Source organism: Bos indicus, chromosome 23 (genome assembly GCF_029378745.1).
Source record: "Bos indicus isolate NIAB-ARS_2022 breed Sahiwal x Tharparkar chromosome 23, NIAB-ARS_B.indTharparkar_mat_pri_1.0, whole genome shotgun sequence".
NCBI lineage: Eukaryota > Metazoa > Chordata > Mammalia > Artiodactyla > Bovidae > Bos > Bos indicus.
In genome coordinates, this window is record NC_091782.1 from 50,055,239 (window position 1) to 50,342,846 (window position 287,608).

The 287,608-nt window shown below is 50.4% G+C and overlaps 1 protein-coding gene and 1 long non-coding RNA gene across 8 annotated transcripts; one reads left to right on the forward strand and one right to left on the reverse strand.

Annotated features, from left to right (window-relative positions):
• Nucleotides 1-13,178: 13,178 nt before the first annotated feature.
• RREB1 (ras responsive element binding protein 1) lies at nt 13,179-180,068 on the reverse strand. 7 transcript variants are annotated; one of them, XM_070778451.1, is made up of 13 exons: nt 179,943-180,068; nt 74,835-74,950; nt 71,174-71,296; nt 70,370-70,582; nt 66,071-66,160; nt 64,839-65,002; nt 46,401-46,545; nt 45,806-45,942; nt 33,053-33,242; nt 29,363-32,222; nt 23,022-23,183; nt 17,557-18,357; nt 13,179-16,510 (listed from the first exon to the last, which is right to left on the reverse strand). In XM_070778451.1, the coding sequence occupies exons 4-13, from the start codon at nt 70,538-70,540 to the stop codon at nt 15,999-16,001; spliced, it is 5,232 nt and encodes a 1,743-aa protein (XP_070634552.1). In that variant the 5' UTR covers nt 70,541-70,582; nt 71,174-71,296; nt 74,835-74,950; nt 179,943-180,068; the 3' UTR covers nt 13,179-15,998. The 7 variants fall into 7 exon arrangements, with proteins under 7 accessions (XP_070634552.1, XP_070634555.1, XP_070634554.1 ...); XM_070778454.1 differs by lacking the exon at nt 179,943-180,068 and adding an exon at nt 179,108-179,470; XM_070778453.1 differs by lacking the exon at nt 179,943-180,068 and adding an exon at nt 135,647-135,668.
• A 61,996-nt stretch (nt 180,069-242,064) lies between these two features.
• On the forward strand, nt 242,065-254,583 carry LOC139179111 (uncharacterized). Its single transcript, XR_011563520.1, has 2 exons — nt 242,065-244,692; nt 254,067-254,583. It is a non-coding gene; the product is annotated as an uncharacterized lncRNA (long non-coding RNA).
• Nucleotides 254,584-287,608: the final 33,025 nt, after the last annotated feature.

Here is a 287,608-nt window from a genome sequence, read left to right on the forward strand (position 1 = left end):
CATTTTCAAACAACTTCTACAAGTGGATTCGAAGTTTGAGACTCACTGAGGGGAGGGGGGGTGGGCCGTGGGGTGTCAGTCATTCCCCTTCCTATGGGGGCCTTCCCCAGGGGCTGCTGCCCCGCGCCCTGGGACCCCCGGGCGCTCCCCGTGCTGACCACACCCCGGGAATCCGGGTATTCGCTCTGCTGACACGCTTCCAGCGCCTGATGGCAATGGGACGGTGGCGACACTTGGGGCACTCAGGTCTGACCAGGCACGCCTTCCTTCTCTCTACGCCCATCCTGGATTCCAGGGCCAGAAGTGGGATGCCTCACACAATCAAGAAATGCCCAGCACGCCGGGATCTGGAGGTGGGTGCCTGAGCCACACTGCCATGGGTCCTGGCCCAGCGGCTGGAGGCCTGAGGTCGAGGCGTCGGTGGGCCGGTTCCTCCTGAGGCCGCCCTCCTCCCCGGGCGTCTTTTCCCGGAGTCCTCATGCGGTCTGTGCACACACATTCCTGGTGTCTGGGGCCAGATATCCTCTTCTTGTAAAAGACCAGTCAAATTGGATCAGGGCCGCCCTGTGGTGTGCTGAATCGCTCAGTCGTGTCCGACTCTTTGCCACCCCATGGACTGTAGCCCGCCCGGCTCCGCTGTCCTTGGAATTCTCCAGGCTAGAATACTGGCGTGGGTTGCCATGCCCTCCTCCAGGGGATCTTCTCTACCCAGGGATCGAACCCGGGTCTCCCTCATTGCAGGCGGTTTCTTCATCGTCTGAGCCACTAGAATACGGAGTGGCTGAATTCCCCACCCAGGAATCGAACCAGGGTCTTCTGGATTGCAGGCAGATTCTTTACCAGCTGAGCTATCAGGGAAGTCCCAGGCTCCTTTTAACTTAATCACCCTCCATATATAGCCACACCTGAGGTGCTGAGGGTACAGCTGAGGGCGTAATTGAACACATAAATGGGGGGCTCCCACAGTTCAGCCCACAACAGGTGGTGTTTCCTTTGCTATAATCTGGAACATGCACGTGGAGAAGCGCTTTGATCACCTAAGTGCTGTCTCTCAAGTTTAAGCTGCCCTTCCTCCCTCTTGTCCAGTTCATCTTATCTTTAGATCAACATGTGACAGGTGCGGCCTCCGAACTGTGGACGTTTTTAGGATTCTCCACGGCTTCTTGCTGAGCCTCTGTCTCTCGTATCAACACAAAGTTGAACTGCGGCCCAGAACGTCCCAGTGGCAGTGTATGACCCAGCAACCGTGGGACACGTTAGCGACCCAGGCCCGTCATCAGCCAACATTCCTCATACACGTGCCGAGCATCCAAATTTCCCACCTCCCACAGTCGGTACCTTGTGGCCATCGAGGAACCCAGGTCCCTCCTGCCTCCGGTAGGAACCACTGCCGGGGTCGCTGCACGAGGGACGGACATGACAGCAACATCTCCAGCTGCGCTGCCGCCTCCCTGACTCAGGGTCCCCACTACCTTCCAGAAAACCACAGGTTCTGGGGACTCCCCTGGTGGTTCAGTGGCTGAGACGCTGTACTCCCAACGTGGGGGACCCGGGTTCAATCCCTGGTCAGGGAGACTGATCCCGCATGTTGCGTCCAAGACCCAGTGCAGCCAATGAGTACATTTTTCTTCTTTTTATTTTTGAAGAAGCTTCCCTGGCGGCACAGGAGTTAAGAATCCGCCTGCCAGTGCAGGGGACCTGAGCTCAGTCCCTGGTCCGGGAAGATCTCACGTGCCTCAGGGCAACTAGGTCCGTGGGCCACAACTACCGAGGCCCCGGCTCCACTGCAGTGCAAAGCCCGCACGTCCCCATCTAGAGGGTGTTCCCTCATCACCGCGTCTAGACAAAGTCCACGCGCAGCAGCGAAGACCCAGCACGGCCAAAATACATACAGAAACCACACTGCTACGGAGTTCTAAGCCTACTTCAAAAAGTATTCTGAAATGAATAGATGTTGATTTTGCATAACATGTAAAAGCACTTAGCTTGGTCACATCGGGGAGCCTATAATCGAAAGTAAAACAGGCTTTTTTATCTCAGCTCCATGTGACGACGGCTGACATTGTCCCAGGCGCCCCTGAAAGGGCCTCCCTGTCCCCGCAGATCCCTGGAACAGAAGCTGACGGTCTACCTCTGTCAAGGCCTCAGTTCCCCAGGAGACCCGGGGACTGTTGTTCGAAGCGGCTTCTATGTATTTGAAGCTCCACACCTACCTGCTGTCCTGGGAGACGGGTATTTTATATGCACTTTGGAGATTAAAGACGCCAAGTCCAGAGGCGCGGGATCTCAGGCAACGGTCAGGGTGGGAGGTGAGCCCCAGGCTGCCCGGCTCCGCGTTACCCACAGGGTACCTGCAGCTGGGCGGGCCCAGCCTTCTGCACGACAGGGAGCTCCAGGGAGCACTCAGACCTTCAGCACCTGCACAGCCCCACCCCAGAGACCGAGTAACTGCCTGGGGCCCTCACCGGGCTTCCCTGGTGGCTCAGCTGCAATTTGAGAATCCACCTGCAATGTGGGAGGCCTGAGTTCGATCCCTGGGTTGGGAAGATCCCTTGGAGAAGGGAAAGGCTACCCACTCCAGTGTTCTGGCCTGGCGAATTCCATGGACTGTATAGTCCATGGGGTCGCAAAGAGTCGGACACGACTGAGCGGCTTTCACTTTCACTTAGAATCAATCTGGAAGCACTCTCTCCCTTCCCTTTCCCCTCACTGGACCTGAGCAGACCTGAGCCGTCCCCAGGTGACTGTAATGAAGCCCTGTCTGCGGCCAAGGGCAGCACCTGGGAAGGGCAGAGCCAAAAACCCGAGCCCTTCACCCCAAGCGTGGGTGGAGCCATTCACTGACAATGCACATGTCCACCTGGCCTGGGCAGAAACCCTAGCGCTGGCACCGGCCGGCTGGAGGGACGAGGCCCAGAACTGTATACCAGCCACTGCCTGGACCACACAGCCCGCAGGGTCACCCCCGGGGCTTTGCCTCTACCTGTGAAAACACGCTGAGTGGCTGCGGACTGTGGGCACTGGGCTAGGTTCTGGAGGGGACACAGCACTGAGTGGCTGCCCCCCTTGTCCTCCAGCCCAGGAGACACTGCTCAGCTAAAAAAAAAAATGTGGGGCAGGGGAGGCCAAATATATTCCACTAAATGACCAGAACGTGGTTCAGCTGATGCTGGGAAAGACCGAGGGTAGGAGAAGGGGGCGACGGAGGATGAGATGGTTGGTGGCACCACTGATTCAACGGACAGGACTTTGAGCAAACTCCGGGAGACAGTGAAGGACAGGGAAGCCTGGGGTGCTGCTGTCCATTAGGTCGCCGAGAGTCAGACATGGCTTAGAGACTGAGCAACACAGTGGTAGAGAACCCGCCTGCCAATGCAGGACGCTGAAGTTCCATCCCTGGGTTGGGCAGATCCCCGGAGGAGGAAATGGCAACCCCCTCCAGTATTCTTGCCTGGAGAATCCCACGGACAGAGGAGCCTGGTGGGCTACAGTCCATGGGGACACAAAGAGTCAGACACGACTGAGTGAATCACACACACACAAAGAACCAAGCAAGCACCCAGCTGGGGGTGCTGGGCAGGGAGAACCTGGGGAAGCCCCCTGGGCTGTGTGTGCCCAGGTGACCGTGGGCACGGCGGGGAGGAGACAGGTGTTTGCCATTGAGAGCTGGCTGACCGTGAGCCATGCCTGAAACACACACGGGGTTGACGAGGGCTTCCTGCTGCTACCGGCCGCTGTGCAGACAGAGGGCATGTGGGTTCTCTGCCCGAGGGGAGCCCTGAAAAGCTGCTTGGAAGCCCCCTTTTTTCTATCTTGGTCCCCATCCCCAGCCTCTGATCTCATTCACCCCCAGAACTTCCCTCCTCCAGGACTCAAACGCAGCTGCAGCGTTCACTGTCCCCTGAGCCACAGGCATCCCACCAGGACGCCCGCAAATGCCCCTCCTCCTGGGGACAGCCACCCCCACCTGCCCTCCTCTGAGCCACCTTCCCAGTCACTTCTGGGTCCCTGGAGAAGGAGCAGCTGGGGGTGAGCCGGGGAGCAGAGCCGGAGAAGGCGACCCTGAAACCATGCCGGGGCATGGACGCTCAGAGCCGCCTGCCACAGGAGCTGGCCCGCGCGGGGTTCTATCCCTTGCCGTCATGGGCTCCTTGAGCAAGAGGACCCACGGCCTCCGGGCCCAGCGGCCAGCTCCTGGCTGCTCCCTGGCGGCCCTGGTGAGAGCCCCCCTACCCCCCATCCCGTGCCTCTCTGCACCCGGGACCCCTCCCCAACTCCTCACCTGGGCCGGGACGACTTCACGACTTCAGCCCTTTCCTCCACAGGCCTCCGGCTCCGCTCCGCCCTGCACTCCGCCCGGGATGTTTCCAGAACCAGCTGTGCTCCAACAACTGCCTTCCTTGACCCCACTTGCCATCAGGGCTGCGCTCTGGACTCTCAACGCTAATCCCGGGCCCTCCAAAGGCCACTGGCTGCGGCCTCCCCCCTCACCTCCCGGGCACCCACCGGGGGTCACCGAGCCCACCACGTGCCTCCCAGGCCCGCCCACCACGCCCCCTGACCCCTGACCCGCCCTCCTCCAGGTGATGCTCATCCCGGCTCCCAGCCCCTTTGAAATCATTGTGGAATCCTGTGAAACTCGCCTCCAAGAAGCCAGTCTCCAGGCTTTTCTTGCTCCCCCAGTTAAACAAACACACACACACACACTCACACGTGCACACACACACACACTGCAGTTGGGGTGACGACTAGGTAGCACTGGGTGTTGGGGGGAGGTGTGCTGCTGGGTGCGTGGACATCTCAGCCCTCGGCCGGCAGAGAGGGAGCCCTCGTGTGAACCGCGATCTGGGGGACAGGCACGAGCAGGGGCGGTGGTTGCAACAGAGGCCCCTCCTGCGGTGGGGGCGTGAGGATGGGGGCAGGTGGAGGGTAAAATCGCAGCCCCTTCCTCTCACTTTCGCTGTGAACCTAAAGCTATTATTTTTTAAAAAAGCAAAATGAGTCTTAAAAATTCACCCCCAGGGCTTCAGCTCCCCCCGGACTCAAACGCAGCCGCAGCGCTCACTGTCCCCTGAGTTGGAGACATCCCCACCGGGACGCCTGCAAACTCCCCTCCTCCAGGTGACAGCCGCCCCCGCCCCGAGTCCTCCTCTAGGGACTTTTGAGTCACTTCTGGGTGCCCCAGAGAAGGAGCATCGTGGGGGTTGGGGCCTGAGCCCTGAACAGGAGGGGAAAAAAGCAAAAACATAACAGGAAAAACTGGCCTGGGTCAGTTCAGTGTCAATAAAAATGAGGAGGTGTTTCCCCTTTCGTGTTCATCCCTCGCCCCTGCCCACCTGGCCCCCACCCCACTGCCCACCTCTTCTCTGAGGCTGGCAGGTCCCCTGACCCTTTGCTCAGGGTCACAACGTGGGCACCTCTCAGCCCCACCTTCCTCAGCAGGATCCAAACCCTGGAGAGTCAGCGCTTAACTTGGGCGGGGGGTTAGGGGGAGCTGGGGTGGGGGCACTGGGCCCTGGTGCTGATGAGCGGGGAGGGAAAACAGCTGGGAATCATCTGGAAGGTTCTAGAAGGGTGCAGGCCAGGCAGGCCAGTGTTCTGCTGGCTGGTATAGCCCCGAGGCCCACCGAACCCAGGGGACGGTGCACAGGCCATCCAGGGCAGACCCCAGATGTCACGGTGGCCTGGGCTGGCCAGGGCCGTGGAGGTCAGGGCAGACTTGGCATCTGGTCCTGACTGTGAAGCCAGCCCCCAGCCGCTGTGACTGTGCAGACCCCGAGAGAAATAAACTGGGGCTTGAGGTTGGAAGAAAAGCTATGACCAACCTAGACAGCTTATTAAAAAGCAGAGACATTACTTTGCCAACAAAGGTCTGTCTAGTCAAAGCTGTGGTTTTTCCAGTGGTCATGTATGGATGTGAGAGTTGGACTATAAAGAAAGCTGCTGCTGCTGCTGCTGCTGAGTCGCTGCAGTCGTGTCCGACTCTGTGCGACCCCAGAGACAGCAGCCCACCAGGCTCCCCCATCTCTGGGATTCTCCAGGCAAGAATACTGGAGTGGGCTGACATTTCCTCCTCCAATGCATGAAAGTGAAGTCTCCTAGTCGTGTCTGACTCTTAGCGACGCCATGGACTGCAGCCCACCAGGCTCCTCCATCCATGGGATTTTCCAGGCAAGAGTACTGGAGTTGGGTGCCATCATCTTCTCCGAAATAAAGCTGAGCTCCAAAGAACTGATGCTTTCCAACTGTGGTGTTGGAGAAGACTCTTGAGAGTCCCTTGGACTGCAAGGAGATTCAACCAGTCCATCCTAAAGGAAATGAGTCCTGAATATTCATTGGAAGGACTGATGCTGAAGCTGAAACTCCAATACTTTGGCCACCTGATGGGAAGAGCTGACTCATTGGAAAAGACCCTGATGCTGGGAAAGATTGAAGGTGGAAGGAGAAGGGGACGACAGAGGATGAGATGGTTGGATGGCATCACCAACTCATGGACATGAGTTTGGGTGAACTCCGGGAGTTGGTGATGGACAGGGAGGCCTGGCATGCTGCAGTCCATGGGGTCGCAAAGAGTTGGACACGACTGAGCGACTGAACTGAACTGAGCAGAGGTTGGGGGGCAGCTGCCCTAGACATTCGGTCAGTCCGGTGAGGCACAGCATTTAATGGCATCTAGAATGATGAACCCTTTCCAGAAGATTTTCAGTTTACTTTGCCCAGATTCATCAGAAAAACTACTATCTATGGCAGCTTTAGCCTTAAGAAATGCATTTCTTAAACAGTGAGACCTGAAAGCTGAAACAACTTCTTGGTCCGTGGGCTCCTCAACGGTGGTTTAGAGGCATGAAAACAACACAAACCTCAGGACGGGAGGCGGGTGGAGGCACCTGCTCCCTGAGCTCGGGGCCCAGGTCGGGTCGCAGCTTCTCGGAGCTTCTCTTCCTGAGTATGGCCTGGCCACAGGGCCCCGTGGGGCCCCTGTGCTGATACAGGTGGGTGAGTAGCCCCACTGGCTGGAGAAGAGGTCAGGTGGGGTGCTTGAAGGAAGGTCCTGGCGTGTTTCCTAGATCTGAGATTTACTGCAGCCTGAACAATGGCCTCGAGGTTCCTGGGGGGCAGCTGGTGGGCAGGAGCCTGGGATAGTCTAATCTCTGTGACCCCATGGACTATATAGTCCACGGAATTCTCCAGGCCAGAATACTGGAGTGGGTAGCCTTTCCCTTCTCCAGAGGATCTTCCCAACCCAGGTATCGTACCCAGGTCTCCCGCATTGCAGGTGGATTCTTTACCGGCTGAGCCACCAGGGAAGCCCAAGAATACTAGAGTGAGTAGCCTATCCCTTCTCCAGGGGATCTTCCCAACCCAGGAATCGAACCGGGGTCTCCCGCATTGCAGGTGGATTCTTTACCAACCAAGCTACCAGGGAAACCCAATCTCTGGGACAGTGGTTTTCAAACTTTCCTGGGCTTCAGAATCCTCTGGGAATTTTCCCTCCTAAGATCCTTTGTCGCTTTTTGGTGGGCAATTTCATCCTAACAAGGCTGCCCATTAGCTGGCTGACCTGGGTAATTCATTTCATCCTCATCTCTGCTCCAAGGTGACAAGGAGTTTTTTTCCTTCCTAGTTCACTGGATGAGGGTGAAGACAAGAGACAAAACTCACGGGAAAACAAGCTGTGGTGTGCAAAGTGCTGTATAAACACGTCCGAGAGGGAGAGAGGAAGGGACGTTGGGCCCGACTGAAACAGCAATATTCAATCAATAAAAACAATGCTGAGAAGCAAGATGACTGTGTTAACCCCCACCCCTCCACCCACTTCGTATTTACGGGCTTCCCTGGGGGCTCAGACAGTAAAGCGTCTGCCTGCAATGCGGGAGACCAGGGGTTGATCCCTGGGTCAGGAAGATTCCCTGGAGAAGGAAATGGCAACCCACTGCAGTACTCTTGCCTGGAAAATTCCATGGATGGAGGAGCCTGGTGGGCTATATAGTTCAAGGGGTCGCAGAGTCGGACGCGACTGAGCGACTTCACTTCACCCTCGTGTTTTCCTGCAGCTTCCAGAATCTGCACACTGAGCAGACATCACTTTTGCTTCACAGAGCTGCGGTCCTGGCACGGAGGCCTGCTGAGCCGCTGCAGCCTGGCGGGCCCCGCTCCCCTCACTGACAGCCGGCGGCGGGCACGGCGGAGGCCAGTGCCGGGCAGGCAGGCGGGCCCTCCTCCCGTCCTGGGTCTGTGGCTTCCTGCCAAGCGAACTGGGCAAGGAGTGCCCGCTGGTTTCTTATTTAGGACACCGCCTTGGCAGCCAAGAATTGGAGGGGCCGGTTTTATTGTTGTTAGACAGTAACCTTCAATTTCAAGTTTAAAATTAACCTGGCCCTCTGGCCGCGCCAGGCCGCTTCAGGAGCTGGGGGTGGGAAGGGCCCCGGGAGGCCTGGCACCCGGGGCGGGGCGGCGGCGGGGTGGCGCGCCCCAGGGTCCTGCTTGCTCCTCAGCCCCTTCAAGGGGCCTTCGGGGTCTGTGCCTCGGGCAGCGGGAATCTCGGGTGGCTTGTGTGCAGGCTGCAGTAGGCACGGGGTGGGGGGTTGGGGGGAGCCCCCAGAGGGGCCCGGGTCAGCCTGGTCCTCTGTCCCTCGGAGGGGGGCTGGGCTCTCACGTGTCCCAGCTGCTCAGCTGGTCCCTGAGCTCCCGGGGGGGCCACAGTGCCCACCCTCTCTGGGTGCCCACCTGCACCCCAAGTAGAGAGAAACCAGCTCTGCCTCAGAGGAGCTTGTGATAGGAGGCTAGGCTGGGGGTCCCCCTGGGCTGTGAGTGCGTGTGGGGGTCTGAGGGAAGCCGGGGAGCTCACGGGGCCCCCTCCCGCCTCACCAAAGCTCCAAGGCCACCTTGGGCCAGCCTTGAGCCCGCAGCTCTGGACCACAGAGCAGGGGGGCTCGTGCTCCGGGACCCTTGTCTGCAGGGAGCAGCTGGCTGGGGTTGAGTGCCTGTACTTCCCAGTCTCCCGGGTGGTAGGACACAGGTGCCTGGGTTTGGGGGTACGAGGGGAGGCCTGTCCTCCTCCATCCCTGAGGGCAGAGACCTGTGGTTCACGCTGCAGGGAGAAGGCATCCTCAGAGGTGACGAGACCTGAGCTCCTCCCGCATACGTGTCTGCCAGCAGGTCCCGGGCTGAGAACGCTGTGTATTACCCCGTGGAGTCTGCACGGCTATCCCTGGAGGTGGGCACCGTGGTCACCCCCTCCTCAGGGGTGAGGGAGCAGGCAGGAGGCAGCCTCGCAGCCAGACCCAGCTATCAGCCCTTCCTGCGCTCGCCCTGCACCCCAGCAAAGGGGCGGGCAGCTGCTGCGTCCTCAGGCAGGGGGACCCCCAGCCCAGGCGTGCTGCCTTCCACCTGCCCCCTGCCTGAGTTCCAGGTGAACACCCCCGTGTCTGAGCTCCTGCCTATCAGGCATTCAGTCGCTCAATCATGTCCGGCTCCTTGCGACCCCGTGGACTGTAGCCCGCCAGGCTCCTCTGTCCGAGGGATTGTCCAGGAAGAATACTGGAGTGGGTTGCCATTCCCTTCTCCAGGGGATCTTCCCCACCCAGGGATTGAACCTTTATCTCCTGTGTCTCTTGCATCGGCAGGAAGACTCTTCACCACTAGCCCCACCTGGGTTTCCCTGGTGGCTCAGTGGTAAAGAATCTGCCTGCAGTGCAGGAGACCCGAGTTTGATCCCTGGGTCAGGAAGATCCCCTGGAGGAGGAAATGGCAACTCACTCTACAGTCTTGCCTAGAAAACCCCATGGAGAGAGGAGCCTGGGTGGCTTACAGTCAATGGGGTCACAAAGAGTCAGACACGACTTAGTGACTCAACCACCCACCATCCTATCAGACTCTCACTAACAGGGTGTTGAGTAAATTGTCTTTCAAACACGTGATGTTCTTTCCACTTCCACAAGAACCCAGAGCAGCCAAAGTCCCAGAGACAGAAGGTAGGCGGTGGGGGCTGGGGGCTGGGGGCGGGTACAGGGATGAGTGTCTCATGGGGACCGAGGTTCAGTCAGGAAGAGGGAGGCTTCCGCGGAGCACGGGCGTGATGGCTGTACCATGGGAACACGTTCAATGCCACAAACTTAAGCTCTCAGGAAGAGGTCAAGATGGTAAACTTTATGTAGTTATTCTAGCACACACAAAAGAACACACACGCATGTGAGAAGCAGCAGCAAGAGGGAAGCAGCCCCTAATGCTGTTTCTGGGGATGGGAAGACAGTGACAGCAGGCATCGGACCTGCCCTGCTCGGACCTAAATTTAAAGGTGCAGAGAGGCTGACGGGTCTCCGGGTAGGCCAGGAACACGGACCTTGGAGTCAGGCGAGGCAAGGTCAAGCCCAGCGCACCATTTACAGACCTTGGCTCCAGCGAGGGCCGAATCCGATGAGGTCGGAGGCGGGAGGAGTGGGGTGGTGATCGGCACAGACGGTGAGGGATGTGTTTGAGTCCCTGACCCCTGTCTGGGGACGCAATCAGAAATCGAGGCCAGGACCACCTGGGTTAATGTCCACTCGGCCCATCAAAGCCGGTCCTGTCCAGGAAGAGTGGCCGGGCTGCGTCGGGAGCTGGACATCCCCAGGCTTCCCCCGCGCTGGGACAGAAGTTTGGGACGCGGCGCCCGGGACTCCGGCTCCCTGTGCCCTCACTCGCGTCTCAGGGCACCCGGATGAGGATGAGGGCTGGGGGTCAGGGTGGTGGTCGGGGCGGGGAGTCACACTGGGGAGGATGCTGCTGGCCCTGGGGACCCACCCCAGACTCACGTGGCCCTGGCACCAGCCACTTCCTGGAAATGGGGCAGGAACGACCAAGGACTTATTTCCTTTCTCTTTTCTTGGCAAAGTACCCTCTACTGAGTTTAAGAAAAAAAAAAGAAACAAAAAGAAAAGTTTACTTTAAAAAAACAAGTGAAGCCTCCTCTTGTGTGAGTTCATTCTGAGGACCCGGGGGTGGGACTGACCTCTGAGCTCTGACCTCTTGCCGGTCAGGGGTCTGACGTGCCATCTCCTCCTGTTGGCTCCGCTTGAGAACACAGCCTAGATGGGCCCCTTGTCAACAGCTGCCCCCGCTGGCTCCAGGCTGCCTCCTGGGGGTCTCTGTGCAGCCCCCGACCTGCCCGCGCCCTGGGCGCCCCCCAGTGCACTCATGACCCCCCTTCTGCTAGGACCCGGCCTCTCCCTGTCTGCTCCTGCTGCAGTGGCTTCTGGGGGGCCAGGCTGCTTCCAGAACCTTTCCTGCGGGGGCATCCCCAGGCGCGGCCCCAGTGGGTGACTTCCTCAGGCTGGCGGCCTGCCCCCTTGAGGCTACTCTGCCCTCGGACTTGGCCTGACTCTCCGTTTCCCGCGTTTCACCGTGAAAACCCGCCTTCCCACAGGGAAAGGCCTCTCCCGTCTTGCTTGTTTTGTCCCCGGGGGCCGAGGGCAGCGCCTGGCAGACGGCAGAGGCCTGGGCTGCAGCTGGTTAACCGGACCCTGGAGAAAAACGAGCAGCAACCGCCCCCGAAGCTCCATTCAGTTCAAGGCCTCGTCCTTGTCTTGACGGGTGCAAAAGTAAAACTGATCTTTACATGTGAACGTCTCTGTTTCCCCAAATCTCAGAGGGAAGGTGCACCCGAGGAGGGGGTCTCTAACGGGAGGAGGCTGAAGGGGAAGCAGAGCTTGCTGAAGAAGGCCTTTGCGTCTCTGGGGCCACCTGCGCCTCACCGGCTTCTCTGCAGAGACAGCGGGAAGCCCGAGCCCACGTGTTTACCTAATAAACACGTCACCCTGAATGCTGAGGCTCACGACAGAAATCGCCCTGAGAGGCCAAGTACACACTCTGCCAGGAACTCCCGCTCTGCAAGACCCACAGGCTCCAGCCTGCAGGATGGGTCCTCCCCTCCTGCCCGGGGTTGGCGGGAGGTGGGGGCCTGCAGGAGGGGCCCGCAGCTCACTCCCCAGAGGGAGGGGGTCAGCTCACAATCCCGAGCAGGGGAGGTGATGGGGCAGATGAACTTCAGCTCCTCTTCCTAAGGAACGGGCTTGCTCTTTTGAGAGGTCCCATCTGGCGCCTCCTGTAGGCTGCTTTCAGCACTGCCTGCCCGGGGCTGCACGCAACACGCACACACACAGACATGTGGGCATTTCCTGGAGTCTGCGCCCCATCTTGGGCATCCTATTCCAAAGGGGCTGACCCTTTGCCCTTCACATTGACCACGCACGGTCCTGGTTCCCAGCCGGGAACAACCCCATCCGCAAAGAAGCGGGGTGGCCGTCAGCGCGGCTCAACGGCCCCACGGCTGGACAGTTCAGAGGCCTTGCTTCCTGGGAACTGCTTGTTTATGCAAAAGTCGCTCCCGAGTTATTTGGTTGTTGTATTAATACAACTCAGGACCCCTCACTGCACCTCCCCACAGTCAGTCTCCTGAGGCTAGTGTGTGTGATATGGGGGTAAGCAGCGGGGGTGGGCGCGGTCCCCGACACCGGGACCTGGAAGCCTGAAGGACCCGAGCACTCTGCGCTCAGAATTGTGACAGTCACCTTGCTGGAAACATTTACAATCAGCTTCCCTGAACCCCGCTTCCTTCCAAGCTGCTTTGAGATCCACTCTGGGCTTACAGGATCTGGGCCTTGGCCCTTCTGTGGCTTTGTGACAGCAGATCCCGCAAATGTGGCTTCTGACTGGCTGCGTCCCCCCAACTCTGGAGTCATCGTGCTGTCCAGGCCCCTGGCCTGTGCACACCAGCAGGTCTGAGTCGGGAGCTCTCCACCCAGGGGACAACTCAACCCCACACAGCCTGACTGTAGGGGGAGGGCCAGCACAGTGTGTCCAGGGGGTCGTGGCCCGGAGACACAGCCCCCCGCTTCACCTGTCGTGAGCGAGGCCTGAGCTGCCGCCGCCGACCATTCGGGGCCCCGAAGAGACCCCCCGGGCGAGCGGGGACGCGGGCCCGAGGCTGAGAGATGCTGCCTGGGTGAGGGCTGTTGTGGGAACCCCAGGTGCCTAGCAGGCAGCAAGCAGGCCTGAGGTTCTCCCACCCACCGCCACAGATGCCCACGTCCAATGATGGCCCCCCACGCCCACCCCCACCCCCAACAGGCAGCGGCCCGGGTTGGGGACGAGCTCAGAGGATCACAGCAAATCAAAGGACGGCCGCAGGATCAGCAACCTGCCGTTTTTAAAATATAACATTTATTGCTTGTAGATGGTTTGATACAGAACAGCGTTTCTTCTCATTTTGAATCTGGAAGTCTATACAACTGGACACAAAGAGGGACGAGAAGTACCAAACCCGGATCTGTGATTCTCTGTTCTTGTGGCATAAACCAGTTTTGTACACAACATGTAGCAGCAGTTTTTTAAGTTCCCTTTAGAAAAATATGAATTCTACACATTTATTATTGTTTCCTGTTTAATGCATGGGCTGAAATCACCAGGATCAACTTCCTTCTGGAGGAAAGAGAGGAACAGAGCGTGCAAAGAACGGTGAGACTTTCTGAAACAAACGGGCATCCGACTGCCACACGGCTTCCCCTGGGGGCTGGTGGGAAAAACAGCCCCGGGTTTTCGTCTTGTTTTCACAGCCGGGAGTTTCATGTAGTGATTGAATCTCAGCATCGTGTTCATAAATCAAAGAGAAAAAACAAAAGAGAGAAACTTGCACCTCAAAAAACTTTTCAGAAGATCCATATATATATATTTCTTTTTTTTTTTTTTTGTAAAAGCCCTGAGAGAAGGAGAAAAAGAATCAAACAAAATGTATAGGAACAAATGAGCTGGACATGCAAACTAAGCTATGATTCACCCAGAGTTTAAACAAATCACAAATTTCACAGTTTAATACTGGGGGAGGGGACAGAACAACAAACAGATGATACATCTCTCAACCTCACTAATAAAACGTGGCAAGACCTTATCGACTACGAGGGTACAGATGAAGGCTAAATAAAGCTTTAAATCAATAGTGATTATTGCGAGCGGCAGCCTTGGCCGCAGTGCCGGGCTGGTTCCGGCCACATCTCACCCCAGCGCAGAGTTAACTCGTGGCTTCTCCCCACAACGTTCCGAGTTTTAGTGTGGAGAGCTGCAAAGGAAAACAAAACACCCAAATAATAATAATAACAATGAAAATAACAGCAATCATCATAAAAAATTAAGGGATGAATGAACTGGTTTTAGGCAAGCACACCACACTTCGTATGAAGTGATACAGGGTCGGGGGCGGGGCGGGGGGGGTCATTGGTTCTGATTCGTCTTCACCTAAAGTAAATAAAACCTCATTTTGAAACTGGTTCACACATCCCTAATACAGTTAAAAATCTTAATATACCTCAACCTTTCGCCTTTCACATGCAAAGATACCGCTTTTTCATCACATCAAGAACACACAGCTTCCTTTGAAGTCTGGGCGGTTGGATTTTGGCCACCGGGAGTGGGTGAGGAAGGGAGGGCGGGGGTCCCTGTGGTGGGCACAGGTCTGAGGACAGAGGAGCCCTGGGTCCCGGGGGGGGCCTGAGGCACTGAGGCTCGGGGGGTCCCGGGGGGTCCCGGCTAGAGGACAGGCCGCTGAGCACAGCCCAGCTACAGTAGGGTCAGTTTCCAGTCACTGCTGGCAGCTACAGTGAGGGGGTCTATTGCCTGCATATGATGCTCACGAAAAGAAAATCCACCTCTGTGCGCCCAGGGGCTCGGGCGACCCAGAAACTAGAGACACGTGTTTCTCTTCAAGCACCAACCCCAGATTACAGGAAGGGAATGTACATCCCTCCTCCGTCTCCCGTGTGCAGTTTTGTTACCAGTAGTAGAACTCCCTCGCTCTGCAAAGGACGGGGGCGCCGGTGGGTTTGGGCTGGGTTTGGCAGGAAGACCTGGCGAGCAACGGGTCCTGCCGCCCGGCTTCCCTGGAGGCCCCGGCGCCCACCTCGCCTCCTCTCCCCTCCCCACTGCCCCCCGGCCCCCCAGGGGCGGGCGGAGGACCGCGGGGCCCCTGCTGGGTGCTGCAGTCACAGAAGAGAGGCGTGTCTGAGTACAGTAGAAGAGCTGCCGCCCCAGGGGGCCTGGCAGAGGCTGCGGGTGGACGCTCACGCGCGGGGAGGCCCGGGCGGGGGCGGCCCGGGTCTCCCAGGACAAATATTGCCCATTTGTTTCTGCTGACTGCAGAGACCAGCAAACTGATGAACTACAAATAATAATAATAATAATAATATTATTAATACATATACCGAAAAGGGTGGGGGTTGGGGGTAGGAATCAGATATATGACATCTATGCATGTTTTCCGCCGGTTCAGTTGCCAGGGGGACTCTCCTCTGTCTGGAAACTGCAGCAGTAACGGCATGTCTAACGCTGAGAGTGGAAATGTGTCCCAGGTCGAAGCTAGAACCTTTCCTGGTTTTGGCTTGAACCAAATTGGAAACCTTCATCAACCACATCCTGCAGTACACCGAGGACCAGATTACAGCTCCACCATGTAGCAAACAGAAAAAAAAAAGTCTATTTGAGAAATGAGCATCTTATCCACATTTCCTCTGGGAATTTACATGGAATTCGCGTCACTTTCTTCCAGTTATTGGCCATAGGTATCCAAGGGCATGTTTTTTTTTTCGTCTTGTTTCCAGCTCATAGAACAAACGTGACTATCACAGATTTGCAAAAACAAGCTCACACACACCAAGACAGAAGGTAATGTTAATGCTTAAATGAAAAGGTCCTCTCCAAATAATTCATTAAAATATTTGCTTTGTTTTTCAAAAAGTCGTTTTGGAAACACAACACCCAGGAGGACACGAAGGGCTGTAAGTAGTTAAGGCACTCGAATCGCTGGTGCGGCCCTTCCCCGCGGTCTGTAAGGCGATGGCACCCGGGGGCGACCGCCCCCTCTCTCTCTGGCCTCCCAGCAGCCAAGGGGCACTGAGGGCACCTCGGGAAGCAGATTCAGGGCGCTTTGCTCTGCTGGCTCTCGTCTGCGTGCTGGGGGGCGGGCCGGGTCGTCATTCCAGGCCCAGGAGCGAGGCACTGTCGGCAGTGGGCAAGAGGGGGTGGGCGGGCCTGCGGCCCGGCAGCTCCAGCAGGTCCTGCAGGAGGCCCGCGGGGCTCTCCCGGCCGGGGTCGCCCTGGGGCGCTGGCTCCGGAGGGCTGCCTGCGGCGGCGGCCCTGGGCGTGCTCCTGCCGGCCGCGGCCTGGCTGGCCCCCGCCGTCCGCGCCGCCGCCCGCTCCTCCCGGCGGCCGGCGTCCTTGGCGGCCAGGCTCTCCCTCCGGCTCCGCGTGAGAGCCACGTGGGCGCTGGCGTGCAGGCCCGCGTCGCCCTCGCCCTCCGACACGGGGTGCGCGCCGCTGTGGGCGGACTCGCTCTCGCTGTCCTCCTCGGCGTGCTCCTCCCGGTCGCTGTCCCTGCCGTGGCGCTTGGCGTGCCGGGCCTTCTGGTGGACCCGCTGGTGGCGCACCAGGCTGTGCTTCAGCGTGAAGGTCCGCTCGCAGGTCTGGCACTTGTACGGCCTCTCTCCTGGGGAACCGAGAGGGATTCAGGGCTGTGAGCCCGGCCGCCCGCGACCACTGCCCAGCTCCGCCCACGTACAGCCACGGCCCGAGGGGTAGCGTGGTGGGCCACTGAGCCCCCGGTCCGCTCACAGGAGCCTCCTCTGTCCCAACCACAGCACAGGAGAGGGAGCAGGGCCGCACGGAGCTTCTCCTCAGCCTCGGTCGGGTCTGCTTTCTCACCCCCGACCCGGGACCCTCGGGCACACAGGTGCCGGACAGGGCCCCCAGGGCTGGCCCCACTGCGGAGTCAGAGCTACAGACCCGCTAGCGCCTGGACGCAGAGCAGCTGAGGGAACCACCTGGCCGGAGCCCACGAACACCTCTGCTGGGAGCCCAGTGCAGGGGCTCGGCAGGGGATGAAACCTCCTTAGCCACCGGGAGTGGAGGGAAGCACAGACCAAGACACGGGGGTGTCTTCCTGCTCGGTGGGGCAAGGCGTCCAGGCCTCCTTTCTACCCAAGCAGTGGCCCCTGCAGGGGCTTTGTGGCCTCATGCCCAGAGGTGGTGGCTTCCAGGAGGAGCGGGGCTGTGCCCGGGGAGCGAGCAGGTGCCCTCTCGGTTTAGCCCCATCAGCCCTGCGGCCAACCCAGCACCTGCTGGCTGATGGGCACACCTGCGAGCCCCCCCCACCCCCCGCACAGGCCCGGGCAACTAGAGCTGGCTGACGGGCACCCCGTGTCCCCCCCCACCGCGTGCAGGCCCAGGTGCAACGAGCCCAGCCCAACTCCCGCCACACTGTTGCTCCCTGGGCCACCCCGCAGCCCTTCCTGGCACCCGTACTCCTCTGGAAGCTTCCAGAAGACAAGGGCAGCCATCACCCCCCTTTCTAGGGACAGGAAGACTGAGGTGCAGAGGGCAAAGAGGCTGATCAGAAGGCTCTGGAAAACACCACTGCCGCTCCCCGTGCCCTCTGGGTGTTAAGAGGACGGGCCTTCTGCGTGCCCAGGGTGCCCGGGGCCGCCAGCTCCGTCCCCGCCCCCCCGCCCCGCCCAGTCTGCCCCGCCCTCTCACCTGTGTGCGACCTCATGTGCCGGGTCAGGTCCTGCAGGGACCAGAACCTCTTGCTACACACGCTGCACACCTTCTTCCTCTTGTCCGCCTTGCTGGCTGCGCTCCTGGGCGTGTCTGTCTTTGGCTTCTTGTCGTCGTCACTCTTCTCCAGCGGTCTCTTCTCGGCGGGGCCCTCCCCGTCCCCGTCCGCGTCCGAGGGGCCCTCGGCTGCCTCGCTCTGCTTCTCCGCCGGGGCATCGGGTGTGACCTCCGCCTCGGCCGGGGGCTCAGGGGCGGGGGGCTCAGGGTCAGCCGGGTGCGGCCCCTCGTGCTCCCGGGGGGGCGCGCTCTCGTCACCGGGCTCCTCGCGGTCGTGGGCCTTGCGGTGGCGGCTGAGGGTCGTGAGGAACTTGAAGCTCTTGCCGCACACGTGGCAGGTGTGCTTGTGGTCCTGCGCGCCCGCCTCGCCCTCGGCCAGCTTGAAGCCCATCAACGTGCTGGCGAGGTTGAGGTCCAGGCTCTTGTTGCTGACCGTGTCCTCCTCGGGGCCGTCGGCGGCCTCGGCCGGCTCCTCCTCCGCGCACTCCTCCTCCCCCTCCTCCTCCTCCGTGGGCTGCGCGTCCTCCTCTTCGGGATGCACGTCCTCCTCCGCCGCCACCTGCTCCGCCTCCTCCTGCGCGCCCCCCGGGGGGTCCTCCGGGGCCGGGGCCGCGGCCGGGCTGGGCTCCGAGGCGCCTTCTGGGGTTGGCGCGGGCAGCTCCCGGGCGGTGAGGTCCAGCACTTCGCTGCCAGCCGCCGAGGCCTCTGCGTCCGACTGGCTGTCTGCGGAGCAAGCACGGGGCAGGCTGAGACCCGCGGCCCCAAACACACCCCTTCCGAGGGCTCGCCCGTTACCCACCCCTCGGGGCCTGTCTCCCAAACCCCAGCAAGGGTTTCTCTCACCCGAATCCTCGTCACCCCTTGCATCCCCCAGGCGGATCTGAGGTTAATTTTAAAAAGGAGCCTCCACATGGGCGCACACAGTCTGGGGTCCCAGGCTGCCTGCGCCTGCGACCTCCGCCTTCCCCTCCACCCCTGGAGCTGTCCCCCCCACCCCCCCACCCCCTCCCCGGGAACACACAGGGATGCTCCGGGTCCCCAGGGGCGGGCGAGCGGCTCAGGGCAGCCAGACAGACAGGACCGCGAGAGGACAGCGGGCGCATTCCAGAGACTCGCAGCGCGAGGGAGGTTGAGGAAGCCGAGCGGGAGAAGTTATTTTCCAGAGCAGAGAGCCGTATACACATGCAGCATACAAAGGAACCGGCCCCCGCCCCCCCCGCCACGGGATCTAGGGGCTCACGGGACGTGGCAGAGCCAGGGTTCGGTGTCTGCAGTCCGCAGGCTCCCACCTGACGGCTGGTCTCCGGGAGAGCTCGCGGGCAACAGGAGACACATGCACACCTGTGTGCACACCTGAGGGCCCCCTGGCTGCTGTTGGGACCCGGGTAGGGAGCGGAGACGTTTCCTATCTCTCGACTGGTTCCTACCTGTCCACTCTCCACAGCAAAACCAGATGTGGACAGTCCGCCGGTTTCTATCGGCCTTCTTAAGGGCGGGCCCCCTGGGAACACTGTCGACACCCAAGAGATGACGGTATTGATCAAAAGCACCATCTCCTCGCCATTCTAGTCGAACAAGGTCTTAGCCCCTTATCCATCATGAGCTCTGACGGTGAAGCTGAAGCTTGCTGAGCCCAACTTTTAACTACAGTACAACGGCCGGGGGACTGCTGCGGCGGCAGGCTGACGGAACCCATTCTGCGGCAGACACGGCTCGCGCCGCCCTCACAAGGCCCGTTCTCTGAGCTCGGGTTCACACACCGAACCCGGCCCCTCCCCTGCCGTGTGCAGACCAGCACCACGCCGGCCTGAGGCACAGGCTCTGTGATCTGGGCAGAGATCAGGGCTGTGATCTGTGATCAGGGCAGCCCTGGGCTGGCGGCGAAGCAAAGGCATCGACTCCACCAAGGCCCGCTACACGGCTCTCCCGCTTCCTTCTCTCCGTTGGTTTCACTCTGACTACTTTTTGGCAGCCTCTGTGCAAGTATCTCAGAAGGTTTCAGAAGGAAGCAAGTAATTGTGGGCTGAGTATAAAACTTCTGACAATAAATGGCTTTTGGCAATTACCCAAAAGATTAAAGAAGACTCCCGACATACATACATATATACACACCCACACCAACATCTAGGCCATTTTCCAAGGAAAAATCAGATGCTCATTTTCTTTAATTGTTCGGAGAGCACCTTTTAAATGGATTTTGGTGTAAACTTCAAAATAAAAAAGTACAGAATGCTTGGTTTCCTATTTATTGGTTCGGTGGGTAGTTACATTAAAACCAAAGGTGTGGGGGGGAAGCCAAGGGGTATATGTGTGTGTGTGGTTACTTCCTGTCTCAGAACAGTCTAGCCTGTTCCACTAATCACTATTTTTCTTTTTCACCAAAAGAACATGGGTTATTTAAGATTTCGATTGCAGTAGAATATATTTAAGATGATAAACTAAGTGAATTCTGAAACCAAACCCAAGTCAACATACTCAGATCAGTGTTTTGACCGCGGGGCCTTCCTCAGCGGGGGTGATGCTCTCTTTGAAGGCAGCGGAGGCCAGCTCGTTTCCTCTGGGGAGCTTGGCCGCCTTCTGCCCGACGTCCACCAGGGGGCGTTTTCAGCAGCCGGGCCCTTGCAGTTGCAAGCCACTCCAAGAGCTTTTTCTTGAGCGCAACGGACTTAACCTCTTGGGTCTCGTGGACGCGCAACGTACAAGGCCAGGCCCTACGCGGACCTCGCTCTCCTCACCACGCGCCCTCCCCAAATGCAGGCGGCTGAGCTGGTGACTTTTGTAAGCCATGCGGCTTTAAACATTTTCTGTTCCCGTCAGCCAGGCCCTTGTTTGTGACGCGAATCTAAGAAAACTGCTAGAGGAAGCAGACAGCCCCTGAAGGCACTCGTAGATAAAGCTCCTCTCTTGTGAGAGTGAAGACCTCCGTGTCAAGCGAACAAGTAAACATCTACTGCTTCTGAGAAATCTCAGGCTCTCCAACTGAGCTGACAACCTACGTCCTAAACATCCATCTGCCTGGGCAGGGGCGAGGCCGGGAGTAAGGGGCCCGGCCCACACGGGCATGAGGAGCTTCAGGGCAGCAAAGGGGGCCACCTTACAGCGACAGTTTCAAAACACCCATGCTGGGGAGTTCCCTGGCTTTGAATGCGGTGGGCCCTGGTTCAACCCCTGGTCAGGGAAGTTAAGATTCCAAAGGCCACGCAACCTGGCCAAAAAAACCGAAAAACTTCATGCTAACATTGATTTGAAAAGTCACCCGCAGGTGCCCACAAACAGGAAGGCTGCGACAAGCATCACCTGAGGAAGACCCAGGAGCATCCTCCGAGGGGACAAAGTGCACCTCAGTCTCAGCCTGGCTCTGAATGATCAACACGTCCCTTTCAGCTAACATTGCCCCATCCCAGCACTGTCCCCGTTCCTCTGGGGAAAATCTGGGGCACACTGTGATGAGAGACCTTCTGTGATTGAGAAAGTCAGACCTATGTTGCAAAACATGTTCTGGGATTTTTCCGAAAATGCAACCCAGGCATATAAACCTAGAAATCCCTCAAGAACGGCCTGGGTCGTTTCCTGCCTTTGTGTTTTTATGGTTTTTCTCCAAAGCCTGACTTTTTTCACTTCATGGGAAGAAGCCTGAAAGAAACCTCCACCCTCCATCGCCTTTACCTGGTGTGAAAAGCTCTCGAAAGCACGCAGCTCCTGCTCCCCGACCCTCCTTCTCTCGTCTTCTCTCTCAGCCTTCTTTCTCACCGCGGACTGTGACCACAATTACACCAAACCTATATTTTCTCTATGCTGGTTTTTCGTTACAACTCTCACTGAATTTTCTTTTTCTAGAGGCTTTGTCCCTTAAAGGAAACCTATACACCCTCCGGGCAGGGTCGAGGTGAGGAGGGTGCTGTGAAACTTGGAAAAGCCAAACTCATAACTGCAGTTTATAAAACAAGTACCCCCACCGTGAAGACGTGGAGCTACCCGGAGGCTAAGACTAGCTTCGCGTCTGCAGGAGCCCTGGTTTGGGTGCTCCCTGGTCACACAGCTCAAGATGCTGAACCCAAAGTGTGCATCGTGGCTGTTACACTTTAAGACTCGTCTGCCAGCGTGGGCGCCAAGGGCGCCCCGCGGTCCCCTGGGAACCTTGATGGGCTGCAAGAGTGGGGCCGGGCAGAACCTGACGTGGCAGCGGAGACTCAGACACTGGCAGGGCCGTCCCAACGAAGCTGCGCCCTGCCAGCCCAGTGGCCAGCTTCGCGGGGTGAACGGCAGGTCACCCAGCACCATGGGCCCGAGGGCAGCAGTCACAGCAAGACTCCGTGGGCGCCCGGACTCCTCTCCACTAGCAGATCCTGGCCAGTCACGTGGGCCTGGAAGCCGGAGGGTCTGACCATGGCCGAGGGCATGGCGTCTCTCTGGCTGGGGGGAGGCGTGGCCCCGAGAAGAGGTTCCGCACCGACCCCCTCCCCGTCTCTGACAACACGGACGAGGCGGCCGGGGGCGGGGGCTAGAGCCGGCCCTCCGGTCCACGCTCACTCCCAGGAGAGGGGGACCCCCGCCCCACTCAGTCTGAGGGCAGGAAGCATGGGACACAGTGCCCAGGAACAGTAGGAAAACACACCTGGGGGGAGTCTCCTCGGCTTCAAAAAATGGGGAAAAGTCAAGCTTTCGCCATCCGTCACACTGAACCCACACCTGCAACGCTTCCTCAGCGTCAGCCCCCGGCCCCGCGTCTGGGCCACCCAAAGGCAGCGATGCTTGGTGTTGTTTCGGGGGTGAGGGACACAAACCCCCAGCGGTTGGAGATAATGGAAGGCACTCAACAGAGAACATGAGTAAATACAGAAGCTGGAAGGGAAAAAGGCGGCGGGGGACGCACGGGCAGCCGTTAATTGCTCTGGAGGGCTGGAGGAAGGAAGCGCGTATCAGCACACGAGAATAATACCCGGATTCGGAGCAAGCGGAGATGGGATTAGAGAAAGGACATGCACAGTGCTTTCTCAAACAGGACTAAGGTTTTTACTGGGAAGAGAGTTATTGAAAAGAAAACACTCCGCCTGGCCGGCCCCTCCCCGTGGGGGGCGGGGCATCGCGGGTTCCTGCAGGACCTTCCCAGCCGGCCCATCCCTGCCCTGTAGGACAAGGCCCCCGCTGGGGTTTCCCAAAACACCAGCCCAGCGCTTCCACATCCCTCTCGGACGTGTTCCTACAAAGAGCGGGACTGCTCACCCTCCCGCACCGCCCAGCTCTAGGGGGCAAAGGGCAAGAGCAGGCGTGGGGGGGTGGGGAGGGGAAGGTCAGACCTTCCCCAGCAGCTGGGACACGCGGGCTCCTGCAGAGAAAGGGAGGCCGGGCGGCTAAGGGCGCCCCTCTCCACCGCCTGGAGGCACTACCTGTGCTATCACGGGCTCCATCACTCTCTTTTGACTGGGGGATAAGCCCATTTCTTCTCAGGGAACAGGCGGTAACTCCGTGTTTGCGCAACTGGTGTCGTTCACAGTTAGATTTGGTGGAAAAGAAGGCACCGCATTTTTGACAAGGGAAGGGTTTCTGACCTGAATCGGGGGAAAAAAAATACATATTTACCTGGCTTTCTACTGCAGCGAAAAAGGAAAGTCTGCTTCCGGTTCCTTCTCCGGGGATCACTGGCATTGGTTCCCACCCCCCACCCCTTTCAAGAAAATAAACAAAACACAGTAAGAAATGAACCCCGAGAACTTCAATAAGGCAAACGGTCATCTTCCCTCATCCTGAGTGGATAATGGGTTTGTCTTTAAAATACTGAAAGTTAACAATGAAAGCAAGACACATATCTTTAAAATAAATCTCACAATTAAAAAAAAAAATCTTACATAATAACAAGAACAGAGGTGAGAGGAGGGACGTGCGCAGGCCCCCGCCCGTGGCCGCCACAGCGAGGATGCCAGCGCACACCCCAGCCTGGCAGCACCGCAGACGCGGGGCACCGAACAGGATGGAGGGCCATCTTGAAACCCCGGGGGTCTCTAGGGGTCTGACCCGCCCACCTGGACAGGAAGAGCTGAGTCCTGGACTTCCCAGGGTGCCTCCCGCCCGACCTCTGCTCAAGGGTCCTGTGGCTCTAGCCAGCTAGCCGGCCTGGGCGGGGGTGGGGCGGTGTCGGGTCTGCCCCCTCACTTTACACTCTTGCCGTGGGAGATGAGGGGCCAGCAGGGACGAGTCTCCCCAGAGACCACGTGCTCCACTCAGCACCCCGAGTGTGAAGAAGCTGGGTCCCCGAGCGCCCCCCCAACCTGCCTGACCTGGCCACTATCTGCTGTGACCAGCGCCCCCTCCTTCTGTTAGGATTCCTTCTGGGGGCTCCATGGCGCCTGATCTGCGCCTGCAAGGATGGACGCATGGCAGAGCCAGGGCACAGAGTGAGGAAGAAGAGAAGCAAAGAAGAGGGGGGCAGGGAAGGGAGGGCGTGGGCTTCAGGGCACGGGGCGTGCTATCATCTCCTGCCTCACTGGAGTCCTCTGCTTTCCCCAGCTGCCACGTTCCAAGGTCACTGGGAAAAGGCTTTGTATAGCAACAAACAGGGCTCACCGCTATCTCATGACCCCAGGGCTGCCCTGGTTGGACACACACACACCCTCCGCCCCACCCCCCCCCCACCCCCCGCCGCAAGACACAGCAGGCAGCCAGCCAGCGCTGCTCCCTCGACCTGCCGATGGGGGCTGGCCTTCCATTTCGATCCCCACGCGCATCACCAGGCCCCAGAGCCGGTGAAGGCACACAAGCCCACACGCGGGTAATGGACAACATGGGCCTGGCGCCGAGATTCCCAGGACGAGATTCCCAGGACGGGAAGGGCTCGCACTGCCTGAATCCACACAGCCCAAGTTTGAGCATCAGCTGTAGCCAAAGAAAGGGACGTCCATTCTCCTCTGAGAGATGGTTCCAGACTGCTGGTAGAGGTTTTTAAATACAGATGTCTAGAACCATCAAAGACAGTGCAATTAGAAGGACGGGTAAGTGGAATCAGAAACCAGTCATGTGCAGGGCTTCCCTGGGGGTTTGGCGGTAAAGAATCCGCCTGCCAGTGCAGGAGACCGGGGTTCGATCTCTGGTCCGGGAAGGTCCCACACACATGCTGAGCAATTAGGTCCTAGGGCCACAACCACTGAGCCTGTGCTCTGGAGTCCAGGAGCCACACCTCCCGAGCCCAGACGCCTTGATCCTGCGCTCTGCAACCAGAGAAGCCAGCACAGTAAGAAGCCAGTGCCTCATGACCGGAGAGCAGCCCCACGCGCTGCGACTAGAGAAAAGCTCGTGCACAGCAACAAAGACCCAGCACAGCTGCAAATTTTAAAAACAGTTACTCTAGGGAGCTCCACGTGGGCCTGAGAGGATGAACTGGAGAACCCGTGCTTCGCAAACCTTGCAGATGTTTTGTGCTAAATTTATAAAAATTCCCATGTTAAAAAAAAAAGTCATGGCTTTTTGTGTGAAGACGAGTTGTCAAGTATTTTAACGTTTTCTTTGTGTGTGTGTGTGCCCTTCAAATTACTTCTTTTCACTAAATGTCAAACCTAATGTTTAATAATTATTTAGGCTCTGTTGTAAGGAAGAAGAAAATATTTTCCCTTTAACATTTCATTCTCCAAAAGCAACAATCACAGTCTCCCTGAGTCAGGCCAGTGTGAAAACACGAGAAACAGGCCTGAGAAGAAAACAAGTCAGAAGCTGTGACTGTGAGCTGTAATCTGGTTCTTGATTTCACACAGAGCGGCTGGCTTCTTGCTTCTCCCTACTATATGAGGTACCCTACGATCTCCACACTGGTAAACGCTTCACTTTTACAGCCGGTTTCAAGAGCCAGGCGGATATCTCATGATGAGGAAGATTCATGCTAAGGTTAAGTTTAGAAACCAACTCAATGACCTGGAAGTACTGTATCCAATTAGGAAGATTCCCAAAGTGACAACCAACGGGAGTCTTTAAAAGTCCCCCTTTCACTGCGTAAGTCACACATTTTTAAATAGCAGCGTGCACTCCAGACGCACGGACAGAGGAAAACAAAAACCCTTCTAGTATTTTATTGTCACAGTCTTCAGAAAAGCCTTGCTGACTGGTGATCCGTGTCGAAGGTATCTGATGATTTTACCCATTTGGTAACAGCCACAGAAGACTGCGTTAGCAGGGCTGTTTCTAAGCGCACCTGTGACCACAGGCACCAAAGACCTTTGACACCAAATGCACCTTTGCACCAAAGACCTATGACACCCTGCGACTCACACTCGCGGTGTCGGAACAGGCAAGAAACGAGAGAAATTTTACAAGAGGCACATGGCGCTGTCTGGCAGGCAGGGCAGGAGGGAATCAAGGGTGAACGCCCAGAGTAAGTGTGATGACCTGGCTTCACCCCCTCAGCCAGCTCTCCATCGCCCTACTGCCCCCGGGTCTCTTTCTTTCAGGATTGGGCAGAGACAACGCAGGGCTGGCCAGGAAGACGCTCCCAGACCTGCTGCCTAAGAAGGTGAAAAGCAGTCAAACCCCAGCGAGGTTGGGAGCGCTCTCCACACAGAGGTGTGCATCCCACTGGGAGCGCGCTCCAAACTGAGGCGTGGATCCCACTGGGAGTGTGCTCCAGAGAGGCATGCATCCCACTGGGAGCACTCTCCACAGACGTGTGCATCCCACTGGGAGCATTCTCCACAGAGGCGTGCATCCCACTGGGAGCGCGCTCCACAGAGGCGTGCATCCCACTGGGAGCACGCTCCACAGAGGTGTGCATCCCACTGGGAGTGCGCTCCACACTGAGGCGTGCATCCCACTGGGAGCCCGCTCCACACTGAGGCGTGCATCCCACTGGGAACACTCTCCACAGGTGTGCATCCCACTGGGAGCACTCTCCACAGAGGTGTGCATCCCACTGGGAGTGCGCTCTACACTGAGGCGTGCATCTCACTGGGAGCCCGCTCCACACTGAGGCGTGCATCCCACTGGGAACACTCTCCACAGGTGTGCATCCCACTGGGAGCACTCTGGGAGCACTCACCACAGAGGCGTGCATCCCGCTGGGAGCGCGCTCCACAGAGGCGTGCATCCCGCTGGGAGCGCGCTCCACAGAGGCGTGCATCCCGCTGGGAGCGCGCTCCACAGAGGCCTGCATCCCGCTGGGAGCGTGCTCCACACTGAGGCGTGCATCCCACAGATTCCAGCCCCAACGCAGTATCTGTGAACAGAAAGTGGGAAAGGTAGGTGGGATCCAGGCTGGAAGAAACATCAGTGAGACCAACCACGAGGAAGCGGGCGAGGCCAGGGACTAGGACCGGCAGAGCTGGAGGCACCTCAGCCCTCACAGGGTCCCGACGCTCCATTTCAGCAGGAGGAAGTTGGGTGGGGCTGAAATGAACCATTTTCTGGCACTGTCTTTTCTACCTGTAGCCTGAAAACACACGGGATGCGCACGAGGGGAAAAGGCGGAAACCAGAGAGCCATCTTCTGAAGAGGCGGACTGGTCAGGCCGAGAAGGAAGGAACCAGGGCGGCTCCCCTCAACTAGATGCCTCGGGCCAGCAGAGGAGCGGAAGGAGGAAGCAGCTGTGAGTGGAGACCACGCCAGGTCACGAAGTGCGCCAGCCATGCCAGCTTCCTCCTGAGACACGGTTCCTAGAACCCGAGTCACGCAGAGAGGGCTGCGACCACACGCCCCTTGCCTGAGCAACAGTGAACCCCCAGCTGGACACTCAGCCTCTGGGTTGCTTAATGCTGCCTGTTTAGGTGGCGGGATGGCCTGCAAACATGTCTGGGAGATCCTGCAGAGATGATGGAATTCCCTGTCCCTGCTGCTGAACACTCTCTAAAATCACTAGGCAGCTTGATGCAGAGATTGCCTCTGGAAGCCGAGGCTGTGAAACAGCAGAGTAGGGTAACTGAGCCCACGGGGCGCCGGCCTCTGTCCGGGCCAAAGTGTGTGGCTAACACCATCCTGTCAGCAGCTCGGGGTCTGCAGCCATGCTGCACCTTGTCTCAAACCACCTCCCCATCCTATGCCTTGGGGATGGGTCAGGACACGCACGCCCCCCCCACATGCTCAGACAGGGCCGGGGCGGCGGCAGGGGACCCAGCCAGGCTCCCAACCCAGGACCACCACTGAACGCCTGCAGGCAAATCACTCAACCCGCCCTGGGCCTCGGTCTCCTCCGGGCAAGATGGGGACAGCATGGCCCTCGTGGCCTGTCACCAAGACCAGCTCTGGACAGCTGCTCCGCCCTCCAGAGACAAGGCCTGCGATGCCCACGGCAGCAACACAGGGCAGACAGACAGGGACAGAGCCCTCAGGGGCGCGGTGACTGAGCAGGGAAAACAAGGTCCTGCCTGCCCCCACCTGCCCCGTCTCCCACTCCCCTCTCCCCCGCTCCGTGCCCACGCCTCCAAATCATAAACCAAGAGGACGCTTGGGCACTTGAAGGGAACTTCTGCCAGATGCCTACAGAGACTTGGCACAAGTCTGGAGAGGAAGTACCGGCCGCACGGTCCTCTCAGGGAGACTGTGGGCTTGCCGGGAAGAGAACAGAACGTCCGAGAGTCGGGGGGACCTGCTGGGCCTGGGGCGCCGGGGGAGGAGTGAGTGGGCAGGCAGCGCCAGCTCTTCAGACCCGACCAGCTGGCTGCTGAGAAGTCGGAAGAGGAGTGTTCACTTCTCAGAGACCCTGCAGATGACAGGCGGGCACAACCCCAACAGGGCGGCAAGAGAGACTGCCGTGGGGGGTGCCTTCTAAGAAACACTTTCCTCCTGAAGCCCCCCAGGGCCCCCGTCACCCGCAACGGCTCTGTCGCCCCCTCCCCATGTCCCCCTTCAGCCTACCCCAAACAGTGCATGGGAGATGCATACACTAAAAACCATCTGTTGCTTATTTGAAATCCAAGACTTAACTGGGGTCCTGTGTTTTATCTGGCAATCTTGTACCATACAACTCTTTTGTTCTGTTTCAGGTCCGATCACTTTATATTTGGGTGGTCATCTCCAAAAGGTTAAGAATCTCACCCAAACTACCCTTAGTTCAAAGACATAAATCCTGTTTGAATCCTCAGTGACTCAGAATTAAGATGGAAGTTGCATGGTCACTTGACCATTAACTACCTGGAGTGAAATTACTTAAAGTGTGTTTCTTATCTTAAACTTCTCTTTATAATATATGAAAACATTTGAAAAATACTCTGGGGCTATCTGTTGGACAACTTAAACCTGTTACTTAGAAGAATATATTCGCATGTTTCTCTGGAACAATCCACCTTAGTACAAGTAACAAAATTTTTAAATTCTAAAACTAGTCTGACACTAATGATCATGATAACCAGGAGAAGGTGTCATTGCCTCATTGAACTGAAAAGTGGCTGCACAATCTGCAATATTTCCCTTTAGAATACACAGCCGTCAAAAGAACATCACAGAATGTTTGCAGTTTTAAAAGCTGCCTTGAGGATGGGATGCAAAATCTTCTGTCAAAGTCCCCGCTCCCTTAGGTGCCTCCTCCCAACCAAGGGATGAGATGGCCCAGGACCACCGCACCTGAAAACACCCCACCACCTCCCTTTTCCAGACGCCCTTGGGGGCCCAGACGACGGAGACAGGCCATTCTGGTTACAGACTCTTGGGCCATCAGGCAAGCCCCCCAACTCCTGGGACTGAAGAGGAGGACAAGCTGGGAATCGGGGTGGGGAGGAGGGCCGCCGTGGCTCCCATTCCTCGCCGCCCGCTCTCTTACCAGTGTGCGTGAGCATGTGCCTCTGCAGGGAGCTGGCCCAGGGGAAGACCCGCGAGCAGTGCGGGCAATTGATCTTCTGCAGGCAGTTGGCGTATGAGTTGCGCTTCGCCCTCAGCAGCCTGTCCTCGGGTGGGCTGCCCTGCTCCTCGTCGCTGGGCCCGTTGTGGTCTGCGGGGGCTGCGGCCACCTCGTCCTGGGCGTCGTCCTCCGCGCTCTGCAGGAATGGGCTGAACTTGTTGGTGTCCGTGGTGGCCAGCATCTTCTCGATACTGGCGAACTCCCCGCTGGAGTCCAGGTCCACCCCGCCGCTGCTGCGCGCCCGGCTCCGCGCCCCCCTCTTCCGGCCCCTCTTCTTCGACAAGCCGGCTGGTCCCTGCTCGGTGGGCGAGGCTGCCTCTGGGCTGTTGGCGGAGGGGGGTGAGTCACTGGATTCTTTCGGGCTGGTGATGTCGGTGGTGGCTTTGGGGAGGGCACCCCCGATGCCATCTAAGGCCGCGGCAGTACCACTGGTTCCTCCCGGCCCCGGGTCGGCCACCTTGGTCTTCAGCAAGGTGGGGGCCGAGGACACAGATGAGATGATCTGGGCGATGGAGGCCAGTGGGGGCAACTCTTCTGTCACGGGGGGCTTTGGCAAGAGCAGGGGGGGCTTGGGGCGCAGCGGCCGCAGCAAGGCCGGGCTGCCGAGGGTTGAGCTGCCCAAGAGCGGAGAGCTGTTGACTAGGGCTGAGGAATAGAGGGGCACGGCGAGTTGAACGGGGCCCTGCAGGGGCAGCGCTGCGGCTTCCAGAGGGCTGGCCGCTGAAGATGCCGCGGCAGGGACCCCCGGCTTCTCCAGGGGCCCGCTGGCGCCCAAGGTCGCTGGCAGCGTGGGGCAGGCTGGTGGGCCTGGGGAGGCCTGCTCGCTGCTCCCAGGTTCCTGCTCAGGCTTCTTGGCCTCCCCGGGAGCAGTCGAGTCCTTGTCTCCTCTCCGGAAGTTCTTGGGGATAGACAGGTCGATGGGCTCCATGGAGCAATCGTAGGGAGCGGAGGGGCTCAGGAAGGCAGCTGCGTTCTCCTGCTTCACTTGGATCAGGGCCAGGCCCTTCTGGGAGAAGTCCAGGGGCTCGTTGAAGTCAGTGGCGAGGTTATTGGCGGGCTCCACTTTGACGGCAACGTGCGCGGGCAGAGGCTGGGCGGGGCCCGCGGGAAGAAAGCCGTTCTGGGGCTCCAAGAAGGCGGCCAGGGGCTTGCGCTCGCCCTCGTCGGTGCGGCCCGGGGCCTCGGCGGGGGTGTTGGCGGGGCCCAGGCCGTCGGCCGCCAGGACGTAGCTCTCGATGTCGCGCTCGGGCACGTGCAGGTGCTGCTTGAGCACGTGGTGGATGCAGTTGCGCTTGGCCGAGAAGGCAGCGCTGCACTCCTTGCACTCGAAGGGCTTGCGGGGTTTGGGGCAGCCGCCCAGGCCGCGGCCGCAGTGCGCGCGCATGTGGACGCGGAGCGCACGGTAGTGCTTCAGGTCCTCGCCACACAGCCGGCACACGGTCTCGGGGGAGCACAAAGTGTCCACCAGCTCGGGCGTGCTGCTCGTCACGTACTCGATGTTCTTCTCGATGTCCTTCCGTGTGGCCTTGAGGTGCTTCTTGCGCAGGTGCCGTTCGCAGTTGGCCTTGACCGTGAAGGGGTAGTGGCAGATCTTGCAGATGTAGGGCCGCTCGCCACTGTGCGTGCGCAGGTGGCGGATAAGCGCGGCCTTGTCGGCGGCAATGTAGTCGCAGATGTTGCACTGGTAGGGCGAGATGCCCAGGTGGGAGCGCACGTGCGCGCGCAGCACGCCCGAGAAGGCGAACACCTGGCTGCAGAAGCGGCAGGGGTAGAGCACCTTGCGCACGGCCGGCGCCTTCTTGCCGCCGGGGCCCGCCACGATGGCCTTGAGGTCCCCCTCCGCGATCTCCTGCTTGATCTTGGCCTCCACGCTCAGCGGCAGCAGCGCCTCCAGGAGGCTGTCCTGCTCCAGCTGCGTCTTCACCTCGGCCTGGCCAGGCAGCTCGAGGCGCGGCGGCTGCAGGAAGAGCTGCGCCCCCGACTTGGGCGGCAGCAGGTGGGCGCCAGGGGCCGCCTCCGCCGTGCCCTTGAGGAGCTTCAGCGGCGGCGGGGGCAGGCTAGGGCTGACGCAGCCGGGGGAGGCCTGCTGGGTGTTGACCAGGGGCGGGGGTGTGGAGGTGGCCACCACCGTGCGCGGCGCGGCCAGGGGCTTTGGCTTCAGAGGGGGCATGTGCTTGAAGACGGCCTGCAGTGGCGCGGCGGGCGCCTTGGCCAGCGGCGGGAGGCCGACCTGGGGCGGCGCGGCTGCAGCCATCTTCAGGATCTGCTGGATGTCCGCTAGCTCGATGGCCGGCTCCCCGGAGATGGGCTTCACCACGATGCTGCTGTCGGGCTGGATGATGAAGCCCTTCTGGAAGGGCTGCAGGGCCAGGTGCTTCACGCTGTCCGCGGCGGCCGGGAGGACGGCAAGCGCCCCGCCCAGGGCAGCGGCGTCGAAGGGGGCCAGGCTGAGCAGGCCGGCGCAGCCGGGCTCCTGAGGTAGCTGGCACCGCAGTGCCTGGAGCTGGATCGCCTGGTTGTCGTCTGGCGGCGGCTCCTCCGCCGGCACAGGCCGCACGTCCTCCGCGTGCTGCAGGCCCAGCACCGCCAGAAAGACCTTCTGGTCCAGGTCGTCGCCCGGCGGGGCCCTGGCCTGCAGCCGGTCTGGGCTCTGGTTGGCAGCCACGTGCGTCTGCTTGTGTAGGGTGAGCGAGGAGAGCATGGGGAAGGCCTTGTCGCACGTGTCGCAGACGAAGCGGTGCTGCTCACTGATGCACCTGCGCAGGTTCGTTTCACACCAGGCCTGCGGGGAAGCCGGCAGAGAGGAGTCAGCAACTGCTCCCGGCTGCACTGCAGGCCTGGCCAGGCCCTTATCCCAGCCCGAGGGGAGCCCACCCTCCCCTGCCCGCAAACACCCCTCGGCCTGAGAAAGGAGCACCAGCCACAAAGCACCTTAGGAACCCCAGCTGCCCAGTGAGGGAGGCAGTCTCCAGGGCCTCTGGGCAGAGTGGCAGGAAAGTGCCAGGAAGTACCACCACCACAGAGGCTGGGTTCTCTCTTTAAAAACGTGGTCCCTACAAACCTAAATGATGGTAACTCCCTGCCATCAGTGGAGACTGGGCTTCCTCTGACTGTGGGCGACAGGCACCGCCTGAGAAGGGCCTCCAGGGAGAATGAGGGGGTGGCGGCTGGGGCTACAAGAGCACATAGACGTGGGTACACACGCGGATATATGCATGCGTATACATGTGGGTGTGTGCACACAGACGCATGCACGTGAGTGTATACATACAGGATAAGACACTGAGCCTGGGGCTTCTGAAGAATTTTACTGTTGGTATCTTTTACCTCGATTTTTGAAAATTTCAAAGAATGACCGCCAAAGTAGCTTTGGCAGGTATTTTATAAGCAGAGAAGGAATGCAGCTCAGGTTAACAATGACCCAGAACGTTTGAACAGAAACTACAATGCCAGAGATATTTAGCCGTGATATGCATGTTAAAGAACCACTGTTAACAATACAGATTCAATTCAGCTAGGGTTGTGAGGGGCAGACCGAGCCCAAAGGGCAGCGTCTTAAGGAGAGCCTGCCTCGGGTGGGGAAGCTGGGTCCCGCCTTGGCCAATGGCGTACCTGAGAGATGCGGGGAAACTTCCGACAGGAGAAGTCGGTGAAGCCCAAGTCGTGGAAGCCGGCGGGGATGGCGGGGTTGTTCTGGATGAAAGGCCGTCCCAGCGCGTCCCTGGGGAGCTGCCTGTGGACCAGTGCATTGTGGCGCAGCAGGCCGCGGTGTGTGCGAAAGGTGACGCAGCAGACGTCGCACCTGCCAGGAGAGAGCACAGGCCATGAGGCGGCGGCCGCGGCCGTGGCGCTGCCCATCCGGCAGCTGCGTGGGGTTCCCTCCTGCTTCATTTCAAGCGAGCAAAATAAAGAGGCTGTGATGTCAAGAAGCCAACCAGCTCCTGCTGAGCGACACCAAACTCCTTAAAAAAAAAAAAAAAAAAAAGAGGTCCTCCTGGCCCCAAGCACTCCATCTGTGTAGACGGCACAGGTGTGAACAGGGCTGGCAACCTGAGGCCACCTGCTCTAACCTGCATTTACATTATGTGGAGCGAACACATCCCACCCCCAGCTCCGTGGATTCTGATGATCAGAAATGTTCGGAAGCCAGAAAACGCAGATCTCCACAGCAGCTGGAGCAGTCACAGCAGCATCCCTGATGTGTGACTGGGGGAACGGTGATCGAGCCCTCCAGCCAACTGGAGTGGGTGACGGTGGCCGTGCAGTCCTGCTGCGATGCCCCTGGCCTCTGAGTAGTAACTATAGCTCCCGAGGGCACCCACAGAGGCAGCACGCCACCTGACCTTCATCTTCCAGAGGGAAACACGGACACGAGACAACAGCCGGCCACGCGGTGGAGGCCACGCAGCCCGGAAGCAGCAAAGCCGAGACACCAGCCGGGTTCACGTGCCCACCCTCCCCTGCCACCAAACTGGCTCCCTGCCCTAGAAGGCTCTTACAAATGCAGTCCACCAGAAGAGGAATGTCGTGCTCCACCTCAGAGACGATCGCATACACCTGACCTGGCCTGGGCCACATGGATGCATCACAAATACCACTTCATAATGTAATGGTATCTCCGTTTCCGCCACGTTTCAGATCAGGCTCCTAGGTCTTCACTGAGCCCAATCACCATGAGGATATCACCCATACCCTCCGGACCTGCACTGTATACAGACGCCATGAGAGCCTTATTTAAATGGAACTGAAACATCCCCAGTCACAGGGGTCCGTCTCACAGGCCCAGCCATGTCAGGCAGTGTAGACCTCGGGTGCTCCCAGGATCACAGGCGGTCCCCCTGGACAGCACCTCTTTCCAACCACATTCACATCCCCATGTGCTCCCACAGAAATCCCAGGCAGGTCTTTTCCCTGCCTTTCGAGAAGAAACCTGGGGCGCAGAGGGGCACAGCAACCTGCCCGAGCTGACACTGCACACACCTGAGGGGAAACTCTTTTGGCTTTGAAATTCTCTGCAAACCAAAGATGACACCTCACCTGTGAGGCGGCTGAGCTTCACAGGTGGCACCAAGGCAGCACCAAGTCTGTGCAGCTCCACTCCTGTGTCGGGCCGTGATGGCCCAGCCATCGTGGTCCCGTGTCTCTACGCCCCCACCCTCTTGACACGCCTACCCTCTCACTGTTGAAATTCAGTGTTATCATTCTGTTAAATTTAGCACAGTGGGTGCCTGTGAGCCACTTGGAACACAACCCCCTCTTGAGGGGCTGCTGCTTAAGCTCACCAACGGTGATAAAGGCTTAGGGGCAGTGATGGCTGCAGGGAGCCCAATGCCTTTAGGTGTGGAAAGATCTCGCAGCTGTGGCCTGCACAGCGCAGCTTCCGTGTCCCCGGACCCTGCTTCCTGCCACTGTTCAGATTCTCCCGCCCCACTGCCCCCCTCCCCCGACCCCACATCGTCAACTTTCCTCTCTGTCCTGTCTAGGCCCGGAGCAGGTGAAGGTACCGCCTGGAAGCTGGTCTGTGCCTTCTCTGGTAGGTGAGGTGAGGGGTAAGGAAGACAGGGAGCTGTCTGCGGCGGGCCCTTGGGCATCTCACCTGAGGTCTACGATGGCTCCCTCCTCCTAGTTAACCATTACCACTAACGACATATATTTTGTGTAGAATATTTGCAGAGTATTTACAATTAATCTTTACCAGCACCAGGACCTCGCAACATCTAAGCTCACAGCCTGCTAGCAACCCAGGGAGTGTGTGATGGCCCCATCACACTGGAAGTCGAGGCCCTGTCCCCACTCAGCGACGGAAGACAGCAGGGCGCGCTCCATCTGCTGGAGGCAGGCTCCTCGAGCAAAGTCAGGTAAAGGGGGTGGGGTGGGAACTTCATTTTAAAAAAGTCACGCACATTATTTTACTCAACCCATTCAGTGGACCCTTATTATTTGCAAATTCCGTGTTTGTGAATTTGCCTCCTTGCTAAAATCTGCAAACCCACATTTTTTGTGGCATGTTCTGGGACAGGGTGGGAGGAGTCAGCCGCTCGACACACATGTTCCCCGCTGGGCTTGGTCAAGGAGATTCTCAGCTCTGACTGGAAGCGAGTGTCCTTCTCGTCATCTGTTTCCCGCCACTTCTCTAGCGCTTCAGGGCCTCTTGCTGATGATTCTGTTTAAAATGGTCACCAAGAGCAGAGCTGAGCGCCGCTCAGTGTCCCCAACAGCTAGAAGCCCGTGACGGGCTTTGTGGAGAAAAATACGTGTGTGAGATGAGCTACAGTGCCATCAGCTGTTTGACTTCAGTGGTCATGTGTCAACGGTATATATTAAACAGAAATACACTTAATAAAACAAGTTTATGTACTGATTACTACATGAAAATGTGAGCAGAGGCTTGCAGGAAACAAACCCCACGTTTCTTCCAGGAACAATGGTCCAGTGTCTGCTAACTCTGCGTTCCTGGAACCCTTATAGAACGTACCTACTGTGGAACGAGAGCCCACGGCTTGTTCCCTCACCCATCTTTTCTGGGGGCCAAGGTCTAGTTCCACCGAGTGAAGACCGATGTCCTTCTCACGGTGTGAGGTGCTGTGATACGACATCTCTGCTTTCTGGCTTTAGACGATTTAAGGTAGAGCAAGAACTGAGGTTTCTGCAAACCAAACCCAACCAGCACCTAGGTTCTCACGATCAATCCTCTCGCCTGTTCACACAGGTCTCGTTCACCCTACATTTGACAGAAAAACAAATAACTACAAAACCTACCCAATCTGAATTATCTGCAAGTCTGCCCAAGTTCGTTTTCATAGAGACTATTAAAAAAAAAAATTCACTGGCTTATACAGCAAATAATTACAAGCATTACTGACATAAACAGGTTGGGGAGAGAGAATCCTCTCAGCAGCCGGCACGTCAACCGCAGGTGAGCAGGTGGGCGTGGGCAGAGGGCTGCATTCTTGGACTTTCAACCTTAGAGTTGAAAGGTTTTTAAGCACATGTCGCAAATAGGCTTGCTGTCTGAGAAATGTGTGTGTTATGTATATTTTTGTATTTATATATACACATGTATTTGCATGCATGTGTACCAGGCATATTCAGTTCAGTTCAGTTGCTCAGTTGTGTCCGACTCTTTGTCCAACCCTGTGGACTGCAGCACGCTAGGCTTCCCTGTCCATCACCAACTCGTGGAGTCTACTCAAAGTCATGACCATTGAGTCGGTGATGCCATCCCACCATTTCATCCTCTGTTGGCCCCTTCTCCTGCCCTCAATCTTTCCCAGCATCAGGGTCTTTTCCAATGAGTCAGTTCTTCGCATCATGTGGCCAAAGTATTGGAGTTTCAGCTTGAGCATCAGTCCTTCCAATGAACGTTCAGGACTGATTTCCTTTAGGATGGACTGGTTGGATCTCCTTGCAGTCCAAGGGACTCTCAAGAGTCTTTTCCAACACCACAGTTCAAAACTATCAATTCTTCAGCACTCAACTTTCATTATAGTCCGACTCTCACATCTATACATGACTACTAGAAAAACCAAAGCTTTGGCTAGGCGGACCTTTGTTGGCAAAGTAATGTCTCTGCTTTTTAATATGCTGTCTAGGATGGCCATAGCTTTTCTTCCAAGGAATATATTAAAATATAAAAATAGAAAGTTTTAGAGGATGAGCAAAAAAAAAAAAAAAATCCTGTTACTTTGCTCTTGTGCCCCAGAGATCTTTTTGGGCACCCTCCTCTTTTGAGCCCACGGCCTCAGTGTGGGCTGCTCTGGCATTCCGTGTGGGGCACCACACACGGGTCACACGGGATGAGGGTGCCTCGGAAGGTGGTGATGTGGACTTACTGCCCGCTCCCACACCCGTGAATTTATCTAGGCGTATCTATTTCTTCCTCCATTCTCTTGTTGACCTTCAATCCCCTCCCGTTTCTGGCAGGTGGGACCAAGTCCCACCCATGGTGAGTGCTCAGCACACACGTGGCAGAAGCGCTCGGTGCCAGCCACAGGCCGCATCCTCGAGGGCGGGTGCGGAGCGGTGGGGCCTGGGCATGGGACCCAGACGCTGGGAGCCGGGAGTCAGAGTGGGTGGCCTTGGACAGCTTGTTTCATCTGTATTCCAGCTGCCTGCTGTGAAAAACTTCCCAGACGTGGCTGAGATAAGACTCCCTCAGGACCTTGTGCAAACCAGGTTCCCAGGGCCACGGCGGATGGGCTGGCATCAGAGGAACTAGGGGAGGGACCCAGGAATCTGCAGGTGAGCAAGCACACCAGGTGCCTCTTATGTCAGACAAGCTGGGAAAATAAATGACAGTGAGAAGTAAGCAAGAGGTCTGGAATATCTGGACAACTGTGGCTGCAGGCTGGGAGAGCTCTCTCCCTTGCTGCAGAGCCCTGTTCTCTCCCATCCGTATGTGGGCACCTTCAGAGTTACTCTGTTAACAAAGGTAACACTATGCTTGGAGAACTGCAAGGTACTAGACCAAACCTCTCCATTACTTTACCATGCTAGGAACAAAAAAACCATAACCCATTTCCTGGGAACTACCAGCAAACACAAAAATGCAGAAAACGTGGCATTTCAAAGGGATGCCCTGTCCTGTGCACTCGAGAACTTCACAGAACAGCAGAGGGTCTCCCCTGACGCTGGGCCACCTGGGGGACGCCCTGGGAGGAATGCGTGCCCTTTCCAGTCCCTGCCCCGTGCCCTCTGTCTCCTTCCTCAGCAGCCCTCCGCCACACTTCACTCTGGAGCCACAGCCCCAACTCAGAGCCTCCTCATGACATGAAACGAGCCCTCCATCCACCACATCACACCTCTGTTTCCACAGGATTTCAACCAAGGTGCTCCTGTTTCACTTCTGATATGATACAGCCTGTCATCTCACAAACAAACTTTTCAAAAAGTGGCAGAGGAAAAAAAGCAAAATACCCTGCTTTGAAATCTGAAGCACCTCCAAAGGCTGGCTGAACGGAGGAAAGAACCCTCCGGGGGAAAGCGCCGCCTCCTGTCACACTTGGACCTGTCTGTGGACAGACTTTAATGAAACCACAGCAGAGGAACGTCGCCCAGAGATGGTTAGGCTGCCTTTGTCAGCCAGACACTCGGTTCCTCTGGAGGTCCAGTGGGGGTCACTGCAAACCTGCGGGCGGCGCTGCTGGCTGCAGACACAGGCCTGGGGCTGGCTGCTAACCTCACTCGGGCCTGGCGCCGTCATGAGGGCCACAGCCTCTGGTCGGGTGGTCCCCAGCACTCTCCCCTCACCCCCCGGTTTGCGGGGGGCGGGGGATCTTGCAACCCTGCCAGGAACTCGTGAACAGCACGCTGTAAAATATTTAGGTGAAGTGGAACTGTGCTTGGAGACACAGCAGAGGGGGTGCTGCAGGACAATTTCATTTTGCAAGTGATCTGACACGCCAGAGGGAGACCGCACAGATCCGAGAGGCTGTGTGTGGATTTTCTGGCACTGGAGATGGCCCAAAGTTGGAAACTGAGGGTGACTTTTCCAAGTGGAAACTCACTTCGCTGTCAGTAAGATAAATGCATTTAATGGGGGGAAGTGTATCTAGCTGTAGGGCTTCAAGAAGGTAATAAAATTCCATCCACTCTTCAGAGAACACACCTTTCTTGTTTTCAAGCCACACACTGAAATAGACTGCCATAAAGACGACAAATTTAAGTAAAGGTGAGATTACTTAACGAAACTCAGGGATGAAAACTAATATGGACATCCTGCCTGCCCTTGACTTACGGAAGGACGATCACCTACATGTGAATGCCAAATCCTTCTGCTCACAGGAGTGGTGTTTCTGTGCCCCCGGCAGCTCACCAGGGCCCGCTGTACCCAGAACACTTGAATTCCAGCACATGCTGGCCAGTGCTTCGACGAGAAAGGAAGCCCGTTTGGTCCAGAATGCTGGGAGGGCACCCCCCTCCTCCAACTGTGGGCTCCTTCCTCCCACGAGGATGCTCTTTTCGGGGGCAGGGGCAGCAGTTTACTGGGGTGGGGGTGGGGGGCTCAGGTTTGGGGGCCTGCAGAGCTGGAGCTTCTGGAAGCGGAGGGGGAGGCCGCTGTCTGAGGCTTGTCTGTTCCACCCACCATGGCAGCACCTGCAGCGTCACGGAGGGGTGTGGGGAGGGGTGAGGTGGAGACAGGAGGGGCTGGGCTGGGGGTCCCAGGGGAGAGAAATGCCTCCGGGGCAGCTCGCAGCAGAGGGAGCCAAGTTTCCATCGTGGCCCTCGGGATTCAAAGGAACAGATGGCAGGACTGGGGGCTGCCAGCGCTGGGCCGGAGAGAGGCAGCGCCCAGGCGCCCGCAAGACGGGCCCACCCTGTCCCTTCTTGTCCAGAGACCACAGAAACTCACGGTCCCTCGGCACTGGGGCTGTGCCCCAAGACTGCCGGCGCTGCAAAGAGTGCGCCGTGGACGTGGTCAGAGAAGGCTGACCCCCACGGGAGCGGCAAGCCGCACTGATCCTGAGTTCCCTTGCTGGTCCCAGCTCAGCTTTGGCCCCCGCAGCAGGCAGACAGGACAGTGAGGCTGGGGCGGGGCCGCAGCTCCAGGAGGTCGGGGAGTGCTCGCCCAGAGGCTGGGATCAACCCGTTCAGTTCTCACAGGACTCCGATGCAAATGAGTGACGTTTAGGCCCAGATCCACGACTAGTCTCAACAAAGCAAGAGTCAGGATCTTAAAGACACGGGGTGGAAGACTGACACGTACCACCGTGCAGCCAATGGGGCAGAACACCGCGGAGGCCGTTCTTTACAACACGTGCCCTTCCTTCCTCCTTGGTTATTTTTCAGACGAAAACTGCAGAATCCTGGGCTGGCGTGGGCTCTGTGCAGGGCGAGGGGGACAGGAAGGAGCCGGCCTCAGAGTAGGGCTGACAGGGAATCGGCAGGACTGAGTCACAATAAACGCTTCAGCCATGAAGCAGGGAACCGGCAGCCACTGTTGGCGCAGGTTTCCCGCGTAACCTTCCTGAAGGATCCACAGTGGGAGGGGAGCTCACACGCTCACAGAAGACAGAGTCAAGTCAAGATAAATTGTGGAGGCAAGATCGCCAGCAGCAGAATCTAAAGTGGAAAACAAGGCCATGAAAGAGCTTTTAAAAAACGTGTTTTAAGCCTGTGGCTAAACAATTCTGGGCCTAACCCATCGCGGGGTTTGCTCGGTAACTCCTTGTTCATCTGGTGGCCCTTACTAGCACCCTGTTCCATCACGTTTCCCAGTTAAGGGACAGACAGCTGACCCCACCACTCCAAGAAAGGGTTAAAAAACTTTTTTCTCCTCACTCCGCTAAGCATATTTTCGAAGGACTGCTTTGGCAAATTTCAAACATCAGGAAACACATTTCTTTAGACTCTCAGGTTTCCCCAACCATCTAAGGGAGGCAATGCGCGGTAGTTTGAAGGCACGAAGTCCATTCAAGCTTCTGACCGCCGGGGGTTCTGCGCAGTTGGATCACGTCATTTGGGAGGCAGGACGCAAAACGAAATTTAGATTGCCATTCAGTTACCCAATCTTTACAAAAGTGAAAGGAGGTAAAGGTGGCTCTTTATCACGCTAAAGACTAAAGGCCAAATTGCTCTCCTGTTCTCAGTCAAGTAAACATCAGCAGTACCTAGAGAAGCTCTGGAATTTGCTGCCTTCTCTCTGTCACTGGAATGGGATTCCCAGGGAGCGACGGGAACCGGTAACTCTAAGTGTTGTGAGATTTAAAACATTAAAAACACGTGTTCTAAACATTAGTATCAGAAGTAAATGTTCACTGAGTATGACAGTCTGAGCACTGTGGCTGCCCCCTCATCCTCACAATGGTCCCCAAGTCTGTCTTCCAGACGGGGAGGCTGAGCCCAAGGCCACTGAGATGCCGGCCACAGGTCAGACTACAGGGGGCTGCCATTCGGAGCACGGAGACAGCAGGTGCCCCCGGGCTCTGTACGCCCCGGGTCACATCCTTACCACCTGGGCCCTGCATAGTGGCTTCTCCGGGAGTCCGCCCCACACCCCGTCATCAGAACCTGTGAAACGCCTTGCTGAGAAAGCGGCAGGCACCCTGCTCACTTCCTTGAGATACTGAACGTCTTGCTCATTATAGTGTTTTAATTGAGGGACTGACGTTGCTCTTTTAAAAGGATTTTATGCTTCGTTTTTCCTGTTCTGTCTTCAGAGGCGAGAAGGGGTGAGTGCAAACAACCTCTCATCTGAGCCCCACCCGCCTCAGACATTCCTCTCCCCTCCTGCCCACCCTCCCTGCCCTCCCTCGCGTCCTGGCCAGAGAACTGACATCCGACAGCTGCACTAATCTCTCCCAGTTGCTGGGAGCAGCGGTGAGGGCCCTGTGACAGGGCCCTGGCCCGCGGCAGCCTGCCCTCCCCACGCCCAGCAATCTGCGGGGCTGCACAAGGCGTCCCGACGCCCTGCAGGCCTGCTCGACCCAAGTAACGCAGGTGAAGCTGGGCAGGCCCAGGGACTGGCTCAGCAGGGGCCGGGGTGAGCCCGGGATCGGGGGCCACACTGCCCCACGGGGCTGAGTCACCCCTGGGCAGGGCAGGGGTGAGCCCTGATGAAGGCGCTCCAGCTTCTGTCCAGTCAGGGGAGGGGTCTTCCCCCGCTCGGCCCCCAGCGTGTTTCAAACCTGCCTCCGTCTGGCTGGCCCCAGGCCCCCTGGGATCTTGAATACTCGATGCTGAAGAGTATTCTGTGATGCCCCTTGCCTATATTTAGGGTGACATTTAGCAAGTGTGGGACCAGCTCCATGTGCGTTGGCCTCAGGGCCCCCGTGCAGGTGACGAGTGTGCGGGGGAGGAGGTGCAGTGAGGGAGGCGGCCAGTCCTGGGAGCCCAGCAGCAGGCTCTGGCGCCGCCCGCCCCCCGCAGCCCTGCCCTCCTCTGGTGCAGCCGCACCTGTAGAGCCCCCCGGGCGGCCACCCCGTCCCGCCCCACGTGACCACTGCACCGTCACGACCCCTCTCACTGTCTCTACCGTCGCTGCTCTCCTCTTAAGTCTGGTCGCGGGCCTGGCACACAACAAGCACCCGTTCATTTGCTGGATACGTTTTAATGGAATTAAAAAATTATTTATTACCCAGTCTCCTTTAATTAAGAAGCCACGTAAGATTATACAAGAACTTCTGGAAAACTTCCCCCTCAGCTGCAGCTAACACCCTCTGTGACCACCCAGCTGTCCCCTCTCCCAGCCAGGCCCCCGTTAGCCAGAGACCAGTCACTCAGACACTGAAAAGTGTCTTCTGCGACAAAGCCCTCCCAGCTGCATGTGGGCCTGGCCGAGGCCCGTGCATGCGTGTGGACTGCTGGGGGCTTGGAAAGTGCGTGTTCCAAAGGGATGGGCTGCTCCCTTATACTGGCTGGCAAAGACTGTATGAGAGTGAGAATGTAAACCACGTCACTGACAACTTTTTACTGACGTTATATTTGGGACATATCGATAAATCAGCAAAGTGAGACCCCCTCCACAACTTTGTCTTCCTTTTTAGGGCGTGGCTCCTAGAGAACTAAACGTGGCCCTTGTGGCTTCCCTCGTGCTCGCGCTGGCTGCTGCTGACCCGGACTTCCCTCCCGCTGACTCTCCGCGGGCGGTGGACAGCCTGCTACTGTTCTATTCTTATAACCAGGCCTGATATTCAACACCAGCACAGCCCCGCACAGGGATGTCCCCGCTGCATCCACCTGCTCCTTCAACACTCTGGCTTATCATCTCCAGTCCCCGGGGCCAGCTTTCAGGAGCTCTGCTCCTCGTCTGGGGGGCTGGACACGGGGCCGAGTCACTGCTGGTCACGCCAGAGCAAAAGTGAACCCAGCACTCGGAGACACGGTCACCACAGCGGCTTCGCGTCCTCCTCCCGCTCCAGCGCCCACTTTGTCAATGTGAAACACCAGGGACTGCAGGAGAACGGGCTCGGCGTTTATACCAGTTTGGATTTCCAGTGATTTTTATTAAGGAAAAGTGGGCACCTTGCCAACTTTGGGGGTGGGGGGTAAGGGCAGGAGAGCTCGAGAGCGAAGCCAACAGCTGTTTCGAGTTATAAACTTCTGTCTAAACTGGTAGCATCCCACTGTGGTTCTGTTGCCTCTGGGGTTTGCAAATGGAGTGGGCGCCTATTTTAGCTCTGGGTTAACAAGCAGTCTCTCCCACCAGCTACTGTCACAGTTCCCTGCCCGGCTGGGCCCTGCTGGCTCAGGCCTGCCTCCAGGCATCCTGAGAGCAGGCGACTGCGTGGAGGGCAGAACGGAGAGGAGAGAGGGAGGTTAACTCTGTTCTGTAATTAACTCCTCTGGTTTCCAGACACAAGCCCCACCCATTAGACCGGGCCGGCTGGTGGGCCCGTGGTGGACGCGGGGCAGCCTCCTCTCACAGCTCTGCCAGAGGGGCCCGCCGGCCACAGGCCTCCTGCGGTCCCCTCCCCAAACGGAGACAGCACCAAGAGGGAGAGGGAGACGGGCGGTACTGGAGGTTTACCGTCACAGCCGTGGAGTCCTGGGTGAACTGTATCCCAGATCACGTGGAGCACTGAGCCAGCGTCCGGGGCAGTCCCCGTCCCCATCCTCTCCGAGCGGCAGGCCCCGCTCCAGGAGCACCCACGCCCTGGGCCAGCCAGCACCGACGGGAGGCACCTCACCTCCCCTGGTCACCGCCACCCACTGCAGTGCAGGCTCCAGCTGCCCAGAACGCTCTCCCGAGAGCCAGGCTGCTTCCCGTCAGAGAAAATCTCCTAGAAGACAGTCACAGGGTAGTTCCAGAGACGTGTCTGATCACAGACCAAAGCCCAGAGTGAGAGAGAACCTGGGGAGGGCAGACACGAGCGGCGAGGGGACCAGGCGCCCCGCGGAGCCAGGTCGGGGCGCCAGCGGGGGCCAGGCTTGCCGAGGCGATGCCTGCCTCTGCCCACGACGCAGCGCATGAGGTTGGTCTGGTAACGTGGGCTCCGCGCGTGCGTCCTGGCTGCAGAGGATGCTGTCAGCCCACACCCGGGGTGCTGCGGACGCTTAAGAAACCAGGAAGTCAAGCTCCTGACTCTCCCGGGACGACAGGGCCTATGAAAGGAAGAGCTCAGGGCTTTTCCTGGTAGACAGAATGTCAACTGTGAAGAGGCGGGTTTCAGAGTCCGAGGATTTCCAGCCTGAAAGGGAACCTGGGGCGAGCTGGCCCAGCTCCCTCTCGTGGCTCCGACGCCGCTGGTCCAGGCCCATGAGAGCAGCGGCGGGACGGGCCCCGGGCCTCACTGCCCGGCCACGCCCGCCCGTCACACTCCTCGGCCCCGGGCCTCACTGCCCGGCCACGCCCGCCCGTCACACTCCTCGATTCCCTAGGACAGGGCAGTCACTTGGAGACATTTTCTAGCACTTCAACTGCTCAGACTTTAATCTCCCCATAAATTCCTTTTTCTCTCTAATAGAAAAATGTCAAGCTAACGTGATGAAGGATAATGGAACCTGACACGGCTTTAACTTGCTGGATAATTAGGCTTCTCCCTCGAACACAAACGTCTTTACTGCCTCGGACCTTTTCACTCCTCAGACACAACCAAACACGTGCCCCCAGAAAGGAAATCTGGTCCATGGATTGGTGAGTCAGACAAACAGATGTCCACATTTCTGCACTCCCAAGCTGCCTTCTGAAACCCAAAGCTGCAGCCACGTACGCCCTGGCCTCTGTGCTGGGAACCTTCGGCTGGGCCTCTCAGGACGTGCTACTTTCAAGTCTCACGAGGCCTGGGGCTCCCCAGGGTAGCCCATCTGGAGGCAGAGGGGCTTGCCCAGCAGGATCACTGGGCTCCCTGCCCGATGACAACACAGCGATGAAGGTGGGGAAGGAGAGCCGAGGCCCTCAGCCCAGCCCCAAATTCTGCCAGAGGCTTCATCACCACCCGCTCGCCCCGCCTGGGACCACCGAGGATCAGAAAATCCACCTCCCGTCACTGCGGCTGCAACAGGCTTCATTCAGGTGCCGTGTCCTGCAGGACAGAACTCGGCCTTGCTCCCCAACACTTTCCTGGCTTCCTGTGCTACTGGCCTAGTCCACGTGCCCACGAGCACTGCCCTGCCCTCCCATCCTTACCACCCACACGGGTGCACCTAACGAGCACTGGGGCTGCAACATCTTCTGTGCAGAAAACGTGTCTGCTGGCCAGAGTCCTATGCTAGGAGGCTCCCTGTGTGCAGGGACTAACAGGGTGGCCCAGGAGCCTTGCTCAGAGTGCAGGAAGCACTGGGACCCTGGGGAAGCCTCCTGCGGCCACAGCCACCTGTGTGGCCTTACCAGTGCCCCCAGCGCTGTGACGGGCTCCACAGGCTGGAGGGACGAGAGGGAGGTGCGTCGCACCCTGCACCAGCATGGCCTGCCTGGCTCGCTCCTACCTCAGCGGGTTATCCGAGTGCGTCTCCAGGTGGGTCTCCAGTCCGTACTTGCACACGAACTCCTTGAAACAGAGTGGGCAGTGAGACACCTCCTCCGCTTTCCTCTCTGCGTCGCCCAGCGGCCCGTCCTCCACCATCTGAGCGGAAAGGAGAAGCACGGAGTCACGAGGGCCCGCGCGCTCTGACCAGGCGGCCGAACACGCCCCTGGCCCGCTCCTCCCTGCTCAGCCCCCTCATTCAACTGATGTCCATGGAGCGCCCAGTATCTGCCAGGCGCTGGGCATAAACAGGGGATGACAGGAGAGGCCCCAGGGCTGGGGAAACCCCCATTCTAGCTGGAGAAACAAAAACAGCCTCGAACAACAGAACAAGCTCTTTGCGTCAACAGCGGGCTCAGCCGGGGCTCCACAAAGCAAGGGCGGGCAGGCACGCTTTCCTCCAGGTACCCTATGAAACAGCGCAGGGAAACACAGCTGAAAAGCCTGGGGGTGGGGGTCTGCCAAGTCCCCAGACTGAGAAACTTAAGGCTGGGGGGATTTCGGCCAGTAGCCCCTGGGCTGCACGCACATTTGTGCGGGGGCGGGGCCGGGAGGACCTTTTTGGCTGGCGCTGGGTCTTCCTTCTCCGACTCCACGTCATGACTCAGTTTCCTCTTGGAGGACAGCCGCCTGCGCTTCAGTGGGGATGGGGGGGCTGCGGCTGGAGAGCTGTTGGGGTCCTTCTCGTGGATCTTCATGTGTCTGCAAAGAACACACACACATATACAATGTGATCTAGGAAAGAAAACTGGGTTGGTTTATTTAAAACGTCTTCTATTTGGGCACTGGTACTTAAAAGTTTTCCTTAGTTAAGAGATATGGGGGTGTAATTTATACAGTGACTTCGTTTTAAAAGCCTTATAATCTCCTTGAACCCCTCTTAAAGCTCTCACAATGAAGTGCTGGCCAAAAACGTGGCTCAGCGCCTTGCTCTCTGTTGGGAGATGTTCATGAACTTCGCTGGCACCGAAGAGAGGAAGGCAAGCCATCTGATGATCTGCTCCACTTATGCAGACAAGCTGCACCATTTGGGGACACATAATTCTACAGGCAAAAGGAGTCCCAGGTACTACCACCAGTTCACTCGGTGGCCCCGGAACCCACCCCCTGTCTACCAGGAGAACGTGTCCTCTGTTGCCTTTGGAAGCATTCTGGGATCAAATGCGAGAAGAGCTGACCGAGCACATGTCTGAAATGCCTCAGACCTGAAAGCCTGCCCTTGCTCTCTGAGGTCTTACGTGAACTCCCAGATCATGAGAGTGGCTGGGACAATGGTTAAGTTACCTGTTCTAACCCTGACATCTACAGGACCAGGAATATACGTACAAGGAAGGATTACATTAGTATGCACATGCCTGCTCCAAAATGAGAGTGTTACGGGTGACCTGACTTAAGTGACCTTACATTATCAAGTTCTAAAACATTCTAGGAACCAGGTCCCAAGAGCTATAGGAAAGAAAGAATGGCATTACAAAAAGATAGTCAGTCTCAATTTCCTCGCTTTGTGACATGAGAGGTTGACTTTTCCTAATGACAGTCATCATTGGCATCACCATCTCTGAACAGGGTTAAACTGTGCCAGATGTGGGAATGTAGCCACGGTGCTTTATAAATAACTCTGATGGGATTATCGTACTGCAGACATTCTCAGGAATGGGAAGAAACAGCAACGTTTCCATAAATGATCCTGTCACACTTCTAAAAAGAAGTTCAGTTCAGCTCATGCTCATTCTCTGCTGTACTTTATTTACCAGAGACAGGCTTGGGAGGAAAGGGCTGAGAAGCTCATGAACCATGAGGAGCAACAGTTCAGGCTCTCAGGCCAGTGATTCAACCCGGAAGGCTAGATTCTTCATCTCTGCCTCTAGGGACACCTGTGAGTCCTCCTCCTGTGAGTGTGTGGAGGTGAGAGCCAGGGCTTCCCTGGTTCTGATCCCGCAGACATATTCTTGAGGCTGGAGGGGTCCCTGGGCCAGCCCCTGACCACCCTAACCCCTGTCCAAACAGCACCAGCCCAGTCATCCACCAGCAGGTGAGAAGTGGCCTCATCTTTGAGGAGTGGGTTCAGGGAAGGTGGCTCAGGCCAACCCTCTGCTTTCTTAGGGGGACTCAGTGCGGTGGGTCAGAAAGATCTAGCGGGAGAAAATGGAAAAGAATCACAGGCAACCGTCATGCCCACATCCACACAATTCCTTGCTCAGGTTATCAGGGAATAAAGCTTTATTATTCTTCTTGGCCTCTTAAAGCCTTCAGAGAGTTAATGGGAGACAAACAGCTTTGTTCTAAGCACCCCCTCTATTTCAGGGCGGCTGAGAGTTAGGGAGACCATCACTTAATATCAGTGTATGGAGAAAAAAAATGGCTGGCAAGTTTCTTTCAACATTCCAAGTTTCTTTCAAGCATATTCCACTTTCAGAAGTGTAAAAACTTTTTTTTTTTCTTCTTAGGCATCTAAGAATTGAGGATGCTTACTCCCTGGAAGGAAGGTTATGACCCACCTAGATAGTATATTGAAAAGCACAGATATTACTTTGCCAACAAAGGTCCGTCTAGTCAAGGCTATGGTTTTTCCAGTGGTCATGTACGGATGTGAGAGTTGGACTGTGAAGAAAGTTAAGCGCCGAAGAATTGATGCTTTTCAACTCTGGTGTTGGAGAAGACTCTTGCAAAGGAGATCCAACCAGTCCATCCTAAAGGAGATCAATCCCGGGTGTTCACTGGAAGGACTGATGCTGAAGCTGAAACTCCAGTACTTTGGCCACCTCATGCGAAGAGTTGATTCACTGGAAAAGACCCTGATGCTGGGAGGGATTGGGGGCAGGAGGAGAAGGGGACGACAGAGGATGAGATGGATGATGGCATCACCGACTTGATGGACATGAGCCTGAGTGAACTCCGGGAGTTGGTGATGGGCAGGGAGGCCTGGCATGCTGCGATTCATGGGGTCGCAAAGAGTCAGACACGACTGAAGAATTGAGGAAGTATGATAATACTAAGGGCTGTAAATTAGTACCAAACCCATCGTTTCAACAGATCACTCAAAATTAACTTCAACAATGAACACCCTTTCTACAGCCGATAGGTTACTGGTATGATTAACACGAGGCCACAATCACTGTGAGGACACTAGGAATCAGAGCTGACGACTGCAAGCAGTTCACAAGCTCATCTCAAGCTACACCTTTTCTATCACGTGACATCAATGGTCATGAGATTGGTGCTTTACCATCTAGCTCCTAGGATTTAGGAGGGAGGTGGTTTTCAGGGAGCAGAGGAAGAGGGGGAGACTGGAGCCGGAGACCTCAGCTAGACTAAGATCGATTTCGCAGATGAGGCCGGCGAAGTGCAGAGGCTGACATGCCAGGGCCAACTCCAAGGTCTGTGCTATCTCCCAGACTGCCTCAAAGGCCGGGCCTCTGCCTCTCTGTTCCAGAGCACGGGCCGGAACCTTGGGGCTCCTTCCTGAGCCCCAGACACTTCCTCCCTGAGCGGCCGTGGCCCCCTGTGTTGCAGTTGTCACCCAGCTCTGACCTGCAGGAGAAGGAAGGGCTCCAGGTTGGGCCTCGAGGCCCCCACCTCCAGCCCTGGCTTGTTGCTGACGGCAGCGGGGCAGGACAAGGGCAAGGCCGTCTCCGGGGCTTGGAGGCGAGGACAAGGCTCCTGAGCATGCTCCAGCTCCCTCACTGATCCCAGCTGGAGTTCAGAGCCATGCTCCTCCAGAGTCAAACCCTGCTCACTGGCCAAGACACGGGTTCCAGCCTGTCCTTGTAGCGACGGGAGGCCCAGGCTCTGGAGGTACACTTAAGAGCTCGATTCGGGCACTTCTGGACTTGGATGTGATCTGCACTCACAGACGCTTCCTACCCTGACCCCTCTGCTTCTCTCCAACAGCAGGAGCGGTCACAGGAGTGTCCACTTCCTCCCAGATGCTCACAGGAAGTGGGGTGAGTCGCCGTGAGGGGCCACTGATGGCCTCTTCCCTGCAAAGCAAGGAGGAGACGACCCCATTTCTCTTCTTTAGAAGACCTGGCTCTGTTGTTCTTTCAGGTTTCATTTCAAGGGCTAATTCATCTAATTTCTAAGTTTCATCCTAAGAACCAACAAATTACACAAGCCTCAGGCCTGGAAGTGGGGTGAGATGCTGTCCAACCACCCACGTGGCACAGAACGTCCCTCAGCCCTGTGCCGCCATTCAGTTCTGACTGAATAGTTCCAGCCACAAGGACTCTCCATTTCAACAAGGCCAAGTGTTAAAACCATCCTCCTTGCGTTGAGTCAGAACTTCTGTCCTTCCTTTAAACACCTGTCCGTCCTTGGGTGTGAAGGTCAGGCTGCTTCTCTGCTGCAGGGCCGCTCCTCACGCAGTTCGCAGTGACGTCTGCGTCTCTCCCAAGTTCCCCTCCTTGGAACCAAGCAGCTCTGAGTCCTCCAGCCAGCGCCTCCCAGTTCTGCCCTCCAGAGTTTTCTGCTGGTAGAACCGGTCGCTACTCATCTTGGAATACTCTCCCATTTGTGAATACCCTTCGTGAAGTGACGGGTCAGAAGTAAACACCCGTTTGCATGCGGTCTGAGTGTGGGGCACACACTGGGCTGGGACGACACGTCCTGAGGTCGTGCAGATGGAGCTGGGGTTCTGAGCGGGGGTGTAACAGCGACGTCACCCCCTCAGCTCCTGCTCAGACCCCCACGAGTCCTATCAAACTGCCGTCGAGCCCCGTGTGCTGCATCCCACAGCTGAGCAGTGAACAGCTCTTCTCTCTCCAGGGAGGCAAGAATGGGAAAAGTTGACGGTTTCTGTGGTACAGGAGCCTACACAGTGCGAAGGCTGCCGTGGTGCAGGAAGCTGGCTCTCACGCGCTATGGATGGGGCTGAACCCTGGCAGCAACTTTTCCCCAAAGCAGCTGAGTGACAGGGATCTGAGTTTTAATCCATATGCCCTTTATTCCAATAATTCCACTCCTGGAAACTTGTCTTGAAGCCTAATAACTGGAAAAAGGTTCAAAGACCTATGCAAAAGGATGAACACAGATGGAAATGCAACAAACGCCGCGAGCCACAGGGTTCCTGGCTGGTCCTGACACTGAACGCTGACCGCGCCGCTGTCCCGCTTGCTCCTCCTCCGTCCTGGGCCGGGTGAGCTTCTAAAGCACGGGTTCAGGCCCGCACTCTTCGTCAACGCCTCAGGTGGTCCACTCGTGCACCTGCCCGCTTCTGGGGCCTCCCCCGTGGGCCCCTGCCCTGGTCCTGGGCACGTTCACTCCGGCGCTCCCCACGCCTGCTCAAGCACGACAGCCGCCGGACCCCAATCGTGTTCTTTAACCCTTCACGCTGCTCACAGGGCCATTCACTACCAGAGTGGGAGGCTGACACTTTCTGGACGTTAAGCGTTACACCTCTCCCAGGCTCATTCTTCAGTGTACCGGCAACCTTGCATAAGTCCACCAGGGAGAAAAACAGCCCAGAGAACTGGGAAATGAAACCTTCTTATCTCGGGGGTAAGAGTCCTTGAAAAACCCTCCGCAAGTTTAAAGGAGCACCTTGTAGAAGGTGTCCCCATAGCAGGTCTCAAGCCTCCTCCAAGCTTGCCCGCGTCTGATTTACGAGTGAAGGTCAAAGCTCAGGCAGGATCTAGATAGCGCCAGGGTCTGCTTGCATCTCAGTCTGAACTTCCACACAGGTTTCAGTGATCTGGGCTCTGAAAGACCTGACCCTCTGAGTGAATGGCATCGTGAGGAAGGTCACCCTTTTCGGTCAACGGACGCGAACTGTACACTAAGCTAGCCCCCAGCACCACTTGGGGCCCCGCCCGGTTCCCGCCAGACCGCAGCCAACAGGTTCACACAGGTTTTTACAGCCTCATTACAGACGGCTCCCCATCCCTACCCGGGCTGGCTGTGCTTTTACAACAAAGCCTCGTGATAACCAGAGAGGGAGCGGACGAGATTAAGAGGCACTGCAGCCCTACGGCCTACTTTCTGGGATGAAGAAAAGTTAAATCTCCAGAAGGATTTGTGTGTTTTCCCATCAGAAGCTGGGGGAGGAGTTCCAGGGTGCGGAGAGTGACCGTGTAAGTCAATCAGGCCCTGGGCTGGCAACGCCTGGGTGGAGAGTGAAGACAGGCGGAAGTGGGCCCACAGGCACCTTCTGGTGAGCAGGTGTGGTCAGGCTCGGTCACGCTCACCCAGAAGCAGGCCCGCCAGCCACAGCGGGATGTGGGGAAGGAGGCGTGATCCGCCTAACAGGCTGAAGGGACGGAGCCTGGGGAAGGGTCTAGAAGGCAGCAGGGCATGAGGCACAGGACTTGGAGAGGCGTCCCCCGCGGTCTGCATCCTCTGGCGGCAAGGTGCTCCGGGTGGAACAGCTGGACGCTGCACACCCCCAGTGGCCAGGCCCCTGCAGTGCGCCACATGGCCAGTGGAGGCTGCGACCACAGAGGCTTCCTCCTCGTCCCCGACACTTGAGGGAAACGTGTCCTGAGACCAGGGGCCGCCTGCTCTCCTTGTGCTGACCATGGCCTGGTCCTCTGGCGCTGCTGTGCCAGGACAACTTGGCCGTGTGGGAAGTCAGGGGATCTCAGCTCAGGGCAGGCACAGCTGGGGCCCAGGGCCACGGGACCTGTGAACACACACCTGCCTCAGCCCTCTCCGCAGCCCCGCTCCAGGTTCCTGCTCCGTCTCAGTCTCACGGGAGGCCTTGGAACAGACACTTCTGTACCGATGGGCCAGGCTGGGGTCACGACACCTGAGGAGCATCTCCCCTCCCGCCCCCCTTCTGCAGGCCATGTTCCTCTCCGACGTCCCGCTGACACTGGAAGCCACCACTTTCAGAAAAGGATCTCAGGACAAGCCTCCGGCCGACTAGTCAGAAGACAGAGCCTGTAATGCTCCTTCTCAAGTCCTCCCCTCCTGACCTTCAAATCCAGTGCGGGGAGCTTGGCGGTCAGCCCTGCTCAGTGAATACCAGCTCGTAAAAACCCCATTCTAGGGCTGCTCCTCATAGCCCGGCCTTTCAATATGACTTCCCTGAACCCTCTTGTACTTTCCCCCTTTACCTGTCCTTGTTTTGCTAAAATAATCTTTCACTTACTGTAATGCTCCCCATGAGTTACTTGGCTCCCTTGTTTAGAACACTCACGAAGACACTCAGTACCCATTTCCATGTAAAACTATGGATTCTGAAAAGAACAAAGGGAAGACCCCAGAGGCCGCGTGAGCTGACTGCTGTCCTGGCCCATCCGGTGTTAATGCAGAGAATCAGAGTGGCCGCTCTCCTCTCCGACAGCCCCTGGCGATTTCAGGGCAGCCGCCTGGTGCGTGGACTCTTCTCACCCCCGGGCTGAACGCCTCCCTGTCTTCAGCCTCTCCGTACACCCAGGGCCGGCTGTGGCCCAGCAGGGCCTGGATCTGGGGTCTTTGGCGAGGGAGGCTTTCAGCTGGGAGCCATCCCCTCTGAGGGCAGCATTTGCCACCTGTGCCCCCGGAGAAGGCCCTTCCATGGCAGAGAGCTAAGAACCAACGCTTCACGGCGGGAAGGGAGCACACGAGGCGCCCAGATCTTTCCTCACTTCGGCCCCGAGGGGAGCTTGCCTTCCCCTTCTACCCAGATGGCAGAACCCAGCTGTTCACATCCTTTTTCAGTGAGGAGGAAGAAAAGACGACTCTCTGGGGAGGAAGGGGGTGCCCAGGAGCTCTGGGCTGCTCCCCAGCCTTTTAAAAAGAGGAACGAGAAGTGCCTGGGCTGGGCCATTCGAGACGGCCTGCCGTGCCACAGGAGGAAGGCTGCCATGGGTGCAGGAGGCCACCACCACAGCAGGGGCACCATCTAGCATGACCTGGGGGCCGGCGAGACACAGAGAAAATGAACAGGGCTCCACAGATGAGCCTTACCTGGGAACACCAAATAGACCACACAGCCCTGCCCCTGAGTGAGGCTTACGGCCCTGCATCTGAGCAGAATGAAGACTCGCCGGGGGCAACACAATGGACCACGTGACATGCTGTGGGGAAGGAGGGTCCAGGTGTGCCTGTGCCCTCGGCTGAACCCTGAGCCGTCGCAGACCTCAGTCATCCCGCCTGCAAAATGGGCAGGCCTCCCAAGGGCGCTGGGTTACAGAAGCCGAGAGCAAAGCTGGAGAGCAGCTGCTGCGTCCCAGTGACCCATTACGCAACCGCATCTCTGGTTTAAGGAAACACTCTCTCCCGGCTGAAGGCCAACGAGCTCTCCATCAGCCCGGAGTCCTGCAGGAAGCAGAGGAGAAAGGCCATCGAGGAGGAGGAAGGTGTGCATGCACACCCCCGCCACAAGTGGGATCTTGTGTGGTAGACACCCGTGCTAGGACTTCTGTGTTGCTCATTCACTCTTTTATTTTTTTTGCGGGGGGGGGGGGGGGGGGGGGGGAGGAGGGAGTGTAAAATTTGCTGCTAATCACCTTCCTTAACAAATCAAAAAAAAACGTTGACAGTTTCGATGTCTGCTAGCACCGGCTTGTTCAGCCCAAACAGGTTGGACAAGTTGAATATTTAAACAAAGGTGGAAAAATGCGAGGTATAAAGCAGGACGTGCTGAGTGGCCTACAGCCAGCGCCCTGCAGGTTTAAGTTTGTGATCTAAGGCTGGCTCCCTCTCTTCCTCTGCCCTCCTCGCTTTGCTGCTTTCACAGTTATCAAACTGAATGGGACACAGACTCGGCTCAAAGTTCCTGGCTGTCAGGTGAGGGGGGCGTGTGTGAGAGAAGGGAGCCGAGGCCGCCTCCCCACGCCGCATCCTGTTCCAGGGCCTTGCCACCCGTGACCTGACTTCCACCAGGCACAACTGCCAGGCCGCTCAAGTGTGGGCAAGCAAGGATGCTCCAGATTTTGATGCCATTCGCCACTTTTACCTGGTGCAACCGAGCTTCCGAAATGTTTAGACAAGATAGGTCAAGACACCGTACCACCTGCACCCAACGTTTCTTCTGCGTCTGCTTAATCCCCAACACAAACTAAGAGACAAACACCACCTCTGCCAGAACAGAAGACAAGCTAAGTTGTAAACCTCAGCATCCAGTCAGCCAAATGGTAGGAGACAATTTAATTAGGAAGCAGATCATAAATGTGAGAAACAGTGATGCAAAGAAAGAAACGCTTGGCTGGTGTTTACCACCTGCCCGTGCTGGGACGGTCCTGTGAACAAACTCTCTCCAGCGTATGGGGACTTAAGCTGGTCCTTCAGAAGAAAAGGCAGAATCAAACTGAGAGACATTTTTCAAATATCCTTTCAAAAAATCAAATAAGCTCTGCTGGAGGAGTTGAAGGGGTCGCTCTGCCATTTCCTTATACTTGGTGTCTCACAGGAGGAATAAAATCCTATGACAAATTCCTGCCACCTGTTCTTTTTCTCAGAGAAGAGTGGTAGCTTTCTACCACGTGCAGACTTCTCAAATGTACAGTAAGAGTTTTGCAAAGGACTGCAGATGATCGCCAACAGCAAGTGCACATCCAAGTGAAAAATGTACAAACACCACAGAACAAGCAGTTCAAAAAAAGAACAACAACGAACTGGAAGTCTGCAAATAGCGATGAGGCTGTGCACAACTCAGAGAGGATACAGGAACAAGAAATCCTGTGCTCACGCTGTCGCGTCCTTGGGACGCAGCCTGCAATCCTCAAGGTCAAAGGGCACAGGGTCTGTTCTCTCGGTTTTGTAAATACTCGTGCTCACTGTCACAGAGGAGGGACTAGTGGGTTAAACTTTCCTTGGGGAGAAGAGAGAGGAAGCAAACTACCATCTGCTGAATATTTGACGTGAGCCAGAGGTGTCGGTATGTATTACAGCATTTAATCCTCGTAAGAACAACTTCTCCGAGCAAAGCACCACCCCCGTTACAGACGAAGGGATGGAGGCCCCTGTCCCCGTTCTGAGGAGCATCCTTACCAGCCTCAGCCAGAGAGGAAGGAAGAACTCTCGGGGGACCCACAGAGAGGCTGCCTTTATTTCAACAATGAAAGTTTCAACTGAAGTTGAAATAAAAGCGTACAAATTTCAATTCCAGCCAACGAGATGTAAAGAGAGGCTGAAAACGTTTAAGTATAATCAAACAATAAACCATTTGGTGAAAGATTAATAAAGCTATTGGGGAAAAGTGGTAACTTAAGACATTCTGCTGTGATAAACGGACTTATAAATGTTCACTCTCAAGGGGAAAGTTCTGGGCCTCTTAATAACACAGACTTCCAAGAGAGGGAAAAGCATGTTAAGTGGAATGATCAAGGAATGGGGTAATACACTTCAATGACTTTTTTTTCCTGGTTAAAGAGAAAAAAAAGTTTCCACTTTCATAATAGAAAAGGCCTTTAAAACTGTACCAGAAGTATGCCCATTCCAGTAGAGAGTCCTAAATATACTGAAACCGCCTTGTAACCAAGTACTATCACGGAACAACCAACTCTTCACAGGACAGCCGCCAGAGCTGAGGGCCACGCGTGCAGCTCAGTCACACGGTTGTGCTGACTGCACAGGCGACGAAGTTAAAACCTTTCACACAAAGCCCTCAGTCTTCAGAGGGCTGCCACGTACATCATCTTCTAAGGGCACCCGAGAGTGGAAAGGCTCCTGAGCGCCCCCGAAAGGCGTTTTCCCTCTGGGGAAGGGAACACTAAGTTACAGGTAAGAACTGTGTTAGCATTTTCCCCCTGCTTTTTAATAGGAATATTCTCAAGAAAACAAAACGCTCACATAGTCCTGGGTAGGGGGACCCCCAGACTCTCATCCTACAGTGACCTCCTCCTGATGCCTCCTTCTTCCCTCACAGGGACCGGGGAGCAGGCACCCGTGACTGAGACTCGTTTCCAGGTGGGGCGGGCCGAGCCCCGCATGCGCACCTCCACTCCTGAGAAGGGGCAGGCATGAGGCCAGAGAGAGCGTGCCCCCAGGCACCTGACCATCACCATGGCTACTTTTCACAGGGCGCTTCCTCTTGCTGGACCCGGAGGGTACAGAAGCAACCCTCCTGACACGCGGCCTGGTCTCCGCTCCTCCCACCTTCAGTGCCAGCCACCTGTTCCGACCCCAGCGCAGCACAGACTCTCAGCCCCAGCGCAGCAGCAGAGGCCGAGGCCTGGCTGCTCCTGAGCGGCTGAGAGTGCCGTGCTAAATTCAGAGCCTCCGCGCTCTCATCTGTCACGGAGCAGGTCACATTTCTGTGCGGCCAATGTTCTCTTCCAGCATAATAGGAACACAGAAGCCTCTGTTCCTGAAGACGGCCCATGATGTGGGGGCGTCCCCGGCCTGTCTCCTGTGGGGAGGGATGGACTCAGGCATGTCCACGGCAGCAGGAGAGCGAGGCAACCGGATGACTGACACTCCAGGGGCGTCCCCGCCTCACCTCTACCTTCTGCACGCAGGGCTAAGGACACAGCCTGCTCTTTCTGCACTCCCCTCTCAACAACGGGGAAGTCGGGAAAGCGTGCTCCCGCCAGCGTCTCCCTCCTGTGTGTCCCTAACATGACAAGGACTCCGAGACTCTCTCTACAGCTTAAAGGTCTACAGTTTGTAAGATGAGGAGCAAAGGAGAAATTGATTTCCTATGTTCCGAGGCCATTATAGCTGCAAAAGGAAAATCCCCGTCTCAGAGGTCTGATTCTTTCCAGAGGAGACTTGTTGCCATTCTCTCTTTCAAGCATCATCGCTTCTTCACAGCTCTGCTGTCCAGCACTTTCCGGAAAGTTTTTGCACATTGCAAAGCTCAGTGCCCTTTTTCCTACACTGAGCTCTCCCAGAGGGCGTGCTCTGGCTCAGTTTCCCAAGTTTGTTTTGGAAGACAAGCACTGCTCAATCCAAAATTTCAACATGGGAGCAACTGATAAAGAGTTCTGGGAAGTTCAAAGCTGGAGCTGCAGCAATGTTTCTGTGATACCTGTTTTGCACTGCGATGGCAACCTATTAGTCTGCTCAGGAACTAAGCTGTGGTTCGAAAGGTTTGGGATAAAGGATTTTCAAACCTCAAAAACATGAGAATCCGCAGACAGGGAAGTGGTAACTTGAAAAACCGTCCCAGATATGGTAATAAATTGAGACAGTCTCCCCCGAAACTTCTTTAAAATAAGCTGGAATCTGTATCACTCCAGTCTCCCTGTTTACCAGATATACAACTACTTTAAAAATAATTTAAATGCATTTCCTGGAATGAAATTATAGTAAGTTATGGGCTGTACCTGAGCTACAGGGCAACTATCAACATGACGACACATAATTTAACCTGCTGATTCAGCGGTTTATTTTTCTTTTTATTAATATGATATTTCTAAAGGGTTGACTACAAGGTGATGGTCCTCTCATAAAACTAAGGTAAAAGAAACTACAAAAAGGTCGATTAACCTAATAAATGATGATAACAAACACACTCTCATACGAGTACGAGTGGCTGAAGGAGACAGAGTGACTTGCCTTTAGACAGAGGGTGGCTGCAAAGGGCGCCTCATTAAAATTAGCTAAGAGGAAACTGAACTGAAAAGGGCGGAGTTCCAGGGGTCCGTGCTGTGAGATGGATGAGCCCCTCTGGGTGCTGAAGCAGCCAGAGTCCGGGGTGGAGCCCAGATCTGCCTCCTCCACGGCTGCTCAGCTCTAAATCCGGGGAAGGTGGGGCTTATCCAGGGGAAAGGGCACATGGAGGCTGGTGCAGCACGAGTGTGCGTGTGGACGACCTCAGGAACGGGGTGAGCAGGAGGCCGATGGCAGGGGTACTACGAGTTCCCAGACCAGCCCTGGCGAGTCAGGGCTTGGCACTCTGGATCTAGAGATCCACAACATGGGGGCTCATGTTTCGGCAGGGGTCTTACCGAATCTGCACCCCCGAGGGGAGGACACAGCAAGGAGCTGTGTCATAGGAGGCTGGCGCAGGAAAGGGGGCCCAGGACGGGTTAGAACAAGGCAGAGCAGGGACAGGGGCGGGAGTCCAGGCTGTACACGCCCGGCCTCCGCCTGGGCTCCGGAGCCCCCACTGGGGAGTCCCCGGCTCTCCTGGCCCAGATGCTGCGGCGACCTCGGGGAGCGGCAGGACGGCCGCGGAAGGCAAATGAGAAACAGAGCTTTGGTCCTGAGAAGCAAACACACAGCCCACTGACTTCCTCCCAGGCTAGGAAAGTCAAGCAAGGATGCGACTCATCAGAACCAGGGGGCGCACTGTCTTTTCAGTCCCAGAGCAGCTCTGGGTCCTGACGAATGTAACATAGATAGATACATGTCCAGGAGAGACCACAGCTCACCATCCCGGCATCAGATCTGGAACAGATCCACCGGACCAATGAATCTACTTCTGCTCTCTCTGGCACATTTTTGTAAGTGTTTTCACATTTTTATAATTTTTTCCCCCCAAAAGTACAGTTTCACCAACAAACGAAGGTGGTGATGACTGTGACTGATTACCAAACACCAAATGTTCTTTTTAACCCATGGTTTGCAATTTTCTGCAGCAAAGACAAAAAAGGAGTGTAATAAGCTCAAATATCCTAAGTAAATTCTTTAAAATTTAAGTTATAGGTTTAGGATAGCAAAAACAGAAAAAACCTCTTCATTTATTTTCTGGCATCTTACGACTAGTCAGCCAGCCGCTGTGCTTACTTCAGTAGCACATGCAACCTTAGTGAAGCACTAATGAGCTGACATTATCCTATGCGCACTGCATGTGCTAATTCCCACAGTCAATTCCCACTGAATCTCCGCTCCCATCGGTACAGACATCACTGCCTTTTACGGATGAAGTAACCAAGATACAGAGAGGTCAGTTAACCTGCCAGGGTCACACAGCGAGGAGTGCATGCCGCTCAGAGATTATCACAGGATGCCGTCAGCTCTGAAAACACAAACTCAGAAACACCCTTCAGCCAGGACATTCCCCAGGTCGCTGCAAGCCTTCACAACGCTTTCACAAACACTGCACTTGAGTGCAAGTTCTACGTGAGGTTTTACCATGCCACTTTGGTGAAGTACAGAAAAATCAGAGATTTCTGAAAAGTTCTGCAGAAGTAAAACTAGAATTCAGTTCCCAACAATTAGTCCTCTCCTGTAAATCAAGATGACTCACACAATAAAATCAGCACAAAATAAAAAATTAGCACAAAATAAAATCAACACAAAATAAAAAATTTCTGCTTTAGAAGAAAAATACTCATAAACAGTAATTTACATAGATGAGAATCTCAGGGTAATATCAATGGTTGGTCTAGAAAAAATTCAATATAATTTTTAAGAACACACGCATGCTAAGTTGCTTCAGTCATGGCAGACTCTTTAAAAGCCCATGGACTGCAGCCCGCCAGGCTCCTCTGTCCATGGGATTCTCCAGGCAAGAATACTGGGGTGGGCTGCCACGCCCTCCTCCAGGGGATCTTCCTGACCCTGGAATCAAACCCGCGTCTGTTATATCTCCTGTATTGGCAGGTGGGTTCTTTACCACTAGCTCCACCTTATAAAAATCAATAGAAAGTGATTTCAGGCTCACCAAATAGAGTGGACTATGCTAGTTGGATGGCTCAAATAGTTTAACATCGAAAATGTTTTACTACTGGAAATTATTTTGAAAGAGGGTAAAGCTTGAAAGAGTGCTTTTTTCTAATATACAAAGTGACATATATTTTTTCTAATATACAAAAAACTGTATCAATTATTTCTCATGGCCTCTAAGCCTGACAGCCTATGTTCAAACCTTGGCACTGACTTTGATCCTAAGCAAGCTTCCTCATCTGCAAAATGGGATGATAACTGTACAAACCTTGCAGGTAAGAGCACATGAAGATAAACAAAGATCTATGAGGAAACAGAAGGACGATGTATAAATCAGCTGGAACTGACAGTACTGCTAAAAAACACTCCACCCAACAACAGCAAGAACACACGCCCTTCTCAACAACACAAGACGTTCTCCAGGATAGACCATGTGCTCAGCCATAAACCTAGCCTCAATAAATTAAAGGGAAAAAAAATTGAAATCATGGAAAGCTTTCTTCAATTAACAATACAATGAAGTTCAAAATTAGTAATACAAAGAAAGTTGTAAATATGTGAAATCAAATATACTCCTAAATAACCAATGGAAAAATCACAGAAAAATTAGAAAATACTTTGAGATGAATGAAAAGGAAAATACAACATACAAAAATTTATGGAATGTTATGAAAGCTATGTTTAAAGAAATATTTACAGCTGTAAATACCTGTCATAAAAACATTCTCGAATAGTCTTCTACCTGAAACACTAGAAAGAGATGAGCAAGCTAAACTCAGAGCAAACAGGAGAGAAACAGTCATGCTTAGAGCGGAAAATTTTAAAAATAGAGAACAGAAAAGCAACAGAGGAAAATAAATCAACAAACTGAAAAGTTACTTCTTTTAATGCTAAGTCACTTCACTACTGTCCGACTCATTGCAACCCACTGGCTGTAGCCTGCCAGGCTCCTCTGTCCGTGGGATTCTCCAGGCAAGAACGCTGGAGTGGACTGCCATGCCCTCCTCCAGGGGGTCTTCCCGACCCAGGGGTGGAAGGTCTTTTACGTCTGTGCGTTGGCAGTCGGGTTCTTTATCACTAGCGCCACCTGGGAAACACCTGTTTCTCTGACGAGACGACCAATAAAATTGTTAAATGTTCAGCTAGATTGACTACGGAAAAAAACTGAAAAGACTCAAATTACTAACATCAGGAAGGAAAGAGGAGACGTTACTGACCTTACAGAATAAGGAGGACTGCAAGGAGACACTAAGGACAACCATACGCCAACCAAGCAGATAACGTCCATGAGATGGCCGAGCTCCTGCAAAAGTCGCAACTACGGGAACTGACTCCGAGAAGAAACAGAGAACGTGACGAGACCCATCTCAAGCAAAGGACCTGGATTAGTCCTATACAAACCTCTCGGGAATAAAAGCCCGGATGGCTTTGCCGATGAATTCTACCACATATTTACATGAAAGGAATTAATATCAACTCTTCACGAACTCTTCCAAAACAGAGAGGAGGACGACAGAATATTTCACACCTCACTCTATGTGGCTCGTAATTACCTCAAAGAAATGCAAGCAACCCGGAATATCCAAAACAATCCAGGGAGAGAACTAAGTTCAGAGATTCGCATCTCCCAATTTCCAAACTCACCCAGAGCCACAGTAATCAAGGCCATGTTAGGCCTTGGGAGAGACACACAGACCAATGGAAGAGATCTGGCAGCACAGATGGAAATCCTTATGTTTATGGGTAACTGAATATTGATAAGGGTGCTAAGACAATTCAGTGGAGAAAGAAAAGGTTTTAAACAAACAGTACAAAAGGCTGAACCTGGATTCCTTCCTTACACTCTACACAAATGTCAACTTAAAATGAGGTGTAGACGTAAATGTGAAAACATCGAAATTATGGACTCATGGGGCTGCACTTCACACCTGGTGGGGTGGCTGTCATGAAGAAGACTGACAATAACCAGTGTGGGCAAGGGTGTGTAAGACTGCAGTCCTCACACACTGCTGGTGGGAGTGCAAAATGATGCAGCTCCTCTGGGAAACAGCGTGGCTATTTCCCAAAATGTTAAACATGACCCCGCAATTCCCCTCCTCAGTGGCTACCCAAGGGAAACAGAAACACATGTCCACACATAACCAGTACAAGAATGTTCACAGCAGCATTACTTGTAAGGGCCAAAAAACAAAACCACTCAAATGTCTGCTGACTGATGAAGAGGTGAATAAAATGTGGTATGGCCCTACAATGGATTGTTACATGACAAGAAAAAAGATGCTACAACATTGATGAATGTTTGTTTAAAGCGTTAAAGCTAAGTGAGAGAAGTTGGTTAGGAAAGCCTGCACATTCCATGAGAAGTCCACAGAAGGCGAAGGCACCGGGGAAGCAGGGCTCGAGGGTGGGAAGTAAGGAGAAGCCACTGCGAGTGGCTGTGGGCTTCCTTCTGGGACAATCAAAGTGCCCTCAAATGGGGTAGGAGAAAGCGAGGAAATTGCCTGAGAAAGTAATACTTCCAGGATTAGATTTTGATACAGAAGAACAAAGAATTTATTTTTAAGCAGGAGGAATAAAAGAGAGCAAGCAAAACAAAACAAATGGCACACAGAAGGCAAAATGATACTAACAGGCTAATGTGGAAGCAAAAAGCTAAAGCTAAAAATTATTGCTGTTTAGTCTCTAAGTCACGTCTGACTTCTTTGAGACCCCATGGACTGTAGCCCGGCCGGCTCCTCTGTCCATGGGATTTCCCAGGCAAGAATACTGGGGTGGGTTGCTATTTCCTTCTCCAGGGGATCTTCCTGACCCAGGGATCGACCCTATGTCTCCTGCATGGCAGGCAGATTCTTTACCACTGAGCCACTTGGGAAGCCCAGAAGCTAAAAAATTAAAATAAACATTCTTAGGAGATGAGGGGCAAAAAGAATAGGAAATTATGTATATATATATAAAAAGGTAACACCTTTCACGGAGAAGGCAATGGCACCCCACTCCAGTACTCTTGCCTGGAAAATCCCATGGATGGAGGAGCCTGGTAGGCTGCAGTCCATGGGGTCGCTAAGAGTCGGATACGACTGAGTGACTTCACTTTCACGTACTGGAGAAGGAAATGGCAACCCACTCCAGTGTTCTTGCCTGGAGAATCCCAGGGACGGGGGAGCCTGGTGGGCTGCAGTCTATGGGGTTGCACACACAGAGTCAGACACGACTGAAGCAACTTAGCAGCAGCAGCAGCAACACCCTTCATCAAAATCCTTTAATATACTGATACATTCCACAGCATCATACTCTATCCTGCTTCAAGGAATTCAGACTGAGACATCCATAGGATTCAAATTATTGAGTTACTCAGAAATGCAAATAACAATAATAAGTAACACTGGTTGCCTGCCAACCATGTGCTGAACTCATTATCTTCTAATCCCCATCCTAGTCCAACGAAGTGAATACTATCAAAAATTTCAATTTAAAAAGGAGCAAAGTCAGGTACCAAGGTTATGCAACTTGCTCAAGGATGGAAAACTTGTAAGTAGCAGAGGTGAGATTTGAAATCAGGACCTAATTCCAAAAATCCATAAGTTTACCACCATACCAGTGTGTATACCACCACACCAGTACACCATCAGGGGGTCATAATTTTACGTAGAATAAATGGGACCGTCTCATTTGAGTACTTACATATGATAAAATACCAATTTCACAACTATGCAAACTTTCCTTTTGAAATACACATGTAAAACAAAGTTAGCCAACTTTTTAAAAGAAATCAATATAATGCTTAAAATGGAATATGGAAAAATAAAAACAGCCTGATTTTTTGAGAAGGTGAAATTTGGGTCCCTTTAAAATGTTTTCCTAGATTTCCAAGGTTCCTAAAATATTTGTGTAAAAAAAGAAGACAAGTTTGTTCTGACCCCTAAATCCTAAGTCCTCTTTCTATTAAGAATATTTTCCATTGGTTCCTCCCACAGTATTTTTAATATGCCCACCACTGAGCTTTCTCCCACTTCAGAGCAAGCCTCCTTCTCCCTCAGGAAGTAAATTCCTGACATTTATCAGATTTTTCCCTTCATTTTATCCTATCTTATCCTGAAGCTCTCCAGCCCACTTAACTATTTATTCGATGCTCCAGAAACGTTTCGCCCTGCAGGGCATCCGTAGGCAGATGCAAAGGGTTTTAAAAAGGCAAGGGTTACTACGCTAATCCTCTAGGGTTTCTCTGCGTCTGATCAGCTGCCCACCTCCGTATCTCAGCAAAGACACTCCGACTGGCCGAGGGTCACCCTGAGGATGCCCCCATCAGCCACAGACCAAGCCTAGGTATCGCTGGCTCCCAGGAGCAGACACCTCTGACACAGTGGAGACGGTACAGGCAGGCAGACAAAACCAGCGCTGGCTTCTCCACACAGGAGCGGCCCTCCTGTTGCCTTTGGGCAAGACGGCCGGAAGGCCACTCTGCTTTCGGTCAGCCCCCTGCGGGCTCCAGGCTGCGGACGCGGGCCACCCGCACCCACCTGTGCATGTTCCCGTTGGTGGTGAAGGACTGCCCGCACACGGTGCACTTGTAGGGCCTCTCCCCGGAGTGCACCAGCATGTGCCGGTCCAGGGAGCTGGCCGAGCTCAGCGACTTCCCGCAGATGCTGCACGAGTGGTCGGCCCCGCCCGTGTCCGTGTTGTGCTGCGGAAAGCAAGGATCACAGCATCACCGAGGGGGACGGGTCAAGACTCCGCAATCGGGAGGGTAAGTTCAGAGCTTCACAAATACACGCACATATAAGCACACACACACACGTGTATTAAAACACCAGCAATGCTTCTTGGCTGTTTTTTTGTTTCATTTTAAATGTCTTCCCGAATATCAAAATCCATCGGGACCAGAGACAAATCTTTGGTTCGCTCTTCCATTTCCGTGTTCCAGGAATGACGAGCACTTCTTCCGCCAGGCTCAAAATGAAGGTGGGGTCTTTGCGGGTCTTTTTCAGAGGCACATGTAGATGAACTGACCACAAAAACGAACGTGAGCAGGAAGACTGAGCTATGCGGCAAACGCGAGGACAGGCCTCACTGAGTTCTTCTGCTTGATGCCTCGGTCTAGTGTCAGAGAGAGAACTGAGACCCACCCGGCTTAGGGTTCCGGCCTCTGACGCCTCAGTCTAGTGTCAGAGAAGAGAGCTGAGACCCGCCCGGCTTAGGGTTCCAGCCTCTGAAACGTGTTACGAAGGAACATCTCTGTCCGAGCCCAAGTTACTAAACGGTGCTATTACTCAGCACCACTTATGATGTGACTACTGTCAGTCCTTCACCGTTCTGGGGTCAGTACTATCTCATGAACCATCCACAGCAGGCAAGGGAGAAGGACAAATCTCCTAATAAAGAAGAAGAGCCAAAAGAGATCCCAAATCAAGGGAACTCCCTGCTGCATGATGTAAGTTTACAGCAGCGCAGATAATCGGGATCTACATCTACAATCTCTGTGCTGTGAAGAGTCTGGTTCACGTATGATGAGAAGTCTGTTATTTGTGATCGGTTAGCTAGATGTTTGCTGAATTCTGAAAAGGTGTTCCATGTGCCCTGGGACTCTGTCACAGTAACACGGACACACGAAAACTGTCTCATAGCCGCGCCTCAAAATTCTCAGGGTATTACATTTAAATTAAACAGCCACAGTTCATCCATTAAGATAAAAAGTCGCCTCCCCTCTTAACGAAGAGCTATGTGAAACAAAAACACAGGAGCGTTAGCTGACCTGGCGAATGTGCATGGTTAGCTGGTGCTGGGTGGTGCAGACCTTCTCGCACAGGGGGCAGTTGTAGGAAGACTTCTCCTCTTTCGTCTCCTGAAAAGAGAGGATAAGCATCCGCTGCAACCCACAGTGAACTGATGCCTCGCATGTGTGTTACACACACCTGTGTCTCATGAGCTGCAGCAACAGAGCAGCTGAGAGCATGGGCTCTGGAGCCTGGCTGGGTGTGAGCTTGTCTGCCCTCCATTTCCTCAGTTATAAAATGGGGAAAGCCATAGCATCCACGGCGTCACGCTACGATGAGGAGTAAGTCAAAGAGCTCACAGAAGGCACGAGCACAGTGCTCGGTTCAGGGGCGAGTGCTCGATAAACGGCAGTGTTCTCGTTAGACACCACTTAGTGAATCATCGGGGACAGTGAAAAATTAAGCGTCAAGTCACAGCTGAGCTAGAACAGGGCTGTACTCCTCCCCAAGTCTGACCCAGGCTCCAGTCACTTGTTTCTGCCTGGTCTTGAGCCCCCAAGATACATGAAAGGGAATGGAGTTCTCATGACAAAACCCCACCCTCCTGAGGGTGGAAGGCCCCAGTGCCCACCTGGGTGCCCAGTGGGGAATCAGTGGGACACTTTATGGCTGGAGCACCTGCCCACCACTGCTCATAAATGGTAACGAAGTGTGAGGAAGGGAGGGAGCCAGCTTTGGGGCTGGACCCTCAGGCATTTTCAACAGCCGTCTTTTTACTTGCACTCATTCAACTGAATTTCTGTTCCTTGTGAATAATACCAATTATTAAACAGTTACTATGCACACGTGAAATGGTGGTTTTTTTCACACAACCATTAGAAATGGCCACTGTTACAGATCCCATTTTCGGGATGAGGAAACGGGTACACAGAGGCAAGTAACCTGCCCCAAACCAGAGCCAGGATTAACACTCAGGCCAGCTGCTCAGAGCCCATGCCCTAACCACTAGGCGACACAAGTCTGACCCAGAAAGGATTGACCCCAAGGCACAGAAAGCAAACACCCTTGTGGCTGGCTCATGAGAGATGATGATGATAAAATAAAAGCCACCCTGAAAACCATAGAGACAGATGGCCCCGTGCACCATGCGGGGTGGAGTGGACGCACGAGGGGGTCTTGTCCTCAGCTCCCACGGGAGGCCCCTCTCGCTGCTCAGAGGTGAACAAGCCCCCTGGTAGGTCACGCACGCCTTCTCTCCTTGGGTCTGAGAAGTAAGTACGCTACACATCTTCACTCTCTTATTAAAAAAAATCACAGATACGTATTTTAAGGAAGTATATTAACCCAGAGACAATTAAAAAACAAACAAACAAAAAACTCCAGCCCTGCAGCCTCACTCGGTCATTATCCGCCTCTACCCCTCCCAGAGGCAGAAGGTGTGTGCACGCCGGGAGGCAGGTGTTCTCCGGTCAGGATGCAGCTGGCCGAGAACCACCAGACAGAAAGCACTAGCAACAGGCTGAGGGCCCTCGCCTGGCACTGCGGGATGCCTCCGGGCTGGCCCAGACTCTGTCTCTGGGGTGTTTTTGTTCAATTATTAGATTAGCAACAATGTGTATTAAAAAGCAGTTCTGGGGGCTTCTTCCCTGGGGGTCTGACTCCACACTCCCAGCACAGGGGCCTGCGTGCGATCCTTGGTCCGGGAACTGGACCCCACGTGCTACAATGAAGATAAAAGGTCTCTCTCATGCCACAACTAACACCCAGCACAGCCAAACAGACAAATGTGTTTGTACGTGGTTTGTTTTTTGCTTCCACTGTGTGGCACGCAGAACTTCCCTCACCAGGGTCAACCTGTGCTCCCTGCAGTGGAAGCGTGGAGTCTGAATCCCTGGACCAGCAGGGAAATCCAAAAAGAATTTTTTTTAAAAGAGATTCACTGGAGGACGTAAATAAATGTAAAAAGCCAGGCCCTCCAAGTAGCCAGCCTCTTGAGGATGAAAATTCCCTAAAAAAAAAAAAAAAAAAAAAATCACCCTGTGAGCCCCATGAGGCAGACACCAGAAGCGCTGAGTGGCCCCTGGGACTAAAGGGATTGACTCCGGGCTCTGCCATGAACTGGAGCCCGATCCCGTTTGGAGGCGGGCAGCGGTGCACTGCGGCCCTCAGCACAGAGTCATGACATCCACGATGATCTGGGAGGAGGAGTCTCCAGACTCAGATTCGATTTTAAAGACAAAGCAGGCAGAAGAGGAAGCACTGCGACGCTGGCGGAGCCCTGCTGGAGAGGCCCGAACCCAGAGGCTGCGGCTGCGCTGGTAGAGGGAGCTTGCTTCCCGAGCTGACAGATAAAATTAGCAGCTAATGTGATAACTAACCATTCCATAATGAAACAATCTGGCACCCTTGCTGGCTTCCAGCGGTGGCTAATCTGCCCTGGAACTCTGCTCCTCAGGGCGCCCTCCAGCCCTCCCGTCCAGCCCGGTAGGGACCACGCTGCGTTTTTCTAACGCGCTATCTTCCCCATCCTGCCTCTCGCCCAGACCTCCTTTCAAAAGCCTAAGCTGGTGCCCTGAGGAGCCCAGAGGACACAGGAGGCGGGTGACGAATGGCCCAGACACCCCTGTGGGTCCCCTGCACGCCCCACGTGCAGACAGAAGGCCACGGGTCCCTCCACGGCTCTACCTACTCTCTGAATCCCTGGGACGGGACCGAGCCTGGACTTGGGCCGGCTCTGCCCCTGCTGGGTCGTGCTGGGCTCTCTCAGAAAGAGCTGGCACCCAGCACACAGTGCCTGGCTGGAAGGAATGAGGGGCAAACACTGTGAAATGGGGGGATGGATGGATGGACGGACGGATAGATGGATGGACGGACAGTCACGTGAGACTGAAAATAAACCTTTTCTTCCCAGAGCTAGCGCTCCTTCTTGGCTCAGGCCACAGTCAAACAGGCTGAGAATTTTCTCAGGTACCCACAGGAAGAGAGGCACGCGGAGAAAAGGAAAAAAAGAGAGAAAAAGTATCAATGCCCCCACCCGACAGCATCATTTAACTCCGAGTCTTCAGCCTTGAGGACGAGGTGGAGAAACAGACCCGCCTCCGTCGCTGGAGGGATGTGAGGCTGGGACTTTTTCTGGAGGGCACCCTGTACCGGGGCCGTGACTCACGCTGGACTTCTACCAGTGTATAGGGGACCATCACGCTGGGCTGGAAGGACTGTGCTCAGACAATTCTGCATAAGGACAGTCACTTTGGGATTATTAATAAAAAAGAAAACTAACTCACAAAAGCCCAACAGGTTTACCTTCCTGCCCATCCCCGGTCTCCAGATAGTCAGAAGGCTGCCTTCTCCCAAGGGTGTGGTGGGACTCCACCGAGTCAGGGAAGCCAAGCAAAGGATGTTCACACCATGTGGACGCAGAGCAGAAAGGGGAACGGCCACCTCGCTCCTCGGGCACTGTCGAGCACACTGCTGCAGGACAGCAACACTTTCTCAAGTGCGCCATGGGGACATTAAGACTCATCTCATTTCCCAAGGGAGGAAACACGGCCTTTCATAACATCCCTGCCGTCCTATGCCCCTGCCCACTGCGATGATCTCTGAAAACTCAAGAGGAACACACGGCATCCCGAGGGGGATCCTCAGGCACCCAGGTGCATGCCTTGTCAAGGCTGGAAAGCTGGAGAGCAGTCCAGCAGAGCGAGGACTCACTGGCTATCTGTGCTGCAGACACTTAAGAAATCAAGGAGGAGGCATCGTAAAACCAGTTAACCAGCTGTGTGAGTGAAGAAAGGAACCACGTCACAGGAGAGGAGCAAGTTGAGCTCTCTGCTTCGCCTGTACCGTGAAGACAGCATGTGTGTGTGTGTGAAAGTCGCTCAGTCGTGTCCAACCCTTTGCGACCCTATGGACTGTAGCTCACTAAGTTCCTCTGTTTCTGGGATTTCCCAGGGAAGAATACTGGAGTGGGTTGCCGTTCCCTTCTCTAGGAGATCTTCCTGACCCAGGATCTAACCCAGGTGTCCTGCATTGCAGGCAGATTCTTTACCCTCTGAGTTAAGAGAGCTTGGGTTCAAATCAAGTCACAAGGTCACAGGGCGGGGTGGGGTGCCGGTAGGGGTGCTCTCATCAACACTGACACTTCAGCACAGAAAACCTTCTCTGCGAATGGAAACCGACCTAAGTTACAATTAGCACCTGAAAAGGGATCATGGCCTCTGGGTGTGTCTGTGCCGTTCAGACCACGTCCAGGGTTCTGGCTCAGGGAGCTGGGGCTCAGGGGGACATCCCTCCCTCAGTGCTCTCACGGAAGCCACTGCACGCGCACGGACGCTTACCTGGTTCCTTCGGCCGATCCGATTTGGTCCCGGAGGCTTCGTGGGGGACTTGACGCTCTGGGGGCTCCCGCCATTCTCGGTGACCTTCCCCACACTCATGACTGCTGACATCATGGTGTTGATGGAAGACAAGTCTGAACCCTCCAGGCCAATGGGCGAGCTTGACGTCATTGGGACAAGGATTTAAGCTTCTAGAAAGCCTCGGCCACAGAACTGAAAGTGAGAAACTGCTGATGTGATCGCTGGGAAGTTGAGGCACCGGGCAGGCAGGTGGCAGGGGCCACGGCTACCACCGCTGCAGCCAGGTTAAGCCCTCCCCTTCAGTTCAGCCGACACACGTGCTCACGTGACTGAAGCTTCCATCTCAACCAAGCGCTGTCACACTGAACTGACTGCCTTGCTTCCTTTCTGAGTATGGGCCACCGAAGAGGTGACCCAAGGCAGGTCCTCTTCCTTTGCTAATCTTTCACGAGGCAGAGTGGGAAAGGCTCCAACAGTTAATAAGGCCGGGAGGGCCCATCTGGCCAGCGGCCTCCTAGCAGCCTACTCACTACTGCAAGCGTGTTCTAGACCCAGAAACGGAAGGTGAGAAACCTTGGCTCTCACCTAACTCCAGGCCGCAATACCCGATTTTAATGGGGGAGTCCAAACTGTAAGACAACTGAGAAGCCACACCACCACCCAACGTTACAACCAAATTTCAAATCAGCATAAAAAAGGCTGTTTCTTAAAACATATGAAGATGTAATGTACCTTCCCCCAGAAAATGGAAGGAAGGAAAACCCAGCCCGCACTGGCGATTACCTCCATTCTCCGCCCCAGCTGATGCACTATGAGCGCGTCATCTGCTGCGGGGGTTGGGCGCACGGACGAGGCAGCGAGGCTGGGGGGCTCCTTTTTCTCTTCTCTTCGTATCTCTCGTCGACACTGGAAGGGAAGCAAGGGCAGAAAGGTTCAGAAGGAAAAACAGAAACCACGTTTGCTGTAATCTCAGACCGCTGCACTCACCAGACTACAGGGAACCGTACGGGAGATGTCTGAGTCTTCTTTTTCTTCCAAAACCACATTCTGTGGTTGTTTTTCACTCTTAACTGATGTTCCCTACAGCGCATCGCCCTCACTCCCAACAGCCAAAACGATTCTGTGGTGTTTTATTTTCTGAAGCTCACATGGTCCACATACAGCGAACTTTCTCTACCCTTGTTCCCCACAAGGAGTCTCAGACTCCCTCTTGACCCGTGTCCCGCCTCCTAAAACTGACCAAAGATGAGGCAGGGAAGGAATCCGCTAAAGACTCAGCGTCTAGGAGGGAACAGGTCAGACCTTAAAAAAACCTGGTAATACGGAAGGATGACTGCAGGGAACACTACAGCCCCCGGACAATCCAGCTTTACTTCTCCAGGCCTCTTCTAGCATGCTTCTTCCACACAAGTACTATCGGCTATAGGAAGTTAAGTCTCCAGGTAACCCGTTTCCTTTATTTTATCTGGGAAGATTTTCTCTGGCCACGTACCCTGTTACCCTCCGGTGTGCCTTAAGTTCTGCACGTCCACACTGCCTCAGTGATCAAGCGCATTATCTCAGGAGCAAAGTGAATGCTCAGGAGCCCCCCTGGAGAGGACATGACTGCCTGTGGTTCCCCTTCCGCCTCTGGGAGAAGTGACCCGGGTAGGGCGTGACAAACGGGGACTCCTGGAGCAGCCACGAACGTGTCTGGCAGCAGAGCAGGAAAGGCTGGGGACACAGCCATCTGACGGCTTCACACAACGGACGGGCCATCAGCTGACAAGCCCCAAGCTAAAACCTTACCCAAGAGCCAAAGAGAACCTCAGCAGTAACACTCTCCTTGTCGAGAGACAAAATCTGCCTTCCTTGTTAGTAGACACTTTGAAGAACATGTGTGTGTGCGTGCTAAGTCGCTTCGGTCGTGTCTGACTCTTTCCGATCCCATGGACTGTAGCGCCCCAGGCTCCTCTGTCCATGGGATCCTCCAGGCAAGAATACTGGAGTGGGTTGTCGTGCCCTCCTCCACGGGATCTTCCTGACCCAGGGATGGAAGCCACGTCTCTTGTGTCTCCTGCATTGGCAGGCGGGTTCTTTACCACCAGCGCCACCTGGGAAGCCCCAGACATTTTGAAGATATGAACCAATGGTTTTCCAAATGGTAAGTAAAAGGACTAACTGCCAAACACACAACTGTTCAGACCACTGACCCAGCCTCACCCTTGCGTCTTCCACATGAAAAGAGCAAAAGGAAACCTCGGTCCCAAATTAAAACGAACAAAAAAACAAGACAACCCCAAAGCTGTTTTCTTTCCATGAAGCTTCTCCCATATGGAAGACCATTTAAACTTATTAAAAACTGTGCTTCCCATTCTGACTGTCTATGAAAGTTCATTTGGGAAATTCCTCTCTAGGGAAAAACATTCAACACAGGTACACACACAGAAGTATACATGTACATACCTCATTTTCTTTCTTTAAAGGATTTCTAACGAAAGTATCCTCAGTTCCCTAGAACTGTAATCCAGTCAGTGAACAATTATTTCCTTGATTCGTGTAAGGGGCACCTTCTATACTAAAACCCTCTCATTCTTTTAAATATATATCGCCCAGAGGTTTGTTTTTTAAAATACTTATTTACTTGGCTGTGCTGGGTCTGAGTTGCAGCACGTGGGGTCTAACTCCCCGACCAGGGATCAAACCCAGGTCCCTTGCGTTGTACGTGTGAAGTCTCAGCCACTGGACCACCAGGGAAGCCCCCCTCTCCCCACCATAGTTTCAATATACATCAAATCATAGATGACTAGAAATCTTTATTGTAATTATATTATGTCAGTAAAAATTATCTCAACCTTTCTACCATTTATAGTGGGATAGTTTCAATGATCTTGTTTTTGTCTTATCATGGCACTTAGAGAAGAAAAACGTGGTAGAGTTTTTCAGACTAGGACTAGATTTAAGTCCTTTCAGATGGACATAAAATTAGAAGTTACAAACAACATGGTCCACGTCTCTCACTGAGGAGGGAAAGAAAACGGGACAGAAGGGAAACAGTCAACAAGAAAATCAACGCAAATATATTCACCAAGAAGAGGTAAAGTGCTAGTAAGAACTTCTGTCACAATCACTAAGATGGTAAAGAAACCTTCCCTGCAGACTCTGTAAATGCCCGAAGGATAGAAAACCCAGCAACAGTCACAACCGCTCACCAACCTACAGGCTGAAAGCTGCAAGTGCTTACATCCCAACTGGAAAATGAGAAAAGTCAGGCAAATTTGCTGTTTCCCACTTTGTCTGGACAGGAAGACATTTGCTAAATTTACTTCCTCCTTTGGGATAAAGTGTGAAGTGTGACCCTGCCCAGTGATGACGCCGAGATCACCGACATTTACTTCCTTTTCCTAGTTCAAATGTAAGTAAATAGTAGTAGAGACTCTTCTCATCTCTGATCAGAAAGTGCAATTAACAAAATGAAACTCCTAGTTACACTGTTTGAAAAGAAAACGGTCAGTGGACTCATCCTAGGCAGCCCTTTCAGAAGCACCCATGCCAGCCTGCATAGAAAATCTTTTCTGAGATTTTTCTCCGGGTGTGCGCTTGTGTCTTATGTGTGACTTCTCCTTCTGGGAGGATGGAACAGGAAGAATGGAAGGGACCTGGTGTAAAACAATATAGCTCATTGTTCCCAGTTAGAAAAAACAAATCCACCTTAATATTAAGGTGCATTTATCCACTCATTTAACCAGAAGCCAGCGGCTAGAATTAGTCAGTCCTCCCTGCCCACGCCTGACCCTGGCCCACACTAGAGCAATGACCCAACTGACCAACCTACACCTTCCGATTCTCAATCTCAGGGGATGAAAGGAAGGATTAACAGTCTCAGGTCCATTTACAAAGCACATTTTTCTTTATAAATATTTACAGTCCTAATATTTTCAGTCTCTGCTCCCTGACACCTATCTATATATCTGCTCTATTACTGTAAATAAAAATAATAATAATAGTCATAATGAACAAAATAAAAATCACTGACCCCAAGCTAGTATCATCTCCTTTATCTGGGACCAGAGAGGACTGGAAACCCAGATGAGATTCCCAAGTCACAGATGTGAGAGGAAATCCCTTTGACATGGCCAAGTGGACAGGACTGGTGTTCTAGTTTTAAACACAGAGTCCAAATCTGGGGGTGGCAAAGGAGAAGCAGGGAACAGGGGTGCCTGCAGCGTGGCTTCCTGTGAGCCAGGGCCTCGACACCCTTTCCAAGACTTCTCATCCCACGCCCCAGGCCATTAGCCCAGGGAAAACCCGCAGTCCACCGTGAAAGCTTGTCTGTGGTTTTGCATCAAAGCCTCAGGAGGACCCCAAGCAGAGGGTGGACCACTCCAAGGGGATGTGGGGACATGAAGGAAGACAACACTCAAAGTTACTATGATTCAAGGAAAGTCAATCAAGTTAGACTGACCTGTCTTATTCGTCTTCTCAAGCGGGCCCTCCTTGCTGAGGAGCTGGTGCTGGCGGGGCGAAGCGTGGGCAGGGTCACGCCTCAAAGCCACCGCCTCTGGAGCAGAGTGCAGCAACCTACAGAAACGAGAAGCAGAGGCATGAGGAGGGGGTCCACACCAGAGAGGGTCCTGGCCCTGCAACACGTTCTGCACTTGCACCGTGGGAGCCACCAGCTAAGGACCATGGCATCCCCCCGCTCCCCGTGTTTCTAAGCAAGCTTCCAGCAATGAGGCCAACTCCACGTGAGCAAGAGCTACTGGAATCCAGCACGACCTGGAGAGAAGGAACCCCTAAAGCACATCCCAACAACATCGCAGGCAACGCCACACGGGAATGGCGCCAAGGGGAGCTCTGGGCACCTTACTGGCGTGCTGGCAGAAGGCAAGGATGGATGGCCAGTTTCAAGGTGGAGAAGAAAAGACAGCAAGCACTCAGTGCTGGCAGAAGCAGGAGGAGAGAAGAAGAGAACTGAGAGGAAAACACGGAACTAAACAGCCTCTTAACGTAAAGCAGTGACGATTACACCTTTTCCTGAGTGATGGAGAAAGTGTCCTAAAGTGTATCTTTCCTTTTCTGTAAGGGACACACAGAAAACTCAAATTACACACACCCTTTGAGGGTCTGAGAAAGTCGGCTCAGGGGGCGCCACCAGGGGTCTCGGACCCCTGATCCGGGAGAAAGCTGTGTCTGGCCCTCTGGAAATTTAGAGAAACCTGGAACGTAACCTTTCCCAGAGCCACCCAGCCAGCACGTTCAGTTTCTGAAACAGCCTCTGAAGAGGGCAAAACTGGGCAAAGGAGGGAAGTGGCAGCCACGCGAACAAGCGCTGGAGAAACGTTCGCTCGATACGCTTCTATCAAACCCTGCGGAGCGCCTGCAGAAAAGCTGCCTGGCATGACACACGCCCAGTTATCACCCTGAATCTCACTCGCGTTGTCCGCACGGTTACTAAGCACCTAAGGTGGGCAGGCTCCCGCTGGACGGGTCTGCGGTGGGTCAGAAGCAGATGCTCAATGATTTCTGACACCACAACAGCTTCTCTCTTTACACCTCACTGCCTCAGGGCTCCATCGTTTTCTTTGTGCCTTTCTCTTTTGAAAAGGTTTTCAGATTTTGAACAAAGTGTCAAAGAAACCAGGAGTAACAGGGACAGCCCCTGAAAGACCAGAGACCGCCCCCTGGCCCTGGTAAACTAGGAGGAACCCTTATTACTACTCCAGTAATTGTCTCCGTGCTTCTTGTGAGCAAGACCCTCCTTGAGGAGCTGATGAAAATTATGGACCCTTGTATACATAAAAGGATATACGCCCATACCCAACATTTTCCTTCAGTATCAAAAGGATCAGGGACCCCAGAAACTCATCCTGAATAAGCAGGGTAAGAATCTTGGTTTTACTTAATATATATGAATTAAGACCATTTTATTAAAATTCCCATGAGGTTTCAGAAACAAACCAGATTATTCCCACCCATCTAAATTTAAAGATGCCTAAAGGTGAAATTACAAACTGTTTAAAAAAAAAAAAAAGCAAGCAAAGTTTCCCTTTTTTGTTACTCATTTTTATTAATGGCAAATATTATCAGGAAGAAAATCTGGAGAAGAATAGCTCCGTGGTTTTTTCCCCCTCGGAACTGCCAAGATTTCCAATTGTAGTTTGAACTATAGTTTTTCACATAATGAATAAAAACGTACGTCAGAGAGACAAGTCTCTGGAGTTGAAACTGTCCAGAATATAACTAAGATTCCCATTAAAATGAGGACCCTCTCCCTCCCCTCACTTAAAAATGATACTTTAAAAGCCCACCAAGTAACCTCTTCCATCCACTCAGGGGAACCAACGAGAGGAGAGGCCAACCTCACAGACTTGACCCTGGAAGTTCCTGCCTCTGATCCTGGATGTAAATGATCTGAATATCAAGAACGTCGTGTGATTAAGCTGACTAACAAGAGTCACTGCCCTGTTTGTTTTGGGTTCCACCAGGCCTAAGGGACTCACACAACTCAGAGAGTGGAAAAGTACAGGACAGTCTTTGGAAGGAAATTCAAGATACCTTTTACTATCACCAGCACCTCAAAAAAAGGGGAGGAGGGGAAGACACACCAGGAGAGGCAGTACCTAGAGACAGGAATCCAGGAAGCTGGAGGTGGGTCTCCGGCTCTGGGGAAGGAGCCTGCATTTCCGGATCGCATCTCCGCCACCCCCACCCCCCCCCCCCCGCCCCCAACAGGCTCTGCCCAGATCAGACTCCAGGGAGGCAGGGTGGCGTGGAGCGGGCAGAGGTCCACGCTGGGGCTGCGGGGAGGGGCGGGCCGGCCCCAGCCCCTGAGGAGATAAGGGACCCTGCTATGCTCAGCCAGAAAGAAGAGATTAAGGACCCTGTCTCCAGGTCCAAAGAGACAGCACAGGAAAGATGAGAGATGAAAGGGAAGATAGTCCAGAAGCTAGGCTCCCAGCCTGCGCAAGCCCGCAGGCTTCTCGACGTGAGGTCTACAATCTGTCCTGAGCCCCCAGGAGAGATGGGGGAGGCTTGCATGCCAAGGATGACAGCGGGAGCCCGAGACCAGGCGGTGGGGAGCTTTACTGCAGCGGCCAGGTTGCCGCTCCTCCAGATACCGGGGACGGCCGATCCCCTGGTGGGAACAGCCGGTTCGGGCCGACGTGGGATGGAACCCGGATGGGCTAAATGAGTGTGAGTTTAGAGGAATTCAGATACTAAAGTGCTCTGGGCTACGATGGGGCTTAACCAGCAGCAAGGACATCTCTCTCAGGATGGGCTGACGCAGGAAGTCTTGGTTAGGCTGGGATGAAACCCAACCAGGCAAGCTGTGCACCAAGGCCGTGCCTGTAGAGCTTGGGGCAAAACCGTCTCCTCTAACCAGGACAGCTTCGCGTGTGCTCTGAAGGCTGACAGCTGCGCTGACTGCTCCGAGTTCCAGGAAGTTGATGTGTTTCTTGGCTAAGGGTTCGGTGTGTGCCTTGGGTAGGGCGGCAACCCGTGCACAGCCCCTCCCCCTCGCCGCCTGGGCTTGGGTCAAATGGCGCAAACGGAGGCGCGGAGCGTCACTAGAGCCTCGGCGTGGACCGGCGCACGCCTAGTGCGGAGGGCCCCGCGAGCCGCTCCAGCCAGTCCTGCATCCTCCCGGGGTGGGGTGGGAGGGCGCATGGGGCGGCGAGCAGAAGCACCCTGTGGCACAGGCCACGATCCAGAGAGCAGAGCTGGAGGTGAGGGGACGCGGCCTGCCCCCTCTCCACCCCACGCCCCAGCTGTCTCCTGAGCTCTGCCCCCACGCCGCGTCTCCCTCTAATGGAGGGCTGTGACCCGCCCTCACAGCTCCCCATCTCTGCCCGCTTCCCTCCGGGTCTTCCTGCCCACTGGGCCCCACTCTGCTCAGTTTCCTCCCTCAACCCCATCCTTCAGGGGCCGCTGCCACCGCAAGCCTCCCTGATCCCCAGCGATGGAAGATTCTCGGCTCCAAACTCGACCCCCACAACACTAAGAGACTAGAACGAGGGTTTATGATAAGAGCGGCGAACAGTCTCTGAACACGCCAATATTCTTCTCTGAACACTGCTCGCTGCACGCTGAGCACATCATCTCATTTAACCCTCTTAACAGTAGCCCCGTGAGGCTGAGTCCCACCGGGCAGCCCCCCAAGACCATGGTGGAACAGCGAAGCGAACCCAGACTCTCCACCCTGCTCAGCGTCTCTTGGCCACACTCCCGAGGCCTGGCGCAGGCCTGAGAGCCCAGATGCGCTCCTGCAGTCACATTCTCGGGCTTCTAACAACTGTCTCTGAGTCACTCCTGCCCCTCGAGGCGGCTCAGCGCCCGACCTCCCACTTCCGCCCTTGTAGGCAAGAAAAAGGCACCCTGGGCTCCCACCTTCGTCCTTGGCAGGAGCAGGAGTGGACCCGCACCCCACCCTGCTGCGCACTGGGGCCCACAGTCTGCACCCTGTTTCTCCAAGCAGGTGACTGGAAGGATGCCACTAGGCTCCTGAAACCCCAACAGCCCAACCCTGTCCGGGAGGCTGAGTCCCACTGATCCAACCACCAAGAGCTCACGCGTGGAGGGAGTGCTGGGGGGCAGGAGACATGAGCCCAGACGGCAGAGTGAGAACCGCACAGATCAAACCAGCACCAGCACCCCGGGGAGGAAACTGCACTCTCCTCCAGCCGCTGAGCTCCTGACCCTCCCTCCAGCACAGCCACCCCAGAGGCTTCCCGTCCACAGCAGCATCACAGATCTTGCTTGGAAATGCAGATGCTCAATATATGTGAGTCGATCACCACCCTGTCCACCTTAAATCCACACAATGCTGTGTGTCAACTGCATCTCAGTTAAACTAAGAGAAAGAAGGAAGGCAGGTTCCCAGGCCTGGACACTGCCCTGGACCCTGTGTACTGGCTCCCAGGGGTTCAGTCCAGCTTTGAGAACCAGTGCTTCATACAGATTCTAGAAGAAAGGCGAGGGATCTCCCTGAAAAACGTTCTTTCTATGATGACCTGGAGGAAGGCCCTGGTTTATCATACTCCTGGGAGCAAAACTCATGGCTCTGGAGCAGAGACTCAGACCCCAGTTCTAACTTTAGCTTTATTTACCACAAAGAAATAATTTGGGGGGCTTTCCTGGTGGCTCAGACGGTAAAGAATCTGCCTGCAATGCAGGAGACCTGGGTTCGATCTCTGGGTTGAGAAGGTTCCCCCTAGAAAAGAGAATGTCAACCCACTCCAGTATTCTTTCCTGAAGAATCCCATGGACAGAGAAGCCTGGCAGACAACAGTCCATGGGGTCGCAGAGTCAGATAAAAAAATAACAGTAAGGGCAAGAGGACAGGGATCAGGCCGGTGTGCGCAGGGCCTATTTCAGCTTCCGCAGGAGCAGGGGACGAGCAGGCTGTGAGCTTCGGGCAGGGCAGGGCAGCCTGCAGTGCACAGAAAGCAGAACCACTCGGTCTGGGCCCTGGGCAGCTCTGGATCCTCAAAGGCCCTCCGCAGCTACAGCCTTCACCAACCTGTGTGCCCCCGGAAAGCCTCCTTCCAGGGAGCTGGGAGCCGGTCTCCATTTCTGGCCTGGACACCTCCGAGGTCCCCCCAGGTCCCTCCCTTCTCTGACGCTCCTGGCAGGGGTGGGGGGGCGGGGGGCAACCTCACAGCTCCCCCAGCCTCAGAATGAGCTCACATCTCCAGCAGGTTCTCTCTTAATGGGACCCCATCTCCAGCGGGTTCTCTCTTAATGGGACCCCACAGTGGAGGGAGGAAAATGGAATGGACATTGTCCCCAGAGCCTGGAGTGCCTGCCCCTTCCTGCCCAGGTATTGGGGCCCCCGTGGAGCCCAGGGTTAACAGAGACTGTGATGCTACCTTTCGGAAGGAACATCTGCTGTCTTCACGTCAAGAGACACTTTAATGCTCAGGAGAATGTGGTAGGAAGGAGAGCCTTAAGGGACAGGGACAGTCTCTCTTTAAAAAAGAAAAACCACTTGGATGTTTTAATTGCGACATTACACACACTGTCAGCAAGGAGGCGTGTTGGCTGGGGAGACTGGGTTCTGCTCACCAAACCTATCTACGTGAGCCTGAGTGAATTCACTACTTAACACATGAACCGCGGGGAAGGTGGGGAGATGTCCTGGTCCCCGCTGGAAGGAGCCGTCCTGTGGGACCCACGTGCCTCCCGTATCCCTCCTTGGGGCCTTTCCTGTGAGGAGCGGGCTCCTCTCCTGTGCCCTCCCCCGCCCCCCACGTGCAGGATGCTCTCACCGCTGCCAGAGACGACGTGGGCCCCGCCACTGCGTGGCCACCACTCGCTCCCAGGGGCCTCTGTGGGGAGAAGCCTGGTGGCTCGCGGGCACAGCTCTGTCCCTCTCCCCAGGTGAGCCAGTCTTTTCCTGGCCTCCAGGATCTAGTATTTCATCACCTTCTTGCCCAACTTGGCAGAAACCTGTATGGCTCTCTGATCCACAAGGAAGCTGCTGAGAAGGGAGGTGGGGGAGCCCTCGGGCTGAGCAGAGGGACAGAGGACCCAGAGCATGCTCACCTACCCCTGGGGCAGGGCAAGGCAGGGTCTTCCCTAAGGCAGGAGACTGCTCACAAGAGTACCTGCAGGGGATAAGGTTTAGGAGCCTCCACCCCACCCACCACTCTTAGATCTGCTCTGATGGCTTATCAGGAAGGGTGGGGAGAGGTCTCCACAAGTTACCTTGGCTGAGGAATTTATAAAACAGAAAAGAAAGCTATTGCTAAAAGAGAAAATAGTATTTTAGTTAGAGTATGTCACAAGCCTAGTGTTTATCCAATGATCTGTGTTTCACAGGATCCCTTCTCTAATAACTATGGGGTATTATCTATTGTCTCTTTTCAACCCCATGGAATGTACCATGGCTCTTCTGTCCATGGGAGTCTCTAGGCAAGAATACTGGAATGGGTTGCCATTTCCTTCTCCAAGGCATCTTTCCAACCCAGGGATTGAACCCAGGTCTCCTGCATCGCAGGCAGATTCTTCACCGTCTGAGCAAGAGGGAAGCTTTTTGGTAAGGACCTAATAGAAGTAGAAAAGATTAAGAACAAGCAGCAAGAAAATATAGAAGAACCATACAAAAAAGGTCTTAATGACCCAGATAACCATGATGGTGTGGTCATTCACCCAGAACCAGACATCCTGAAGTGTGAGATCAAGAGGGCCCTAGGAAGCATTGGAGAAGGAAATGGCAACCCACTCCAGTAATCCTGCCTGGAAAATTCCATGGATGGAGGAGCCTGGCAGGTACAGCCCATGGGGTTGCAGAGTGGGACACGAGTGAGCGACTTCACTTTCACTTTAGGAAGCGTCACTGCAAAGCCAGTAGAGGCGATGGAGCTCCAGCTGAGCTATTTCAAATCCTAAAAGATGATGCTGTTCAAGTGCCGCACTCAGTATGTCACCAAAGTTAGAAAACTGAGCAGTGGCCCAAGGACTGGAGAAGGTCAATTTGCATTCCAATCCCCAAGAAAGGCAGTGCCAGGGAACGCTCAGACTGCCAGACAACCATCCTCATTTCACATGCTACCAAGGTTATGGTCAGAATCCTTCAAGCCAGGCTTCAAGTAGTGCGGGAGCTGAGAACTTCCAGATGTTCAAGCTGGATTTAGAAAAGGCAGAGGATCAGACTGTCAACATCTGTTGGATCATAAGAGAAAACAAGGGAATTCCAGAAAAACATCTTCTGCTTCACTGACTATGAGAAAAACTTTGACTCCGTGGATCACAACCAACTGTGGAAAATCCTTAAAGAGATGGGAATACCAGACCACCTGACCTGCCTCCTGAAAGAGATCTGTATGCAAATCAAGAAGCAACAGTTAGAACCTTATATGGAACAACTGACTGGTTCAAAATTAGGAAAGGAGTAAGACAAGCCTGGGTACTGTCACCCTATTTATTTAACTTACACGCAGAGTACATCATGAGAAATGCTGGATGGATGAATCACAGGCTGGAATCTAGATTGCCAGGAGAAGCATCAACAACCCCAGACACAACTGAGTGAGTGCACACGCACACTGCTTGAAAGGAAAGCTACGACAAACCTAGACAGCGCATTGAGCAGCAGAGACAAAGGTCCACACAGTCTGAGCTGTGGTTTTTCCAGTAGTCATGCACAGATGTGACAGTTGGACCATAAAGAAGGCTGAGCGCCAAAGACTTGATGCTTTTGAATTGTGGTGCTGGAAGAGTCCCTTAGACTTCAAGGAGATCAAACCAGTCGATCCCAAAGGAAATCAACCCTGAATATTCACTGGAAGGACTGATGCTGAATCTGAAGCTCCAATACTTTGGCCACCTGATACGAAGAGCTGATTCACTGGGAAAGACTCTGATGCTGGGAAAGATGGAAGGCAAAAGAAGAGGGCGGCAGAGGATGAGATGGTTAGACAGCATCACGGACTCATTGGACATGAATTTGAGCAAACTCCGGGGGACAGTGAAGGACAGGAAAGCCTGGCGTGGGGCAGTCCATGGGGTCGCAAAGAGTCTTAGTGACTTCGCAACTAAACAACAAGAACAACATTATCTACTGGGGCATAAACTCTGGGCCAGAAACCAGGGTAGGTACTTTGCATACATTTAATCCTCCCCAAGCTGTAACAGGTAATGAATGCTCTGCAGGGATGGGGCCAGGATTCTAGACCAGTTGTCTGACTCTGAAATTCTTGCACTTTCTGATGCCACAAAAAAGCATCATGGAAAAATCATTTGGAGACGGTGATTAGCAAACTAGAGTCCTGGGAAACCAAGTGAAGGGGGAGAATGGTTGGAGGAAGTGGAGACACCTGAAGGCCTGGCACACGGGAGAGGCACACTCGACCCCCATGTCCACCATGACAGGAACCCGGTCTCGGTGGGAGGCACCGAAGAGCTGGTTGGAACGCCGTCATCTTTTATACCAGGGCTTTGAACAGCCAGAGCTGCCCACAGATGGAAAGAGGCCCCGTAAAGTAATGAGCTTGCGGTCTCTGGAAGTAATCAAGCAGAGGGTGGATAACCACAACCCAGTCCTGCAGGGGGGCAGGAGACCAAGTCAGATGAGCCTTCTGACTTCCAGAGTCAGTGCTTCCAAGAGGACAGTCCCCTCCTCATCCCACTGTGAGTCACAGAAGGACGCACAACAGCCCAAGCAGCACGTGCTGGGCCCCCAGCCTTGCACTGGATGCGGCCTGCCACGGTGGAGCAACTTCCACTCCCTGAGCTACAGTTCTCTCATCTGGAAAACGCAGCTGGTGATACTAGCCCTCCATACTTGACAGAAATCAGTCAGAGGAATATTAACTAAAACACTTCACGAACAGGACGGCACCTCCTATGAGCTGCTGACGGCACCCGCGACACTGCAGGCTAGCTGGGCCTGGGGCCGGCCCTCCCCAGCCCCTCCACCACCTATGGCGGCCATGCCCTCTTAGATTGCCAACACTTGCCAGGCAAGGCCCAGTGTGCTGATCTTAAAAAAAAAGAAAAAATAATTTCTGCTCCAGCCCCTAAGTGTAACAATGAAATATAAATATAATTTAGCTTATCACAAATGCAACCCCATCCACAATTAGGAGTGGAACAGCTGCTGCCAGCTTGAGGGGCTCTGTGGCCAGCAGGAAATAAAACGCCTCCGGCTTCAGGTCGCTGCTGAAACAAATCCTGGCCGGCCTCACATATGCTTAATCGGGGAAGTCTGCGCCCAGCTCTGCCCACCCTGTGCTGCCTCTCCTGGCGCGGCTGGAGCGCCCGGCTCGGGGCAGCTGCCGCCCAGCCTGCCCGCCTCTCAGCAGCTGGGCGGGAGCGCCTGGGCTGCTCTGGACACTCCTCTGACCGGGGCTCGGCGCCTTCAGTCGCATTTACAGCCCGGGGAGGAAGCTGGGGTAAAGTTCAGAAGCAGTTTGCAGGGAGTTTTAGGCAATATCCTGCAACTCTTTCACAGGCCCTGAGCTGGGCGCTCCTCTCCCACAGGCTCGGTAAAGGGTCAAGCTTCAGAAACAGGATTCTCCCCTTCTCCCTCGAGGGGGAAGGAGCTGGAGGCGAGCTGAGCGCCCCGGGGCAGGTGGTTAACCCCGGATCTGACTGCACCTTCCCAGAATTCAGGGGGGGGTGGTCCGCATGACGCCCCTTAGAAGACCCCAGTGACTTTGTGGAAGATGCAAGTGCGGCTGGAAACGCTCAGGGGCAGTGGAGCCCACCGGTCAGCTGGGGTCCTCGTCCCACAGTGGCTGAGGGACGTTACAAGCTGTCAGCTGAGAATGACTCCAGCCACGGAGCCGGCACTCAGCGGCTCGGAGGGCTGCCCGCTGGGCATCCTCACGGGCGGCCATTCTCCCTTCTACTTTGCCTCTAAGAAAATTATTCACTTACTCTGTCTAAGAAGAAAAACAAACACTCTTTGAGATATACGAAGCTCATACGTGTTTATCACAGGCCAGCCAACCAAAAACACTAGCAAGCAAATGGTGTTTCTTCATGTAAACTGAGGCAACCCCAAAGTGGCTCCGGGCAGGAGAGAGGCCCTTGGGGTGCGGTGCCTGTCCTCCAGCCCCCAGCTTTAAGGAGCTGCTGGGCAGAGGCAGCTGGGGAGTCAGGCGGTGGTGGGCCAGCCAGTGCTGGAGGAAGCCTGAGGCTCGCAGACCATCTTGGTACTTCTCCCCACAGCCAGGAGGGTGATTAGTTCACGACAACTGCACTTCCTGGGGTGTCTGACTGAAGCAACCCTGAGGGCTAAACCCCTGGCCCCGTGGGTCTGAGCCAGTCACCACGGGCCGAGAGCATGTCCTTCTCTGCATCTGCCTGAGCTCACGCTGCCCAGGCCCCGGCTCTTCAAGGTGGGGGCCACACTTCACAAGCCCCACCCTGAGAAAGCCACTACCCCCCTCCAAGCCCTTAGCCCTCCCCAAAGTGACACGGGACAGGAAGGGACACCTCAAATGGGGGATCAACACCAGGGCTCCTCCCTTTGGCTCTGAGACCTGGCTGAGAACTCGGCCGCCCCAGAGAACAGCAAGAAGTCAAGGGCACGCTGGGGCCTCGGGTGCTCCCTCGGGGTCTGCGGTCTGCTCAGGCCCGGTCCCTCCTGTGGGTCCCACACCTCCACTTGGAAAACCTCCACCAGGAGTTGGAAACCCCGGCTAACGCCCACTTAACTTAAGCTGACGTGATTGTTACCAACACTACAGACGTAGGGCCGCTGTGGCTGAAAAAGCCCGGCCCCTGCCAGTGTTCCCGAGACACAGACCTGACCTCGTGTGTTTGGGAAACCCTGTCGGGGTCCTCCCGCAGAGCTAACACGTGTGTGCGTGTACAGCTAAGGGTCTCCCGCGCACCCCTGGCTAGACTTGCGTTCCTGTGATAAAGGCCCCCTCGTGCTGCTCAGAAAGAACCTCCCTGTTCCCCCCTTTTATCTTCCCTCCACAGTCTGCCAGCCAGCGATAGGAGGGGGCTCGCCTCAACAGTCCCGGCCTTTTATCTCCCGCTGACCTGCCCGTGCAGCAACACGAAGCCAGTGCCGGGCTTCCTGCAGCTTGCCGAGAGGGGCTGTTTGACTCGTTCAAAGTATGACTGGCCTCCAAAACCCTGGAACCGTGCCGAGCAACACCCACCCAACATCCATTTCAGTTCCAGCTTTAAAAGCCTCTGAGCGCGGGGGCCTAGCCCTCCCTAGGCCTGCGAGTGGGAGAGGTGGCCGCTTCCCAGAACTTGCTTCCCAGGCTCACACACACATGTGCTTTCTGTCCACAGCTAAACGAAGGGCCTCTCTTCATCCAAGTCCAGAAAGCCCAGGAGTCAGCTACAGTAGCTCCAGTTAATGTCTGCGTTTACACTGCTATTATTAAAATAATTCAGGAGCATTTAATAACATCCCTTGATCACGGGAACGCAGGCAGCACACCACGTGCTCCCCTGTGTTAATAAGCAAGCAGCCCGGGACACTCAGACCTCTCCTCTGCAGAGCGAGGACAGGCCGTGACCTCTGACGGCCTTCCCAGGCCTGACTCGCCTGGGAGACTCAAGTCTGCCAGGACGCCTGGGTATCCCCAGGCCTAGTCCAAAGACTTCCACCTGCCTCATGCCCGGAGAGCTCCCGTGAAGTATCCGGGCCCAAACTCCGCCTCTTATGAGTGAAGGCGGATGTGGGGCTGTGTGCCACTTCCAGGGTGGGACGACCATAGGGCGTGCCCCCTCCAGAGCACACAGAGGGCCCCGGCTCCCTGCGTTCAAGGCCAGGACTTCCACTTTCTTGGCATCACGCCAGCATGTGTGAAGTTAACAGGTTCTGGGGATGACCATAAGATCAGATGTTTGAACCAGTCCCCCAGAATTCCTTTCTGGGATATGAGGAATCCTTCCAGAGCCAATTAAGAACAAAAGAAAAAACTTCCTGGCCTAGTAAGCAAACAACCCCCCAGCCCCTCCCGGTCTCAGAGGTGAGAGGGCCGGGTGGGATAGGTGATGGAGCGGTGACACAGGCCAGGCCATGGGGAAAACGGTGGCAAACGAGCGACAGAGGCACGGTCACGCATTAAACCCTGACACCAGTCCCCGTGCCTATGCTCAAGGGAGCCGGCACTTTCAGGGTCTTTTCTGAGGCTAGATTTCAAGAGTAAAAATGTCTGCAGAGACCGGAGCGGCCGCGCTGCGCCCGGCGGGCCCCTCTCCTGTTGTCAGAGGACTGGGCCGGGTCGCTGGCCCGACTGAGGACAGGAGCCAGCCCCACGGCCAAACGGCAAGCGCTCCACATCCTCGATTTCCTCCCAGCCGTGAAGGCAGGAACAACCTGTACAGACAAAGAAAATAGAAAACTTGCGAAACAACGGCGTCTGCCGTGCTCCCTGAATATGCCCGAGGAAGCCTTTCAGAGCTCTGTGGGGATGCCTCACTGCCGTTCTGGAAGGAAACGCAGTCGTCCACAGCACCCAGGCACTCCGATGTCCACACAGACCCGGTGTCACGCTCTGCCGGCCCCACAAGGAAAACGCAGAAGTCAAAATGTAACCCAAGAGAGTGGCCCCCTGGTTACTTAACAGATCGGAATTGTAACTGACACTTTTCCAAAACTATATGAGAGGCCAGCGACATCTTGGCAGGTTTCCAATCTGGAAACAGAATTTTCCTAAGGGTCGGTGGGGGGCCGAGGCGGGGGGTCCTAACACATTATATAGTTTGGTACCTGGCTGCAGTGAAAACGCTGTTCACAGGAAAGATGGGGAGGTTGGGGTGGGGTGGGGGGAGACCTCAGCGTCTCGTTATTCTTTGCAGTTAACCCCTCATGCTGTGCTGGAGCCAAAGCATAACCCTTTCGAAGGCTTCACCCACAAGCACCTACTAACTGTGGTGACGACTTTCTTCACTCTGTCAGCCAAGAGGCTGTAATGGGACCAGAGTTTGGAAGACAGATATGCAAAGTAATTCTAGTCCCGCCGGCCTTACACCGAGATTTTCAAAGTACTGCACAACTGTGCCAGTCACACATTCCGTACAACTCAAATGTACAGTCAAGCATCATTCTCACTGACAACACTAGGCAAATTTTTGTTGTTTTAATTTTTTTAGCTCGAAGAAAGAGAAAACAAAGGGACACATTAATCCATCAGAGTCGTCAGGCCTTAAAACTCTCGCACTTATCATTTCTATGTCCTCAGTCACCAAACAGGTTTCATTAAAACACACACACACACACAGAAAAACGAGTGCTTTCAGCTTTCCGCAGTTGGGAGTTCCCGGCCCATTCTCACTGCCCTCAGAGCCAAGGCCTGGCTGCGCGCACAGAAAATGCATGTCCTTGCGGGGGTTAAAATGAGTTAGATGCTCCATACTATTTTTGTGCCCGAGATGTAGGGCAAGATTGGGTCTTGTTGTGAAACCCTGAAATGGAATGATGCTCAGTCTCACACGTTAGTCTACTCAGGTTCCAGGTGTCAGAACCCCTGAGAGTGGGGGGACAGGAGTAGACAAGACTCAAGAGGCCCATTTGCATCCCAGGGAAAATGGGTTATGAGCCTAAAGCTTTGAAGGCTGCAGGGCTCTCCAGAGGTAAGTCATCAAGTGTGAGGGCAGTGGAGCAAAAGCAACCCCAAGCGTGTGGAACGATCCATCTTCCAGAAGGCAGGGCATTCCAGTTAGAAGGACACGCACGAGCGAAGAGCAGGGGGACCCTAGAGGAGCTTGGCGGGCACCAGCCCCTACAGGCCTACGTTTTCACGCTTCCCCAGCGAAATGCGGAAAGTCAGACCATTTACTGAGATTCTCACAATGCTTGAACATGTTCTTTTTTTTTTTTTTAGGTTAAAATGCCCTCTTTTAAGAGGAAATGATAAAGACAGTAGATAGTTCAGACAGTTTTTTTTAATGCCCTTACTTGGCATAAGAAAAAAATGGCAATCCCCTGTGTAACTGCCAAAGCTCTGCCTTCAGTCTCTGCCCCGGCAAACAAAAACCCTTGGGAGTCCTGGGCTGCGCCAGCCCACTGTGCAAAAGAGGAAGCGCGGAGGGCGAGCATAACCACGCGGGGGTCACGGCTCCGGCTCACAGTGGTGAACTTTACCCTGTGGCTGTGGGAACCCACTGAAGACCCCACCCCCTTCTTAAAAAAAAAACAAAAACCAAAGAGAAACCTTTGGGATGAAATAATCGTAACCATATTTTCAAAAACTCTTGGCAGCAGTTTTAAAAATTGATGATCAGAGCATATAACCCAGTCAGGAAGCTACTGCAGTGCAGTCTAGGGACGGACCTGAGGAACAGGGGTGGGAGCGCCAGGAAAGCATCTCCGAGGGACCAACCTGACTGTGGGGAGTGAGGGCGAAGGTCAGGGAGCAGCCACTCGGCAGTTAGCTTCACGCAGGAGAAATTTCCAGCACAGGAGATAACAAAAAGAATACAGCAGGAAGGGACTGGTTACTGAGAAGCAGGATTAAGCAAGGGATTCTGTTTAAAAGAAAACCAAAGACTGTCCCTAGCCAGAAAGGAGCAGATGGAAAAAAGGAGAAGGCTCTGGAGGAGGTGAGCAAGGAGGGGAGGTGGGAAGGAAGGGGGCGCTGCCAGGCACTTGTGGGGAATGGAATAGGTAACATTCAGCTATGTACATGTAGGCTTTCATTGTCAAATCGGCTGCTGGCGTGGGAAGGAGCGCTTCAAAAGCCTTCCCTTACATGTTACAAGTCTACACAAAACTCTAACAAATATAAAACAAGAGACCGACAAGACCATCCTTCTCTCTTTTTCCAAGAGCCTAGCCTGTAAGACACATGTTAGGTGCTGGGTAGAACGTTTTATTGAATCGATATGGTCTAGAGCAGCGCTGTCTGAAGATGAAAAGAACCTTTTTTGCTGTCTAGTCTCGTAGCCTTGAGCCACGCAAGGCCCATGAGCACATGACGTGAGGCTGATGTGACTAAGAGACTAAACTGTAAGTATTCACTTCAGTTAAACCTAAAGGGCCGTGTGTGGTTGGCAGGCTGTTGTACTGGACAGTGTAGGTCTACAGTACTCTTTTTCTCCAGTAAGCTTGAGTTACTAGATTGGAGTCCTTCACTCATTTGCTTCCCAGGGTTTTCAAGCCCTAAGTGGAATCACTCAGTCATGTCTGACTCTTTGCAACCCCATGGACTGTAGCCTGCCAGGCTCCTCTGTCCATGGGATTCTCCAGCCAAGAATACTGGAGTGGGTTGCCACGCCCTCCTCCAGGGGATCTTCCTGGGTCTCTGACACTTGGGTCTCTTGTATTGCATCACAAGTGGATTCCTTACCATCTGAGCCACCAGAGAAGCCCTTTCAAGCCCTAAAGCAGGAATAAAGATGATCATGTATGGTTTTAACTGTCAGGCATGGGAAGGCAGTGAGCTGACCCGAGAAGTAATTTACTTTTTCACTATGATTCTTCATTCTCCCCAGGGTTTATCAGAGCTTCAATGTGTGAAGGCAAATAACCCACGAAACCAACAAGAGAAGGACATCTCCTGAGCCAGGCTGACTTCTTCCAGGTGAGTCACCAGCTCCCTGCCCCGTCTACCCAAAACCTGCTCAGGCCCGGTCCCACCTCACACGTGAAGGTCAACGTGTGAAAACACGGGGAAACATCTGTAAGTCAGACCAAGGTCAAAAAGCAACCTAGGACACTCAGGCATTCTGTATTACACTCACAGACAAAGCCTGCAAAAGGCAGCCTGAAATGAGATGGCATCAGGGGACTAGAGTGACTCTTTATAAATAAAAGTATAATTTAATGTCACTGTAAATTTGATTTTTATAGTTTTTTTTTTTTTTAAAGATACAAGAAAGAAATCCAACTGCATTCTTTTTAAGATGTGAAACTGTTCCCTCTTTCTCCCTTCTGACGTATCTTTAGTCGAGGCCCAGGGCCCGGCACACAGTAGGCTTCTGTTTAGTTTATCCTAAAACTCCAGGCCTATTATGGGCCACCTAGTAGGGTGACGTGCTCAGGCGGGTGAGCCCACTCTACAGGCAGGTGCAAGACTCACAGCCTCGAAACTGTGTAAAACTGGTGTGGTATCGTTTGGGGCCAGCACTGCGAAGAGTCCATAAACTTGACCCGACTTTCAAACCTTCCTTTTTCCTCTGAAGATGAGATTAACCATGCAATTCATTTCAAATAGTGTCTGATACATGACAACAACTCAGTAAAAGTTAGTGCCATCAATTCCCCCAACACGCTCCTAATGCGTGCTCTGAGCAGCTAACTTTTGGGACAGAATTCGCCCTCCAGAAAGGGGGCGAGGCCTTTGTGAGCCCTCTCTGCGCCACTGTTTACGTGCTTTTGTTCTGTTTCTGTGCTTCCAGGATAACCAGTGGAACCAAGGTGGTTTCCTGATGCCCTTAGGTTAAGGCAGTGCCTCTTCTCACCAACTCTAGGCCATCAAAGGCATTGAGGAGGTTTGTTCTAAGATCCACGCATAGGTGTAAATGTGGCCCAAATACTAGCAATTCCTGGGAATCTCAAAGGAGTCCCAGAATAGAGGGTGGTCTTCTGGAGGATGTTTGTTTTGCACTTAACAAAAGGTAATGGGGGCATTAGTGAGCCTCTTAAATAGAACCAAGAATTAAAACTGATTCCCTCTATGTAGTCCTTGCTTGAATTGCAATGCATAAATAAAATAAATTGGTTATAAAAAGGGGGATTATATCAGCTGCAAAATTCGAGAGTCACAACCAGGGGAAAGTGATCATGGGGCGTGTGACTGAAAGGTGGCTGTGGTGGGGGGAGGGGGGCGGTGCTGGCTTGGTCCTTGTTTTCTTATGTCTCCTTTGAAGGTAAAAACTAACCAATTTTTTTCTGGCCTTCAAGCTGTGAGAGGTTAAAAAAAACCTGTCTGTAAAAATAAACAAATAAGACCTGCAATCTCCCTTCAAAAGGTGGCGGGAAAAAATACTCCACCTAAAGCCCATAAATATTTCCTGATGATTGTTCCCTCAATTAGTAACTATCCATCTGCTATGAGACTGGAGAGGGCAGGTGGGGGGACGGTGGGGGGAGGGGAGAAGAGGCGCTCAGGAGCTTAGCACCTGGATGAGCAGAACAAAGAAGAGTCCCTAAGAAGGTAAGAGAACTCAGAGTTGCCTATGCGATACTCAGTTTCAAGTCCAGAAAAACCACCGGCTTGTCTAAGTGGAGGAGTGTCCAAGGTGGCAGAGAGGATGGGGGAGCTGATACCCAGAAAGGACCACAAGCAGCCGGGGAGCCGGGTCCTGCCTGCACAGGATACGAGGGATGGTCACAGGGAGCTGGGGACACCGGGCCGGGGCAGCAGCGGGTGTGGGCTTGGGGCGTGCACGAGATGATGAGGTCAGAGTTTTAAGGAAACCTGTTTGAACACGGCATGGGACCGCAGGGGAGGGAGACCAGACTGGAAATGGGAACAAAGGGAACAGAGAGGGAAAGATAAACCTGAATGCCTTTCAAAGAAGTGCAGAGACCTGTAAGCTGGCTGGATCACACTGCCGAGCAGAGGGAGCTGAGCAGGAAGTCACTCTGGCCACAGGCTCAAACTTCCTGGAAGAAGTTTTCAACTGTTAAAGGGGTTGGGCTCAATTATTTTTTAGACACTTGGCAAGTGAAGAAATGGAGTGGGTGAGAAGGGAGGGTCTTGGTACCAGAGTGAGAAATCAGGGCTCAGATTCAGAGATGAGAAGGTACAGGATGGGGCATGAAGAACAGCCATTCTGAGCCACGGATGTGGAACAGAACCAGGGCTGGGAGGAACGAGGTCCCCAGTAGGGAGAACGAGTGTGGAAACGTCGGCAACGACAGGGTGTGGAACCCTCCCGAGGAGAGAGATCAGGGGAGCTGAAGGAGGCGCAGAGGTGGAGGGGCCTAACCTCGAGCAGGCACAAAGCGGCACTCGGACACCCTGCGGATTAGTAATCTCAAGAACACAGGCAGCGGCCGTATGCTGCGAGGAGGAGGAAGAGAAAAGGGGAACTGGTAGCTTCAGGAGCCAGGACCCCAGAGAGGGGGCGAGAGGGGGTGAACGGGGCTGGGGGGGCTCTTAGCTTAGGTCTTTACAACCACGTGACCGCGAGAATGGGCCCAGGAGAGGGGCCGGGGACCCTCCGGAGCCCGCTCCTCCTCCTCAGGTTGAGTCCGGCATTCTGTTTCCGACTCTGGATAGCTGGCTAAGAGGAAGGGAGAAAATTTCAAGGGGCTGCATCTTTCTCATTCCTGCTATTTGCTGCAAGCCTGTTATGTTTCTTCCAGCAGATGCCTGATTCACACAAGTAGCTGCTCCCCTCACCGGTAAACAAGTGTATGCCATCTACAAACAGCAGGGGCGCCAGGTCTGCGAAGGGAGAGAGAAACCTCCAAACGCCCAACCCACTCCAAATGGCTTTGATGGTGTTTTTTTTTCACCAGGGCTGAACTCTGCAACTCTCACCCAGATGCGCCTCGGTGTGGAATGCAGCCGGGAACCGCTGGGGACCAGGGAGTCAGCCATTCCTGAGAGGCACGCGGCCCACCCTGAGCATGGGCACCGTGTCCCGAGGTCAGCCGGTCCCAGCAGACCTGCATGCAGGGCCCGGTGATTCAATTAGCGTGACTTCAGTTGTTCTTTTTCAGGTCAGTTTTCTCTTCTTTTGTTTAGACCTGACTCAAGATTAACTTCAATTACCTACACGTCTGCTAGAGCACCTCAACAAATTAAAACTGCTGAAAGTGATGAAGGAGAGGAAGGACCTGGGTCTCTGGAGAAACAAATGGTCTCCTCCCTCCCCCACCATCATCTCTGTTCTCTTAAATTACTCAACTAAACAAGCAACTGTTTCTCACAGGAAAACTCGAGACTCTGAGTCTGAATGTGAAAACCCCGTGGTTAAGCCCTGGCTTGCAGAAAACTAAAAACTTCAGTGACTCTGGAATGAGATGTTATGTTCAGAGCTATACGAAGCGCTGCAGCTGTTCTCAGCCAACATGGAAACCGAAAGGGGTGATGCTATCTTTATCCTCTACCTACGGCCAAAGCTGATCCCATCCTGGGCAGGAGTCAGCTCAGTTCTAGGCTGCTGAGCCCAAGAGACAAGAAGGGAAAGGAAAGCAGGGGCTGGCAGGGCACACCTCAGCAACAACACACAACAGACCCACCGGGAAGAAAGAACATGCAGTTAATCATTAAAAATTTGAAAAGGATGCAAGGAAATGGAACTGCCTGAAAAGCTGTTTCTAAACGCCATTTGGAAAACCTGTGTCAATCGGGTCAAAATTCAAAAGACTGGATCGCATCTGACTTGACCTGAATTTCCCAAGTGGAAAGAGAACCCTTTTATCCATTTTCTTGGAAGAAAAAAAAACATACTTCCCTATGCAAACTCAGACAGCGTCTTCAGACCACCTCATGGAGTCAGGCCCTAGATGAGCATCTCAGAGAGGGCAGATGATGAGGGAAAATGAGCCCAATCAGGAGGAAGGTGCTGGGAACGGGGATTCATCCCAGCCCGGAGCTGGCACACAGGCTGACTGAAGAGCACGTTCCCCGGTGCAACGGCACCGCCTCACTCTGAGCAAACGTCTCCCCCGCCACTCCTGGCCGTGCACCCCCAGCCCCAGCCGGCCTGTCGGCAATGCAACCACCAACGAATGGAACTGTGGCGAGGGGCTTGGCGCGGTGTGATCCGTCACTGACACACCACGCTTCCTGCTCATGCCACCGGCCCATCTTCATTCAAGAGACAGCAACAAAACGGCCGTGGGGTGGCCAGCAAGCAGGACGGCACAGGGGCTGGCGAAGGAGCGGACTTGGGAGCCACGCTGCCCAGGTTCAAATCTGGCCTCTTCCCCTTGCCTGCTGTGGCGGAACCACCCTCAGCTGCAGAACCTCTATCGGCCTTGGTTTTCTTAAGACGACAGTAACGCCTATTTCACGTGGCGGCTGCGAGACCGAGGAGTTACCCGGGAAAGTGCTTAAACAGAGTCTGAAGACTTCCCTGGTGGTTCAGTGGTTAAAAGACTCTGTGCTCCCAATGCATGGGGCATGGGTTCAATCCCTGGTCAGGGAACTAAGATCCTGCATGCTGCACCGTGTGGCCAAAAAAATAAAAGAATACACACAGTCTTGGGGGGAAAGCATCAATTCCCCCATGCGCATCAGGACTTCAGAGCTGATCTGCTAACTAGCAGCCCAACAGGCCCTGAAGACATTCCGTTCACCCAGGGCCGTGCTTCTCAAACGTTAACACGCTTCCAGAAAGCTCACTGAAACAGATCTGGGCCCCACCTCTGGTTTCTCACTGGAAGGTCTGGGGTAGGGCCTAACCATCTGTGTTTCCAACAAGCTCCCAGGTGATGCTGCCGCTCTGAGCCTCACACTTTGAGGACCACGGCTCTGTGGACCACTTGACTCCTTGTGTTCTATGCTTCAGGCCTAAGCCTTGGTTTGTCTATCTGCGCAGGGAGCCTGGATGAGACAACCCAAGGAGAAGGGCAACGTGGCTCACTGCACGGAGAAGGCCCGAGGGTCCCTCCACACCGCCCAGCACCCTGCGCCTCCACACCCTGCAGGTGGTAGGTTCTGGCCAAGGGGCTGCGAGCAAAGACGACACACACCACTTCCAGTCTGAAGCTTTAAAGCGCCTGCTGGCCTGCCGGCTCTCTCCTTACAGTGGCGGCCTGGGGGCATGCGCAGAGCTGGGGGGTGGGGGGTGCAGGACCCTGGGTCACTGCCTGGAAAGGAGGTACTCGAGAGAGCTGCCGGCCTGCAACAGACTTCACATGAAAAGCAATGCCATCCTATGTGCTGTGCCACTGGGGTTTTAATATTTGTTTGATCGCTTTAGCTTAAGCCCACTGAAACAATTCCTATCACCAGTATAAAAAGGACCTTTACGCCAGCCGTAAGTCCATTCTATCAAACACAGATGTAATGTATCTTGTAACAAAACTGATTAGCTAGGATTTCTACTCTCATTCACTTATTCAAATGAGTTTCTTTTTTTTTTCTCCAACATTCCATTTTGGGGTCTGTTTTTCACCAGATATAAAACTTCTTCACTGCAGCATGATTGTGTAACAGTTACCAACAATTTTGAACAATCTAAATATACTAAGAAGCACTGAAGATGTGAAAAATAAATACAGTGAAGAACATGAAACTGTGTGTATGTGTGCGTGCGCGCACACACACACACACACACACACACACCAACCAGAATCCCTGGACTCTAAAAGGCAGGTCAGAAGAAAAGGGTTTTAATTTTACTTATTAAATCATGAGCAAACTGATATCATATTTTGCCCAAACAGGAAAAGGTAATCTCTTTAAGGTAAAAGCATCACCACTGAACCACAAAACTGCTCCTTAAAATAATAATAATAATTTCTAGTTAACCTAGAAAAATTTGCCCATCCAGGTTGAGCCGTCCACAGTATACCACCTTCCATTTTATGTGGAAAAAACAATAAATCCCCACCTCCAAGAACCACACAGCCAAAACAAAATGTAATCTACAACAACCCATCAACTAAAACTAGAAAATTTATGAAATACACAAAATTGAAAGAACTGGGGAAAGAGAATTTTTAAATATGCGCTAGAACCACATACAGGTCCTTCTGGTCTGTGAAGCAAACAGCACTTCTCTGGAGGGCTCTCTGCGGAGGACTTAGCTAAGTGGGATCTATGACGCACCTCAGAGGTGGGGGGCTTTCTTGCTGGAATTCTCCCTAGCAGGAGGAAAAGCCCCTTGAACACACAGAAACATTTTAAAACTCAGCTCCTCGGGGGCTGGGGGGTGCTCTGCTTCCCCGTGAGCACCGGCAGAGCTGAGCTGAGGATGAAGAGCCCTGCTGCCCTGGCCTTCTCAAGTTCCTAGGCCCTTGAGCGCCTCATGCTCTGGGTGTGTCACATTCCACCTCTTGAGGTACTTCCACGTGGCCAAAAAGGAAAAAAAAAAAGGTAAACACTCGTACAATGCATTTGCTCACCTATTATAACTCAGCTGTAAAATCAGAGCTAAAAATAAGGCCCAACACTAATTTCTCTAATGTTTTATAGCTGTTCAGCAACTGCTGGATTTTACTGGTGAGTAGATTTTTTTTTCTTTTTTCACTTCTTACAGGAGACATGTAAAAGTCACCTTAAAAAAAAAAAAAACCTGAAAATTGAAACATTTCTATTTTCTTTAACAATCTCACATCTACCTTGAAAACACTAGGCAGAACAATAGAGTCTCCATGTAAACCAAAAAACAGGGTTTACTTCTCTGCTTTTCATTAAGGAGCTAATAACCCTGGGGAACCTTCTCTTAGGATACAGGCTAATAGGAATAATGTGCAATCAGATAATCGGCAGATCTATTAGTAATCACGCAACTAAAGAAACTCAGCAGCGCATCCATCCTGCCAGGACCCTCCAGCAAGGCCCCTGAAAACTCCTCTTACTCAGTAAGCGAGCTGACAGCAGGCATCATGGCTGGTTCATGATGCATCCGCACGTCAGAGTCAGTGTGTGCTACTGCAGGAGACGCAAACTAGGAAGGTCCGCGTTCAGAAAACGAAAGCCAGAGAAAAGCAGTCTCGTGTAACATTGCAGTCTCATTTGTTCATTTCTTCCATAATCCTGTTCCTATTGAGAGACTCAATCTATAAGTCAAGGGCCAGGGCTTTATAAACACGATGCTTTATACAGCCCAAAGCCCCTTTCCACTTCTTATACCCGAAGAGGTCTGCGTGGCCGAGTCCTTCCTCCCCCCGTCCGCGTGTCCTGGTCCTTCACAGGACGGCTCTCCCCCCGGCAGCTCCTGCAGCTGCCTCCTCCACCTTGCGCCCGAGTAATAAATCTCAGGCCATACAGACATCACGTCCCTGTGAGGTGCAACTTTTACGCAGACCTGAGACTACGACCAAAACCAGTTCTGGCTCCGTGACTTCCAAGCCAGCCCATCCCACGCACTCCACAGCTCACGGTCTCCGTGGATGCCCCAGCTGCCCGCAAGGCAACTTGGGGGCTGGTCTGCAGATCATATGACAGCCCGAATCCTTCGGACACAAGCAGCCATTGTCCACTTTTCCTTGAAATCTCAAAATCCTGGATAAGACCAGCCATCAAGTTAATGCTTCAATCCTCCGACAACCTTAACTCCACTGACCCAACTCTTCTCTCTGGGTCTCAAGGCCCCCTTTATAAATAACGCGATGTCCAGGAAAAGCCATTTCAGTTGGCTGTTAAGGCAGACCCATAGCACTTACTTTCAATAAAACATTAGGATTACATGAAGGAGGGTAAGCACTGAAACAGTGGACGTGATGGACTAAGCTGCTAATAACGGACCCACAATTTCTGTCATGTCTTTAGAGTGTTCTGGGGACATCAGAGTATTAATGGATGGCTCCCTTCCACTCCACAGCAGCCTTCAGGCCCACGGGTGAGGCCTCTGTGACACACACAGGCTGAGCTCTGGGCAGCCAGCAGCTGCTCGAACCCATGCCTGGAAGCTGCCCCCCTGCTCCTCCAGCCTCACCATCCCAATCTCTCAACAGGTGTCCCGGAGCTGGCCTGCCCGCGGTGGGTGCCGTGCGGACACCATCTCAACCGAGCCAGCACGAGGGGCTGTAGGTCTGCACAGGCCATCGCAGAGGAGACCAAACCCTTCCACCCCCGCCACACCCTTCCCTCCCGCAGCCCTCTCTGCGCTGTCCACACCCCAAAGGCCAGCCCGAGACCCGCTCCTTGCTTCTGGAGAAGTACTGGGTTTTACTGCTTTTCCATCTGCTGTGAGTGTCTAACATCCAGAGACCTCATTCTTATTTCTTACACGCAATTCATATACATTTTCCTTCCCTGACAGAGTCACAAACATCCAAGTCTAAGAGCATGCGTTCCACCTTTGGCATGGCAACCAGGAGGTGCAGTTCCCATGGATACCCAGAAGACCAAATTTCAAAACTAATCACATTTCTGAAAGGAACAATTTCTCTTGGTTAAAAAAAAAAAAAAAAAAGCAAAACCAAGTGCACAAAAGATACAAATTTAATACTGTTAGAAGCTAATATGTATTTAAAATACATCTATGAGTATGATTATTAAAGTTCAGGCCCAGCAATGCTCTATACTTAAGTAGATAAAATCAAAATGCTTGGGAACTACTAGTAGGTATGAGCTACCCTGGGGAGTTTTCTACTCTGGGATTTCCATGAGAATATCTGCAAATACTTAATGATGCCAAGAGATGTTTGGTGCGTCACCACAGAGTGCCACAGGGACCTCCGTCTGTAAAATAGAGCTGCTAAGAACAAAATTAACAAAAAACTAAAAAATACACAGTCATTTCTGCCAAGTGAGCACATTTAATTTTTCAAGTTAGGATTAGTCCTCCTGCCAAAGAAACCACGAAGACGCTACCCCAGTGACATGGGCATAGACGTGAATTGTGGGAGAATACTCAGTGAAATAAAGGCAAACTTCTAAAAACAGGCCAAGTGACCTCTAAAGTGACCTTCCAACTCTTAAGTCCTAGGGTTCTTGGAAAGAGACTCGAGTTGGGATGACGGGGGGAAAAACACTCCTTCCTTCTGTCCTTTGATGACTTACACTTAATTTTTTTTACTGTTTAAGTTTTCTGAGGCTTCCTTTACACTTGCAACTCCTTTTCCACAGAGACTCCACCTCCCAGGGTAACTATGACATCTATAGTAGCCACCAGATGGAGGGGCTTCTCTAGTCCCTGCTTTAAAAACTCTGTGACATTCTGTGTATTAATATTTCAATTAAAAATCTGAAAGAACAATTCACATTAGGAATACAGAAAAGCAACCCTCATAAAAGTATCTGAACATCGTTTGAATCTGTTACTGCATCACTTTTTTTCCCTGCAAATTTGGTCAGAACAAGTAATATTTTAGTATGTATCTGAACCCACTGGGTTCGAACACTGCACGTTAGCTCATAAAGCAGCTGCGTATCAATGAGAATAAGGGGGAAAAGTATCAAGAAGTTCATTTCCCACATAAAACTCGTGGGTATAAATCTCTCTAAAGTATCTTTCAAACTTCCTCATCCCCTTAAGCACAGCGCGGTGAATCAACGTATGATTAATCAAGCCTTTTTGGGTGATGACTCAGGATCACTATGATGAACAGCATCACACAAGGCGCCTGTGGGAACCACGCAACAGCCTTCCTCCTCCAGCACTGCTCCTACGCCAGCCGGGCCTCGGCCGGCCATGCGTCCCGTCTTTTTAACTGAAACTGTTACTGAGAGCATGTGGGTACAGAGGCAGCTGTAAGAAACAGCACAGAAGGCGCCTCTGTTCACTGGGGACCAGCTGTGCTGCGCGAGTGTGCCCGTCTTATCTCCTGAGAGCCTTTCTCGCGTGGCTCTCAGAACCTGTCCTTCTGATGGGTGTTTTTCACCCCCAACCATCAATTTGGCTTCTGATTTCTTGTTGACTGGAAAAACGGGAGACAAGGTGGTCAGGGCTGTATCTACAGTGAGAATAAACAGTACTAAATAAAAGTGTGGGTCTAAAAGGACCATCAGGAATCAAGGGGAGGAGTCTTAGTACTAAAACTTCCTAAACCTGCCTGGACAGGCTTCTTTATTTTGCATTACCTCCCCCCCCCCCCCACCCCCGCCCCAGCACAGGCTAAAGATTCTGGACCTCAGAATGCCAAATAAGTGACCTGCACGTAAGTGATATATTACTTTTGAGTCAACTGAATACTAGCTAAGCAACTGCTGCTTCCATAACTGGTAACTGGCAGTACCCACTGTCTTACTCTGAACATTATCTACCAAGCACTGTTAAGAGCTTGACATGAAAAGACACAGCCTAAAAGATTTTTTTTTTTTTTTCCTATCCTGGACACACTGATTTTTTTTAGGAAAGTTTTAACTTTGTACTACTTGGAACACTTCAATTATGTAAGTTAAAGGAATGAGGTTATTAAAAAAGATAACAATAAAGAGCATAATAAATGTGCCTTAGAGACTTCAGTCAATAAGAAAACTGTCACTTTGTTCTACTGTGTTAGGAAGTTCTCAAACAAAGAAGCTTGATGTAGGCAGACAGAAAGGGGCTTATCAGCTTAAGAAACGGGAAGGATGGTACAATTAACTGTCACACAGTCCGATACAGTTCATGCTGATGAGGCCCATGACAGAACAGAAGGTGCCCGTCTTGTCTCTCTACATAACACCCAAACTCCCCAGAGTGGCAGACTGCTGTTCCCCCAGGGTCATCCATACACGAAGCCTGAGAAGGCGTGCAGCGGTCTTTGGAGGGAGTGGGTAAGGAAGGAAAAGAAGAGAAGAGAAGGAAGAGGAAGAAGTCTCTATCTGAACTACAAATGCCTCCCGCAGTCGGCTCCCTCCCTCCCTCCAACAGGCTGAAGTGCTGTGGCCTAGGTATTCCAGGGGGATTAAACGCGCGCGCACACACGCACATACACACACTCACTGCATTTCTTTCTTATTACGGTCTCCTCTGCTCCACAGACCCAGCCCTGCCAGGCGGAGAACCACTGCCCTGGGCTTGGCAGAGAGCTGGCACTCAGGCCTCGCCGAGCGGAGGTGAGGTGTTGTGAACGGGTGGGACGGCCCAGCGAGGACGCTGAGGAATCACAAGGGCAACTTCTCCTCCGGCCACGACAGTAACGTGTTCCGGGGGGAGCTCACCCTCGCGGCGTTAAAGGATGCTCCAGAAACAAGCAGTGGACGACCAGGGGCCATGAAACATGAACCGTGTGTCGTGTGAGAGGTACCAAGAAAAAGAAGGGTTCTGTTCTAAAACAGACGTACAAAGAGAATCCAGTCTCTCTTCATGTGACGATACAGTTTCTTGAGTTTTCACCATGCCAGACACACTAGCATCAGAAACATGCTTCAAACAGGGTGAGGATCAGAAAGAAAAGAGACGCCTCCTGCCTCCTCCCTCCAAAGGAGAAAAAGGAAAGCGGCGACAAGCCAGAAATAGCCCAAGCTTGCTTCTGGGCGCCGGGCGGTGCGTCGGGAGAGGCTCCCCTGCAGCGTGTGTTACAGTGGCTCCGCATGACTATATATGGTATGTTTACGGAGGGGTTCGACACAAACACCACAGAACTCATGTCAGATCAGAGCTGCCTTCTCAAGAGCTCGGCTCCCCCGAGCTGATGGCCACAGGACATCCCTGAGGCCGACGTGCTGCTGATGCTTCAGGAGGCAACACTCTGGACCCACGGGTGCTGACTGGGGGCGCGGGGACGCCCCTCGCCGCCGCCCCTCCCTGCCGCCCCCCACCCCCCATCGCAGGCTGCGCACCCCGCAGAGGTCCCACAGAGGCATAAATGCACACCCAAGAATGTCTCTGGTGAATGGGGCCTATGTTACATGACGACAGGCACAGACGGCAATTTCTCCAGAAACAGCTGGCAAGGCCGAGGCCTCTCGCACAGGCTCCTCATTGCCACAGAGGATTTTCATCACATCAAATGTCCTGCCCGGGAGAGGGAAAGCCAGACACTGGAGTGGGGAGGGGGCAGGGGGGCAGGGGATGGGGTGAAGACGCCTCCAAGTCCTGGGAGAGGAGCAGGGAGCAGAGGAGGAAGGAGAGGGAGAGAGGGGAGGCTCCATCACCGGCTAACAGTCTCGCCCAACCTGTTCTGCGGTGTGCTCTGTTAACTCCTTTCTGGCAGAGGGACGGACAGAGCAGCCCGTTCTCCTTCTCTCCCCTCAGCCAGGCTGCAATGGAAGGCAGACTCGCAGAGAAAAGTCCCAAAGAGAAAGGCTAAACCCATTCCTGACTGGACTCAAGCCCGTAATTTGCATCCTGCAGCGGGAGACCTTCGCTGCCAGCTCCCCAGCGTCTTCTCCACCAGCTTCCCAGCCCTCTCCATCGCCTGACTCCTCTCCTCTCCTCCCCTTGGAAACGAGGAATTCGAGGCTGGGCCCTCGAACACAGCTAAGTACAGGTGAGGCTGAGCGAGGCCCGGCTTTCACCAGCTGGAACACTGCACTGTGTCAAAAGGAAGCAAAAGTTGGTTTTCTTCTTGATGTTCTCTGCTTGACATTAGGCACTTACGGGGTTAACAGACAGCCTGCAGACCAGAAATTTACCTGCTTAGCAACAGAAGCATCAACTAAGCCACATTGGGTGTTTTGACACAGGAAAAGCAGTTTCTACCTGGTGAAAATACCTGGTGATGTTTCAGTTGCCATTTTGAGCAACACACATATTAATCACATGAGAAGGGCAGTCAAGAAAGCACAGACAGGGTAGGGAGAAAAGTCCATAGAGAGGTTACCCAGCTTCAATGGGCAGATCAAAACCAAGCATGAAAACGCTGGGCTAGGCAAGGAAAGCTGTTCTGGGAGCTAAGAGCAGACTCCCAGTTGAGAACTGCCCCTGGAAGCCCTGAAGCCTGGGCTCACTGTCCTCCTAACTTGCTGCTCAGTCTTTTGGCAGCCCTAAGGATTCCTCAGGCAGGGGGACAGGCTTCACAAAAAAGACAGATTTCCCCCCAACTGAATGGTGAGAGGAAAGCATGAATCTTACAAGCGATCACACGTTCTTCCTTACACAAACCTTTATGTCTAAATTTTAACAAAAAGGTTGAGTGCAACCCGGGGCATCCATATCCCCTTTGAAAGACAACGAGTGAACAGTCCTTGAAACCTAAATATCTACTGTAAAATTCAACCACAGAAAGCTGCTTCATTTTCGGCAAATGGCTGTTTCATTTTTGGAAGCTCCAGGATGCCAAGGTTTGTAGAGTTGGTTGCTGTAGGATGTTTACTGCTATTTCAACAGAAACGTGTCTCCTTAGCCAGAGCAAAGCCTAAAAGCAATGAGAACTAACAATCTGGTTCAGTTGTTAATACATAAAGTACAGCAGAAAAATACACTAACACGTTCTTTCACCCAAAATACAATTAAATAAAATGTAAAGGAGGAATAATGCCAATGTATGCATATATAACACATACATAATTACAAAGTCAAAGAATGTATGCAAAGAGAGAGAAACAAAACAGAAGTGAAAATTTTAACATTACTGGTATCATTTGGGGATGGAACCTGGTTTTAACAAGAGAAAGCAATGATAAACAGTCATTTGTAATGATATATTCAAATACTCTGGAAAACCACATTGCACTTTTACCAGCTTTCCTTAAAGTCTAAATTGAAGACAGTACTTGATGACAAAGAGATTTTGTGTAAAGCATAGGAGAGACTATGATCTAGGAAAAAAACCAAACTTTCTGACTTCAACGCAGTTTAAAATAAAATTTCAAAGTCACATGCTTCTTTGATACTACCAAAAAAAAAAAGGAGAGAAAAAGCACATATGCAAAAACCAAGCCACCAAAGTAATCTCCTCCTTTAATAAAGTAAAATACTTGCACTGCTTCAGAACCCCTATACTAACAGAGCAAATTAAGCCTATTTCTGAAATTTACATTTAAAAAATGTAAGCTGGGTCAAAGAAACTAGTGTGGACAAAATGGTGGTATTTAAAGCAAAAATTTGGCCTATGCAGAGGCAAAAAAAAAAAAAAGGAAAGAAAAGGGAAAAAAAAGACCACAGTGATGTACTCTGGTCGCAGGCAGAGTGGGCTGCAGGGCCAGTCGTATCTAACAGTTGTGCGCCAAGCAACAAATGGTGCATTCATAACAGCGAGAGCAGAGGCTGCAAATCTGCACACGAGCTGATGAGCGGCTGACTTTCCTGTTGTTTCACAGTCAAGGAGTGAAAAAAAGACTGGACTCAGTTAGAGGCACAGGCTGTCTCTTCAGCTGTGGCAAAATGGTGAGCGAGAGGGTCCAGATAAAGAGGCCCAAGTACCATTTATCCTCTTCTAACAAGAGCTGGGCCTGATGATAATTGAGTAAACACCTCGCCAGAAGATAATACCGCAAGAGCTGTGGGGGATGGCAGGGAAGGCCCAGTGGAAACCAGGACAGCCTCCCCTACCCACTTTTTTAAAGAAAATATTCAGCACCCCTAAATCCACAACCTCAGAACAAAGGATTAAACGTCCACAGCTTTATGACCTGTGTGTGACATCACCTCTCCACGGCCTTAACAAAAGAAACATCCAGTACCAGATACTCAGCATCCCTGATAATTCTGTCACACTGCCAACTTCTTAAAAAATTAATTAGTGGCATTTACACCTGCCAGTGCAGACGGCCTATCAGGGGTCTAGCTCAGGTACCACAATACCTTGCTTAACAGGAAACTCAGGGTTGCAACAAGCAAGCATCAGATAGGAGAATTACAAGGTCTATGTATCATGTCCTAACTCTTAAAAAAAAAAAGACCCAGTGGCTGAAATGTATTCATTGGTCTCTCAGACATAAATGTATAAGTAGTAGCCTGTTTATAAACACATTCTTTGAAAGCTGATTATTAGGGGTGTTCGCTAATCACCCCCAGAAGCTTTTTCAAATGGACAAGCCCCAGCCTTACAAACAGATCTGAATCTGAATCCCCTGCTCTTAACAATCACTGGATGCTGCAGCCCAGTGAAGAGTGACCACCCAAGAAGGCACAAGTCAGATCTGAGGGGGGCTCACCGGAAGTGCTCTGGGTACCACGCTGCTCATGGAAGTGGGGCCGGGGCTCCTGGGTGCAGGAGGCAGCAGTGTCCTCGGTGGGTGAACCCGCCTCATGCTCGCACAGATGTGCACGCCCACCATGCCCGCTGGGGGCAGGGCCCGCGGGGACACAGGGCATACTGGCAGGACGCCTGGAGCCCCGGGGGAGCGAGCCCCAGCTTCCACAGGCCGTGCTGTCCCCTCTGGATGGTGGGGCCTGAAGCACAGAACAAGGGGCCGGCGCCAGGCTCAATGGGCTGGTCACTCCGAGGGCCACGTGGACCCCGGAGGGGGCCTGGGGAACAGGTGCCTGCGGGGCGGGGGGGGGGGGGGGGGGTTCCGCTCGGCTGTGAGAGGGGATTTAAAACCTGAGGCTACGGGGGCTTGTTCTGAAGGCGGGTCACGTCGGAAACCAGACAAAGAGCCGCCCAACACTCAGGGCAGGGAGAACCCAACGCCGCCGGCTTCCCGTCGGCCAGCAGCGACGCTGCCCCTGTCCGTCCTCGTCCCCTTCCTTCCCTGTCCTCAGGCTCCTGGTCGTCAGCCTCCAAAGGGCTCGGCAACATCTTTTTTTCAGCCCCGCGCTGTTCTCACTAGAACAGCTATCAGGTAAACCCAAGCCCTTTAAGGCGTACTCATTCTGGGCCGTACCTCAAAGTGCGAGTGGGCGCGCTCACGCCTATGCAAAACTTCTGGAAATTTACCTGGTCACTGGCTAAAAATGGCCTCAAACTAACACCAGGGGCGGTGGGGGGGAAAGTGGTAAGACTTCTCTCAGGGCGCACAATTTTCTAAACTCCCTGTGAGGAACCCCTTTCTAAACAACCAACTCAATTACTAGACAGGCTCTTCGAAGGCCTCCGGCTGTCCACGGGATTGCCGCCCCGGCCACCGCGGGCCGAGGAGAAAGCTGCTCAAGGTCTTCGTGGGGGCGACGCCGCCGCGGCCCACGGGAAGGCGGCCGAGCCCCGCCCCCGGCCGCCCGCTCGGCCAATCGGCGCCCGCCGCCCTGACTGACGGCCCCGCCGCCCGCTCACCCGGACGCCCCGCGCGGGGCGCCGAAGCGGGCGGGCGGCGCCGAGGCCCGGGCTGGACCAGCGGCGCCCCGCGACCCCGCCGCCCGGACCGTCGTCCGCCCCGCTTCCCGCCGGCCGCCGCGCGCCCGCTCCTGTGCAAACGCGCTTCTCTCAGACAGTCCCCAGTGTGCTCGAAGGCTCCGCGGCCCCAGGAGGGCCGGCTGCCTTCCGCCGCGTCCTCCCAGGCCCGGCCGCCGGAGCCCCAGGACCGAAATCCATCCCGACGGCCTCGATGCGGGGCCACCGGGGAGGGGACACGACCCTCGGGGCGCAGCTCGCAGCCCCACCCTCCGTGTCGGTCACCGGTGCGCAGGGGCAGCCTGCAGTGAAGGACGGGAAGAGGGCAGTTCCTACTGTCCCTGCAGTTTTTAAAATGTGCAGATACTCTTCACTAAAAAAGAAGCACAAATCACATTCCTATTTTCGGAAAAGAGACACGGGCGAAAGTTTTAAATAATACACGATTTCCGAGGCCAGCACATTGACTCTGTATCTGGCCATATTTCATCTAGCAGGCTTGACTGTGCTAACTCCGGAAATGAAATTATAGCACTCAGAGGGCCATCCCAATGAATCTTTGAGAAAGGAAAAAAAAAAAAAGGAAATCCCTGTAAAAACAGATATCGTCAGAATTGTCACAATATATGTTATAGTACTTTGCTGGGACCTTGAGAACTTTTCATCCTAGAAGGTGGGTCTTCAGATTTTTTTTTTTTTTTTTTAATGAAAGGAAAGAAAAAATAATGTTTTTTAAATTACTTTTCTTGCCATTCAGAAGGAGCATCTGAAGAAATGGTTTTAACCCCAGGACATAGAAAGAGCAGATCAAGCAGCCCTGTTACAGGCCCACATAACTGAAGAGAGAATATTGAAAGTGTGAAACTTGATGTCTTTCCCCCTAAATTCTCCATAATTTTTTAAAATTCAACACCCATGTGACCTTGGACTCTCTCATTCTCATCTGTCTCTTGCAGTACACTCTTTGCTAGCCATTCAGCACACTGCACACCCTGATAAAAGTAGTTAATGTTTACTGAAACCTGGGCATGAACTGTACTAAACCTGATAGCAGTGAAAAGGCAAAGTTCTGCTAACAGCATCCATGCACAATAAAAATTAAAAAAGAGGGGGTGCAACTCCAGGAAGGGAAACATTTTTCTCTTTCTAATTTGAACTTAAAATCTGTCACTGATGAATATGTCAGTTATTCATCACCAAAAGATGATTTTCATCTTTTTCATCATCTCTCTGGAATATTTTCAACACAAGTACACTTCAACCGTTTCATAGTTTTCCAAATTTTTCTTTATAGATTTTATGACTGAAACCAATCTCTTCGTATCTCTTGTTCTGACTTTTTTTGGAAGGTCCGGCGACCTGATTTAATGATACTACTCTCAAAGATTTATTCATTTGAATAGCTGCTTACAAGTCATAGATAAACAACTATATTTCATGCAAAAATAAATTTAACATTTCAGTGGATATCATCTAAAATATTTTTCTTCCCTTGTTTTTTAGTTTATCAAATGTGAAAACAGTTAACTGCAGGATAATCAGATCTTTAATTCTAACATTTCTCACACCATTACCTTCTAAGTATACTGTGTATCAGAACTTAGTGATATTTTAAACCCACTGATATCTATTTCTTCCTCCCATTTCCACACTATTCCTCTTCCTCCCATTACCTCAGTAAAATAATAATTCAACTTACACACATACACACACAGAGACTGTATCCGCAACAGGATGCTCTCAGGTGTTAAAGCCAACTTTCTCTCTCCCCACCCCCCCTTGCTTAAATGGCAGCAATAGAACCAGTCACCTTGGAAACAAACACCATGCAGTGTTTGCAGAACAAACAGCGGTACCTTTTCAGCCAGTACCACGCAGGCAGGCCAAGGGAGGCCAAGCAACTCTGGGCTGCACAGGAGTTTCACACGCTGCATTCATCCAACGCACCGAACAGTAGCTCAGTGCTGAAAACGAAGCGCCCGCACACGTGTGAGCCTCTGGCCAGAAACCACAGACAAAGCCAGGAAGGCTGGAAGGCCGACACGGCTACCCTTAGTTAGAAGAAAATCCTTTCATTATTTTTGGAATTGTTTTTACACACCTCATGAATGAGGTAAACAACACTCTTGTCACTGAGAATTTACCTTCTCTGGCAACTGGTAAGAAATTGCTTAAATCTTTTTTAAAAGCATGTTTTATCTAATTACTTCTATAAAGCCATCATGGCATTTAAAAAATATATGCCACTAAATATTGGTTTCTAAAACTTGTCTGTTGCTTGGCACCTAAACCCTATTAGACGGTGCCAAACATATATGAATCTGTAAGGACTCTAGATAGTAACATACCAACTTTTTGACCTTGGATAACAACAAGTATTAAACTTCCATTTCTTAAAGACTTACCAGGGCTAATCATCTGGGGTAGCTCAAGTGTGAGAGGAGATTCTGCTGTTACTCTGTTTAAAAAGCTCAGCTGGATAGTTAATTAAAACACACACACGAGTGTACTTCAGATCCTTCAGAATGAAATTTTTAAATGTTAAATGCAACAGTTTCCTCCTTATTCTGGGTGTGTGCCTAGCTTTCCTTCCCACCAATTAAAAGAGAAGGCTGGGCCCAACTGAATTATTTGGACAGGAGTTTGATGTCAGCTAAATACCACAGTAACTGGCGTTCTCTATCACCTCCAGACTTGAGGGACAAACGCCTAATTAGCATGGACCAACATGCAGCTTAAACTGGAAAAGTGCCTGTCCTTTTTCTTTCTTTTCTTTTTTTCTCAACGATTTAGGTCTTTAACATCCTTGAGTTAAAGTGCACAAAGAGGGTCTAATGCCATCTGACTGAGGTGTAAAAGTCTAATTAACTAATGCTTTTTTTGCAGCGACAGTAAATCAGTTAACATTATTAATCTTGCTGACTGGGCCCGAGGAAGGGAGGGAGGGAGGCTTTTGAAAGGGAGCTAAACGGTTAGACTGGATGCCCTTGAAAATGAAAAGGAACCCTGCAAGCGATGACCGATAATCCTAAAAAAACGACTGAGAAATACTTTAAAATACCACCGCTGGGCGTAGCAGCAGGCTGATCCTCTAGCAACTGAAGCTGTGGCTCCAGGGCCACGAGAGGAAGAGGAGGCGTCTCCCCCATCCTTCCTTCCAGCATCACAGAAGCAGAACTGCTCTCCCTTCTCTGACCCTGCACTTTTCCCAGGAATGGTTTTTTTAATTTTTTTTTTTTTTTAGTAGACCGAACAAAAATGACTACTGAGAGCAGCTGGGGCAAATGAGTCCTACAGTTTAGGCTAGCTTCAATTTCTCGGGAAAACAACCATCTGAGTATTTAGATGGTTTGTTTTATCTGCCTATTCAAACTCCAGCAATGCACATGCGTGTCACACTCAGGTTAGGAAACCATAAAGGGTCGCCCGAATGCCAACTTCCAAGACAACAACTTCCAAACCACAGCCTGGTCTGTACCCAAACAATGGCAGTGACTGCCCTCCGCCTATCCACCCTCTGCTCAGGCCTCCCCCTCCCTGTACCCCATTCCAGAAGGTGGCTCCTTTCCCCAGGGGCCCAGGGGCCCAGGAGGTACCACACCTCAGCTCCCCCCCGGCCCCGCCACCTCCCAGGCCTTCTCTGGAAAGCTGGGGATAGGAAGAACCAACACTAGGCTTTGGGGAAGGACTCCCAGTGCCTAGTCAGAGACACAGGGACACCCAGGGTCATGACCCCAGCTTGCTCATCTTCTCAAAGAATATCTCAAAGAGGCAGAGCTGGGAAAGAAAGAAAAAGGAGGAGGCCTAGGTACCAGGGCAGCTTTATCCTCTCCTGTCCCCTCAGTATTTCTGTAATAGTAAGTTTAAGTTTCTGTGTCACTGTCCCCTCTCCTAAGGACTATGTAAAGTGATGCGTGCCTTTTAGTGAAATTCTGTGGGAAACACAACAGGTCTGATTAACAACGTGCTCTTACAAGCCACCCGATCATAAAGCAGTCTTGAAAGCATCAGCATTCAGAGCTCAATCTATTTCTGAATAAAGATATATATGCTTTAACAGATTTAAATGTCTTTAGAGAGTGCTACCCATTACTTCGTGCACCCTTATACCTAAAGTTCATGTTTTCTCCTGTTCAGAAAGGAAGGTAGGTTCACAGAAAACCTTACTTATATATCCCTAAGCTTATTATATTTTAACCTCCCCTCTTCAAATAACATCACTTACAAAAAGCTTGATTATTTACTATCACTCCATACTGCTTAGGCATTGGGACCTGAAACCAGCTACTGAAGTGGGGGAAAAACTCCAGCTGATTAAAAAAAAATTCTTCAAAATAAACTCGGCTAAATTCTTCAGATTGGAGAAGGAAATGGCAACCCACTCCAGTATTCCTGCCTGGAGAATCCCGTGGACAGAGGAGTCTGGCGGGCTACAGTCCGTGGGGTCGCAAAGAGTCAGACGCGGCTGAACAACTAAACAACAAATTCTTCAGAGAGAATTTATAGCTTACTTCTGTTTTTTTCAAAAAGACAATTACTAACATCTATAACACACAGGCGTGAGAGGGCACTGATGGAGTCCCCTGTCAGAAATCAAACCTTTCTTAGAATCAGAATTATGAAACTGCTTTGGAATTCTGGAGATTATGTCTGGAGGGGGTTTTGCCCTTGGAAACACCTTTGAGGTCATCATCCATCCAAAAATGACCACCGCCCCATCATGGTGAGTGCTGGTCCCACTGTACAGATGGCCACAGCTCTGTAACTGAGGTCAGCTGACTTGAATTGTGATCCCATTGTACAGATGGTCATAGCTCTGTAGCTGGGGTCAGCGCCCCAGGCCCACTTCATGAAAGTAATTCTTCTACATTGGGCCTAGCTGATATGGGCTTACTGTGCACCTTGTTTTGCTAAGAAACTCTTGAAGATTTTCCAGAGCAACTTGGAAAGGCCACAGAAGCTTCAAACAAAGATGATGGTCAACATTTTTTGAAAATACAGACATCACATAAAACTTAAGCATAATACATGCCCTCAGCTCTGACTCCTAGAAAAAGGGAATGCTGGGATGATTCTCCTTCATCTGATGATACAGAGACACCACAAATGAGGCAGCTTCATGGCATCTGGTCCCAGCACTTCATGGGAAATAGATGGGGAAACAGTGGCTAACTTTTATTTTTGGGGGCTCCAAAATCACTGCAGATGGTGACTGCAGCCATGAAGTTAAAAGACGTTTACTCCTTGGAAGGAAAGTTATACCAACCTAGACAGCATATTAAAAAACAGAGACATTACTTTGTCAACAAAGGTCCGTCTAGTCAAGGCTATGGTTTTTCCTGTGGTCATGTATGGATGTGAGAGTTGGACTGTGAAGAAAGCTGAGCGCCGAAGAATTGATGCTTTTGAACTGTGATGTTGGGGAAAACTCTTGAGAGTCCCTTGGACAGCAAGGAGATCCAACCAGTCCATCCTAAAGGAGATCAGTCCTGGGTGTTCACTGGAAGGACTGATGCTGAAGCTGAAACTCCAGTACTTTGGCCACCTCATGTGAAAAGTTGACTCATTGGAAAAGACTCTGATGCTGGGAGGGATTGGGGGCAGGAGGAGAAGGGGACGACAGAGGATGAGATGGCTGGATGGCATCACCAACTCGATGGATATGAGTTTGGGTGAACTCCGGGAGTTGGTGATGGACAGGGAGGCCTGGCGTCCTGGGATTCATGGGGTCGCAAAGACTCAGATATGACTGAGCGACTGAACTGAACTTCCACCCGAATCCTGTTGGGGCTAAACAGTGCAAGAACTTTGTTCTCAGAGCTCAAGACTAGTGCTATACGAGGCATCACTGTAACAATCACTAAGAGAAAAACAACTCTAGGAGAATGGAGACAAGATTTTTGAGGAGGGTCTCACTCTGCTGGCAGGCCTTGCTCTGTTGCCCTGCCCTAAATAAGCTTTTGAGATGCTTAGAATTTCTCTAATGTTATGGTACTTTTCCTGGGACAATCACATCTAGCCTCACAAAGGTTTTTCTTATTTGTTTTCACTGATTAAAAAGAGACAAAAATGCTGCTTGGGGGCATCAGTGTGTCACCTCCTAAGAACAAAAGAAAGATTCTGCGCATTTTACAGATGGAAAAACTGAGGCCCAAGGTCTAAACTGACTCATTGGAAAAGACCCTGATGCTGGGAAAGATTGACGGCAGGAGGAGAAGGGGACAGAGGATGAGATGGCTGGATGGCATCATTGACTCAATGGACATGAGTTTGAGAAAACTCTGGGAGTTGGTGATGGACAGGGAGGCCTGGCGTGCTGCAGTCCATGGGGTCGCAAAGAGTCGGACACGACTCAGCAACTGAACTGAAGGTGTAACATCTTTCCATTAACTGTAATTAGGGTTGGGCTTGGGTTTAGGACCTGAGCTGACAAATCCAGTCCTCTCTCTAGATCATGCAGAGTGCGTGAAAAGGGCCAAAGGAGATAGTTCATCAGGTTTGTTCAAGTGTTCCTGATTCAATTCCTTCCTCTGAAATGATGAGGAGAGCAAGGTGGGGTGGGACCCTCTGGAAACTTCAGCAGTGAGCAGGTGGGAACAAAATGCATCTTCCTGACTTGTCATTTAATGGCCCCCAGGTCATTCTTGGAGTTAGAGAATTCCACTTGCCCTTCAGAATGGATCTGATTATTATCTACCCAACATTAGGCCTCAGAGTGATTCACATTCAGGCTCTATCTTCCTCGAGGGCAAGGGCGTCCTAGGAGCTATTTTGGAGGGTAAACGTCCTCATAGGCCCATCAAGCATCTACAAACCTCGGAAACTGTACACAGGTATGTGCTATCCTTGGGCAAGATGTATGAAGATGTATGTATGAAGATGTTGTTGTAATTTAATAAAGAGAAGTTCCACTAAAAGTATTATTTTTCAAAAACATTTTATCAGAGGTTCTCAACAGAGTCTAAAAATACAACTAAAATTATGCTTACCCCGGAAACATTTTTTATTAATACATTAAGAGAGGTCCTTATATTAGAAAAGACCCCATGGGGATAGCTGCACTAAAGTGTCAGATGACGTCGATTAAAGCAAAACATCCGATTAAAACCACAACCAAAGGAACCTAACCTTCCATCAGCCCTCTCACCCCTGTGACCTAAGAAGATGGAAAACACCTCCTTATCAAGAGAACTGGACCCTTTGGAGGGACTTTTTGAACTGCTCGATCTGCTTTTCACCGGTGTTTGTTTGGAGCAATAGGATGACACATCACAGGCTAATCAAAAAATAAATAAATGCATTGTGTCAGTTCAGCATTTTCCTCTTTAGAATAAATCAATTTCCGCTTACCTATTCATAATTTACGTAAAAATTTTAACGCTAAATTGGCTTTATTTAACCTAGGACCAGTGGTTAAGACTCTGCACTTCCACTGCAGGGGACACAAATTCAATCCCTGTCCAGGGAACTAAGATCCCACATGCCACACAATGCAAGAAAAACAAAAACAAAACCAACCGAATAAAGAAAACCCCAAAACTAACCTAGGACCAGTGAGTGCCAGGGAGTGCAAAATAATCAAAATATTAACCTACAACTCTCCTCTCCTCAAATTATGCCACATCAAAATAAAGTGATTTTCTTGGCAAAGAACATTTGGATACATCAGAAAATACTTATCACATTAAATTTTTAATAAATAGGGTACAATTTAAAGGCATATACAAAAATGGGCTTTTTATTGTTCACAAATGTAATAAATCCCATTTCTGTAGTAAGTGTATGTATTAAGAGGAAGGAGATACACAACAAGGAGACTTGTGACTCATGAAAGTAATTTTACTTTCTTACATGCTTTACTCGATTTTTCTTTTTGTTTATTTAGAACTTTTCTATAGCTAAAAATAAAACTCTAATAGGAAAAACCCTTCTTAATACTTAGGGTTATGGATATAATCTGCTCACTAACATCCCTGATGAGAATAATGGTGGTTCCACCACAGAAATGTTCAGACAACCCCCCGTCACAAATACAAAACTCCAGGCATCTGGACTTGGCGGTATTGCTGCCATCGAAGAGAGTGGGCCATGTAAGACCTCTTACGTGGTCCCCCCAGCCCTGCCCCCGCAACTCTCCTGGCCTGATGTTCCTCACCTGGAAACTAGGGGGCCTGGAAGGAGACAATCTGGACGAGGATCCCGGAGGCCCCTCCCAGAACAATATTCTGACTGGAAACAGAAAAGATGAAAATCAAACTAATCCACACCTTTCCAGTGGTGACCACTGGCCCTGGGTAGCTTTAAACGGATTCCATCAATGTTACCACTTCCATCACTTACTAGATAGTACAGCCAACACAGCAACCTTAGATGAATAAAAAGCACTTTCCCAGATGAATGAAAAGCACTTTTTAGAAGTTTGGTGGACAGCACATTTGAGCCTGGCTAATCGGTATGGCAACCCTGCCCCAAAGGAAGACAAACACAGACAAGGGAGTGGAGACAACCCTCCCAAGGCCACTCTTCGATGGCTGGCGAGGTGCCAGGCACTGCTAAGTATTCATAGTGTTTTATATCATGCCCTCCAACCCCAGGACATAGATCCGAGTACTCCCGAAATTTTACACGTGTAAAAAAGGTCTGCTGAGAAAACAAGAGATCTGAGGTGTGACCAGCAAGAGTTATTTGTGCCTGTGGGCAAGGCACCAAACTACTCTGTCTGAGTGCCTCCACCTCGGACAGGGGTATAAAACGATCCGCTCATTCATTCATTCAGTGCTGCCTGAGCACCCAGGCTGTGCCAGGCACTAGGGTGGGTGCCTGCGGGCATGGGTGAACAAACAGGGAAAATGCAGCAAGAAGCTCTCGGGAGCTTACACTCTGGTAAAAGGAAAACAGATAACCAAGCCTAGAACGGAGTGGGGTGAGCTCCGGAAGCGGGTGATGGCCAGGGAGGCCTGGCGTGCTGCAGTCCACGAGGTCGCCAAGAGTCAGACACGACTGAGCGACTGAACTGAACTGAACTGCACATGGGAGTGGGCACTTGACAAACAGCTCCTCCCTCCTCCTTTAGGAATGGGAAGAGCCTGGAAAACAAATCCAAGAGAAGCCATCAGCTCTAAGCCAGCCCCAAGCTAGCAAGTTTTACTTCATAAACAAATACAGAAGAGCAAAGATTAAGGAGTACACCAGCTCAGGCTCAATGTCATTTACCCTGGAGCGGCCTCAGGCAAGTTCTTTAAACTCCCTAAGCCTCAGCTTCCTCACCTGTAAGATGGAGATAACAGTGACCTCAGAAGTCGAAGCAGAGGTTAAATGAGAGAAAACACAGAAAGGGCGGGGGGAGGGTCCAGTGCCCCCTGGACCTTCAGGGCATGATTCAGTGCCTCTGTACCAGCAGAACGTGGCTAACGACACCAGCCTGGTGGGCTTGTTGTGAGCAGTATGGAAATCAAGCACAAAAAGCATTTACGGGCCTGCCTGCGATGTCCACGTTTGCGTCTTTAAAATGCCAGTGACACCGATGAATGGGGAGGTGACCGTGATGGCACCCCAGGCCAGAGCTCAAGACAAAAAGCTGGGGAGACCACACCAGGGGCTTTAAGAGCCTCATAAGAGCACTCTGCTTCAAGCACAGGTGGGGAGGGCACCTTTGGGGCAGCAGCAAATACCAGAGGAGAAAGAGGCGACAGAGGACGAGATGGTCGGATGACATCACAGACTCAATGGACAGGAGTCTGAGCAAACGGGAGACACTGGGGGACAGAGGAGCCTGGTGTGCTGCAGTCCACGGGGCCGCAAGCAGCCGGGCACCACAAGGACACAACTTAGCAACTGAACAACAGATAACACAGGAAGTGTGAGTCACTCAGTCGTGTCTGACTCTTTGCGACCCCATGGACTGTAGCCCACCAGGCCCTTCTGTTCATGGGATTCTCCAGGCAAGAGTACTGGAGTGGGTTGTCATGTCCTTCTCCAGGGGAATCTTCCAGACCTAGGGATCAAATGCGGGTCTCCTGCACTGCAGGCAGATTCTTTACCATCTGAGCCAAAGACTTGGAAACTGGATGCGGGGGAAGGATCAGGAGCCGGGGCTCAGGCCCCACCCCACACCTGGGGCCGGGGTAGGTCCTCGTAGAAGTCTCAGGACCCATCAGGAAAGGCTCCCTGCCCTGGTTTCAGTAAACCAGGGTTAACCTCCACACCAACATGCCAACATTATAAACAAGATCCAGCATTTCAGCGGACAAGCCCCGCAAAGAGGCAAGCCAGAACGCAGAGATCTGAGCCTGAACTGTCTCCATCGGGGCCTAAACTGGAAGCAGGTCTGCTGCTGCCCTGGGGTCCTTCACCCTCTCGCGGTGGCTCCTCTGGAGCTGGTTAACTAAGAAGTGAAATATTAAGCCAGAGTGTGTGAGTCAGCTTTGAAACAAGTCTGCGGCTGTAAAGAAAGCAAGCCCCTCGTTTGTGGACGTCAGTCCGGTGGAGTGATGCAGGGATCTGCCTGCTGCCGGGCTCGTTCCGGACCAGCTGACCAGGCTGGGCTCTCTGCCTCGGGCCAGCAATCAGCAGTGACAGGGCCCCCAGCAGCCACCCGGGGGACAGCCGTGGCCGCACTCCCTCCTTGAGGATGTCTCCCAAGCCTTATCAGGTGGCCGGTCGCTCCTCTGCTCCAAGCCTTAGGACTGCGTCCCACGGACAGAAGGAAAGCTCCAATTCTGCCCCACCCGCCACCCCCCAAGGAACCCTCCAACTCCACCACCTTGCAGGCCGTGGTCCTCCACCCCAAGTGACCCCCAGCCTGCCCCTGCCCGTGGGAGCAAGGCTCGGGGGTGACCCTGCCCTGCACCTTTTCATGATGGGGACTCCCCAAGGCAAGAACCACGGGGCTTCATCACGCCTCAACCCAGTGTTCTACGCGTAGAAGCACTCAAATGTGTTGAGCTCCAATCCCAGCGAACTATTAAAGAGTCCAGATCAAGGTTCGCAGTTGCTGGGCTGGGAACTCTCTCCAGGCACCCACCTGTCCCGAAGTCCCATGGGACCGGAGAACATCTTTCAGTGTGCGGCTATGGCCTAATGCTTCCCGGCGGCCTGACACCGCCTGTGTGATCTCAGAAAAAGGTAACTCCCCTAAGCCTCAGTTTCCTGTCTTTAAGAAGAGGAAGATGATAGCTCTGCCCTACCCATGGGGTCACACCAGCAAACACCCCTGGGTCCTGGCCCCAAGCGGGCTCTCCTTCCTTAGTGATCTGCCCTGGCTGGTCACAGGCAAGGGAATCCACTCAGCACTCTGAGAGCCCCCCATCTCTGCTGCAGCTCCCCGCCTGGCCCCCCAAAGCCCACCCCAGCTCACAGCATCCCACCTCCTCCCGCACGATCCCAGCGCCAGCGAGAGAGCACGGTTAAGAAACAAAACAGAACGAGAGAGGCTGCCAGCAGTTCATAAAACCTTACCATATAAAAATCAGTTTTAGGTGACGAAATTATTAACCTTAAGGTATGCGTTCTGTCCAACCTGCAGGGGCCTCCCCACATTTTCCACAGCTCTCTCGGCCAGGTCCCTCGGTCCCTGAGTTCAGGCCTTGAACGTATGAACATATGAAGTCACGCGTATTAAAAAAGGGACCTGTTCTCCCCAGGGGTAGAGGCAGAAAGTGCCTCCACCGTAATTAATCAACCACGAGCGTCTCTGGGGGCCACGACCTGCCCTCACGCCCTGCATCCCTGTAGGTCTTTCCTGGCCAACCTCACCACTGGGAGGAAGTGAAATCTCTGCAGAGGACCCGGAACAGCGGGGTGGGGGCGGGGGGGGGGGGGGAATAGGGCAAGGGCAGGTGCTACCCAGGTGAGACACCCCTGCTCAAGGCAGCTTCATCTTTGTGAGCAGGTCCTACATCCATGGCAACTTCCAGAAATCTTCATCCACAGGCTCATCAGCTCGCCCTCCAAGCCCGCCTTCACTCCCAGCTGACAAACCAGTGATCCTAACGAGTAAGTAGCTCCCCTGGACTCCCAGGATCCAGCCTCAGTATTCTCGAGGGAACAGAAGTGAGTCTAATTCCCTGGATGAGTCTATTGCTCTCCCCGATGAGCTTAAGCACCAAGCAGTAAAACACAGCCTGGGAAGTTTAAACCTTGGTGAACTGCATTCTATTTGCTGAAAATCAAGCTCCCACCTTTGAATGATCATTTAACATCACCCCAGACAGCAGCCCCCATGTCCTGGACTGAAAAAAATCTCTTTGAAAAAAAGGAGAAGAAATAATTCTGTTTAGTATGGCACCAACGTCAAGTTCGTTCTGCCAGACATGCCTCCTCTGCAACCTGATTTTTCTAAAGGGTTAGCTGAGTTCTCTCCAGGACAGAACTTCTCACGTGGCAACCCAGCTTCAAAGCACTCCTGGTGCACGACTGCTTCCACAACTGACCAGAGACACCTCTCAACACCCCTTCCGCCCCGACTCGACACAGCACCCCGACCCTGCTCTCTGGCCTCATCCCACCGCCCGTCCATCCCATCCCCCAGGAAGCCCCGGGCTGTCGTCCCCCAGGGCCTCTACTCACACTCCTCTCAGCCTAGACGTTCGTTTCCCCTTCCCTACGTGCTTCTCCACGTGGCCGGCTGTTCACATCTGAGGACCCCATCACTTCCTCTTTTCCTGACCGCTTCCACTGCCTGGCCCGCGCGGTCTCTGCCGGTTGTGACGCACTGGTGCGTTTCAGGACTGGACCACGTCTTAGGCATCCTCGCCTCCCCGGAGCCTACTGCCTGGGGGAGGTGTCGAGCAGCATTCCGATGCAGGAAGCTGATTCCAACCCTGAGAAAGAGACAGCATGGGATGCTGGTCTTCAACCGAGACTTCTTGCCCTGCTCTCTCACTGCAACTGTCAAACTGCCACCAGCAAAATAGCAGCGGTAAGAATCATGGTGGTAGTAAGGGGAAGCTAGGTCGGTTACAGTCAAGCTGGTAACACAGGACACTGAAATTCTCTCTTTGTTACTAAATTTCAAAACAACCCTTCTCCAACAGACCCACCGGAAACAGGAAACAGGTCATGAAGCCCTCATCACAATTTAAGACTTGCTGGTTCCACGACTTGCTCGAGTGGGCCCCCAAAAAAGGGCAGGACACCCCCCGCCCCAGTAACATCCCAAGGGAGACAGGGCGTCCTCCACTGCTGTCCCGCAGTCCCTGTAGCTCCTACTGCTTAAGAAGCAGGGGGGACAAAAAACCTCTCCTTGAGGCTATCTCCCTTAAATAAGGACAAACTCAAACATCAGGTTAGCAATTGTTCAGTCGCTCAGTCTTGTCTGGCTCTTTCCATCCCCACGGACTGCAGCACGTCAGGCTCCTCGGCCCATGGGATTCTCCACGCAAGAATACTGGAGTGGGTTGCCATTTCCTTCTCCAGGGGATCTTCCCGACCCAGGGATGGAGCCCTTGTCTCCTGCACTGCAGGTGGCTTCTTTACCGCTGAGCTACCAGGGAAGCCCCAGGTCAGTAATCAGATCAATTGCGCCGACCTCCCTGGATCCACAGACCAGTGGCCCCTTAGATCGCTGACTCTGAGGCAAAATGTTGATTTTATAAATTAAATGAAATGGGAATGCCCTGTTATGACAGCAAAGAACGAGGGACCTGTTTGGAGGAACCAGGCTCTCCAGGAACCCTCGTCCCCAGACACTCACGGAGCCGACAGTGTCCCGGCCCTTCCAAAGTGGCCGACACACCATGCTTACTTGGAATCGGTGATCAAGCACTTTCAGCGAGGTTAAACGTGGGTGTCCACAACAAAGAAGCTGAGGGGCAGGCATGTACCCCACTCCCCACCTCACACAGGACCAGCAGAAGCCCCGAGTGCAGGCCCACCCTCCCCACCCCCCGGAGCATCTGATGGGAACTTGGGGACAGTGAGGCCCCCAGCAGGATAATCAGGGCCTCTCCCCAACTCTCCCGGGCCCCAGATGCTCTGAGACAGCCATTTCCCACTGGCTGATTTGTCAACCAGCAGCATCTCTGCAACCCATGCCCTGGTGCTCAGTGGTAAAGAAACCACCTACTGCAATGCAGGAAGATCCAGGTTTGATCTCTGGATTGGGAAGATCCCCTGGAGAAGGAAATGGCAACCCACTCCAGGGTTCTTGCCTAGAGAATTCCGTGGACAGAGGAGACTGGTGGGCTACAGTCCATGGGGTGCCAAAAAAGCCGGACTTAGCAATTCAACAACGAAGCACCTTTGCAGTCCTCTCTCTCTAGCAACCCTTCCCTCCCCCTTGATCTTCCACAGAAGTGATGGCCTAACTCACTTTGTCTAAAAACCACATACAGTCTTTTCACAGGTTGGGTTTTAACCTGCTATTTCCAAGAGCCAGCAGCTCTGTCCCATGCATGTCCCTGGCTTTCCCCTTGCCATGTACCACACGGCTCTGCACACAGCAGGCTTCTGGGGCATATTCACTTGGGGACAATGTCACGGCATCGCGGGAGAAGTGGAGCACTGGCCGCCAGCATGGGCTCTGGGCTCAGGCTGTTCGACGACGATGAGCTGGCTGTCTCACTGGGTCTCTTCCTCCTCTAAATAAAGGGGATAATGATCCTACCTACATCACAGGGGCCACGAAGGGGTGTGAAGGCGGAATGGGATGACCCACGTCAAGAGTTCAGGAGGACATAACTGGTGTGTGCCTGAAACCTTAGTTCACACAACCGCTTCCCCCACCACGCGAGTGGTTTTCCAGATGAAAAACCCAACAACCATAGAATGGTGAAAAAGTGCGGGAACTTGAGATTTTTGACTTAAGATTGGAGTCATATATGGATTAAGTCTAGCACGGGCAGGAGACAGCCTAAAATACAACATCTGGTTTATCTGATTTAAAGCAAATACAGGTGGGCTTTGACTACTGATGCTTTTCACCAAGGGCGGACTGCTGACTGTATTTAAATACACTCTCAGTGATTTGTTTATAATATGAATAACCAGGTCAGTTTCTGCTGGATTTCTATGTCTTCTGCCGTCTGTAGATACAGGACACAGCAGGAGCAGTCACTAGACTTCCCAGCCAGCCAAAGGAACCTCCCCAGATTCCATCCGCTGTAAAGGCAGCAAAACCCACCAAGCCATTTTGGTTGTGATCTCTAAGTGCAATAATTTACCACCCCAAGCCCGTCAAGAACCAACACCAGGGATTAAACACACAGCGGTGTAAAGAAAGAAACCACCCAACAGAGAGCAAGAACTGTCACCATTATCCAGCAGTTATGGGCGGGTTATCTGCAAGTGCGCTTATACCTTCGTCACCATGAACTGGCTACTGGACGTACCACCCACCGCAACTCTGGACACGTTACAAGGCCATCCCTGTAAGCTATTTTTGTGACAGATGTATTCGATCTCCAAATCCACGCTTCGGCCTGGGTCATGATGAGGTGAAGGGTTGAGCTGCGTGCAACTGAACCTTAAGATTTAAATTTTCCAAAAGATGCCATAAACTCAGTTTCTCAAGTTCCCTTCCCAGCACACCCTCACCAAGCTGTTTCAGCTGGAAAGAGTGGGAGGGGCAAGGTCTCTGTGGAGCTTTTCCCTTCATCAGCTCATCTCATCAAATGTATGGCTGGGATAAAGTGTGCCATCCTTACAAATGAGAGTGAGGTTGCTGATGCGGGAACATCCGTGCTCTTTAAGCAAAAGATGAAAAACCCTGTTCTCCCCAAGTGGGGCAGCGCTCTCTGGGGACCAGTGGTGGGGCGACCTGGGTCAGGATGGATCCCATAGAAAAGAGAAGTGGTGGGGGGCGGGGAGCAGCAGACTGGGGCTCATGGGTGGTTTGGATGAGTCATTTCTATGACTTCGGGAGAAGCTTTACTCAAATCCAGCAGCACTGTTCATGCTTTCTTGGGGGCTGTTTGAAGAAAGGAGTCCTAGCTCACACCCAAGAGGATGGCCGTGCAGGCCAAGTGAGGCAGGACCCCCTCCCACCCCCCATGAAGCAGGAATTCGAGTGCAGGAGGAAGTCAGGAGGGTGGCAGTCAGTCCCCAGGGACTCTCTGGGGGTCAGATTGCACCAGGCAGCGGCCTGTCCTCCAGCTCCTAGCTTTCACCAACTCAGCAGAAAACACACCACTTTCTAGCTCCATTCCAGAAAGATTCTGTTTGCCTTGAGAAGACTTAAAAAAAAAAAAAAGCTAACTAACGTAGTAAAACTCCATGGACTGCCTCGGAGCAGACAGCAAATCTGCCATCGCCGGAGATGGTCAGACACAGGCTAGACCGCGGCTTGGTGGGGACCAGCCCTGGGCAAGGACGGACTCTCTTCCTTGGGCACCCTTGGGAGACACGCGGCAAATTTGCTTCACTGAAGGGACTTTGTTTCCACACACATCACTGGTCAAGCAAAATACTGATGTCGTTCTAAGGCACTCAGAGCATCAGTGGGGACTAAAAAAGTAAGCAGAAAGTTGGGACAGTCAGGTCAGCAGAAGAGTTCTGACCCTCTTCAGTGGACACCCGGGGCAAGTTTGAGAGTCCTGCCTTGGTCTTACCCGGAGCCTCCGCCCCCGAGCCCCAGGCTCAAGTCAAAGAGATAAAGCATCTTTAAAGCAAACAGAAACTTAAATGTGCTCAAGACTTTAGTCGTATGTCTCATCTGAAAACCATTCGGAAGCTCGGGCTACTGGCAAGAACTCTTCCAACTTCCTTTTGGCCTCAGGAAATTAAAAAGGAGAAAAAGGAAAGAAGAGGAGGGAGAGGAGGGGAGGAGGAAGCCATAGGGAAGAACCTCACTTCTGTCTCTCATTTTTATAGAAGTCCTTTCCGGGAGTCATCCACGCCAGGTACATTAACGTTTTAACCCATGAAAACAGTCCAAGTAGAGAAAATGGTGATAAAGTTCAAACACATCACTTCTTTAAAGAGCAAGGAACGTACCTGGTTCATAAACCTGGCTTTATCCCGCAACCTAATCCCGGAGAGGGGCAGCACCAGCCGCCCGCCAGGGAAGCCAGAGGCCTGGAAATCATGTCGCCCAGCCTCCAGCCCTTCCTCTGGCCTCCAGCTCCACCGAAGCCAGCCTGGCTCCCACCTCCACTTCCAGCCAGTTCGCACCGCCGCTGCTTCTCAAAGCCGCGAACCACTAACCTTCTCGACGGTCTTGCAAACAGAAGGCGGAAGAGCTGCTGCCTTCTGCTCTAGATTATCTTCCACTCTGGCCAGGAGCGGTCTTTAAAAATGCAAATCTCATCATGCCAGTCCTTGGCCTGACACCCTGCAAGGATTCCCAGAGTTCTTCAGGGAAAACTCCAAATACCTGCGAGGGAGGCGCTGCGGCTCCGGCCCCGCCCACCGCACCACGCGGTCCTCAGGCCTGGTGGGCTCCTCTCCGCACTTCGGCCTCCTCGCCAACCTCGGGGCGTCAGCCCCACCGTCTGTGCCCCTGCACGCTCTTTCCTCTCGGCATCCTCCACCCCGCCAGCACATCACACGCCCCTGCCGCACCGAACACGCCGCCCAGACGCAGACCACTCAGTGGTCCAGGGTCTTTCCATGTCTGCGAAGCTAGCCACTTGCCTCTTTCTCACACTAGTAATATCCTTGGTGCTTATCACAGCTGTCGTATTGCTGAAGTTCAAATTTGTTGAATAAATAGAGATCTATGAGTTTAAAAAACAAAAAAAAAAAAGGCAGCACTACGAGGTTTGCAAATTCAGGGGTGGAAAGTGCCTGTTTTCCAAAAGGAGGCTGAAGGTAAGTCGCTTCAGTCGTGTCTGACTCTGTGCGACCCCAAAGACAGCAGCCCACCAGGCTCCCCCATCCCTGGGATTCTCCAGGCAAGAACACTGGAGTGGGTTGCCATTTCCTTCTCCAATGCATGAAAAGTGAAAAGTGAAAGAGAAGTCGCTCAGTCATGTCCGGCTCTTCGCGACCCCATGGACTGCAGCTTTCCAGGCTCCTCGTTCATGGGATTTTCCAGGCAAGAGTACTGGAGTGGGGTGCCACTGCCTTCTCCGAAAGGAGGCTGAATGGGATACTAAATCCAACTCGATGCAGTATTTTAGGAAAACAGGGTAGTAAAGCTTCATTAGGGGCTTCCCTGGTGGCTCCGATGGTGAAAGAGTTTGCCTGCCTGACCCCAGTTCAATTCCTGGGACGGGAAGATCTGCTGGAGAAGGGATAGGCTACCCACTCCAGTATTCTGACCTGGAGAACTCCATGGACTGTGTAGTCCATTGGGTCATAAATAGTCAGACATGACTGAGTGACTTTTACTCAGCAATGCAGGAGACCCTGGGTTGGGAAGATCCCCTAGAGAAGGGAATGGCTACTCACTCCAGTATTCTTGCCTGGGGAATTCCATGGACAGAGGTAAGCTCTCAAACAACAAACGGTTTTCAGAAACTTTATTTTCATGATTTTAAAAACAAGGGTAACTGAGACTAAGGTGTGCGAGTTGAGCCTCCTTTAAATTATACTTGGTTCAAAATTTTTAAGTGGAACAGTTTGATCCAACGTAGTTTTAACTGACCAAGTTGTGAAAACCTGTTTGAGATGCTCACTAGGCAGTTTTATGTAATTACCCTTCCAAACGATTAAAAGCCCTAAAGCCGAAGAGAAAATGGCTTAAAATAAACAAACAAACAAAAAAACCCCACCTTTTTTCACATGAGAGAAAAATATACAAGCCTCCTTAGAAATAAGATGAAGTTGGGCTAATATATTTGAATGTATCTGCCAGATCTGAGCCTAAACTTTAATTATCAGGTGAGGACATTAAGAAATACTTAAGGGTAGCAATACTGTACTTTTAATCGACTAGGATTTTATCTTGTATAAAGGATAGTAAAAAAAAAAAAACTTAATTCCTTATTTGAAAAGGAAACCTATCCACATAGTTACAAATATAAAGGTATAAAAGGATCCATAAAATGCCTCTCTCACCCCATCTTTGCCTTGTCTTCCATATTCCCCTATTTCTGAAGACGTATGTACCTCTTCTAGAAGAAAGCTAAGAAAAGATTTTGTGTATTTGCAGTATTTGTGTGTGTGTGTTTTTTAACAATAAGGTCTCAGCGTAAAGGAATTTCCCATAGAACAGTGGAAATGATTCTTTCTGTAAATATGATCTATAATCAACTTCTATCACGTAAGTATGAATGTATATTGTGCACACACAGACACAAATAAAGCAAGATCTGTACCCTGTAGGTTGCTGGTTTGGCATTTTGTGTTAAATCCAAGCAGTAATGGCAAAAAAGAAAAGTTAAATTATATACAGACCAACACTCCTATTAACTCATACCACTAATGAAACAAAAATCTAACTAAGCAGAGAAAATGGGCCCACACATTGGAGCTCTGAAATGATGCTGGTCTTTGATCTGTGTGCCCATCTCTCCTATTTAATATAAACTTCAAACCAAGAGCCATGAAAAGTGGTTATAATTAGTAAGGGCCCCAGTGTGACAGCTTTTAGAGCAATCAGGCATTAACAACGTTTTCTTTCTCTTTAATTCTGAGTAAATTAAGCTGAGCAAACTTTTATTTTAAGATTTCTGTAATTCAAAACACTTTCCCACCAGTGTGCACTTAGCACCCAATTTCTGGGAGACGGGTTTGCTGGAAAACTTTAGTTTCCTTCTCTTAATCTGTACCAATATTTAGGACTTAGCTTCTCAAATTATAGTGCTCTTTTCCAAAAATAACCTGCACCTCTTCAGAAAAACTCTGTGTTTTTTGTATTTGAAAATGGATTCAACAATAATTACTAAATAAGCACCAACTACGCAACCCTTGAGGCTTCCCAGATGGCTCAGCGGTGAAGAACCTGCCTGCCAATGCAGGAGATGCGGGTTCAATCCCTGGGTCGGCAAGATCCCCTGGAAAAGGAAATGGCAACCTGCTCCAGTCTTCTTGCCTGGGAAACCCCATGGACAGAGGAGCCCTGGCGGGCTACAGTCTACGGGGTCGAAAAGGAGTCGGACACGACTGAGTGACTAAACGACAACAAACGCAACCCTTGAGCCAGGTACAGAAGATGGAAAAATATGATTTGAAGTCACTGCCTATTCTCCAGATGGGGAAAACATGCCAACAGGTAAATTACAACAGACAGACCGGCCAGATGGGGTAAGGGTTATTCTGATGGAGGACCTGATTCTCCGTGCAAAAGGTGGTATTTAAGATGGGTCTTGAAAGAAGAGTGAGGAAATGTTTGCAAGGAGACGGGGGGTGGGGGGGGGTTGGGGGGGTGGGGACAGAACCAAGTGAGTGATCCACGGAGAAGCAGAAGCTCCTGCTGTGGCTGCCTCGAGGAGCGGGAGTGGGAAGGGCTGGAACCAGGAAGACCGTCTGGGAACCGCCAACGAGGTCCTCGTGTGCCAAGTTGACGAGTTTGGATTTCTTCCTGCAGACAGCAGGGAGCCAAGAGATGTTTTTCGGCCGGCAAACCCCACGCGTGGCTAGTGTCCACCAACGGAGGGTGGACAAAGGTGCCAGGAAATTGACTTGGGAGGTGTTTGTGACCCGAGGAGAGCCTCAGTCAGGACAGCGGGGCAGCTGACCCTGGAGTCGGACAGCACAGGGGTGTCCAGGGGGGTCTGGCTGGGGTGGGAGAGACCCGAGTCAGGGACTGGCCTGGAAGGCTGGGCGGATGGTGAGTTTCAGTTCACCTTCCAGAAGTGGGGGGAGGAACTCTTTTCTCTACAAGTTCCCTCTGATGCACCTGCAGACGACCCTCCACCTGGCAAAAGCTGTCAGTGGAGACAGGCAGGGGCAGTGGCCAGTTTATGGGGTGTGGAGGGGGCGGCGGGGCACCAGATGCAAGGCTCTTACCACCCCAGGAGCCGCGTGGTAAAGGTGGCTTCCGGGCAGGTCACTGCCACCATCGGCCCAGAGGGACGTGAACGGAGGGACCCTGACAGCCTGTTGGCAGGACGAGGATGTAAAGAAAGCTGCCTGCAGAATGTGCAACGCTTCTCTTAAGTAAGTGCCAGCCCAGATGGTTTTGGGGGCAACCGTCACTTCCCACCACAGGCTGCCCCGCCCTTTCAGGAATCGTTCCCCCCCTCTTCCTGCCTTCTTATTGCTCCAAAGCTTCCCCTGACCCCTGCCTCCGAGCTGAGAGGTGGGGAAGACCAGGACACAGGTCAGGTAAGTGGCACCTGTGGCTACAGATGGCTCCCGCCACTCTCCTTGGGAGTGTCTGGTCTGGGAAAACACAATTTAGTGTTTGTATACCACATTTCTTCTTCCTTCAAACCAACCTCCTTTTGGGGTCTTTGAGGCCCCGGAGCCCCCAAAACATAAAACTCACTATCGTCTCTTCCCCGCTTCGATCCATCCCCAGCCCTCCCTGGGGTCAGCCAGGTGCCCACTCGAGGGGAGACGTATGGACAGAAGCCCCGGTCCCCCCAACACTGCACTTTAACAAGGGTGGAATGTTATGTAAGAATTTTGCAAAAACTTAGGAAAACCTAAATAAGCAAGACTACAAGGGTGAAAACATGAACTGTCAAGCAAGTAGGGGCTTGTTCAAACACTGAGGAAAAAAGCAGTGGTGCGGGGGGGCGGGGTGTAGTGCCCTCCACACAACTTAGAACGCGAGGGAGAAGGGCGGATGACAGCACTGGAGTCAGTTTCCCAAATGAGCGAAGAAGTTCCACCTATCAGAGCAGCCTCCCAGCACCCACGAATCTGGTTTGTTTTAGAAGCAGAAAAGTTCTGGAACTTTTATTGACTAAAGGGGTTTTTAATATACAGAACGCCACTGAAATATCCCGCCCAACCCCCAATCTCCTGTGAAATCTTGGACTTGCCAACACGGCACCTCATAGTCCTGGAAGGAGACCTTACTCGCTCCATGAAATTCCAGATCCCCAAATATGCCACATGCAGCACAGCGAGAACACCAGGCTGCTTGCACACGTGACGCGGGCCTACTGACTTTTGGGGCTACTGACCTTTGTGACCCCACGGACTGTGGCCCGCCAGGTTCCTCTGTCTATGGGATCTTCCAGGCAAAAATACTGGAGTGGTTGCCTTTTGCTTCTCTCGGGGATCTTCTTGACCCGGGGATCGAACCCCTGTCTCCTGCAGCGCAGATGGATTCCACCTACTGACTTTTGGAGCTGGATGAGCCTTTGTTTCAGGGATTCCCAATGCATTGTGGGAAGAACAGCAGCATCCTTGGCCTGGACTCACTGAAGGCTGGTGCATCCCCTCCCCCAGCAAGGCAATCAGTCTCCAGACGTTGCCAGGCACCCCCTGGGCCAGTGGGGGGAGGGGGCGGCGGGGGGGTGGTGGTGTTGGGGGGAACCACCAAGCTGAGAGTCACTGCTCTAAAGAATGCACCCAAAGCTTACCACCTGCCTGTCCCTTAAAATTCATCCCTGAGTGAAGGCTCAGCAGGGAAAGAATCCATCTGCACTGCAGGAGACACGGGTTCGCTTCCCGGGTCAGGAAGATCCCCGAGCGAAGCAAAAGGCAACCACTCCAGTATTCTTGCCTGGAAGATCCCATGGACAGAGGAACCTGGCTGGCTACAGTCCATGGGGTCACAAAGGTCAGACACTACTGAGCGACTAAGCACACAAGTCAACTTCACGAAGAATAATGTGCTGGCCTGTTTGTCTCTGGGCACTCGAAGCAAACATAAACTCTGCCTGAGTACTGGAGTTGTGCACAATTCTGGAAAGGAAATCCAGAGTGGATACCCACAAAGCTTCCTGAGCTCAAAATACACCACTTTCTTCCATATATAGTTTCTGACTTTCTGAAACATTTATTTTATCCTTACAATGATCTCACGAGGTAGAAAAAAAAAATGTCTATAATCATGTTCATCAAGAAAAACGCTGCCAAAGGCTAAAAAGGTTTCTTTTTAAATTGCCTTACATCTTCGCATTCAACCACAGAATTATTGTCAAAGGATCTGGTCTCATTGAAAAAGCACACACACACAGATAAACAGGCCCTGTATATTTGATGCTCTGTCTTCTGAGGCCAAGCTGACTTGAAAAAGCAGGTGTTGTTTGGAGTGAGGCTGGAGCTGGGAGTTCTGGGTCCTGGGCTTGATTTATTACCAGCCACAGGGTGGAGGCTGGCACAGCTGGAAAATGGGTTAATATACCCACCCAACCCTCACACTGTGCCGCTCCCGCTCTGAGGATAAAATTCAAATCTTTGTTCAAGGCCTCCACAAAAGCAGGGTGAAGTTCACTTTGTCCAGGGTCCGCCCTAACGAAAAATGAAATGTCCCAAGTAATGAAACCACTAACAGCCTCCAACACTCTTAGGACCGTCTTACCCGGCAGCTTCTGAAAGAGGGGGGAGAAGAGATGAGATACCAAACCAGCCAGGGAAAAAACAAATAGAGCCATTTAAAAGCTTTATCTAATTACCCCCACTGAGGCTTTTTCTCCGCCCGTCTGGCCGGCTGACAAAGAATGTGGGGCTTTTGCCTGGGCTTTCTCACCCCCATCAGGACCACCCGCCCTCGGCGAGTCTGAAAGGCCTCAGGTGAATCCCGCCGGACCGCCAGTACCCAGACTCGGGGACTTCACAGAGGCTTTCAAATTCTATTTAGCACTGCTTGCTTGAATCACACTGAACAAACAGTCTCCACCCTCTCCCACTTCTTTTGTCTAAGCACCTATTCACTGGCAGCCACCTTTATTGATGGACAGACTGGCTCACCTGTACCCAGAGTACCATCCGAAACAAGATGCAGCAGTCGCCGCAAGGGGCAGCTCCCTGCGCCCTCCTCTGGGGCGTCCCTCCCCTCCCCACCCCCGCCCCCAGTCTCCACCAACCACTGCCAGCTACTCTCAGCTGCCCTTCCTGCAGCACCCGGGGAAGGTGAGGAGGGAAACGGAGACCAGCACAGCAGGTGACTCCGTCCCAGAGGACAGCTAACAGAAAAGGAAAAAGCCCATCGCCCTGCCGCCCCATCTTCCTCAGTCTTCCACTTCGGTCATCAAGACAACCCCACAGATGGTTTTCCTCTCTGTATTCCGCCTTCCTTGGGCGCAGGGGAAATTAAAAATAAGTGATGCATTTCAGAAGGTACAGTGTATGCCTCCCTCTTGTTTCAGAGGGTACACCTTTTCCCTCTGGTTTATAGGTAGGCCCCCCAGGGTGCGGAGATCACAGGCTGACCCCTGCTTTTTGAAGAGAGCCATGGCTATTTCTACTCAGAATCCACTTTGTAAGTCTAAAAGACAGAAAGAAAACTCACTAACCTTGCCCCTCCCAAGAAAACCCATCTAATTTCTTCATTGTATTTGGATATAAAAAACATTACTCAACTTTGCCTGTTTGGCAGGTCAGATGCACACAAGTAACCTTGAGACAGGGAAATTTCTGAGCTGCAGTGAGCTTGCTTTTCAGCCAAGAGATGGTTACCAACCACGGCTTTGGTTAGACTATAATCCTTTTTCTTCTTACTGAAAAACTCCAAAATCCTTCAAGTGTTGCTTCTGAATACTTGGTCCCAAAGATACTCTACATCTAATGGAATTATTTTCAAAAAGGGGCTGAAATAAACTGAGATGGGGAGGTGGAGTGAAAAGGAGGCGCTCTATCAAAACTTAATCTAATAGCAGAAAAGGGGAAGAGGACCACTGTCCTGGGTCAGGAGGGGCTCTACTGCCTGTGTCCTGCTGATTGTCTATTGCATTTCTAGCTTCCAAACACAAACCTGTTTAGTAAAGGGCAAAATAAGACATCACTTCACAGATGAGGTATGTTTTCCAAACTAAGCCATCTGTTATTAATAAATGAAATAAGGTGATGTTACACACACCTTTCCCAGGGAAGCGAGGATTTAATCTGAACACACAGGTTAACAGACAAGACGTTCACCCAGACAAGCTGCCATCTGACACCAGGTCTGGTCAGAGCATGAACTTCAATAAGAAGACACTTACAAAAGAGAGATTATTTAAATACGATAACAAAAACAAAACAAACTTAACATCCTACTTTCCTAGGCCAAGGGACATGAAGGATTCAGAAATTAATTAAATCTAGTTAAATAATGTAAAACAGGGGAGGACTCCCTTTCAAAAATGCTTCAGTTAATTTTAGCATCCTTCTGTTTAGCTGCTTAGCAACCCTTATCCTATGACCTTTTAAGCACCACCTACTTTTCAGAAGGATAATGAATAGAAACATCAAAAGGATTCACTTCTGACTACTTCGAGTGAGACTTTTAATCAATTTTCTGCAGGAGTTAAATTTATATTAATTATGCCATACAAAACCCCCCAAAGGGTAGACTTTTCTCTTAATTTCATTAACTGGGAAATGTCCTTCACTGAAGGTAATAAATGATGGTAACAACTAAGCATAACACAACCAGCAAAGATTTCCAAACTGATTTTAGGAAGTGGACTAGCACAGCAGTTCAAAATTGGGTAAAAATGCAAACCACATAATGGCAACTGCATAGGGCCCTGCACACAGCAAAGAAGCCATCAGCAACTGCTACGGGATGATGCAGACTGGCTCAGGAGCCTTATTTTCCTCCTTCAACATTCTGCCCCTATGCTGGATACAGAATGAGAGCTCGGGAGCCTGCCTGAAGGAGTCTAAAATAAAAGACCCTTCCATCAAAGGGTCATTTGTGAGATGATGCAAACAGTTAGGAATGGATGCCCCACCTGTGCCAGCTGAGTCCGACCCATCTTCCCATCACACAACAAACGCTTGTCTGCCATAAGGGCCCAGGCTCTGAATTTCTGATGAGAAGCAGAGTGATATCCAGAAAAACCCCAGAGAATGATATGCCGTGTAACAGAAAAGGTCAGCAGCATTTTCTTAAGAGTATCACGTAACCAGCAAATCCTCTTTAAAAACAAAACATCCTAAAATGCAACCTGTTTGGCAGTATTTTTAGGAATGATAAAACAGTGCAAGTTCATTAACAACCTAAAATGAAGCACAAGGTAAACAAGGAACAAATCAAAGGGCTCTCCCTTTCTTTTGTAAAGGGGGTGGGTGGGAAGGAAGGTGTTTTTTCACACATTTCAAAGTTGATAAAAGCCATTCAAATGTTTAATTCATCAGTGTAACCAAAGCCCAAAACACATCAAAGCAAGATCCATGAGAGGATACCCAGAAGTTTCCTCCGAAGGGCAAAGGTAAAAGTTGGGGGGGGGGGGAATAACTAAAATTAGTGACTCACCTTTGCATATATTACTTGAAGAATAATTTGGGTGACTGTGTGACTCTTGAAGGAAGAAAAGAACTACACGTTTAAAAAAAGAAAGCCAGAGGAAAAAAAGTGTCAGCCAAGGCTTCATTCAGCCTCTAACAAGACTTCCGGGTTACATTAGGACTTAGAACCATACCTGCCTACTCCAAAAGGCACCAACCCTAGAGGATGCTTTTAAGGGCCGTGGGGAAAAACAAAACAAAAACCATCCTTTTCTTTGCAGTCCCCTTTTCTCCGCTTTCCACATCAATTAAATTTGAATACACTCGCGCGCAGGCACACACCACTGCATATCTAGAAGAAAACTATCCGGAAAACATGGGATGCACATTAACGACTTGGTAGCCTTTGCAGAAATCACCTCCAGTCTCTTCTTCAAGACAGAAACACCTCGCTATTTCCAGCATCTCTATCCAACAGGCAAATTTCATTTCCACTGGCTTTTAAATCTAAACTCTAAAACAAGCGTGGGGTGAATGTTTCTGCTGCTGAAAACCCTCAGACAGGTTTTTCAGCATACCCCAGAGTTGTGTTGTTGTTTTTTTTTAATTCGCCTTTCCATCTCTCTCCACCACCACCATCCCCAAAAAAGAAGCCGAAAAAACTCCAAAGTGGCCCGAATGTGTGCTGCTGCTGGCTCTGAAGCCGTGTAGAATTTCGTAATGGAATGTGAACTGCTCGTCCGGATCTGGGCTCACGTTCTATCTTCTAACCAGTAAGGAGCCAGGCAGGGCAAATGTGCTGAGCAAGGAGAAATACTTTTCTCCTCTTTTATAACCCATCACGGATGCACCGCGGACGCGGGACGCGAGTTGCACGCGGCGCCTGTCAACCGGCCCGCCCGCCGACCGGTCCCCGCGCCCGGGGGGGCGTCCTCCGCTGCCCCCCACCCACACATCGCCCTACCCCCCGACCCCCGGCCCGTCCGAAAAGCAAAGTGGCCCCGCCGAAGAGTGGACTGGACCAGCGCGCCCCGCACTCACGCGCCTCCCCGGGCCCGGCGGGCGGCGGGGAGCGAGCCCTCCCATCCTCGACGCGACCCTCGGCCCGGTCCAGAGAACGCGCCGCTCCCAGGGAGGGGGCCGGCGACGGGAAGGACCTCCCCTGCTCCTTAGCAACCATTAAGGTCGCAGTTTCCTAAGAGACCGCGACCGAGGAGGTGGGGGGCGGGTGGGCGCGGGGGGCCGGGCCGAGGAGGAGGGGGGCGCGCGGGGGGCGCACTGGGTCCCCCAGCCCCTGGACGCCAGGTCCTCCCCCACCCCCGCATCCCGGCCTTGCTGGACGCTACGGGGCTGGGATGGGAGGAGGCAGGGAAACCCCACAACTCGGCAAAAAAAAAAAAAAAAAAAAAATTGGTCCAGCGGGCTGCGGACAAAAGTTTCCGAGCGCGCTCCACAGCTGGGCGGCGAAGCGGGCCCCGGCGGCCCCGCCTCGGATGCTCCCGGCCTCCTTCCTGTGCTCGTGACGGCGCCGGGCGCCGAGGTCCCCCCCCCCCCCCCCCCCCCCCGCGATGCAGGCTCCGCTCCACACCGATGGCTCCCACGAAAACACGTACACCGCCAGCGGAAAGGCCAGAGAACAATACGCGCGGACGCGCCCCCCCGCCCCTCGCGCGGTCACCCGGGGCGCGGTGGTTGGGGGGGGGGGGGCGCGATGGTCGGCGTGACCAGCAGCCACGAGCCGGGAGCGGCGAAGGCGCAGGGCCCCCTCCGGGGCCGGCGCCGTCCGCCGGAGACGATCAAAGTCCGCAGCGCAGGGCGCGGCGGATGCTTCCCACCGCGCGGTACCCCCCCACCCCCAGCGAGCACCCACCCCCACCCCCGAGCGTGGAACCCCCCGAGCGTGGCACCCCCGGATACCTGGCGGCGGCGGCGGCGGCGGGCGGGCGGGCGCCGTCATCTCCGCGCTCCTCTCGGCCCGAGAGGGACTCGAAAGTATGTAGGAGAAGAGTTTCCCCTCCCACATGGGGGGGGGGGGGGGAGGAGGGATGTCGGGGGAGAGAGAGAGAGAGAGGGCGGAAGATGGAGAACTGCGCTGGGAAGATGTCTCTGGCCGGCCGGGCGCGCACCCTCCGAGTCCCCCCGGCGGGGCTCGGTTAAAAATAAATGCGGCGGCGGGCGCGGCGGCGCGGGTCGGGCCGGATTCCTGCGCTCGGACGGCTAATATGGATGCGCATCAGGTCCCCCGGCGGTGGGGCGCTGCGGCCGGCGGCTCGCGCTGGGAGCTGGTTGGCAGAGCCGGCGGCTCGGGAAGGGGAAAGGGAGCGGAGGAAGGGGAGGAGGAGGAGGGAGGAGGGGGGAGGAGGGGGGAGGACGCGGGGAGGAGGAGCGGCCCGGCGCGCAGCAGCCCGAGGGGCGAGGGCTGCCCGGCTCATCCCACGCCGGCCCCCCGAGCGCACGCAGCGCCGCGGCCGTGGGGTGCGGTGGGGGGGTGGCTCCTGGGTCCTCGCGGCCCCTGGGGGAGACGCGGAGTTCGAAAAGTGCGGCGCGCCCTGCGCAGACCTCACCCTCCCCACATCCCCAAAAGTTCTTCGGAAAGGTCGCCGCTCCCGGCTCAGCCCCGGACATCTCGCGGCCGCCCGAGGGACCGCGAGCCGGAACGCCCGGGGGCGCGTACTCACGGCCAGGCCAGGGCGCTGGGGGCTCCCGGGCGAGGACGCCGAGGGGACCGGTGGGCTGCGGGAAGGGATCGAGCAGAGATGCAAACTTGTTCCGGAAAAGGAATCAAAATGGCGTTTCTGGATGTGCAAAGTTCATCAACTCCGCAGTCGCTTCCCCCCCCCTCCCCGCTCCGCTTCGCCCCGCGGGGAGGGAGGTGGGCGAGGAGCTGGCGACCCCGGCGCCCCGGCCGCCGTCGTGGCCCCCGCCCCGGCCCCCCGCCCCGCTTGCCCGCCCGCACGCTCGGAGCCCCGCTCTCCCCCTCTCACCCTGATAAGTAGACACATCACGTGTTGCTCCTGCGCGTCTCCTGGGGACGTGTTACTGAGCGGCGGCGGCGGCGGCGGCGGCGGCTGCGGCGCTCCGGCCGGGGGTCGGGTGGGGGGGGGGTGCGGACCCCGACCCCCGCCGCAGCCCCCCGCCCCGATCTTAGTGGGGTGACTGCAGTCTCCATCTCCGGGATGGAGGGACGCTGCAGTCCCCCACCCCACCCCCACCGCAGCCCCAGGTTGGCCCCCACGCCCTCCGCGGGCGCCGCCGGGGCCCCAGGGGGGAAGAGGGCTTGGGCCGCCCCCCACCCCGGGGAAGGGTCTCGGCGGCGGAGGCCGCGCTCGGGCCGGGGGTTCGGGGAGACTGCGGACCCCGCCGCAGCCCCTCGCCCCGATTTTAGCGGGCTGACGGCAGTCTCCATCCCCGGGATGGCGGGACACTGCAGCCCCCCACCGCAGCCCCAGGTTGGCCCCCACGCCCTCCGCGGTGCCTCCGGGGGCCCAGCGAGAGGAGGGCTTGGGCCGCCCTCCCCTCCCCCATCCCCGGGGGAAGGGTCTCGGGGGCGGCGGCCGAGCGCGATGCGACCTGCGCGGCGTTCTTTGCGGGCGAGCCACCTTCATGGACCACCGCGCGCCCCCCCTCCCCACTCCAGCCCCTCACTGCGGGCGACTCCCCGCCCCCGGCTCTCCATCACTTCACTCAGTGGTTTGTTTCACTGTTTTAACGGAGGAGGGGAAGAGGCAGCGACGCCTGGGAGGCGCAAGAGGGGCACTTCGGAGGCCGCGAGGGGGGTGCCGCGGTGGGGGGGCGGGGTCCCCCGATCCGACGCCGCCCCTCTTGGTCTCAGAGGCAGATGGGGGAGCCGAGCCCCACCCTGGGGGAGCCGAGGCCCACCCGCGCGGTTCCCTCCCCACGCGGTCCTCGCTGTGCATCCAGGTGGGACAGGCAGACGACGGGGCGGGAGATGAAGGAACTGGCGCTTCACCCCGCCCCCAACTCCGGGCTGTTTCTCTCCCAGGGCCCAGTACTTCTTGCTCTGGGACTGCCGCTCCGGCAGCGCGTTCTCCATCCAACTCATTCACCGCTGCCTCGGCCTCTGTCACCTTCCCTTCCCCGCGCTCCACAACTGATGCTTCGGCGGCAGGGGCTGCCTTGCCCCCAAGGAGCGGCCCCCTAGATCCCCACCCCGCGATGGCACGGCTGATGCTGTGTCATACTCGTCGCCCTCCGAGGGATCAGGGAAGCCACATGCAATATCTCTTTCTCTCAGAGGGCTCCTGTTTCAGCTCAGAAAAGCTGGGGCCCTCCTCTGAGCCGCTGGCCATCTCCAGGGCTCCAGCCACCAGCTTCGCGTTGGCTGCGGCGGCCCAAGTTATCACCCAAGCCCAGAGAAACCAGGCCTGGGCTGCGCTTCCTCCATAAAGCGGCTGACATGTTTCCACCTGTTAATACTTTTCCTACGAAGCTTCTGAAAGGGGCCTGTTGTCAGCCTTTGGAAACATCTCCAGACAGATAAGGGTGATTGTGGTTGTGGAAAACAAACATTGCACACCCCCCAAATCCTAAAGATGACGGGGGCCTCTCCACTAGGTGCAGAGAACGCTACTGTAGAGTCTCCCATGTGAGGTTTGTTAAGCAAAATGATGTTATACAGACAGAAAGCTGGCTACTATCTACTTACTATGACCTTCGACCCTGTTCTACGCCAGTTCCTCTGAATACACTTGCACACCATCCAAAGTTGTAAGCCCAGTCCCAGGCCTTTAATTGGTGGCCTTCAGTGGATCTCTGGTTTTCAGGACAGCAGACTGAAGTGTGGACCCAGGGATGGATTAAATGGATGGGTTCTGGCCAAGACAGAACTCTCTAGAACCAAGCAAAAGCAGTTGCACCATTACCTCTGACTTGAGATAATCAGCTGCCCAAGAGGGAACTGATTCAGCTGGCTGTTTCTCTGATGTCCAGAGTCATCAAAATTAAGTTTTCAGAACCTGTTACATTTCCCAGGGTCTGCTGTTGACAGAGGAAAACTCAACCCAGAGAAACTTTAGCAATCGCATTTTTCTAAGCCTCCTCTCCAGCCCCACTGCATGCCCCCAGTTAGAAGTTACCTTTCCTGGTCTCCCCACTCAGTGGTAGGTTTTTGAGTAGGAATCATATCAAAATTGGAATTTTGCTTGTAATTTAGCTTATTCTGTAAAATACATTCAAACCTGCAAAGCTACATGAATTTTTAGGACAAATCACCTCGATAGCATCACCAAGGTAATACTGGCAACCTATTTAGTTGAGAAAACAGCCTAAAAGTAACTTTTGAAATGATACTGAGCTCTGCATTCACCTTTTCCAGCTAATTCATAAACTTGGAAGTCAAATGATCTGTCCAAACGTCTGTTTGTTCATATTACCTATAAATATCCTTGATCCAACAAATATTTTTTGAACATCTCAACGGGGAGAAAGAGTCATGCTATCAAAATCACAATGACCCTGAGGAAACCAAAACTGAAAAAGACACATGTACCCCAATGTTCACTGCAGCGCTGTTTACAATAGCTAGAGTATGGAAGCAACCTAGATGTCCATCAACAGATGAATGGATAAAGAAGCTGTGGTAGATATACACAATGGAATATTACTCAGCCATAAAAGGAATGAATTTTAGTCAGTTCTAATGAGGTGGATGAACCTAGAGCCTATTATACAGAGTGAAGTAAGTCAGAAAGAGAAAGAGAAAGCGCATATATATGGAATCTAGAAAGATGGCACTGATGCATTTATTTGCAATGCAGCAGTGGAGAAACAGACATAGAGAACAGACTTATGGACACGGGAGAGGGGAGGAGAGGGGGAGAGGTATGGCGAGAGTAACATGGAAACTTACATTATTATATGTAAAACAGCCAATGGGACTTTGCGGTATGTCTCAGGGAACTCAAACAGGGACTCCATCAACCCAGAGGGGTGGGATGGGGAGGGAGATGGGAGGGAGGTTCAAGAAGGAGGGGACATAATGTGCACCTATGGCTGATTCATGTTAGGTTTGACAGAAAACACTGAAATTCTATAAAGCCATTATCTTTCCAATTAAAAAAAAAAAAGAACCATGATGAGGCACCACTTCACAACCACTAGGACGGCTGTAATAAATAAGGCAGATAATAACAAGTGCTGTCAGTGGGAAGATAGAATTCTCCTTACACACTGCTGGTGGAAATGTAAAACTCTATAGTCACTTTGAAAAGCAGCTTTTTGATGGGGCGTTCCCCTGGTGGTCCAGTGGTTAGGAATCCACCTTGTGACGCAAGGAACACAGGTTTGATCTCTGGCTGGACGCCGAGGAACAACTAGGCATGACAGGCCCCAACTACTAAATCCACACGCTCCCACAAGATGCAGCAAAGGTACTGTGTGCTGCACCTAAGATCTGATGCAACCAAATAAAAATACATTTAAAAAAAATAAACAAACAACTTGATTGTTCCTCAAAACGTTAAGCATAGAGTTACATCTGACCCAACCACTCCACTCCTCCTCCGTAAGAAATGAACACATACATCCACACAAGGACTTGTTCACGAATGTTCATAGCAGCATTATCCATAGCAGCTAAAAAATAGAAACAACCCGAATACCCATCAGCTGATGAGTGGATAAACAAAATGTGTTGCATGGAATATTAGTCAGCCATAAAAAAGAATGAAGTACACACTATAAGGCAATGGCACCCCACTCCAGTACTCTTGCCTGGAAAACCCCATGGACGGAGGAGTCTGGTGGGCTGCAGTGCATGAGGTCGCTAAGAGTCAGACATGACTGAGCGACTTCACCTTCACTTTTAACTTTTCACTTTCATGCATTGGAGACTGAAATGGCAACCCACTCCAGTGTTCTTGCCTGGAGAATCCCAGGGACGGGGGAGCCTGATGGGCTGCCATCTACGGGGTTGCACAGAGTCGGACACAACTGAAGCGACTTAGCAGCAACAGCAGCAGCACACACTACAGCATGGATCAATTTTGAAAACACAGTAAATGAAATAGAGAGAGTTGCTCAGTCCTGTCCGACTCTTCGAGACTCCATAGACTATACAGTCCATGGAATTCTCCAGGCCAGAATACTGAAGTGGGTAGTCATTCCCTTCTCCAGGGGATCTTCCCAACCCAGGGATCAAACCCAGGTCTCCCGCATTGCAAGTGGATTCTTTACCAGCTGGGCCACCAGGGAAGCCCAAAAATGAAATAAGGCAGACCCAAAAGGACAAACGCTGTTCTAATTCTGTTTATATGGTACATCCAGAATAAGCAAATCTATGGAGACAGAAAGTAGATTAATAGTTCCTAGGGCTGAGGGTTTGGAGGGAATAGGGACTGACTGTCATGTGTACAGCATTTCTTTTTGGGGTGATAAAAATGTTCTAAAATTGATTGCAGTGATGGTTTACCAACTCTGAATACAGTAAAAGCACTGAACTGTTTGATTTAAATGGGTGAATTGCATACTATGTAAGTTATACCTCAACAAAGCTGATATATATCTATGTGTAGATAAATAGATATACACACATACCTGAAATTGCACTATGTTGTGTAGTGAAGTGATACAAAGATGGATAATTTATAATCCATTGCTTAAAAGAGTTTACAAGCTAATCTCTGCATCCATAAGAAATAATGATGAAATGCAAGCCAACATATAAGAACCATTAAACAGGTACAAAATTCAGAGGTTCTGAGAAAAGAGATCACTTCAAATAAGTCATCAGGGAAGGCTTCACAGAAAAGAAAGTAATGGGGGGTTGAGCCACGGAGAATGGTTAGAAATTTCATAGATGGAGAGGGGGATTAGAAACAGCAGATGAAAGTCGTGGTGGCAGCAACTTATGGGCCCTCTTCAGAGACCAGGAAGGATTCCACTGTGGCTGGATCATAACACTTAAAAAGCAGCAGGTGATGAGAGCAAAAGTCAATGGGCTGAGGCTAGGGGACTTCCCTGCTAGTCCAGTGGCTAGGACTCCACACTCCCAATGCAGCAGGCCCAGGTTTGATCCTTGGTCAGGGAACTAGATCCCATCTGCTGCAACTAAGAGTCCAAGTGCCACAGCTAAGGCCTGGGGCAGACCAATAAATAAGTGTATATATTTTTAAAAAGTCAACAGGCCAAGGCTAGCCCACAAAGAGCTCTGAACAATATCCATAGGAAACCTCAGGGATGTGGGCCTGAACTAGGGTGGGAAGCGGGGGGATGGTCAGGAGTCACTTCAGGAAGGACCAGCAGAGAAGCAGCTGGTGTGGGGATGGGGGTGAAGAAGGAAGGACTGAGACGATGCCCCTGGGTCCCAGCCGGGCGATGGAGAGAATGCAGGTCTGATGAGAAGGGCAGAAGCTCACTGGAGACGGAGGATGGCAGAGCAACTGACACTGAGCTGGAAGTGGAAATAATGGAACCCACAGAGCTATGCCGTGGAAGAAAACCAAGGAGGAAAAGGATGTGGACATTGGAGAAGGCCCCTAGAATGAGGCGATGCAATCTGCTGAATCTCAGAAGACATGGAGGTGTCCCTCCTGCCAAGAGAGAGGAGCATGCAGGGTGCTCCAGGCAGAGGGAGCCGTGAGCAGGAGGCACAAGGGCATGCATGTGTCCTAAGTTGCTGAGTCGTATCCGACTCTTTGCGACCCCATGGACTGTAGCCCACCAGGCTCCTCTGTCCAAGGGATTCTCCAGGCAAGAATACCGGAGTGGGTTGCCATGCCCTCCTCCAAGGGATCTTCCTCACCCAGGGGTCAAACCTGCATTTCTTAGGTCTCCTGAATGAGCAGGTGGGTTGGTTACCACTAGCGCCACCTGGGAAGCCCATGCTCAAGGGCACAGAGGCCTGAAACAAAGTCAGTTTCCTGAACTGCAAACCCCTGACTCTGGCTGGAGCAGAGTGGATGGGGCGAGGCAGCCTGAGATGGAGCTGGAGAAATCGCTCATGGGCTGGACAGCCGAGAGCTCCGTGCACCCCTTGTGGCTGACCTGCACTCTGTCCTGAGCTGAGGCCCTGAAAGAGCTTGAGGAGGTAGACAGAGCCTCCCTCGTGGGACCATGGAGAAAGGTCTGGAACACTTGGGATGGGAAGACTAGCTGGGAATTAATAGAAGAGCCCACCTAAGAAATGATAGGGACTCCATCAGTCGCTGGCTGTAGAGGTAGAGAAGAAAGGATTGGTTTGAGACATAATTAGGATACAGATGCAATAGAATTTGTCCAGTTTGATTTGGGAGAGAAGGAAAAAAGTCCCTCTGCAGCACTGACCATGGGGCGTGACATCAAATGAAGGGAATCCACTCCAGCATCTGTAGAGTGACACACGACAGCACAGGGGTTAAGGTAAAAAGGGGGACAGGGACTTCCTGGTGGTCCAGTGGCTAAGACTCCATGCTCCCAATGCAGGGGTCCTGGGTTCGATCCCTGGTCAGAGAACTAGATTGCACGTCCCAAAACTAAGGATCCTGCATGCCACGATGAAGTTCGAAGATCCCATGGGCTGCAAGTAAGACCTGGTGCAGCCCAATCAATAAATATATATATATTTTTAAAAGGCAGGAGGGGTATTTCCCTGGCGGTCCAGTGATAAAGAATCTGCCTGCCAGTGCAGGAGACACGGGTTCAACCCCTGGTCGGGAAAGATTCCACATGTTGTGGGTCAACTTAAGCCCATGCATCACAACTGCTGAAGCCTGAGCACCCGAGAGCCTGAGGTCCGCCAAGAGAAGCCACTGCAAAGAGAAGCCCACACACCCCAACTCCACAGTAGCTTCCTGCTCCCCACAACCAGAGAAAGCCTGTGCAGCAACAGAAACTAAAAGTAAACAAAAAAAAAAATTTGTTTTCCTTTGTTTAAAAAAAATAAAACATAAAGAAATAGTCTCTTCTCCCAAACACACCACGCTCTATTTCAGCCCCTTGTGGGCTTTCTTAATAACATATCGGCACTTGTCAGTGTGATATAAAAAAAAAAAGGTGGAGGGAAGAGCGGCGGTGACTAGAGGTGGGAAATGGTAAAGAAAACTGAATCCACTGGGCTTGGTCTCAAGTGGTTGTGGAGAGTGAATAGTTCTGAATAAGTTGCCTCCCTGGTCTCAGTTTGGGACCCTGGATGGGTGGTGGGTCCACACGTCAGCGGGGATGGTGTGTGGAAGACGAGAGGAGACTGGACCCAGGAAAAAGGCCTGGAGAGACATCTGAGGGGCAGAGGGGACCAGCAGGAAAAGGCTAGAGGCTGACCAACCCCAGGGAAACCGAAGGAGCAGAAGGCTAGTGGTGGTGGATGGGGTGCAGGGTAGGGGGGCGTGCTGCCAGTGAAAGGTGGTCAATGGTGTTAAGTCACAGACACACCAAGACAAGCAGCTGACAACGGGGTGAGGTCTGAGACAGTAAATTGACTTAACAGGGGAAGGCAGAGGCCAGAAAGCAAGGGGTTAAGGAGCCACTGGAAAAAAAGGAAGTGAAGGCCTGAAGCCCTGAGAAGTTAGGAGAGAAAGGAAAGGAACCATGGCAACAGAATAGCAGCTAATAGGGACTGGCCCCCTACTATGCGCCAGGCGCTGCTCTAGGAGCCCCGTGTGGATCATCTTGCTCAGTCCGCTCCAGCCTCCAACCTGGCAGGTGCTGTCGCCACCCACGACCTACAGCGACGGAACCCAGGCGGATTCCCGAGGTCCCAGGCGGCCTGGCCGGGACCTGGCAGAGCCGAGCTGGACTCCCAGGATCCACTCTCTGCTTGCTGTCATCACCCCTGTTGTTAGTCAGTCGAGAATTAAATCGTTTGCTAATAAAAAATGCCTACCTGAGTGTCTTGAGTAATCTGACTAGAATGCCCTTGACCGGAGTCTGGCAGAAGGGCCGCTATTGTCTGCGCTGTCACTTTGGGAAAAGAAGGGGATGGCCGGCTTTCAGTGTTGCTCGTTTGGTTTATAACCATCCCTCCTTCGCATAAACCTCAGGTACAAACCCCTTTCTGTTCTCCATAGACATTTATGTCAACAGGAAAGGAATGTAGATCCGGAGAGAGACAATAGAGATGTTACAGAACACAGCTTGTGAAGGTGTCTGTCTGTCTGTCTATGGCAGAGGAGAAATGGTAGACGGATCAGCCTGGGGGGAAAGAGGGCTAATTCATACTCCATGGCAGGTGGGAAGGGGGTAAGATGCTAGAAGCCTAAGTCCCGGGTAAGGTCGTGGGCGTTGGCGTCCCACGGCCTTGACTACAGAAGGCGGTCGGACGGCAGAGCCAGGGAGGCCGAGGCCCCAGGGCGCGGAGGGGCCTGAGGCTGGCGGAGAAAAGCCCGGCGACCCGCGGGCTGAGGCGACGGGCGAGGGGCAGGCGGGCGCCTGAGGGCGGGCGGCGCGGAGGGAGACGCGGCGGCGGATGACTCGCGAGAGGCATCCTGACGGGGGGCTTCGGGGACCGAGGGGACGGTGGAGGCGGGACGAGTCTTCGTGGCTGAGAGGAGGCTGAGAGGAGACAAACGTGAGGCTGGCCTCTTAGGCCCTGTGCCGGGGCGTGTGCGGATGGCGGGGCGCGGGTGAGAGGAGGCGGCTGTGGACGGGTGATCCCTGAGACAGGAGGCCGCAGAGGCTAACCCGGGCGCCCCAGAGTCATCTGCCGAAGTCGCGGCCCCGCGGGTGGCGGTGTGGCGGCGCGGGCCTCCCCGCCGTCCTTCCGTGAAACGAGGTCATCCGGAAGGACTGGTGTCCTCACGAGAAGAGGGGTCGGGGAGTTCCCTGGTGCTCCAGGCGTTCGCACTCCTAGCTTCCAGCTCAGAGGGCCCGGGTTCCATCGCTGGTTGGGGAACTAAGAGCCCACGTGCCCTGCGTGTGTGTGACTCACTCAGTTGTGTCCCCCTGGACTGTAGCTCACCAGGCTCCCCTGTCCATGGAATTCTCCAGGCAAGAATACTAGAGTGGGTTGCCATGCCTTTCTCCAGCACATGCCACGAGGCGAGGCCAAAATAATAATTTTTAAAAAGGAAGAGATCAGACACACAGAAGATGCCAGCCATGTGAGGCCGCAGGAGAAGGTGGTGTCTGCCAGCTGAGGAGAGAGGCCTCCGAAGGAACCAACCAGCACTTGATCTGGACTTCCAGGCTCCTGAACGGGGAGAAAGCACGTTTCTGTCGTGTCGGTCCCCAGCCTGATGGGCTTAGTTTCAGCAGCCCCAGTGACAGATGCAGGGAGGAGGGACCCAGCGGTGACAAGGGCGAGGAAGGAGAGTAGAAAATACGCCATCAACTCCACGGCCTCCCCATGAACCGGGAGAACCTGTCTTATTGAGGAAAGGCTTTTGCAGGAAGTGATATCTCTAAGGACAAATGAAGTTTCCATCAGGGTGTTGAAGTAGGGGAAGTGTGTGGAGAAGCCTGGGAATTCTTAGGACGGGGTGCACAGCCTCAGTGGGGCCAGGGAGGCTTGACATTGGGGCCTGTTATGGCTAATGCCCCCTTTACACTTAGCAGAGGGCTGGCACAGTGCAGCTTCCTTTTTTTTTTTTTTTTTCAGGCTGTGCCATGCGGCATGAGGGATCCTAGTTTCCCTACCAGGGATTGAACCCAGGCCCCCTGCTTTGGGAGCATGGAGTCTTAACCACTGGACCACCAGGGCAGTCTCACCATACAGGTTCTTTTTTTTTTTTTTTACCATACAGGTTCTTAATGAACATGATTTGCAAAATATGAAGAGGTGGGACAGATATGAAGAAACGACGGGGAAACAGGAAATTGAGGGAGGAAAGTCTTCCTGGGATTGGCAAATAGAACAGAAAGCCAAGAGGCATGGCGAGACGTCATTTCAAATGTCCAAATCCCCTTTAGTACAGCAGCCAGTGAAATCCTCCCACTAAGATAAGCTGAGCAGCATCTTGGGGATGGGCCACCTTGACAACTTCTGTCATACTCAGTGTGTTATTACTTCAGCTACCCAAATACCTTGAGGGATGTGTTATTTCTGGTTTGATGGTTTTCCCTTTAAAGATTAACCATTTGGAGCCAAAAGTTTTCCTAAAATGTATTATGCACTGCCTTGCTTTCTCTTCCTTTTCTGAAAAATAGGAAAGTTAATATCTGCACAAAATGATACTATCATAAGCTTCAAATATTTTATTGGATTGTCAAATAAAGATAACTGTTTATAAACAAGGCATACTAGGCCACAAGACTTGCATCTTCAAGAAGCTACTCATCTGAACAGGTAGGTCCTAGCTGTTTGCTAGCATCCCCAAGGCCTTCACAGTAAAGCCCAGCTTGAGGGGTTTTTGTCTGCTTGTAGTTATTTGTCCTGCCTCACTATCCGGCTGTGACCTGTCACTTCTTTCTGGACTCAGTGTGCCTGCCAATAGTAACCTCCTCTTCCCTTTCTAACTGATCGTTTCTTATCTATGTGATTAGGCTTCCCTGGTAGTTCAGCTGGTAAAGAATTCGCCTGCAACGCAGGAGACCCCAGTTCAATCCCTGGGTCGGGAAGATCCCCTGGAGAAGGGATAGGTTACCCACTCCAGTATTCTTGAGCTTCCCTGGTGGCTCAGATGGTAAAGAATCCACCTGCAACGTGGGACCTGGGTTCGATCCTGGATTGGGAAGATCCCCTGGAGAAGGGAACAGCTATCCACTCCAGTATTCGTGCCTGGAGAATCCCCATGAACAGAGGAGTCTGGTGGGCAACAGCCCATGGGGTCACAAAGAGTTGGACACGACTGAGCAACTTTCACTCACTCACTGTCTGCATGGTTAGAAAACTGGGTAACCAAGATTGCTTGAAATGTGTGAAAAGTAAGCATATGGACCAGCATCTCGTTTTGCTGCCCAGAAGCCAAAAGCTGCTGACGTCCTGATTCTCAGTTGGGTTTTAGACTGATGCATTGCTAGCATACTTCTAAACCATTAAAGTTTTTTTCGGAGATATCAGAATAGCAGGGAAGGTCAAATAACTCTTCTAAGTCATAAGTTAGACTTAGCTTCCTCCAAGATGTAAGTTTATTGCTTATGAAATTTTTAAATGATTGAATTTCAGCCCTCCATAGCAAGGGCCGTTTCAAAATTCCACTTCAGACAACCTGGCAGATATTAGAAGAAAAAAAAAAACTGATCTATTGTCACTGGATGCAGATTCTTCCCCTAAAAGATGTACTCCAAGTTCAACATTTATTTCGCTGTCAGATAGCACTCTTTCATCATGAAACAGAGTACAAATAAGTGAAATAAATACTCCTTCAATAAGTAGTAAGTATGTGTACCTTTGTGGGTTCAATTGAGGGTGGGCAGAAGCAAAGTAAAATTTCTGCAGTTTCAGTTAAGTCGCCCCCCACATGGTATTTGTCAGTGGAACCCACGGACAGTGCGCAAGTACCTCTAATAACTCTGGCCACTGGTCCTCTTGCTCACAGGTCAGGTCCCGTGGCCCCAAGTCAAAGGAGCAGAGAATTTTTAATTGTAAAAAGTGCTCGGGAACGGACTTCTCTGGTGGTCCAGTGGTTAAGAATCTGCCTTCCAATGCCTGAAACTCGGGCTTGATCCCTGGCTGGGGAACTAAGAGCCCATGTGTTACTGGGTAACTAAGCCTGCAAATGGCAAACTACAGAGCCCATGTTCTCCAACGTAGACCCCGCGTGCTGCGACTAAGATCCGGTGCAGCCAAAAATAAATGTCAAAACCAAAACCAAAAAAATGTTCTTACAGTGTTCCAGAAGCTGCAGTAAATTACACAACTAAATAGCATGAAAGATGCTGATGATCAGAAACACTGACAACAACGTGCCTATCCTAATGGACAGAAAACTCTTTCCCTCAGGAAGAAATAAAGTCATGTGTAGTACACGGGTGTTATTCTGCCGTGAACAGGGCATGGGAATGATCCCACTCAGTGCCTCGGGTTCTTAGGAGGCAACGCACTGAGCAATTTCAGGCACACGTTTTCATATGCACACCTCAGCTAAGTAGTGGAATCCACACTCAAAAAATAAGATATTTTAGAGTCTATGGACTGACTTTATGTCACTTCTTTGCGTTACTAAGGAAACTTGACATTCATCACTCACTCATTCAACCAGCAATTGGGTGCACTGGCGGTGTTCCAGGCTCTGAACACAATAAATAAAGCACAAGGATCCTTGCCCCAGTGGGTCTTACAAGCTGAAGAGTTATATTTGCTTTCTTTTTTTTTTTTAAGATTTATTCATATTTGGCTGTGCTGGCTCTTAATTGCTTTGTGTGGGCTTTTCTCGAGTTGTGGCGAGCAGGGGCTACTCTTCATTGGGGTGCACGGACTTCTCATTGCGGTGGCTTCTTGCTGCAGGGCACGGGCTCTAGATGTATGGGCTTCAGTCCTTGCGGCACGTGAGCTCGGTGTTTGTGGTGCACCGGCTCAGCTGCCCGGCAGCACGTGGGATCTTCCCAGACCAGGGATCAAACCCATGTCCCCTGCCTTGGCAGGTGGGTTCTTACCCACTGGGCCACCAGGGAAGTCGTAAGTCTATAATTAAAAGGGCAGGGGGACTGTGCAAGAAAAAACTTAATAGCAGAACAGAATAGATAAACTAGGAATGAATCTGTCTGTTACACTTACTAGAATACATATAGGATGCACCTGTAACCATCAGAGAAGGACAGAATTATTCAGTAACTAATCATTGTTAGAACATTTGATTAGCAATATGAAGGAAAGTGTCAAGGTAAGTTCTTACCTCAAACCATACAACAAATAAATTCCTTGTGGATTAATTAGATAAATAGGGATGTATTTTTAAAACTGAAAAATAAGATTAAAAACAAAATTTGTCATACTTCCAGAGACAAAAAAATGATACTGTATCATATCTCTGGATGGGGAAGTTTTAAAACTTGGAAATAAAGAATAGACAAATAAAGAATAAAGAATAGAATACGCAAATATAAAATTAGAAATAAAAGGGACATTTAAAAAAGACCATAGAAAACTTGACCACACAGAAATATGAACCTTCTCTATGTCAAAATTAAAAGCAAAGGGATTTCTCTGGTGGTTCAAGAGCTAAGGCTCTCTGCTACCAACGCAGGGGGCCCTGGATTCAATCTCTGGTCAGGGAACTAGATCCCACATGCCACAACATGTACAGGCAAATAAATAAATAATAGAAATAAAAACCCATTAAAAATAAAAATTAAAAAATTAAATTTAAAAGGGAAACATAATTTTTTTTACAGAAGATATATAAATTAACCCAAGTAGTTAAAAAAGTTTTATCTATTAAGTTAGGAAAAGAAATTCTCCAAGTCCACTAGGATGAAATGAAGTAAGTGGAAGCTTTCACGTGTTGAACTGCTACTGGCATTGTAAATGGACAAAACCTTTTGGAAAGCTTTATTGGCACATTCTGCGCGGGCACAGGAGGGCCTAGAGGAGCTATCCCACGCTGAAGATCAGGAAGGGCGGCAGTGAGGACATACCCCTCGTCCAAGGTAAGGAGCAATGGCTGAGCTTTGCTGGAGCAGCCGTGAAGAGATACCCCACGTCCAAGGTAAGAGAAACCCAAGTAAGACGGTAGGTGTTGCAAGACGGCATCAGAGGGCAAACACACTGAAACCATACTCACAGAAAACTAGTCAATCTAATCACACTAGGACCACAGCCTTGTCTAACTCAATGAAACTAAGCCATGCCCGTGGGGCAACCCAAGATGAGCGGGTCATGGTGGAGAGATCTGACAGAATGTGGTCCACTGGAGAAGGGAATGGCAAACCACTTCAGTATTCTTGCCTTGAGAACCCCATGAACAGTATGAAAAGGCAAAATGATAGGATACTGAAAGAGAAACTCCCCAGGTCAGTAGGTGCCCAATACGCTACTGGAAATCAGTGGAGAAATAACTCCAGAAAGAATGAAGGGATGGAGCCAAAGCAAAAACAATCCCAGCTGTGGATGTGACTGGTGACAGAAGCAAGGTCCGATGCTGTAAAGAGCAATATTGCATAGGAACCTAGAATGTCAGGTCCATGAATCAAGGCAAATTGGAAGTGGTCAAACAAGAGATGGCGAGAGTGAATGTCGACATTCTAGGAATCAGCGAACTGAAATGGACTGGAATGGGTGAATTTAACTCAGATGACCATTATATGTACTACTGTGGGCAGGAATCCCTCAGAAGAAATGGAGTGGCCATCATGGTCAACAAAAGAGTCCGAAATGCAGTACTTGGATGCAATCTCAAAAACGACAGAATGATCTCTGTTTGTTTCCAAGGCAAACCATTCAGTATCACAGTAATCCAAGTCTATGCCCCAACCAGTAATGCTGAAGAAGCTGAAGTTGAATGGTTCTATGAAGACCTACAAGACCTTTTAGAACTAACACCCAAAAAAGATGTCCTTTTCATTATAGGGGACTGGAATGCAAAAGTAGGAAGTCAAGAAACACCTGGAGTAACAGGCAAATTTGGCCTTGGAATACGGAATGAAGCAGGGCAAAGACTAATAGAATTTTGCCGAGAAAATGCACTGGTCATAACAAACACCCTCTTCCAACAACACAAGAGAAGACTCTACACATGGACATCACCAGATGGTCAACACCGAAATCAGATTGATTATATTCTTTGCAGCCAAAGATGGAGAAGCTCTATACAGTCAGCAAAAACAAGACCAGGAGCTGACTGTGGCTCAGACCATGAACTCCTTATTGCCAAATTCAGACTTAAATTGAAGAAAGTAGGGAAAACCACTAGACCATTCAGGTATGACCTAAATCAAATCCCTTATGATTATACAGTGGAAGTGAGAAATAGATTTAAGGGCCTAGATCTGATAGATAGAGTGCCTGATGAACTATGGAATGAGGTTCGTGACACTGTACAGGAGACAGGGATCAAAACCATTCCCATGGAAAAGAAATGCAAAAAAGCAAAATGGCTGTCTGGGGAGGCCTTACAAAGAGCTGTGAAAAGAAGAGAAGCGAAAAGCAAAGGAGAAAAGGAAAGATACAAACATCTGAATGCAGAATTCCAAAGAATAGCAAGAAGAGATAAGAAAGCCTTCTTCAGTGATCAATGCAAAGAAATAGAGGAAAACAACAGAATGGGAAAGACTAGGGATCTCTTCAAGAAAATCAGAGATACCAAAGGAACATTTCATGCAAAGATGGGCTCGATAAAGGACAGAAATGGTATGGACCTAACAGAAGCAGAAGATATTAAGAAGAGGTGGCAAGAATACACAGAAGAACTGTACAAAAAAGATCTTCACGACCCAGATAATCACGATGGTGTGATCACTGACCTAGAGCCAGACATCCTGGAATGTGAAGTCAAGTGGGCCTTAGAAATCATCACTACGAACAAAGCTAGTGGAGGTGATGGAATTCCAGTTGAGCTATTCCAAATCCTGAAAGATGATGCTGTGAAAGTGCTGCACTCAATATGCCAGCAAATTTGGAAAACTCAGCAGTGGCCACAGGACTGGAAAAGGGCAGTTTTCATTCCAATCCCAAAGAAAGGCAATGCCAAAGAATGCTCAAACTACTGCACAATTGCACTCATCTCACACGCTAGTAAAGTAATGCTCAAAATTCTCCAAGCCAGGCTTCAGCAATACGTGAACTGTGAACTTCCAGATGTTCAAGCTGGTTCTAGAAAAATGCAGAGGAACCAGAGATCAAATTGCCAACATCCGCTGGATCATTGAAAAAGCAAGAGAGTTCCAGAAAAACATCTATTTCTGCTTTATTGACTATGCCAAAGCCTTTGACTGTGTGGATCACAATAAACTGTGGACAATTCTGAAAGAGATGGGAATACCAGAACACCTGATCTGCCTCTTGAGAAATGTGTATGCAGGTCAGGAAGCAACAGTTAGAACTGGACATGGAACAACAGACTGGTTCCAAATAGGAAAAGGAGTTCGTCAAGGCTGTATATTGTCACCCTGTTTACTTAACTTATATGCCGAGTACATCATGAGAAACGCTGGGCTGGAAGAAACACAACCTGGAATCAAGATTGCCGGGAGAAATATCAATAACCTCAGATACGCAGATGACACCACCCTTATGGCAGAAAGTGAAGAGGAACTCAAAAGCCTCTTGATGAAAGTGAAAGAGGAGAGTGAAAAAGTTGGCTTAAAGCTCAACACTCAGAAAACGAAGATCATGGCATCCGGTCCCACCACTTCATGGGAAATAGATGGGGAAACAGTGGAAACAGTGTCAGACTTTATTTTTCTGGGCTCCAAAATCACTACAGATGGTGACTGCAGCCATGAAATTAAAAGATGCTTACTCCTTGGAAGGAAAGTTATGACCGAACTAGATAGCATATTCAAATGCAGAGATATTACTGTGCCAACAAAGGTCCGTCTAGTCAAGGCTATGGTTTTTCCCGTGGTCATGTATGGATGTGAGAGTTGGACTGTGAAGAAGGCTGAGCACTGAAGAATTGATGCTTTTGAACTGTGGTGTTGGAGAAGACTCTTGAGAGTCCCTTGGACTGCAAGGAGATCCAACCAGTCCATTCTGAAGGAGACCAGCTCTGGGATTTCTTTGGAAGGAATGATGCTAAAGCTGAAACTCCAGTACTTTGGCCACCTCATGCGAAGAGTTGACTCATTGGAAAAGACCCTGATGCTGGGAGGGATTGGGGGCAGGAGGAGAAGGGGACGACAGAGGATGAGATGGCTGGATGGCATCACTGACTCGATGGACGTGAGTCTCAGTGAACTCCAGGAGTTGGTGATGGACAGGGAGGCCTGGCGTGCTGCGATTCATGGGGTCACAAAGAGTCGGACACGACTGAGCAACTGATCTGATCTGATTACAAACATTTTTTTTAAGTAAGAAAACAAAACAGAAATGTACCATAATGATACAGAAATCATGTCAGAGTGATGGGAATGTGTTATATTTTTTCTATTTCCCAAATTTTATGTAATTGCATTACTTTATTAGTTTACCAATTTAACTAGACTTATTCTTACCCATCTGAAATTTATGTATTATCTCCTTATATTACAGAATTTTATCAAAGAATTTTATAACACCAGAAATCTGGTGTTGAAGCCACAATTTTCAGAATAATCAAAAAACAATCATTCCATTTAACATATAAACTTGGCCATGGACAGGTCTTTCATTTTTCCCATTTACCCTGGAAAACTCGTGCTTTTGTGGCAGGTGAGCATCTTTTCCAAAAGCAGGGACTTCCCTGGTGGTCCATCAGCGAAGACTCCACTCTCCCCAAGCAGGGGGCCTGGGTGTGACTCCTGGTCCAGGAACTAGATCCCACACGCTGCAACTAAAATCCCGCATCCTACAACTAAGACCCGGAGAAGCCAAATAAACAACAACAACAATAATAAAAATAATAAAAAGCAACAGGAGGAGCAGGATATCTTTGTAAAACTCAAAACTGTGTCAGCAGTGAGTTAGTCTTCTGATGAAAGCACACCCCCCAGCAAACTGATCAAAGAGAGCGCCTCTGCTCCTGCCCACAGGCTCGGAAGAAAGATCTTCAAGGCGTCCCAGCCCACTCCAAGATGCTTCCTCTGGGACGGAGCTAACAGCAGCCGTGTTCACAGGCCTCTTACATGCAGTTGCCCAAAGAGACACAGGGCTTAGCTAGAGTGGAGGAAAACGGGCTCAGAGATTGACCCCAGGCAATGGAAGGGTAAGGAGCCTTCTCCTCCCGCCTGTTCCATCACACAGAAACACAGAAGCGGGATTCAGCTCTGTACACCATCAAACACTCACATTACCTACCACTCTCCCAAACTCCCATGAGACACCAGCCCACTGCCAGTAGGAGGCCTGGGATCCAAACACCAGAAGACAACAAGAGTCAGCAAGCATGTGGAGAAAATGAAACCCTTGTGCACCGCTGGTGGGCATGAAAAATAGAACAGCCTCTATGGAAAACAGAATGGCAGTTCCTCAAAACATTAAAAATAGAATTACCCCATGATCCAGCAATCCCACTTCTGCATCTATACCCTGAAGAATTGAAAGCAGAATCTCAAACATATTTGGACACCCATTATGCACAACAGCTAAAAAGTGTTCACAGATGATGCATGGAGAAACCGAATGGGGTCTATACAGGGGAATGTCATTCAGTCTTAAAGAGGGAGGAAGAACTGACACAGGCTACAGCTTGGATGAATCTTGAGAATATTATCCTGAGTGAAATAAGCCAGACGCAAAAGGACAAATACTGGATGATTCTACTCACAGTACATCCCTGGAGTGTCAAATCTACAGAGACGGAAAGAAGAATGGGGGCTCCCAGGGGCGATGGAGAAGACAGACTTTAAAGTGGGAGAGATGAGAAAGTTTTGAAAATGGATGGTGATGATGGTTGCACAACAGTGAGCAAGCACTTAATCCCAGTGGAGCGTACGCTTAAAAACGCTGAGGCAGTAAGTTGTACGTAACGTCTGTTTTATCTGTAATAGGCCACTGCCACATGAATGCTAAAGGCACCAGGCCATTCGGCGGCTCTTTTATTGGAAGGTGCAGATCGCTCCTGGGGACAGCCCCGTGAAATAGCACACACCTGTGCACACGAGACAGACCCAGGCAGGGCAGGTGACCGAGGGCAGGTTCACACTCGAATTTTAGGCCTCGCCAGGGGACAGCACAGGAAACAGAGCACTCGCACCATAAAACTGCAGAGCAATTTCCTTATCACCATCTCCACGACTCAGAATTTTTTTTTTTTTTACAAAAGTCGTTTACCAAGGGGCAAAGTTCTCAGCCCACGGAACTCCCGGGGCTGGGCTCCCCCGCTGCTGGCAGAGTCCTTCCATGTCCCGCAGAGCTTTCTGGGGGCTGGGAGGGGGCCCCTGGGTGAGGCGGCAGACGATGCCACCGCACCATAAATGAGGGGCTGAAATGAAGCTGGTCAAGAGGTCTGGTCTGGGAACTTGCTTCAACTGCCCAGGTTCAGGGACTATTTTGAGAATTTCATTTAGCCAGAGTCAAACAAGGCAATTGGTAACTTGCCTAATTTAAGTCACCTGTCCCCAAGCCGGGGTCCCATTCAGTTCCTCCTGCATTGTTGGCTGGACAAAGATCTTAGCACATTTTTCTTTTTAAAACCCGGTCCAGTGGCTCTCTGAGGCTGTCTTCAGTCTTCTAAAGACTCTCTGGCCACCTACTGGATTTTTTCAGCACGAGGGCTGGGCAGAAAAAGAGCAGCTCGTTGCCCTTGTTCAAAGGAAAGCGAGAAGAGACGCAGACGAGAAGCTGGTGAGACTTCACCATCAAGTACCCAGGGGGATTTGCAAGAGAATAGCTCAGACACGGCCCTACTGCCCTCCTCTCAAGGAAAAAGCCAATTATTCCTCCTACCTCAAGAGTTGAGCAGGAGTGTGGCACCTAAGAGCTCTTGTGACATCTTTATCCCGGGCACCAGGAGAAAAGAAAAGTGACAAAAATTCAAGTCCCTTGGCTGCTTTTTTTTCTTCCCTAAGTTACCAGGAAGAAGAAGGTTTAAATGGCTTGTCAGTTTTTACACATATAAAACAGGATTACCAGCTACTTTCACTTTCTCACAAACAGCTCTAGTCTTCTAAATGAGTCCTGCATAAGGCGTTTAGTGTAAACCAAAGTCGTTTTGATTAATAAAGAGACGTTGAAAAAAAACACCCTCCCCTCCTCGTTTTTTAAACAGGAGGATTCTGTCAGATGTGGTCCTTGAGATCAGAGAGCAGAGTTAGGAGAAAAAAAAAAAATCGAAGTGACGACTCATTCAGGAAGAAGACACCGAAAGTGAAAGATTCATTCATGAGTTTCTAGCTCTCAGCCCGTGTCTTGGAAGAGAAGGAGGTTCATGGTGAAGGCTGAGAAAGGCTGGGCCGCGTGGGAAGCGGTGGGGTCGCCAGGCTGTGCTGGGAACTGTTGAGCTGTTTCAGCCAGCGTGGTCACAGTTATGCAGAACAGGGTCCCCAAATGACAACTTCTCAAAGCCGCATCAGAGATGGGGAGGTGCTGGTCGTTGGAGACCGTTTCCCCCTCCCCCCGGTGCTCATCCTGGCAGGTGGTACCGCCTAGGGGGTGGTGCAGGAGGAGGAGGTGGCCTGGAGAGCTGGTTTCAGACACATTCGGCCCCCATGGGGAGGGCCAGGGGCCTGGCAGCTCTGGTTGACACATGTGCGCCCAGCACTCACAGCCCCCATGCACACAGGAGGAGACTGAGGTCAGAGGGTGACTGGCTGGAAGTCCAAAGCTACAGGAAGCTGGGGCTTGCCTTCAAGGCCGCCCACCCCGGCTCTCAGGGCTGAGTATTCTCACTTCTTGAAATCTGAAAGCCCTCCCGGGGACTCAGAGCTGCCAGAAGGCACTTGACAGGGCCACGTGGCCGTGCAGCGCCCCCAGTAGCTGTGCGTCACCAGGAGGTGGGGCCCGGATGCAGACTCCCCGGGGGGCTGAGGGCAGAGTCAGAGGAAGAAGTCAGGCAAAGAGGAGAAAGCAGCTCAGTGGTCTGCAGGCTGGGGCGCAGACACCCACAGACCTCCTCCTGGCCGCCCTCTGCCTCCAGCCTCCCTGAGCAGCTCAGTGGTCCGCAGGCTGGGGCGCAGACACCCACAGACCTCCTCCTGGTCGCCCTCTGCCTCCAGCCTCCCTGAGCTCTCCTGGCGACTCAGGGTGTCACCCCTGCTCCCTTCCGTTTGCCCAGCCGCTGAGGATAAGCCCCAAGACGGGATCTCCTTAGTTTGGCGGCTGCAAGGCTGACTGCAGTGAGTTGTCCCGAGCCACAACAGCTTGCCCTGGAAACAGGTCTGGATCGTGAAGCCGGATACGAAAGGAAATCACCGTGTCCTGAGAGCGCTGACCCCATCTTGAACCATGTGGTCTGCCTACAGGATCGCACTCAACCTTCGCCACACTCCCCGACGCAGATATCTGCCCCCATCTTGCAGACCGGAGGGTTAGTGGGATTGGATCTCGCGGGATCAGAGTGAGCCTGTCTGGCCCCAAGGTCCCTGCTTTATCACCTGTTCCTGAAGGTGGCTCAGACGGTAAAGAATCTGCCTGAAAAGCTAGAGACTCAGGTTCAACCCCTGGGTCGGGAAGATCCCCTGGAGAAGGGGATGGCAACCCACTCCAGTATTCTTGCCTGGAGAATTCCATGGACAGAGGAGCCTAGCATGGGGTCACAAAGAGTCGGACATAACACTTTCCCAAAATCATCCCAGCAGGGTCCCTCTGACTGGTTTGGCCTCTACTTGAAATACGGATTCGGACTCTCTTCAAAAAGGCTGACGTTAAAACCGACCAGCAAATTGAACTCTGTCTGCTTTGTTCAGACACCTCTGAGCTGCCCCGATCTGCTGAAGGTCTGCCCTGCCTGCGTGCCTTGCCTTAAGGATGGGAAGTGAGAGGACCATGAATGCCAGGTGTTGCCAGGGAGGAGCCGGCTGAAAACACCTGCAGCCGTAAAGACCCGACTGGAATGGCTCTTCCTGCTTTCCCCAAAGGCAAACCAAGACATCAGGAAAGCTGGGGAAGGGCCCTGATAGAGCCCAGTGGAGGGCCTTCCCGGGTGTCCAGTGGTCTCTGCTCCCAGTGCAGAGGAAGATCCCACATGGCGCGTGGCACAGCCAAAAGGAAAAAAAAACAAACAGGGTGGAAAGAGTTACCAGCGGGCTGGAGGACCGCTGCTCTGAACACAGACGTCCTCTTTTCCTGCTGCACCACGAGTGCGTGGAGCTCCGCCAAGATAACAGGACAAAGGTTAAGGACGGCTGATAAGCTGAGCCAGAGGTGGAGGCTGAGAGGCTATGAATTTGCAAAGCTAGGAGGAGCAGCCCCAGGAAAGGAGAGGGACATGAGAGGTCCAGACATCACTTGCACAGCGAGGGGGCTCCGCCAGCTAGCTGAGTGAAGCAAGGCATTTTCCAAGAGAAGTAACCAGCCAGAGGAAACGGGTCGAGATGCACGTTTTGAATTCAGACAGATGATCAGTGGTTGCTCCCCACGCACGGCCCACCGTGGCCGGCCACCCCGTAGGCCTTGTGGGCGGCACAGATAGTGGCTGTTGCAAATAATAGAGCACCGTGAATGTGGTGAAAATGCAACTCAAAAATCGGGCCAACCAGGGCCCCGATTCCATTCGGAGTTGAAGACTCTTGTGGGTGGGGATGCCAAGGTGCTCTCCTTTTAGAAGAGACGTATTTCCAGCTCCCGGGGCCTCTGAGAGATTCCAGAATCGGGCACAGGTTTTTAGACTGCTGAAATGGCAACCTACTCCAGTATTCTTGCCTGGGAAATCCCACAGACTGAGGAGCCTGGCGGGCTACAGTCCATGCGGACTCAAAGAGTTGGACACAAGTGAACGACTAAGCATCCTGGAGGGGTTGACAAACTAAGCAGCCACAGCACTGGGCTCTGACCACAGGTCGCAAGGCTTCCTGGCTGTTGGTGGAGAAGGTTCTCTGGGGGAGGTAAGGAGGTCCATCATGTAACTCAGGGTCTCCGGGACCTACCTGGCACCTGCCACGAAAACCCAAATGGCAGTGAATCCGGAAGTGTGCTGGGCCCCTAGATCAGGCTCAGCACACCTCTCAGGGTCCCAGTCAAGACATTTACAGGCCCCAAGAGGTCCCCTCCAGCTAAAATCTGTGCCTGCAAAGACAGAAGTGATTTGAAATTGTAACTGGCTGTGCAGAAAGATGGTGCAAGGAAAGCAGCCTTGCCGCGGTTATTTCAGTCTAGTACCCTCTGGGTGGGCTCGGCTGGTTGACCAGGTTCCACACTGTCCAAACTCCCGTTGCAGACGCTGTCAGTCCCTCGCGCCTGGCTGCCTCTGCAGTAGAACATTCCCAGCCCGGACGTGAAGGCTTCCTCACCACTGCCCTCTGCATCTGTACGAGAACGTGGTCCACAGATGCCCTGCAAGACAGCAGCAAGCCCAGGTCCTACCTCCAGTGTGGATGGGGGAAGAGAGAAAGGTAAGAGACACTCTTTCCTTAAAAGAGAAAGACGACCTAGAGCGAAGGTGCTACAAAAAGGCACAAACTCTGCTTCTGTCTCTTGTCAACGGACTCTAGACAAAGGGTCCAAACCCCCTGAGTTTCACCGTGTGCGCTTATAAAGACATATGATGACATGTAACATATAACACTGCGAGGACTGGGCTTCTCTGGTGATTCAGTGCGAAACAATCCTCCTGCCGATGCAGGAGACACAGGTTTGATCCCTGGTCCAGGAAGATCCCACGTGCAGCAGAGCAACCCAGCCCGTGCACCACAGCTACTGAGCCTGTGCTCTAGAGCCTGGAGTCACAGCTACTGAGTGTGTGCTCCAGGGCCCAGGAGTCACAGCTACTGAGCGTGTGCTCCAGGGCCCGGGAGTCACAGCTACTGAGCGTGTGCTCCAGGGCCCGGGAATCACAGCTACTGAGCCTGTGCTCCAGGGCCCGGGAATCACAGCTACTGAGTGTGTGCTCCAGGGCCCAGGAGTCACAGCTACTGAGCCCAGCTCCTGCAACCACTAAAAAGCTTGCATGCTCTAGAGTCTGTGCTCTGCAACGAGAGATGCCACTGCGATGAGAAACCTGCACACGGCAACTGGAGAGTCGCCCCTGCTCGCCGCAACTAGAGAAAAGCCCATGCAGCAACGAAGACTCAGCGCAGCCTAAATAAATAAGTACAATTATTATAAAGAAAAGACTGCGAGACCCACCACTTTATTAGTGATGACGAGAAAACACCACATTTGCTGCTACTATTAAGGATGGTTTTATTCGAAAAACATCTGAATTTCAAATTTCAAAATTAAAACCCACTTCTCATCATTTGCCTCTGTGTATATGCTCTCATTGGGCTGACAGAATCTGTCAGATCTCTGAGTAATGACAAGGGTTCGGATTCACAGTGCGTGTGTGCGTATGCTGTAGAAAACATAACTTCCCAATGGGGGCACTGCAAATTCAACCTATCCCAAACTGATCTCTTGGCCTGACCGCTGAGCCTGCTCCTTGGTGGTGAGGAACTACAATTTTTCCAGTGAAGCACATTTCTCCTCCCCGCAAAGTCAAGTCCTGCAGGCCCAGCCCAAACGGTCTCTCAAATTAGAGCTCACACCAAGAAAGCCCACTTCTCTTCGGTTTCTCCCAACCCCCTCTTCCCAGGCACGTCCTAAAGATTCGACAGAGTCTTCTTTAGAAGAGAGGTAGAAAATTCTTCTTGCCCCGTCCAGCCCAAACATCGAATTCCCATGTACCAGGCTGCCGCGTGGTAGCTTTGGAAACCTCACAAGTGAACAGAGCTGTTATGCATAACCAGCCTGTATTGATTTTCCTTGCATCATTGAAATAAACTGGAGAATAGAATTTCATTAGTTTACGGTCATTTATAAAACTGCTTTTACTAAATTAGATGTTGGCTTTGGGCCACATGTGTACGGAGAGGCAGAGGCTAAGACAGCATTATAGAGCAGATCTTCTGATCAGTTACAGGGCATCGCACCATGTCACACCACATTCTCCTTGTGAAGACCCACAGAAGGAAGGTCTTGGTACCAAGGGAAAAATCGGGTTTCTCCTGCACAGCTGATTTGCTTTCACCCCACAAGGACCCTCTGAGTCTTACTGTCAATCTTTTCCCCCATCTGTTTTGAGTGCTCAGAAGCCCAAAGCCAGCTCTGGGGCCCACGTCGAGCAAATGGCCTGGATTTCACAACATCATCTTGGGAATCAACCTCATCCCTCATCTCTACTTTAACCCAGTTCACCTCCTTATTTACTTTTCTTATATACTTTTCTTTAAAATATATTTTAATTTTTTTCCCTTCCTTCTTTATTTTTACCACCTTACTGATTTTTACAATGAAGGAGACCCGGGTTCAATCCCTGGGTTGGGAATTCTTCCACTTTACTGATTTTTAAATACTGTTGTACTATGCATATTTTTACGATTCCCTTTTTGGAATGAAGGGCTTCCCTGGCAGCTCAGATGTTAAAGAATCTGCCTGCAATGCTGGAGATCCAGGTTTGATCCCTGGGTTGGGAAGATCCCCTGGAGAAGAGAACGGCTGCCCACTCCAGTATTCTTGCTTGGAGAATCCCATGGACAGAGGAGCCTGGAGGGCTACAGTCCATGGGGTTGCAAAGAGTGAGACACAACTCATTGACTGAGCTTTTTGGGAATGAAGCGAGGCATATATGAATTTGCTGTTGTTCAGTTGCTCAGTCAGGTCTGACTCTTTGCGACCCCATGGACTGCAGCACGCTAGGCTTCCCTGTCCTTCACCAACTCCCAGAGCTTGCTCAAACTCATGTCCACTGAGTCAGTGATGCCATCCAACCATCTCATCCTCTGTCGTCCCCTTCTCCTGCCCTCAATCTTTCCCAGCATCAGGGTCTCTTCTAATGAATAGGTTCTTTGCATCAAGTGACCAAAGTACTGGAACTTCAGTTTCAGCATTAGTCCTTCCAATGAATATTCAAGATTGATTTCTTTTAGGATTGACTGGTTTGATCAACTTTCAGTCCAAGGGACTCTCAATAGTCTTCTCCCACATATATGAATAAGCACCGATAAATTGGGTGAAACTTTAACCTACTTCAAACCAAGTTTCTCCTTGAAGACACTGAGCCAAAATCAGTCACAGTCATTTGTTTTCAATGGTCTATATTGTCAACTACATTTCCAAACACACGTGCACAGTTACATAACATTACATGCTTCCAACTACCCACTTTGAGAGTGTTGGTTTGCAGAGGCTGTCCTGGGATTAGAAAACAGGAAGAACTCTGGGTGAGCCACATATGTTATCTTTACTCTTCACAAACACCTATGAAAAGCTACTGCCAAGTGAGAAAACTAAGGTGCAGAAAGGTGTCATAATTTGCCCACGGCGACACAGAGGGTAAAGGTGGCACCAGCTTCAGAAACCAGGCCTGTGCCACTCGAAAGCTCTTGGGGGTAGGTTCATCTGGTGAAAATTCAGGGAGCTGTCCCTTTATGCTGTGTGTGCTCATCTTTTTTAAAGAAAATTTTATTTTTAAAAACTTTTTTTTTATTTTAAAAAGTTCCTTGAAATATAGTTGGTTTATAATGTATGAATTTCTGCTGTATAGTAAAGCAGTTCACTTACACATGTGTCTATTCTTTTTCACGTTTGTTTCCATTACGGTTTATCAACGGGTGTTGAATATAGTTCCCTGCGCTGCACAGCAGGACCCTGCTTATCTGTGTACACCATCCTGTGCGCACGCTACACTTCAGCAAAATGCTGCAGGCGAAAAGAAAAAGAAATGTTGAGGAGTACAGAAAAAGGCCCTGGGCTCGTCTGTATCTCAGTGTGAAGTCGGGGTGACGACGACAATGTGACAGAATTTGCATGGAGTAGAGCAGAACACAAAGCCTGGAGTCACAGGCCTGGGCCCTGATGTGACAGCCTTCACTGGTCCCCAGTGGTGGGGTCATTTTTAATGAATGAAACAGCCAACTTAATGAACGGGTTCTTTCTTAGGTCTCCTCCACTCACAGGCCTGTTCTCCAAGGACACCGGGTCAGAGGGAGGCGTAAGTTACAGCCCACACTTGTATGTCTGAGGCCTCGATCATAAGGTCAGGGGCCTAGAAGATTAAAAAGTAATAAAGATGTTCACAACGCCATAGTATCTTTTTGTTAGGTTTTCTTCTTTTCCACTGAAAACCTGTATAAGCAAATGAATATCCATAAGGAGATTTCCCACTTTGCTGGGTGTGGACCTCTGCAGCAGGCCTGGGGATATTTCAGAAGAGTCTCTCCCGTCATCCACCCACAAGGCTCCTCTGTCCATGGGATTCCCCAGGCAGGAATACTGGAGTGGGTTGCCATTTCCTTCTCCAGGATATCTTCCCGACCTAGGGATTGAACCCGAATCTCCTGCATTGCAGGCAGACTATCGCTGAGCCATCCAGGAAAGTCATCATACGATTGATTAGAAACAAAATAATTTTATCAGCAGCCTAGATAATTCATAATAAGGAAGGTAAGCCTGCCTTCCAAAAGAAAGCCCTGCCATATGAATCATTTTGAAGTTGAAATTCTTAGGGCTTATTCATAACATGATTCAGCTTGATGAGAGCAGTGCCGGCATGAAATGGGATCAAGGAGGCAGAAGGAAGGTACTGTGGCGGGTGCAGGGAGCTAGGTTCTAGACTTGCCACTAGCTATTACCTGGAGTGAGTCTCTCAATGCGTAAGGTTTTTCCTTCCCTTTTCAGCAACAGGGAGAAATCGAGCTGGATGTTTTCATGACCAAACACTCTATGATCCTAAAGAGGTTCAAACATAATCATATTGAACGCCTACGTGCGTATGACACAATGCCAGATGCTGAATATCCCTCGGGAAAATTAAGGAGCGCTCTCAGGACACAGAGAGCCGCCCCACCTCTGCCCAGTGTGAACACATGGTGTACTTGTGGGCAAAGCTAGGGTGCTCATTCAGAGACCAGTTCTGGGGGACTTCCCTGGTGGCCCAGTGGTTAAGAATCTGCCTTGTAATGCAGGGGACCATGAGTTCAATTCTTGGTCTGGGAACTAAGATCCCACCTACTGTGAAGCCACTGAGCCTGCACACCCCAACTAGAGAGTCCATGCACGGCAACAAATGATCCCGCAAGCCGCAATTAAGACCTGATGCAGCCAAATACATAAATAAAAAAATATTCAACAAAACAAAACCAGTTCTGGGCCTCCTCCAGTCCCTAGACCTCCCTCAGTCTTGTTATGAACCTGGCCATCATCATATGAGCTCTGAAGGATTCTTACCTGGCCCAGGGGCCAGGCAGAGACAACAGAACCAGGGGACAAAGTGGGGAGGCCAGGGAAACGACGAATGACATTATAAGCCATGGAGAAGATCTCTCTAAAACTCAGAGTGATCTTAGGGACTGGGCTGAGTGGGTCACTATCAGATGGATAGTAATTGTCCTCTAGAAAACAGAAAATCCTGTTTGAGGGTACAGTGGCTCCAGGCTGTGTTCTGGAGAGACACAGGCACTGTCTTCCTATCACAACCTAGGAACTATGCGACCACGGGTGAGTTTCTGTACGTCTCTAAGACTGTTCAATCAGTGGTCACCTGAAGCCGATGAAGAGGATTCTTGTGAGGGACACGTGAATAATTACCTGTAAACACTCAGCACAGGCAAACAGCTTGACGGACGGAAGCCCGCTATTCCACCCCGCCATCCTCTCCTCTGTCCTCGGCATCTGCTAAGAAGTCTCGAGCCCATCTGACACACTGTACTTCCCTGAGTGAGCCTTCCTGTCCCCAGTCCCTTCCTCAAGCCATGGGGACTCCAAACGCTCTGTAAGGACTTGCTGAACAAATGGATGATTCAAAGGCACGGGACACAGTACGAAGGCACGATTCTGATCCAACTGGACCCTTCGGGTCCATTTCTGCTGGAGTCCAGCTTATTTTATAAAAAAGAAAGGGCAGGGTTTTACTTTGAGGATCCACAAAGACAACGACAGTTCCCCATCGGAGGTTTGCTGTGCGCTAGGCTCAGTCGTGTCTGACTCTTTGGACCCCATGGACTGTAGCCCTCCAGGCTCCTCTGTCCATGGAATTTTCCAGGCAATACTGGAGCGGGTTGCCATTTCCTCCTCCAGGGGATCTTCCTGACCCAAGGGTCAACTCACGTCTCTAGCATCTACCTGCGTTGGCAGGTAGATTCTTTAACCACTGTGCCACCTGGGAAGCCCTTCAGATGTTTGAGCAATTTATTTAACCTCTCCACGCCTCCGTTTCCTGTTCTGTAAAATGGGGCTAATAATAGTAATTTACTTATAGGCTTAAACATCAAGTGCCTGACACATGGAACCTAAGAGGTGTTACTACCCTATATTAAGTCTCTCTGAAATTGTCCATTAAACGTAGGTGATGAATGAAAATCTGAGCCCACCATGCCATCAGCGCCGTCACCTGGTCACACACCATCTGCCTGTTAGCACCACCAGAGAGTCATTTAAAACATGCAAATCCCTGCCTCCTCCTCCTCCTCCTCCCCGCTGTCTTCTTCCCTTGGTCTAGGTCAGGCCCAGGAATCTGCATCTTCAGTAAACACCCCAAGTGAGTGAGTCCCAGAAGATAATCACTGAACCAAGAGACACCGCCTGGAACATGCTAGAGAAACCCGATCAGACGCTGGGTGCTTCCCCTCTCCCTCCAAGAGACGGATTTATGGTTTGGGTAAAAACCATTAAGAACACATTGGTTTTCTCATGGGTTTCACTTTGAGTTTCTGCCTCCCTGTGACGCAAAGTGAAATCATACAGAGTTTGGGGCTTCACCTCCCACGTGGGGCAGATCTACCATGTGACCAGAAGGCTGAGAACTGAAACCAGAGGCAGGGAAGCTGAAGGGAACCTGTGTGAATATACATATATATTTACATACACACGCACACATGCATATACACACATATATTTATATACACATACATACATGCATATACATATATATATATATATTTATTTTTTTTTTTTTGCTGTTGTTTAGTCACTCAGTAGTGTCTGACTCTTTTGTGACCCCATGGACTGTAGTCTGCCAGGCTCCTCTGTCCATGGGATTTCCCAGGCAAGAATACTGGAGTGGGTTGCCATTTCCTTCTCCAGGGGATCTTCCCAACTCAAGGACTGAACGCACGTCTCCTGTATTGGCAGGCGGATCCTTTACCACTGAGTATATATACATAGATATATGTATATAAATTTTCTCTTTTCTTTCTTTTTAAAAAAAATTATAACTCCTCAGAGATGTGTGTGACGTGACAAACGGCAAAAGAACAACGTGAGTTTTCATCCAGAGAGCTGTTCCTTTACAGGATGTGAGCTGAGTTGTGAAGCTGTGACTCCAATCCCAAAGGGTGTGGCATCTTTAGGACAGAATTTAGGGGAAAGGAAACCCACAAGGGTCTCAGGCACATGATCAAGCTTGGAACTAGAATGATTTCAAAAACTGAAAAGAAGTAACAAAACTGAAAGCAGCCTGATATGTAAGACAGAACGAACCAGCTTTCCAGAATGTTTGCATGGGTTTCAACAACAGATGTCAGTGGGATACAACACTTTAAAATTGTGCAAAATGGGAAAATGTTCAATCCTATGAAACCAAGGGATGTGGGCAGTCACCCAGACAGAAGAGTCCACATTTCTTGTCTGCTCCAAGCAGTGTCTTATGCAACACGAGCACTTCATACTTCTTCATCAGAGATGACCATAATCGGCTCACAAAACACACTAAAAAACACCACAATATTGTACACCCCAGAAAAGCTTTTAAAATACCATTTACAGTAGTATCAAAATGCTTAAGGTTCCTAGGAATATTATTACACGTATTTCTATACATCATGCGTGTAAATAGCAACGTATTTTATATACTTTTTTCTTTTTGCCACACCACTGGACATGTGGATTCTTAGTTTCTTAACCGGGGATGGCACCCACACCTCCTGCATTGGTTTTTGGGTGTTTTATATACTTTTTTTTGTTTTTTTGGCCACACCACTTGACAGGTGGATTCTTAGTTTCTTAACCAGGGATGGAATCCATGCCTCCTGCATTGGAAAAGCAGAGTTTTCCCACTGGACCACCAGGGAACTGTTATATATCGTTTTATACAGACTATTCTAAAACTTTCTTGGCACACTGAAAATGATATAAATAAACACATTTGGAAATCAGTGCTCACGTACTTATGCAATGCGTACTTACTGCATGCCAGACAGTATTCTAAGCATCTTCCACATATTACACACAACACGTTTAATCATTCAGTCCTCTCCATCACCCTGTAGGCAGGTACTGTTAGGATCCCTAGTTTACAAATAAGGAAACTGAGGTTCTTCAGGGCCTTGTGGCCAGTGAAAAGTGGGGTCAGGGTCTGAACCCAGGAAGCTGAGTGCCATTCTTGATTTATTTTTATTTTCTGTAATTTTGGGCACACTTCTTTAAAGACTACACACCGCCTTTTGATGTGGTGGGCTCGCTATTGTAAACATGTCAGGCCCACAGATTCAGTGCAGTCCTAATAATAACTACACCAGGTTCTGTGAGGGAACCTGCTCTGTTTCTAAAATTTATATGGAAGGGCAAAAAGCCACGAACACCGAGACATGCTTCATGGGAGCCCATGCCCTTCCAGGCATCAGGAGGCTGTGATAACTAAGGGGGGTCGACAAAGAGACCGGTGGGATGGAGAGGAGAGCACCGCAAGAGACGGGCACAGATGGCCACGTGGCTGAGGACGCCAGCGGTGGGTATTCCTGGCTATACGCACGCACAGATAGACAAACTGCACCGGCGCAGCCAGGTATCCCTTACGACAAAAAATGGCACACTCGCAAAACTCGCAGACTTGCAGATGATTGAATTACAACAGAATCACATGTGAAAGGCACAACTCTGAAGAATACAGGAGAACAGCTTCATAAACCTGGGATAGGGAAGAATTTTTTAAACAAGATAGAAAAGTATTGATCATAAAGGAAAAGACTGAGAAGTCAAATAATGCTGAAATTAAGAGTTTGTGGGCTTCCTTGGTGGCTCAGTGGTAAAGAACCTGCCTGCCAATGCAGGAGACACAGGTTTGATCCCTGGTCTGGGGAGGGCCCACGTGCTGCAGAGTGACCAAGCCCGTGTGCCGAAAGAGAAGCCACCACGATGAAAGGCTTGTGCATCGCGACTAGAGAGCAGCCCACGCCACAGCGGAGAGCCAGAACAAGCCAAAGTAAGTAAATACTTAAAAAAATTAAGAGCTTGTGAGCATCCAAAGGATGAAGTAAAAAGACAAGTCAAAGTAGGAGAAGTTATTTGCAACACCTATAATCGAATACAGACTCCTTCTGTATGAATAGAATATACAAAGAAAGTCTATACATTAACATATAAAAGAAGTCTACAGATTGGGAAGAAAAAGACAATCCATAGAAAAATGGGAAAATACTTGAGAAAAAGGGTGTCAAAATGGCCAATATAAGCCTTATTATGAGTCAGGGGAAACAAAACCAGAACAAGGCACCAGTTCTTACTTGCCAGACGGGCAGACATGACGTCGGACAACCTGGTATCAGAACTTGGTTTCTGGTGAACGTGTGGAACAGTAAGAGCTCCGTTCACTGTGAGAAGAACAAACCGAACCAAACACTTTGGAACACAGGTTGGAATTACAGTGAAGCTACAAAATATCAAACGCTTTAAATACAATTAAAAATACAAATACCCTGCAACCCAACAAATCCACTGCCCACACCACATGCATCCCAGGAAACCTCTGCACAACCGCACTAGGAAATGGCAACCCACTCTAATATCCCAAGGACAGAGGAGCCTGGCAGGCTGCAGCCCATGGGGTCACAAAGAGTTGGGCAGAGTCAGGGACTAAACAACAATAAATAGGAGATATATAGATATATATATATGAATGTCCTTGATAGCCTTTGTAGTAAGAGTCAAAGGCTGGAAACAGTTCAGATGTCCATCAACAGGACAGCAACCCTGAACAATGACAACGAATGAACCACAGGTACAGGCAGCAACGTGGTTAAATCATGAGATTATATCATTGATGAAAACAAACAAGTGTAATATACACCTAACACTTGCAAAACGAAATGATGTCGTTTAAGGATAACTACACAGCTGTAAACTTTCTATGGCCAGAAGAGGGACGTGGTTTTAAAACAGAGGACGTTCGAAGGCCACATTCTATTTCTTAAATCAGGATGGGGGTTAGTGCACGTCTACTTGCTAATTAAAACATATATAGCTATCATTTTTTACACTCTTCTGTGTATATTATCTATTCTCTAATTTCTATCTTCTTAAGAAGGTACCTACGTCCTGAATAGGAAAAGAGGCCTGCTTTTTAAAAAAGAATAGCACATCACAAGCAAACTTTCAAATATAAAAAATATACTTCAAAAGATAATCCATTAAAGATGTAAGACTGCTCAATTGTAAGGAATCCTAAATAGAAGTAACACTAGCTTACTAAAGCCCGACTATACACTACTATTTTTATAAAGTCACAAGATGATGGCTGATAATTAACGCGGATGCTGGATGATGCGACACGCTGGAGGAATTACCATCAAAATAATGAGAAAGGAGGGAGCAAACGCAGAGCAAACACCTGACAATGGTTTAGGCTCATTTAAAGGCGAGCTGCAACATTGAAATATGCAAAACTAATCTCTTTAATGATTCTTTTATATTTCTTCATCTTTTGCCTCTAAAAGAAAAGAAAATTCAGAGCCTTTACCCAAACCGAAGATCTTCCTCTCTGACTGAAACTAAGTACAGAACTCAGTAGATGGTACCAGTTACTTCCCCAAATGTCTAAACGCACACTCTAACAGCAGCTAGACTTCTGCTCAGCTGAAGTCTTCTGAGAATGATTCTGCCTTTGTTTTTACTAGCAGGCCACTTAAATCCTACCCACTTGTTTAGCTGCAAGGATTGAAACAAAATGTTTGCTGGCAAAACAAACACTGGTTTTTAAAATTCTCCACTTGGGCTGCTGGGTAAAACACTTGTTTACCGACACAAATGTTTTATTTGGAAAACGCCTGCCGGTGTGGACGCTTTCCAAGAAAAGCACCAGGATGTGCTAGGATGGTGATGTCACGCCCTTGACAGAAGTTGGCATTTTAGGGTAACTGCATAGAGTTTACCGTCAGAGAAGAGAACAACGATAGGACAACCAGCCTTTTCTTATTTTCTTAAATCAACCCCCAAGGCCTAAAACACTCTTACTGGGTCCTGAAATACGCCAGTTCAATCCCCACGCCTCAAAGCTAATCTTTTCATACAATCAAATTAGTTTTATAAGTGACATAGTAAAAATAATTGTTATCATCACCATCATTATTATTATTTTAGAGCTAAGCCTCTCCCTTTCGATTCATTCATTCCAGGCCTTCTGGCTCCCCTATGTGACACGGCATGAAAAACTCTCTCTCTTAATAAGATACACTAGAACCCTAAAATGCCACTATGAACCACAAAATAGAGTTGACTAGGGGCAAGTCTAACTTGAAAACCATCCAAAGAGATCTACTTTCTTATGTACCCAAAGAAAACAACCCCAAAGACAGTCTTGGGACCCTGTGGTTAGTTTCATATGGAGGCTCCGGTAAACATTACTATTGACCAAATAAGATTCGCACCCCGCCTCATCCCACCCAAGGAAGCTTAGGAATTATCATCGACATTTTCCTGCTAAGGTTAGGCACCAAGAAATAAAACAGATCATTGCTACAGTTCCTAATAATGGTCTCCAAACTTAAAAAATACATCTTCCATCTTTAAAAGACACTTCACATATATCCAAGCATATGTATATTTTAATGTATAAACTATATACTACTATTAGGCATTATAAGTGGACAATGCAGAGGTCTTGATAGGTATTTCTCTAAAGGAAACGCACACTGGACCAACAGGCTCGTGAAACGACGCTCAGCCATCAGGGAACCGGAAATCAAAGCCAGAACACACCACTTCAGATCCACTAGGGAGGTTACAATAAAAAAAGGGAAAATAGTGGGCCTTCCCTGGTGGTCCAGCAACTAAGACTCCGAGCTCCCAGTGCAGGGGGCCTGGGTTTGACCCCTGGGCAGGGAACTAGATCCCTCATGCCGCAACTCATGGTCCGGCATGCTGCAACTAAGATGGAAGATCCTGAGTGAGGCAACCAAGACCTGGAGCAGCCAAACAAATAAATTAATTAAAATGCTTGAAAAAAAAAAAAAGGTGGGGGGTGGATAACAAGAGCTGGCAAAAATGTGGAGAAACTGGAACCCTCGCGTGTTGTTACTGGGGATATAAAATGGTGCTGCCATGGTGGAAACCAGTTTGGTAGTTTTCCAAATGTTAAACACGGGGCCACCACATGGCCCGGCAAGTCCACTCCTACACACACGCATACATATGCACACACATATACCCCAAAGAACTGAACCCGGGGTGCTCACAGCAGCATGACTCAAACTAGCCAACGTGGAAGCAACCCAAATGTCCATCACCGGATGAACGGATAAACAAAGCACAGTCCACGCAGACAATGGGATATTATTCAGCCATGACAAGAAATGAAGTCGTGGCACATGATACAGCATGGATGAACTCTGAACACTTTATGCCCAATGAAAATAAGCCAGACCCTCAAAGGACATATATTGTGTGATCCCACTCGTATGGAGTATCTAGCACAGGCAGATAGGAGACAGAAAGTGGATTTGAGGCTAAAGGTGGACGTGGGGAGTTATTGCTTAACAAGTGCAGGGTGTCTGTTTGGGGTCATGAAAAACGCTGGAAGCAGACCATGGTGGCCGTTGCTCAACGCTGTGAATTAAGTAATGGCGCTGGATCGCACACTTAAAAAGGACCACGATAGCAAACTTCGTGTCTTTCTTTTTTACCACAATGTTAACAAATGGGAAAAGAAAAGGACAAGCTAAAAATATATGAATGACTGAGGTTCTATTTTCTTCTTAAATTCCAGTGGGTGGGTCAGGGGTAGGGGCAGAGCCGGAGCAAGAATTAGTGAACTGCACACGGGGTAGAGGGGATACCAGGGAGAGAATACATGGGAAAGCCTACAACTCAAAAAGAATCATATTTTTAATCCTGAAGGAAAGAGGACCCTGTTCTGTAGCCTTTCCATAGAACTAAACTGCAGACCACCCGTGAGCTCTCATCACCCTCACCCCACACACCTGGGCACCGAGTCACTGCAAAAACACCAGGAAAACTCTCCTCACTCCCCTGCAAAGCGCCCACTGGGACCTAGCTCACTGGGTGCTGGTTCTGCCAAACAGACTGTGCCTTTTCCATCGCTTTATAGTCTCAGGTGAGACCCAAGTCCTTTTATACTCCTTCTCAAAGCGGTTTTCAACGTCATTTCCATAATTCCACCCCGCCCCCCACCCTTTGGCTCAAGAGGATCAATCATGGGCGAAAGCGACAGGAAATAATAAAAAGATTAACAGCTCGACATCAAGAAGCAACTCCCCTGCCTATGCTGGACGTGTCAAATACGAGGCTGGCCGGCAACCAAGGTAATCAAAAGGAAAACACACACAAGTTTGAGGGCTGGGCTGACATTTCAGGAGGCTGGAGGCCCTGCTCAACTGAGAAACGACAAAGCAGCGGGCACAGCGGCGGAACAGTACCGTTCTGTACTCACACGCAGCACAGGGCTGTCCTGCGCTCACCGTCACAGGGTTTCAGCGTGAGACGGGCACCTGCCGATGGCTGCATTACTCACTTTAAGAGCTGGAGTATTTTTCTAGTAAAATGCAAGAACTCAGCTTTCAAAGCAAACTCAGAATTGAGCTATGCTAGACTCCCAGGACCATCTGAACTTTTATTTTCTGTAGATTAATGATGGAGCAACATGAATTAACTGCTGCTTTCCTTTGGCAACTCAATTGAAACTCGTGGCTTCAGAGACAAACATCTTCTAAAACTGCAATACGAAATCATTAACGCATACCTTCAAGTCGCTTGAGTGACTGTTATTATTATTATTATTGACTGTTACTACTTCAGTAATAACTCCGTGACTCCCAACGTAATCCTTAGAGACAGCTCTCATCTGAAAATTGTATTTCTATACCATTAGAGCACAAAGTCGTTAAGCATCTGTATAAAGATTGCTTCTAAACCGAATTCAGTAAATCACAGGGGAGGGGGGCAGGCATGGGCACAGGATTGTAAATATGTAGGTATCCACACAAAAGAAACCACCTTCCGAGTGCTTGGTGAAACCCTGCCGTTGCTTGTTGCTGGTACCACAGGAAAACCTACCACTGCTAATTCAGTCCTACCATGAAAACTTGACTTTTAGCAGATGAGTCCTCCAAACCCAGAGACATATAGGAGGATTCTTGTTTAAAAGCATTCCGTTTTGGTTCCAACACTGATATTGTTTCAAAACTCTCTTCTCAAGGCCCTCCAGCTTGCTGTATTTAAAAAAAAAAAAAAAGTTGCCAAGCTGGTTTTAACACATCTTCTCAGGACTGATAAGCAAAAGTTTACTAAAGCAGTTTTGAATAAGAAACTCAGAGCCATTCTCTAAGTTTTCTCAAATTCAGCAGCACTTTCTAAATGGAGGGTTGGTAAACAAGTCCTACATTTCCAAGGCTGGAAATGAAAGCATCTCTCCTTTGGTAAAACATGAACCCATAGCTTCTTTGCAACTGCAGCTGACATCCTGTTGGACTGAGCAGCTTCAAACCTGTTTTGTGGGTATTATGAATGAGTGCAAACAGTAAGGGGTTGTGAAAATAAATTTTCTAAAGGAAAAAAAAAAGCAGTGAACTGTTACTAGTTTGGGGTTGACTAAGAACTTCCAATCTTTTTGCAAATCTCACCTATTTAACCTTAAAAATTTCATTTAACCATGTAATCACTGACACGCTCAAACACTTAGAGCTTCTTGCTCACTAAGAAGTTTTTTGGCGGTTGATACCCATATTTTCATAAATAATAATAAGATACAGGTCACTCGGAAAACTAGGGTAACAGCAGTAAATATTACCCACTCCTCGTGTGAATCAAGAGAGTGCAAAACATATACAAAACTCTATACATGCCACAGAGTATGGGGAAAAGTTTGGAGGAAATTGTGTAAATTATCAATAGATTCTGTAAATTTTCACTGGAGCTCTTTCTCTCGTTCTACACTCAGAGCTTTAAGGAAAATTTAAAATCGGTGTATCAAGATGCTAGCCCCATTTTTGGCTTCTTAAAGAAATCTCAAGTAGAAAACTGCCGCTCCCCCCCCCCCCCCCCCCCCCCCCCGCACTCTAACTTCACAATTAGTCGCTGAATAGGATGCTCTCGGGCAAGCCCATCCAGCACAAGGGCCACCCATCTACCTGTCACGTCTCTCCTCTCACCCGAACGCTCTAAGGGTCTGCGTTGTACACCATCCTCTCTCACAGTTTCCTGGGTACCCTGGGCTCCATTTTTCTGACATTTTTAGAACACTCCCTTATATTCTAAATGACGTTCGAGACCTCGGTTTTACTGCATAACAATGTGAATATACTTAGCAGCGACTGAACTGCACACTTCAAAATGCTGAAGAAGGACTTCTCTGGTGGCCCAGGGGTCGGGAGTCTGGTTGCCAGTGCAGGGGACACGGGTTTGATCCTTGGTCCCGGAGGACCCCACGTGCCACAGGGCAGCTAAGCCTGTGCTCCACAGCTACTGAAGCCCACAAGCCCCAGATCCGTGCTCTCAAGAAGAGAAATCCCCGCGATAAGAAGCTTGCCCATCGCAACTAGAGAGGAGTCCTCACTTGCTGCAACTAGAGAAACTCTGAGAGCAGCAATGAAGACTTAGCGTAGCCCAAAATAAACACATTAGAAATATGGATGAGAAATATGGCTAGTTTAAGCTCTGTACATGGAGGGAAGTGGGGAGGGGACACTGCCCACCCCCCAGTTTCCACCATCAGTTTTCATGATTAGCGTCTGCCTGCTAGTCCACCGGACACCTAACAATATGGACGTGAGAATTTCTCTTTATAGCTTTTAAACAAGGAAAAAAAATAAAGAGCAAATGACAACTTGCACCCAGATAATCAGCACCTGATTACCTGAAAGTGACAAAGTGCTGCTGCTCAAAAGGGCAGACCCTGTTTTTTGTGACAATAATGCAAAGAGATGGTCTTCCAAGGTGGCTCAGTGGTAAAGAATCCACCCGCAAGGCAGGAGACTTGGGTTTGATTCCTGGGTCGGGAAGATCCCCTGGAGAAGGAAATGGCAACCCACTCCGGTACTCTTGACTGGAGAATCCCATGGACAGAGGAGCCTGGTTGGCTACAGTCCATGGGGTCGCAGAAGAACTGGATATGCTGAGCACACATGCACGCAAAGTAATCAGATATGTAGATTGACAGGTATTCCTTGAAAAACGTGTTAACGGCCATCGCCTTTTAGAAGTCCAACCCCAAATTTCAGACTATCCATTTCTTGCTAGATTGCTTCTCTCTAAACTCTGGCCTGGTGTTGAGAGCCCACAGCTTGCCTCGCCTTACCTCTGACTACCCAGCTTCCTGAAAGGGACCAGCCAAATGGTTGCTCTTGAGAATATTGCCAAACACCACGCCCCAGGTCTGTGTATCCAGAGGCACAGGAAGTGATCTGCCTGGGGCCCAGTTTATTGCTTCATCTCAACACACTTTGATGGACGGAGTTTGAGTCAGCTCCATACATAGCGCGTCACCCCCAACCTCCTTCCTACCCAGCAGGACAGAGTTCTTCTGACACACCCATCCAGGCTTCCAGACCCCCTGCTAAATTTGGAAAGCAGCAGGTCCTGTAGATATCAAAAACCTCCAGTACTGTCTATCACTGGTTATCCATCAGATACCAAAGCACAAGAACAGGTTGAAACCAACCCATGAAAAGGAAGAACTCCCGCTCTCCCGGAGAGAGACGGGAGGCTTTGCGGAGGTCTCAGACTGAAGAACACACCGGCCCTGGCACTGGTTCCCCAAGACGAATCCACATCAGAGTGGCCTATGACACCTGCAGAAAACGCAGCCTGCTGGCCCAGGAGGTTCTGATTGGGTGCCTGTGAGGTAAGACCCTGATGCTGGGAAAGACTGAAGGCAGGAGGAGAAGGGGACGACAGAGGATGAGATGGTTGGATGGCATCACCGACTCGATGGACATGGGTTTGAGGAAGCTCCGGCAGTTGGTGATGGACAGGGAAGCCTGGCATGCTGCAGTCCAGGACACGACTTAGCGACTGAACTGAACTGGGCCGGGCTGGGCCCCCTGAATCTGCTGAGCAGGGTTGGGAGCTGCTGGGCAAGGCCTTGGGTCACAGCGATGCTGGTCCAGCAGGCTGGCTCTAACCAAGCCTCAGGAATGATCCAGCAGACCGGCTCTAAGAAAGCCTCGGGAATGACGGCCTTCTTGTGCTCTACAAGGAAGGAGAAGCTTTTGGGGGGCTGCATGGCTTGTAGGATTTTAGTTCTCCCAGGGATCGAACTTGATTGTGCCCCTAACAGAGTCCTAACCACTGGACCACTCAGGAATTCCCAGGAGAATTTTGAAATGTATACATATGTATGTGCATATATATTGGGTTGGCCAAAAAGTTCATTTGGGTTTTTCCATAAAGAGGGCATGTGAAAACCTGAATGAACTTTTTGGCCAACTCAATATATATATAAGTTCTAATAGTGAATGTTCCCTAAAATGTGTCCTTTGCTACCATGTTCAAACTCAGGACCAATAATCACCTACTTCTATGTAGATGACTCACACCTCTACTTTCGGCCGAGACCCATCCACCCTGCCTAAGTCACCTAAACCAGCTGCCAATCACGGCCTCGAACTCCACTTCTGAAATCAACCCTTCAATTACCTGAAACACTGGCTTCCTGTTCCAATTTCGGTTGATAGTACGACCTGCCAAGGCATCTGGATTTAAATCCTGGGTCATCTTGGATGCTTCAAGTTCACATCCAAACACTACAAAATCCTGGCACTGTTCCTTTTCCGACTCACAAAGCGCCGCCCTTACCACCTGGCCCACAGGACACCACTGTTCTCCAGGCCACGTGTCCCCGCGGACCTGGACCCTCATGGTCCCTAAACTCCCACTGCAGCTGAACTCACAAGATTAATCTTCCCCCAGTGATGCCTCTGACCATGTATTTCCCTTGCTCAAAATCCTGTTTCAATTCCCCTCTACCTGCAGATACAGTCCTAACACCAAACCTGGTCCAGGTATTCCAAGGCCTTAACCTCTATCATACTGGGGCTTCCCTGGTGGCTCAGACAGTAAAGAATCTGCCCACAGTGTGAGAGACCTGGGTTTGATTCCTGGGTCAGGAAGATCCCCTGGAAAGGGGAATGGCACCCCACTCCAGTATTCTTGCTTGGAGAATTCCATGGACAGAGGAGCCTGGCGAGCTACAATCCATTGGGTCACAAAGGGTCGGACACGACTGAGGAACTAACAATACTAACCTATCATTCAAGTGACAATTTCATGCTCCATCAACCTCCAGCAGCAAAGCTAATCTAGTCAAATTCCCCCAACGTACCTTGCAACCTCCTGCCTCGTGCTTTATCTCCCTTCTCCCACTAGGAATGCCTTTCTCTCTCTAGCTATAAAAATCGTACACATCCTGTAAGGCCCAAGTTCAAGTTCTACCCACTCCCTTGGGAGCACTTCCTGATGGCTGCCACCTCACAGCGACCCTCCCAGGGCACACCCAGCACCCTGCCACATCTGAGCCTCTGCTAAGTAAGGGTGTGTCTGCTCCTTTTTACCTTCCCTCTCACCCTCTGCTCTCTGCCCCTCCCTAGCACTTAACCACTGACTTCTCATCCACAGTCAGTTGTACACTAGCTGTCTGGCCGCATCTCCTTGAAAACAAGCAAACCCTCATTCTTATGAAGAAGCAAGACCTGTTCACTGCTAACATGTAGAGAAGAAACAGAAGAAAAAAAATTTTTAAGTCTCTCATTACTGCACTTCTCAACTCACTTAACTTTCATCTGTGAATCTGTCATCTCTTCTTACCCCTATAGGCACATAGTTATTTACTGGTGTTTTAATTTAACCCCTAAAGCGTTACACTTCTTATATTTGTCATCTAGCTGTCACCCCTAATAGGACATATTAGACTTGAGTCTTTTTAGGAACATGGATATGACTCTCTGTAATCTTCACAGGCCTTAAATTATGGTTCTAAACAAAGTAGGTAGCTAAAATGTTTAAAGCATATGTTCATTGAAAAAAAAAAAAATTCTGCGGGTGCATTTGCTATAAATGCATTGTCCAAAATAATCTATGTGAAAATCTGCTTACACATAGGCAATTTCTTGAAAATTGGACCCCCCTCAAATTACTTAACAAATATCTTAAATATCCAAGACACGATATTGAGGACTCTATTGTTGCTGCTTTCTTAACTGATATTCATTAATTCAACTTGCTTTATAAATCTGAGTTATAGCTAAAATGAAGATCACCCTGTACAGAAACGTTTAATGAATGCAGAAGAAATTGAAGAGGGGGGAGGGGGGAGACGGGATGGGAGAAAAGAGGAAGTTGGCTACTTCATTTTCTACTTAAAATTTCAATTCAGTTCCATAGCAACAACGCCGGTTTGCACCAAGATTTGAAAGTCTCATTATCTCACACAGAAGGAAATCATGCTAAGAGGGTGACAAGATCTAAGATCATATTTTTTCACGTTTCCAGAACGCAAGACTATTTAGCATATGGAATTGGTTCCTTTCCAACTTCAGCTGTTCTACAGTTCAGGAAAACATCATAAGTGAAAATAAAGACTTTCGCCCTTGGAAATGAAGATCCTCTACCTAGAAAGCAATGGAAAAAATCCAGTCTGTCACCCCGAGCAAACCACCTATTATTATCTTAATCCCATTTTACTGATGAGAAAACTCAGCGAAGTTAAAAAAAATATAAAAGAAAAATAGAGTTGGGATGATTAGATCTCCATAAGTTTTCACTGCAAAATAACCCCTTTTATACATAAATGTACAATTCAATTTACAGAAATTCAACTGATCAGTTTTTGCTTCCTATGAATAAGGATTCTTTAATGCAAACTGCATCACAATTTTTAGGTTTCTTTATCACTAGTTCCCTGGGAAACAGAAATTTACATTGGTTGCTAAGTCAACTTTTCAGATAGCCCTTAAGATCTCTTTAAAGGGTAATGCGACCTTTGGGCTTCTGAATAAAACTCCAGCAGTTTGTTGGGAGTCTGAAGCTTCATGGCTCTTTGGGCTCTGCTTCAGCCCTACCCTGCACTCTGTAATTGAGGTCCCGGGACAAAACCAGCAGAAGGGAAAAAATGCAACAACTCCCTGGAAGGGTGCTCAAGAAGACTTTGGACTGCAAACTCCACAACATTAAGCTTCATCTCTGCAGGCTCATCGTTTACTATTATTTCTTCTTGACTCTGCTTGTGTTACCAGCATGCAAAGCCCATCACTTTAAAATCTGGGTCCTCCATCTCCTGATCACGTGCTTGGGGTTTGAGGAGCCCCTGAGCTCCAGAGGAAACTTAACTGGACTGCTCTCACTTCTTCTGCTTTGAGGAGTTTTAATAAAGGCCTTTTCATGTTTGCTTCTCAGGCCTTCCCCAAATACAAAACTGTCAGTGTCCCCTGCCCCTTCCAAGTCTAAGATATCAACTTCAAACCTTTGTAGCGACTAAGTGAGCGTTTGTTAAGAACTTGGGTGAATTTATGGCAGCCCAGGCCTGTGTTTGGGAGAAGGCAAACACCGCTGGATTTATGTTCTCTTGAGACGGTAAAACCACAAACACGAAGCAGGGCAAAGAACCCATCATCCTCTCCAGCTTTCCTTCCATGTCTGGGTTCAGTAGTAAGACAAGGGAGTCCACTCGCTCAGGCAAGTGTAGCCTCCTCACGGTCAGGCTCACCTAAAACATCCACCGCATCATCGCATCCGAGCCAAACTCCGTTACTGAGGCAACCGGGTTTTTCTTCCCCCAGGGTCACAGAGAAGCACACCCCTCGGGATCCCCTGGTAACCGTCCACCGGTAATGCCGGGGAGCCACAACAGCGAAAGACTCGCTTTCCAAGGCTGGCGCGGCCCGCATGGGGTGGGGCGGGGGGGCGGTGCGTGGGGGTGCGCAGCGTCCAGTTACATTCCTGACCCACTTTCGCATCCCTCCCTCCTCTTCCCCTCCCTCCTCCTCCCGGGCAGGCCGCGAGGGCACTGGCGTGCCGAGAGCCACCCTCGAGCAGCAATCCCTAGGCCGCCGGCGGCGGGGGGCACCCGCAGTCGGGCTCTGCAGGGGACCGGGAGGAAGGGGGAGGGGAGGGGGGGGAGGAGGGGGAGGGTGCCCTCCTCCCCCCGCACCCTACCCCCACCCCGGCTTCCCCTGCGCGGCCCCTCCCCCGTCACATGGGCTCCAGAGCACCTGTTGGCGACCTCAGCCCCTAGCGGAGCCCCTCCCTCCGGCCCGGGCAACCCCCACCCCGCACCCCCACCCCCAGCGGGAAGGGATGGGAACGCCGCCCGGTTCTCGCTCTGCCAAACCCGCTTCGCCCCAGGAGGGTGCGGGGGGCCAGTGGGCGACCCGTGCCCAGCTACTCAGCTTTGCAAAGTGCAAAAGCGCGCTGGCCCGGCGCAGCGATCTGCAGGAGGGGCTCCTGCCCGCCCCCGCCCGCTCCAGCCCCACGTGCCCCCCTCTCCCGGGCGGAGCGGCTAGGTGGGGTGCCCCCGCCCCCAGCCCTCCTCCACTGGAAACCTGGGCTCCGCGCGGGCGCGGGGAGGGGGTGCTGCGAGTCCTGGCCGGGGCGGCGGGGGCGAGGGCAGGTGGCGGGTAGTGACGGGTGGGGTGTGCGTTCCGGGCCGCCAAGTCCAGGAAGGGGGCGGGAAGCTGCCGTCTCAGCTGCAACTTCTGAGCGTGCGAAGCGACTCAGCAACTCTGCGTGCGCCGCGCCCCTCCCCCGCGCCGCCGGCGGGGCTGGGGGCTGCGCGGCGCCGGGGCCCCAGCGCCCGGCCCCGCGGGGCGCAGATCGGGGTGCGGGCGAACGGGCCAGGGCCGGCCTGGGCTGCCGGAGGGGCCTGGCCGCCCTGGGGGTAAGACAAGGGGGCACCGCCGGGTGCCCGCGCACGCCCCCCGCCCCCCCCCCCCGCACCGTCCCCACTGGACCCCGCGCGGGCAAGGGGGAGGAGGATGACGGCGGAGCCATGGAGACTGCCCGGTGGATACAGAGGAGAGGGCCAGGCCGTCCGGGGCTGCCCGCATCTCGGCGGCCGATACGGCGCCCAGGGGAAGGGTGGCCAAGTGTCCGTCCCGCCCGGAGCGAGGCCGGCGGTGGAGATTGCCCACCACCCCCCCGACCCGGGAGGGGAGGGGGCTGCGAGGTGGGCGGCAAGGCGAGGGCGAAGGCCACCCGGACCTCCGGGGTCAGCGGCTGTTTGTTCCGCTCCCAAAGGACGGAGCGAGACCCTGGCCTACCAGCCCGGAGACCCAGCGAGAGCCCCAGCTTCGTGTTTGGAAAGATGGAGCGGTCTAGTTCAGACATCGGGAGGGGCTCAACTTGGGCACCTGGATGGAACGCCTGGGCCGGTCTGGGGTGGGACACGCGGAAGCCCGGCCTGCAGCCCCTCCGGGGGCGGATTGGCGAGATGGGGAAGGATGAAGACGGCTGACCGGGGCCAGGCCCTTCCACTCCTGCAGGGGGGCCTGGAGAGCCCCAGCCGCCGCACCCTTCCGCTAGGAGCAGGTTTACGAATCCTCCAGCGTCCCCGCAAGACTCACAAAGTTCATCTGACTCACTGCAGACTTACTGTGCTTTACGCCCAAGCCTGTTGCTTGGAAAGCGCTAAGGCTTTTAATGGTGGTGTTAAGAACTTGAGTCATTTCAGGGTGTGGGGCTCTCTGAGAGGCAAAGGGGTGGCTTCAAGTGAAAGTCAACTACCTGTCGACCAGCTGAATGATTTAATTACACGCCATCTGAATTTAAAGAGCTTCACATGCTCACTGAGGACAGCTGGACAGTTAGATTCTGAGGTGGACCCGGAAGTTACTTTTTAAGTGAACAAAGTCTGTTTTGCACCAAAAACCCCCCGAGTGACCGGTACAGTGGTCCCTTGGTGTCAGGGAGGTTGGTTCCAGGAACCCCTGCAGATACCAAAATCCAGGGATGTTCAAGACTCATGGAAGATGGTGTCGAATTTGCATATAATCTGTGCACATCCTCCCCTGTGCTTCAGAGCGCCTCTAGATTACTTAATAACCCTAATGTAAGATAAATGGTCATAAATACAATAAACGTTCCGTAGATAGTTGTTGGCCTTCAGCAAACTTAAGTTTTGCTTTTTCGAACTTTCTGGAATTTTTTTTCTCAAACGTTTTCTGTTCGAGGTTGGTTGAGTCCACAGGTTACAGCAGGGCCAATTATCCTTTTCTTTTAGATTCAATATATTTAGTTCTTTGAGTTCTTTTTAATTAATTTTGTATTTCTTGCCTGTGTGGAGAGGCATGTGGGATTGTAGTTCCCTGACCAGGAGTTGAACCTGTTCCTCCTGCAGTGGAATTGCAGAGTCTTAACCACTGGACTATGAGGGAAGTCCTTTCATCTACTGCAAGATACACATATTTTCAAACTTTGCCATCTTTAATGTCCTATTTGAGAGCATCCTTGAGCCTAGTTTAACTGGCACTGGTTTTCTTTTCTTTTTTTTTAGCAGGACATGAAATTAGGAAGTTTGAGAAATGCTGAGTTAAACAAGTTTATTTGTAACCAAGAAATGCAACAAACAGCCTCTTAGCCCGGCCTTTTGGAGTTCTTGTGTGTGCTTAGGTGTTTGTGAATCACCACACGGAGGTTGCACGTCACAGTTTCCTAAATGTGTGTGTGCGGTCACTAGCTTTGTGAGCATCACTGCTGAGGACTTATATTCCTTTCAGGAAATGCTGCTCTAGGGGTTGCCCCAGATTGGAACACAGTGAAGGGAAGTGTTCACATTTCAAAGCTGTGCTTGAGGATAATCAGGAATCTGTAAATGATAAACTAAACTTGGTGACCTAACAAGAAAGAGCCCATTTAAGGAAATCAGGCAAAACTCTTCCCACTCAGCTATAGTAGGAACTGAGTCAGGATCAGCTTTAGCGAATTAATTCAGTGAACATTTAGTTCATCAGAAAATTCATGTATCTTAGGACTTCCCTGGTGGTCCAATGGGTAAGACTCTTGAGTTCCCAATGCAGGGGACCCAAGTTCCATCCCTGCTCAGGGAACTAGATCCCACCAGCCACAACTGAGAGTTCTCACCCCACGACTAAGACCCAGCACAGCCAAATAAAAAAAATTTTTTAAAGGCAAATTTATGTATCTGATATATACGGGTACTGTTACATTATCTCCTGCATTATTTTGACTTGTACTTATTTAAATCAGACTGGCCTAAGCTACTAGTCAATTACTCCAAAAAATTCCCCCAAAAGATCATTATGGGAAAAATTAAAAATGGTGATGAATACCTAGAAGTGTAATTTTAATTAAAAAAAAAGAGGTATAAAAATTTCCAAAGAGATGAAATTTAGTATAGGAAAGAAAAAAAAAATGCTTGTCATTCATCCCTTAATAAAGGTTAGAGGCAAGGTTGGATTGTCATAAGTAGCTAAATATTCTACTTGGAATGTTTCTAATATAAATAACAGTGTTTAACATTTTTTAGTATGTAACATAAAACGTTTATTTTCATATATTAGGGTATTCACCATACAATAATCCTGCAAGGTAGATGGAGCAGTCATTCATCCTCAGATTATAAACTCAACCATTCATTTATGTAACAAGCATGTACCAAGTTCTACACACTAGGCATTGATGACAGAAAGATGAATATGAGAAATTCCCTCTCTGTGGAAGTTTACATCTGGTGGGAGAGATGGATAAGTATTAATAAAATAACTGTAATACAGTATAGCATTGAGACTTAGAAAGGTTAAGGACTTAAGGAAACTAAAGTAAGGATTTGAGTGGTCTTATGATTTCACTCTCTCTCCTGTGATAGACATGCTCTCATCCTTGCAAACACCCTCATGAAGATAGAGTATTCGAAATAAATAAAATCAAGTATGTTGAACCTTAAGAGCCAAAAAAAAATGTAGAGATTATATAGGCTAACCCACTCATTCCACAGGCTTAGAAACTGAGAGAGAGAAGAAAAATGGATTTGCTCAGGGTTGTACAGTTATGTAATGACCGAATTAAGATTAGAATCAAGGTTTCCTGACTTCCAGCTCTTTGTACTATAAAGAGCTGCCCTACAGTAAAAAGTGGTAAGAAAAGTTTAGTGGAGCCTGTCTCTACTATCCAGCGATGTGTGGGCCCATCTCAATAAAGGTCCAGGGTGATTGTTGAATCTGTGATAAAATACCCCATGACTAAGCACTTATTTAAAGAAATATTTCTAAGCGGAACTGCAAGGGGATTTCAGCTATGTGAGTTCCTTAAAAACAGTCACCATCCTTAAAAGTTGAAGATATATATCTGATAAAAAGTTAATATGGGACATTTGGGGAAATTTGAACACTGGCTGACTACATATTAGAGACTATTAAAGGATTATTGTTACTTGTTTAACCATGAGTGGATTTGTGATTGTGCTATTTCAAAAAAGGAGTTCTCATGTCTTAGGTGTATATTGTGAAATGTTTGCACTGAAATTATATAATGTCTGGGATTAAAATAATCCAGTTTTGGGGGGGAGTAGGGGAGGAGAGAAAATGAAAACTCTTAAGTCCATGTGCTGCAACTGGAAAATAGATATGTGAGCATATATAGTATGTATATTAGTAATTATATACATTATATATAGTAATATAAATGCCACTTCTGTGTGTCTTCCAAATTTTCCAAAATAAAGAGACTCTTCTGAGTCAGTGAACTCCGGGAGCTGGTGATGGACAGGGAGGCCTGGCGTGCTGCATTCATGGGGTTGCAAAGAGTCGGACACGACTGAGCGACTGACCTGATCTGATCTGATAAAAGAAAAGTTAATTAGTCTGCCCCCCACCCCCACCAACATCCACTCTCAAGGAAAAAAAAATATCTTCTTAAAGTTGAAATGCCTTCTTGTAAGTTTCATGAAGTTATTTTCCTAACAATGGAATCAAGGTTAGGGAGAAGTATGATGCTAATTTTAATTGCTGGCATTTGCATAGGCTAGTACCTTATAATTTACAAAAGATTTATTTTTCTGATTAGTTTAGGCCTGAAGTTGAAAGGCAAAGCATCCCAGTTGTGTTCTTCAAAGAACAAGGCCTGAAGCCCTGTCAGAAAATTAAATTTTCTTAGCATTTTTAAATGGTAGTAAAAATCCAAAGGATTTTCAGAAGTGCTGAAACTGGGCACACGCTGAGCTGCTTCTGCCTTGCAAGAAGACGTTTTTCCTTTTCATTTTAGGTACTCAGAAGGCAATGTGCTCTGATATATCTCAGCCGGTTGACATTCTTCCCAGGGAGTATTAAGTCAGTCCCAAAGCCATATCACCATGGAATCTATAGTATTATTAAGGGCCTCTTTGTGGCTAAGAAGCATTGGTGTGTTACTGTTTTATTATAAGATTTATAGAGCTGGTTTACAATACTGCGTTCTTAATTGTGTGCATAATATATTTAAAACACATGTGGTAGTGCAGTTTGTGTCCCATATTGAGTGACTTTGGGCTTTTTTCCCATTCTATTCAATAAGGTATACCTGTTATCTGAAAATTATCAGAATATCAGACAACACAAGGAATGTGGTGAATTTAAAGGTGAATTTAAAATTTAAATTCACTATCATTCAATAAATATTTTATTGGCAATACTTCTTATTTTGTAGAGAGCTAAAAAACTCTACCCGTGGTCATGTATGAATGTGAGAGTTGGACTGTGAAGAAAGCTGAGCGCCAAAGAATTGATGCTTTTAAACTGTGGTGTTGGAGAAGACTCTTGAGAGTCCCTTGGACTGCAAGGAGGTCCAACCAATCCATCCTAAAGGAGATCAGTCCTAGGTGTTCATTGGAAGGACTGATGCTAAAGCTGAAACTCCAATACTTTGACCACCTCACGCAAAGAGTTGACTCACTGGAGAGGACCCTGATGCTGGGAGGGATTGGGGGCAGGAGGAGAAGGGGACGACAGAGGATGAGATGGCTGGATTGCATCACCGACTCGATGGACATAGGTTTGGGTGGACTCCAGGAGTTGGTGATGGACAGGGAGGCCTGGTGTGCTGTGATTCATGGGGTCGCAAAGAGTCAGACATGACTGAGCGACTGAACTGAACTGAACTGAAAATACTCTAAGGTGGGTAGAATTTCCAAGCACATGGAAATGAAACTAATTGCAGAACGAGACTGCCTTCCTGTGCTCAGAGATTTAGGGGAAAGTAGTTTCATCTCATCTTGCTTAAATTATTATTTAAAAACATTTTTTTTTAATTGGAGTATTCATTTTGTTTGAATGACAGAAAACACTCTAAGGACATGTTGAGCATCCCGTCCTGCTTTCTGCTCTAAATCAGGTCCCCAGCTGGTGGCTGAAGATGCCCGTGAGGTCACTGAGTCACTGCAAGGGCTGCTTTATATGCATGAGGTGTTTTCCATAGACTAAGAAAATGATCAGTGTTGGAAAGTTGTTCAGTCGCTGTGTCCAGTGCTTTGCAGCCCTGTGGACTACAACACACCAGGCTCCTCTGCCCTCCATCATCTCCCAGAGTTTGCTCAAACTCATGTCCATTGAGTTCGTGATGCTATTCAACCATCTCATCCTCTACCGCCCCCTTCTCCTTCTGCCTTCCATCTTTCCCAACATCAGGGTCATTTCCAATGAGTCGGGTCTTGGCATCAGGTGGCCAAAGCACATGTTTGTCATTAACTAATAAACTGCAAATTTAAAGTTTTCTTGAATATAAAGTATGACTTTGTTCTTATGTATCTTTTAAACTACTGAGTACTAAAAATAAAACTATCTTATATTTGGAAGGAGGCTAGAAAGAAGAACCAGCTCTCTCGGTGAGAGGCTCTTTGTCAGTTTTGTAAAGCAAATTCCCTCTCTAGCCTTTTTCTACGTAACACATAATACTCTTTCATTGTTGTTGAATACATAGTATATGACACTGTGCCGAGGATAAGTCAACGCACTGATCTGAGTTGTTTCGTCCTTTGGTATCAGAACTGGAAGTTCTAGGCATACCGTCCTTTATATACCTGCCACTTTTTTATACCTACCTAATAGACTCACTTTCCAATCCCAAAGAAAGGCAACGCCAAAGGATGCTCAAACTACCGCACAATTGCACTCATCTCACATGCTAGTAAAGTCATGCTCAAAATTCTCCAAGCCAGGCTTCAGCAATACGTGAACCGTGAACTTCCTGATGTTCAAGCTGGTTTTAGAAAAGGCAGAGGAACCAGAGATCAAATTGCCAACATCCGCTGGATCATCGAAAAAGCAAGAGAGTTCCAGAAAAACATCTATTTCTGCTTTATTGACTATGCCAAAGCCTTTGACTGTGTGGATCACAATAAACTGTGGAAAATTCTTCAAGAGATGGGAATACCAGACCATCTGACCTGCTTCTTGAGAAACCTATATGCAGGTCAGGAAGCAACAGTTAGAACTGGACATGGAACAACAGACTGGTTCCAAAGAGGAAAAGGAGTACGTCAAGGCTGTATATTGTCACCCAATTTATTTAACTTATACGCAGAGTACATCATGAGAAACGCTGGGCTGGAAGAAACACAAGTTGGAATCAAGATTGCTGGGAGAAATATCAATAACCTCAGATATGCCGAGTGGGGAGATGACACCACCCTTATGGCAGAAAGTGAAGAGGAACTAAAAAGCCTCTTGATGAGAGTGAAAGAGGAGGGTGAAAAAGTTGGCTTAAAGCTCAACATTCTGAAAACTAAGATCATGGCATCTGGTCCCATCACTTCATGGGAAATAGATGGGGAAACAGTGGAAACAGTGTCAGACTTTATTTTTTTGGCCTCCAAAATCACTGCAGATGGTGATTGCAGCCATGAGATTAAAAGACACTTACTCCTTGGAAGGAAAGTTATGACCAAACTAGATAGCATATTCAAAAGCAGAGACATTACTTTGCCAACAAAGGTCTGTCTAGTCAAGGCTATGGTTTTTCCAGTGGTCATGTATGGATGTGAGAGTTGGACTGTGAAGAAAGCTGAGTGCCAAAGAATTGATACTTTTGAACTGTGGTGTTGGAGAAGACTCTTGAGAGGCCCTTGGACTGCAAGGAGATCCAACCAGTCCATCCTAAAGGAGATCAGTCCTGGGTGTTCATAGGACTGATGCTGAAGCTGAAACTCCAATTCTTTGGCTACCTCATGCGAAGAGTTGACTCATTGGAAAAGACCCTGATGCTGGGAGGGATTGGGGGCAGGAGGAGAAGGGGACGACAGAGGATGAGATGGCTGGATTGCATCACCGACTTGATGGACATGAGTTTGAGTGAACTCCAGGAGTTGGTGATGGACAGGGAGGCCTGGTGTGCTGTGATTCATGGGGTCGCAAAGAGTTGAACATGACTGAGCGACTGAACTGAACTGAACTGAACTGAGTAGACTCACTTTAGTGTCCAAAGCCAAGAAACGGTTTCACAATCTGTGCGCACTCCTGGATCTGAATTTTCCAAGGCATAGCTTTCTACAGGAACTCTTTATAGGCTTGGAAATGGTCAGAAATACAAATGTTGTCCAGAGTGTTTTGGAAGGCTCTTAATACAGAGTCAAATTTTATTATCTACATTTCTTTACTTGGGCTTCCCTGGTGGCTCAGATGGTAAAGAATCCACGTGCAATGCAGGAGACCCGGGATTCAGTCCCTGGGTCAGGAAGATCCCCTGGAAAAGGGAATGGCAACCCACTCCAGTATTCTTGCCTGGAGAATCTCATGGACAGAGGATCCTGGTAGGCTACAGTTCATGGGATCACAAAAGAGTTGGACAGAACTGAGCAACTAACACTACGCTTTTTTCTTTACTTGCTGTTTATCACTTTCCCGCCCTCCCTCCCTCCCTCCATCTCTCCCTCCCTTCCTCTTTCTTTCTTTCCTTTTAATTCTTGGATTATTACAACAAGCAAGCAGATGGCATCATTGCCGAGTGGGGTTCCAGGGTGAAGGATGATACACCAAGCTCCCTAATCATAATTGGAGGTGAGATTAGTTGGGAGAGTCTTATTTATTAGCAAATCCTCTTCATTTCATTTATTCTCCCATGATTATTTGCCACTTCCTAAGCCCTTATGCTGCACCTGGCCTGTTATCGTAATCTTCACAACAATCCTACCAGGCAAATATTCTTATTTTTCCATTTTGCAGATGAGGAATTTGACATTGAAAGAGGTAAGTAATTTATCTAAGTGACAGAATTAAGATTTGAACCTTGCTCCGTGACTCCAAACCCTTAACCAGCTCAGGTGACTCACTTTCCTCCTCAGGGAAGAGTTGAAACTCACGTGGGGCCTCCTTACCTGCTCTCTAGTCTAAAGCCTTGAGCACCTGCCTCTTCTTATCTTCAGAAGGGCAAGAATTGCTGTAAACTGAACCAGAATAATGACAGCTGTTTCCTTGGACCATCCATCATTAGCCACTTCTTCCTTCATCCCTGCCCAGCGAATAGTAGGTTGGTAAGTGGCTTAACTGCTACCAAGATCATCCCATTCTACGCACAGACGGCTCTGGGCTAGTTATGACTTAACCTAATTATTCTGGCCTTTCTAACTTTTCACTTCTAGAAATAGTCACTTAAAAGGGGGAAGATTTTGAAAGACTTATTTAGGTCTTACTCTCTTATGGGAGAGGGAAATTATTTTTGAGGCAAATGAGCCCTCAATTTCCCGAAGAAGGGGAGATTATTATTTGTCTAAGTAGAAGTTAATTGGGAGAATTGACACATAAAAGCTGTTAACAGTAATGGTCCGTGGAGGCTGAAAGGTCACACTGTCCGACACATATGGTGGCTAAAAAAATGGGCCATCTTCCTGGCTGTGCTTCATCCCGAGGCTCTCTTGGGTGTCTGGATATGGAACTCACTCTCTCACCTTCTAAACTCTTCTCAGGACCCCACGCTGTTTTACCATCCGTGGAAGACTTGGGTCTTCTTCAGTGTGGCTCTAATTTTGAGCCAGATGGAGATGAAACCTTTCTAACCACCCTACTTTAAATCCAATAGGATTGTCTGCCAGAAAAAAGCTCTGTCCCTTCTTGTATTGTTGTTGTGGTTCAGCTGCTAAGTTGTGTTCAACTCTGCAACCCCGTGGACTGCAGGATGCTAGGCTTCCCTGTCCTCCACTATCTCCCGGAGTTTGCACAAATTCATATCCATTGAGTTGGCGGTGCTACTAACCATCTCATCCTCTGTCGTCCCCTTCTCCTCCTGCCTTCAATCTTTCCCAGCATCAGGGTCTTTTCCAAAGAGTCAGCTCTACGCATCAGGTGGCCAAAGTATTGGAGCTTCAACATCAGTTCTTCCAATGAGTGGTCAGGGTTGATTTCCTTTGGGACGGACTGGTTTGATCTCCTTACAGTCTAAAAGTCTCCCAGTCTTCTCCAGCACTACAGTTTTTGTACTAGAAAGACAAAAACCCTTTGTGGGCAGGATGAGCTGGCATCTATAATGTCTCCCATGTGCTGTATTAGAGAAGGAAATGGCAACCCACTCCAGTGTTCTTGCCCAGGAAATCCCATGGACAGAAGAGCCTGTGGGCTACAGCCCATGGGGTTATAAAGGGTCAAACACGACCTCGGGACTAAACGACAACGCACTGTATACGTTGTCACCACTCCTTTGGGACAGAAATAAGAGGAAGCCACTCACATCTGGGAGATGGGAAGAAGGGGCGTGTCTTAGCAAGACCCGAAACCCTGGTCCTAGGTTTCTAGGTCCAAGAGGCGGTGAGACAGCTTGCAGACGGCAAGTGGTCAGTGTCAGGCAGCAGCGCCTGCACGGGCCCTGGAGGTGGGGTGGGGGGGGGTGGGGGCACTGGACAAAGAGAAGACCAGACCCTGACTTTCAGAGCTGCTAGCATCCCTCAGCCAGCTGAATGGCCGCATCCTTCATGGAAATAGCTGAGACTATGGCATCAGGTCAGACCCTGAGAACTGGCTGCCTGCCAGTGCCCAGGGAGGGGCCGGGGTCTCCCATCCAGGAGACTAAGACAGTAAGCTGGGTCCTTGCGCCCGCCCCGGGGCCTGACACGCCTGACACGCCTGCCTGCCTGGGATTCCGGCTCCCAGCCCTGCCCTGTGGAAGGAGCTCAATGTTTTTAATACTGTTTGTCCTCTTGCCCGAATAGCAAAGAGATTGAAGTCAGAAGATGTGACTGTGTGTTTTTTCCCCCTGGGCTTGGTTTACAGTTGCACTTTACACTGTGCTGATGTCTTTCATGTTGAAGCAAAAGCAGCATTTCAATCCGAGAATTCAGGTGCTGAGAGTCTGATCTGACTATTGCTCTTGCCGGGAGGAGGCAGGTTCAACCCTTGTCAACCGTGTGCTGACTTGTTAACACTACCCATGTCCGAAGTAGCAGGCTCCAATGGGTCTCAAAATAGAGCCGACGCACATGGCCGATAAGATCCCGTTGCGCAGAGGTAATGTTACACCATCTATGACATAACTTCTAGAATAATCACTGCTGCCCTTTGCTCCAGAATCCAGCTCCAGTGCCTGAAAAAAAAAAGTGGAAAGTCCTCAAACAGTTCGGGGCTCAGAACTGTGTGTACTTTCCTTGAAGTTGGTTAAACTTCCACTCGCTTCGGAAGCTGATAATAAGCAGTGTGCAGCCAGCCCTCGCTTATTCTTTCTTCTCCTTTTTTGCTTTAGAGGGACAGATCCCCAAACAAGCCTTCTGGTGGCCATTAAGAAGGACACAGTTCTTTTCTGAAGCGCGTGCCGGCGTTTTACAAAGCACGGCGCACAGAAGAAGCGGTTGGCACACAGGGGCATGGTCGGGTTCCCGGGGACAGAGTGTGGCTGATTTCGGGCAGAGACCCTGCTTTAGCGTAGTGATGGGGGTGCGCTCACTTAAGGAGCAGGGAGTCAGGGCATCTCAGTACATTGGTTTTCCAGGCTGTGCAACGACGTGGCTGAAGGAAGGGGGAAGCCCTATCTCAAAAGAAACTTTAGACCTGGGGGCCTGAGGTCAGGTATCTTGCCCCTCCCCCCAGAAAGACCTGACTCTCCATGCCCGCACTCCTGGAAAGCTGCCTGTGGGTGAGAATGTGCTCTCATATTTATAGAGGAAACCAGGAAGCGGGGAGTCGCAGCCCGGGCTTCCTGGTCCCGCTGCTGACTCACTCTGGTATCTCTGGGGCCATTTCCTTTATTTCTCTGTACCTCAGTTTCTCAGTTAAATGAGGGTGGAAGTGGAATTCCCCCCAGGGCGCTGGGAGCACCTAATTCATGTTTATGCTTCTTGGAGATAACTGGGATCAAGAGGTCCTCGGGCCAGGGAGCATCACTCCCTGAGAGATTACATCTTTATGGTCTCCTCTAGGCAGTCACCAAATAAATGGCATTCAGTCTGGGGTCATCTTCCTGACGGTCCAGCTCTCTACTCTGTGACGCCCCCGCCCCTCCTCTTCCCCCTGACCCCCAGTCATGTCCTCTGCAGGAAGCACTGTGTCTCAAGGGAAGGAGACTTCAGTGTCTCTTTGCTCTTCCCAGAATCCTGCTGGCCCATAAGTGTAGGCGAGAGAGGTTTTGGAGGAAAGGGCTGGGAGGCTGCCAAGAGCACCTCGTTCAGGCACAACCCTCCAGGTTCTTTTAAGAAATTTTGTCTGGCCCTTTGCACTTGATTTCCTTTTCCCCTTTCAGGGTGTTGACCTCACTGGCTACAGCGCATACATCACTTCCTCTGCAGGGGGGTCTGTTTTGTCTCCTGCTGGGTCTGAAATGTCACGTAATTTGTCGTGTTTTGCTGGATTAGTTGGGGGTTTGTTTGTTGGGTGATTTGTTGTGCTGTGCTCAGGCTTGTCTGACTCTGTGTGACCCCATGGACTGTAACCACCATGCTCCTCTGTCCATGGAAGTTTCCAGGCAAGAATGCTGGAGTGGGTTGCCATTTCCTTCTCCAGGGGATCTTCCTGACCAAGGAATCGAACCCACGTCTCTTGTATCTCCGGCATTGCAGGTGAATTCTTTACCACTGGCGCCACCTGAGAAGCCCTTCTTTGTTGGGTGGTATTCACAAACTGTGGGCTTCCCTAATAGCTCAGTTGGTAAAGAATATGCCTGCAATGCAGGAGACCCCGGTTTGATCCCTGGGTCAGGAAGATCCGATGGAGAAGGGATAGGCTATCCACGCCAGTATTCTCGGGCTTCCCTTGTAAGGGAAAGAACCTGCTGTTCAGCTGGTAAAGAACCTGCCCGCAATGTAGGATACCTGGGTTTGATCCCTGGGTTGGGAAGACCCCCCTGGAGAAGGGAAAAGCTACCCACTCCAGTATCCTGGCCTGGAGAATTCCATTGATTGTATAGTCCATGGGGCCTCGAAAAGTCAGACATGCTGAGCGCCTTTCACTCCCAAACTGTCACCTGGGCCCAGCCCCTTGCCCTGTCTCCCTCCCGATGAGCGAGGTGACGGCAGTTTGCAGCCTGCAGCATTTACCGAGAGACAGACCTGTGTCTGTTTCTCTCTGTTACTGGTGTTGGTGCCTCTACAGGGAGTTCCCCTGCGAGGGCGAAAGACCAACAAAGCCCACAGGGCTCTTATCTCTTCTTCCTGCTGTGCCAACTGGCGGCTCTGGGGCTTTGCTCATTTTCTGAACTTCGTTGCAGGGTGGCTCTCCAAGCCTGCCATCCAGAACAAGGTCAGAGCTCCGGTCTTTTCCTCTTCAGAGGCAGCAGCCTTTCCATGGTTTGTCACACATGGCTTTTCCCATTCCTGGAGGCAGTGTTTCCCTGCTCTCATAAGTACGTGTTGGTAGATACACTTGGAATTTATTAACTCATTCTGCAAGCTTTATTTACTTACCACCACGTGCCAGGCACCCTAGACGCTGGGCCTGTGACAGGAATTAAGACTGAGCTGGGCTGTCTGAGAGCTGGGCTGGGGGCAGGGCCGTGGGCTCGAGGTTGCAGGTAATGATGGGCTGGGTTGAGAAGGACATGCAGACTCCCAGCTGACAATGCGAGGTAAAAGATGATTAGTGCTAGAGCCTAATACTATTAATAGTATTCTAATATCGTATCGAGCGTGGTATCATTATTTATTATAACAGAAATATTTCAGGACTTCCCTGGAAGTCCAGTGGCTAAGACTCCACACTCCTAGTGCAGAGGGCCTGCATTTGAACCCTGGTCAGGGAACTAGAGCCCACATATGGCAACTCAAGATCCCGCATACTGCAATGAAGACCCGGTGCAGCCAAATTAATAAATCAATATATTAAAAAAATTATATAAAAAAACTCTCCCTAGGCTCTTACTGTGTGCCAAGCACTGTGCTATGTAATCTCATCTAATCCCCACTCCACCCTTCGTGTGGAGCTGTAACCTCATCCTGATTTTCCAGAAGAAAGGAGCAGAGACCAGGGAGGCTCAGTTCTGAGCTCAGGGTCACTAGCTGATTTCAGCTTTAGGTGCGAGGATGAGGATGTGCGGCGCAGAGAAAGGGAAGCTCGCAGGGAGTCCTTCAGGACCGGAGCCCGCCTGCCCCCGGCACAGCACGCGGATGAAGCCTGCCCCTGTCTCCCTGTGTTCTGGGCGGGTGATGTGCTCCGCAGCACATCAGCGTCTTCAGAACTGGCCCCTCTGGGGCCGTCCCAGCTCAGCAGTGTCTCAGGGAGCTCTTATTGGTCTTAGGAAAACTTCGGACCTTTCTGCCAATCCAGCAAGGGGGAACCTGCTTAGAAAGGGACTTCTGGCGTGATACCAGCGGCTGAATGCTCCCCCTTTATCTGTTTATAAAGAAAAAAAATCTTGGGTTGGCCACAAAGTTCTTTCCGGTGTTCCATACCATCTTACTGAAAAGCCTGAACGCACTTACTTGTTGGCCAGTCCAGTACCTAAGACGATGAGGATGACTGGGTACGTAGACCCCAGATGAGCATGCCTGACTCGAATGTGCTTGCCAAGGTCATCAGCCCTGTCCTTCTGCTATGTTCGAGGACGCAGCCCAGTTCTTATTTGACCTGCAGCGTAATTGGCTGCCGATGCTGTCTTCAGAATGAACCTCTTCTCTCGATTCCCCGTCCTCTTCCCCTCTCTCCGGGCAGTGTGCTTGGTCTTCAGGGTGGGTTCTGTCCGAGGACGCACTGTCTGGTTCAGGCGCTGTGGTTTTCAGAGCTCGTTCATTTCCCTGGGCCTCAGTGATCAGCTTGATGGGAATGGCTTCAGGTCTCTATCTGCGGACTGGATCATTTTTTCCTAAGGCGTTGGAACAGCTACCCATCCAATCTGTGTGGTTCTCAGTAACTTCCGACTCGGAAGGCCCAACACCAGGCTTGTCCTCTGTATCCCGAGCCTTCTTCTTGTGTCCTCCTCTGGGAAGGTCACCACTGGCCATCCTTTAGTCTGAGCCAGGGGACATGGCTGCATCTTTGATTCTTCCCTTTCTTCTCCCACAACAGCTCTTCCTTCAACAGGCTCTGTTGCTGCTTCCTCTTCCTCCAGTCTTTTCCTTTTCGCAGTCCCATCACTGCCCCATTAGCTCATGCGCCATCGACATCTGCTGCCTCAGGGGCTAGTGGTCTTCCTGTGTGAACTCCTGTTCCTGCCAACTGATGCTCAGTCGGGCAGCTGGAACCAAGTTTCCAGAATGCAAATCCCATGATGCGACTCCCCTTCTCAAGGCCCTCCAACGGCTGCTAGCGCTCTTAAGATGGAAGGTAAGTGCTTGGACAGGGCTGGAAAGACATTCTATGACCTGGCCCCAGCTTTTGCTGTTTTCTCTCAGTTTACAATCATACTTGTCCAATTTAACGGGCTCCACCTTGCCCGCATAGTCTTTTGTATGTGCCCATCCGTGTGCCTGATGGCTCCACCTGGTGTTAGGGGTCCAGCTGTGTCCTCCATCCCTCCACCCCCCCTACCCCATCTGTATGTTGAAGTGCTACCCCCTAGTACCTCAGAGTGTGACCTGATTGGAGATCTGATCTTTACAGAGGTAATCACACTAAAGTGAGGTCATTTGGGTGGGCCCTAATCCACTCTGGGACTTCCCTAGTGACTCAGTTTTGAAGAACCCACCTGCCAATGCAAGAGATGTGGGTTCGATCCCCTAGAGGAGGAAATGGCAATCCACTCTAGCATTCTTGCCTGGAGAATCCCATGGGCAGAGGAACTTGGCAAGCTACCATCCATGGGGGTCACAAAAGAGTCAGGACTGAGTGACTCAACCACAACAACAAATCCAGTATGACTTGTGTCGTTACAAGAGGGGGAAGTTTGCATACAGAGATGCACACAGAGAGAAGACAGGAGAGGACACCCAGGGAGATGTGTCTATAAGCTAAGGAGAGGAGCCTGGAGCGGGTCCTTCCATCACTGCCTCAGAAGGAAGCCCCTCTGGGGACACCTTGGTCTTAGGCTTCCAACCTCCAGACCTGATGAAGCCCCCTCTCCCGTCTGTGTCCTTTGTAACAGCAGCCCCCGCCCTCTAACACACCTGGATACTTCCTGCTTATCTTTTATAGACATGCAGCCTGGTTACCACTTGGCTTTGACCTCCTAGAACGGGCTAGGTGGGCCTCCTCTGTGCTCCCCTGCTTCTCCCCCTCACTGGTGCCTCATTCTTTCTATCAGAGCCTGTTTCCCTCTCTGCTGCTGCTGGTAAGTCGCTTCAGTCGTGTCTGACTCTGTGCGACCCCATAGATGGCAGCCCACCAGGCTCCCCTGTCCCTGGGATTCTCCAGGCAAGAACACTGGAGTGGGTTGCCATTTCCTTCTCCAATGCATGAAAGTGAAAAGTGAAAGTGAAGTTGCTCAGTCGTGTCCGACTCTTAGCGACCCCATGGACTGCAGCCTATCAGGCTCCTCCATCCATGGGATTTTCCAGGCAGGAGTACTGGAGTGGGGTGCCATCGCCTTCTCCGTTTCCCTCTCTACTGGTTGTTTTTTCGTCTGTGCTGCTTATTAGCTGCGCCCTACGAGGGCAGGCAGAGAACTGTCTTCCGAACTGTCGTATCTTCGGGCCTTTGCCAATGGCGGGGACAGGCCTGTATCGGCATTAAATACTGTGTAACAAATGACCCTGCAACTTACTGGCCTAAGACAATGAAGATTTATCATGTTACAGGTTTTGCGGGTCAGGAATTGGGGAGCAGCTCTGCAGGGTCGTTCTCCTGGGAGGCTGAAGTCAAGGTGTCCCCAGTCATCTGAAGACTTGACGAGGCTGCAGCTTTTCCTCCAGGTTGGATCTGTCTTGTGGCTGTTGGCAGGAGGCCTCTGGTGTGCCCTGACTCCATCCCAGAAGCTCCTCCGTATGCTGTCTGAGAGCCCATGACTGGGTGGGATTTCTCCAGAGGGATCGACTCAGGAGAAAGAGCTGTGTGTGTTCTAACCTCAGAGGGACCGTGATTTCAGCCACACTGGCCACACTGCTGACATTAGCAGTGACTCAATACAGTTGCCTGTGATGGGAGGGAAATTAGCCTCACCTCTTGGAGGTGATGGAGAAGGCAATGGCACCCCACTCCAGTACTCCTGCCTGGAAAATCCCATGGATGGAGGAGCCTGGTAGGCTGCAGTCCATGGGGTTGCTAAGAGTTGGAAACGACTGAGCATCTTCACTTTCACTTTTCACTTTCATGCATTGGAGAAGGAAATGGCAACCCACCCCAGTGTTCTTGCCTGGAGAATCCCAGGGACAGGGGAGCTTGGTGGGCTGCCGTCTATGGGGTCGCACAGAATCGGACACGACTAAAGTGACTTAGCAGCAGTAGCAGCAGCAGCTTGGAAACGAAGAATAGCAAAGAATTTGGGGACTTTTTTTTTTTTTTTCTGGCTGTAAAAACAGGTACAAAGGTTATTGTCAGAGACATAGCATGATATGGGAGAGCACACGGAGAAGCAGTTGTATTTATGTCAAAAAGCTAGGTGGAAACACACACTCAGAGGGAAAGGGCATGGGCATCCTCTTTAGTGAGGAGGACTGCAGTGAAGAGACGACTTAAATCACTACATAGGACAGTCCTTTGGGTCTTTATTATTATTAATTTTTACATATTCATTTCTCATTCTACGATTTTATCTATTTTTTTCTTAATATATGTATTTGACTGAAGTGCAGTTGACTTCCAGTGCTTCCAGTGCACAGCAAGGTGATTCAGTTATACATACACACATGCGTTATTTTTCAGGTTATTTCCATTACAGGTTATTACAAGAAACTGACTATAGTTCCCTGTGCTATACAGTAAGCCTTTGTTGCTTGTTGCATTTCTATTTTTTTAAAATTAGAAATCTAGCATTCTATTCATACTAAGTTAAACAAGTGGAAGCAAAAATGTCAAGTTTTTTAGTTAGGCAAGAGTTCATAAGTTTTCTAAAATATATGTATTATACATACTATATATATATATGGATACAAAATCTTTTCTACTACACTTGATAGAAGTTTGAGAAAGAACATCAAAAAAATAAAAGAAGAGATGGAAAAATTAGAAAACATAAACGAAATGAAATGGGAGCACTAAATATGACATAGAAAAGGTGAAACTAACTAGATACAAGTAAAAGATCATCGTATGATGTGGACCTATTTTTGAATACATGAAAGGGTTTGGAATCAATGCACTGAGACAAGACTCCCCCATCCACGGATTCAGCCAGATTCTCCCCGAGCACCCCGCACTGCGTTACTGCCTCCGGCTGGAGGAAGGCTGAGATCCTCCCAGGAGAGCACAAGACGCACAGCAGAGGTGCCCGCGGGGCTCCATCTCTCAGAAGTGTGTGTGACGGAGATCAAAGGCCACCCTGCCCTGGGAGCCCTGTCCCTGCTGCCCCCACACTGTCGGATTCCTGGTCTAACTCCACCCCCTCCACCGTTGCTTTCTCTCCTCTCCACCCCTAGCTTTTAATAACAGCTGGTTCTTGTTTTTATTCTCTGATGTATATTTTGGAATTCCTGGCAGCTCAGATGGTAAGGAATCTGCCTGCAATGCCTGAGACCCAGGTTTGATTCCCAGGTTCGGAAGATCCCCCGGAGAAAGAAATGGAAACCCACTCCAGTGTTCTTGCCTGGAGAATCCCATGGACAGAGGAGCCTGATGGGCTACATTCCATGGAGTACCAGAGTCAGACATGACTGAGTGACTAACACTTTCATGATTATTTGTCCCACGTGACCTCAGATCACCAGCTCCTGGGAGACAGAGCTGAGGTGAGTGATGTTTAGGGCTGAGCCTCGTACACATTGAGCACTGAATAAATGTTAACAGACTGTATAGGTCAGTGTGTCACGCACAAGCCTGTGCACTTAATAGCCACCTCAGTTTACATAGCACAGGGGCGGCTGCTGTCATAGCTGGGGGAGCCGGAAAATCACCTTGGCCCTCCTTCCACCCCAGTCCTATTGCTCAGCTTCCCTGAAAAGCTTCACAACCTTGAATTCACTTTTCTTTTCTTTTTTTTTTTGGCCAAACCTCAGGGATCCTAATTCCCCAGCCAGGGATCGAACCTGGGCCCTTGGAAGTGAAAGCACAGAATCCCAACCACTGGACCACTGGAGAATTCTCTTCACTTCACTTTCTGATGGGTGGCCAGCCTCTGACACAGCCCTTTCTACTTTGTAATGTTCCTTTGCACAGACTGCCTTTTTTCCTTCCCCAGCAATTCATAAGAGTCCGGGAAGTCAGAGGTTTCTAGAAAATCCAAAAGGAAGAGGAGAAAATGGTGGCAGAACATTGTTTGGCCAAACATCTTCAGACCTTCTGCCAGTTTACTCAGTGTCTTAGAACAAGGTGGTAGCAAGGAGCAGAAGCAGGACTCTGGTGGGAGAAGGGAGGGAGGTTCCAGAGGGAGGGGGCATGCATATGCCTATGGCCGATTCACGCTGATGTATGGCACTTCAGTTCAGTTGCTCAGTCGTCTCCGACTCTTTGCGACCCCATCAACTGCAGCATTCCAGGCCTCCCTGTCCGTCACCAACTCCAGGAGCTTGCTCAAACTCATGTCCATTGAGTCAGTGATGCCATCCAACCATCTCATCCTCTGTCGTCCCCTTCTCCTCCTGCCTTCAATCTTTCCCTGCATGGGGGTCTTTCCCAAGGAGTCAGTTCTTCACATCAGGTGGCCAAAGTATTGGAGTTTCAGCTTCAGCATCAGTCCTTTCAATGAATATTCAGGACTGATTTTCTTTAGGATGGACTGGTTGGATCTCCTTGCAGTCCAAGGGACTCTCAAGAGTCTTCTCCAACACCACAGTTCAAAAGCATCAATTCTTCGGTGCTCAGCTTTCTTCACAGTCCAACTCTCACATCCACACATGACCACAGGAAAAACCATAGCCTTGACTAGACGGAGGGAATAATAATGGCACCTACCTCCTGGGATTACTGTGAGGCCTGAGGTCACCCATTGGGAATTTGGCATATGACAAGTGCTCAGTAAATACGAGCAATTATTACACCCTCCCGGCCTCTGTTTTATTGGGGTAGGGAAGTAGGCAAATCAAAAGATTCCTTATTACCCATGTCAGCTGAGAATCCATATTTCCTCATTTACATATTCTAAATCAGCCATTCCAAATAATTAAACATGTATATGGGCTTCCAAGGTGGCTCAGACAGTAAAGAATCTGCCTGCAAAGCAGGAGATCTAGGTTTGATTCCTGGGTTGGGAGGATCCCCTGAAGAAGGGATCCCCTGAAGAAGGGAATGGAGAAGGGAATACATATATAATATATATTTAATAATAATATATTATAATTATAACAATGTGATCTATAAATATAATAATTATCATTTACCTAGACATATATATATATATATATATATCTGTTTTTCTAAAGGAGAAAGCTTGCTGGGAACAGTCTGATAGTTTAAGGTGGTGTGTGTGTGTGTAGGCGCACACCATTTTCTTGATATTTTGCAGAGAGATTCTTACTCTCAGCCTTAGATTGTGACACTGTGTTGGTGGAACCGCTTCCATGAGATCGTGGAGACTCCTCGCCTATACACGTACAACCGAGTGAGGCGGGGAAAGAGGTGGATTCTTTTAGATTCTGCCTGACGCTCATGAAAACCTAGGCTTGGACAGAGTGGACTAGCGCATGAGTCATAGAGAGTAACCGTGAAAGGGTGGGACCTGTTCTCCTGAACTATTTAGATCAGGAGAGACAGGAGAAGGGGATTTTTTTTGGTGGATATCGGCTTCTGAGAAAGAAGTCACAAATTAGGACAATTCCCCATTTCGGTGAAATTTCTTTGTCACGAAGCTTTCTGGTTTATTACTGAGCCCACCTCCACCAATATTTTTCCTCAACTGAAGCCAATTAAGGAAAATTTTTGTCTGAGAATAGAACAACATTACAAGTCCCCAAGCTGATGGTGGAAATCATGAGATTTATTTAAGTGAGGCCCAGGAATCCCTGGGCACCTCTCTCCCCCAGACTCCATGTCCAGTGCGAGACAGCCTGGCTCCCACACCGACTCACCTGCTACCTTTCCCCCTTCTGATGCTCTTTCTCATGCCTCATTATTTTCCAAAGCATCGGGGTTTCTTTCTTCTAATTTTTCCAAAGGGAATTTTTTGGACAATGGTGTAGCAAAAAAAAAAAAAAAAATTAGAGAAAATAACGTAGCTACATTATTTTGTAGGAATGGAGTCTAGTCCTACCTAACCCCAGTTACTTTAACACAGGCCTTAAATTCCCTTCGATTCTCTTATCCCCCTGCAGATAAGATAGAAACTTCAGATATAGTCTCAGGCGGCAAATGAATTGAACAAGAGGAAGAACTCTTGGCTTTCTTTAACTCTAATTTCAACGGCATTTCACTAAGGAAATTTAGAGATGGTGGCAGCGGGGTGGGGACAGAGGTTTGTTTTCCTGCTTTTAAAGTGCTGGACTGCTCTTTGCCCTCTCTGTCGCCTTTACCACTCAGCATGACTTCTCTTTTGCAATCGGCGTAGCCTGGCTGTTCAGGATGCCGCCCGTGGGCGCAGCACACGCCCTTCTGAGCCAGAAAGCCAGTAAAAGTGAGGGCTGCTGTTCTGGAAACTTGAATGCACTTGTTTGGGAGGAGTCTCTATGTTGAGAGTCCCACTGAGTAATTTTCATTGTGTTTTCCTAGTTTTTGCCTTCCTTTTGTTGTGTAAGTTCTGGGTCTAAATTCCAGAAGTCAGGTGAACCTGAGTTCGCCGCATCACACCACATCACAGTAGAGAGGGACACGTGAGCCGGGGCCCACCGTGTGGGCGGGAGGCCCTGCCAAGCACGTGCTTGGCACCAAGAGATGGTGCGGCTCTAGCGACGACCTTGACCTCCTGCCCTTTGCCTTGGACCACCTCTGCTTACCAGAGGGGGCCGGTCTCTCCAATTCTCAGGGCGCCTTCTCAGTCTTTGGTTTTTCTCCCCGAACTTGATCATTTCCTTTAGGTCCTGCCCCAGCCTGTGGCTCTTCATTTCTCAGATTCCAGAAGCCAAGGAGGAGGAGGATACGGAGCCGGGAGGGGGCGGGGGGAAAGGGCTCAGACAACCTTGGCCGAGACGGCTTCGAATTCAGGGTTTCTCGTCCTTCACAGACGGCCGATACGGAGCACAGCAGAGCGGGCTGCTGCGAGGGGACACTTTTTCAACATTAGCGTATCCCCAGATGTGGACTGCCTCAGAGGCAAGGCCCTGGTGCGTAAACTCATCAATATTGCTCAAAACACCTCTGTGTGCATTGCAGGTTAGACTGTGTCTCCCTGAAAGGAAACTTCTTTACAGAAACACAATCTGATTCTGAGGTTCCCGAGTACCAGAGAATGAGGAGGAAAACCACACAAAATGGAATAGGAACACACAGGACAGATGAGGAACAACGACACCCGACACGGGTCACAGGGGTCATGCATGGTTTACATGGGAATGGGTCATTAAAAAAAAAAAAAACTCCCCAAACAGAAAACATATCATACTATCAGTCTTTAAGGAGGCATTTTGTTACTTTTCCATGATTTCTTCCCTGTAAACTTTGTTTCTTTTCCCCTGGACAAACTCCTCTTTTGCAGGGTGTGTTCATTTACTACGTATGAATGAAATGCATTGGAAAAGAATTTCCTTACTGGAGGGATTGAAAAATCATCAACCTTAGAACTGTATAGACCTAAATTGGAATTGTCATGTTAGCTACCTGTGTGTTGTTCAATATATTCTTGACATCTGGGAATGCACCTGATGGCACGTGTGTGTCCACCCTACATTCCCCCGTCACGAGTTTTATTTTGGGACTTCAGAATTAGTTTCTAAGAAATGACTTACTGAATTGCTCGTCAAAGTAAAATTAAATTCATTAAAAAAAAAACCCAACAACTGCTTTGGTTTGTATATATTTAATCTACAAATCACTGCAGATGGTGATTGCAGCCATGAAATTAAAAGACACTTACTCCTTGGAAGGAAAGTTATGACCAACCTAGATAGCATATTCAAAAGCAGAGACATTACTTTGCCAACAAAGGTCCGTCTAGTCAAGGCTATGGTTTTTCCTGTGGTCATGTATGGATGTGAGAGTTGGACTGTGAAGAAAGCTGAGCACTGAAGAATTGATGCTTTTGAACTGTGGTGTTGGAGAAGACTCTTGAGAGTTCCTTGGACTGCAAGGAGATCCAACCAATCCATCCTAAAGGAGATCAGTCCTGGGTGTTCTTTGGAAGGAATGATGCTAAAGCTGAGACTCCAGTACTTTGGCCACCTCATGCGAAGAGTTGACTCATTGGAAAAGACCCTGATGCTGGGAGGGATTGGGGGCAGGAGGAGAAGGGGATAACAGAGGATGAGATGGCTGGATGGCATCACCAACTCGATGGACATGAATTTGAGTGAACTCCGGGAGTTGGTGATGGACAGGGAGGCCTGGTGTGCTGCAGTTCATGGGGTCACAAAGAGTCGAACACGACTGAGCGACTGAATTGAACTGAGCTAAACTACCTAGTGAGACTCCAGGTGTTGTTCAGTCGTTCAGTCGTGTCTGGCTCTTTTTGACCCCCTGGACTGTAGCACGCCAGGCTTCCCTGTCCTTTACTATCTCCCTGAGTTTGCTCAAACTCATATCCATTGAGTCGGTGATGCCATCCAACCATCTCATCCTCTGTCGTCCCCTTCTCCTCCTGCTCTCAATCTTTCCCACCATCAGGGTCTTTTCCAATGAGTCAGTTCTTCGCATCAGGTGGCCAAAGTATTAGAGCTTCAGCTTCAGCATCAGTCCTTCCAATGAGTATTCAGGATTGATGTCCTTTAGGATGGACTGGTTGAGACTTGCAGAGAAACATGAAAATAACAGATGGCTCTGCTGTCAAAAGCTCTTGGTCTATTTGACTGAACCACATGAAATCTTGTAGGACAAACACAGCAGAACATCAATGGTTTCATAAGGTTTGACCTGAGGTTGGAAGAGAAGAGAGAGGCTTCCAGCTGAGGATCGGGGAAGGCTTGAATGCGACACGGCACCAGGCCCTCAGGGGGCCACCCCTCTGAGCATCAGGTACCACATAATAGGAAAGCTCCAGCACGATGGCTGTGTCCACACGCGTCCTTCTGAGCTGTCTGCTTCCACTGATTTCTTGCTCTCAACATTCCAGCCTGGCCCTTGGGATAGCCACTCAGATGTGAGCTCTGACCTTGGTCCTCTCTCCAGCTGGCTCAGGTTCCATCTCCCTCTGGACCGTCTTGGGAAAACAAGGCTCCTTGATTGGACTTGGCCTCAGAAGACCTTCCTCAAGGTCACCCGTTTGAGTATGTGGAATGCCATTTCAATCCGCCTGCAATGCAAGAGACAGAGGAGACAAGAGTTTGATTCCTGGGCCAGGAAGATCCCCTGGAGGAAGGTACAGCAACCCACTCCAGGATTCTTGTCTAGAGAATCCCATGGACAGTGGAGCCTGGCGGGCTACAGTCCCTGGGGTCACAAACAGTCGGACACAGCTGAGTGACTAAGCGCGGCAACACCTCTTCAGCTGCTGAGACGACGTTTACAAAGGTGGGGAGGGGAGTGGCGTCCGGCCAGCGCTCCAGGTGGGCAGCAGTGCAGAGTCCTGGCTTGGGACAGGCCCCACGGGGCGCTTCCCTGACCTCTTCCTCAGGACAGAGTCTCCCCTCCGTGAGATGCCCTGTCCTTGGCGTGGACTCCTGCATGCAGGGCTTCCTGTTACCACACTTGCTGGTGACCGCCTTCTTCCTCCTGAGAGGGACTCCCTCCCTCCCTGCCACTCAGGTCTCTGGCTCTCGCAGAGCCGCATGGAAAGAGCGCCCACCTGCTGCAGTGGGCCTTTGGGCTCAGGTCAACCCGCAGGACACCCGAGGTGGGTACATGAAGAGAGGGGAGGGGCAGATTCATAACGCTTGAGTTCACTCATCAGGGCCTTCCCAGGTGGCTCAGTGGTAAAGAATCTGCCTGCAAATGCAGGAGAGAGACCTGAGTTCCATTCCTGATCAGGAAGTTCCCCTGGAGAAGGAAATGGCAACCTACTGCAGTATTCTTGCCTGGAGAATCCCATGGACAGAGGAGCCTGGTGGGCTACAGTCTGTGGGGTCGCCAAGAGTTGGACACGACTGAGCACACACAGCAACAACAACAACGAGGATGTGTTTAGGCTTTTTCCTAAGAATGATGGGATTTCAAGGTCAGATGTTAGGCTGGGGGCAGAGTGGCTGCAGGGCTGGTGACAGAATCAGATTTTGAAAAGGCCTCTGGCGGCAGAATTACAGAGAACAAGAGTGGAGGTAGGAATTGAGTATTTATTTATTTATACATGAGGTGAAGTGAAAGTCACTCAGTTGTGTCCAACTCTTTGCAACCCCATGGACTACACAGTCTACGAAATTCTCCAGGCCAGAGTATTGGAGTGGGCAGCCTTTCCCTTCTCCAGAGGATCTTCCCAACCCAGGGATCAAACCCAGGCGGGTGGATTCTTTACCAGTTGAGCTATGAGGGAAGCCCCAAAAGACAAAAGTATAATCTGATTAAATACTATACAATCCATGGAATTCTCCAAGCCAGAATACTGGCGTGGGTAGCCTTTCCCTTCTCCAGGGGATCGTCCCAACCCAGGGATCAAACCCAGGTCTCCCACATTGCAGGCGGATTCTTTACCAGCTGAGCCACAAGGGAAGCCCAAGAATACTGGAGGGGGTAACCTATCCATCCTCCAGCGGATCTTCTCGACCCAGGAATCGAACCAGGGTCTCCTGTATTGCAGGTGGATTCTTTACCAGCTGAGCTACCAGGGAAGCCCTTTATTTATACATAATGGAGTCCTATTGTATGTATTGTTCTGTAACCTGCCTTTTTCTTTTTTTTGAAGTTATTATGTCACATTGATTTATCTCATTGAACTAACACTGCCGTCCAGTGTCCATGGTGTGTGAATGTATAGTCTTGGTAACCATTCATGGTTTACTGAACTATTTTTGTTATTGCTCAGTCTCTCAGTTGTGTTCTACTCTTTGTGACTCTTTTTGAGATGCTTCTGATTTTCTACTTTTACACACTCTACCGGCAGGAACGTTCTTGACCACCAATGTGTGTCTGTGCGTGTTCAGTCATGCCCGACTCTTTGTGGCCCTGTGGACTGTAGCCCACCAGGATCCTCTGTCCGTGGGATTTTCCAGGCAAGAATACTGGAGTGGGTTGCCATTCCCTACTCCAGGCGATCTTCCCAACCTAGGGATCGAACGTGCGTCTCTGGCGTCTTCTGCATTGGCAGGTGGGTTCTTTACCACTAGTGCCACTTGGGACAGGTGGAATTCTGAGACTGCCCCAAGGTGCCCACCCCTGCTTCTCTCGCCCATGCATGAAATGGGGTAGATGCATAAAATGGATGCAGAAAGTGGATGCAGGAACCTATGCATAAAACGGGGCGGAAACCCTGCGATTTGCTTAATGGACTTGGATTCTGCTGGGCGAGCCTGGTGTAAACGGGACCCCTTACAGGGGAGATTGGGAGAGTGAGGGACTGAAGGGCTGAGCGCGACAGCCAGCAGGAGATCAGGGTCTCCGCTCACACAGCTGCAAGGGAATGAATTCTGCCAACACCCCCTCCTCTTCACTCCAGTCCTGGGAGATCCTGGGCAGAGGACTCAGCTAAAACGTGCTTCACTCTTGACCCTCAGAAATTGTGAGATAACAATTTTGTGTTTTGTGTTGTTTTAAGCGGCTACGTTTGTGGTGATTTGTTACGTAGCCGTAGAAGACTAGTTTCGTGACTGTTTGAACACGTTCTCTCTAGGAGACGGAGTTCCTGGGGCTCACAGGTATGCATGTTGACATTTTTAATAACTGTTCCCCCAAAGGTCACACCAGTTTAACATTCTCTCCAGTGGAGAATAAAAATATTTCCCTGGACTCTTACTCACTATTACTGATTTTTAAGTTTTGTTCATCTGACAGGTAAACATCCCATTTTTGTTTCCATTTTTAACTGCCATATCAGCTTCCCTGGTGGCTCAGTGGCAAAGAGTCCACCTGCCAATACAGGAGATGCAGGAGATGTGGGCTCGATTCCTGGGGGGGGAAGATCCCCTGGCGGAGGAGATGGCCGCCCACTCCAGGTATTCTTGCCTGGGAAATCCCATGGGCCGAGGGACCTCCTGGACTGCAGTCCATGGGGTTTTTGAAGAGTTGGACACGACTTAGCGACTTAACAACAATACATTGTTATGGAAGGTGAGTCTCTTTGGATAGCTATACTTGCCTATTGATATCCTTTGCTTTTTATTGTATCATCTTTTTCTTCTGTGGAGAAAAAAGTATAGAAAGACCCTGGTAAGTGATAAGTGCTCGATAAACGTTAGTTATGATCATCACCATCATTACTGATTTATAAGAATTAAACACATAACTACCCTCTTAGTTCTTTCTCACAGTTGTTACATGTATCTTATTTCAGTCTGACTTTTATAAAAAAATATCCCAGTTTTTAGTTTTATTTTTTGGCCAGATCACGTGGCTTCTGAGATCTTAGTTCCCTGACCAGGGATTGAACTAGGGCCCTCAGCTGTGAAAGCACTGAATTGTAACCACTGGATTGCCAGGGGATTCCTTAAAAATATCCCAGTTTTTGGATTTTGGCAGCAAATTCAGCCAATAAAAACTCAGAGATAGAGCCAATCGTGTGGGTCTGAAAAACCCTGCATTTCTGCTCTCCCTCCCTCCTCTCCTCTTTCTTCCTTCTGCTCCTCAGCCGCTTCTTAGGACAGTTATGTTTATCCTCATGAGATGAGGGAGAAAGCCTTGTCTATCTTCCTGTGCCTAGAAACATCTGTGAATAAGAATAATCTGTCTTCGGAGGATTGGAAAACTCACTTATAATCCTATCTGCCTTCGATGGTCTTATTTGGAGGTGGACGGCGTTGAGGCTTATTTTTTGCTAACTTTTAAATTTCTTATCTAGCATGGTCTGGTTTTCTACCTTTTTTACAAGTCAGTTTTTTGACATGTTTATTTTCTTAAACATTACCCTTTTCCTTTAGATTTGCTTACGTAGAGGTATAAATGTTTTGGTGACCTTCTTGAATACATTTTGATCTCTTGTAGTTATGACCCTTTTGTTATTCCTAATGTAATTTCTTTGAACATATTATTTCACTTATATGTTTGTGAAAAGGTTATTATAGGTGTGGTACAAAACCCAATATGCACACAGCACATATTGTAATGTGTGTATATGTGTGTGTGTCTGTGTATGTATACACACAGACGCACACACAGGGACAGCTTGTCCCCCAGCTGTTAAGTTCCCCTTCCCAGAAGATGCGACTGTACTCTAAACCTGTTCTAGAATCCACCACAATCAGTTCTAAGACATTTTCATCATCCCTCAAAGAAACTCTGGGCCCCCTAGCTGTCAGCCCTATTTCCCCCCAAACTCCTCCAGCCCTAGGCAGACACAGATCTACTTTTGGTTTCTAGATTTGCCCTTTCTGGACGTTTCATATAAAAAGCATGATAAATCTGCGGTCTTCTGTGATGAGTTTCTTTCACTGAACAGGACGTTTTCAAGGCTCATCCATGCTGTACCAGTACTGCGTTTTTATTTACAACCATGTAACGTTCTATTGTTTGGATACGTCATGCTTTGTTTATCCACTCAACAGTTGAGGGATATTTGGTTGTTCCTACTAATTGGCTATAATGAATGACACTGCTGTGAATATCCTTGTTCAACTTAAAAAAAACTTTTTTTTTGGCTGTGGGATCCCACTACCCGTGGGATCTTAGTTCCCTAACCAGGGCTTGAACCTGTGCCTCCTGCAGCAGAGCATGGAATCCTAGCCCCTGGACTTCCAGAGGATCTATCTTACACAACCTTCTCTGTGACTATGTTTTCATCTCTCTAGGAGAAGAATTGCCGGGTCACACGATGACTCCCTGTGTAGCATTTCAGGGACTGCTGAACAGTCTCCCGCAGGGCCTGTGCCATTGTGCGCTTTCACCAACGGTGCACAGGCTTCCTATCTCTTCACATCTCTCCAACACTTACCATTTTCCCGTAAAAACAATTACAGCCGTCCTGGTGGGTATGAAGTGGTGTTTTATTGATTTCGATTTGCGTTTCCCCAGTAAGTAATGATATTAAGTGCTGGCTATTGTGCATCTTGTTTGGAGAAATTTACATCCAAATCGTTTGCCATTTTTTTCCATTGGGCTCTTTGTCTTTTCATTGCTGCCTTCCATTGCTCTCTTAGGAATAATTTCCTAACAATGACATTAAGTTTTATTGCCACAGATCTCCAATTATTTTAGGCCACCACAGTTTAATTGAAATATAATGGTAGTCAAAATACAAGCTGAATATGTACATTTGTCTTGTCGCCACATTAAAAACAGGCAAGATGAAACAAATAAAATTAATTTTAAGAATATGTATTACTCAACCCAAGTATCTGGAGTATTAGCATTTCAATGTACTCTCTATGCAAAAATTATTTACATCCCTTTTTCTTGTATAAAATCTTTTAAGGGTAAATTTTATGCTTGTGTTGTTGAGTCACTCAGTCACGTCCGACTCTTTGACCCCATGGACTGCAGCACACCGGGTTCCCTGTCCTTCACTATCTCCGAGCGTTGCTCAAACTCATGTCCAACAATGTCATTCTCTGTTGCCTCCTTCTCCTTCTGCCCTCAGTCTTTCCGAGCATCAGGGTCTTTTCCAATGTGTCGACTCTTCACATGAGCTTGGCCAAAGTATTGGAGCTTCAGCGTCAGCCTCAGTCCTTAGCTCGCGTCGGTTTAGAACACTCGCATTTCAAGTGCTCAGTAAGTCAGGCGGAATCGTTTACCCTGTAGATGATTCTTGTTTAGATTTTACCCTACGGTTTATAACAGGAAAGACTCCTGCTTTGCCTGTTGCTCTTTCTTCAATTCCACCTTTTCACTGGCTTCATATTTTGAGAAGTTGAGAAAACTCTAATCTAGTGGCTCTTTTTACTTTGAGCAGCATGGGTTCAGCTTACAAGTGGAGGTTGGGACCTGAAATGAGCGCAAAGAGAGAATAAAGAAATAAAACGAGGAGCAGACTGGTGGTCAGTCATCTGCCATAGAGGAGATGACTGAGAGCAATAATTTGGACAGTGGTCGTGGAGACGGGGAGGAGGGAAGAGATGCCAAGGACACCAGAGAAGGGGCTTAACTAACCAGAGAAGAGTTGAGAATGATGGGTGATGCAGTCTGGGTGAATGCAGTCATGGAGAACTTTAGAAAGAGATGACTTGGGGAAGACTGTGAGCAGTCTGACTTCATGGGGCCAAGATGCCCACGTGACAGCGAGTGATCAGCGTAAAATGCAAATAAAATAACCACTGGAACTTCGCTGGTGGCCCAGTGGCTAAGACTCTGCGCTCCCAATGCAGGGGGCAGAGGTTCAATCCCTGCTCAGGGAACTAGATCCCACGTGCCAGAACTAAAAGATCCTGGGTGCCACAGCTAGACGCAGTGCAGCCAAATAAGTAAGTAAATATTGAATAACAACAATAAAATTATGGCATTAATTACATAGTGGGTCACTATTCCCCTTCTTTGGAGAAAGCAATGGCACCCCACTCCAGTACTCTTGCCTGGAAAATCCCATGGATGGAGGAGCCTGGTGGGCTGCAGTCCATGGGGTCGCTAAGAGTCGGGCACGACTGAGCGACTTCACTTTCAATTTTCACTTTCATGCATTGGAGAAGGAAATGGCAACCCACTCCAGTGTTCTTGCCTGGAGAATCCCAGGGACGGGGGAGCCTGGTGGGCTGCCGTCTGTGGGGTCGCACAGAGTCGGACACGACTGAAGCGACTTAGCAGCAGCAGCAGCAGTCCCTTTCTTTACCCAGTGAACTCTAGAGAATGAGGAAACTCTTGTTTCATGTGTAAGGAAGTGAGAGCTATTCATGAATTATAGTAACTCTGAAAGATTGTATATTTTCAGTCTTTGAGGATAGAACTATTCCACATGCATGGTCCTTGCTGTTTGGGAATCCATGAGTTAATCCCACCCACCAATCCAAACATCTTTGAGTGAGTTGAGTCAGTCTGAGTGGCATCAGTCCTTCCTGGAGGCCTCCAGTGGCCCGTGGGAACCTTGGTGGTCTGGCCCCGGCCCGCAGCTGCGCCTGGCCGCACAGGGGGCCGCACTCCCCCTCGCAGGAGCCGCCTCTGCCAGGGCCTTTGCATGAACTGCTTGTTTCAAGTGCTCTCTCTGCGCCGTTGCCTCACCAGGCAGCTGAGATGGTCACTTTAAAATACAGATCTGATCACGTCACCTTCACTTTCCACGATGACTACGGTAAAATCCAAACCTGTGACGGTCGTCTGTGTGGTTTTGTGTGATCTGGTTCTTGCCTCTGGCCTCGGTCCCTTCATGCTGTGCCTTGCCCCATTCTGGGCTCTTCTTTGCATCCCCAGAAGCACCTGATGCCAGTTGCTACAAGCCATTTCCTCTGCCTGAGAAGCCCTTCCCTCCATCCTGTCATCGGGTCTCAGCTTCCTTAGGCCTTTCTGGCCACAAGGTAACTCTCTGGCACAATCCACTACCTTCTAGAGGGATGTGAGTTTCTAGAGAGCAGGATCTCAAGTCTTGGGTCCGCGGCTCTGTCTCCGCTCTCAGAGCAGTGGACTCAATCTCAGTCGAATGGATGGAGGCGCCAAAGTTCACCTCCTCCAGGCAGTCTTCCCTGACTCCTGCTCTACCCTAGCCTGGTATAGGCTCTGCTCTGATGTGCTCACATGGAGTCTGGGCTTATTTGGGGTTCAGTAGCTTCTACATTGGGTTGTAACTGCCTTCCTGCCTGATACCTCCCTGCCCAGGGAGCCTGGAGGCCCAGGAGGGCTCATCATGGTGTTCCCAGTTGTGGCAGAGTTCCTCGCTCAGCAGTCTGTGCTGCACACACTATTTGTTGGATGTTGAAAGAAGGAAAAGTCCTTTCTCCTTGTGATTCCAGGACAGCATGCTGTTCCCCAAGTCTCCACAGCTATTCTCCCAAAGCAAAGGCCCCTCCCGCGCCCTGGGCATGTCATTTCCCCAAGCATCTGTCCCAGTGAATCTTCCTGGGGGAGGCAGGTAGCTGGAGGGCCTCTGGGTGGGATAGGTCAAAAGGTGCAGACTGCCCTGGAGGCCTGTCCCACGGCAGAGAGGATAGCGTTCCGAAACCGGCCAGGCTGATTTTTATCAATCTGCCTTTCAGTGAAATTGAATGGCACGAAATGTAACGATGCAATTGCTTAAGAATCACTGTCTGCAAAAGCATTTTAGACAACAGGGAGCTCAACCCCATGCTCCGGACAACCTAGAGGGGTTGTGGGATGAAGAGGTGGGAGGGAGGTTCAAGATGGAGGGAATATATGTGTACCTGTGGCTGATTCACGCTGTTGCATGGCAGAAGCCAACACAACATTGCAAACCAATTATCTTCCAATTGCAAAGGAATTAAAAAAAGAAAAACCAAAAACCGTTTTACGCAAAAGCAGTTTTTATGCCACCCGATTTTGGTGAAGTAATCATGAAAACTTGAAAAATCAAATGCTTGAAGTTTAAGTGCCAAACACTATTTCAGAATTAGTATCACTAACATTTAGCTTCTCTTTTTTTTTTTTTTTTTAAATGGTACCCTTAGGCATTACCCTTATTACCATTTTATAAGTGTGGGGCTAAGACTGAGGTGGTGAAATTAGTTAAACAACACGAGCTGGGAGATGTTTGGTTCTTACTGCTAAGAGGAAATACGATCCAGCAGAGTGCGTGGAAACAGGAAATAAAGAAAAGGAAATCCAGTTAAATGAATGTCCCTTTGTGCTTCTCCTTCCACGTCCTTCTCATTTCTGAACTTTCAGAGCCCTTCTCCTCACCCCTCCTCCACCAATTCTTAGCTCCAACTCCTCAAAAAAAAGGCTGATGCCAAGTCACACTTCCTTGTTCAAGATGAGAGCCACAGGCCTCACCTCAGAAGGCTGGAAGGAATTCAGATTGTGAATCTGGCTGTGGCAACAGCAGGGGGGGAAAATGGGTGGCAGATTGGAGCCTTGGGAGAGAAAGAGGATAGAATAAAACAGATTTATTATGTATCTAGTGTTGGCTACAGGCCAGAGCAGCCCAGAGACAGACTGAGCCCGAGACCCGCAAGGCCCTCCCGCGGGGCTTCCGCTCACGTGCCTGGAGGGGCAGGGTGTCCCCCAGACTCAGTCCCCTGGTCTCCACGTGCTGCCACGCCAGAGGACCTTCGCTTGGTGGACTCCTCAAGGCACTTCCAAAAGTGCGGTCGGCACAGCTGACTTTATGATTGTTATTTTACATTGAAAACACACACAGCATTGCCCTTCCCATCCATCTGTGTATTTGTGTGTTTTTTTTTTTGACCTCACCCCATGGCATGCAGGATCTTAGTTCCCCAACCAGGGATGGAACCCATGCCCCCTGCAGTGGAAGTGTGGAGTCCTACTTACTGGACCACAAGGGAGCCCCTGTTTGTCTGCCTTTTGAGAGACTTGTATTCCTGCTGCTTTGGGGGCAGACTGGGCAGAGGCGCCAGCCCCCATCCCTGGCAGAATCTGCTTTTCCTGGACAAAAACCTTCGATCCACCTTTGCTCTTGACTTCTGTTGTCCCTTACCTTGGTTGAAAGGGACGTCTTCACTGCTCTCGGCCAGCAAGTCAGCCTAGCTGATCAGACGGGCCACCTGGTCAACCTCGAGCCCAGATCCTTCCAGGGACACTCGTGGAAGCTTCTTCCAGAGTAGAGCCTGCATCATGCCACGTGAGACTCGAATTGAATCCTCTGGTTTTCGTATTTGCTCCCACGCGGAGAAGGAGTCATGGTGTCTCCAGGTACTTTTATGAGGCTTTTACTGACTGCTAAGTTACAGGGATTTTGTTCCCTTGTTCCTTCCTCCCTGAGGAATAAGCTCCATTTACATTTTTATAGGGCTTCCCAGGTGGCACAAGTGATAAAGAATCCACCTGCCAGTTCAGGAGACGTAAGAGACGTGGGTTGGATCCCTGGGTTGGGAAGATCCCTTGGAGAAGAGCATGGCAGCCCGCTCCAGTATTCTTGCCTGGAGAGTCCGCATGGACAGAGGAGCCTGGCGGGCCACAGTCCACAGGGTCGCAAAGAGTCGGGAGTTGGACACGACTGAAGCGACTTAGCGCGTGTGCACGCGTATTGTTATAAATGCTCTCCATGAGATGGCCCAGAATTCCCTGTTTTGGGCTAAGGTGCATAGCTTTGCTCCATCTTTCCTCACTTGTTCCTTCCTCATTTCCGTGTCTCAGTTGTTCCCAGGGCATCTTGGACAGACACCATCTCTCTGACCATTTTAGATGCTTCTCTCAGCAGCCTCGCCTTCCCTGAGCAGGTGGCCCTCAGGGATCCTGGACTGACCTCAGCGCCTCTGCTGATCTGGTCTCTGCTGTAGCTGGAACTCTGGGTTGGCTACCAAAGCTGGAGCTGGCTGTTTTCCCAAACCTGATAGGCTTTTGAATACCCTGTAAAGTGCTACAGGATGACAAAGACCAATGGGCTTCCCTTAGCGGGCACAGAGCCTAGCGGGAAGGTAAACAAGTTTGATGACCCAAAGGAAGGGGAGTGTTAGGACCTGACTTTCTCACCTAGACACCCTTCTCCTTCATGGACACACCACAGTCACCAGGAGGAAAAGTCGACCATTGTCTTTTCCACGAAGTGTGTTTGCCCGTCCGTGCCCGCCAAGCCTATCTCTGCAGCTGTGCCACCTTCTCCCCACTGTGGGTCCCTGGGGGCCCTGCCACTCTCATGCCCCCAGAATGCACCCAGGAGGCTCTCCCTCAAGGCTTCCCTCTTCCACCTCACTTTTCTGCTTTCTCCCCACTCACTGTGCCCTTCCTCCCATGGCCTCCTTCTGACGCACCCCCTCCTGGACTCTAACTTTTGAGGCCAGCCTGCACATCACGCCCCGTCCCCATCGATTGATTGGTCCCGAGCCCTTGGCTCTTCCGGGTGCTCAGCACCGTCCTCCTCTGGCTTCCTGGACGCACTTTCTCTCACCTGCCACCTTCACGGGCCCTCTGCTCTCCAGCCTGGTTTCTGGTCTGGCCAGAGCCCACCCCTCCCGGCACAACCTTTTGTAGAGACAGACAGTTCCTTGACTTTGATATGACTTTTAACTCAAATGAGAGGGGCTAGACGGAAAGACCAGGATGCAGTGACGCTGTAGGACTAAAGCCCCAGCTCACATTTTTGCACAAAAGCTTACAGGGAATTTATGGCAGACCTAGGATCTGAGCCATGCCTGTTAAACAGAACACATTCTTTGTAGAACGGTACAGAAGAGGTGTAGAAATGCTTAGAAAAGATACTAGAAGAATCTATACCACACTGATAAGAGAAGTACCCTGTGCTTTCTTTTGTATAGTGTTTTATAACAAGAAAGCACATAGAAGTCTGTTTTGTATATATAATTTTTTAATGGAAAATAAAGCCCAGCCTTCTAGCGCTCATACCAGCGTCTCTGGCAGTGGTATCTTGGTCTTCAGTGGCCGCCCACACTGCTATAGGACCCAGAGAAAGGATTGTTCTCTGGCTCTGTCAGAGCGGGGTTGGCTGAAAACTGGCCAGCGTGCCTCTTAGGCTGTACGACACGGAGGATAAGGAGGCCTCTGGGAACCACTTTAAGACATATCGTGAGCTTGGCCTCCTGGGAAATGTGAGAGAATAAAGCAGATGGGGACTCAGTTAACTTGCCGGTGAAGCAAATCAAACATTACCACCTTGGGAGTTGGATTAATGTCACTGTTTTATTTTTATTGCTTAGGCTAATTTGATGTGAATCGATTTTGTAAGTGTGGACTTTACTTATCAGATACTATATACATCACCATAGCAGGAATGTGGAAATACTGTTTTCCGGATTTTCATCAGAGCGTGGTAGATTCCTAGTTTCATAACCTATATACCTAATGAGTATCAGTTCAGTTCAGTTCAGTTCAGTCGCTCAGTCATGTCCGAACCTTTGCGACCCCATGAATCACAGCACGCCAGGCCTCCCTGTCCATCACAAACTCCAGAGTTCACTCAGACTCAAGTCCATTGAGTCAGTGATGCTATCCAGCCATCTCATCCTCTGGCGTCCCCTTCTCCTCCTACCCCCAATCCCTCCCAGCATCAGAGTCTTTTCCAATGAGTCAGCCCTTCGCATGAGTTGGCCAAAGTACTGGAGTTCCAGCTTTAGCATCATTCCTTCCAAAGAAATCCCAGGGCTGATCTCTTTCAGAATGGACTGGTTGGATCTCTTTGAAGTCCAAGGGCCTCTCAAGAGTCTTCTTCAACACCACAGTTCAAAAGCATCAATTCTTCGGCACTCAGCTTTCTTCACAGTCCAACTCTCACATCCATACATGACCACAGGAAAAACAATAGCCTTGACTAGACGGACCTTTGTTGGCAAAGTAATGTCTCTGCTTTTGAATATGCTATCTAGGTTGGTCATAACTTTCCTTCCAAGGAGTAAGCGTCTTTTAATTTCATGGCTGCAGTCACTACTAGTATGTGACTTTCTTTTATTAAAAAAAAATTTTTTGGCTGCATCATGTGTCATACGGAACTCCCCTGACCAGGGGTTGAACTGTATCCCTTACTGTGGAAGCCTGGAGTCTTAGCTGCAGGGATGCCCTGGCTCTGTTTTAATGACTCAATTTCCATATCCTCTCGAATTTTCTGCATATAAAACAGTACATTTACACATGCTAGTGCCCAGTTAGTTATTTCTGTCATTTTAACAAATAAAAGGGTTTCTGGTGTCCTCTGAAAGAGGATTGCAAAAATGTCTGTACCTTGCCTGCGTTTCTTGTCAAGTTCATCGGTAGGTATTGGTTTTCCCTGGGCTCCCATAGTCCTTTTTTCTAACCCCTTGTTCTTCAGAGATCCCATAGAACCACCTCACGACTTTGGAATTGGATACAGAAATAACACTCCCTGTGAGAACCCAACCTTGTTATTACGGGGCCAATATGGTTACCGTGTTTGTGGAAAGCACTTTCTGACCCGAGGAGTGTTCAGCTGCTTGTGCCCGTGGGGTGTGTTATGCTGGGGTTCTCCTGGTCTTCAAACACCTCTTGTGACTGACAGAATTACCTCAACTCCATCGTGAAATGTGTCTGACCACTGGAGAGGATGAAACCTGTTGAAGAGAAATGAGTAATGAGTCCCTCAGTTGGTGATCCATCTGAGTATTTTCCATTCTTCTTGAAAGAAAAAAAAAATCTTTCTTTATATAGCTGAGGAAACCTAACAAAATATTTTGTTATTATCCAGAACTTACTCATGGTCCCCAGGTCATCTAAAGAAGACCTGTACTTTGGCTTGAAGTATAATATTTAGGATCAAGCTAGTCAGAGAGAAAATTGGCCTGTTGCCTGAGTTGGGCTTTAGTTGGTCTCTTCTCACTTCCCACTTCCGGGTCTTCAGACTCTCAGCGCTGGTTCTGACTGGCGCTGGGTGCCTGGAGCTCCTCGGGAGATGATGTCTCCCTGTGGAACACTTATGCTTAAAATCCCTCGTCACACTGCCTCCTACCTTCTGCATCGACTCTCCCATAGGGAGGACTCTCTTCCCTGAGAACCTGACTCTAAGTCTTCTGTTCTGTGGAAAACCGGTCTTTCAAGACAAGGCGTATGGGTCAATAATGACTTTCCCTCAGAGCTACTTTTATTTTATTAGGAGATTCCTGGTAAAAGGACCAGTACCTTTATCTAAGTAAATAAATCTCCAATGTCAGGAATTTGAGGTATGTGGTATGACAAGTTGGGTGGATATTTTTGCCTGGGAGAGGGATTCCCCCCTCCCTACATGTAGGAAGTGAACATTTCCCAAACCATTCTCGTTAAGTCACTTCATGTCCCTTTCCTCATCTATGGATAGATATAAACGATGGTTTTATAACAGTTTCCAGCTTTGCCATTTTCTGATTCCATGAAATGAGTGATTTCTTGGCACCAATGAGACAGAAGTCACCTACTTAATTTTCCTGAACACAAACAGCTCAGCAGTTCCTAAAATTTGCATCCAACGTTTGGATACCTGAGTTCATCGCAGTATTATTGACAACAGCCCAAAGGTGGAAGCGATCCAAGTGTCCATCAATGGATAAACGGTTAAACAGAAAGTGTTACACAAATGCAGTAGAAGATGATTCAGCCTTAAAAAGGAAGGAAATTCTGACACCTGCTACCACATGGATGACCCTTGAAGACATTATGCTAAGTAAATAAGCCAGTCACAAAAGGACAAATGCTCTGCGATTCTACTTACATGAGGTTTCTAAATCAGTGAGACTCACAGAGACAAGGCTGGGAGTGGGAGGAAGGGAGGGTTTAATGGTGAAGATGAAAAAGCTCTGGAGGTGGAAGGCAGTGAGGACTGCCCAACAGTATGAATGTACTTAATGCCACTGGACTGTGCCCTTAAAAACGGTTAAGAAGGTAAATTTCATGTCTGTATTTTGCCACAAAAAAACATTTGTATCGACCGCATAGTCGGCTTCCCTGGTGGCTCAGGTGGTGAGCATCTGCCTGCAATGTGGGAGACCCAGTTTCGACCCCTTGGTTCGGGAAGATCCCCTGGAGAAAGGAATGCCTACCCACTCCAGTATGCCTGCCTGGAGAATTCCATAGACAGAGGAGCCTGGCGGGCTACGGTCCATTGGGTCACGACTAAGGGACTAACTCCAGAGAGCTCAATACCTGATACTTGATCACTATGTGAACACGAGTGGAATCGTGCTCCAGTTTCCAGTTGGTTTATACCTGCTGAACACGGCTGAACCATGTTGCCGCAACTCTTCAGCTGTTCTTGTTTGTTAGTTACTGCTTTTTGTTTTGACTGTGCTGGGCCCAAAGGCTTCCCTGTTGGGGCGCTCGGGTTTAGTTGCCCCGAGGTGTGTGGCATCTTAGTTCCCCACCCAGGGACTGAACCCACGTCCCCTGAATCTCACCCACTGGCCCCCCAGGGAAGCCCTTCAGTTGGTTTTTAAACAGCAGCTTCTCAGCCAAGGTGGACTTAGGAAGGCCTGGGGATGAAGGCAGCGGTGACTGCCGCACCCTCCATTTGATGATGGTGGAACTGGAAAGGGGGGCATGGTTTTGCCAGCTCTCATCACTCATTTCAAGGGAGTAAGTGCGGCCATCCAGAAAACTCCCAGGCAACGCGACACGATCCTCAATTTCTCTTTCTCGTTATGCAAAACAGAGTTTTTTTCACAAAGGCAAGTGCATCTTATACTTGTAACTTTAACCCCGAGTTTAAATATGGAATTTCCTTTGTTCCTTTGCTGTCTCTCTTCGGCTCATACTTAGTACAAAATGTAAAGCGACTCATCAAAAGGAAATGATTCGACTTCATTCTTTCCACCTAAATAAGAGCCTCTCCCTTCTTCCCATCGTTGGGCAACCATCCCCACCGTCATCTCCAGAACTTTCTCATCTTCCCAAACTGACACTCTTGTTCCCATGAAACGCTAACTCCCCATCTGCTCCCCCAAACCTCTGGCACCCACCTCCCTCCGTTCTGTCTCTTTGAACTTGATTATTCAAGGGCCCTCATATAAGTGGAGAAGGCAATGGCACCCCACTCCAGTACCCTTGCCTGGAAAATCCCAGGGACGGGGGAGCCTGGCGGGCTGCAGTCCGTGGGGTCGCTAAGAGTCGGACACGACTGAGCGACTTCACTTTCACTTTTCACTTTCATGCATTGGAGAAGGACATGGCAACCCACTCCAGTGTTCTTGCCTGGAGAATTCCAGGGACGGGGGAGCCCGGTGGGCTGCCATCTATGGGGTCGCACAGAGTCAGACACAACTGAAGCGACTTAGCAGCAGCAGCAGCAGCAGCATATAAGTGGAGTCACACAGCATTTGTCTTTATGTGACTGATTTAGTTCACTTTGCCTAGTATCTTTAAGATTCATCCATATTGTAGCCCGTATCAGAATTTCCTCCCTTTCCAAGGATGACCCATATACTATTGTATGTACCTACCACATTCTGTCTATCCATTCACCTGTCAATGGATATTTCGTTTTTTTCTTATTATAGAGAATTTTGGAAAATACTGAGACAAAGAAAAAACTAAAGTTCTATAGTAAACGCATTGCCAAGAAGCCATCACTGTTCACACTCTCCTTTAGTCATGAACACGGACATGTATGGCTAACTCTTCCCAGTTGTAAGGGGCGGTATCTCCACGTGTGTCTCTTTGTCTGAGTTTCTGCTCATGTTTCTTAGAAAGGGAATTACTTGGCCAAAGGGTGTAAACATTTTTAAAGCACTTGATGAATAATGCCAAAAGGCCTTCCAGAAATAACTCTAATTTTAACACGAGGAAACAGGGGAGCAGAAAGGCTTCTTTTGTGTCTCTATGGCTGCCTTTCCAGTGAAAAAATATTCTGATTAAAAACTGAGTTTATACATTCAACTGAGAAATTTCACATGTGCCTACTCTTGCTATCAAATAAATAAAATATCTGGCCACTTGACTGATTTCTTTCCCCCCATCATTGCATCTGCTCAGGATGTGGGATCAGAATCTGGAAAGGGCTCAGGGGTTTTTGCGGATTTACATGAGGTGGTGACAGCCAGGGGGAGGATGTGAGCTCTGGGATATCAAGGGCTCTGGGTCTAACCTGCCTTCCTGCAGCCCTGAGAATAAAGCGAAGATGGAGCGGCTCCCACTCGAATGACTGGTCTGAGGTCCATGCTGTGTGGTGGGGAGCCTGGCGCTCAACCCCACCCTCGGGAACTCTCCATGTGATGTTACAAGCAAGCCCAGCAGCAGTCCTTGTCCTGACGAATCTTTGTCCGCAGTGGACAACCGCTGACTGATACTGGTCTGCCCAGACGCGCTGGCTTCTTTCCAGAGTCCCCGTGGTTTTGTCGACAGAGCAACGGAGCACTGAAAGTCCAATCGTAGTGTCCGTTACCTTGGTGACCCTGGGGAAGCTGCTGGCTTCCTTGAGTTTGGGTTTCTCACTGGTTTCCTTACTGAGCATCAGTTCAGACAGCTGTGTTCAAAGGACTTGGAAACCAGACAAGCTCTAAGAATAAATATACGTATTTGGTGTTCATATCAGTCCGGGGGTAACTATTCAGTCCTGCAAAGATGGCAGTGCTTTTTAACTTTGAGAGTCGCTGTTTCTCATAGATTTTATTAGCATTATAACAGTATCATTTTAAAAGGAATATGGGGATCCTGATGCTGGGAAAGATTGAAGGCAGAAGGAAGAGGGCAATAGAGGATGAGATGGTTGGATGGCATCACTGATCCAAGGGACATGAACTTGAGCAAACTCAGGGAGGTAGTGAAGCACAGGGAGGCCTGGTGTGCTGCAGTCCACGGAGTCACAAAGAGTTGGACCCGCCTTGGTGACTGAACAGCAACGACAAATAGCAAAAATAAAATAAAAGGAACACAGCCTTTCTTACTCATATTATTGCTTCAAGCGTTTCATGGAATATCATTTTACATTGACCCAGGCCTGTTACTTATCTCCTTTAATCCCTGTGGTGAGACTCTGAAGGGCTGCTACCACGTCTAAGACAGAGGAACGGGCTTCCCACGAGCTCTGGTGTCATCCCAGGTCACAGAGAAGAGGGGGGGTTGAGGTGCTGGACTCTTGCATTCAAGGGCTGTGTATCCATCCCAACCCCAGAGGCTGAGTGTCCTTGGATGGGACGGTTCTGTGGGCGCTTCCTTCTTTACCTCGTGTGAACCTGGGCCAGTGACGGCCAGTGGAGGGCCAGGGACACTGCAGCTCAAGGAAGAGGAAGGTGCTCTCCAGGCGCAGCCTCTGAGGTTCTCTGACGTCACCTCTTTGGGCGGCTTTGCTCTTGTGACCGCGTTGCGTGGCCCGCTGCGTGGGAAGGAACGTGAGGACAGGGATAGGGTCTGGGCCCCTCCTGCCGTGGCCCCGGCCTCCTGGTGAAAGCCACTTCTCGCTGCAGTGCTCTAAATAATACGCTTCTTCTCCGTTGTTAATTTTGAAGGCAAGATGCTTATTATTTATTAGTCATTCCGAGACAGTCTATTTAGAGTCATTATTGCCTATTTTGCAAACACACTTTAGTGATATGTACATATTGTGGTGTTTGACCCTGTCAATAAGAGTTTATTCTTATCCCCAAATGCTCACCCTGCCATATAAAAAAAGCAGCATTAATATCTGACATTTTCCCTCGCTGTGGTTAGCACTAACTAGCAATCTGTGTTAACCATCTTCAGACTGCCCTCGTGGAAAGAAAAGGGCTTCTTATGCTATTTGGGAGCAGAAAAGAGGAGCCAGTTGTGGGGAGGGACGGGGTGGGGGAAAGAAGGTGAATGGTTGAAGTTTTGGTGTCTTTTCCATTTTCAGATGTGTGGTGCCCTCCCTAGAGATTCCTTGCTGGGTTTTGGGGTGGAGCCACCAAACTTTGGTTCTGACTTTCTGCAAACCTGGACCTCTGCCCAAACTTGGTTTCAGCGTGAGAAGTCCAGACGGCGCTCTGTGGACCGTGACCATAGAAAACCGTGTGCTGAGACGAGCAGGTCCAGAGGCTGCTAAATACCGGCAATTGTGCTGCCGAGAACAGTCCTGTGCTCTGTGGGGCTGCCGACGCGAGGCGAGGAAATTATAGGCTGCCCAGCCACTGGGCCTTCAGGAAAGATTACGGGGTGACTTACTGATCTCTAGGTGGGTCAGGGGTTTTGAGGGAAGGTTAGATTTCAAAGCATGTAGTTAGAGGGGAAAAGACTAGGTTGGAAATCTTAAGAGTTCAAGAGACAGGGCCTAGAAGCTCAGAGAGATACAGGCAGAGTGGAGACCTCCAGGCAAAGAGAGATGCGGGCCGTAGTCCGGGATGTGATACCACCGGTAGGGCAGCCCTCGGCCCAGCCTGGGCGGCCCCTCCAGCTCACGGAGCACAAAACTGCAGCTTGGCCAGCAGCCGCCCACATCTCTCCAGTTGACTGCTCTGCGGCCCACTTGTCTTGGCGTCCAGGCCAGGACACCTTGTATTTCCTGAAATAATTTCATTTCAGTGAAGAGCCATCAACTTGTCTATACTCTCTTGGAGATGTTCCAGATATTGCAGTTTTAATACATTTTATATTTTTAACTTATTTTATTATTGTTTGAACCACTGTTTGGCCTTCCCTGGTGGCTCAGAGCCCCAGGGGTCCTTGATTCTGTGCAGCAATTGCCACAAGGCTCCTCTTCTTGTGCTCGGTCCCTCTGAGGCCCACTCTCCTGGCTGCATCTTCGACTTGAGCTGGTCACTGGGGAGCCCCGTCTCAGAGGGAGTGGCGAGGCCCCTCTGCAGTCAGGGCCTCACAGGGCTGGCCTGGCAGGCGACCGTCAAAGGCTCGAGGGCCACCACCCTTGGCTTTGTAAGTCCATCTGTCCACACTGAACTATCCTGGTGGCTTCGTGAGATGGAAACTGAGAGGGGAGCCGGGTGGAAAGCCGCACGTCAGGAGGTGTGTACCTTTCTGGGCATCAGGGTGCAGATGTTGCCTGGTGGAGGTGGGTCGGAACAAAGTGGACTGGTACCCCCAGGACGCCCCAGGACCACCCCTGCCCCACGGAACCACTGAATCCTCATCCCTGTGCAGACCGCTCTACTTCTGTTACCGAAATTCCTCACACAGGTTCACATGCAATTGATTAGGTTAAGCCTTTTCTTTAATTATATAGTCAGCTATATGAGATTACCATTTTTGTAGGTCAAAAACAGTCCGGGATAGACATATTCGTAGAATTCCACCTAAAAAAATTTAAAGCTTTTAATTATAGTTTATAGATGAGCCAGAAGTTACAAAAATAGGAGTTCCCCTGGACCCATCACCCAGACTCCCCCAGGGGCAGCATCTTCCATAATATGGTTCACTGTCAAAATCAGGAAATGGATCCTGGCACCGTACCATCGGCTAGCTTCAAGCCAAACTTGAACCTTACCAACCTAACGGATTTCGAGGGCTGTTCTAGCCACTTCCACGGTGACACACTGAAGAAGCTTCTAGGCTCTGCTTATTTTACAGATTATAGGGCTTTCGTTTTTATTTTTATAGTTTTGCACATATTACATTCTCAAGACAAAAATTCAAACAATATAATGTGTGTAATTGTGTAGGGTGTGAAAGCATTCTCTTTTCTCTCTCATCCTGTAGAAGTAAGCACGGGTACAAGTTTGACGTGAATCTCTCTTTATGTTTCTTGTATGGATATATACTGTATATATATCTGGCATCACCAACTCTATGGACATGAGCTTGAGTAAGCTCCGGGAGTTGGTGATGGACAGGGAAGCCTGGCGTGTGCAGTCCATGGGGTCGCAAAGAGTCGTACATGCCTGAGCTACTGAGCTGAGCTGATATCTGTATTTTTAATCTATCTCTATCATCTATCTATCTATTCATGTATCTTGTTCAGTTGCTCAGTTGTGTCTGACTGTTTGTGACCCCATGAACAGCAGCGCACCAGGCTTCCCTGTCCTTCACTATCTCCTGGAGCTTGCTCAAACTCATGTCCATTGAGTTGATGATGCCATCCAACCATCTCATCCTCTGTCACCTCCTTCTCCTCCTGCCCTCAATCTTTCCCAGCATCTATCCATACAAGATTTATATACATGCATATACATATGTAGCTTCTTTTGAAAAATCATACTTTGTAGACTTTTTTCTCACTAACATGTTGTAAACATTCTTCATTTGTACCACGTCTACACGTATTTAGAGCTCAACTTTATCTTCCAAACTTTTAGCCAATTGAACTAATGCAATGTACTGAATTACCCATCTTTCCCCCCTTGATTCCAATTTCCACATTTATCACACATCTGATTCTTATATCTATTCAATCTCTTTCAGTTTTATATTCTGTTCTATTGATCAGAACCTGTTGATCAGAATCTATTGATCGGTCTATTCCGAGACTGATACTACAAAATGACTATGTATTGCTAGAAAAGCAATGAAAGTTTACTACAGAAAGATCAGAAAATACCCAGATACAAAGAAACAAAAAAACACCTGTGATTGCATCCAGTCATAACTACCATTTTACCTTGGTGTGTTGGTACATATCATTTCAAATCATTTAATTTATGTAAACATGTATAAATGTATATTCAGAAAGTAAAGTTAAGACCAGGCCATATAAATAGCTTTGTAAACCTTTTTCACTTTGTGATACTTCAGGAATGTTTCCTGCCAGCAAGTACTCTTTTTAAAAACTGTTTTTATTATATTTAATATCTATTTCACTGAGTGAAAGCTAAGGTTCTGCTTGTGACTTCTCCCAGCCTCCTTGCTGGGTCCCCCACTTTGACCCTGTCCTTGAAGCCAGCGTCCGGGCTGTGGAGGAGACGGTCTTCTCTGAATACGCTGCCTCCTGTTGTTTCCTCCAGATGGGACTCCATTTCCAGTGTGCGCTCCGGGGCCCCCACGCCTGCTGGCCTTCCTCCCCTACCCCGCCTGCTCCTCTTCTCCATCGCAGCCAGACGCGTGGCCGGACCAGTGCTGACCTTCCTTCTCAACCTGCCTTGTGGGCCACGTGGTGCTTCTCACTTGCTGGTCTGGTGTCACTCCCAACATTATTAATTTGGGGCAAATCTATTCAATCTTTACGGACTTGCGTTTCCTCACCTATAGAAGTAGAGGCCTCGGTCACCTTCAAGGCTACATGGTCTAGAGCAGAGGTGGGACAGTGTTTTTCTGAAAAGGACCAGGTAAAAAGTATTGTACACTCTGGTGGCTATATGATTTCCCGCCCAGCCACCCAACTCTGCCAACAGCAACATGCACAAAAGCAGCCATAGACAATATGTAAATAAACAGGTGTGGCTATGTTCCAGTAAACATTTATTTATGGACACTGAAATGTGAATTTCACACCATATTCGCGTGTCACACAATATCCTCTTTATTTATTTATTTTTGACTGTTTAAAAATGTAAAAGTTATTCTTGACGCACAGGTGGGATAAAAATAAAGGTGGTCAGCTGGAGCCGGCCATGGGCTGTCGTTTGTCTGCTGCTGATCCAGTGGAAAGAGACTGAACCTTGGGTCAGACAGATAAGGACTTGAGTTGCTTCTGTTGCTTGCTGGCCGTGTGACCTGTCCAGGCTATACAGTCTTCTGAAACTTCAGACCTGGCAGAGTTGCTATGAAAATGAGGGATAACTGGTGTCGTTTCTGACATACAGAGGACACACAGTAAGCGCCAGTTCCTTTCTTTCCCTTGAGGATCTTTCCAGAACTGGAATTCAGCAACCCAGAGCACAAAGCCGAGTTCTGTCCCAATCCTTGTAGGCTGCCTTCAGCGCACTCTCTGCCCTCATTGCAAGTGTCCATGTGGGTGTATAGAGCTCTTATATTTACATATGGGTTCCATGCGTCTCCGTGACAGCAGGGAGAAAATGAGCTTGCACCATGTCCATCTATAAGAGGTTCTGAAGTTTATTTTAGTTTTAAAATTAATTTTCAAAAACGTTTATTTGTTTATCTATCGGGCTTTGCCGGGTCTTCGCTGCAGCGCGTGGGACCTTCCATCTTCACTGTAGCGCGAGAGATCTTTAGCTGTAGTATGTGAGATCTGGCTCCCCGACCAGGAAGGGACTCAGGGTCCCCTGCACTGGGCGCTCAAAGTCTGAGCCACTGGACCGCCAAGGAAGTCCCTGAATTTCAGGTTGCTTACGAAAGGTCTCCATTTAGCAATTCCTTAATCTCTTAATATTTTATTGTTATTGTTCATTCGGTATGTCATGTCCTACTTTTTGTGACCCCACGGACTGCAGCATGCCAGGCTTCCCTGTCCCTTACCATCTCTCAGAGTTTGCTCAAACTCATGTCCATTGAGTCAGTGATGCCATCCAACCATCTCATCCTCTGTCGCCCCCTTCTCCTCCTGCCCTCAATTTTTCCCGGCATCGGGGTCTTTTCCAATGAGTCGGCTCTTCCCACCAGGTGGCCCAAGTATTAGAGCTTCCGCTTCAGCATCATCCTTTCAATGAATATTCAGGGTTGATTTTCTTGTTTTTTAAAAATCAGGAAGCTTCAATAAATTTTTAAAAGTCTATGTGTTTTATATATTGTATAAAAGAGAAATTTCAGTAACTCAAAACTCCCATTATCCTCAAGTGCCCTGGCACAAAATTCTGGAGGTTACTGTCCCAACTCTCCTGCACTGACTCACTTCTGTCCAGCCAGGCTCTGTGCTTGGACATTTCAGCTCAGAGGATCTAAAGCGATTTACATGGGTTATTTCAATTGACACTGAAGACCAATTTTATTAGCAACTATTTTACCTGATGGAATAGGCTCAGAGAGGTTAAGGTGATGGCCAATGTCACACAGCGGGGGAGGAGACCAGGATGGAGGCCCTCAGCCTCTGCGTCTGGGCCTCTGGCTGCTGCGCAGCCCATATCCAACACTCCTTCTAAAGCTGGTATTCGGCCTGTTCTGCTCTTTCAGGACATGGTTTTGGGACGTTGCAGTCTACACAGTTTGCGTGTGTTCTGAGAGACCCTAAACAAGGTTTTAAATGTGATTCGTCAATGGGTGTCCAATATATATCATTCATTGATTCAGACATTCAGGAAGTGCCATTTAGTCATTGTCCTCCAGGCAGGGGCTGTGAACATTTGTTGAGGGCTTCTGTGAGCACGGGGTGGTATCAGAAATGCTGTGTCTGTCAGGACTTTCTCAATTTGGCAGAACGTAGTTTTAAGAGCAGGAGCCTCTGGCGTTAAACCAGCTTGGTCCAGTTTCTCTGAAGAAGAAATACAGATGGTCAACAGATACATGAAAAAAAAGGCTCAACATCGCTAACTATTAGAGAAATGCGAATCAAAATTACACTGAGGTAGTACCTCCCACCAGCCGGAATGGCCATCAGCAAAAAGTCTACAAACAATAAATGCTGGAAAGGGTGTGGAGGAAAGGGAACCCGCCCGCACTGTTGATGGGAATGGAGATTGGTGCAGCCACTATGGAAGGTCCTTAAAAAGTCTAAAAATATAGCTACCATATGATTCTGCAGTCCCACTCCTGGACATGTATCTGGAGAAAACTGCAATTCAAAAAGATACATTCGCCCCAATGTACATAGCAGCTCTATTTACAATAGCTAAGACATGGAAGCAATTCAAATGTCCATTGACAGATGAATGGATAAAGAATAGATAAAGAAGATGTGGTGTATATCTATATCTATATCTATATCTATATCTATATATAATGGAATACTGCTCAGCCATAAAAGGAACAAAATAGTGTCACTGGCAGCAACATGGATGGATTTCGAGATTATCATGCTACCTGAAGTAAGCCAGGCAGAGAAAAACAAATACCATATGATATCACTTACACGTGGAATCTAAATAGGATACAAATGAATTTATCCATGAAACAGAAACAGATTCACAGTCATGGAGAATAGACTGGTGATTGCCACAGGGGAAAGTGTGGGGGAGATTAATTAGGATTTGGGGATTAACATATATGTACTTCTATATATAAAATAAATGAGCAACAAGGACCTATTGTATAGCACAGGGAGCTAACTATATTCCATATCTTGTAATAACGTATAAAGGAAAAGAATCGTATACATCAATATATATATATGTATGACTGAATCACTCAATCACTTTGCTGTACACTTGAAACTAACACAAGATTGGAAATCAACTAGACTTCAAAAAACAAAACAAAACAGCTGGCCAGGTCCAGGTCTCAGGGCTGGCTTGAGCAGTCCCTTGCCTCTACGGGTGGGTCTCCCCGTACCGGTCAGGTGAAGAGGTGAGTACCTAGTTCATGGTGATGGAAGGATGCGACTGCTTGGCTTGTGAACAGTGTTTAGAAAGCAGCTGTTCTTCTTTAGTCCCTCAGTCATGTCCAGCTCTTTGTGACCCCACGGACTGTAGCCGGCCAGGCTCCTCTGTCTCTGGGATTCTCCAGGCAAGAATACTGGAGTGGGTTGCCATTTCCTCCTCCAGGGGATCTTCCTGACCCAGGATGCAAGCCTGCGTCTCCTGCATTACAGGCGGATTCTTTATCACGAAGTCACCAGGGAAGCCCCTAGAAAACAGTAGCTATGACAATAACATGGAATTAATAGTCAAGTGAAGCTACATTTTGGCCAAAAGGGCCCCAGACCCCAGCGGCTTAGCACTTTTCTTGCTACTTATTCATGTCCATCGTGGGTGAGCTATGGCTCCGATCCAAATTTTCTTTTCTTGGGACTCAAGCTGATGGAGAAATCTCCATGTTTCCACCAGGACAGAGGGAAGATAGCCTGGAAGAACCCTAAATGGCTCTTGTTCAATTGCTAGGTCGTGTCCGACTCTTTGTGACCCCACGGACTGCAGCACACCAGCTTTCCCTGTCCTTCACTATCTCCTGGAGTCTGCTGGCTCTTAACCTTGGCCATGACTTTACCTCTCACCTTCAGTTGGCCATTCTGTCAGACCTCTCCACCATGACCCATCCGTCTTGGGTGGCCCCACATGGCAGAGGAACCAGAGATCAAATTGCCAACATTCGCTGGGTCATCGAAAAGGCAAGAGAGTTCCAGAAAAATATCTATTTCTGCTTTATTGACGATGCCAAAGCCTTTGACTATGTGGATCACAATACACTGTGGAAAATTCTGAAAGAGATGGGAATACCCGACCACCTGACCTGCCTCTTGAGAAATCTTATGCAGGTTAGGAAGCAACAGTTAGAGCTGGACATGGGACAACAGACTAGTTCCAAATAGGAAAAGGAGTACGTCAAGGCTGTATATTGTCACCCTGCTTATTTAACTTATATGCAGAGTACATCATGAGAAACGCTGGGCTGGAGGAAACACAAGCTGGAATCAAGACTGCCGGGAGAAATATCAATAACCTCAGATATGCAGATGACACCACCCTTATGGCAGAAAGTGGAGAAGAACTAAAGAGCCTCTTGATGAAAGTGAAGGAGGAGAGTGAAAAAGTTGACTTAAAGCTCAACATTCAGAAAACTAAGACCATGGCATTTGGTCCCATCACTTCATGGCAAATAGATGGGGAAACAGAGGAAACAGTGTCAGACTTTATTTTTCTGGGCTCGAAAATCACTGCAGATGGTGATTGCAGCCATGAAATTAAAAGACACTTACTCCTTGGAAGGAAAGTTATGACCAACCTAGACAGCATATTAAAAAGCAGAGACATTACTTTGCCAACAAAGGTCCGTCTAGTCAAGGCTATGGTTTTTCTAGTAGTCATGGATGGATGTGAGAGTTGGGCTATAAAGAAAGCTGAGCACCAAAGAATTGATGCTTTTGAACTGTGGTGTTGGAGAAGACTCTTGAGAGTCCCTTGGACTGCAAGGAGATCCAACCAGTCCATCCTAAAGGAGATCAGTCCTGGGGGTTCATTGGAAGGACTGATGCTGAAACTGAAACTCCAATACTTTGGCCACCTGATGTGAAGAGGGATTGGACTTCTCATTGACTCATTGGAAAAGACCCTGATGCTGGAGGGATTGGGGGCAGGAGGAGAAGGGGATGACAGAGGATGAGATGGTTGGATGGCATCACTGACTCAGTGGACACAGGTTTGGGTGGACTCCGGGAGTTGGTGATGGACAGGGAGGCCTGGCGTGCTGCGGTTCATGGGGTCGCAAAGAGCGACTGAACTGAACTGAACTCAGTTGGCCAAACTGGGTCACATGACCTGATGAGATTTGGAAGAGGAAATGGAAATCTCTCCTAGGCAGAGGCAGAGGCAGTGAGTATTTTTGAACACTGTTACGGTTTAGCACAATATATCTGCAAAATAACCTGAGGAAGCACAAGAGTGTGCTTCAGAAAAGACGTGTGAGTGCTGAATAAACATGAATGTGGAGTGTGCTTTCAGACTTAATTGCTTCTTTAAGAATTTTCTGAGAAAGGCTTGTCATTGTCACTCTCTTGGCAGGTTTATATAAAACCAAAGAAGACTGTACATACACTCCCAACAGTTCTCAAATACACAGAGTTCTATGCAAGCCAGGCTTCTGTTTATCTTGAAGACTTTCAGGGGCAAACCCAGATCAAAGCAAATAGTTCCTTTGTCAGCCAATCTAAGCTTTTAAAATAAATTTGGAGAAATTAATAGCATTTTGGAGACTCATTAACCTAAGCCTGTGCACACATACACACTCAGATACACACACACGATCGTCAACTCTTTGGATCCCGTATCCATCAGGGTCTCTCAGTCACAAACAACAGAAACTGTTCTGGGGGGAAATCGAGTGACGGCAATTAGGTTGCTCAGAAAATGCCCAGGAGAGTTTTGTCCTCGGAAACAATGGCTGAATTATGTCGATTGCAGTGCCTGACTGTTCCAAGGGAGAATGAACTGCTCCAACGCTGAGGACCGGGTGTTGTGGCTAGAACTTCCGCCAAGTTGCCCCTGAAACCCAGACGCCTCCTTGTCTGCACTCTGCCTCTTTCCACACGGGGTTCTGGGTGACTTTCTCCTCTTTCTTCAATTTTAACTTAAACAAACAAACAAAAAGTTGTGTATTTGACTGCACCAGGTCTCAGTTAAGGCACACGGGATCTTTAGTTGGGGCATGTGGGCTCTCGTTCCCTGACCGGTGATGGAACCCAGGCTGCTGCATTGGGAGTCTTAGCCACTGGACCATCACAGAAGTTCTCCAGTTTTAGCTTTTCCAAATCAAAATCTCATGGACTCACCACCTTAACCAAGTGATCAGAGTTTGCATCCTAATCACGAGAAAATCACGAGAAAATCATAATGCATAATGAGATGCATTATGACACACACAACATCGCCTATGAGGTGCTCTTTTACTGGGATGCTTGGTGTGTCTATTTGTGTGGTGATTGCAGCCGCTGGCAATTGTTGTCTAAATGCATTAATTTGTTGGGGGTTGCAAAACGATGATCTTCTAATTTTACTATTTTTAAAAAGTTTTTTAGTTTCAAAAATTTAAAAAAGATACTCTTCACCTTACCTACTTTTGGGTTGCCCAGTTGTTCAGCTCATAATAGAAAGGCAGGATAAGTGTTTGATTTTGATTTCTTCCTTTTATTCATTAGTTTTCAAGATCATGAGTTGGTTCCTTTTGACCTTGTCATTCTCTGAAGATGATCCACTAGCTTTAAAATGTGTCTATATCATCACGACCCCATGAATTAAAATGTATTTGGTGAGTTTCAATCAATCACAGTTATTTTTGAAGCTCCAATTCCTTTACCTTTTGCTGGTGGGAGCCTCTTCAGTTTGGTTCCTGAGTCCTCTGGGTAGGATCTTTGTGGTCTGTTTCCTCACTATCTGCTGTGACCAAAGTTTCAGGCTCATTTTCTACATTTTGTGCCTCAGACCAGAATCGGTCATTCCTCCAAGAAGCCCTGGTTTCTTTTAGTGAGAACTAGCATTTCAAGACCATGATCTGGCCACTAATAATGTTGATTGCTACTGATTGGACATTTTTTTTAGGTCTCTTCAGTGAACAGAGCTAGGATATATATATATATATATATATATATATATATAAATGTAATATAATATATTACATATATTATATATAACATTTACATCATACAGTATAATTATATATAGTATAATATTATGTATTATATATTACATAATATAAGGCGATATATACATTTTTAAGCTAAAAATAAGATGAAAGTATCATGAGTTTATAACTGGTACTTCTAATTCAAATTTATGACTAGTATGATGAGTATTTTTCAGCTCGCATTTTCTATATTAAATCAATCTATCCTTTCATACTGAAAATCCTGATCTGAAAAAAATACAAGTGATGATATAATTATAATTGAAGACTTTCAGGGGCAAACCCCAATCAAAGCAAATAGTTCCTTTTGTCAGCCAATCTAAGCTTTTAAAATAAATTTGGAGAAATTAATAGCATTTTGGAGACTCATTAACTTAAGCCTGTGCACACATACACACTCAGATACACACACACACACACACACACACACGATTGTCAACCCTTTGGATCCTGTATCTGTCAAGATGATATCTTATAATTATCCATTCATTTTATCTCATCTTGGGCATGCACATCAAACGCATGATTCAAATGATACTCAAATTAAAAAAAAAATAGAATTCCTGAAGTGCAGGGAGAGAGGACTGTACTTTTAATAAATGGTGCTGAGTCTGCAGGATATCTTTATGGAAAAGAAAGAGCAGTTTAGACCCTTGCTTCATCATGTGCAAAAATTAGTTCCAGTTATCCCAAGTGTTCAAAATAAAGTGTAAAGATTATTTAAATGTGATGAACTTTCTTTAAAAAAAGAGAAAAGGGGGAATAAGAAGAACAGTTTTCTTTAATTCTTTCATCACAATGGCCCCAGTTGCACAGGGATTGAATAAACACGCAATAGACAAAGCTGACAAATTTGCGACACACAGCATCTGTCTGATCTTTTCAGACTCTTCATTTCTGTACCGACTGAGGGTTCCTGGTAGAACATGTTATTTATAGCATGACATACCAGTGCCAGCAGTGAATGTGGGCCAACGTGACACATGGAGGTTGACTCCTTGGGAAGGAAAGTCTCCTTTAACTTTGCCTTGTTTCCTGTTTTTGCAGCTATATTTGCTGAGCGTGTCTGAAGCATATCATTTAATGAGTGCCTAGTCTGAAACCAATTTTACCAGCCAAGCCGGGACTACCCCTGACCTTTTCTAAGGACTTGTTGATTGCCTGCAGTAGAGCCTGCAGAGTGGGGATCACTATGAATTCTGAGAGCAAAAGGAGGTGAGCAGCCAGGAAAAAAATCTCGCAGGCCCAGAGCTCTTGCTGTGTGTCAGGCTGATCACACATGTGTTTATCATTTCATCCTCCAGAGAACATTAGGATGTAAGGACTACCATTTTCACTTTCCAGAGGAGAGTTCTGCAATTCAGGGAGATGAAACGAAGCAGACTCACGAGCGTGCAATCTGTGTTGTCGCGCTGGTCCCCAGCTCAGAAGGGCCCTGCCTTGGGTCTGATGCTCTATTATGCCCGTCTTGAAATACGTGGTAAAGAATCCACCTGCTATTGCAGGAGATGCAAGAAACACGGGTTCAGTCCCTGGGTCGGGAAGATGCCCTGGAGGAGGGCATGGCAACCTACTCCAGTATTCTTGCCTGGAGAAGCCCATGCACAGAGGAACCTGGTGGGCCACAGTCCATGGGTTCACATAGAGCTGGACACAACTGAGTGAGTGAACACACATATTAATATTTAGTTTACCTGATGAAGCCATGATATTGTAAATCTCAATATGTGTTTACCAGCCCCAAAGAGAATAACTTCCAGAGTCCAGATTTTACAGAGCCTGCCCATCTCTGGTATTAGCTAGTTGTGTGTCTGATTTTTCAATGCTTTAGGGCTGGTATTGGCCAGACGGAGGGCCAGCACACAGGGCTTACCTCCCTGGCAAGTCCAGGTGTTCGCTTGAAATTTAACACATGGTCAGATTGCTAAAGGCTTCCCTGGTGGCTCAGAGGGTGAGGAATCCTCTTGCAATGCAGGAGACCCAGTTTTGATCCCTGGGTTGGGCAGATCCCCTGGAGAAGGGAATGGCTACTCACTCCAGAATTCTTGCCTGGAGAAGCCTATAGACAGAGGAGCCTGGCAGGCTACAGTCCACGTGATCACAGAGGTGGACAAGACTCAGTGACTAACACACACTCGGATCACCAAGTCCTCTGTTTCTAGATATCTGTAACCGCACAGCACTACACTTTGGGGAGGGACGTTTTCTCCCTCTCCCCACACCCAAGAAGTGCCAGCTAGCAGGAGCTCTTTATTTTGGAAAATCTCCTAGAAGAAAGCAAAAGTCAAGGCAAGGAATGTTCATAGCACTTTTTCTGCAGGCATGCAAGCCCTGGATGATGGAGAATGGAGCGTCTGACTCGAGGACCAGGAGATTTATAGTTCATGCTTTTTCAGCCTTGGGAGAAGGGCATTGTAATGTCACTGAGATTTAGGCTGTTATCAGTGAAATAATTCTTTCTTGGCAGATATCTGAGGTTCAGGGAAAACTTAAAAAAAAAAAATCTGGAACCGCTGCAGGGCACAGTTGGACTTGTATAGAGGTGGGAATGGCTTCAGCTGGGGAAACAGGGTGTAAATACATGAAAGCTGAAATCATTTTCCAGGCAGAAAGATATTCGTTTTCAAAAGGGTGATGGAGACCAGAATCCCAGAGAAGTTCTTCCTGGGCTACAAGGCTTTAGGGGACAAGAGGTTACCTAAACCAGGTCCAGAAAGGTGAAGGGAGTGTCAGGGGACTGGACACACGTCCTGGACACAAGCACACATGTGTGCAGGTATCGGGGTCTTAAGACCACGTGCTTTTTACCCTGTGTTGCTAGGCCATGTCCACCTCTTTGTGACGCCATGGACTGCAGGTTTCCGTGTCCTTCACTGTCTCCTGGAATTTGCTCAGATTCATGTCCATTGAGTTGGTGATGCCGTTCAACTTGCGTGGGGCCTCTCATTTTTTGGACTTGCCCCATGAAGTGTCATGCTGCTAAGTCACTTCAGTCGTGTCCAACTCTGTGCGACCCCATAGATGGCAGCCCACCAGCCTCCCCCGTCCCTGGGATTCTCCAGGCAAGGACACTGGAGTGGGTTGCCATGTCCTTCTCCAATGCGTAAAAGTGAAAAGGGAAAGTGAAGTCGCTCAGTCGTGTCCGACTCTTTAGTGACCCCATGGACTGCAGCCCACCAGGCTTCTCCGTCCATGGGATTTTCCAGGCAAGAGCACTGGAGTGGGGTGCCATTGCCTAGCAAGTGCTAAATATATCTTCTTTTAATTGAACCAGTGAATCATTTGTTTTTGCTGAAGACCCTGAAGTCTCTCAGCCCTGGATCTGAGCCCTAACTCTGCCTCTTGTCAGTTTCGTGTCCCTGGGCGAGTCGTGGACCGCCCGACCCTCAGGCCCCTCCTCTGTCCAGTGGGGGTAACACCTGTCTGGTCCATCTCCAGATTTATCGGGAGGATGAAAGATGAGGATGTACATGAGAGTGCTTGGAAAACTGTAGATTTCTATGCAAACAGGCTAGCAAATTATTATGGTCTGAATTGTGTCCCTCCCCACTTCCCTGTTCATATGTGGAAGTCTGGACCCCCAATATGGCTGCATTTGAAGACACGGCCTTTGAGGAAGTAACTAAGGTCGACTGAGGCCACAAGGCAGCCCTAATGAGATGGCACCCGTGTCCTCGTAAACGAGGAAGAGACCGCAGGACTCTCCCTGAATGCAGAGGCAGGGCTGTGTGAGGACTGAGCAAAAAGGTGGCTGTCTGCAAGCCCGGAAGAGAGGCCTCCCTGGGAACCAACCCTGCTGGGACCTTGAGCTTGGGCTTCCAGACCTGTCAGAACATAAACATCTGTTGTTTAAGCCCCCAGTCTGTGGTTTTTTGTTATGGCGTTCCAAGCTGACCAGTACAGAATAAAGCCAGTGTTTACCCAGCCATTTAAATCTCACAGAACGTTTTTCTGTATATCTTTTTAACTTCAAACTTATTGTTGAAGGAGATAGGAAAGCATTATCAAGTAGTGTGTAGAGACTTGTTTTTTCAAGTGCTCGTGTTTTTTGCATCACGAAGCATTGAGAGTGGGTTTGTGCCTTGTCTGCCTGCTGCCTTGCCATCTACGAAGCAGGTGGAAAGTCTGACCATAAACACAGAGCTAAAAGCACAGAACAACTGCTATTCTTCAGAAGAAGCGCCTTAAGATTCGACCCTAAATCCTTCCCCCTCCCCCTCTGGCATGTTGTTAGAGCTTCTAGGGCTGATGTAATTTTTTTTTTTTTGCAGCTGTGATAAATGCTGTACATTGCTGGTTTATGATCGTGGTGGTGGTTTAGTCGCTAAGTTATGTCCGACTCTTGCGACCCCATGGACTATAGCCCTCCAGGCTCCTCTGTCCATGGGATTCTCCAAGCAAGAATATTGGAGCGGGTTGCCATTTCCTTCTCCAGGGGATCTTCCCAACCCAATAATCAAACCTGGGTCTTCTGCATTGCAGGAAGATTCCTTACCAAATGAGCTACAAGGGAAGCGGCCGCTAAGATAAGAAAGAGGCTACAATTTGGTGGCAAGAGTTTTTAGAAACACAAAAATGCCTGCAACCCTGACTCCGTGGACTAGTAAGTAAGGACACTCTGGTTACAGTCCGATTTGCTGCTCCAAGTGGTTGATGGGACTTTTTGTGCCTTTCCCCTACCCCTTGTTTGCTCCGTACTAATTCCTATCCTCTCGCACTGACACCAGCACCTGGGTCTCCCTCTTAATTATAATGAGAACTGTAGAACACACAGTTCAGAGGGACCACCTCCTACGCTCACCCAGGAGGGCCCTGGAGCGCTGAAAGAGTCGCTTGTCCTGTCGGTAAGTGCGCTGGGCACTCCAGCACTTGGCTTATATTGACGCTCTTTGGATTACCAACTCAGGGAGGGAAAATAAGGGCTCTTCTGGTCTTTTCTCTTCCATTTATGAGATATATTCAAATAGAGATTTGTGCATCAACATTCATAGCAGCATTTTGCACAGCAGCCTAAAGGTGGAAATAACCCAAGTGTCCATCCACAGATGAATGGATAAACAAAGTGAGGTATTCACATTCAATGGAAAATTATTTGGCCTAAAAAAGAAAAGAAATTCTGACACAGGCTGCACCGTGGATGAACCTTAAAGACATTATGCTTTGTGAATAAGCCAGATACAAAGGGACGGATACTGCCTTTGACCGCTTCTGTGAAGTGTTCAGCACCGTCAGATTCACAGAGACAGAGAGTAGAATGGTGGTTCCAGGGGGTGAAGGGAATGGGGCGGAGAGTTAATGTTTGACGAGTCAGCTGGGGAAGATGCAAAACTCTGGAGACAAGTGGTGGAGATGGTGGCAAAACAAGGCGAATGTACATAAAACCGCTGAAATGGATGCCTCAGGAGTTAAAATGGTAAGTTTCATGTACATACGTTTTGCCAAGATAAAAAGAAAGGGCAAGTGGTACCTGCTTGAAGCTACTGCTCCCACCGAGACCAGCCCACCAAACCCTTAGGACTCTGACCCTCCCCACCCCGACCATCAAAACCCTCGCCCTCACTGACAGGTGACTGCTTTGGGCACCTGCCTAAAAGTGGGATGGCTGGGTCGTATGGGAATTCTGTGTGTAACTTTTTGAGGAACTGCCGATCTGTGTTCCACAGTGACTGCACCATCTTACACTCTTGCCAGGGATGGCAGCGTCTTTGTTACGGGTCTACACCAGTGATTTACTGGATACCTTCCGATGCTCTATTAAAGCTATAAAAACAGATACACATTCTGCAAAGCACAATGGCACATGGGTCATTATTCACCATGTAAAGATGTGTTTTCTTCCTCTTTTCCCATCCAACTGGGTGGGAAGGGCAACAGCTTGGGTTGAGGGGTTCAGTACATAAAAATATTTGGTCAAGATAAACCAAACTCCTCGTCATCTACTGAAAGTAACCTTCTCTTCTAGTGAATAAACTCAAGGGATGTATGTGTGACCTTAGCACCTGGGCAGATTCCTGATATGGAGCTGCACCCTCAAGAGTGGCTGGGGGCAGCAGGTGGCCCCACACCTGGCCCTTCAGTGTGGCTCCTGTATGGGCTGCCGGGGGTCAGCAGTGACCCTGAGATTCTCCACTTGCATGCCTTTGGCATGGACCTCCTGATCCCTTTGCAAATAGAACAGAAATCCACACCTAACAAAGTGGGAGGTCCATGATCTGTATTAGTTTCTTTGGTGTTGAATCTATTTTTCTTTTTTCTTATGCCCACTTCACATTTGGCTTTAACGTCTTTAATGAGGCAGCAGCCTCATTGTGGGTCTTATTTCTCTGGCTGGGTGATTGTCAGGCTCCCGGATAAAGAGCTTTCTGGCAGGACAGGTCCATGGTGAGAATGCCCGGGCATCTGCATCCTGAGCATCCTTTTGGGAGGTGCAAAGAAGCCATTCGGTTGAGCTGGGTGAGACCAAAGCAGATTTTTAAAATGTTTTTCTCACTTTTTTACATATTTGCTTTCCTACTGCTGACGTTCATTAGCCTCCTGGAATCTGGACGAGTAAGTCAGCTGAGCTGAGGAAGTCCAGGGAGGTTTCACCTTTTTCTTTCCACATGTTTTACACAAGTTTTCACTGCTTTGTGGCTGAGTGGCTGCTGTTGTTTAGTCGCTCAGTCACGTCCGACTCTCTGTGACCCCGTGGACTGCAGCATGCCGGGTTTCCCTGTCCGCTATCTCCTGGAGTTTGCTCAAACTCACGTCCATTGAGTGGGTGATCATCCAGCCATCTCATCCTCGCCAAGAGAAAGGGTGACAACTCCTGGGATTCTCTCTTTTTTTTTTTTTTAACAATTTCTCCAAGAATTTTTCTTCTGGCTGATGTTTTATTTCCTCACTTTTCACAAGGCAGAACATGTACTGAGAGTGGGTAGATTTTTTTGTGCATGTGTGATTGGTTAAGAGCTATTGTTGGTATTTGAAATACTCTTTTGACCTTGATGTGCTGGCTTGGCAGCAATCTTTATTGTGTAAGCTGAAGCAGAAAAACAATCCATGTAAAACTCCGTGTCCTCTGTGATACTGGGCACGCTGTGCTCTTTATATATGAAACGCCACTAATTGCAGTACAAATAGGAGATGCTGTGAATTGGCGATGAGGGTGGCGGCGGCGGCGGCGGTATTATCCTCAATGTAATAATGTTTTCTGGCCAGAGTCAGGCTCACCCTTTTCTCTTTGCACATCAGTCCCCGAGACCTCGCTATGCACCATGTTCCGGTGGTATAAGGAGAAGACAGGTGTCCTGGCCTCCAGAAGCCTGGGGCGACACTGACAGTAAGCTGTGACAGATGCTACTGCGGACTCTTGCCCCTCATGGAGAGAGACTGCCTCTCCATCTTTCGTGGAGAAAAGAGGAGCTTTTGGGGAGCAGAGAGAGGGAGGGTTGGCAGAGCTGTGTCTCAACAGGGTTTCCAGAATTGTTGGCATTTTGGACCAGATGATTCTCTGTCATGGGGGCCGTGCTGTGCTTGGGGACAGATCCCAGAGGCCTGGGCCGAAGACAGAGATCTGTGGGTGTCGGTTGTGGACACTGTGGGTGAGATGGCCCGGGGGCCAGGGGCTGTGGAAAGGGGAAGCGTGAGGTGGGTGGGATGGGTCTGGAGAGTGGCAGCTGGGTCCCATTACTATACAGTCCCGTCTCTCACGAGCCCGTCCCAAACCCACAGGACATCGGAATTTTCTCCTGTTTCTGTCTTTTAAAATCCAAAGCACCCCTGTTGCACCTAAATGATGACCATCCTGGAGACCTTTCAAGTCTGACTGCTCTGTATTTCTGTTAGCTTTTCTGGGGAACCCCACTGTAAGCTCATTAAGTCTGGGGGGCCATTTCTGTGCCCTCTTGCTCTTTTTTCTCAACCAGTTAAACCCAGTTACAACTCCTCCTCTGAGGGCTGCGGGAGGCTTAGCTGACGATTCTGGGCTCAGCTGAACATTTTGACTGGGGGACAAAGTTCAGTTCCCCTCAGAAGAGCCTGACACCCATGTCCTTCCTGCCAGCACCCGGTGCTCGGGGCGACTCACTGATCAACAGGATTTGTTTGGTGACCCCGAGCCCTGATCCATGAGCAGCCTTAAAGAAGAACCTCTGTGACCTTATCTCTGAAAACACCCCTTGGCAGACCGGTGGTTTATTTTACTAAAAATAAGAAATGGGTGAACACTTTTTTTTGGGGGGGGGGGCTACTATTTAAATAAATTGAATAAAAACAAAAAAAATCAGCTGGAAATGGATAAACAGCAAGGTCCTACTGCACAGCACAGAAAACTATACTCTATATCCTGTGATAAACCATAATGGAAAAGAATATTAAAAATGTATATGTATGTAACAATCACTTTGCTGTACAGCAGAAATTAACATATCATTTTAAATCAAGTGTACTTCAATAAAAAATTTAGCTGGATGTTGAAGCAATGTGTTAGAAAATAAAGCGCTGGCTCACTGTTTATTTTGGAAAAAAACATTAAAATTCGGTGAATCCTGTTGTAACTGGGGCTCAGCACCGGGACGTCTGGTTCGAGGGTTTCCTAGGTGAAGCTGCTGGGAGGACCGGGGTGCTGTGAACTGTCTTCTCTCCTTCTGGACTTATCTGCTGGGAGATGGGCAGCCTGTGACCTGGCTGCTTCTGAACTTTGACCCACTGTTGCAACAGGGGTCACGGCAGAAAGGGCAGGCCCCAGGCCCCCGTGCAGCTCACCCGCCTGTGGGCCAGGTGTCAGCGGCGTGCTCCGTCCGAGCTGGTGAGAGGTGTCAGTGCCCCCACTGGCTGGCTTTGGCGCATGGAAATGGTGTGATGCAGGGGGAAGCGGCATCTCCCTGGAGAGGCAAGTGTGACCCAGAGGGAGCGAGGCTTCTGCCATCAGGGCGTCCGGGCTCTGGAGGGACTTGCAGCATTGTCTGGGCCGCTCACCCCTTCTACTTACCCATCCAGTCTGTCCACGTGTTCTGGGTCACGCACTCTTCAGGTTAAAAAAAATTTTTTTTGGTTTTATTTTTTTTTAAAAGCATTTTTAATTTTATATTTGAGTATGGCTGATTAGTGACTTTCCCAGGTGGCTTAGTAGTGAAGAATCCACCTGCCCAGGTAAGGCACTCAGGAGACATGGGTTCGATCCCTGGTCAGGAAGATCCCCTGGAGGAGGGAATGGCAAGCCACTCCAGTATTCTTGCCTGGAGAATCCCATGGACAGAGGAGCCTGGTGGGCTAAAGCCCATGTGGTTGCAAAGAGTCGGACCCGACTGAGGGACTAAGCATGCACACACATGTAGCTGGTTACAGTGTGGTGACGGTTTCAGGTGTGCAGCAAAGGGACTCAGCCACACACCGACATGGATCTGTTCTCCCCCAAACTCCCCTCCCATCCAGTCTGCCATGCACTCTTTAGCTTTTGCCCAATGCTGGGCCCTGGCTGATTTTGCTTCTTGTCCAACTTGCTGATTTAATAATGGCATGAATCAGAAGGCAAGATCAGCTTGCACCCACAGGCCGCACCCGGGTGTTTCAAGGCTGAGGCTCGAGCTGCATTCGTTCTGGCTGTGTGCTGCCTGCATGCCCACCCGCCCCACCCCCCGCCCTTACCTGGCCACGTGCCCAGCCCCCACGACTGACAGGTCAGGGTGGAGAGTGGCCTTCTTAGAAGTGAGGTTTCAAAGCTCCTTTGGGATGGGAGTGTCAGAGCTGAGAGGATGGGTGTGTTCATGCCAGTGTCCCCAGAGCTGTCAGCCTGGCCAGGATCTGGAGGGCTTTAAAGCATCTGGAGAAGCAGGAGGGCAGACCCCCCACCTTGGGAGTGAGTGCTTCCATTCAGAATAACGTGATTTTACATCGGTAGGTCCAACCACGCTCTCCTGTTATTTCCACGTGTGCCAAGTTTATAAAGTTGTCAGTTTCCATAACCTCAAGCGCACACAGCCTTTTCATTTTATTTAACTCAGTTTGCAGCGGGAGGTACACGGGAGCAGTAAGAGAGGTGCCTGGCGCCCAGCTTCTCCATCCTTGTCAGAGACCCGCAGGCACACCTGCTGTAAAGCCAGCCTCGGGTCCTTTCCCCGGGGCAGGCTGGGCTAGGGCTGAGGGTGGGGGCCGAGCAGACTGGACTTGTTTCTGGAACCTGCAGGAGCTAGCTGGAGGGGCTCAGCCTTCTGCAGATGCGTTACAATCCAGGAGACGTTAAAGCTTTCTAGTTTGCGCCAGGGAGCTTTTTATGTCTTCCTTCCACAGCACGCACCTCCCTTGTGTGGGAGCTGACACGACTGGGGAAAATTGGATAAACCTTTGGAGATGCAGAAAGTAGAGGGGGCCACAGGGGGCCGATCAAGGGACGCTTCGGGAACTTCCTTCTTGCTCCCTCTGATGGAGACGCAAAACCAAGGCCTCCCGCCCGCACCCTGCTTTGCTCAGCATGGAGCCAGCCCACTAGCCTGCCAAGAGCTGTGGAGACACGTGGCTGCCGCAGAGGCAATGAGTCAGCATCCCACCTGCCTCGGAGGCCCCGTGAACCCGCAAGGGTGCTTATCCCCCTGGGTTAATATTAACCATCCAGGTGGGCCCCAGGCAAACCCAGGAAGTGGGGCGTGGCGACCCAGGGCAGGAGGCTGGGGAAGCCAGGAGCCCAGATTCCTCTTAACCTGGCCCTTCAGCTCGCTCAGCTTCCCTCTCCTGAGATTCATTTTATCCTTCCCTGCTTGAAACGCTGCCATTGGCCTGACCCATGCTGGGGAGGGGCCTAAGACCCACAGTGCGTTTGTGAATTTCCAGAAAGGCTTGGCACAGGGGACTCTGCTCTGTTATGTGGCAGCCTGGATGGGAGGGGGCTTTTAGGGGAGAATGGATACATGTACATGAATGACTTCCTGGAGGCCCAGAGGTAGAGAAAAAGCAGGAGACTCGGGTTTGATCCCTGGGTCGGGAAGATTACCTGGAGAAGGAAAGGGCAACCCACTGCAGTCTTCTTGCCTGGGAAATCCCATGGACAGAGGAGCCTGGTGGGCCACAGTCCAGGGGGTTGCAGAAGAGTCGGACACGACTGAGCGACCGAGCACAGCACGGCACTTGGCTGACTCCCTTTGCGGTTCACCTGAAGCTATCTTAACGTTGTTAACGGGCTATACCCCAGTACAAAAGAGCTAGTTTAAAAAGAAGGAAGGGCTTCGGGCCAGAGCTGGGTGAGAGGTCAAGGTCCATGGCTGATGGCTCAGAGGCCTTGTGAGGGCTCTTCTCTGAGCCTCAGACAAGGAAAACCCACTTCACTGCATGTACAGCAGTGCCCCACGAGTAGGGGGCAGCTGGTACCTTCCTTCCATGAGGCTGTTTCCTTGCCTCTTTCTCCAAGGTCTGGCCTTCTGGCCACTTTGACCTAACAGGGGACCTTCTCAACAATTCTGCCGTGAAAGCTGGAGGTGGGTTTTATGCCCGGTAGTGAGTGGCTGGCTTCCCTTCCCTAGATGGGTGGGAGGGGAGGGTGGCCGTGTGCACACAGGGCGGGGGCCACCCGGGGGTGCTGTGCCGGGCGGCTCTCACCCACCACCAGTGTTGCCAGCGCTGCAGAGGGTCGATTCCCCTGTAGAAGGCCTTTCCTTTGCCAGCCCGCACCCCATCGCTGGGCCCGCGATGTCTCGACTCTGCCGTTTGGAAAAGTGAATTCTGATGGCCGTGAGCGAGTTCTGGAGATTTGGGGGAAAGGCTGAAGGGGGCCAGATGGGGTCGCAGTTCTTGTCCTTGGAGGCTTATCGCCAGCCGACAGATAAGCAGACTTGGCCCACATGACTCACAAGGGTGGCTTGACTCACAAGGGTGGCTTGACTCCTTCTGGGATTGTTCATGGCCAGTTCCCGGGAAATTGGGGGAAAAACAAGCAGAAAGAGGAAGGTTTGTTTGTTTGCTCAACAAATATTTACCGAGCTCCGTGACGTGACAGCCTGTTCTCAGCCTCGGAAGATGCACAGCTCCAAGCAAGACTGGCAAGTTCCCAGTCGTCCCGCCGTGTCCACTCCAGGGAGAGAGGACAAGACATAGATTAGGCATCCAAATCAACAAACAAGAGAATCTGCGAGCAGCCAGCGCCCTGGAGACAGAGAGCCAGGCAGTGGCTCTCAAATGTGAGACCCCATCACACTCACGCGGCGGCGGGGGGGCATTTAGAACACAGATGGCCTGGCAACCCCCCCCAGCGCTTCCGGTCCAGTGTGTCCAGGGAGGGCCCAGATGATTCGCCTTTCTCACAAGATCTCAGGTGATGCGTTGATCCTGGCCCCTGGACCATACTTTGAGAGCGACTGAGTAGGGTCTCAGGATAAGGGGGTGGGTGGGGGGAAGTTTAGAAAACCAGTTAGGAAGGATCAAGGATGTTAGGGCTGTTCACTTTTCTGATGGCTTAAGTGGCAGGGGTGGAGGCTGTATGTTATTTGCTGTATGTTACAGCCTTTTTGGAACGGACAGCGGCAAAGAAAGAAAAACAGAGTGTTCCTCTCATCTCTCTCTCACTCCACTTTCCTCCCTATTCAGATGAGCATTTGGAATCTCATTGTTCTGCGGAGCTGGCCATCTAGCTGGCCTCAAGGCATGGTGCTACTTTGTGGCCTAGAATATTCCCATCTATTTGTTAGTTCTCACGAAGCAGCCGTTTAAAGCCGATCTGGGTCTAACCATTTCAGGAACATCCCTGATACCAAAGGGAAGGAGGTCCTCGTTCGGGTTGTAACCAGCTCCAGGGCTCCCTGGGTCCAGTCTCCTCAGTTACCCATTGGGCAGTGGTGTGTGTATGTGTGGTTTTCTTTTTTAAAGTTATTGAAATACAGTTGATTTATATGCGTTAATTTCTGCTGTACAGCCAAGCGATTCAGATACATACATATATACATATATTATTCTTTTCTCTTACGGTTTATCACAGACTAGTGAATATAGTTCCCTGTGCTGTATAATTGTTGCTGTTGTTGTTTAATTAAGTCATGTCCGACTGTTTGTAACCCCATGGATTGTAGCCTGCTCAGCTCCTCTGTCCATGGGGTTCTCCTGGCAAGAATACTGGAGTGGGTTGCCATTTCCTTCTTCTGTGTGTTTTTTATAGATATATATATATATATCAGATCAGATCAGATCAGTTGCTCAGTTGTGTCCGACTCTTTGCGACCCCATGAATCACAGCACACCAGGCCTCCCTGTCCATCACCAACTCCCGGAGTTCACTGAGACTCATGTCCATCAAGTCAGTGATGCCATCCAGCCATCTCATCCTCTGTCGTCCCCTTCTCTTCCTGCCCCCAATCCCTCCCAGCATCAGAGTCTCTTCCAATGAGTCAACTCTTCGCATGAGGTGGCCAAAGTACTGGAGTTTCAGCTTTAGCATCATTCCTTCCAAAGAAATCCCAGGGCTGATCTCCTTCAGAATGGACTGGTTGGATCTCCTTGCAGTCCAAGGGCCTCTCAAGAGTCTTCTCCAACACCACAGTTCAAAAGCATCAATTCTTTGGCGTTCAGCCTTCTTCACAGTCCAACTCTCACATCCATACATGACCACAGGAAAAACCGTAGCCTTGACTAGATGGACCTTTGTTGGCAAAGTAATGTCTCTGCTTTTGAATATGCTATCTAGGTTGGTCATAACTTTCCTTCCAAGAAGTAAGCGTCTTTTAATTTCATGGCTGCAGTCACCATCTGCAGTGATTTTGGAGCCCAGAAAAATAAAGTCTGACACTGTTTCCACTGTTTCCCCATCTATTTCCCATAAAGTGGTGGGACCGGATGCCATGATCTTCGTTTTCTGAATGTTGAGCTTTAAGCCAACTTTTTCACTCTCCACTTTCACTTTCATCAAGAGGCTTTTGAGTTCCTCTTCACTTTCTGCCATAAGGGTGGTGTCATCTGCATATCTGAGGTTATTGAGATTTCTCCCGGCAATCTTGATTCCAGCTTGTGTTTCTTCCAGTCCAGCGTTTCTCATGATGTATTCTGCATATAAGTTAAATAAACAGGATGAAAATATACAGCCTTGACGTACTCCTTTTCCTATTTGGAACCAGTCTGTTGTTCCCTGTCCAGTTCTAACTGTTGCTTCCTGACCTGTATACAAATTTCTTAAGAGGCAGATCAGGTGGTCTGGTATTCCCATCTCTTTCAGAATTATCCACAGTTTATTGTGATCCACACAGTCAAAGGCTTTGGCATAGTCAATAAAGCAGAAATAGATGTTTTTCTGGAACTCTCTTGCTTTTTCTATGATCCAGCAGATGTTGGCAATTTGATCTCTGGTTCCTCTGCATTTTTCTAAAACCAGCTTGAACATCAGGAAGTTCATGGTTCACATATTGCTGAAGCCTGGCTTGGAGAATTTTGAGCATTACTTTACTAGCGTGTGAGAAGAGTGCAATTGTGCGGTAGTTTGAGCATTCTTTGGCATTGCCTTTCTTTGGGATTGGAATGAAAACTGACCTTTTCCTTTATTTGTTTGGCTGCACCATATCAGGTTGCGGCATGTGGGATCTAGTTTTCTGACCGGGGATGGAACCCGGCCCCCTGCTTTGGGAGGACAGAGTCTTGGCCACTGGACCGCCAGTGAAGTCTGGTAGTTGTGTTTTTGTAAAATAAAGATAACAAGCATCACAGATTAAAAGATTATAATTGACCTGAAGACAGAAGATATAACTTCTTCATCTCTTCATCCTCAGAATCTAGTAGCAAGCCTGCCCTAACAGTAAGCCATGCCTGCTTGTTGATTGCAAGTATTCAATCAATGATTTATCCACAAGCAGGCACTGCAGTAGGTGCTGGGGTATAAAAACCAGGCAGACCCGGCCCCTGCTCCCACGGAGCGCACGGCCTAGGTCAGGGATACAGACAAATCAACAGTCTCCCTGATGGCTCAGACTGTAAAGACTCCGCCTGCAATGGGGGAGACCCAGGTTTGATCCTGGGAGTCGAGAAGATCCCCTGGAGAAGGGAATGGCTACCCACTCCAGTATTCTTGACTGGAGAATTCCATGGACAGGGAGCCTCATAGGGTCACAAAGAGTCAGATATGACTAAGTGACTAGCACTTTCACCCCACACTACCGTGTAAGGTGCTGTCGTACAGTCCATACTAGGAGTGAGACAGGGCACTATGGAAATGTGTGGTCTAGGGAGGCCGGGAAGGCTTCCTGGAAGAAGCAGCAGATAACATGGAGGATGAGTGCGCTGGATAAGCAGGAGTGTGTGTCTGCTCAGGCCCAGAGGTGGGAGGCACACTCCCTGACTAGCATCAGCTCAGGACAGCTGGGGCTGAGAACTGGGGTGCGATCCCGAAGGGCCCTGTAGCGAGGGGCCAGTGTTACGGCATGTGGAGGATGCGTCTTAGGGGCCTCACTGGCTTGTTGCCATTTACACCAAGCACAAAGGTCCCGCCTTACGTACCCAGTGGCAGTCAGTCAAATACCCGGGGTGGGGAAACTTGCGGCGGTGCTGGCTGGACTCTGTTTTGAGTTGGCTGTGTTTGAAGGTCCTGGTTCCCAGCCTCCACTTCCTCCCACCTGTTGGACGGGGAGGGCTGGGCAAACCTGTTTGGGTGAAGGAAGAGCTTGTTGAACTCTGCACCTTCAAAGAGCCTTCTTGGAAGAGAAGTGACAGCTCTATTATAATGTGGTTTGGGGGTGAAAGATCGTGTCCAAAATGGTTGCTGAAACACCAAAATATGATTTTTGTGCCCAGTGAGGCGTAGCTGCCTTCCCGTGAGCTCTGTCTGCTCGCCCGGTGTGCAGGTCCTGGCCAATGACCTGTGACCTGGGGCAAATCAGTTAGTCTTTCAGCACCCAACTTTTCTATAGTTACAAAATGGAAGGTCAGGGGATGTTGTGTATAGAAATGAGACGGCGATTGTGAAAACACTGGACTCTTTCTGGACAACATCAGGAGTCCAGGGCATGGGCTGTTAGAGGCGTTTAGTTTCGCTGATGTGGCAATGGTCACCACTTCTTCTGTGTGTCTGGGTGTCCTTAACAGTTAAGTATGCAGCCCAGAATCTGTATCTGGTTTATTTCTGTAAAAATACTTTCTCCTTGCTTTTATATACACTTTCTCCTATTTTATTTATTCAGAGGCTAGTATGTTCAGAAACTTCAGGTTAATAAAACATCCCCAAAAGAAAGAGAAGGGGCCAGGTACAACTTTTCCAATTAATTTTTGATACACTTGGAAAAGCTGTGGATTTGCAGCGAGAAGTTTGTGTTTTGTGTGAGAAGTGTGCATCGTCTCAGAAACTCTTTGGATCCCTTGCTGTCCTTTCAGAAAAGGTGATTGAGATTCCCCAGGGCACCCCACTGCTGTCTCCAGCAGGCTGCACCCCCTTTTGAAGAACTCGGGTCTTGTTCAGACTTGCAGATTGAATAACTCCCTCTGTCCCGATGGACTTGTTTTCCGGCCAGGCTTTCTTCTGCTGCAGCTGACCTGGATTTTCTCTCTTCCACTTGGGCTTTTTTTTTTGACCCCAAGAAATACTGAGGTTCAGATGGGCGTTACCTGGAGGGGAGAGGCATGCAGCATTTTCTAATTGTTCAGGATGTTCTATTTCTTGGGCTGGCTCCCATGTTCGTTTTGCAGGCATGAAAAGGAACTCTCCACTCTGGACACGGAGACAGTCTTTTCACGGGGTTTTTCTTTTTTCCATGCCTGATTTCCTTCCCATTTCTCTCTACCATTTTGAAGAATGGTATGGACGGTGGAGAAAAGAACTTTCATGTTAAAATGTGAGCCATGTGCTTGGTGCAAGAAAGCGGGAAGTTACTCATTCTAACAGGCTAATGCCAAATGCAAATTACAGTTCGTGGCTGAGCAAAATAAACTCACTTTTTAAACCCTGAGGTCCAACCAGCAGATTCCTAAAGGGAAACTAAGTGCCTTTAATGAGCTTTTGGATGAAGCACATTCTCGCCAATTCCTGTTCTTCTGTAAATGTCTTAAGGCAGCATAATTGGAATTGGAGCTAAATTTCTATAGTCTCTCTCTTTTTTCCCTCTGATGGATGAAAATTAGAGTTTATCCAGTATCGGTTATCTATTGCATTTTTAAAAATTTAATGACATTTTATTTAACCAAATATACATAAAACATTGTCATTTTAACATGTAATACGTTTAAAATTATTGAAGCAATTTACATTTTTTTCTTGCAAAATGTTGGAGACTCAGTGTGCCTTTCACAGTTACCGCGCATCTCAGTTTTGACCATCTGTATTTCAAATACTCAATAGCCGCTAGCCATTTGTGGCTACCTGTTCAACAGCAGCGCAGTTGTAGGTATAATTTAGGTTAAATATAAATATAGTTCCAGATTAACCACCTTAAGGATTTAAAGAAAGCAGAGTGATATTCCTGCATCTTCTGAGACTGCAAGCTCTCACTGATGGTAAGCTCCAGGAATAATAATGATCATTCACATTATTATACTTTTCTATCAGCTTGAATTTAGGTTTAAATAACACAAAGTAAAATAAAATTAATTTAAAAAGGAAAAAGCATATGTTACAAAATTCAAAAAAAGGTAACATTTTGTACATTTTTGTATTCTCTTAAAATCCAAACTTGGCTTCAAATGGAAGAGCATTGCAAGTTCAGTGTGTGTGTGTGTGTGTGTGTGTGTGTGTCTGCGCGTGCGCGCTCAGTTCCTCAGTTGTGTCTGACTCTTTGCAACCCCATGGACTGTAGCCTGCTCCTCTGCCCATGGAATTCTCCAGGCAAGAATACTGGAGTGGGTTGCCATTTCCTTCTCCAGGATTTTCCTGACCCAGGGATCGAACCTGCATCTCCTGCATCTCCTGCATTGCAGGTGGTTTCTCTACCACTTGAGCCATCGGGGACGCCCAGTGGAAACCATCTAATTCAGAGACTGCCTTCCTTCCTACTACGTTTAAGAAAATCTGGCCTGTAATCTAGGGCACGCCTTCCAACACACAGAGCATTCGGCTTGCAGGGGAGACAATGAGTGAACCTTCTTTCAAAGAAAGGAAAAGCATAAAGGGGTCAGGAGAAGAGTCAGTCTTCAGGTCTAGTTAGAAGCCAAGCTGGGACTTCCCCATCCCAGACCTGAGCAGACGACAAAGCGTTTCCTCAGAGCCGGGAAAGGATGGCAGGGAGCGATGACCACGTCTCATGCCCCGTACACGGCCGGAGGCTGAGCTGATGAGTTCTCGATTCTCACGCAAAACAAGGAAGGGAGGCGAGACGGCCCAGATGAGGAATGTTCCCGGGCCTGCTGGCCATACTGACCAGAGTAGCCTGCGGCTGCGGCTCCTTGCTCACCTCAGACAGGAATTTGGGAAAGTGAAGCAGAGTTATTATCTGAATACTTGTCTGCAGCTCTGGGAATGGAGGCCGCCCTGAACTCACAGCAGATTCCAGATGCATCATCCCCCTTTCCTAGATCATGTGGCCACTTGAATCATTCCAGGGTTCAGTTCAGTTCAGTTCCATCACTCAGTCGTGTCTGAGTCTTTGCGACCCCATGGACTGCAGCATGCCAGGCCTCCGTGTCCATCACCAACATGTCCATTGACTCAGTGATGCCATCCAACCATCTCATCCTCTGTCGTCACCTTCCCCTCCTGCCCTCAATCTTTCCCAGCATCAGGGTCTTTTGAAATGAGTCAGCTCTTCACGTCAGGTGGCCAAAGTATTGGAGTTTCAGCTTCAACATCAGTCCTTCCAACGAATACCCAGGACTGATCTCCTTTAGGGTGGACTGGTTGGATTCCAGGGTAATTCCTTATTATCAGTACTTTTCTGCTCAGCACTGACATTTCTCAGTCATAAGATGGGGCTTTTGATGATGCTGATGACAAGACAGTTTGGTTGCTTGAACTGGGATCCAAATAAGGTTTATATTGCAGGGTTGACTTACATGCCTGTCTTCTTCAATCTATTTGTTGTTGTGCAGTTGTTAAGTCATGTCTGACTCTCTGAAACCTCATGGGCTGCAGCACGCCACACTTCCCTGTCCTTCACTATCTGTCAGAGTTTATTCAAACTCGTGTCCACTGAGTCGGTGATGCCATCCACCCATCTTCATCTTCTGTCACCACCTTCTCCTCCTGCCCTCAATCTTTCCCAGCATCAGGGCCTTTTCCAAAGAGTTGGCTCTTCTCATCAGGAGGCCAAAGTGTTGGCGTTTAATCTATAGCTCCCCTTTTCCTTTTCTTCCTTGCCATTTTTCAATTTTTGCTTGTTTTTGAAGAAACCAGGTCATTTTCCCCATGGAGTTTCCCACAGTCTACGTTTTGCTGATTAAAGCCCAGGGTGTTGTTTATCACTGGGCTGTGTCACCTGCATTTCTGAACCTCTGAGTTGGCAGTGAGATCTGACTTCATCTGAATGATTTTGTTCGGCACAAAACCCCACCCAGAAGTGGTCTCATCACCTCCCTGACCTCAGCTCTGCCTTCCTCTTGCTCATGCTGTTTCTGCCCCCTGGTCTTGAACACTAGGCACGCTCTCTCCAAAGGGCACGCATAGCTCCCCCACCTACCTCTCGCCTCCTTCGAGTCTTGGCTCAAATGTCCTCTTCTTGATGAGGGCAGCCCTGGCCACCTGTTAACCGCATGGAAGCTTAGACCAGCACTTCTGGTCACAGAGCAGCGCCTGACATGTGATGTGGTCCTTTCGTATGTGCTGGATGAGTTAAAGAAAGGGAACCACTTTCCCCCATCTTACTCTGCTTGTGATGCCACTGCCAATCACAGCACGTGTGTCCTTGGGTACCAGGTACCACTCTGTCCCAGGTGTGCTGTGTGCTGAATGCGGGGCTTATTTCAATATCACTACAGCATAGGGTAGGTCCTACCATTATCATCCTCCTACAAACGAGACTGGTGGGCATGGAGGTGCCCTGCCCAGGGCCTCCAAGGAAAGGCTTGTAGCTCCTGCCGTGAGGAATGCAGTCAGCAGAGCCTGCAGCCATCAGCTTCTTGTTCAGAGTCACGTGTACCCTGGGCCGTGTACACGGGTGGATCCCAGCAGGAGGACAAAAGCCTGGCCACCAAGCCACAGCCCTGATGGACCAACAGATGCTCCCCAAATCCCCATGGGACCAGCTCAGCCTTTGTCCAAGTTCAGCTTCTCTTTCTGCCCGAACTTGACTGCTCCACCCCATTCTCTGCAGGTATCAGGGTTCAGCATGCGTGCTCAGTCGTGTCCTACTCTTGGTGACCCCACGGACTGTAGCCCACCAGGCTCCTCTGTCCGTGGGATTTCCCAGGCAAGAGTACTGGAGTGGGTTGCCATTTCCTTCTCCAGGGGACCTTCCCAACCCAGGGATGGAACCCGAGTCGAGTGCATCAGCAGATGGATTCTTTACCACTGCACCACCTGGGGAGCCTAATAAACGCTCCACAAGCCAAACTCCATCTCAGCATCTATATCCTGGAAACCCCAACTTGTGACGCCAAGGAGGCAGAATCTCAGAAAGTGAGCTAAGCTTCCCAGGGTCCCAGTGCAGTGTTGGCAGAGGAGGAATTTGACGGGGTTCTGGTCTCTCAGGTGAGATGTGCTGTTTCCAGAAGCACCACATACCTCCCAGAGCCCTGAATCTGGGAAAGTACCATCCACACCCTGCCTCTGCTCTGGGTTTCAGCTGCCTGGGTGAGGCAGCCTAGCCACATTTAACATGTCTCTGTAGGAAACTGGATTCTCGGTCACAGCTGGCGACCTACCCTGTAGTGTAAGAAGGTGAGCTGTCCATTTCCTATGCAGCAACTAGGAAAAGGTTCACGGAGGAGTCAGAGGAGGAGGAGGATGAGGAGGAGGAGGAGGCGGCGGAGTCAGAGCAGGAGGCGGAGTCAGAGGAGGAGGAGGAGTCAAAGCAGGAGGAGGCGGAGTCAGAGCAGGAGGCGGAGTCAGAGCAGGAGGCGGAGTCAGAGGAGGAGGAGTCAGAGCAGGAGGAGGCGGAGTCAGAGCAGGAGGAGGCGGAGTCAGAGCAGGAGGAGGAGGAATCAGAGCAGGAGGCGGAGTCAGAGCAGGAGGAGGAGGAGTCAGAGCAGGAGGAGGAGGAGTCAGAGCAGGAGGCGGAGTCAGAGCAGGAGGAGGAGGAGTCAGAGCAGGAGGCGGAGTCAGAGCAGGAGGAGGCGGAGTTAGAGCAGGAGGAGGCGGAGTTAGAGCAGGAGGAGGCGGAGTCAGAGCAGGAGGAGGAGGAGGAGGAGCAGGAGGCGGAGTCAGAGCAGGAGGAGGAGGAGTCAGAGCAGGAGGAGGAGTCAGAGCAGGAGGCGGAGTCAGAGCAGGAGGAGGAGGAGTCAGAGCAGGAGGAGGAGGAGTCAGAGCAGGAGGAGGCGGTCTGCAGAAGAGGACGTTCTCATAGTCACAGGTGGGAACGGTACAACCATTTCAGAGTTTTGACAAAAACCTTAAAACAGTAGTCTTTGATTTCCTCATTGCAGTAAATTAATGTATGGGGAGTGAAAAGAAAAAAAAAAAAGATGAAAAGGATCAGCAGTCCTTGTGAGTCCCTGCTTTCGTCCTTGGGGCTTTAGTGGCCTCAGGATCAAAAACCTCACTTTATCTCCTGGCCGCCGGGTAGGTCCCTCCCCTGTGTCCCAGAGGTTGGTTACTTGCTTACCTTTTTATGTTAAACCACTGGCTGCACTTTGTAGGTTAGAGCGCATGATGGTTAGATGGCATCACTGACTCAATGGACATGAATTTGAGCCAGCTCCAGGAGACAGTGGAGAACAGAGGGACCTGGCAAGCTGCAGTCCATGAGGTCGCAAAGAGTTGGACGCGACGTAGCAGCTGAACAACAGCAATCGCCGTGTAATCTGTTTGTGGTCTGTTCTTCCCCTGTAGACTTTGGGGGTCCTCGGGTCAGGGGCTGTGTCACGACCTTGTGTGTTTCTCTAGTGACCTTTTGTGCTCCTCTCTCCTTGCAGGGAGGTGGCACTGATGACGTCCTAGGTGAGTAAAGTGACTGAAGGTTAGGTCGTGAGCTTATCTTCCAGACCGGCAGTTCCTGCAGGCGATGGGCGTACGTGGCAGGGAGGAGACTGTCACAGAGCCCTCGCAGTGTCCCTCACTGACTCCCAGACCAATGAGCTTCTGATTCCTTTGTTCAGCTACGGGATGGAGCCATGGGGCTTCTATCCTTAAGAAATAAAGGCTTACTTTATTTCACTTTGCAGATACTGTGATTATTTTTTTTTAATTGAAGGTTTGTGTCAACCCTGTGATGTCAGATGATGGTTAGCTTTCTTTTAGCATTAAAGTATTTTTTTAAGTCTTTATTGAGTTTGTAACAATGTTGCTTCTGCTTTATGTTTTGATTGTTTGGCTGCGAGGTATGTGGGATCTTAGCCTCCTAACCAGGGATCGAACCCGTACCCCTTGCACTGGAAGGTGAGGACTTAATCACTGGACCACCAGGGAATAAAGTATTGTAAATTAAAGTATGTACACTGGTTTTCTAGACATCATGCTCTTGTGCACTTTATATACTACAAGTGGAGTGCAGACATAACTCATACGCCTGGGAAACCAAAGCTCACGTGTGACTTGCCCTTTCGGGACACCCGCTTTATTGTGTGGTCTGGAACCCAGCCTGCGGAGTCTGCGAGGTCTGCCCGTGTGTGTTCTCCCGGTCTCGTCTGGCTCCCGCTTCGGGTCCAGGCGGAACTCCCTCCCAGCTCACTTCCACGAGAGGAAAAAGCTGTCTTCAGAGGCTCAGTCCAGGGCAGGCGTTCCCCAGATGGGACCCAAACTACCCTGTCTTCTTTCTTTGGGCTCCTGCTTGACCTATTGTTCCCTGGAAACTGGAGGCCCCTTGAAGAATCCTCCCTTGTTTACCCCAAGCAGTGAACTGTTAACAACGAACCACATTTTGCAGAGTCCTCTGGCCTGGCCGAGGGTCTGAAGGCTGGGGTGTGGCTGCAGAGGCAGTGGCAGAGGTGAGCTGGCTCAGCGAGGGCAGCGTACCCTAACGAGGATGTGGAGGCTGGCTTATCATTGGCTCCGGAGGGAAGCAGGGCGGTTGCTGGGAAAAGGGCGCGATCAAGGGGAGGTTCACCTCCAGAAGAGGGCTCCGTCCATGTGCAAGGTTAAAAATGTGCTCCCCAGGCAGCTCAGTGGTAAAGAATCTGCCTGCCAATGCAAGAGAGAAAATAGGAGATGAAGGTCTGATCCCTGGGTGGAGAAGATCTCCTGGAGAAGGAAATGGAAACCTGCTCCAGTATTCTTGTCTGAAAAATCCCACGGACGGAGGAACTGGGTGGGCTACAGTCCATGGGGCCACAAAGAATTGGACATCACTGAGCAACTGAGCACAGGAGCACAAGCTTAAAACGTCACATCCGTGAATATTTATTGGACTCTGGTCAAGGGAGAGCAACAGGGCACAGTGATGGGAGCCCAAGGGAAAAGCAAGCTGGGGTGGAGATGTGAAGGTGGCTCAGTGGATAAAGCGGAGGCAGGGAGTGAGCAGAGGGGCAGCGAGGGTCCACTCTGGAGAGAGAGACTGGGCACGTGGTGTGGGAGCAAAATCCCCAGGGGACGACAGAATTCAGGTTACGGAGCCGCAGTGCAGTTGGCGGGTAGGGTGTGCTTCCCCGGGGTCTGCATCAGAGGCACCTGCGGAATGAAAAATACACTGACGCTGGGCCTTTCCCAAGACAGTCTAACCTAACTGGCCTGGAGTTTGGCCCGAGGGGTTCTGATGAGCCAGCTGGTTAGGAACACCAGCTCTAGACTTCAGAAAGGGGCAGTGCCTCTCCTGGGGGTGGGGAGGAGGAGGGGAAAGCTGGTGGGGACTTGAGGGTAGTAAGGCGCATTTTCCTATTTCTTTCAATCACACTTCTCAGTCTCTGATTGCAGATGAATCCCCTGTGGGTCTTGCTGAAACGCAGATTCTGGTTAGTAGGGCTGGGCGGGCCTAAGACTCTGCATTTGTAACTCACTCCTGGGGTGCCACTGCTGCCGGAGCCTGCTCTGACTCTTTGTGACCCCATGGACTCTAACCTGCCAGGCTCTTCTGTCCATGGGACTTTCCAAGCAAGAGTACTGAGGTGGATTGCCATTTCCTCCTCCAAGGGATCTTCACAAACCAGGGATTGCACCCAGGTCTCCTGCGACTCCTGCATTGGAAGGTGGACTCTTTACCACTGAGCCACCTGGGAAGCCCACTGCTTTGGTTGGTCTTAACGTTGACAGAGGGTTTCATGTCGACCCACTTGTTTTGCATCAGACATGATCTGGCGTACATGACGTAGGTCTTATGGTCCTGAGATTGTACAGGTTGGGGAAGGAGGTCAGAGAGGGGCAGGCAGAGGAGCAGAGGGTGGCCCCAGGCAGTGATGTCTGGTGGGCCTTTGAGCGCCGAGCCACTTTCATCAGCTCATGGATGAGAAATGACTGCAGGGCAGGTCCTGTCTACTGGCCTCAGAGGACAGCACAGAGCTCAGGTCTTCCTGCTCTGGGGCCTGAGCTGGTCCTGGGGGCTGGTGAGGGCCTCAGGCTGCCTGCTCTGAGGACAGGCCTGGGTATGTGGCTCAGTGGAATGCGAGGGCTCACGGACAGACTGCAGTCCCTGGAGGCTGCTGGCTGAGTCAGCTGGGCTATTTCATAAGGTGAAGAGTGGAGACCAAGGTCAGTTGCTGCAAGTGATGGGGTTTGGTGGAGGGACACCCGGAGAAAGAGGGGAGGTGGGCGATGCTGCCACAGGCCTCTCAGGGATGGGAAGGATGTTCAAGGTTGAGTGTTTCCCTGGCAACCAGTTCTTCTCCCCCTAGAAACGGTGGTACCTGCCACTGCGGAACTTCCTCTCTTCCCTCTTGCCCTGCTGCTTCTTTGCTCTTCTCCCTGCTGCCTGGAGACTCCTTTTCTGCCATTTCTTGTCCAGCTCCCTGCTTCCTGTGACCAACTCCTGTGACCATCTGTGTGCATTATATTCAAAAATCCTTAGCAGGAAAGGTCTAGTTTGAGGATGGGCCTGGAGTTGGGATCACAGTGCCCATCTCAGGCCGGTCTCTAGGTGCCACTTTGGGGTCCAGTCGGCCGAGGTCAAGGTGGCAGGGGGAGATGGATGACTCAGAGCAGGTGCCTGAGCTGCCCGGGGGCGTGGCAGCCCTCAGAGGGGAAGCCCCAGACCTTGCAAAGCTGGGCCCCCGTTCTGGGGGATTTGAGAAGAACTGGGATCCTAAGCACATCCCCAGAAGCTCCAGGATTTCCAGATGAGGCGAATAAGAGATTGCATTTTCTGGGCCTGAAGTGTCGGGCAGGGCTGTGGTGTCTGGAGCAACCCACGAGACTACAGGTGGGTGACAGAGTGGGCAGCGTTGGATGAGGTCAAGGAAGATGAAAAGTACCTGTGGGTTGCGTTGATGGTCCGTAAACCGCACTTCCTGGGGTCGGTCCCGATCCTGGACACGGAAGTCAGTCTGGACTTGGAGGACTGGGGCCGTGATGGACTGGCAAGACCACGGTGGACGCGCACAGACGGACCCACGTGCAGAGAACCAGGGAAACACCGTGTCTACACGGAAAGGGGACTTTGCACGCCACGCACATGGTCGGGACCTGTTCTCAAACCAAGAGCTTTCCGTACTCATTTGTAAACTCCTAAGCGCTGGCAAAAGCACTTAATCTGTGAACATTTTTCTATTTTTTGGCTGTGCAGTGTGGCTTGCAGGATCTTAGTTCCCCAGGGATTGAACCTAGGCCCCTGGCAGGGAAAGCACTGAGCCCTAACCACTGGACTGCCAGGAAATTCCCAACATAGTCTTCATTACTTCAATTTGGTTTTTGCTTTAAAAAAAAATGTTATTAAAGTATAGTTTATTTACAATGTTGTGTTAATTTCTTCTATACAGCAAAGTGACTCAGTTACACATGTATTAATATATTCTTTTTCATTTTCTTTTCCATTATGGTTTATCACAGGATGTTGAGTATAGTTTCCTTTGCTGTATAGTAGGACCTTGCTGTTTATCCTTCCTGTATGTAGCAGTTCACCTCTGCACATCCCAAATTCTCAGTCCTTTGCTCCCCACCCCCACCCCTTTGGCAAATACAAGGCTGTTCCCTAGGTCTGAGTCTGTTTTTGGTTCGTAGATTGTATTTGTTTGTATTGTATTTTAGATCCCACATATAAGTGATATTGTATAACATTTGCTTTTCTGACTTAGTTCCCTTAGTGTGGTCATCTCTGGATCCATCTGTGTTGCTGCAAATGGCTTTATGTCCTTCTTCGTGATGGCTAAGTAATACTGCAAACACATTTCTAAGCTGATTGGTTCTGTGTGCCGTGCCTGCCTTTCCTGCGGTTGTCTGAGCAGGACCCATGCCTTTCAGAAGGCTTCACTTGGCACCGTCTGCCTCTTCGCACACACTGTGCCGTGGTGACACGGACCCTGGTGCACCCTACTCGCAGGGAGGTGAGTGGGCCTTACCCCGACACACTCACTTGGTGAGTGGGATTACCACCTTGCCTTCCGTGAGATGCAGTGGTGGTTTCCAATACTACAGCCGGGCTTCGAATCCTGGCTCTGTGGTCATACGCAGGAGGTTTCATTTTCCAAGCTTGGTTTTTTCCATCTAGGAAAAGATATGATTCACCTCATAAAATTAGAATGAAATTTGAGACACTTGTTCTATATGTAAGACTTAAAAAATAAAAAAAGTTTATTAACCTGGCTGGGCCAGGTCTTAGCTGTGGTATGTGGAATCTTCCATCCTCAGTGTGGCATGTGGAATCTAGTTGCAGCATGTAAACCCTTAGTTTCGGCATGCGGGATCTAGTTCCCTGACTAGAGATCAAACTTCGGCCCCCTGCATTGGGAGTGAGGAGTCTTAGCCACTGACTACCAGGGAAGTCCCCATATATATGCATGACTTTTAGCACAGTAGCTGTCACGTAGCGAAAGCTAGCGAATATTATTACTGCAAGCAGAAAGCCTGGGTCTTGCTCCAGGCTGTGAGCTTATTCATTATTATTTATTGAGCAGTTACTATGTGCTAACCCTTGTGTTCAAAGGATGAGATGGTTGGATGGCATCACTGATTCAATGGATATGAACTTGAGCAAACTCCTGGAGATGGTAAGGGACAGGGCAGCCTGATGTGCTGCAGTCCATGGGGTCGCGAAGTCAGATGCGACTTAACAGCAACCAGTCTTGTGTTATGGGCTCTGCCCTAGTTAATCTTCACAAAAGGGCAAAATTTTTTTTTTTCCTTCCTATTTTGTAGATGAGGAAATGGTGGCCCAGAGAGGTGAAGTTCTTAACTGAGGTCACCCCACTGTTAGATGCTTCAGCCAATATTTAAATCCGCTAATGTTTATGCTTCTGTTTGTTGCCATCATGCGAAGTTGCCTGTCTGCAAGGCCTGAGCTCAGCTCTGGGTTTAAAACGAGGCAAGAGTGATATCTGGGCTCTGCCCTAGTGACTTGGGCTAGCCCTGCCAGTCTGGTTTGCTTGCGAGCCACCCAGAGGTACAGAAGAGTGTGCATTGCAACTGTGAGGGTCAGGAGACAAGCTCCCAAGCTTCCTGCCCTGAGACCTGCAGTCATCTCAGCCCTCAGTGAGTGAGCCCGCCTCCATGGCTTGGGCTGTCTGTACACCTGGGGCTGCCCACCTCCTGTAAAGCAAGTCCTCTGTTCCTGCTCTGGTTGCTGCTGCCTCCGCCAGACCCAGGTTCCCTGCGCACAGAAGATACTCAAGAAATGCCACCTGCGTGATGAGTGAAAACCTGCGTGACGAAGGCTAAGTCCCACGTTTCATGTGCACTGTATGCCAATCTGATGCTGTCAGACTGTGGGGCTGCAGAAGACTCTTGAGAGTCCCTTGGCCTGCAAGGAAATCAAGTCAGTCAATCCTAAAGGGAATCAACCCTGAATATTCATTGGAAGGACTGATGCTGAAGCTGAAGCTCCAATAGTTTGGCCACCTGATGTGAAGAGCTGCCTCACTGGAAAAGACTCTGATGCTGGGAAAGATTGAGGGCAAGAGGAGATGGGGGTGACAGAGGATGAGATGGTTGGATGACATCACTGACTCAGTGGACATGAGTCTGAGCAAACTCCAGGAGATAGTGGAGGACAGAGGAGCCTGTTACGCTGCAGTCCAGGGGGTCACAAAGGGTCGGACATGACTGAGTGCCTGAACAAAAAACAACCATGTCGTTTTTAAGGGAAGATTTGAAGGAATGCAAAAAGAATTATAGACTCCGACCAGAAGGAACTTTGCAAAAGCCTTTTGCTTAGAGATCTGAAGGGAGCTGATATTATTAATATTGACTACTTATTAGGTGTTCTGCCAGATGCTTTCAGCACCAGTCCTTATCAAATGCTCTCAAAGCTCTGATTACAATGACCGTCTTTGGTGTGGAGTATGTTATAACTGCTGGACGTGGTACCACCTATGATCTGTCCTGCCACGCTCAGCAGGACTCTCTCTCCCTCCCCCCGGTCCCTCCTGTTGAGAACTCTGCCCTCTGAAATTACAATGATTTCCCCCACTGGCAGTCAGAGGACAAGGTTCAGAAACTTGCTGTTGCCCAAGATCACAGAATGAGTTTCGGGGCAGAGTCAGGATTGAAATGCACGCTGATCTAGCATTTCCCACCAGCATTCACTGCCGTGCGCTGTTTCATGAACTGAAACTTAAAGAGAACTGGATTTATTTTTAACTTGCTGTTGCCTAGTGTGCCCCTGTCTCCCACCCTAAGGAAGCCTGTCTTCACCAGGCCAGCCCCTCCGTCTGAAGGGAGACTGGATTCAGGTCTTTGGAAGGAGCTTGGGGTCAAGGTTACATCTGATACAGAGTGAGCGTGCTGCCCTGAAAACATGTGAATCGATGGTTGGCAAACATACCTCTGGTCACAAGCAAACAGGATGAGAATTGGGAAATGAAATGAGCAGGGAAGCAATTCAGATGTGGGGGAACATGTACTGTTTAGGAACTTCCAAACTTTGGGTGAAAATATTGCAAGAGTTGAGTGGACTTACTTCCATTTTCAGTGAGATGTTTGTGAGCCAAAGCTGAACTGGATTATTAACCCTGTTTTTTCAACGTGTGGCTTTGCTTGTACACGTGTCCTTAGTGTGGAAGATTTTCAAATCGTGCTTGTTAAATACAGGTAGCTTTGTTTGCTTTTCTCTGCTGCTAAAATATGCATAACATTAAGTTTACCATTTTAACCATTTTTTAGCGTACAGTTCAGAGGGATTGAGTAGATTCGGTTGTTGCAGAACGATCACCCCCATCCATCTCCAGAGCTTTTTCACCTTCTCAAACTGAACCTCTGTCTCCAGTAAACAGTCACTTCCCAGCCTCCCTCCTCTCACACTCTGGCAAGCACCCTTCTCCTTTCTGTCTCTATGGATCTGATTACCTGGAGGGACCTCGTGTCGGTAGACTAATACAGTGTTCGCCCTTTGGGGATGACTTAGTTCACTGACCGTAGTGTCCTCTGGGTTCATCCATGGTGTGGTGTGTGTCAGAACCCCTTCCTTTTTTGGGCTGACTCATTTTCCGCTGTATGAATCCATCTCATTTTATCTGTTGACTCATCAGTGGATGGACAACTCAAGTTGAGCCCACCCTCTGGCTGCTGGGAATAGTTCTGCTATCACCACTTCCAGCTTAGGGATCAGGCCTCTGTTGTTTCTATTTTGTTTGTTTGTTTTTGTTTTTTGGCTGTGTTTTTGTGTTTGTGGCTTGTGGGATCCTAGTTCCCTAACCGGGGTTTGAACCCAGGCCCTCGGCAGTGAGAACGCAGAGTCCCAACCACTAGACCGCCAGGGAATTCCCAGGCTTCTGTTGTTTCTGTTTGAGGCCCTGGTTTCAGTTTTGTCTGCATTTTCTCCTATTCTTTGGCATCTTTGGGCTTTCCTGGTGGCTAAGCTGGTAAAGAATGCACCTGCAATGTGGGAGACCTGAGTTCAATCCCTGGGTTGGGAAAATCCCCTGGAGAAGGGAACGGCTACCCACTCCAGTATTCTGGCGGGTCACAAAGAGTCAGACACGGCTGAGTGACTTTCATTTCACTTTGCTTGTCATCTTTAGCAGGCAGGGTTAATAGGCTTTCTAGTTTCTCCCAGAAGAGCACTTTGGGGTCCCCTTTCAATACGGTATTGTGAAGCCAAAAAACCCCCCAAACATTGGAAAGCTGTTTCTGACAATAAACTTGTGGCAAAGCTACGTCGCTTCCTGCTTCGAATCTTGCTGTGAAATCGGCCACGTTTAATTCCACATCGGGTCCCGCCGAGCCGTTGCTCTTCTGTTACTGGCCAATGTGTGGTTTGCAGGGGGATGACCCGGGCGGGCGCGATGCTGGCTCCTGGCACTGCTGTGCCCTCTGACATCCTGCACATGTTTGCTCGAGATGGGCAGCTGCCCCGCCGCAGCACCCTGTCACTTCCTTCCCTGTATTTCAGATCGAGCAGCCGCATGGTTGAGAAGTCATTAGAAGAAAAAAAAAAAAAAGATCAGCCCTTAAAGAATAGCTCAGTTCTATTTCACTCACTCTACATAGAAAGGACGACTTTATTCAGGTCTCGACCGTAATGCCTCCTGAATCCTTCCATCTGGGCATCTTTCTGCATTCATTTTCCCCAAGCCCCACACGTTCAGGGTCGGGGGCTGGGGTGGGGGCTGGTGCGGAGCTTGGCGGGGTGGCCTTGCCTGGTGCTTCATCACAGTAAAGTTATTCTGGGTCTCAGAAAACCTCATAAATCTGTTCCCCAGATGGAAGTCTCCATAAAAGGCTCCACTCTTTGTGTGAGTCTCAGATTTCCCTTCTCCTTAAATCCAACAAGTGAATAATCACAGGGATGAAGTAAATTGCAACACGGAGGGAAAAAAATTAGTGTTTTAAAAAACGAGTGCGGTTGTGAGTTCTGACCTCTTGCCTTCGTTTATGAGGAGCCACGTTTGTGGCAGGTTGACCTGCGATTCCTCAGAAACGGAAGTCAAGGGTACGCCGAAGGCCATTCACCAACACGCAGCTTTGAGTAAGCAAATGTCACTGATTCTCAACATTTCAATTATTTATTTCTTAAGAGGAATTTCATAACATGAGTTTGAGTTTGCTGGAGCCATTTATAAGAGCTGACTTTTTCTTTAAAGAGGAACATTAAGGCAAAGGGAGACCCGGAGGCCCAAGGCCCTGCGTCCACAGGGTGACCTTGGGAGTGAAGATGATGACCTTGGATGAAAAACAGGCCCTCGGGCGCTGCCCTGGTTAGTCAGGGCTGGTGGCCTGGTGCTGAGGGACCCCACAGGACACTGACAGCTGACACCAGGCAGGATGGCAAGTCTGGACGCCCCCTGAATCCGAAGCCCGGAAGCGGCCCACGGGGTTCACTGCCCCCTCCCCGCCCGTGCAGCCGGTGCCGCTGCCTTCATCTTGTGCATGAGAAACAGGCAGTCCTCTTTCTACCTGGCACACGATTCTCTAGGCCTGCTATGATTTTTTTAAAATTATAAAAGTACCACATGTGGATCGAAACAATTTGAAACAATATAGTTCAGCATTAAAAAAACCAAACATTTAATCTTCTCCCTTTCTTCTCCATCTTTGCAGAACTGGATGTGAACTTTTTGATTTCCTACTGCATAGAAATGCAAATCATATGTCATATTGTTTTATATTAAAGAAGAGGTGTCATATTATACCTATTATTTTGCAATTCGTTTTTCCCTTTCTCTTAACAACATAGCATGGCTGTCTTCCCAGATCAGTATATCAAGACCGAAATCATGTGAGGTGCAGATGGTGCTAGTGGTAAAGAACCGCCTGCCAACACTGAAGGCATAAGAGACACAGGTTTGATCCCTGGGCTGGGAAGATCCCCTGGAGGAGGGCATGGCAACACACTCCAGTGTTCTTGCCTGGAGAATCCCATGGATAGAGGAGCCTGGTGGGTTACAGTCCACAGGGTCACAAAGAGTCAGACAGGACTGAAGTAACAACCAGCACCCACGCAAATATTGTGCACAGAACTTTGCTGTACTTTATTCAGTTCTACGGATAGTCTTTCCAATGATGTCTAGTTTTTTACTATTATAAATAATACTTCAACCCAAAACCCCATGTATATGAGCATTGAAGCTTTTACTTCTGTAGAAAAGATAAAGTGGGATTACTAAGTATGCCCAATTTTAATTTTAGTTTTTACTGAAACACTCTAATTTGCAAAAAATACAACAAATCACACCATCGCCAGAGAGTGACCATTTCTCCACATTCTCACAGAGGTTGGATTGTGTAAACTTTGTCAAAAGATACCTCATTTCCCACTCCAGTACTCTTGCCTGGAAAATCCCATGGACGGAGGAGCCTGGTGGGCTGCAGTCCATGGGGTCGCTAAGAGTCGGACACGACTGAGCGACTTCACTTTCACTTTTCACTTTCTTGCATTGGAGAAGGAAATGGCAACCCACTCCAGTGTTCTTGCCTGGAGAGTCCCAGTGACGGCAGAGCCTCGTGGGCTGCTGTCTATGGGGTTGCGAAGAGTCGGACACGACTGAAGTGACTTAGCAGCAGCAGGAAGTCTGAACATTTTTTTTCATAAACGTACTGGCCATTTACATTTCCTCTTGTGTGAATTGCCTATCCATATGTTATTGTTTGTATACTTTTGGGGTTGTTTCTCCTTTCATTGCTAATTTACAGGATCAAAATTGTTAGGGATAGTCACCCTGAGGCTGTCATAATGATACAAGTATTTTCTTCCAGCCTGTGGTCTAGTTTTTGACTTTGTGGTCTTTTGTCAGGATGATACCACGACACCATAGCAAAATTTTCATGTAGTTAAATCTCTCAGTCTTTCTTTTTCAGCTTCTGAGATCTTTTTTACATACAATTTTGTTCATTTATTTTTGGCTGCGCTCGGTCTTCATTGTTGCACTTGGGCTTTTCTGTAGCCACTATGAGAGGAGCTGCTCCTCGTTGCAGTACGCGGGCTTCCTGGGTTGCAGAGCACGGCTCTCGGGCACGTGGCCTTAAGGAGTTTCCATGCGTGGGCTCACTAGCTGCAGTTCTCGGGTCCCAGAGGCAGGCTCAGTAGCTGTTGTGCATGGGCTGAGTTGCTCTATGGCACGTGGGATCTTCCTGGACCAGGCATAGAACCTGTGTCTCCCACATTGGCAGGCAGATTCTTTACCACTGAGTCACTAGAAATGCCCTGCTTCTGAGACTTTTGTTTGGCTTAAGACTTTCTCTATTTTAAGCAAGTATTTTCCCCAGTGTTTTCTTCTTAATTTTTCACTGTTTGTTTTTGACAGTAAAACTCAATTACTCTTGAAACTCAATTTCTCTTGAAATTTATTTTTTAATGTGGTATGGTAACAGGGTGTTTGAACTTTTTCCAGATGCTCCTTAGTCGTCCCAACATTTATGAAATAATTCATCTCCCCCACCCTTGAATTGGTGTGCTTCCTTTATCACACTCTGGGTTCCTGTACCGTTTTGTTCTGCTTCTGGGCTCTCTGCTCTCTTTCTTTGCCCCATACGTGTGTTCCTGTGCCAATTCTGTAGAGTGTAGTATGCTTTAAAAAATTAGTTTTAATACACGGAAAGGCAGCTCTCTCACCAGTTTTGTTTTAAAATGTTTTTAGCAATTTTTGCACATGTATTCTTCCATAGGAATATTAAGATGACTTATCCAGCATGTAAACATTTTCTTGGCGTTTGGATTAGAATTCTTAATAAATCACTATGTTACCTTTGAGGATGTTTTCCCAACCAGGATCATTTTGTTTTAGGTCCTTTAATAAAATTCTTTAGCTTAAAGTTTTGTATTTCTTGTTATATTAATTCATAGGTATTTTGTTTTCTCCTCCGTTATGAATAAGATTACTTGTTATTTTTTTAATTGTTAAGACAATGTTTTTAAGGCTGTTCTGGGTTCACAACAAAATTCAGTGGAAGGTTCAGAGATTTACGGTGGTTCTCCTGCCCCCACCTGTGCATAACTTCCTCCATTGTCAACACTGCCTAACTGAGCGGTACATTTGTTACAATCGATGGCTACACACTGACACATCATAATCACCCGAAGTCCGTGGTTTACGTTAGGGTTCACTGAGCTCGCTGTTGCGCGTTCTATGTGCACACACGTGCTCAGCTGGGTCCAACTCTGCAACCCCATGGCCTGTAGCCCGCCAGGCTCCTCTGTCCACGGGATTTTTCCAGGCAAGAATACTGGGGTGTTTGCCGTTTCCTCCTCCAAGGGATCTTCCCGACCCAGGGGTCATACCCCACTCTCCCCCCGTCTCTTGTGTCTCCTGCATTGGCAGGCGGATTCTTTTCCACTGGCGAGTATATTCTATGGGTTTAGACAAACGTACAAACTCTCAGCCACCCTTTGGAGTTGGGCTCCAACAAGGGCTTTCCTGCCCAGTGTCACTCACACCAACAGGACAAGACCAAGCCTGGTTCAGAGCAAAGGAAGGTGTCCTGCTCTCATCAGAGGGTGGGGAGGTTCAAGCCAGGGCTCCAGGGCACTCAGTTTCCCGCCAGGCTGCGGGCAGGGCGGCTTCACAGGGACTTGTCAGCGGGGCGGGGCGGGGCTCCTGAGGCGCAGGCGCACTTCCGCTGCGCGGGCCCCAGCCTCCCCTCGGCAGCCATCTTGAATCGCTGTGTCGTGTGCCGCTGAGAGGAGGTTGGCGCCGCCATTTCCCTGCATGCCGCCCGCTGTGAGCAGTGAAGCTACACCAACATGGAGGGAAAGAAAAGATTACACTTTATTACCAGAGTCTGTATTTTATTTCCTGGGGATTGTCAGTGGGCTTGGCTGGTGAGGTAATGATATGTATCTGTCATTAGGGTATCATACAGAGTATTTTCACTGCCTTTAAATGCCATGCCCACTGGTTCATCCCTCCCTCACTTGGGCCAACCACTAACCTTTTTTACGTCTCCATTGTTGTTCAGTCACCAAGTCTTGTCTGACTCTTTGTGTTCTCGGGGACTGCAGCACACCAGGCTTCCCTGTCCTTTACAATCTCCTGGAGTTTGCTGAAGTTCGTGTCTCTTGAGGCAGTGATGCCGTCCAATCATCTCATCCTTTGTCGCCCTCTTCTCTTCATGCCCTCAGTCTGTCCCAGCATCAGAGTCTTTTCAAATGAGTTGGCTCTTCACATCAGGTGGCCAAAGTGTTGTCACTGTAGTTCTGTGTTTTCCAGAATGCTGTATAGTTGGAATCGGGTAGGGTGTAGCATTTTCAGGTCAGCTTCTTTCACTTAGCAATATGTATTTAAGTTCCTCCAATATCTTTTCATGGCGTGATAGTTCATTTCCTTTTGACAAGTGATGACAAGTCACTCAGTCATGTCTGACTTTTTGCAGCCCCATGGGCTGTAAGCCTACCAGGCTCCTCCATCCATGACACTTTCCAGGCAAGAGTACTGGAGTGGGTCGCCCTTTCCTCCTCCAGGAGATCTTCATGACCCAGGGATTGAACCTATGTCTCCCACCTTGCGGGCAGACGCTTTACTGTCTGAGCCATCAGGGAAGCCCTCCTTTCCTTTTAGTGCTGAACGATAATCCATTGTCTGAATCTTTCACACACTGAAGGACATCTTGGTTTCTTCCACGCCTTGGCAGTCATGGATAAATGTGATAAAAACAACCTCATATGTGTGCACCTAGGTTTTTCTCTCCTGTGGGTAACACCATGGAGTGTGACTTCTGGGTTGAGTGGAAAGAATATGTTTCCTTTTGTAGGAAACCGCCAAACTGTTTTCCAGAGTAGCTGTACCATTTTGCGTTCCCGTCAGTAATGAATGAGAGTTCCTCTGGCTCCCTGTGCTCATCAGCAGTTGGCGGTGTCGGTGTTCTGGGTTTTGACTGCTCTAGGAGCGGTGTAGTGGCGTCTTTGTTGTTTTCATTTGTGCTTCCCTGAGGATGTGATGCAGAGCATGCTTTCCTGTGCTTGTTTGCCATGTGTATATTTCCCTTGGTAAGTTGTCCCCCTTTTGAATCAGGTTGTTTATTTTCTTACTGTTGAGTTATGAGTTCTTTGTTTATTTTGGAAACAGTCCTTTATCAGATATGTCTTTTGCAAATATTTTCTCCCAGTCTGTGGCTTATCTTATCATTCTCTTGACATTGCTTTTATGGAGCAGAAGATTTTAATTTTAATGAAGTCCAGCTTATCAATTCTTCCTTTCATGGATGTGTCTTTGGTGTTGTATCATTGCCACACCCAAGATCTTGTAGGTTTTCCCCAATTCGTCTTTTAGGAGTTTCATAGTTGTGTGTCTTACATTTAAGTCTGGGATCTGTTTTGAGTTAATTTTTGTGAAGGGCATAAGGTCTGTGTCTACATTATTTGTTTATTTATTTTCTACATGTGGATGTCCAGTTGTTCCAGCAGCATGTGTTGAAAAGACTGTCTTTGTGCCATTATATCACCTTTGCTCCTTTGTCAAAGATCGCTTGACTATATTTATGTGGTTCTGTTCCTGGGCTCTCTGTACTGTTCCTTTTTTCCGTTAGTTCCTATCCTTTGGTCAGTGCCACACTCTCTTAATTACTGTAACTTTGTAGTAAGTCTTGACATCAGGTACTGTCAGCCTTCCAACTTTGTTCTTCTTACTTAATGTGCTGGCTATTCTGGGTATTTTACTTCTCTGTGAAAACTTTAGAATTGGTTTGTTGATATCCATAGCATAACTCACTGGGATTTTGTTTGAGATTGCATTGAACCTATAGATCAAGTTGGGACAAGCCAACATCTTAGCAATATTGATTCTTATCCATGACCATAAAATATCTTCCCATTTATTTAGTCCTATTTTGATATTTTCAGCTGAGTTGTGTAGCTTTCCCTATAGATTGTGTACATATTTCATCTGATTTGCCTAAGTATATCATTTTGATATACTGATGTAAATTGCACCATGTTTTTAATGTCATATTGCATTTGTTCATTGCCAGTATATTGGAAGACTATTGGGAATTCCCTAGCGGTGATTCTCACATAAGACTCTGTGCTTCCATTGCATGGGGTGAGGGTGCCATCCCTGGTTAGGGAGCTAAGATCCTGCAAGCTGAGCAGACAGTTGAAAAGGAAAACTACTGACTTTTGTGTATTAACATCCTGCAACTCCATTTCCTTTCCTTTTATTTATTTTCTTACTTATTGCTGTACCATGAGGCTTATGGGAAGTCTTCATTCCCTGACTAGGAATCAAACCCACAAGGTGAATTCTTAACCCCTGGACCACCGGGGACTTCCCTCCATTCCTTTTAGAACTAGTTATTGCTAGCATGGATAAGAGCTTTTGAATCTTATATATTTGTTTTATGTTGCTGCCTCATCAAATTCTCTCAATATTTAGACTAGGTTTTAAAAATAGAATCTCTAGTTTTCTAGGTGTACAGTCATATATACCTATATCCATATCTTTTTCTAGTGTTTATACTCTTCAGCTAATTTTCTTGTCTTACTGCTTTAGTGAGAACTTGTAAAAGTAGATTGAATAATTTTGGAAAGGGAGGCATCTGTGTCACAGTCCAGATTTTAATGGAATAACTTTAGTATTTCATCATTTAATATCATGTTTGTTCTTGGTTTTTGATATATAGGTTTTTACCATATTTAAAAAAAATTAGAATTGACTCCTGAATTTTATCAAATGATGGTTTTTATTGCCTTCCCCTTTACAAATAAACTTCTCCCCCTAAAAACTTTAAAAATGATTGTTTTTAGCTGATAATGAAAATTTACAGTTGGCCTTGGGCGTCAAACTGGGTGTACCCTCTGGGGGCTCTGTAGGGTGCCAGCTTGGAGATGTGGGGCAGGGCGCAGCCAGAGCTCAGGGTGGAGGAGATTGTGTCCCTCCTAAGGGAGCCGGGGGAGCATTCGTAGAGACCAGGAAGCACAGGCTGGCTGAGGAGCCGATTACCAGCTGTCATCAATCAAGATGTCAAGGTGAGCCTGGGAGGCAAGGGTGGGGTTGAGGGTGGAAGTCAGGAAGATTCCCTCCCTGTGTGTCCGGTAAGAAAACTCCAGGAACCTGTGGGACAGGCAGATACTAGAGTCTGGCTGTGACCTGCGGCTGAGGTCGCAGGCTCGCTGGTGAACAGAGTGAGCAGGTGTGTGGATGGCCCAGTGCCATCCCTATGGCTTAGGGCTCCTGCTTAAGGACCTGGAGCTCGCTTCCTTGTCTCCTCTTAGGTTGTCTTGAAGACAGAGTTTGATAGGCATCTGTGAGTAAAATGCTGGGTGAAACTGAGCAAGACATGCAGCAATCTTCCCCAGTTATTATTGGATGCGGTCATCTTTTACAAAGGGGCGATTATTTTAAGCCAAAAGATTTTTAAATAATCCTTTTAAAAAAAATGCCTCCCCATCCATCACCCCCCCCCCCCAATCCCCCACCCCAGGCCTGTGTCACATGTCCTTGCCTTCTGGGTTGCAGCTCAGCAGACACTTCTGGCTAGACTGTCACACACCACCCTCATTGGTTAGAATCCCCCGTCCCCGTCCCTTGTCCCTAGCCCTTGGGAACACCGCTCAGCCTCCGGGCAGCAAACAGAAGGCGCATTCTAAATAGGTGATTGAGGAGAATGACAGACTGTTGACAGAGGTGCAGGCAGGGTTATAGGAAATCAGCGGTGGAAGGTGAAGAAGCCTGGGCGAGAATGGGGAAACGGTGGCCGGCTCTGAGCCTGGAGGGGCGAGATGGACACGGGGCTCCGGGACCTGGAGAAGACACCAGACAGAAGCTTTGGTCAGGAGCATGTGAACTGACAGCCTGTGGCCTCCAGGGATAGTCCCCTCCTTCCTGCCTTCCCTTCGCCCACTTCCTCCTGGAGTCCCCCACCAGTCAGCCCTCTGGGAAGTCAGGAGGCACGGACCCGGAGAGACAGCTCATGAAGGCCAGCCCCTGAGCTGTGAGCAGGGCAGCCAGGGGAGGGCAGTGCTCTGGGAGGGAGAGCCCAGCACGTTGGGGCACCTCTGCCCGGCACCTGCCCAGCTCTGTGACCCTGGGTGTTGCCATCTTTGCATCCCACAACTCCTGAAAGATCCTCAAGGTCAGGAACTGGGTCTTAATGACAACCCACTCCAGTGTTCTTGCTGGGAAATCCCACGGACAGAGGAGCCTGGCAGGCTACAGTTCACAGGGTCACAAGAGAGTCAGACATGACCTTGACTAAACAACAAGAACCCCCCAAGAAACAACTCAGAAGGGGGAAATCAGTGATGTGCACAGAAAGATCCACAGCACCTCTGTTGGTAACAGTGAGGATCAGAAATGCCCCAAACAGGGAAGGGGTCCAGCCCAGCAGCTGGGATGTGTTGTTATCCAGCCCTGAAAAGGAGTGTCAGTGGCCGTGTTAACATACGCCAGTGAGGCACGGACAGCAAACGGCAAAAGGGAAGCCTGCCAAGTACACGGTCCTCAAAAAGTGTAGATGTGTCTGTATAGAACGAACTTAGAGGCATGTATGTTCAGTATATGTTCATAAATGTTAGTTGCTCACTTGTGTCTGTTTCCAACCCCGTGGACTGCAGTCTACCAGGCTCCTTTGTCCATGGGATTTTCCCAGGCAAGACTACTGGAGTGGGTTACCATGGTCTTCTCCAGGGGTTCTTCTGACCCAGGAATCCAACCTGGGTTACCTGTACTGCAGGCAGATTCTTTACCATCTGAGTCACCAGGGAAGCAAGAAACAGTGGCCAAATATCACATTGCATAATTTAGGAGAAAATAGCAAACTTCTGAAAGAATTCATCACAAAAGTTAGTGCAAAGTAGCTAGAAGTGTTAGGATGATACACCATGTAAGAAATGGGACTAACGACTTATTTTAGGAGGTTAGCTGGAAAAGTCACTTGGCTTTTGTCAACTGTTCATCCAACCTCTAATACCCTCGTTGGCTCTGAGGCTTTTTTCCAACACCCCGTGATGGGTTTGGGGTAAGGTTTTTTGTTTTTTTTTTTCAATATTCATTTATGTTGGCGGCGCCAGGTCTTAATTGTGGCACACGGGGTCATAGTTGCGGGATGTAGGATCCCAGTTCCTTAACCAAAGATCAAACCCGGACCTCCTGCTTTGGGAGCATGGAGTCTTAGCCACTGGACCACCAGGGACGTCCCCTGGGGTGAATTTTTGGCCGATACACTGCAAAAAAATCTTCAAGCTTTCATGTGTGTATGAATCCCCTGGGGATCTTGAAAAAAAAAAGTGCAGATTCTGATTCTTTCTGTCTGGGTGGGATCCGAGATTCCTCATTTTGAACAGAGTCGCAGGAGATGCTGCTGTTGCTGGTGCTCACCACCGACTGGGTAGTCAGGGTTTAAATCAGTGTTCACTTTAACCTGCTGAAGCAGGGGTCCCCAACCTCCGGGATCTAATGCCTGATGATCTGAGGTGCAGCTGATGTAATAATAACAGAAATAAAGCGCATGATACATGTAATGCACGCAAAGCATCTCGAAACCATCCACCCTCCCCCACCCCAACCAGGTCCATAGAAAAATTTTCTTCCATGAAACTTGACCCTCGTGCCCAAATAGTTGGGGACCGCTGTTCTAAAACTTGTATTTTCTGTTGATAAATATACAAATTACACATCTAGATTCAGATATGCCTGTAGCTGAGAATCCAATATCCTCTGGGCCACTCCATCAGTCCAAAAGAACTGGCTGAATTTTACCTCTTAGAGTAAATATACCCAAAATGATACCTTTAGTGTTTCTGATACGTCACATTTAGAAGGGTTTTTCAAACTGCATATGATGGCCATCCTTTCTTTTCCTATCCACAGTGATTTTTATGATCATCATCTTGTATTTCTCATACTAGCTTCCATGTGAGAGAGTTAAAATTCTCCATGAGTCTTTTCAGCATCATGGATTCTTCTTGACGACCCTATGGAGGTGATACAAGGCTTTGCTCATGTAGTTTTCAAACAACATAGTGATCTACTGTGATTCCACTAAACTGTAGCAAAAAGAGATCCTTATGCAAGGTTAGCATTTCTGTTGGTTTCTGTGAGTCCCACAGCACGAGCTGGGTACCACTTGAGCCAAGTCTTGCTGTAGAAGGAAACTCCTGTGGAGGGAAGTGTCATCCATGCTCATTGATGTCATTATACATCCTTCCTTTGGGCATCATTTCATTTCCCCTGAACTGCCCTTATCCGTCATAAGGACAGTTGATCCCCTCCATCTGTTCTGTCCTTCCCCTTTCTCCTCCTCTGGTGACCACTGCTCTGTCTTCTGTAACTATTGATACCAGCATATATCCTCCTTTCAGGGGTTTTTGTTTATTTTTTTGATTTGTTTTGAGCTTTTTGTTTGTTTATTAGTTTTTTAGATTCCACATATAGTAAAATTGTATGGTATGTATCTTTCTCCATCTGACTTATTTCACTTGGCATAATATGCTGAAGGTCCATCCATGTGGCTGCCTGTGGCAAGATTACATCTTTTTTATGGCTGAGTAGTATTCCATTGTAAGATACATCCCACATCTTTATGCATTCAGCTTTTGATGGGTATTTACGTTGTCTCCATATCTTGGCTATTAATAGTAAATGCTGCAGTACAGTGAACATAGGCGTGTATGTATCTTTTTGAATTAGTGTTGTTATTTCAAAAGCAATTCTTAAAGATTTATGGTGTCTTTGTCCTTGCAGATGTTTTGTGAGGATTTAGGAAGAAACACGTCAACAGAATTGTTCTCTGGCCCCAGTTACTGACGTTGTTTATACACACGCACACACGCACACACACACACACACACACACACCATTCGCACAATAGAGAATCTATGCTCATAGCTCCTGAATTTGTGTGTGCGTGTGTATGTACACACACTTACAAAGAGGCAAGGAATGAAATGCAGTCAGCAGTAAACAGACATTTGCCTGGGATGGCTTCTTAGCCATTACTCTTTTCTTTGCACAAATGCAGCCCTAGTCAGCCCCTCTATTTTCTATACCTTTTATAGTGAATGAACTCTACATTAGCCTCACGGTCCTTACCTGAAATGTAACTAGCTCATTAATAAATATCCCACATCTGCTCAATTTTTTTATTCCTCAAGCACCTACCAATTCTTTTGCCATCCCAAACAAACAGATATATAAATATATCAGCATTTGCCTTTCTTGCTCTCTTTTCTCCCACTCCCCTTTTCCTTAAATCCTCAGAACCTCAGTCTTGGCAACACAGACCAAAAAATAGCCAGGTTCATAGACTGCGGAGGGACGGGAACAAAGTTGTCTGCCAAACCATCCACTTTTTCTCATCTTTAGAAAAAGAGGATTTACAGGTTTGGGAACAGATTATATTGAGGGGCTTTCAGGCTACTAATAGCCTATCCCCGTTTGCAAAATTCCTCTCCCGGGTTGAGACTTCCACGAGTCACTGTGACCTCGAGAGAGGGTAAATGCCCCCGAGGTACACTCCCGTTTGGATATCCTAAAAATACGGAATTTGGAGCTGTAGGATCTGCTCCAAGCTGCACGCAGTGCCGGCTTTGTTTTGTGCGTTTCTAGCCCAGGGAAGCACCTGTCTGTCTAGGATGAAAGGCGGTTTACTTAGACAGGGTCTGAGAGGAAAGGGAGTAAAACAAAAGTGAATCAATTTGCATCCAGATGTTTGCATTAAATATGAATGGCCTTGGGGGTGGGGGAGTCCCCGCCCCGGGCGCGTGGGGCGGGCTCTGGGAGGAGGGGAGGGGGTGGAGGAAAAGGGCCCCCATTCCCCGCGGGCAGGCAGCTCAGGGTCACCACCGTCCTGTGTCCTGGCGCTGTGCTGCCGTCCAGGGAAGAGCAAGTCCAAGGAACAGACGGATGTGGGAGCTTCCAGAAGCGTCAGGGAACCAACACCCGATGGGCAATCTCTAACCGATGAAGCACCCTCCTGCTTGAACAAGAAATATCCAGGTAGTGCTAGTGGTAAAGAACCTGCCTGCCAAAGCACGAAACTTAGGAGACGTGGGTTCGATCCCTGGGTCAGGAAGATCCCCTGGATGAGAACACGGCAAGCGACTCCAGTATTCTTGCCTGGAGAATCCCCATGGACAGAGGAGCCTGGCGGGCTACAGTCCGTGGGGTCGCAAAGAGGAGGAGACGGTGGCTCTGGGCCCAAGGTGGGCCTTGTTACCCACAGGAGTCCTTCCCGGAGGAACCCCTTGAGGCTGCGAGTCCCGTCAGGAGTGGGTCTGCGTCTTGTTGCTCTTGTCTTTTGTTGTCGTTGTTGAGAACGAGGGCCTTGCAGTGCCTCTGAACTCACCCCAGCTGAGTGTTCACTTAGCCTCCCTGCAAGGCTGGCTCTCGTCACCCACGTCTGGGCCTGTCCCTGAGTTATCCTCCACTGGGGAAGCTTGGAAATTTCCACTGCTCCCCTCTCTCTAGTCCAGCCCTGCTAGCACCAGCCAGACTGCCCTGGGGGTGCTGTGCTCTCACGACAGAGTCGGCATCCACCTCGCCTGCGCGTTGCTGTCACCCGGACACCTTTGGAATGTTGGGGTGTCCAGTAAAGTCAGCTTCTGGGGTGGGTCCCGGTGTCAGTAGTTTTTAGAACTTCCCAGGGTGATTGCAGCAGCTGCCAAGTTTGAGAGCGGCTGGCACAGGGTGTGGGTACGTCCAGTTGCCTGGACTTGACTCTTGGCTCCGTTGCTGATGGGGGCACTGGGAAGGGCGTTACTGCTTCCTGCGTCAGTTTTCAGGTGTGTGGTGGGGATGAGAATGATACAGCCTGGACTTGACTCTTGGCTCCGTTGCTGATGGGGGCACTGGGAAGGGTGTTACTGCTCCCTGCGTCAGTTTTCAGGTGTGTGGTGGGGATGAGAATGGTACGGACACTGCACACAGGACTGCACAGGTGTCTCAGCAGGTTACCGCGCGGCTGGCGCTGGGGAGCTGGCGGCCCCAGGCAGACCCCTCGCAGTGCTGCCGTTGGTCACGTGGGGCACACAGGCGGGAAGCTGGCCAGAGCCGAGTCTTATGAGAAGAGGTGTCCGGAATTGCAGCTATTTCTCCTGGAAGCAGGATGCTCCGTTGAGATGTTCTCCTTGTCTTCAGATTGCTATCAGATGGGAAAGGAATGTGGCTTGTTTTACATGACTGTGAAGGAACAGGACTTCCTAGGTGGTCCAGTGGCTAAGACCCCACACTCTCAATGCAGGGGACCTGGGGTTCGAGCCCTGGTCAGGGAACTGTGTCTCATATGTCACAACTAAGAGTTCACACGCTGCAACTAAATGGCGACTGAGACCTGGTGCAGCCAAATCAGGAAAATAAATATTTTTTTAAAAATCCAGGTACTTGGCTATGATGGAAAGAAAGATTAGGGAATGGAAACTTTTCAATAGAGCCACCCAGTGGCGAGACGGACGGTGTCACGCGGAGTGGGTTTCCTGGCTCTATGTGCTCAAGTAGCAGGGGGACGTTGCTGGGTGGAAATGTTATAAGAGGAGTCACCCAGGAACTGAATGACTTCCACGGGCTTCTTCAGCCCATGCCCTGCAGGTGCTAAGCACTGCCAAACATTTATTAAATGTTCTCTTGAAGCAGGCAAGGGCGGTGCGGCCGAAGGTTCTTGCCATAGTGAGTCTAAAGCTGTGCTCAAGAGAGGACCAGGGTCAAATCAGGTGAGCAAAACCTGTTTCCAGGTCAAAAGCAGAGGCATCACTTTGCTGACACACCTGACTTTGACTAGGTCCGTCTAGTCAAAGCTATGGTTTTTCCAGTAGTCAGGTATGGATGTGACAGTTGGACTGTAAAGAAGGCTGAGCACCAAACAATTGATGCTTTTAAACTGTGGTGTTGGAGAAGACTCTTGAGAGTCCCTTGGATTGCAACGAGATCCAACCAGTCCATCCTAAAGGAAATCAACCCTGAATATTCATCGGAAGGACTGATGCTGAAGCTGAAGCCTCAATATTTTGGCCACCTGATATGAAGAGCCGATCTCATTAGAAAAGATCCTGATGCTGGGAAAGACTGAAGGCAGGAGGAGAAGGGGACGACAGAAGATGATGGTTGGACAGCATCAGCGACTCGATGGACATGAGCTTGAGCAAACTCCAGGAGATAAAGGACAGGGAAGCCTGGCCTGCTGCAGTCCATGGGGTTGCAAAGGGTCGGACATGACCTCGTGGCTGAACATCAAGTCAAAAGGGTGAACTTAGGCTGGGCCGGAGATGGTTCCCATAGGCCTGGAGCAGCTGACGAAGAAGCCAGCCGCGGAGTCTGGAGCTCATGCTGTGGTTAGCGGGTGGGATGATCGGAGGCCCTTTTATCTTGAGCTTTGGACACAGGAGAGAGGAGTGGGTCGGCTTTGTTTAAGGCAGAAGGTCAGAGAAGTAGACGCTCCCTACATCTGAGGCTCTCCCACCCCCGACACCCGTGGGCCGTTCCTCCATTTATACCGTTTACGCAGCCTGGCTTCCCTTCTCTCCTCCCGGGTCCCAGCCTCTCGGGGAGAACTCTAGGAAGCCTGTTTTACTTGCTTTTTCATTCTAGGCGTGGGCTGGGTGGGGAGCAGCACTGCCTGTGCCACTTGCAGTAGAAATGGCACTGTGCATCCCCAGTAACGCCAGCTCCTCTCTGGCTCTCTGGTTCAGCCTGGCCTCCTCCCTTGCTGTGCGTTCGGCAGGTGGTGTCTGCACAAGCTCCAGTCCTCCCCAGGCCCCACACCCACCCTGCTCTCCTCCCCTCCTCCGTCAGGGCTCTCTCCTCGCACACGGCCACACCCGGGCCTTATCTTGCCTCCTGTGAGCTCGTCATCTCTGAAATGCCCTCTAGAGCTGTCCTTCCATGCCCTGTTCCCGCCTTCCCACCAAGCCTGTTCTGCGCCCTCCCCGTGGCCCCTGAGCCCTCCCAGCTCTGCGCGTCTTGGACCCTCCTGGCCACGCGTTGCCTCCCTCCCCGTGGTGTTTTGGAGTCCATGTTAGCTGTTTTGGCAAAGTCCTCAAAAGTTTCGGATTCCCTTTCCCTCTCGGCCTTCTGCCGCGTCTTTCTGCCCTCTCGTCCCCTCCCGACCCCCCTCTGCTCGGTTCTGATGAAGGGACTGGGGCGCCCGCAGTAATCGGACCCCCTGCAGTCCTGCCGTCGGGCTCTGCCGCGCCCGTGGCCGTCTTCCTGAGCTCCATTTTTAGCTCCCTATCAGATTCCCACGACAGCTGCTCCACATCGTTTCCACTCTGCTCAGGCCTGCGCTGACCCTGCTCGCCTCCTGGCCGGGAGCGGACGTGCTCCCGGGGCTGGCTGAGAAGGGCAGCCCCCGGCGCTGCTGGGACCCTCTCTTTCTCACTTCCGCCCTCCCTTCCGCCGCCTTCTCCTTCCCTCTCATCCTGTCTTGGGGAAGGGATGGCCCTTACTCTTTCCTAGCCCGGGCCTCCCCCTCTGCCCTCCGCCCCTCAGTCCCCGGCCCGTGATCTCGATCGGTTGCTGCTGCTCCTGGCCGTCGCCTGCTTGCTCCGACCCTGACGCTCACTGTCACCTCCACCTTAGAAGCAAGCGGGGTCACAGCCCTTGCTCTGTGCTCCCTCCCTCCCTCCTCTGTCCTCTTCCTCTTTCTCCAGTGGCCCTGTTTCCTCCCTGGTCCCCAGGCCCAGCCCTGCTGCCCTGAGACGTGGTTTGTGGTCTCCCTCCACCCCGAAAGGCGGCCTCGTGGGCTGGCTAAAGCGGGACCCTGGAGCCAGCCCCTCGGGGCTTTCTGCCCGGCTGTGCCCCGTGTGCGTTATGTCATCTTGACCCTCACTCGACCCGTTATTAATCTTTCCAAGGTTCCGCTTCCTTCTCTGGAAAATGGAGGCGCCTGATTCACTGGCTGCTATGAGTCTTGAACGATTCCGTTTTTTAAAAGTGCCTGGCACGCCCTTGGTACAAAATAAAAGCTATTCCTGTGCATCCCTGGTGTAGCCCATGTCGAGTCCTTCCTGCGGCCGGTGCTGGCTCTGTCTGTCTGCCTGGATACCCTCTGTCCCCCTTCACGGCCTGGTCGCGTCCTGCCTCTCCATCTGCCGGGCCCAGGGCCTCCAGTCTGCTTTCTCTCTGAACCTCATTTCCCTGCTGGAGTGGGTGCTTCAGTCTTCCCGGCATCTGGCTCTGTTGGGACCATTTGTATGTGTTTGTCAGATCTCACAAAATGGGGAGTCTCTGCAGCAGGCAGGGATACTGAATTTACCTTTGGCTTCTGGCTTCCCAGGTGGCGCTAGTGGTAAAGAACCCACCTGCCAACACAAGAGATGTAAGAGATGTGGGTTCAATCCCAGGGAGTATATCCCCTGAACCTGCTCCAGTGTCCTTGCCTGGAGAATCCCTGGACTGTGCAGGCGGGCTGCACAGTCACTGGGGTCGAGAAGAGTTGGACATGACTGGAGCGATGTCGCGCACACACAGGGTACATGCTGGGGCACCTTACAGGTGTTACTCAGTAAATGTTAAATTTAGAAGAATTTTAAAACTTTTCTTTTTGGCTGTGCCGTGGGGGCATGTGGGATCTTAGTTCCTCTACCAGGGATTGAACCCTCACCCTCTGCATTGGAAGTGTGGAGTCTTAACCACTGGACCGTCAAGGAAGGCCCTAGAAGAATTTTTAAAGATGTGCTTGCTGGTAGGTACATCCCTGGGCTTCCCTGGTGGCTTAGCTGGTAAAGAATCTGCCTGCAATGTGGGGACATGGGTTTGATCCCTGGGTTGGGTAGATCCCCTGGAGAAGGGAAAGGCTACCCACTCCAGTATTCTGGCCTGGAGAATTCCACGGACTGTATACTCCATAGAGTTGCAAAGAGTTGGACACAACTGAGTGACCTTCACTCCTACTGCTCAGATCAGATCAGATCAGTCGCTCAGTCATGTCCGACTCTTTGCGACCCCATGAATCACAGCACACCAGGCCTCCCTGTCCATCACCAACTCCCGGAGTTCACTCAGACTCACGTCCATCGAGTCAGTGATGCCATCCAGCCATCTCATCCTCTGTCGTCCCCTTCTCCTCCTGCCCCCAATCCCTCCCAGCATCAGAGTCTTTTCCAATGAGTCAACTCTTCGCATGAGGTGGCCAAAGTACTGGAGTTTCAGCTTTAGCGTCATTCCTTCCAAAGAAATCCCAGGGCTGATCTCCTTCAGGATGGACTGGTTGGATCTCCTTGCAGTCCAAGGGACTCTCAAGAGTCTTCTCCAACACCACAGTTCAAAAGCATCAATTCTTCGGCGCTCAGCCTTCTTCACAGTCCAACTCTCACATCCATACATGACCACTGGAAAAACCATAGCCTTGACTAGACGAACCTTTGTTGGCAAAGTAATGTCTCTGCTTTTGAATATGCTATCTAGTTTGGTCATAACTTTCCTTCCAAGGAGTAAGCGTCTTTTAATTTCATGGCTGCAGTCACCATCTGTAGTGATTTTGGAGCCCAGAAAAATAAAGTCTGACACTGTTTCCACTGTTTCCCCATCTATTTCCCATTAAGTGGTGGGACCGGATGCCATGATCTTCGTTTTCTGAATGTTGAGCTTTAAGCCAACTTTTTCACTCTCCACTTTCACTTTCATCAAGAGGCTTTTGAGTTCCTCTTCACTTTCTGCCATAAGGGTGGTGCTCCTACTGCTAGGTATATCCTTATAACCTTAAAAAAGAAAAATTTAAGCTGATTTCTTTCTCACTCAGAATGTACTCCCTGACCTTGTAGAATTTCCAATGTAAACACCCAGAGAAACCCTCCTAATGAGAACCATCAACAGGTCGGGCTAGATGTTTGTGGTCCTTATGCTAGCCCTGGGGGAAATGATCTGCCTTCAGGGTACTAAGGTTTTGTTTTCGCAAGTAATTAAGATATTCCCCCACTTGATAGAATCAATCAGATTTCTCATGTGGAAGAGGAAATGGTCAGACTAGCTGATATCTAAGATTCCTTTCAGCTTGAACGGAACCATAACTCAGTGATCACATGCTGGGCGTGTGACATAGTTAAGACATTCACATCTAGAAGTGACCAAGGGATGCGTCTCACATCTGTCCTGGAATGAAAGTTCCTCGGGGAGGGCTGTATGCTGCAGGCGTGTTAATGAATTGATCTGTTCTCAAAATCTGTGTTTATTGTGCACAAATTCCGTGTGCCTGGTTTGGGGTTAGGTGCCGGGAAGACTGCTGACCCAAGCCCCCGGCTCATCAGAGGGCTGGCAGCTCTTCTTGAGAAAGGGAGGTGCCCAGAGGTGGGCCAGGCCAGGCTGGACAGCCTGGTGGCTCTCAGAGGGGCTGGCAGAAGGAGGGGTTCTGCAGCAGGACCAGCAGCATCTGCCCCTCATGGGCCCTCCTCCATGGTCCCTCCTGCCCCGAGGCTTGTCTCGTTACCCACAGGCAGCCTGAAATGCCTCCTGCCTCACCCGCTCGCTTCCCTTGCTTCATCTTTCAATCTGGAGGATTTACAAAGATTTATGCCATTAAGAGCAAGATCTCAGCAACATGCCACATGGGGAAAACATGTTTTTCTCCTTCCCCTGGACGTGTTACCATGTAAGCTCTTCTGGGCAGGGACCCATTTTATGTGTCATCTTCTCCGGGTGAAGCTTCCTTCCCTCTGAGGGCCGAGGTTTCAGAGATTTGGGCCCATCATTTGACCCAGGGTCAGCATTAATTCACACCAGCTCTTGGCTGGTGGTGAGCTGCCGGCATTTTACAGTGAGGCACAAGGACCTGAATCCTATCTCATTAGTCATTCAGTCATGTCTGACTCTGTACGACCCCATGGACTGTAGCCCTCCAGGCTCCTCAACCACGGGATTCTCCGGGCAAGAGAGCCGAGCGGGTAGCTGTTCCCTTCCCCAGGGGATCTTCCTGACCCAGAGATCAAATCCGGGTCTCCTGCATTGCAGGCAGATTCTTTACCATCTGAGCCACCAGGGAAGCCTGGTGGTGGTTTAGTCGCTAAGTTGTGTCCAACTCTTGGACTCTTGTGACGCCACTGACCGACCCTCAAGGAAACAAAAGGTCATCTATTATGGAGGGCCAAGCACTCTTGGCCGAGGAATGACAGGGTTGAAATGAGCTTATTGTCCTCACAGCCCAGACGCCGAGGCTTCAGATTCTTCTGGGTGCTAGAGGTTTAACACAGGACAGGTGGGCGAGGAGGCTGTCCAGGCCATGTGCCCCTCACACCCGCCCACCTATCTGCTGGGCTTGACGCGTGGGTGGTCGGTTCATGAGGAATCCAGACTGCCCTACGGGCAGGGACGTGCCCATAAGGCCATCTGGGGCCTGTGGCTGGAAGGAGACACGGGGAGTTTTCCCCAGCTTGGCTTCGGTGACTTGGGGGAGCTTCTGAGCCCTTTCCTTTCTCCTGCCGGCCTTCCCCCTCAGTTGTGGGCCCCCTGTCAGAGTCTGTTGAGGAGACCCAAGTTCCCCGCTTAGCTCTCCATGTTGAAAGAGCTTCTAGATAAAGTAGAGGATGGGGAGGGGCTGTGGTCCTGACGGCTTCTGCGCAAGTGTTGGGAGCGGGCAGCGGGGGTTGGGGAGTGGAAGGGGGGGAAAGGATGGGAGGGGGGCAGAGCAGTCGTAGAGGGGCAGTGGGCGGGACGCCCAGGCGCACCGCCTGGTAAGCTTGTTTTCTTTTCTTCTTTATTTTTTTTCGTGGTCATTTTGTGCTTCATGTGAGATCTTAGTTCCCTGCCCTGGGATGGAACCCATGCCCCCTGCAGGGGAAGTGTAGAGTCTTAACCACTGGAGCACCAGGGACGTGCCCCTGTGAGCTTTCACAGATGGAGTTTCTGGCTCTTGGTCGGGGTGATCCCAAGAGGAGGGACCCTGAGGCCTGCATCCCGTCGTCCAGTTACTTTGCTTCATCAAAGCATCGTCACCGCCCCCTCCACCACCAAGTAGATCTTTTCTGTGTTTGTAGTGAATTCGGCTAAACAGTCATCTGAAGCTCACTGCACATCCCAGGCCTCAGTACTCCTGGATAACATCTGGGTGAGATCGGACAGTTCCCCGAACGTGTGCGTATTTCCTCTCGTTCTCCTTGGATTGGATCCTCACGCCTCCTGCGCGTGGTGTGCAGGATGGGCATCGCTCACCCCGGTTTAGAGCTGACAGGTTAAAGGCCCCGGTCTCCTGTCATGATAGAACTCCACAGATATCACCGGTCCCCCAGACACTTCACTCTTCATCGAGTGGTGTCTGTGAAGTGAGGGGATCGCCAGTGTGCACTTCCGTGCGTGTGCCCGCACGCAGAGGGAACATCCAGCTTTTACAGAGAACGGTGACAAGCCCAGGTTGTCATGGATGCAGCCTGGAGACAGAGGAGCGAGAGGAGCCTAGGGCCCACTGAGAGGCCGTGAGCCTCGCCATTGCTCCAGAGGGTCATCGCGCGGCACAGGGAGCCAGGGCATTTCTCTCATTCCTTAAGGGAGCAGCTGGCCCATGCCTCCTCCCACCCCTGCAAACCCGCAGATTTAATCTGGGGTGTAGACAGGAGCGCTGCGTAGCTGAGTGCAATTGCTCTCTATCTTTCGAATCTTTCTTAGCTCGGCCCTGATGACCAAGAAGCTTGCAAAGGGAACAGGACTCCGTTTCACACCTGCTAAATTTCTGACCAGCCAAAGAAAACATTACCAACGAGCAAACAGATAGCACCAGCAGCCATTACCAACAATTCAGGGTAAGCAGACTGGTGGCATTTGGTTGACTGGGAATAGTTACGGATTGAAATAAAACAGCGAATTAGGTAGGATAAGTAAATCATCTTACGTTACTTTTCTCTCTGTGGCCATTTTATTAGGTGTAATTTGGGTGCTGCCAACGTATGCTCACTAACTATTTCCATGTGCTCACATGAAATTTGAACTCATAAATGTTATGGCCATAGAAATTTCCAATTTGTTTCAATTACTGTGTTACATTTCCTTTTTAATGTTATGTGAATTTTTGGATGGAAATAAAAACATAGCCATAATTCTACTACTTGAGGGCAGAAAAGAGATGTTTTCTGCTATCTCTCTCATAAACTAAATATTCATGTAACACATGTTCTGCTTCTCAACAACATCAGAGACTAAGATTCACCATGGGCCACTTGCAGAGAAAGTCTGGGACGTCCTGTGAGCTGGCAGGAGGAAGGTGCTGGCCTGTCGACCATGGCTCCAGGCGGATCCCTGTGGGTCTTGACTGAGACAAATGCTCCTTCTAGATTCAGATGTGCATTTTCAGGAACTGAAGCGAGCATCTCTAAGACCCAGGGCAGAAAGTATTTTCATTTGGATCTGCTTCTCATGTATCATCTCAAGAACCAAGGAATCCATCTTCCTACAGGTGGATATCACATCCTTACTCTTGTCTGGAAAATCCCACGGACGGAGGAGACTGGTGGGCTGCAGTCTATGGGATTGCAAAGAGTTGGACATGACTGAGCGACTTCACTTTCACTTTCACTTTCCACTTTCATGCATTGGAAAAGGAAATGGCAACCCACTCCAGTGTTCTTGCCTGGAGAATCCCAGGGACGGGGGAGCCTGGTGGGCTGCCGTCTGTGGGGTCGCACAGAGTTGGACATGACTGAAGCGACGCAGCAGCAGCAGCAGCAAACACCCACAAGGCAGGGAACGAGTCGAAACTGCAACAGGCAATTGAAACTCGTTGCTTAAAAAATTGTAGGGGAGGGGTGTTCAGGGCCTGAAGGATCAGCTTGTGTGAAAGAACGGATGGGTGTTAACATGCACAAAAGGACTAATTGAAATGGAATGAAGATATCAGCTGCAGGTGTAGGACCATACAACATCTTTTAACACCTGGGACAACTTGGATTAGAAAATCAGCACGCTGCTGACTGGTCTTCACATTCAGCACTCAGTTTCCAAAGTGAAATATTTCAGTGTGCAAACAAAAAGTTCTTGAAGGTAAAACTCATTCACGATTCCAAGGCTTTGTTGATGAAGGCAGACTTGCTCTCCCAACCTTTCAATCGAATCATTTCCTCTGGGAGAACACAGCTAGAATCATCTAGTAAAAGAAAATGAGAGAAGTTGTCTTTAATGCTAATGCACATTTTAAATGAAATGTTTAGTAATCAGTACCCTTTTAATGAGAAATGTCGATTAGTAGGGATGTTCATATATGCCCTTTTATAGGAGACAAGGCAGGGACTTCACTGATGGTCCAGTGGTTAAGACTCTGCTTCTGCTGCAGGGGACAGGGGTTTGATCCTTGGTCAGGAAACTAAGATCCCGCATGCCGTAGGGTGTGACCTAGGGGGAAAAAAAGACAAAGCAAATAATCACAAAGCTTTTTGTTTGTTTGTTTTTTACTGAACAAAGCAAAATAAACAGCAACTAACATTCACTGACTCCCTATTATGTCCCTGGGTACTTTATTTTACAAGAGCCGCGTGGTAGATTTTGTATCCACTTCACATATGAGGACCCTGAGGCTGAGTGGCTGAGAACTTAGCTTGGCAAGTCTCAGAGAGAGTAACAAGCAAGACTATCTGGTTTCAAAGCCACATTTCTTGTGCTCAGCTCTGCCTCTGTGAAGTATTTACTCAGAAAATTCTCCTGCAGGGTCCCTCCAGGCTCCATAAACGTTTAACTCCATCATCTGTATTTTCTACAAGCACACCTATGCATGTGTATTCACATATATACGCTTTCTATCTATCTATCAGAGTAGATCTGAGTCTTTCTAGGGGCATTTTCTTAATGGAGACGTCAAATTCTTCGGTTCTGAAACTGGATTTTGTCAGTTAAGTGTTATCTGGGGCAATGACTCCTGCTAACCAAACCGACTAAGGAAACGAGTATTGCTTTGCCAATTACATGTGAGCAGAAGCGATAAACTCACCACGCTTCCTCCTGGCCGTGGCGGTGGCTGTGGCGCATGTGCTGCATGGAGCCTCTGTCAGTCTGTGTTCCAGAGACTATGCTGAGCCCATCTGCGCTGGGCAGTAGTAAACAAAAAGTAAATGTTGCTCATCGTGTCCGACTCTGCGACCCCATGGACTGTAGCCTACCAGGGTCCTCTGTCCATGGGATTTTCCAGGCAAGAATACTGGAGTGGGTTGCCACTTCCTTCTCCAGGAGATCTTCCCAACCCAGGGATCGAACCCAGGTCTCCCACGTTGTAGGCAGATGCTTCACCATCTGAGCCACCGGGGAAGTCCCTGGGCAGTAGAGGGAGAGGGAATAAGCTTGCGGTTTATCAACAGAGGTGGCGGCCATGCTCGCTGTGTATATAGCCCAGCCTCTCCTGACTGATAAAACGGACTGGCCAGTTCCTCCTATACAGCAATGGCTAAAATCCAGTTCCAGTGAATGAGAGGTGCGCTTGAGCCCAAATAAGGTTTTTAAGGTAACCTCCATGAAAATCTCAGTGACCTGCAATCCAACGAATCAACATGCAACTCATTTTTGCACTTAGCCCTCTCTTCCGTGTGCTGGTCCAAATCACTTTCATTTTTGCGTCATTGCAACCATCTCCTTGTGCTTTCTCCTAAGCCTGCCTTTGTCACCCAACCCCTTTCTCTAACCCAATCCTGGGGTGTATCCTTTACAAAACTGAATTCTTACTGTTTTCCAAACTGATGCTTTAGTTAACAATATATGGGAACCATCTTTCTATATTGGTGAAATTATTAGTGACTTCGCACTGAAGGAATGTGGCTTGAGCATCTGAACCCAGGGTCTTTCCTTCTGGTGGGCTGTTCCTACACCAGAGAGAAGGCAGGTGTGACTTGGTTCACAGAGAGTTAGAGCAGAAGGACCAGAGTCTCTGCAAGGAACACTTCCCTCAGGCCGAGGTGCCCTGATGGACGGCAGGCACCCTTCCCATAGCTGAGTCCCCGGTGCTTCTGCTGTATCTAATGCTTGCTTAACCAGAAAGGGTGTTCTGGTTAACTGATATTTCACAGTACACTCTATTTTCTATTAAGATCATACTTGCATTTCTAAGAAACTTTGGCTTATCAAAAAACTGAGTTAAAAAATAATTGCTTTAAAAGTTGAAAAGAATAGCTAGAAACTTTTACAGGCACCAGGATTGTTTTTTATTGCAGGATTTTCAATAATAAAGGTATTTCACAGATATATTTTCTTATTGGAAACATAAAACCATGAGCTATTTAATCAAAGCTGACAAAAGCAATTCTACATATCACCAAGGAATGCCTATATGGCATACAAGATGGAACATAAAATCCATGCATTTATACATCAGCAAAATAAATCACAGCTGATTTATTTATACCGAT

What these genes read in the sequence shown, in the direction of transcription:
- RREB1 (XM_070778451.1), bottom strand. Translation starts at nt 70,540, where the DNA reads ATGACGTCAAGCTCGCCCATTGGCCTGGAGGGTTCAGACTTGTCTTCC. An exon ending in TAACCATGCACATTCGCCAG is followed by an intron (nt 65,003 to 66,070) that starts GTCAGCTAACGC and finishes TGCTTTCCGCAG; the next exon opens with CACAACACGGACACGGGCGG. An exon ending in AGTTTCCCCGCATCTCTCAG is followed by an intron (nt 32,223 to 33,052) that starts GTACGCCATTGG and finishes GCTTCCCCGCAG; the next exon opens with GCCTGGTGTGAAACGAACCT.